This window comes from Bos javanicus, chromosome X (genome assembly GCF_032452875.1).
Source record: "Bos javanicus breed banteng chromosome X, ARS-OSU_banteng_1.0, whole genome shotgun sequence".
NCBI lineage: Eukaryota > Metazoa > Chordata > Mammalia > Artiodactyla > Bovidae > Bos > Bos javanicus.
The window spans coordinates 81910772-82199129 of NC_083897.1; the positions used below are offsets into that span (position 1 = coordinate 81910772).

At 42.2% G+C, this 288358-nt stretch overlaps 7 protein-coding genes, 1 long non-coding RNA gene and 1 pseudogene across 22 annotated transcripts; 4 read left to right on the forward strand and 5 right to left on the reverse strand.

Annotated features, from left to right (window-relative positions):
• Positions 1–14882: 14882 nt before the first annotated feature.
• On the reverse strand, positions 14883–68484 carry DLG3 (discs large MAGUK scaffold protein 3). Of its 6 annotated transcripts, XM_061409808.1 has the most exons (21): positions 68027–68471; positions 64672–64722; positions 63899–64023; positions 63526–63695; positions 63093–63229; positions 62596–62740; positions 61834–61993; positions 60093–60249; positions 59576–59678; positions 39712–39826; positions 26735–26911; positions 26436–26511; positions 25519–25618; positions 21905–21946; positions 20326–20376; positions 19779–19880; positions 19126–19298; positions 18625–18734; positions 18200–18291; positions 17004–17134; positions 14883–16844 (listed from the first exon to the last, which is right to left on the reverse strand). In XM_061409808.1, the coding sequence occupies exons 1-20, from the start codon at positions 68381–68383 to the stop codon at positions 17028–17030; spliced, it is 2550 nt and encodes an 849-aa protein (XP_061265792.1). In that variant the 5' UTR covers positions 68384–68471; the 3' UTR covers positions 14883–16844; positions 17004–17027. The 6 variants fall into 6 exon arrangements, with proteins under 6 accessions (XP_061265792.1, XP_061265794.1, XP_061265795.1 ...); XM_061409810.1 differs by lacking the exon at positions 25519–25618 and adding an exon at positions 23644–23689 and having other exon boundaries at positions 14883–17134; positions 68027–68483; XM_061409811.1 differs by lacking the exons at positions 21905–21946; positions 25519–25618 and adding an exon at positions 23644–23689 and having other exon boundaries at positions 14883–17134; positions 68027–68484.
• A 9929-nt stretch (positions 68485–78413) lies between these two features.
• LOC133243213 (uncharacterized) lies at positions 78414–87805 on the forward strand. Its single transcript, XR_009735022.1, has 3 exons — positions 78414–79080; positions 86293–86522; positions 87740–87805. It is a non-coding gene; the product is annotated as an uncharacterized LOC133243213 (long non-coding RNA).
• GDPD2 (glycerophosphodiester phosphodiesterase domain containing 2) lies at positions 80034–87804 on the reverse strand. Of its 2 annotated transcripts, none has more exons than XM_061409821.1 (15): positions 87700–87804; positions 87359–87417; positions 86966–87059; positions 86739–86798; positions 86410–86508; positions 86140–86233; positions 85847–85992; positions 85649–85731; positions 85390–85540; positions 83286–83507; positions 82933–83081; positions 81267–81414; positions 81026–81108; positions 80756–80784; positions 80034–80668 (listed from the first exon to the last, which is right to left on the reverse strand). In XM_061409821.1, exons 1-15 carry the CDS (start codon positions 87802–87804, stop codon positions 80616–80618), a joined length of 1575 nt encoding a protein of 524 aa, XP_061265805.1. In that variant the 3' UTR covers positions 80034–80615. The 2 variants fall into 2 exon arrangements, with proteins under 2 accessions (XP_061265805.1, XP_061265804.1); XM_061409820.1 differs by having other exon boundaries at positions 87314–87417.
• Positions 87806–91500: 3695 nt separating the features above from the next.
• Positions 91501–221739, reverse strand: KIF4A (kinesin family member 4A). Of its 5 annotated transcripts, none has more exons than XM_061409815.1 (31): positions 221632–221739; positions 221130–221270; positions 220904–221018; positions 213760–213950; positions 212551–212643; positions 209898–210064; positions 209285–209379; positions 168797–168913; positions 167990–168165; positions 161428–161489; positions 149768–149900; positions 148122–148180; positions 147909–148014; positions 142905–142961; positions 141704–141889; positions 134622–134725; positions 133176–133320; positions 130456–130566; positions 125900–125983; positions 125331–125444; positions 117035–117190; positions 116812–116912; positions 112024–112153; positions 110713–110883; positions 108291–108398; positions 107214–107294; positions 106759–106857; positions 106049–106231; positions 94245–94361; positions 92438–92560; positions 91501–92185 (listed from the first exon to the last, which is right to left on the reverse strand). In XM_061409815.1, the coding sequence occupies exons 2-31, from the start codon at positions 221247–221249 to the stop codon at positions 91982–91984; spliced, it is 3708 nt and encodes a 1235-aa protein (XP_061265799.1). In that variant the 5' UTR covers positions 221250–221270; positions 221632–221739; the 3' UTR covers positions 91501–91981. The 5 variants fall into 5 exon arrangements, with proteins under 5 accessions (XP_061265799.1, XP_061265798.1, XP_061265802.1 ...); XM_061409814.1 differs by having other exon boundaries at positions 221130–221273; XM_061409818.1 differs by having other exon boundaries at positions 107214–107291; positions 221632–221738.
• On the forward strand, positions 216208–217511 carry LOC133243209 (zinc finger protein Pegasus-like; annotated as a pseudogene).
• A 67-nt stretch (positions 221740–221806) lies between the features above and the next one.
• Positions 221807–224768, forward strand: PDZD11 (PDZ domain containing 11). Of its 4 annotated transcripts, none has more exons than XM_061409824.1 (7): positions 221807–221912; positions 222412–222511; positions 222927–223010; positions 223277–223333; positions 223657–223755; positions 223964–224042; positions 224203–224768. In XM_061409824.1, the coding sequence occupies exons 2-7, from the start codon at positions 222425–222427 to the stop codon at positions 224235–224237; spliced, it is 441 nt and encodes a 146-aa protein (XP_061265808.1). In that variant the 5' UTR covers positions 221807–221912; positions 222412–222424; the 3' UTR covers positions 224238–224768. The 4 variants fall into 4 exon arrangements, with proteins under 4 accessions (XP_061265808.1, XP_061265810.1, XP_061265809.1 ...); XM_061409826.1 differs by having other exon boundaries at positions 223982–224042; XM_061409825.1 differs by having other exon boundaries at positions 221865–221954.
• A 5866-nt stretch (positions 224769–230634) lies between these two features.
• On the reverse strand, positions 230635–243974 carry ARR3 (arrestin 3). 2 transcript variants are annotated; one of them, XM_061409823.1, is made up of 16 exons: positions 242524–242778; positions 242231–242261; positions 242020–242080; positions 241819–241863; positions 237030–237229; positions 236849–236908; positions 236622–236689; positions 235839–235974; positions 235570–235654; positions 235247–235319; positions 234713–234850; positions 232165–232248; positions 231884–231907; positions 231657–231709; positions 231346–231355; positions 230635–230792 (listed from the first exon to the last, which is right to left on the reverse strand). In XM_061409823.1, exons 1-16 carry the CDS (start codon positions 242592–242594, stop codon positions 230699–230701), a joined length of 1233 nt encoding a protein of 410 aa, XP_061265807.1. In that variant the 5' UTR covers positions 242595–242778; the 3' UTR covers positions 230635–230698. The 2 variants fall into 2 exon arrangements, with proteins under 2 accessions (XP_061265807.1, XP_061265806.1); XM_061409822.1 differs by lacking the exon at positions 230635–230792 and adding an exon at positions 243489–243974 and having other exon boundaries at positions 231294–231709; positions 242524–242561.
• Positions 243975–252880: 8906 nt separating this feature from the next.
• P2RY4 (pyrimidinergic receptor P2Y4) lies at positions 252881–254175 on the forward strand. Its single transcript, XM_061408643.1, has one exon. The coding sequence runs from the start codon at positions 253057–253059 to the stop codon at positions 254152–254154; it is 1098 nt and encodes a 365-aa protein (XP_061264627.1). The 5' UTR covers positions 252881–253056; the 3' UTR covers positions 254155–254175.
• Positions 254176–273299: 19124 nt separating this feature from the next.
• AWAT1 (acyl-CoA wax alcohol acyltransferase 1) lies at positions 273300–279510 on the reverse strand. Its single transcript, XM_061408644.1, has 7 exons — positions 279306–279510; positions 278300–278405; positions 277939–278011; positions 276864–277068; positions 276011–276182; positions 273686–273885; positions 273300–273458 (listed from the first exon to the last, which is right to left on the reverse strand). The coding sequence occupies exons 1-7, from the start codon at positions 279379–279381 to the stop codon at positions 273304–273306; spliced, it is 987 nt and encodes a 328-aa protein (XP_061264628.1). The 5' UTR covers positions 279382–279510; the 3' UTR covers positions 273300–273303.
• Positions 279511–288358: the final 8848 nt, after the last annotated feature.

The following is a 288358-nucleotide window of genomic DNA, read 5'->3' on the forward strand; positions in this document are numbered from 1 at the left end:
AGATGGACCTTAGTGGTCTGTGGGCCCAGCATTGATCAGATTTCATGAAATCTATGACGTTCTTGAGACTTGGTTGTCCAGGCTCTATCAGAACATATCCTGACAGAAAACAATCTTGAGACAATGCAGTCCACCTTTTTTTTTTGCTAATTGGTAAACTACACTTCCTCATACTGAACAGAAATTTGTCTCATACCAAGTTTGCTCCCTCTCTCCATCATCCTGGCTTTTTTCTTCTGGTTATATATCCTCAGACTCCCTCACTTGTTCTCATATGATGTAGTTACCTCACCTTTCCCAGAGCCAAAGCCCACGTTCCAGTGAGGTCTGACCCACACAGAGTTCAGCAACCTCATTCTGGCTAGAGTTGCGTTCATTTCAGTTCAGTTCAGTCACTCAGTCATGTCCAACTCTCTGCAACCCCATGAATCGCAGCACTCCAGGCCTCCCTGTCCATCACCAACTCCCGCAGTTCACTCAAACTCATGTCCATCGAGTCGGTGATGCCATCCAGCTATCTCATCCTCTGTCGCCCCTTCTCCCACCCCCAATCCCTCCCAGCATCAGGGTTTTTTCCAATGAGTCAGCGCTTCGCATGAGGTGGCCAAAGTACTGGAGTTTCAGCCTCGGCATCAGTCCTTCCAATAAACACCCAGGACTGGTCTCCTTGAGGATGGACTGGTTGGATCTCCTTGCAGTCCAAGGGACTCTCAAAAGTCTTCTCCAACACCACAGTTCAAAAGCATCAATTCTTCAGCACTCAGCTTTCTTCACAGTCCAACTCTCTCATCCATACATGACCACTGGAAAACCATAGCCTTGACTAGACGGACCTTTGTTGGCAAAGTAATATCTCTGCTTTTCAATATGCTATCTAGGTTGGTCATAACTTTCCTTCCAAGAAGTAAGCATCTTTTAATTTCATGGCTGCCATCACCATCTGCAGAAGCCCCATTTTGGAGCCCAGAAAAAGTCAGCCACTGTTTCCCCATCTATTTCCCATGAAGTGATGGGACCAGATGCCATGATCTTAGTTTTCTGAATGTTGAGCTTTAAGCCAACTTTTTCACTCTCTTTCACTTTCATCAACAGGCTTTTTAGTTCCTCTTCACTTTCTGCCACGGGCTTTTCTAGTGGCTCAGACAGTAAAGCGTCTGTCTGCAATGCAGGAGAGCTGGGTTCGATCCCTGGGTTGGGAAGATCCCCTAGCCTGGTAGGCTTCTGTCCACAGGGTCACAAAGAGTTGGACACAACTGAGCGACTTCACTTTCTCACTTTCTGCCATAAGGGCGGTGTCATCTGCATATCTGAGGTTATTGATATTTCTCCTGGCAATCTTGATTCCAGCTGGTGCTTCTTGCAGCCCAGCGCTTCTCATGATGTACTCTGCATATAAGTTAAATAAGCAGGGTGACAATATACAGCCTTGACATACTCTTTTTCCTATTTGGAACCAGTCTGTTCCATGTCCAGTTCTAACTGTTGCTTCCTGACCTGCATATAGGTTTCTCAAGAGGCAGGTCAGGTGGTCTGGTATTCCCATCTCTTGAAGAATGTTCCACAGTTTATTGTGATCCACACTGTCAAAAGCTTTGGCATAGTCAATAAAGCAGAAATAGATGTTTTTCTGGAAATCTTGCTTTTTTGATGATCCAGTGGATGTTGGCAATTTGATCTCTGGTTCCTCTGCCTTTTCTAAAAGCAGCTTGAACATCTGGAAGTTCACGGTTCACATACTGCTGAAGCCTGGCTTGGAGAATTTTGAGCATTACTTTACTAGCGTGTGAGATGACACTGACTTTTTTCCCCAGTTGGTTTGTATTAACATTTATTAACATGATTTTGAAATAGTTTCATACTCAGAAAACGTGCAAGTTACTACATACCCTTTACCCGAGTCCCCATTTGTTAATATTTTAGCACATTGCCTTACCATTCTCTGCTTTTCTTTCTGAATCATTCAAGATTTGCAGACTTCTCACTCCATTACCCCTTTGCCACATTGCATATTTCCTAAAAACAAGAATACTATTCTCCCAAATGACCATGGTACAACAATCAATATTAGAAAATTCATAATGATACAATTCTACCACCTAATCCACAGACTCCTTTCAAGTTGCATTAATTGTCTTAATAAAGTCCTTTATAAGTTCAGGATCATAAGTTGCTTTTAGATGTCATGTCTCTCATCTGCAAACCAAAGTTTCTCAGTCTTTCCTGATCTTTCATGACCTTGACACTTTTGAAGAATGTAGGCTAATTACTTTCTAACATGAACCTCCACTTCGGTGTAGCTGATGTTTCCTAATGATTAATTTATACATTTTTGTAAGCACACCACAGAAGTGATGTGTTCTTGGTGCATCATACAAACAGACACACAATGTCAGTTTGTTTCATTGATGGGTATAGTTAAGACAATGTCTACCATATTAATAATTCATAAGTAATTATAAAGTATCTTGTGGAAGATACTTTAAGATCAAATATCCCGTTCCTCATTAAACTCACTAGTTTTAGCATCCACTGATGACTCTTGCCTAAATCCATTTTTACGGTGATGGTTACTAAATGTTGATTTTTTAAAAATTTCTATTATTCCCTCTTCATTTATTAGTTGGCATGTGTAAAGAAGAGTATTTTCCCCTTATTTATTCATATTTTTAAAATATATTTTAGTATAGACTAAACTTTGGCCACCTGATGCGAAGAGCTGACTCATTTGAAAAGACCCTGATGCTGGGAAAGATTGGGGGCAGGAGGAGAAGGGGATGACAGAGGATAAGATGGCTGGATGGCATCACCGACTCTATGGACATGGGTTTGGGTGAACTCTGGGAGTTGGTGATGGACAGGGAGGCCTGGCATGCTGTGATTCATGGGGTCACGAAGAGTCGGACACGACTCAGCAACTGAACTGGACTGAAGTGAATGGATTCCTATCTTATTCAATGTTATAATACACTATTACCACTATTTTGCTACTCAAAGCTGCCTCCTATGTCCTTTTGACATGTCCCCATCATTCACTAAACAATTTCTTACTCTGTGACAAAATAAGATGTTTCAGGCTTGTCTTGTACTTTCCCTGCTCCTGCACTGGAATCAGTTATTTCTCCAAGGATCCCGTATTCCTTTTAATGGAGAATGATAGTTATTATCCAAGATCTGAGTGCTAGGTGTACTAGGGTGCAATTGTTTCTACAGCCTCTCAGTGGACAGAATTAGGAAATAAATGTGTGGTGAATACATACCTACAGATAAATGTGTGTTTTGCTAAGTCTCTTCAGTTGTGTCCAACTCTTTGCAACCTTATGGACCGTAGCCCACCAGGCTCCTCTGTCCATGGGATTCCCCAGGCAAGAATACTGGAGTGGGTTTCTGTACCCTCCTCCAGGGGATCTTCCTGAACCAGGGATCTAACCTGAGTCTCTTATGTCGCCCGCATTGGCAGGTGGGTTCTTTACCACTAGCGCCACCTGGTGAATATATGTATATATAAAACTTCATACTGATACTGAGTTCATACTGATACTTGCATTTTCAATCCAACACCAGAGGGTTTATTCTAGCCTTCCTACTTTTCCATATTTGCAGCTATCTCTGCCAACATTGAGAAACCTGACTCCTATTAACATCAACTATTCACTTATTTGCTCAGTCTCCCTGTTTGAGAACAATCTCCCAGTCAGGCCTCAGTCCTAATGCCACCATACTGACCATGAGGGCCGCCCCTTCAGCCAAAAAGCCCTGGCAAACGCTAGCCATCAGCCAAGCTCCCGGCCCAGGGAAGGAGTCCCTTGCCGAGCCCCCCACCAAAGGGAAGGGCAAGGAAGCACATTTAAGCAGGCGTTTCATAGCGTTGACTCACGAGACTTCTTGTTTACTCTCTCCAGTGTTCACCTTGGTTTTTTTCCTATTTAGTTTTCGAGAAGTCAGCTCAAGTGTCAGTTCCTCAAAGAAACTTTTCTCAACCAGGTCAGGTTCTCTTGTCATATGCTGTCTTAGTGCTCTGTTTTGTTCTTCATAGTTTGTAGATAACATATTTCCTTGTGGACTAATTTGATTAACATCTGTCTCCCTCAATAGTCTTTAAGCTGCAGAAGGGCAGACAGTGTGTATATCCCAGTGTCTAGCACAGTGCCTGGCACTTTCAATAAGTATATTTGTTAATGAATGAAAACTAAGTCTTTTTTTTTTTCATATATCCTGCTGTTAATTGATGTCTCAGCTTGTACTTGGAGAAGGCAATGGCACCCCACTCCAGTACTCTTGCTGGAAAATCCCATGGATGGAGGAGCCTGGTGGGCTGCAGTCCATGGGGTCCCTAAGAGTCGGACACAACTGAGCGACTTCACTTTCACTTTTCACTTTCGTGCATTGGAGGTGGAAATGGCAACCCACTCTAGTGTTCTTGCCTGGAGAATCCCAGGGACAGGGGAGCCTGATGGGCTGCTGTCTCTGGGGTCACACAGAGTTGGACATGACTGAAGCAACTTAGCAGCAGCAGCAGCTTGTACTTTCAGTCTAAGTGCATTTATCACTATTAAACTGCTCTCACCAGTTGTTCTTTTTAAAATTTCTATCTTTGTTACAGTGTTATCCCTCTCAGACCCACATTATCTGCATATTTCATCAGTACACCACCTTATGTCGTCATCCAAGTAGGTGAAAAGATGTACTTAATAAGGAAGGGCTGAGACAAAGCTTGGTGGCAGGCCTTGCAGTCCTACCCACAAGTTTGTTCATTCATGCAACAAACACTTTCTGAACACTTTCTACTACGTATTGGACATGGTTATAGGTACTGGGGATAAAGTCATGAATAAATTAGAGGACAAGGTCTCTCCTTCGAGGAGCTTACATCCAAGTGGAGGTGACAGATAAATTAGTATATAAATAAACTAAACTTTGATCCATTAACTAGCAGACTTTGGGATGATCACTCATTCCATAATTGTACTATATACATTTTCCCAACTTTTTCATAAGGAAAAAGTCACACATGAGTGGCTGTCAGTGCCTTGCTGGATCTAGATACACTATGTCTACAATGTTCCCCAGCTTTACCCATTTATAGATGCTCACCTTGTTTCAGAAAAGAAAATGAGCTTTGTCTTGTACTCTTCTTAGGTAGAGTTTTATAAACCCTTTGTGGTCACTACTTCCCTTCCAGGTCTCATGCAAACCATCCTTTCCCATAACATAGAAACTTGCCTGGGATTAAGATGAAATTTGCCTATCTAAAGCTTATGAAACCTACCATCCTCCCTTTAAAAAGGAGTATTTGGAGGCTAATTACTTTACAATATTGTATTGGTTTTGCCATAAATCAACATGAATCTGCCTCCAATTAAAGTAAACTTATAATTAAAATAAAAAATAAAATAAAAAGGAGTATTTGTCCTTCTCTAAGATTCCCAGGAGAAATATCAATAACCTCAGATATACAGATGACACCACCCTTATGGCAGAAAGTGAAGAGGAACTAAAAAGCCTCTTGATGAAAGTGAAAGAGGAGAGTGAAAAAGTTGGCTTAAAGCTCAACATTCAGAAAACTAAGATCATGGCATCTGGTCCTATCACTTCATGGGAACTAGATGGGGAAACAGTGGCTGAGTTTATTTTTCTGGGCTCCAAAATGGGGCTTCTGCAGATGGTGATTGCAGCCATGAAATTAAAAAATGCTTACTTCTTGGAAGGAAAGTTATGACCAACCTAGATAGCATATTGAGAAGCAGAGACATTACTTTGTCAACAAAGGTCCATCTAGTCAAGGCTATGGTTTTTCCAGTAGTCATGTATGGATGTGAGAGTTGGACTGTGAAGAAAGCTGAGTGCCGAAGAATTGATGCTTTTGAACTGTGGTGTTGGAGAAGACTCTTGAGAGTCCCTTGGACTGCAAGGAGATCCAACCAGTCCATCCTCAAGGAGACAGTCCTGGGTGTTCATTGGAAGGACTGATGCTGAGGCTGAAACTCCAATACTTTGGCCACCTCATGTGAAGAGTTGACTCATTGGAAAAGACCCTGATGCTGGGAGGGATTAGGGGCAGGAGGAAAAGGGGACGACAGAGGATTAGATGGTTGTATGGCATCACTGACTCGATGGACATGAGTTTGAGTGAACTCTGGGAGATGGTGATGGACAGGGAGGCCTGGCGTGCTGCGATTCATGGGGTCGCAAAGAGTCGGACACGACTGAGCAACTGAACTTAACTGAGGCTGCCAGCATTTTTCTTGTTCTCCATGGTTACAAACAGCAGTGCAATGATCTCATCTACAGGTTCTTTCAACATCCTGAAATACAACCTGTCTCAGCCAGGAGACTCAAAATTATTTAAAGCACTCATGCTTTCCTACAATTTTCTTATTTACTATGATCCTCAGTTCCCTCTTTACCAATGTCTGCTTGACCCTTTCCAGTCTAATGGACAGAGTTTGTATGGTGGAGAAGACTAGAGCAAAGGAGAAGTTAAAGAGGCTGTCTGTCAACATTACACCATTTCATTTTTTACCCTGTGGTACTACTGGAATTCTTTTTACACGTGTTTATATTACATTTAAAATTTTAAAAACTAATTAAAACATACCATTCTGCCCCAACTTGCAGCCTTCATATCCTCCTTGATTTGCTTCTTGATGCAAACAAACTGAAAACAAGCCTCTTTATCTTACTCCTAGCATTAGCTCATTTGGGGTCAGGCCTCCCTGATATAATTTTGACAGCTCCATGTTACTATTTTATATTCATCTTTGGTCAGATGCCCTCTCTCCACCTTTTAAATGTTTCATCATCAAAGAACTCCTTCATTTACATCATTTTCTTTCCATACTTTTATTTTTACTTCATTAAAATACTACACAATTATAAGGTCAGAATTTAGCTTCTAAGAGCTTTAAAACCCTTTTGGAAGGGCATTTGAGTAGAAAGTGCAGGAAAACTAACAGTGAATATATCCCTACTAAGCATGGAGCCCTTCATGTGTGCCATCCCATCTAATTGTTGTCACCCCTGGGAAGGAGGTGGTGCCATTCTATTGTTGCTGTTCCTTCCTTCTTTCCTTTCTTTCTCCCTCCTTCCCTGTCATTCCCTGTCATTCTGTGGGCAACAGGCTCAGAGAGTTTAAGTCACTTAATCAAGGTCACACAGCAGGGAAATGGCAAAGCCATGATTGAAAACTAGATGTGTTGGACCCTTGCTCTTTCTTTGCCTTCATGCTACCTTTTCTCTGAACCATCTGAAGTCTGCCTTCTTAAATTCTAGAGCAAAATACCTTACTATGTCCAGCCTTATGCTGTCAAAAATCCAGAGCTATTATGGTTACTCTTCGTTTCCACTTCACTAATCAGTTGTTTGTTATTGGTCAGAATTAGGTCATGGAGAGCAAACAGTTTGCTTGTGGATTTACTTTCTGAGGGGAAATATTGTCAGCAAGACAAGTAAAATATTTCAAAATGTTCTGCTTTTAAGCAAATGAAACAATAGAAGTCCTGGACAAAGTACCTCATTGCTGCTAAATCTTGCCCAATGCCATGTTTGTGATCTGTGTCAGGAATACATCAGCCATTTCTCCCATTTTGTAAAGTGCTGTGTGACATGCTTACACTATTACTCCAGCTCCTTTCTCCTTTCAACTTCACCAAAACTCTGTAGAGGACTCTGTCCCCACGTTTGTGGATGTCTATGCCTGGTGTGCTACGGTTCATGGGGTCGCAAAGAGTCAGATAGGACTGAGCAACTGAACTGAACTGAACTGAACTGAAGCACACAGCACAATGCCATCTCCCATTCTCAAGGGAGTCTTTCTTTACAGTGTGCTCCTGATACCAAATTCTAGTTGTGTTTCATTCCACCAAGTCTTAATGACATCTTTTAGTTGGTATTTATTGCCTTGAGGTAAAATTTCAATATTACCTCGTAATAGTAGGTTGAGTCATATGAAGTTGCCATTTCTGTAAGTCAAAGCAGTAGAATATTGGCAATTTCATGTGGTTCAACCCAGTGTATGTGCTGTGCATTGATACACAAACAGCTTAAGCCATAAATTCTACTTATGACTTTTCCCAGATGTATTCTCCCAAGACTGAACAGGCACCTCTTCCATTGCTGTTCTTGTTGTCATAACTGATATCATAGTAATTGATTTTATATTATCAGGTCATTTTCCTCCTTTCCCCTCCATTTTCAATTTAAAGTTCTCTTTATCAGATCAGCAAGGCTTTGGGTAAACACATTTTTCCCAGTTATCATAGAGAACTCTGTCCCTAGCCAAGAGCCCAGCAATCCAATATTTTAAACTATAGTCCAGACAAAGAAATCCTATTCTGCAATTCCATCTCTATAGGCAGCTATTTCACCATTCATATTTTCTTTTCTAAAGTATCAGTTTTCTTTTGTAAGGGAAAAAACACTTGATTGATCATGTCATTGAATTTTCCGGTCACAATAGTCATTGGGGATGGTTTCTATGTCTCCTTTGGTGGGGCCATTCATTTCTATCAGATGTCCACCTGTTAAGAGGTGAAAGAAGGTGGAAATGGGCATTTGTTTGATAGCTTTACCATGGCTCTCTGCTAAACTGCAATGAAAATACATGATCAGAGAAAATATTCATACTATGTCGGCATACTTCTGGCCCCCTCCACATTGTCAACCCAGAAACCATCAACCATTCATTCATCTGTCCATCACTGAGTAATTGTGGTTTAGACCCAGATCCACCCTCAGTGAACTGGTTAGGCTTACAATTAATGTATTATAATGATTATAATATTAAAGCTAGAATGTGACTAATATAAAAGTAGGGGAAATGTGTTGAGATTACCAAAGGAGGGGATCAGGAAATATTTTGTGAAGGTTGAACTGGATTTGGACATAAGGGACAAGGGGAAGAGTATTTTAGGCAAAACAAAACAACAACAACAAAACCCCAGCATGGCAAAGGCATAGTCTTCTGGTAGTAGAAATGGTGGGTCCCTTTTATGTGCAGTATAGAGTGCTTAAGGTAAATATTGGGGGAAAACTTTGAAATATAGGTTGGAAGCAGATTGTGGAGGATCTCCAACACCTGACTAAGGCATTTGAACTTGATTCTCTAAGCCATGGAAGAATTTGAGCTGGGGAGTTGTATGGTCAGAGACAGACTGTGGGAACATCAGGGCAACAGTGCATGAAGTGGATTGGAAGGGAGAGTCTCAGTTCAGTTCAGTCGCTCAGTCATATCCGACTCTTTGCGACCCCATGGACTGCAGCACGCCAGGCCTCCCTGTCCATCACCAACTCCCGTTTACCCAAACTCATGTCCATCGAGTTGGTGATGCCATCCAACCATCTCATCCTCTGTCGTCCGTCCCCTTCTCCTCCTACCCTCCATCTTTCCCAGCATCAGGGTCTTTTCCAGTGAGTCAGTTATTTGCGTCAGGTGGCGAAAATATTGGCGCTTCGCTTCAGCATCAGTCCTTCCAAAGAAATCCCAGGACTGATCTCCTTTAGAATGGACTGGTTGTATCTCCTTGCAGTCCAAGGGACTCTCAAGAGTCTTCTCCAACACCACAGTTCAAAAGCATCCATTCTTCGGCGCTCAGCTTCTTTATAGTCCAACTCTCACATCCATACAAGACTATAGGAAAACCGTAGCCTTGACTAGATGGCTAGAGGAAGCCTAATTTGTAAATCATTATAACGTCTCTATTTCACCCTTTTATAAGGCCCCACACTCTTCATGAATAGCACTTATGTTTGTAAATATCTATTTCTATGACTGATGCCTGTCTCCTCCACAGTGAGCTCTATAAGGGCAGACTTATCTGTTTTGCTCACTGTTGTATCCCCAGGGCCTGACACAGGGAATTGTGTTTGTTGAAGGGATGAAATAATGAAGAATCGAATTGGGATAATAGCAGTAAAAACAATGATGGTGGATGTGAGGACTATTAGACATAGACATGATGCAAAGATTTCAGGTCTTGGTGGGGAGAATGTTTCAACAGTGTGAAATATGGTAGAGCGCTTTGTATACCTCTGTAAAAGTATAAAATCTGTTGGTTTGGAATTCATGACTTGTGAGAGCAGTTTCAGTGGAGTAGTGAGGGCAAAAGCCAGACTGCAAAGAATAATACCAAGGTGGGAAGTAGTAAGAAATAGATGAGGCAGCACAGCAAAGCAGCAAAACACAGAACCAAACCACCCAAGTTAAAATCCTTGCTCTCCCACTCACTAGCTGTACGACTTTGGGTGAGGTGCTTAACCTCACTTTGGACCTGTTTCTTGCTTATAAAGCTTCCATAACAACAGTTTATAGAGTTGTTATAAATAAGTAAATACATGCAAAGCTGGTAGAGCAATGCCTGACACCTATTACAATAAGTCCTTCTGAAGGTTTGTAATTATTTGGCTCTTGCTCTCTAGCAGGGTCACGTGTTTCCCTGCACCCACTAACTCTTGACACCCTCTTGTCATTCTATTTCTCCACAAGATCTGAATTTCCCAGCTCCAGGAAAGGCTTCCTATCTTTAATACAGCAGCCAGAGTGAGGTGGGGTTTTTACCTTCTTTTCTGTTGTTTCGCAATCTTCCGCTCATTAGAGTCTTGACTGTGTTTTTTATTCCCCTTTACCTTCTCTATTATAGTCTGTTATTCTCTGAAAATGGTGGGGTGAACTCTAGTAGACCCCAGAGAGGGAGGGCCTTTTTTGTCTCCTCTACTTAACAGCAAGGGGGTGGGTTCCCCCTTGACTTTTTTAGGATCTTTTTTACCTTTATATTTTGAGTTTATTTACTTGGAGTTTTCCCCTCATTCGGCCTAAGAAACTTCAACCTCTCTGATAGGTCAAAGGTAAGGGAACCTTTTTTGGTGTGGGAATCTTTTTAATGCTTCAAGAGCTGAAAGTTGAAAAGCACGCATTTAACAAACACAAAGCCAGCAACTGCTCTAAAAGCCCAACCTGGGGCATCACTGCCTGCAGGGCCTCAGAACCAGGAAGCACTTCCTGGTTGGAGTCTCATAGCTGACAGCCCTCACTCTAGAGAACCACCACCAGGAGCTACTATTTGTCACCATGTGGCACCTACACTCTCCTTAGGAGGGCGTCTAGTGGCATGTTTGACACCTCTATTTCCGTATTTTCCTAGCACAATTTCTTTGAGGGTAAGTAATCAGAATCGGCACCTTCTTCTATCAGTTTTCTATTTTTCAAGCTGTCCTGGGATCCTACACTTCTACCCAGCTGGAAAAAGGAAATTTCCCACATCCTAGTCCACACGCCTATGGATCCTTTTCCTCCCTCCTTTCCAGCAGGCAAAAAGCATGTTATGTTTGATCATGTATAAACCTAATGTGCTCTTGGGCTGTGTTCTTTGGCAGCTGTATTTAAGCCTCTCACATCATCTGCATCACTGTTCATTGGTTTTTTCCAACTGCAAATCCACAAAAGGCATGAACTGTCTTTTTGTGAGTGATTCTGCATAGAATTCTACTTTATCATCGTCAATGACCTTAGAGCTGGGAGTGGCTGTAGAGCTCATTGGTGCAACTTCCTCCTGTTTTAGGTTAAGACAGTGAGGCCCAGAAAGGGGGAGTTCATTCACCAAACATTTATTGAGCATCTAGCATGTATTAGCTGCTGTGAGGGATACAAAGATACATCAGATGCAATCCCAGCTTTCTAGCACCTTTCTGTCTAGTTGAAGAAGTACATTATGGACAAGGAAGAACATGTTCGTATAAACTGCTAAAGTGGTGCAAAGGAAGGGAGGGGGAAGGTCTTCTGTAAAGACCAGTGGCATTACCATGAAAAATGCCACTGAAGCTGCAAGTTGAAGGGTTCCATAGAGACCAGGACTGGAAACATTCCAGACAGAGGCTTTGCTCACAGGTTAAAAGGTAAGTCTAGACTGGTTTATAGAGAAACATAAAGTAATATGGAAAAGCAGATCAGAGCCTGCGGAAGGTGTTCAGTATATTCCTCCCCCACAACCCAGACTCCTGTCACCAAGCTGGCCCTGCTGAACTTATAGCTCTAACCTGAATGTCACCTTCTCAGAGAAGCCTTCCCTGGACATGGTCTCCTCTCTATTGCCACATCCTATTTAGTTCTTTCACAGCATTTAGTATAACATGTAATTATATACTTAGTTACTTGTTTGTTGCCCTCTCCCCACTAGACTAGAAGCCCCTTGAGGGCAGGGACTGTCTTCCTTTGATTTGCCATTGTATTTCCAGCACCAAGCACAAGGCCTCTCATGAGGAGCTCGCTGGTCATCGCTCTTCTTATTGTGAGGGTAGTGGCAGTGATAATGAAAACAAAGCACTAAATTGAATGGACACCTTAAAAAAAATCAATTTTCAGTAGGAGATTGGATATGATAACCAAAGGAGAGAAATTAGATTTTGAGCCTAGGTGACTAGGAAAATGCTGGCATTTAGGATGGGGGAGAAGAGTAAAGGAGTCTTACTGGAAGCCAAAATGCTCCAGGGAGGAATGGAATAGGGGGTGCACAGAAAGATGTTTATCTTTCTGTGATGCTGAGACAGGAGTCTTTGAAAATCATTTTTGGGAGGTCCTAGCTGAACCTGAGAGTTTTTGGTTACCTGATAAACTTGCACTGAACCAATGAATGGTCAGTAAGAGGGAGCAGATTGTTCAGTTCCTGGTGAGAAGACAGCAGAGTGAAAAGAAAGGGAGCTCAAGAAGAGGAAGCAGTTGGCAATGAAAAGGAGTCCTAATTGACAGAGCAAGATCAGAGAAGTAGCAGGGACTCCAGAACGGAAGTTCTCCACAAAACAGAAAACAGCATTCACCACAGGTTTGGACCTCATCAAATCTCTTCCCTCCAAGCTTGAAGGGAGGATGGTTGTGGCAACAGAAGGCCAGTCCCAGGAGAGCATCCTCTTGCACTTGCTCTTCACTACCAGCAGGCAGGTCTGAATCTTTCTTCTCAAACCACCCACTTTCCAGTCCTCTGACATGTACTACAAGATGCTTCTGAGAGTGCCAGGATGGACAGGACGCAGAGGGACTCCATTAGGTCTAACATGTAAAAAACCAGTGGGTATCAACCCAATGCTGCAGATAAAAATCTAGTGAGGGCTTCACTGCTGAACAGAGTATCTTCTGTGACAACTCTTGCTATCAAGACCACAATGGTTCCATAAGAATCAAGACACGTGGGGTGGGGGGATGGGGAGGGGGCACATCAGTTCTGCTATTTCTGGGAAGTGATGAAGATGAGAGACTTTTTGAGGAAATTAGAATTTTAGCTTCACGGTGTTACCTGGAATAGAAGTCGTAGAGGTGCCACAGAACTGATTGAATAAGAGGATTAGTGGCATCGAGGTCACAAAATCCTAGGTGGGAACACAGATAAAGGACAAAACAAGGGAGCAACTGAGGCAAGCGCACCAGGCACCCAGGCGAGCATCTCCTATGGGCACTTGCTCCTGGGGTTACCTTGAGAAAGCCTAGGCTCTCTCAGCAGCCAGTCTGACACCATGGACCTCCAGTGGCTGGCACCAGGCAAGCACTGTCCCTGTGGAGAGGGCTCCATTGTCCTTTAACACTAGCATTTGTGCTCAAGGAGCCCAGTGTCCCTTTTCAGTCCCCTCCTTTTTTGCTTGACTTTGACCCACTCAGGATACACTCCCTCTAGTCTCTGCCCAGTCCTGCAGCTCAGCCCCCACCTTCCTCTGTATCTGACGTATTAGCTTCATCTTTGAGCATTAACTTCCACACTTGTTTTGGGCAAAGATTTTGCTTTCATTAGCTAATTTCTTGAACCACTTTCACCTTAAGATAAAGTTGGTCATTTGTATCTGTAATTTATGTAATCATGAGATCATCCTAGGAATGTTTTAAGGTCTGTTAAACGAAGAAGCCAGGGTGTGACTGGCTGTGTTGTCAGCAGCAAAGCCTGGGAGAGAAGGCAGTGTTGCCTCCCTGTGGAGATGGTGGTGGTAGAGATCAGGGTCAGGGTGTCCACCTCTGCTCTTTTCAACTTGCTCAGCATCTTCCTGCCGGGGCTGCATTCTCTCCTGCCGCACCGCCTCCAGGAGGGACAGCAGCTGTGGAGCCAGAGTCTCAGCACAGCAGGATCAGAGGCCAGCTCTCTGTACCCTTTGCACTTAGGAGCCAGATTTCCTTAAAACCCCACAGAGTGCGTTGGGGACTTCTTTTTGTCAGGCTGCCTTCTGGTGAATGAGAGAATGTGTGAAAAGAAGCACCCTGCAAACTGCCACGTGCCCCAAACAGCTACGGAGTCATCCCCACTGCAGTTCAGCCCCCACACACTCAGTCATCGCTCTAGACTTGAATCATAGCAGGACGACCTCAGGCTTCTGCACGCGAGCTGCAGGGACATCAGCCAAGTCACAGACACCTGCTCCAAGTGCTCCTCCTCTCAGCAGAGGGCTGCCAGAATGACTGACACCCTGCTCTGCAACCTGGTCCCATCTCACCCTTGGTTCCCCTGCACAGTAACACTTTCTGGTAGCTGGGTTTGCTTACCATATTTATTACTCAGATTTCTGCTGCTCCCTTGGCTCCTGCTTTCTCTAACAAATATCTGTGCTGCAGTAGACACCTCCTGTCTTGTGTACCTTTGGCATTTTGCCCCAAAGGACGCGGATGCCCTCCACACACACCTGGCCAGCAGTACTGGAGACAGTGTTCGGGGGCGGGGGCAGAAGACTGAGCATACAGCCTTCACAAAGGGCCTGTTAAAACCACAGGAGTCGAGAGCCATCCAGAGGAAAACCTGACTTGGGCAGCTGATGGTCACTAGGGAGAGAGCCTTTTGGCCCCCAAAGTTTTGGGGCATTTTTCCCACTGCTCTGCCCCACCATCCCCTCTCAACTACTTTAAGAAGGTCTCTGAGCCACAGTTCATCGCAACTATCATTTATTAAAAAATATATGTCTCCTTGGAAGGAACACTGGTCAACCAACTAGTGTCATGCTTGCTTTGAATCTCTGCTTTTCTTCCCTGGGAGGGGTAGAGGGTTGAGCATCATTCAGACTACATCACTTCACATCAGAGAAATCAACAACATTCCCAGCTTACCCCCTCCTCACCAGAGTCATCATCGGCCACCACTTCACCCCTCCTGCCTTCAATCCAGTGCACTGCCCAGGGAAAGCTGCCACCCTTTCTTTACCTACACTCTGGGCCCCAGACTTTACACTTAGCCTAGTCATGCTGGTAGGAGAACTGTTAATAGATTGCCTAAGTTTGGATGGTAGCACTCAAAGCATCTTCAACATGTGTCGTTTGCAGTGGTTGTGACACAGTGGGCTAGGAAACAACAGGCTCAACCCTAGGGCTGAGCGTATCCACTCTCTCCTCCCCTGTGTTGCGCCTCCAGTGTGGAGCTGAGGGAGGTATGGTGGCTTCAAAGGAGCACAGGAGGGTGGCATGGGGCCTGAGCCATACCTGCTGCCTGCATCTGTGGTCAGAAAAAAAAAGCCCCTTGACCACAATCACCACCGTATGACTCTGGGAAAAAGCAACAAAGCTTCACATCTCAACAGTAAGTGAATCTTAGCTCTATAGCTCAAACTGACAGCATTAAAAGTCTACTTTCTTCTTGAAGAAACAATAAGCTACCAGCTTTTACTGAGGGGGTGGGGTAGGTAGGGCATATGAAGCAGCTGTGGAAAAAACCCAAATCAAACTTTTCATCACGCGGCTGGCCAAGCTCAGGGCTCTCCCACTGTCCCAGCACAGGGCTGGACAGCAAGTGACTCCCCATCCCTGCCAGTGGGCCCCATGACAGGGCCTCAGCTGAGCCCAGCACGTCCCTGGCAGGTGAGTGAAGGGACACAATAGGAGCCCCGGCTCCTGTCAGTTCTCACCTGCTCCCCCTTCTGCTGATGGGACGGCCCAACCTGGGTCACGTAGTCTATCACGAGGTCCGGCTCTTCCAGAACATTATGAGCCTTTAGAACACAGTCAAATTGGATTCTACGCATTCACTTAAATAGTAAAAGTAAAATTTGGAAGAATGAAAAGGCTGACACAGTAGCACAACATGGTTTTGGTTTAACAGCAGCTTAAAAATGAACAAAAAGGAAACCTCTCATGCAGACACATCAGGTGGCATAAAACAATCAGCAATTTAATATGGCAGGAGCACCGTTAGCCATTCTCTGGCTCCCCACATGCGGGCCTGACTTGCCCCAAGGGCAGCATCAGCTCTTGGGTCACGGCTCCAAGCATCTGACCCCTGGGCAAAAGCCCTTTCTCACTGTCCTCTGGCTGATCCCTCCTAGAGAAAAGCCTAGCTCTCAAGGGAATGACCAACGTGGGTGCCCTCAGTCCAGCACTTACTACCACTTTCACTTCCTCCCCAACCAGTTGGGATATAAGATGCCATCTGATTAGAATATGAAAATTAAAGCATTTCTCTAATAACACAGTACCATTGATGAAGTCTCCATAGATTTTCTAGTCCAAATGCGTGTGAATATATATATATATTATATGAGAGAGTATAATATATATATATAATAATTTCTATATATTTTATATAAATTACATATATATATCTATATATAAATAAGATACTTTCTGTCGCCATGACACCGCGCCGTCCTGAGCCGCAAGGCCACATACAGATCGTAGCAAAGCCTGGGAGCCTCTCCTCATGTGGTGTGAAGGGCTCACTTCACAAGCCGCGCAGCCGTCCAGTCTGTCTTTCCATCAGTCCTCCTCTCTTCTCTTCTGCTTGGTTTTTATGAAAACAATGACTCTGATGGATTTGCACCTGTGCTAGTGCTTGGGAAAGGTTCATGCAGGCATGGGCACAGTCACATGATGAGTGAGATGGCATCATCCCAAAATTAAACTGAAACAAAACAAAAATTTAAAAAAACAGAACAGGACTAGAAAACTTAATTTTTGGACATATCTAAAAAAGGGGACAAGAACAGTAGTCATTTGTTCTCCCCGTGGGGACAGGAATGAAGAGGGAGGAGGGAAGAGGGACTTGATTTCTTCTGCTCACAAGAGAATGGTTGGAGGGGATTCTTCAGAGTTTTTCAGGGGATGGGACCCAAATGTAGTGCCCAGACTGGTCCTCAATGATTTGTTTGATTTTGTTATAAATCTCTTCCAGTGAGTCACCCTGTACAATGGCTGAAAAAGAAAACAGAATTATCATTATGGTCCACAGCAACCCCTCAAACCCTGACAGTCTGGTTCATCCCAACCAGCCCACAGTTCAGCCCAGCTTGTTCACTAGGTGGCAGTCCAAGAGCCTGGGGCAGTGGGGAAGCTAGCGGGCACTCAAGGCCCAGGGCCTGAAGTCAACTTGCTGAGACAGTGACACTGGGCGGCAATGAGTAGGAAAATGTGTTGCTCAAAAAAATGTTTACTGAGCACCCATTAGATGCCAGACCTTGCATTTTGTACTGCTCTTGGCTGCCATAAGGCCAGCAGCTGGCAATTCTGATGCAGCCTCATTGGAAGATTTGGAAAATCCTGGTTATCCAGAGCAGGAGCTGCAAGTCACAATTTCTGGCAAGATGCAGTGCTCCTGGGGCCATCACATCTGCATTATGTCAGAGGTCAGTGCAGCAAACAAGGACACAGTGGCTGACAGAAAACGGAGCTCCAGGACCCAAGGTATGCGAGAACAGTTATGAATCCTGTGGCCAGCTAACCTTGTAGCATCACCAGCTAGAGTTTACTCAGCACCAACCTGCATACATAGGTCACCATACTTCAAAAGGTAAGCAACATATTACACAGAAACCTTCCCAACCTTTTAGGAACTGCCCTTCTAAAGTAGGTGACCATATAAACATGCACACACATGTGTGCACACACTGATAGAGAACACCTGAACACCACACCAGGCAACCATCATCATCAACAAATGTTCACTCAGCACGTAAAACATGCAATCAGCCAATGCTGGATGGGGGAGCCTGGGGGGGCAGGAAAACAAACTAAAACAGGGAGCTACAGTCTAGGAAGACACGAAGACAGAATGCACAAAACAATCAAAGCGTTTGCTGATGATGGTTGAAACTATAAACTGGCTAAACTACTCTGGCTGGAGGGCACTCGAGTACTTTGGAAATGCTCGAGCTCAAAAGCAGCCAGAAACTGTGCCAGGCATCTAGGCCTCTTGGAAAAACCTCATAGAATAGGTGTCTGCCTGCTCCCACACCCAAGCTGCACAATGGGGAGACTTACCTGTGAAGTATTCTCCAAACTCCTGCTCCAGTTTCATGGCTTTGTCATAGATCTTATTTGCTTGTTCATATGTCTGCCTTCGGTTCATTTCCCTTCCAAAGATACAGAAGAACATAGTACCAAACTAGATTCTATGTTTTGATTAACATAAAGGGTTGCTCCAGGCCCCCTGGAAAGCTGCTTAGCTGCCCTCTGAGAACAGTAGTGGCCTAAGGCTCAACATCTTCCCCAAACTTCTAGGTCTTAAAGCTTAACTAGGGGCACAAGCATGAGGACACAAATCCAAAGGAGCCTCCAGTGAACAGAGAGGGACACAGACTTTCCACTGAGTACCCACTGGGTCTTACCCCTGCCCAACAAACCACTTGATTTTTCATTGCCTTTCCAGAGCCCTCTCCTAGCTGAGAATCTCAGCAAATACTTACATAAGCGCTTCAATGGACTTGGGCTTGATGAAGATGGCAATGGGGTAAAGTTGCGACTGCTGCAGCCTCTTGATAGCATTGCCAGAAACATCTAATATGCAGTGCTTGCCCTGAAAAAGAAAGGACTGCCATCAGTCCACCTAGTCTCCATCTACCCATGGTGCTGACCCCAACATCCACCTGTGAGAAATGTGGGGCCACCTAGAGAGGCCTGGAAGATTCTACCTCTGAGGTACCCAGGCTCCACATTTGGCTCCTACTATCCAGAAAAGGCCACATCTGTAGATGCAGGCAGGGTGATGCTCTGGGGTGAGTTGCACAGAGGAGAGAGACATCTCCAACCAGGGGCTGGGAACATGCAGAACAGGCGTGGTTTTGGTCAGCACTGCCACTGGCTAGGCCATGTGCTGGAAGGATGAGGATCCATGCGGCATTCTGGCAGGAGCATTTCTGTGCCTCCCTTCAGGGATAATTTTGTAGAGCGACCACTTCTCTCCTTACCCTCTCCGCAACTGCCCTCACTGACTGGATGCTGGTCCCATAGAGATTGTCGTTGAACTGGCCTGCCTCAATGAACTTGTTGTCCTGAATATCCTTCTCCATCTGTTCTCGGGAGACCACAAAGTGGTAGTCTTGCCCATCCACCTCATTATCACGCCGAGGCCGGGTAGTATCTGCAGGAAGAGAGGAAATACTCTGTGGCACAAGGACAATGTGCCAAGCCCTCACGCCACCAAGGGCTGACTTGTTTGCCCCCCTGCAGGGCCCCAGAGTCACTCCAGATGAATGGGGCAAAGAGGCTGGGAAGAAGTTTCTCTTGCCTATATCTCTTCTAATCACCAGGTCTCACACACACAAGGAGCTATCTGCTTTAGCTTCAACTGGACCAGAAAGATGGGGTTTCCTGGGCCAAGATCTGGCAGAGAGATGGTGACAAATGTGGTACAGGAGCCAGCAAGCCTAACAAGCTGTCCCAGTGGGCTGGGACAGCTTTGGGGGAATATATGGCTGCCTAATCTCTTCTGGGGGGTTGGAAGTACCCTATTCCCAGAGATACCTAGAACCCAGCCGCAGGCCCTCTCCATAAAACATGAGAGCAACAATAATTCCCAGGACACCAACGCCTCCCTCCCAAAGACACCCTGGGCTCTCACGTGGTACACAGGATCCAAATTTATGTGGAAATTCCGAAATTAGGTCATCGTTGACTCTGTCCTTCATGGGGCCCAGGATGATGACAGGCCTTGCATAGTGAACTGGGGAGCGAGCATGGAGACAGTCAGTGAGGCCCTCACCAGACGGCCTGACCTCCCTCCTCGTCTGCCTAGAGCAATGAGGTGCTGGAGCCACTGCTCAGACAGAGCAGCACATCTTCAACCATTTTGCCTTTTAACTACAAAGACATCAAAGAGGCTTTAATTTGAGAATATCTAAGTCCAAGGGAAGTATGAAATCAGAAGCGTCTCCCTTTCCGACAGATTCAGGAGAAATCTGTGCATGGGCACCAACAGCTAAGCAAGGTTTTTCAGAGCAGCCATTGAAGAGAGGGACCAGAGCCTCTCTTTTAGCAGTGGCCACACACCCACTGAAATTGACCTTCGCCATCTCTCGTCAATCTCTCCTCTGTCTCCGTGGCCAACCAGTTTGGGTCCCATTACTACCAGATTAGCTCAAAGGCAAGACTCTCAGAAGGGGGCTTACTTTCTTGCCGTGTCACTGGCTCATATGACAGAATAGCATCCTCCTGTCCTTCTGCAACAAAAATTGAAGACATGTTAGCACTTTATAATCTGCCTCCTTGTATCCTCATCTCCCTACAACATTCACTGCACCCCAACCTCTACCAGAAAACAGCCTTGTCAACTGGTTCTTGCTAACAATTGTGCCGTGGGCTTGTCTACTGCCTGCTGGAATGAAAGCACAGGAAACCATTCACCACCCCTGAGACAGGAGTCAGGAGTCCTCTTGTTCAGCAAAATATAGCTGAGCAAAGGAACATGACCCAGAAGCCATTAAGCCTCCACCAAAAACCACCCCAATGTCCCAGGACTCTTCTTATAGATAACAGTCAGCTCTGCTCAGTTGCCCTCTTGCTCCACAAAGAATCACAGGAAAAGCTTCAAGTGACGGAGACACACTGCCTGGGTCCCTCATCTGTAGGCAAGGAAGTCAGGGCACTCGTGTAGGTCCCCAAAGCTGCAGCTGAACTTTACCCTTTTTAGGGTCTGCCTATTTCCCTGCACTGGAAGAAGCACCCAGAAAAGTGGCACAAGGCTGGGCTAAGGTCCCCAGTGCCCTTTAAGAGCAGTACTGAGCCCTGCTCGTCCCACACAGGAGAGCTCCATCTATCCTAGCAATGATGAGGACTTCCTAAGAGTCACCAAGCAACTTGGTACTGGCTGCTGCTGCTAAGTCACTTCAGTCGTGTCCGACTCTGTGCGACCCCATAGACAGCAGCCCACCAGGCTCACCTGTCCCTGGGATTCTCCAGGCCAGAACATTGGAGTGGGTTGCCATTTCCTTCTCCAATGCATGAAAGTGAAAAGTGAAAGTGAAGCTGTTCAGTTGTGTCCGACTCTTAGCAACCCCAGGGACTGCAGCCTACCAGGCTCCTCCGTCCATGGGATCTTCCAGGCAAGAGCACTGGAGTGGGCTGCCATTGCCTTCTCTGGGTACTATGTACTAGGAGGTCCCAAAGTGACTGGTAGCAGTGCTAGGGAAGGCAGCGATATTTGCATCAAGCCCTGGGATGCATTCTCAGGGCCTCTAGCTACAACTCCTAAAAGGCCAGTAGTCCCAAACTTCATGGGGTTTGAACTGTGGCTTCTCTGGCCTGGTCACAGGATTTCTGTAGGAAACCTGAGCTGTCACCTGGTCATTTAGCCCAGCAAAAAGGCAAAGATACCAAGCCTTCACCCAGGAGGTACTAGTGACCTGGAAAGGCAATTCAGGACAATATCCCCTAGGAGCCATTCTCCTTTTGGTCTCTGAGCAAATATGTGAACTGGCAGCACCTACAGCCCCAAGTGCCTACAGTAGGGATGCTCCTAAGTCAAGTCCTGGCCAGAAGTGCAGGGCATATATTCTCTCCTTTAATCCACAGCCTAAACCCCATCCCACAGGGACAAAATGGCCACAGCATTTCCAGGATCTCCAAGTGTACATGGCTAAAAGAAGCACTAGCCTCTGAACAGATATGGCAGCCATGCAATGCTGGAATGAGGATGGCTGGGACACGTGGTAGAGCTACATGCCATGGGGAAGAATGACACACACTTACTGGAACTGCTTTCGCTGTCACTGGTGTTGGATGTCACTCCCTCTGCAAGCCAACAAGAAAGAGACTCTGATTCAGAACACACCACTGAGAGGTCACACGCAGCACAAAACTCAAATGCTCCAAGAGCCGAATGCTGAGCTGCCAACCAAGTCAGGCCACGGGAGGCCTGCCACATCAGGCTACCAGCTGAGAGGTGCAGCTCCAATCCTGAGACCCTGGCCACCTCACACTTGTCCCCAGGGTGCTTTCAGTCTTCCAAGGCCCTCCATTATAGACTACCAGCTTCCATTCTCCATCTGAATCAAGAGAACTGACTTGGATGGTTTCCAAATCCTATCTCAGAATGCATCTCCCAATGCTGTCAATAGGAAAGGAAAGGCAGTGACAGTGGCAAAGAGGAGCCCAGTGAGCAGGCTGCTCTTGAATTTCCTCCCCAGATAGAACCCCTGAAGAACAGAATTGTGTGGTGTTTCAGGACTAGGGGGCTAAGCACTGGGCTGGATGAACAGTCACCAGGGAATGACATGTTGGCCATTTGGTGGAACCAACAGCCCTCCTGACATCGCTACCTGGAAGGAGGGCTTGGCCCCAGTGGTGAAAGGGGATGCTCCTCCATCCATGAAAAGACGAGAAAACAGAGACAACAAATGAAGAATACATGGAAGATAAGATGATCCTCTTGTCTCAGACTGTTGGGACCCACCCATATCTGAGTGGGCAGAGCAACTGTACTCACAGGAGGCACAAAGCACAGTTTGGCCCAAACAAAATGCACTACTCCCAAGATGACAGGCAAATGGAGATGAAACATGAACAAAACAAACCATGGAGTGAGGCATTGCTCGTTTCAGCCAAGATGACACTGTTCCAGACTGATATGCTGTGGCCCCCAGGAAAGACTGGCTGAGTCACCCATGCTAGCTCCTGAGTAACCCACGGAGGAAGCACCTTTACTCTCATGCCTTTATTATTCATGGAAGGAGAGTATCTGCTGAGAGAACCCGCCGGGCATGGCTGCATGTGTGCACACATGCACCTGTGTGCACAGCAGGGAGGATGAGGCCCTGTCATCTAGGTCCCTTCTTTTTTCAACTCTAAGATTATTTTCCAGAGGTGAGAGGATGGTCAGAGTTTTCTAAGCTAAAGCACTAAATATACATAGTCCATAAAACGCTCTTGAGATCCCCACCCACCCAGCCCCTTAGAGACGCTCTGGAGAGCCAGCCTGCACCATCTGCTGAGGGCCCTGAACCTGCTGGGACATTCCAGATGTTTGCTGGGTAAAGGGCTTCACAGCACTATCACCCCCTGTTTAGACAGACTAAAACAGCTAAATCTTAAGCCCAATCCTTTAGTGTTGTGTCACTGGGAGAAGATTACAGCGGGCACTGTTGAGGTACCCCTCACCTCAACAACAGGCTAGAGATGAGCTGAGTGGTCACCCCTGGAGAAGCACCTGCTGCCCCCCTCACTTGTAAGGTGGAATGCCAAGACAGCTCCACACCATTTCAAGGTACAAAAGGAAAAAACAGAGATGAATGACAGGCTTTTATTATGGTTGCAGGGATCCAGAGCAAAAGTGTGACACTCAGAGCCACTTCTACTTCCTCCTGTGGTGGCATCCATCCTCACAAACTCACTGCCGTCCCCTCCACCCAACCCCACGTCCCGTATAACCCCAACCCCAGCATCTCCACTCATGCCAGAAATACAGTTAACAGTATGTAAGTTTGACTTACTCAGGTTCTTTGCTCCATAATAATCGTCACTTAACCCAGGGAAGTCCTAATTTCACAGACAGCAGAACAAAGAGGGAGGGAGGGAAGAAGGGAGGGAGGGCAGGAAAGAATTGGGGAGAAGAAAGAAAATAGAGAAAAAAGACAAGGGGAAGGAAGAATACAGAGACAGGTGAGCATCAGTGACAGAGTATGAAATACCACGAAGACCTATAGCTACAGTGAGGTTAAGAACTTTGCTACAGGAAGAACGTCCCGGGTCAGATAAAATGCCTGGACTTCATGCTGCCCAATTTGCTGCCAGAAGGCCTCGGAGTGAATGACCTCTTTGAGGTGGTCTAGAGCCTACACGGGCTGACAAGACAGACAGGTGACTTACCAAGGCTTGGAGTACCTGCTTTGACTAAATTTGTAGTTACAGAGCCATTTCTGCTTTGCCCCTGAAATCATCATTTCCCTCTGAAGGTGAATGAAAAATCAAACATCTATGTGTGGTAGAGAGGCAGGTACCATAATCATCATCCCAAGGAGCTTCCCAATACTGACTTGCTCTGTCCAAACCCTTCAGGGAAAGCTTCATGCAGTCTGAGGTGTGGCCTTCCAAGCTGACATGAGTTGTGCAGACCACAGGAGATGAGCTCAGCTTCTGAAGAATAAGCACTAGGCAGTTTCAACTCTTACCCGACAGCCAGTTCCCTCCCCCATTCAGCTAGGCCACGCAACAGTGAACCCTCATAGGTTGGGCTCAGCGGGTAACTTTTGGAATCTGCACACACACACAACTGTGGCGCCCTCACCTCAGGCCTCTATCTCAGATGGCCTTCTTATTGAGCTCCCCAGGACTGTGAGCCCTAACCTCTATCAGGACAAGGGCACCCCTGTAATCTACCAGCTACCACCCCAGACCCACGTATCCCATGACCACGAGACACGCTGGCCTAGAAAAAGGACATTCCCTTCCAGAACTAGTTTCCTGCCATCCCAATAGCCCAGGACAGAGGTTTACAATTCACCATGAGCCACGTGAGAAACATTTCACCAGCCTGACCTGGTGTTTAAGGTTAGGGTGAAAGCAGTTAATTTCTGAGGCATATGGCAGAAAAAGAATATTTCTCAGCATTGCAAGTTAACTTAGCCCAGCTTTATGGCCTTTTCTACCAAACCAGTTTTGTGTTTCTTCAATAAACCTTTATTTGGACAATGCTAAGTAATTCCTGTTTGGTGTCAATTCCTTTTAGCAAGAAGGATTTTATTTTGAAAGGTGGCTCTGTAATCACTCTGGGAAGACAGTTGAGTCTGTTAGAGCCATGTGAACATTCTGTGTGCGTAGGCACATGCGTGTGATTCAAGAACTCGGCCCAACTCTGAGTGTCCAGATAAGAAAAGGCTCTTCTCTTGACACAGATGAGCAAAGATAAGGGAAAGAAAACACAAGCAAAAGAAGCCGGGAGAGCAACACTGAGTCCCTAGACTTAATTCTCTTGAAAAACCATTTTCTAAACTTGACACAGTAGCTGGTAACTGCTCATCAGCACCAGAGCAGAGCTCAGCCTGGCACTCCCAACACTAGTAGTGCCGGGACTTCCCACTGGGCCCCCCTGCAATCACTTCTACCTCAGAGCCTCCAACATCCTTTCAGAAGGAAGAGTTGGACAAAAAAGACCCAACGTCACCCTGTACAGACCAACTTCTACCCTGACTCTGCAAATACGCAGGAACACACACATAAAAACATGCATGCACACAATGGACGGATGGACATGCGTGTGTGCATATGCACACACACACACAAAACACACTTTCCCAGTCTTCAGTGCAACTGAGGCAGAGAGGGTGGGGCTGTGGGTGGTCTGCTCTCTGTTCCCTGCTGCTACTTACGTTCCTGTCCGCTGCTCTCCTGGGCCATGTTTTCTTTGCTCTTGTAAAATGGAAACTTTCGAGAGAGGCGGAAACTCTTTTTACGTTTCGTTTTGATCGACTGTGAAAGAACATGAAGATGGAGGGGAAGGACAGAAGAAAAAAAAAACAGAACAATGGATTTTAAAGCATGCAAGAAAAACTAAAATGGAGACAATGGTGAGCTAAATAAAAGACCACCTCTCACAAATGGAATCTATGAGATTAAATGAAAGTTGATGTAAGAGGAAAAATTATGTTTACAGAAAAATGTTGTAGGGATGTTAGAGGTTTCTACCTAATCCAGACTCACAGCACTCACTGGTACATCCTAAATGACAAAGGTCACTGTAGCCTCCTGGACTCATTCCCTAAGGTGCCACTGATAAACAAAGAGCCATCTACTCCATGTCTCTCTTCCCTCTACTGCTCCGGAAGTTCTTTGGCCTGCGAAGCTCACAGAAGAAAAGGGGTGAATGGATAGAGCCCTCATGCTTTGTTTGGTCTGGAGGGCGGTCGGAGCTCTGAGGCTGGCCTTCCTGGCTGGATGATGAAGCCAGGCTCTATTCAGGGTCCCCACAGCTCCAAAAGGGTCTACAGACAGGGAGATACCCACAAATGGTTTCATATGCCCCAAGAAAGACAGCCTTCCAGACAGTGCAACTCCAATACATCTTTAGGAACCAGTTACCCAGCTGAGAGGAGTAACCCTGGCTGTAGAGTTTGGGTGCCCCCTTTCTCTGCTTTCTGAAAAGCAGTCAGTGTTCTGATAGGACACAGGCAGCACCCTGAAAAAGAGATATTCTTTTGTGCTCCCCAGTTCTCTTATCCACCAAACAGATTTCAAGTTTCTTATGCCTCTTTACATATGGCTGACTTCCTTGGGGATCCCCACTTACCCTGTTAGATTCAATCATCCCCGTCCTGGCATGAAACTTCACGGTTTTCAATCGAGCCCTTTCTTTCTTTTCCACCCTGTGTGGGAGTGAGAAAGAAGTCCTATTACTGCCAGTGCATGGTCTCAGCAGCCATCTTTGGTTCACTGAATCATAATCATGTCCTGAGCACCAATTCAACACCAAAAAGGAGTAATAATGCACATCCACTGCTTTCAAGCACTTATAGTATAATAGGTAAAAAAGAAATCAATACCAGGAAGAGGGTAAAGAAAGCGTCTCTCATGATCATAACAACTCACCTCTTCTTACTGGGGATCACACCGATTTGCTCACTTTCTCCATGTGGGGTCACCAGTCTCGCCTGCCACCACTCATCATCAGATGCATTAATGACGTGTAGAATGTCACCATAGGAGAAGCTGAGGCCTTGGCTTGGCAGGCAGCTGTCCCGAGTCCGGTCATAATCAAACAAGGCCCTGGAAACGAAGAGTGAAAGATGAAGTTGTTGCCTCAACCCTAGATGGATGGAAGGGTGGTGGAGGATGGTGGAGGAAGGCCAACCCAGAGTCAGCACAGACCCAGCAGCCTTATAGCAGACCGGAAGGAATCCTGTGGGAGACTGCATCCTTCTTTCAGTCTTGACAATGTAAATATTCTATTCTCCCAGCAAGTTACATAAGGGAAAAAACAAAAATCTTTCATGACTCCCATCTCCTCCCAGCTTCTGGACACAAAGTGAAAGTCCAAAGCAGAACACCCTTGCTAGTCTTCTCCCTCAGACACATCCTCCAGAAACAATTTAGCTCTGCCAATGGGCTGTCTCAGTTTATAACAAATCTTCAAAAACTACTTGAAAATAGGACATAAATGTTAACTACAATCCCAAGCGATGAATGGTAAATGATGAAGAAATACAAAAGTGAAAATGCCCTGGGTTCTGTAGCAACAAAGCTAAGGCTGATGTTGACCCACACAATGATAAACTTGACAGGGTCTGTATAAATAAGTCTCCCAATTCAGTTTCTTTCTCTCTCTCTCTCTCATGTATAGGAAAATGGAAGCTCGAGAGGAAGAATAATTTGACTGAGGTCACACACCAAACTAATCTGGGATAGAACCCAAGTCCTCTGACAAGACACGTGGAATAAAGATTAAATGGGAAGGTAGGAGAAGGTGGGAAGAGAGCTATACCATCTCTTGAAAAAAAAAGGTAAGAGACCAGCTAGGTTGTAAGTGAGTGTTATGGAAAACGAGCTTAGAAATAAAGATCTGGGGCAAATTTTGGAAGGCCTTGAACAGACCTGATCCAGTGACCTCTGAAGATCTGGGAGTAAGGAAGTGACACATCAAAAGAGCCTTAGAAACATTAATCTGACCTCATATATGATCAGATACTGGGAAATGGGGTAGATTTGAAGGCAAACTTAAACCAAAGCTACAAGCTCAATCCTTCAGGACACACCGCTGACTCCTGCTCTGGAGAAGCTGGTACTTGACAGCAGAGCTCTCCTGCTCAGGGAACAAATCCATCTACATGAAAGTATCTACTTTTCTCCTCCTCTGGATCTCTCCTCATATGGAGTCACCACAAACAGGTGAGTGAGAAGTTTGTATTTTTCTACTTGCAATCTAGGCTGTCTTCATATTCTCTGTTAACACCTTTACACACACAGCCGAGCAGAGTTCCCAGAACTAGTTCCAAGACTTAAGACTTCTACCTGCAGTACGGTGGTATGTGGCTCAGCTGGAAGCTGCAAAGGAAAACATACTATTTCCCCCTGTGCAGGCCAGCCCAAATGAAATGGAGAAGGTTGTAAAACTGTGGAGTGTGAAATACTGTTGTTGCTGTTTAGTCACTAAGTCATGTCCAAATCTCTTGCATCCCCATGGACAGTAGCCCGCCAACTTCTTATGATGCAATCCTTAAGAAATCATTGTCAGATTATTTGAAAATGAAAATACCTGAACTTTGACAAAAGACCTTTGTGTGTGCACGCTCAGTCATGTCTGACTCTTTGCGACCCCATGGACTGTAGCCCACCAGGCTCCCCTGTCCATGAAATTTTCCAGGCAAGAATACTGGAGTGGGCTGCCATTCCCTTCTCCAGGGAATCTTCATGGCTCAGGGATTGAACCCAGGTCTCCTGAATTGCAGGCAGATCCTTTACCACTGAGCCACCAGTGAAGCTCTCAGAAGACCTTTATCTCCCTCAATTTACACACTCAAAGCAATAAGGAGAGAGGCCAAGGTCAGCAGGTTAAGGAGGCACTCCATCCCTGAGGTTCTTTCTGGGCTTTGTGTGACAGAATCAAATCTGAATGCATTTACACTGCATTCGAAACTGAGTGTCCTAAAGCAAGGAAGGTATTCTGTCAGAGGTTCCTCTGAAGAGATGCAAGGTAAAGACCTTATCCTAAGTGACAATGAGAAACACTAAATGTCATTCTGAGCTTCAAAGACTAAAACAAATGTAGTAAGGAAAAGAACAGAGTTTGGATTCAGAACAAATCAGTTTGGAGAGGGAAAGATGTTTAAATGAGTTAGGAGAGATTAGGATGAGGTTCTAGAAGATTAGAGGGGAGAGTTTACCGGTTATAAGTTTAAAACATAAAAGGGACAATCCAATATATATTTTAGCACCTCACAGAACTATATTGATGTTTGGCAACAGCAGTAAGAAGCTGAAGTACATATGGTAAAGTGGACATAAACATTTTGTGGATGAGGAATCCAATTATTGGTTATTGATTAAACATCTGAGATTTAAATAAAACTAAAAGGCCGGTTTACTTCTAAGATGAATTTCAGACACTTTACAATATTAAAACACATAACACAAGCTAAGTAAAAACCAAATAAGTACAGATCCAAGGCAACAAGAATGCCAGCAGTTCCCACTGCAGTGTCAGGAATGGAACTGTTTGACTTGTTTTTTAACCACAGGCATGTGTTCCTTTTACGACTTTCAAAAAATGTAAGTCAATTTTAAAAGGAACTGCTTTCAAATGTTTTAGGTGTTTCTTTTTCTTTTCTAACATATTTCTAAACAACTGCTTCTTCTTGTTTGTTTTGTTTTTTATATTTTAGGCATTATGTATTGGTTTTCTACAGCACTCACCCATCCTTTTTCCTCTGCTCTCCCAACTTAGTTACATCACATTTTTTTGGTTAAACAATATTTAATTTTACATCATGATGTAAGTGGTGTTCATAGATGACTACCCCTTTCCTATAAACTTTTTCTATTTTTTTTTTTCCTGGTGGAAATAAATACCTGATTTTTTCATTTGACTACATTTCTACGTCTGTATTGTTTTGTAGCTGTTATTTAACACATAGAAAGCTATTTAGATTTACTATTTCTGTTACAATATTTGAAAGCAAGTTAAAATATTTGAAAGCAATTACCTTTGTGTAGCAAGAAAAGGGGTAAATAGGCAGGGTTTTTTTGCATATGCTATTGTAATATTTGAGATTTTTAATTATCTATATACATTAATTTCATTAAAAATTAATATAAGCTCATTTTGGAATATCTGAAAAATAGAAAGCCTAAAAAAAGAAAAATCACATTTAATGTATCTTAGAAGTAACTCTTCATACTGTTGTGGTATTATATAATATTGTATAATAAACACACAAATCAAAAAACCACATATTTCACTAAGTTAAAAACATGCTATGTATACACTATTTTGCAACCTTAGTTATCACTTGAAATTGTTTCATTAATATTGGAAATATCATTGACTATTTTCCAAAACTAATATTTTAAATGATGATACAACAGCCTATTCTTAAGGATATCCATTAAGAAAATATTTATCACCATCTAACATGACCAGATACCACTCTTCTAGGCACTTTTAAAATAAGAAAAAAAAAAAAGGCACAGGGCAGGGAGGAATCAATAAACCAAACATCTGACTTAGTCATTTACTTCAGATGAAGAACATGTTTGGCTCTAAGTTCCCTGGGAAACAAGGAAAAAAGTTAACTTCCCAATAAAATGTGGTACCTGCATTCTATCTCATAAATTTGTGAATGAGCAATACTGAACAACAGAATGGACAATGTCTTTTTTAAACCATGATTTTGTGAAAAACATAGCAGCACAATAATTGTATTTGAAATTCTGAACTACAATATCATTCTCAGTTGAGAATGTAAAAGGTGAATTAACAAGAATTTCCTTTTCTATCAATTGGAACTGCAAATGAGTACAGAGCTTTGTAGAACATCAAAGCCTCAAAGGTCATTTCATCCCACTTGCTATCTAAAAAAAAAACCCCTTTGATATTCTCTAAATTTCTTTTCAGTGCAAGCATTTAATGAGTCTCAGTCTTTCCTAGGTCTTCTCTACCAGGCTAAAATTCAAAATTCCTTCAACAGTCCTTCCATTGTCGTGATCTTGCTTTGTTTTCCAAATCTCTTCCTGCTGAAATTTTGTTTGACTAAGAGCTGGAAAAGTTCCTCACAAACAATGAAAATCAGTCCCAGAGATGCACAGGGCCTCATCTAGAGTTGTTTGGTGGTCAACTCAGACCAGGGCTCTTAAATCTCAGAAAAATTCTGTGAGGTCTAAGTCAAGGTCACATTTTTTAACAAGGAAAAAAAAGCTAACTGTCCACTTGGCTCTGTCTGGAAAATACCTTTCTTCCATTATTTACATACTCACTGACTTTAATTGGCAGCACTGTGTTTGATCGACGGGAGATGCAGAAGCAAATTCAGTCTTGGCCTTGTACTGTGTGTTATAGCGAGAGGCACAGGACAGGACAAACCAAGGCCTCGAAGTCTTTGGAGGAGCATAGGTCATATCGAGCTTGGGGAATCTATGAGGAAGTGCTGACTTTTGAACTGGGCCTCAACAGGGTTCAGATTTCAAAAGACAGCGGCGATAGGGAGAGGCCCTTCCGGTGAGACGGAACAGCATGAGCAGAGACTCAGAGGCAAGCAGCCCAGGATGTGTGCTGGGGTCACCAGTATCCACGTTTGGCCACATGGCAGGGCATTAGGGAGAGCAGCAGGCCAGGGCCTGCCTGTGGACAGCCTGGAGTCCAGCTATGGAGTCTGGCATTCATTTAGGAGGCCTTGTGTGACTGACTTCATTGCCTCTGCTTTCTTTTTTTTTTTTTAAGATCATTACTGGGCTAAACTTTCATATGGAAGGCAATTCACTAAAAGAACAGGCCTGAGTAGTAAAGTGAAATCACCTTTCAAATGACATACATTTCATGTAAAGGAAAAAGTATGTAAATTAGCCCTAGCCCTTAATAAACTTTGAAAAAATATCGACTACCTACCTAAGATCTTTAAGAAGCATGCTAAACTGTAGCCATCTAGCAGTAACAGTCTCTCTTATCAACAGCCTAGAAACATAAGGAAGTGACAGGGATTGGCACCTTGTTAGAAATGCTTCCGGTCAGGCTTGGTAAGAGGATCAAAGGGCACCTTTCTCTACAACAAGAATATATCCTCCTGCCTGCCCCTTTTTATCCTTAGGGCAAACACTCGGGAAAATCAAATGCAATAACATACCACCCCCTTTAAATCAGACTAAACCACTGTTCCAGAGCCAAAAATCCTACACATGCAGAGCCCAGATGACACAGCAACCAACCTTTCCAACCTCTGACTCAAACCAAGGATGAGCAGGAAGGAAAATGCAACACCTATACATCTCTGGACACCGAAAGAAAGACCATAATTAATGATTCTGTCACCTTAGTCCCATCTCATGTGTGAGCTTATTGACAAGAGATTGTGCTGGGAGACTAGAAACCTCAGCAACTCCTTACCTTTTCTGGTCTAAATAAAAAGAATTTCATGGGGTCTCCAAGTTAAGGACTGGTCAGGTCAGAAGGAAACACTACATCAGGAGAGAACAAAGCTTATGAAAATATTATCATCCACAGCCTAAGAACACAGCAAGTGGTCTACATAAAAGATTATTCTTCAGCCCTGGATATGTCCATGCACCTCAGTGAAGCAAAGGAGAGCCACTTGTCAAACATCACGGCCAGGCCAAAAAATACTGACTTGTCTTTCAGTTCAGTTCAGTTGCTCAGTCGTGTCCGACTCTTTGCGACCCCATGAATCGCAGCACGCCAGGCCTCCCTGTCCTGACTTGTCTTAAGAACAGGTAAAGAGCATGTTCCAGGGAAAATGTGGCACATAAAAACAGAAAGCAGGCAATGAAGCCACCTTCTGGAACCACATCACACCAGCACAAAAAGCAGATGCTCATTTCCTAGGGTCTGCAGGTTGGAGTTCCCAAGCTAAGTTTCAGCACATCAGCTTTAAATGCCACTGCCTGTGACCCCATGGATTGTAGCCTGCCAGGCTCCTGTCCATGGGATTCTCCAGGCAAGAATACTGGAGTAGGTTGCCATTTCCTTCTCCAGGGGATCTTCCTGACCCCATGGGTTCACAAAGGGTCGGGCACGACTGATCAACTAAGCAGCAACAACAACAAGAGCTGCCTACAGGGATGATGCATGCGCTCCGGGGGACTTTGCCTAATCTTCCTCTCAGCTGGGACCTCACTGCCAAGAGGGAAAGCAGGAACATAATCAGCTCAAAGTAAACAGATTACTAGGCCCAAAGTCTCTGCAGTTTAGGTCCTAAATTTTAAACTTTGGGTCTGAAAGATCCAGAAAAAGCAAAAGCATCTGGCCCAGTCGCCCCTGTGTTGGGGAATAGGAATGCAAAGAAAATGACAGGAAACTGGTCAGGCAGGTTTCTCAGAGCAAACAACAGCACTTCAGCCTCAAAGGCAAGTAGCTGCTTCCGTGTGCTCACCTAGTAGTGTGACCACCTCTCTGCCTTTGGCTCCAGCCATCTGCCTGGCCTGGGAGGCTCTGCATGTCCCCTTGAAGTTCCCAAGCTAAGTTTCAGCACATCAGCTTTAAATGCCACTGTGTTTCCTAAGGAGAAAGCATCGTCAAAGGTCTTGAAATATATGTTGTTTTAAGTGGTGATCTTTCAAATAGTATCCCCTAAGAGATGCCCACTAACTTCCCTGGAAGTTCAGTGGTACAGAATCTGCTGCCAATGCAGGCAGCTCCTCCCAGGCATAACCCAAGTCCCACCCTTGTCTGTGACTGTGCCCACTCCAAATTTCCTTCTTCCAAATTCGTATTATGTATTTAGCAGTGATCTTTCTTAATATTTTCTGTTTATTGCTGTTTCATTCTTGTAGTTTTTTAATCTTTCATATTATATCCCTTTGGGGGATATAAACCATCAGCCCTTTGAGGACTAAGGCCATGTATGATATTTGTGAATGGCGATTAGACCAAGTTGGGGTAGGGAGCACAGAATACCCTCCCAGTTACCACCCCACAACAGGTTCTTCCATGAAAGTGAAAGTGTTAGTCACTCAGTCGTGTCCAACTCTTTCTGACCCCATGGACTGCAGCCCACCAGGCTTCTCTGTCCATGGAATTCTCCAGGCAAGAATACTGGACTGGGTTGCCATTTCCTTCTCCAGGGCATCTTCCCCACTCAGGGACTGAACCCAGTCTCCCACATTGCAGACACAGTCTTTACCATCTGAGCCACCTGGGAAGCCCCATGTTCTTCCATAGTATTGATATATCCCTCCCATACCAGTTGGGAGATTCTGCTTTCTTCCTCTGGTCAGTGTTATGGGCTGAATATTTGGGTGCCCCACTTCCAAGTTCATATGTTGAAGCCCTAACCCCTAATGTGATGGTGACTGGAGTTGGGGCCTTTGGGAGGTAACTAGGTTTAGATGAGGTCATGAGGGAGGGATCCTCATCCTAACATCACTGCCTTTATGAGAAGAGGAAGACAGGAGAGACCTGGATCTCTCCTCAGAACACACTCAGGAAAGGCCATGTGAGGACACAGCAAGAAGGTGGGGCGAGTGGGGGGCTCACCAGAACCTGAATTTGCCAGAACCTAGAACTTGGGACTTTTCAGCTCCAGAACTGTGAGAAATATATGGTTGTTGTTCAAGCTACTCAAGCCTACGGTATTTTGTAGTAGTTGCCCAAGGTACCTGAGACAGAAAGTACCTGATAAATGGCACATATTACTTAAAAGTTGAGCAGCCCCTCCCTTGCCTGGTCCATCTAAAGGATACACAGAGAGCTATGCAGCGGCAGTAATTCATCATCCCTTGATCTTAGAGTGAGAGTCAAAGTTTCTAGCAGCTTCTGAAGAGCAACTCAAAACCCCAAACTTGAGTACTTAAGTAGACACAAGATGGGCCATCACAAGAGGAGCGAATGCAACTGGCAGCCAGTCAGGAGTCCCTGGCACATCTCGAAGAAGGGAACATGGAGAACAGGGAAGGACACTGTTCTCCTCAGCCCACTTCAGGGTCTCAGGCCTTAGAATGCAATTATGAAGTTAGAGAAGCATTCACAGGTTCATGATGTGTGAATATTCAGGGTTCATAGCACCTGTTGGATCAGCTGAGGTGATGATGTGTCTAGGACTGGTGTCTGGGGTATACGACAGGCAATTCCAGAATCACTGATACATGAAACTGTCCCATCTTCTGGTAGCCCCCAACACTATATAAATTCTTGTTGCTTTTTAAGATGCAGATTATCATCACTTCCAATTGTGTCAGATAGTGAAGCCTGTCAATATTATACCTTGTTGGCATCTTAATCCACAACTGAAACTCATTAATGAGCAAGACAAAGTTGGACCCCCTCAAGCATAATCCTGGGCTAAGCACAGAGTAGTGTAACAAATGCTTGTTAACAAGAAGGAGCGTCTTCCAGCTTTCTTTGATGACTCTCACACTGTTTCTTGAATCAGGACTACAGATAGGGCATGATTTCCTTCCGAGAGGGGGAAGAAGGCTGGGATGGCAGATGGCCAGCCAGAAGGCCAGGACTCCCAAAATGCCTGATGCCGTCCAGTGGCTGCATAAGAATGTAGCCAGGTTAACAGGAACAGACTTTCAAAAACTATTTCCACAAATGTACTATCAAACCTCTTGGTAATCTTTGGAGGACAAGGTCTTTTGCTTATTTATGAAATTAATTAATTAAATATGAACATAGAACTTGGAGGTCTCTGGAACACTGAACTTCCCTGTGTCTTTTTACTACCTTCACATCAGAACAGCTTGAGTTAAACCTGACCCGGTCACCCTGACCCTGAGCAAAAGGCTGGAGAAGCATATTTCTATGGACTTTTCCAGGGTGGAAGGCAAATGAACCAGAAGAGCAGAGGCCCCAGACTGGGCACAAAGAGGGCCTCTGTTCACCCTGTCTATACTATTTAAGAGATGTTTTTAGTATGGTGAAGGGTGGGAAAGGCCTTTCCATTAAGTCACTAGTGACTTTAAAACCAAGTCTCATTTTCCAAGCACTGTTATCTGTCCTTTCTCCTGCTGACTTGCTCCACAAATCTCATTTCCCCTGTCATCGGTGCAGTTGTAGCTCCCTAGGGCTTCACCTGCTACAGCCTTGGTGCAGCTGCAAGAGAGTGGTATTTGCTTCAAAATAGTTTTGCAAGCCCATGCACATGAGAGGAGGATAGAGACTCGGGGGAAGGGAAGGGAGGAGGCTCATGTCAGAAGGGGAAGCAATAGAGAATAGAATTAGAGGTGAAACTCCCATGAAAAGGGTTCCTTACTTTAACCACCTGCTGCACACTATCTTCTGTGTGGATGGTAGGCTGCTGGAGGGCAGGAACCACTTCTCCTGCTTCCTTGACTCTACCCCCACAACCACACTTAATTTCTCAACCCTGTGCTTTACTGCTTTGCATATAGCAGGAGTTAAAGTAAGCATTATGCTCAGTTTTCAAGTGAAACAGAAATAAACGTCTATTGTGACAAATAAGTCATCATTCCTAAGTATTATGATTACTTGTTAAAAATAATTTCCCCAAAGCTGGTGAATCCAAACTGATAGGAGAGGAGCCTAGGAATCTGTATGTTTATTAGCATGCCAGCTGATTCCTATCAGTAAGTTTGGGAACTGCTGAGAGAACCATATTCTGGTCAGAACAACCAGGTTCAAATTCCAGTTTTGGAACTTCTCAGCCATCTAACTGGAGTTTCAGTTTTCTTACCTGCAGAATGAGAACAATACCTACTGTGTAGCATTATTAAAAGAGACTAACAGAGGTCCCAATGCAGAGCACGTATTCCCTAAATGTTTGTTCCCCTTCATCCTGAAGACACTGGGAACTACTGAAAGCCTCTGAGCAGATCATTAGCTTCAACATGCTCTGCAACCCCAGACAAATGGCTGCCCAGCCTCTTTCATAACACCTCCAGTGACAAAGGATCATATTTACTATCTCCAAAAGCAGTCTATTCCATTTTCAGACAGTTTTAATCATTAGCTCTTTCTTCCTTATGTAGAACTGAGATCTGCCTTGGGTGACAGAACAAATCTAATCCCTTTTCCACATGATAGGGTGATGCAATTAATTAAGATAAGGACAGTGAGGAGGAGTAGGTGTGTGTATGTGGAGGGGAGGGGTCCATTTGGAACACACTGCTTGTTTGAAGCACTGGGAGGGCAGCACCAGGCACATGTCCAGCAAGTGGTTGATATGCAGGTCTGGAGTTCAGATTCAGTAGAGGGATCAGAGTTGTCATTTACATGATGAAAGAATTTGAAGCTGTGAAAATAAATGACACTGCTATCTGTGGGGCAGAGCTAATTAAAGGTATTGAAGAATGGTCAGCAAGGTAGAAAGAGAGCCTTTAAAGAAGAAAACTGGTAAATTCATGAAAAGTACTGTGGTGAAGAGGTCAGACCAATGGCAGAGAATCATTGAACCAGTCACCCCAAAAGAGTTGGGCTTCTGCCCCTCCAGAGTCTTCTGGAGTTGCTTGGGACCACACCATCATGCTGAAAAGCAAATGCACACTTCCTTTCCTACTGAGAGACAATTTGAAGAAGTAGCAGCAGCAAGTACAGACGACTGCAACATTTTCCAGCCTGGATGCTAAGACTGATTTCTCCAAATAAGGCTTCTATGCTTCTATCTTTGGAGAAACACTGCTTAGTATAGTCCCTCCTGGAGATTAAAGAACAGTAAAGAACCCTATCTCCCTCTGTTTAATCCTGCATTTGCCCAACTTACTGAACCACTGATTTTTCACACAATACTTCACATCTTGAGAAACCAGTGTTTCCTGGCACATAATTTGGCAAATCTGGTCAGCAGAAGAGAGACAAGACAATAGTTTACTGGACTGTTGGTATCGAGGGAAATTTTTTTTCTTTTCAAAAATGGAAGGAACTTGAATATGTTTAAATGCTGAACAAAAGGAAGCCACTGTCAAGTTAAAAAAAAAAAAAAAGGCCAAAAACAGGCACTAGAGTGAGCCAGGCTCCAAGCTTTGGTAGAGGGTTAGCTTAGCGAAATACCTTAGCTCACTACTCTGACCATAAAATATTGTTTCCCTTGATGAATTCTAGTGATTACAAATGTTCACTATTCTAAACCATATTTACTTTCCTCTGAGGATACAGATGTTATCTAGATAAGGTTAAGAGCAGATGATATAAACTGTATAAACTGCTTCACTAGAAACAGAGTGCAGCCTCCACCCTTCTCCCCAGAGTCAGACAGAATGTGTCCCTTGCTAGGACCAGAGAAGGGTGTTCCAGGTCTTGTAGGTCGGGAGCTGATGCCCCACTCCCCCTGCCCAGGCAAGGACAGCTCTAGCGCAGGACAGGCAGAGAGGGGAAATCTAAAAATAAAGCTCTCCAAAGAAACCGTCTTGCCTAAAGAGCAGCTTCCCACGCACACTGGAGTGCCACATCTGCGGGGGCTGGAAGCACAGGAATGGAACAATTCTGACCAAGTCACATAAGTATTACCCTTTTGAGGGAGGCAACAGCACATATGAATCCCCCCATTGGCACCCCAATGTCTAGGCTGCAGACCCAGAACAAGGGCTGAATGACAGAAAACAGGAGACTGAAAAGACCACCAGTGAGTAGCCCAGCCTTCCTCCCGCTCTCCTCTCTTCACAGCAAACGTGAAGAAAGCTGCTCTCAACACAGAGGGAATCAAGCTGAGGGTTCATTCTAGAAAAGAACCATGAAGGAGTCTAGTGGGCTTGAGGCTCAAATCTGGACTCCCTTGGCTCTTCTCCCCGCAGGAGGGTCAGGGACTAGCAACTGAGGAAAAAGAAAATCAAGCACCGAGAGAAAAACTGCAATTAGCATTTACATCGGTTGGCTATCGTCATCTCAAACCCCAAGGACAAAACAGATGTCATGTTGCCAGGCAACTAGCAACTGTGTAGCCTCCCTTCCACGCCCCCAACCTGGTATCAGAGACCACTAGAAAAAGTTCAACCCAAGAGTTTGATACAAGCATTAAAACACAGACACACACAAACATACACAGACACATACAAACACACAGACATACACAAACACACAAGCCTCAGAGGACACACACACACACACCTCAGAGGAGTAATCCTGCTTCTTTCTCTGAGGATTCTACCCTTGGAGAGATACAATGTACTTACCCCAGACTGTTGGAGTTTTGCCAAGAAGCCCAAGCAGGAAGAAGAAAACTATCACTAATTCTAGGAGTCCATAGTGTTCATTTAGCAATCTAACGCTCCAAGGTTTGTACTTTGACCTGACAAAGTATTATTATGTGCCTCAAGGGTCACAAGCTCAACCTTGGGCAGTATCTCTGAAAAGCTTTAGCAGCAATCCAACGCTATATATCCTTTCCACCCGCCCTTCCTGTGGAAGGTACATCATCCCATCCTATGTTCCATGACTCATTTACAGCAGACCAGTGCAGCAGGGAGTGAGCAAACACAACTTAAAACAAACAAAACAGAATGTAGCAACCTGTCAGTTCTTTGGTCTCTTAAAAGAGACCCTGTACCAGAACACAGTGATAGCTGATATGTTCGGATACAAAGTCTGATGTCTATTATGCATATGTGGAAGTGGGAATGCCAAGTTTCCCCTCAAATCACAGATTGTGAGCAAAGTACTTTGAACATTTGAGTGCTATTTGAATGCTGACTAGCAACAGTCTTTTACAATTAGAGAGTACACTGAAAATTTCCCATACTGAGTCATTCAGGAGTGAAAATGAAGAAGCCAGCTCACAAAAGGGAGGAGATACTGACCATAAAGTACACAACCTGAGCACACAATGCAAAGTGTTGTTTTAGTACTGGGAGTACACACTCCCTATCCCACTAGTTAAACAAGAAGGGCTGGGTTGGCACGGAGCTTCCCTCATGCCACACAAAGCCTAGTGTTCCAAAGTGAGACTTACCTCACATACAAGGACCTCTTCTCACTTGTTCGCAGGGACCCAGACCCAGAGCTCATGCTGCTGTTCATCATCTGTTCTCGCAAGTCATGGATCTTCGATTCAAAGCGACTGTACTCTGTCAGGGAGACAAGGGAAAGGACAGGAAAAAAATGAACCCAAGGAGCTGCACTGAGCCTATCTGCCAGCGGCCAAAAGGCCAAGAGGACCCTTGGCTTCAAAGCAGCCAGAGCCAGCCCAGTCAATCTTTGCTTTGATAAGCAGAGTACCTCTGGCAAGCACAGAAAGATAGATTTCTCTCCACCCCCAGAGTGAAAGAATGAAAGAATACACCTGAAAAAATAGTAACTTTTGGACAAATCGAATGGAAAAAGCTTACTGATCTTAAAAAATAACTGGAAAGAGGTCCCAGAGCAGCCTTCATAAATCTTTAGAGCAGACACTGAGACCCAAGGAGAGCAGATGGGAAAGGAGACTTTCCCGAAAAGTGGATTGCAGAGAACAGATGGCCCTGAGACGCAGGGTGGAAGGGCAGGAAAAGACCTGAAGCCATTATATGATTATTAGGCAAAGAAGATGATCTGTTTCTAGGTGACTTTTTTTTGAGGGGGGAGAATGGAATGCAGTACAAAGGTAAAAACAAACCTCACAATCAGAAAAGGAGATCACAAAGGTCTCCTGAATTATTTCCCTCTTAACAATCAGGGTCTTTGGCTTCAGTAACAATTGAACAAACATCACAATAAAAATTCTCCCAAACCCAGAAGTCTGCTGATATATCTCTCCTCCAAAATCATCTAGTCAGTAGGATCATAAGTCTGTGACCAACTATGTAGCCCACTGACACCATCACATAGCCTGAAAAAGCCTCATCATTCTGGAATGGTGACTACAAGTTTATATCCAATTTAAGAAAACCTGACAAAGGAAAATGAACTCTATCCATACAACTACTATAAAAGGCTTTTTATAGGGTTACTTTACTGTGACATTCTCTTAGTACATCTCAAATGTGATATTCACATTTACCACACACATACAGACACACACACTCAAACACACACTTCACACATTTTTCAGGTCTATGATCGCCACATAAAATGGGATATCTCTAAGGCACAGACTGTGAAAATGATAGAAAAGAGGCATACTTCATTATGAGAAGCTGATTTTAAAGGAAGTCAATACTAGAGGGTTGAAGGTTTATACTAGGGGGTTGAAGGTTGGGAACTGCTTTAAAAAAACAACCACATTTCCAGGGGGAAAAAATTCCACAAAAGCATTTTCATTCACCACAGAGGGCTGGCAAGAAGCATCCCCATCTAGTCTGTACGACTCTACAGGCAGAAAACAGAACACCTGTTCCAACACCTGACACTCCCCCTCCCCTCAGCAAAGCAACCTGACCTTCAGTTGGGTATAAAGGAAAACAGTAAAAAGCCTAAAGGGGAGAGAATAGAGTTCTAGCTCAAACAAATCTCCTCTTCCCAACCAACTTTCTTTTTGTTCACTCTGGTACCAGTGAAGCCAACTGGTTAAATTTGTGTGCTCTTTCATTCATCACGCACTGGTGTTATGGTGATTTGTCCTCATTACTTACTCCCATCCCTGAAATCCTGCAGGAAGCAGTTAAGTCACTGACTCACCCATTAAATGTTGGGGGGAAAGAAGAGAGACAGCAGCTGGACAATGTCCCTGTTCTGAGGGTTACAAGGCAACACATCAATATCAATGAGGTGTCCCAATTTAAAGGTAGAGGGCGGTGAGCAATCTGTCATAGCAGCCCTGGACAGCAGCAGGGCTATCTACCTCCAGAGCCGCCCAGGCACGGGTCCCACCCTAAGGCTCAGCCCTCCAGCCCAACCCTCTCTAGTTGGCTCTTTCTGGCCCTCCTCCCCACTCACCGGCTGAGAGAAGACCAGGTGAAACAAAGATATTTCTGACCAAGCAGCCCTTTCTTGCACAAGCTAAGTAAAAGGCAGAAATATGCATTGAATGCAGGAAAAAACACCCAATCTATCTTTAAGCTGTTTTCCCCTCTCCCAACTTGTTTATATATTCTCTTCTTTGGAATTGCTTGCCCATTGAACTCCAACTTAGCAGCAGGTCATGGCAGTTGCTTAGTAATTACATTTCTTTAAAAACCCTTTAAAAAACAACCACCAAACCACCATTTCCTCAAGCTCCTAATCCAAGGTTGATAACACTGGGCCAGAGGGCCCACTTAAAATAGACTATAGAAAGAGAACAAAGCTATTGCTTTAAGGAAGTCATTTTCTGTTTTCTACATGCTACTAAGCTTTCAAATCTATTAAACAGTGTTTTATTCACTTTTCCCCATTCAGATGATCCCCTTAGAGTTCTAGCTGCTCACGGGCCTCTGGCTTTTATTTGCAGAGTTATCTAATGTCCAGTAGGCACAGAATAGCCTCTGAATAAATGATTGTTGGGTAAACGAGAAGCAAATTAGAAAACTGTGCCCAAGTCGATGCTTCTGTTCTCAAACTAATAAACCTAATAGTTTATTTAACTGATGGCTGTCAGCTTCACTGAGGGCTTGGAAAGGTAGTTAAGAGGTATTCCCATTTACTTTTGTTCCCAAGGTTAACAGTTGAAAGCAAATGGAGTATACATTTTTTAAACACCTTTTTGAGATACCAATAACCCACAGTGGGCATCTGATTAGCAAACTTGGTTTATAACAAAGAGAAAATAATTTTAACAAAAAGCTGTTTAGAATAGTCTTTAGATAGATAGTACCTCATCTTAATATTAGAGGCATCATTTCCCAAGAACAAAAGCTTCACCTAAACAGTATCTGAATTCTAAGACCTCACAATTTGCCAAGGCCTCACTTCCCCTTCCACTCAAAACAAACCTGTTGCTGGAAGGCATATCCTAGGCCTAAGTCATTGCCTTAGAAGCCCACCAGACCAGCATCTATAACCCAAACGTCCTACTTCAAACAGGCTATTTTAAAGAATATTTATTACTAAAATCTTAAGTCTACTAAACTGTGTTATATTTATTTTTTCCCATTCAGATGAACCCAACTATTTGTGATCCACAAAAGACATCCACAGTGAGTCATTGCTACCTCATTCTCTTTACTAATCACAGAGAGAAAAGGAGGTGGGAGTAAGGAGGACAGTCAGACATCATTCCCCAAACAGGGTTCCTCACTGACCACCTGGGGGCCCTCTGGAAAAACCAGGATCTTGGACCCTCGCCCGTGACACACGGACTCAGAACTTACTGAGTAGGCCCAAGAATCTGTACTTTTGACAAGTATAAAGGTGATTCTGATGCCAAATAAAGTTTGAAACTGCTGGTCTCGATTACAAAATTGAATTTTGTTAGTTCAGGGAAAAGATAAGGTAAGTATTCTGTAGCCAGTCTCAAAAAGAAGGTAAGACAAGAGGGTTGGAAAGCTTTCATAAAAAAAGAAATGGTAATATAATTGCAAATTCCATGGGAAAATGCTAAAGAGGCCTCTGTCCAATGTGCCTGCAAAGAAAGCTAATGAGTTTACACTTTTTAAAATTATAAAAGTAGCATATGATTAAAAAAAATTCTTTTTCTTTGGACATTCCTCTATCATTTCCCCATCCCAGTGCCCAGAAGCAACTAGTTAGGATTTTTAGTATGTATCCTTCCAGACTTATTTTCTGTATATATCATTTATATACATTAACAACTCACAAAGATTCACATGCTTTTTTCATTCTCTGATGTCATGGCAACCTATACTGACATGAATCATGATCTACCTCATTCTTTATAATAGCTGCATAGTATTGCATATTATGGACAGATCATAATTTATTCAGTCATATCCCAACTGACATATATTTAAATTGTTGATTTTTTACATTACAATCAGTGCTGCTCTGTGTATTTGTATGAGCATTTCTATAGCATAGATTCCTTGAACTGAAACTGCAGGGTCAAATTACATGCACATGAAAAAATTTGATTGGCACTACTAAACTGAACCCCAACATTCTGAAACCCTTCTAACTGGAAGTAAGGATAAACTGCTATTCTAAAGCTTCCAGCAGCTTTTCTGATCCTGAAGAAATAGAACTTACCTTTAAGGACAGAGTGATCTTTCGTTTTGGGAAAAAAAACTTTAATAAGCATTTAGGTTATGTGAAAGTAAAGCCAAAACTGCATTCTGGAATAGACAAAAAGGAACCTCAAATGTTCTCTCTGCATAATCACAGGAAAGGTTTACCGATGGGTGGAATTGCTGATTTAAAGGGATTGTCCTAGTACCTATATGACATTCTATCTACCTCTAGAAATACCCACTTTTAGTTTTGACCACTTTGCATCCACCTACTTGATAATTTCAAGCCAAATCTCCCTGGTACTGGAAACAACAGCCCCCTTTCCCCTGTGCACAACCAGTGTTTCCTCTAGTTTTGCTGATGTTCTTCCTAACTGCCTCCTCAATCCATCTCTTTCTTTCTAATTTCCACTGTCATTGCCTTTTTGTTTTCTCATTAATATTTCGTCTCTTGCCTGGATTTAGGTCATATAGTTACCTCCTCTCTGAACCACTGCTGTATTGCTCTAGCTGGTAGTCTGCCCCCAGGCTCTCCAAATTCCAGTCCAGTTTAAGATTCTTATTTGAAAAGCCTTCCTAAAACTCCAACTTGGAGCCCCTCATCCAAGTATCTACAATAATTCAGTAGCAACTAAATCTCAACTAAAATGTCAAAGACTGCTAAAACCATCATCCTATCACTTTTAGCTGATCTAGCCCATGTGTCATCAGACAGATCATCCTCTTTTAAAAACATTTTATTTTTTTTAATTGGTGGAAAATTGCTTTACAATTTTGTGTTGGTTTCTGGCATACAATAACAGAATCCTCTTTTGAGTTAACCTGCCTGCAACTCTTGAACACAATTTGTTCGTTCCTAGCTATTACTCCCTTGTCCTGAAATTTTCCTCCCTGCCTGACACTGAATATCCTTTATGTTGTTCACCACCCTGAAGTTTTATTCATTCATTTATTTATCCAAATATTAACTAAATGTCTACTGTGTGCCAGGCATTATGAGAGCTGATGGGAATATAAAGGTAATCAAATGGTTCCTAGAAATTACAATAATGAAAGAAACAACTATTTAATTACAACTTTAATTATGATTGTGAGACTAACAGGATGACCCAACCTACTGAGTGGGGGATAGCAGGGTGTTAACTAAGGTTTCCATGAGGAAGTGACATTTAAGTTGAGTCTTTAAGGATGAAGAGTTAGCCAGGGGGAAGAGGGATAGATAAAGCATTCCAGATAGAAGAAACAAAATATGTGGGGGTAAAAAATATCTGGATCACAGGGAAGTAAGGAGATACTGGCAGATCAGACTAGGAAGGCAGACTGAGGTCAGATTATACATGACCTTGTGGATTTCTGCATCCATCCTAAGAGTAACAGGAAGAAGTCACTGAAAGATTTTAAGTAAAGGAATGACATGAACATGTGTGTATGTATATCACTTTGGCTGTCATGGGGAGAATAAGCGTGGTGCCTCACATGTAGATGTAAGTTTCTTCAGAGCAGAGAACCATGCTTTCTCTTCTTGTCTAGCACCTACAGCCTGGGGGTGGGCAGCCTGCTTTACAGCATCCAAACCAGCTAGCTCCCAGTCTCTGCTCAAATACATCCAATGTTGGGAAGCTCTCTATTATTTCATCATTAGACATTATTCAAGAGAAAATTGTTAGATTGAGGGCCATCTCTTTTGTTAGCTGGTCCTATTTTGGTGTCTAAAACAGCATAAACATGAGAGATTCTCTTCTGTATAACTGTAGGAAGGAACAATTTAAAGAAAATCAAAGAGCTTGGAAAGCCTGGAACAGGTTCCAAGACTACTGAATAAGACTGAATAGAATGTAGAGTGTGAACAGGGGAAGGGGAAGTGATGGAAGGTTGGGGGCCAAATTATAATAGTTTGAGTAAGGGCTTTTCTTACTAGGCTTTGGGAACCACTGTTAAGTGTTTAAATAGGAAAGTAATACAATTAGAACTAGGTTTGGGGGAAGATTATTCTGAGAACATAATATAGAAAGGAAAACAGGGACAAAGGCAACAGAGACCAAGAACCTGTTCTACTAGTACAGAGAGTGACTTCAAAGGCTTGACATAGTGTGGGGGCAACTGAGGATAGAAAGAGAGGCAAGAATCAAGAAATATGCTGGCGCCAGAGGAGAGAAATTTTGACATCTGATTGGATGTAGAATGAGAAAGGATCAAAGGCAGCTTCTGAGTTGTTTCCTAAAAGACCAGGAAAAGGTGGGATAATATCAGCCATAATAGAGAACGGCCATCATGTCCTCAAAATAAGTTCTCTCTTTTCCAGGCTAAATATTGTTACTTCCTTAAACATTCTTCATCTAACATGGTTTCCAGGCTTTCCACTACCTCTCCCTTTTTAAAATCTAGTGCCCAGAATTTGTGATGTCATTTCCTTTATAAAACTATAAGCTGCTTGATGTGTTTTTTGTTTCCTTCTCAAAGTTTAGCATAGCAATTAGCACCCTTGTTGAGTCAACAACCTTTAATGAATGTGTAAACTTGCTATAAAGATCTGACAGGACAAACCTGGACACCGTAATTCTCAAATTCTGGCTCCTCAGGAACTAATGTATGGAAAAAGAACACAAAACTTTCTCCTTCCACTCACCCCAAAAGGGTAAAAACTGAACAAAACTGTAAACCACTTCTGCAAAACACTAACATATCAGAGCTTTCAAGACCTACTTAATAGCCTAATACAGCATCAAAGAGGACTGAAACTACAATGTTCACTACTATGAAATGGACACATAACCAGGCCTCCAAAGCCATCTCCCCTCTAAGACTCTGATCTCAAATGCATCTACCTTCCTAATGACAGAAAAATTGTCTTCTTGGTATTAGAAATGACACTTGTCAGTAATTTGGAAACGCTGAAAGGGGCTCAGTTCCTCAAACTATAGAAAACTTATTTGGTTCTATTTGATTATGGGTAGGAAAATGTTGTAGAGACAAGAAACAAATAGAAGCAACAAAGAGTACTTAGTCTGCATGCAGCACTGACTACCTATGGTGTGAACGAAGATATAAAAGGTAAATGCTCCAAAATAAAATAAAAGCCATGCCTACCAAATTCAGAAATGACAATGAAGGTGGGGAAACAACTGGATAACAGACTTCAGACACACAGACTGTGACAGGCAGGAACAATGGAAAGACGCAAATACAAATAAAATGAAAAAGAGAAATGTAACTTGCTGACCTTAAGTTCCCACACAAATACTGAGTAAAAGACAGGGCTGAGTAGCAGCACAGTGTCTTGGTTTGCTATCATCACAAAATAAGTCAATAGTTGCCCAAAGACTCATTTGTTCCTAAGGAAGTGAAGGTGTTCAAATCTCAAATTCACACAGCCCTCATTTGCCATTGCTGAGCTGCCCTGAGCTCAGAGGAATCATGTGAGGGAGTCACAAATTCTGATGAGTATGAAGTGTTTTAGGTTTCCACAGTTGCCTGTGGAATGCAAACCCTCAGGATTTGTATGAATTACAAGCAGCAGTACCAACAACATAGTTCATGTTTTCAAAAGAAATGAATGGAGCCAAAAGTAAAATAAGCCCAATAAAGAAGATACCTTTTATATGTCAGTGTGGAGATAAGCATATGAATCGTCAAAAAGCACATTTCTTAGAACCACAAACTTGTCTCTATAAAATAATATGAAGCCTATTACTTGGGTTAGTTTCCAATTATGGAGCCTACTATTTAAAATATCTGACATCTTTAAAACTAAACCATTTCTCAGGTCCCTTCTGATTTTGACATAATTATGATTTTAAAATCAAATCAATGCGGTCTATAAGAAATCAAACCTAAGACTAGTCTAATTAAAATTTTTAACATGATCTACAAGAAGGAAATCTTCACATCTGCAAATAATTCTACATTCTTTGGGTCAAAAAATACCAATGTAAGGAGTATAAATTGAAACAAAAAGAATTTAAGGCTATATGAGAGGGCAGAAAAGTGGCAAACAGGTCTCCATATGGGCAAATGGTGCTTGAAGAAAATTTCAGCTCTACTTTTAGAACAATGGGCTCAGAACTATGACTAACCCAGGACAGAAACTTCAGTGTCATTGTATTTTGGTCCCTCCACTGTCACAATGCTTCCTCAGCCATACACACACATTACCAGAGTTCTGGACAGCATCCTGATACTGGGAATCCAACAGAAAACAAGACAATCCATATCAGCATGCCATAAAAAATTCCAGATTATTCCTACTGACTGGATGTTTCTGTCCCCTAACGAGCTTAGTGAGGATGCAGGAAGGGCACTGAGCAAAAGCACTGTACTATATAAGGTGCCATGACATTCAGCCACCTGGTCTGAAACGAGTAGCATAAAAATGCTTTGATCTTATATCAAGCTAAGAAAAAGTTTTTCATAGGACCTAGCCACTGGCTCTTCTCACCCTATACTGAATCACCAAACAGAGATCAGGGTAAAAGCTTCAAATAGGGTCTTTTCTCTATTTCTAAAGAATTTCATACAGCGTATTCAAATAAATACAAGATTAATAAAGCCTTTAGCTCCTTTAACCCATAAGTCAAAGTCTATGTAGAATCACCCCAAGACAAAACATCTCATCTGGAAAACACGAGAATGAATAAAGAATTGTACCTTTCCTTGCTCTGAAGGTAGCAGGTACTCTTGTTCACAACAATCTTTCCCACTTAACAGAAATATTGCAATATAGTGACTGAAACACAACATTTTATGACTAAGCTTGCTAATGAGTTAATGTAACTGATTTCTTTTATTATTTATTTTTAATTGGAGGATAACTGCTTTACAATATTGTGTTGGTTTCTGCCTTATATCAACATGAATCAGCCATAGGTATGTAACTGATTTCTGTTTTGTTTTGGGTTTTTGTGGCTGCAGCTGCACCCAGCAGCTTGCAAGATCTTAGTTCCCCAACCAGGAATCGAACCCAAGCCCTCTAGAGTGGAAGTGCAGAATCCTAACCACTGGACTGCCAGGGAAATCCTTGATTTCTATGTTTTACATGTCAACTGAGAGTCTAGATTCAACTATTCTTCACAGTGGTCACTCCAACAGGATCACAAATTATCTGACAATGTTTATTGGGGTATCAATTGGATCTTTTGGGTCAAGTTTCTGTGGAAGGAACCCAGAAACTGAGACCTAGAGAAAGACCCTTCTGGTTATTGTCAAAGCATCTGTGGTCATTTCTCAGTAACTGATAATCCCAGAGTAAAATATCACAGAACAGAATTAAGAAACCCAAAATCCAAATTATGAGTACGTGAGTGTGGTTGTGTGTGCGTGTGCATAATAAAGGTGGCACTCCAAAACAGCAAGAAAATAATAGATTATCTGATAAATGGTTCCAAGGTAATTTCTTAAAATATTTGGAGCAAAAATAAGGTAGTATCCTACCTTACATCATAAATAAAGTTCCAGCAAGTTAAAGTTTTAAATGCAAAAAGAAAAACATTAAACAACTAGAATTTTTTAAAAAAAGGTGGACATTTATTTTCTCTCAGAGTAAGAAAGGCCTTTCCAAAGCTATGGGCAGAGGCAAAATACACAAAAAAGAAAACACTGATAGATGTGACTACATAAAAACAAAACATCTGTACATCAAAATAAAATAAAAAGCAAAGTACAAAATGGGAAAAATCTTTCAACATATATGACTGACTACTTTAAAGCTTTTACGGGTCAGTAAGAACTGCTTCCCAGGTGGCGCTATTGGTGAAGAACCCACCTGCCAATGCAGGAGACGTGAGATACACGGGTTCCATACCTGGGTCAGTGAAGATCCCCTGGAGGAGGGCATGGCAACCCACTCCAGTATTCTTGCCTGGAGAATCTCATGGACAGAAGAGCCTAACGGGTTACAGTCCGTAGGGTCGCAAAGAGTCAGACACGACTGAAGCAACTTAGCATGCATGCAAAAACTGATAAATATACCTCAACAAGGAAATGGGGAAAGGGTATGAACAGGCAATCCACACACAAAAAATGATCAATGAACACACACACAGAAATGTTCAATTCTATTATTAAAAAGACATACAAATTAAGATATGCATTAAATAACATTTTTACCTAATTTGCACAGATATTTTAAAAATAATACTCCATTTTAGCATGGATCTCAAAATATACACTTTTATATTGTTGCTGGAGATAGAGAAATATATCAAATACATATTAAATATATCAAAAGTCTTAAACATGTTCATATCCATTGGCCCAATAATTCCATTCCAAGGAATTCATTCTGAATACACAATCCCAGATTCACAAAAAGCCTCATACAAAGATATGCATCAATGTGTTATTTATAAAATAAAAAAACTGCAAACAAACTGCAAACAACCTACATGTCCTCCAATAAGGGAATGATTACATGAATTATGGTGCACACATGATGGAATATTTAATTATTAAGAACCACTTTAATAAAATATTAATGACATATGCTAAGTTAAAAGAATGGATACAAGACTGCTTAAATACAATGATCCCAGTCTTGAAAGACATGAAAGACATACATATATACTATATGAGATATAAAAGTTTGGAGGGAAATACACACAAATACAAGGTTATTTCTGGAGGTAGTTTTACACATGATTTGGGCTTTTTTTTAACTTTGTATTTTGTTGTTTTCCAATTTTCTACAAATCTGAATGTAATATTTATATACCCAGGAGAAATATAATTTTTAAAATTATATATTACAATATAAAATATAATCTGAGGGGGAGGTGGAGGCAGACTGAAAAGGACAGGCCCAAGGATGAAGACAGGACACACGGGCACTAGAAATTCCCCTCCATGCTGCTCCTGGCTCATTCTTCATTTTTCCCTGGGAGTGATCACTCAACCAGCTGCAGACAAATCCACTTAAACGTATTACCACTGCTATCACCTTGCCATCTTATCCAAGAGTAAAACAAAGAAGCCCTGCCAATGCCTTGCTGAAATCTAGATACACCACATCTACCATATTTCCTTGATGTACCAGTCTAGTAGCCCTGTCCATCAAGGCAATTTGGCAGTCTGACATGATTTGTTTGACCTTGGTGAATCAATGGTGATTTCAGTGCTCACCACTTCTTTTTCCGAGTGTTTACAAGACAACTCAATAATCTAGTTTATTTAACCCAAGATTTGCAAAATTCTTTCTTCTTTTTGAAAATCTGAAGGACACTCATGTATGCAGACCCCTAATGTATATATTTATACAAAATGTGTTAATTTTATGAAGTTGAAAAATCCCCAAATCTCTAAGGTGTTTGCATTTTTAAGATATCTAAATTCAATGAAAAGTAAACAAAGATCCATTTCAAGAGGATGAAAGTCTTACCACACAAAAGAAGAGGGGAAGACAAGACCTTTACTAATGCAAGATTGTTATTAACTCAAAACTGTGATTCAGTAACACTCTAGTCACAAACAGGAACTTGTGAATTGAATTCACAACTTAATTCCACTTATCTAACACAGAATTTGAGTTAGAAGAAACATGTGGGATCATTTCACACAGTCCCATCATTTTATAGATCAGAAAATTGAGGTCCAAAGAAGTTGACTAGTACAAGATCATTCAGCTGCTTAAAGTCAGAACTAGAACCCAGGGCCTTGGCTACTCCTCCAAGATGGTTCCCTTTCTTAAGATAAGAGGAGCAAAACCCATATTTTTTCATCTCAATGACAATGATATGTGTGCGTACTTAGTCGCTCAGTCGTGTCTCACTCTTTGGGACCCCACAGACTGTAGCCCATCAGGCTCCTTTGTGCACTGGATTCTCCAGGCAAGAATACTAGAGTGGGTTGCCATGCCCTCCTCCAGGGAATCTTTCCAACCCAGGTACTGAACCCAGGTCTCCTGCATTGCAGGCGGATTCTTTACCGTCTGAGCCACCAGGGATAGGCCCAAATTATTCTATCTCTCTATTAAAAACAATAAAACAATTACCCTATTATGGAATATAAGTCTAAAGCTTTAAACAAACAAAGCAACAGTGTAAATATCAGGGTCAAGATTTCAACAAGCAACACATTAAATTAAGAAATCCTAAAAAGCTATAAATAAATAAGAAATAATTCATTTTCTATATTATTCTAATCATTCTACCCTATCAGAAGAACCAATGTTTTATAGACACCAAAGTTCCTAGGATTTTGTCTCAAACCATCTAACAAGGACAAGAAAGCACCTGTCTAGCTAGAATCAGAATGCTTTGCCAACTCTAGCTACCATGTCCTTAAGCTACATGGAAGCCAGAAAAGCCCAGTGTACGCAAGTACAAACACAGAGGGGGGGGAGGGAGGGGGAGAGAGAGAGAGAGAGAGAGAGCGCGCGAGCGTGCGCACGCTGTATATAAAGTTCAGCCCCAGGAGGCAAAACTGAAAAGAAAGCTAACATTTTTTTCTCTTCTAAGTTTGCAAAACAGGGTGGGCCTAAAAGGGTGTAGCCACTTTGACAAAATCTGGCAGATCCTCAAAACTGTTCAATGTGGTTACCTTATGACCCAGCAACTCCACTCCTAGGAATATATACCCAAAAGAATTGAAAACATATGACCACACAAAATCTTCCCATGAACATTGATAGCAGCAGTATTCACAACAGTTAAAAGATGGAAACAACCCAAGTCCATCAACTGAAGAATGGATAAACGATTTGTGGTATAACCATAAGATGAAATATTATTCAGCCTTAAAAAGGAATGAAGTGTTACATGCTACATCAGGATGAACCTTGAAAAAACTATGTTGAAAGAAGCCAGATGCAAAAGACTGCATATTCTGCATATTATATGATTCCATTCATATGAATGGGCCAGAAAAGGAAACTTTACAGAAACAGAAAGTAGATTAGTGGGTGCCTTGGGCTAGGAAGAGGGGAGGAGTTTGGGGGAAATAGGGAGTGACTGTTAATGGGATGAGACTTCTTTTAGGGGTGAGGAAAATGTTCTAAAATTGACAGCTGTATCACTCAGAACATTCTAAAAACCACTGAGTGGTACACTGTAAATGGGTGAATTGTACAGTATGTGAATAAGCTGGGTTTTTTTAAGGTGGGCCCTATCATTTTTATCAGCTCAGCATTCCTAGCTAAAATTATCTGCACCCAAGCCCTCCAGCACACAGTTGATAAGAGTGAAAGGTAGCACCTTTCCTCCTGCCTCCCTCTAATCACCTGAGTAATGACATAGTTGGCTTGCTCTGGTCTCAAGTCAATTCGTAAACAGCTTGAGAATCAAGGGACCAAGCAAAGCAAAACTGACTGGCAAATAATAAGCACATGAAAAGACGCTCAACATCATTAGCCATTTGGGGAAATGCAAATAAAAACCACAATGAAATACCACTTCCCACCCACCAGAATGGCTAGAATCAAAAAGACTGACATTTACAAGGGTTGGCGAGGATGTGGAGAAACTGTAACCCTCACACTGCTGGTGGGAATGTGAAATGGCACAGCCACTACGGAAAACAGCTGGGGTATTCCTCGAAAGGTTAAATATAGAGTTGCCATATGATCCAGTTATATGCATACAGATGTTCAAAGAGTAGTATTGGTAACAGCCAAAAAGTAGAAATAACCCAAATGCCTATCAACTCATAAATGGATAAACAAAATGTGATATATTCATACAACAGAATGTTATTCAGCCATAAAAATAAATGAAGTATTGATACATGCTACCATACAGATGAACCTCAAAAACACTATGTCAAGTGAAAGTAGTCAGTCATAAAAGACCATATAATACATGAATCCATTCATACAAAATGTCCAGAACAGGCAAACCCATATAAGCAGAAGTAGATTAGCAGCACTGAGGGGGATGGAGAGGTTGGAGGGGTGGGAGATAGCTAAAGGATTCAGTTTCTTTTCGAGGTGGTGAAATGTAAAATTGATTGACAAGATGGTTGCACAACTCTGTGAATTCTACACCACTGAATTACACCCTTAAATGAGTGAATTGTAAGGTCATAAAAAATGAATTACAAACACAACTCCATTTTACTGCATTAGTATTCTTAAGCCTGCACATATTAAGTCAAGCCAATCAACTTTCATCTTTTGGCTCCTCCTGAGGTATCCCCCACAATACCATTCTGTGGCAGTCTTCTAAGTCCTCTTTCCTTTTGCAGGAGACAGGGTTCTCCCTCAGGTTTTGTTACCTCCTTTGGTATAGGAGTTTGTGATCATCAAGATTTAAAAAGCTAACAATTGGGACTCTCAGAGAGTATCTTCTGGGTAGGGTAGGGGGGCTCACAGCTTCTCTGCTGTGGAGAAAGGCAGTCTATTGGCAAAAGCCTGGGACACGAAGTTCTCAGGAAATCTGACTTCAAATTTTGATTCTGCCCCTTACTGGCTGTGGGACCTTAAGCAAGTCACTCAACCTCTCTGATCTTCACTTTCCTCATCTGTAAAATAGGGATTGTGTGTGTGTGCTTAGTCATTCAGTCGTGTTCTACTCTTTGTGACCCCATGGACTGTAGCCTGCCAGGCTCCTCTGTCCATGGGGATTCTCCAGGCAAGAATACTGGAGTGAGTTACCATGCCCTCCTCCAGGGGATCTTCCCAACCCAGGGATCTAACCTAGGTCTCTCGCATAGCAGGCGGATTCTTTACCGTCTGAACCACCAGGGAAGCCCAGAAAATAGAGATAATACCACCTATCCCATATGGATATTAGTGCTTACAAAGCCATCTAGAACACTGTTGCTGTTCAGTCACTAAGTCATCTCTGTCTCTTTGCGACCCCATGGACTGCAGCACGCCAGGCTTCCCTGGTGGTGGTGGTTGGTGGTTTAGTCACTAAGTCATGTCAGACTCTTGCGACCCCATGGACTGTAGCCTGCTAGGCTCCTCTGTCCATGGGATTCTCCATTTTCCATGTCCATGGGCTGCCATTTCCTTCTCCAGGGGATCTCCCTGACCCAGGGATTGAACCTGGGTCTCCTGCATTGCAGGCAGATTCTCTACCAACTGAGCTACAAGGGAAGCCCACTATCTCCTGGAGTTTGTTCAAACTCTTGTCCTTTGAATCAGTGATGCCATCCAACCATTTCAACCTCCATCACCCCCGTCTCCTCCGTCCTTCAATATTTCCCAGCATCAGGGTATTTTCCAATGAGTTGGCTCTTCACATCAGGTGGCCAAAGAACATAGGGCTGTGCTAAGTGCTAAGCTGTTTCAGTCGTGTCTGACTCTTTGCAGGCCTATGGACTATAGCCTGCAAAGCTCCTCTGTCCATGGGATTCTCCGGGCAAGAATACTGGAGTGGGTTGCCATTTCCTTCTCCAGGAGATCTTCCCAACCTAGGGATCGAACCAGTGTCTCTTAAGTCTCCTGCATTAGCAGGCGGGTTCTAAGAACATAGAGATACTCAATAATTCAACAAAATATGTGCCAGGCTCTGGACTAGGTGCTGGGGCACAAAGATAAATACAATAGTAGCTGCCTTCAAATTGTTCAGTGTAGAAATGCTGTTAACAGGAATTCATTTTCTTCCTTTCTTCTTTTAGGATGGCAGTAGGAGTTTCAGGACTTTGATTCTTTGCCTTGATAAACTTTCACCTCTACCCTCTCAAGAGAGATCATGCTGATAGGGTGGCAGCTACATTTACATCCCTCATTCTCAAACAGGGGAGATATGATGGTTACTTCAATGTTATGGGGAAAACATCCCTTTTATGCTTACAAGTTATTATCAAGACTGATCCTTTAACTCTTCCAGGCCTTACCTGTACATGTTTCCATGGTGAAAAGTGTGCTTCTTCAGCACTTCAAAGTAAGTATGGAAAACTTAATTCTTTTTCATTCCCTGTACCCCCGCCCCAGCCTGTCTGGATTTACATTCCAGTTGAAAAGACTAGTCACAAAGGATCAGTTCCCAGTTTAGCTACCTTAGTGACCAATTTCTGGCTCTGCCCCTGATTTGGGGTTCAGGTTCTATGCTAAAAACAAAAGGGCTTCCCAGAAAAATACTATCTCAGTTTATAAACAGAGGCTGACAGAAAGTAACTAGGGAGGAAAATGTAGGAGATGATAGTTTCTAAATCAAAAATGTTATAATACGAAACCCATCCTTCCCTTGATAGAGCAATTTCACAAGTCACAGAAAAATATTTTTCATTTTAGAATAAACTGGAAGGGAGCCTTTGCCAAGAGCCAGTGTTTAAATTTTCAATTTGAATTTTAAGCAGGATTATACATGCCCAGGAACATCATGCTATTTTTAGCTAAATAGGTAGGATTGCTGTGTCCACAACAGTTTGGAGCAATCAACAGTGAAACTATTAAACAGCATCTCTCACTGTGGTACCTTATCATTTAGCACTTCTATTTCCATTTTAATATCTTCCAAAGCTTCCATACAAATGTTTATAAAGCAACCATGCTAGGCATAATACAAAGTTTATATAGATAGACAAGGTTCCTATCTTCATTATGGGTTCAACCCATTAGGCAACCAGATATTTCAAAGTTAGAGCTGCCATCCAGCTTAAGTGCCCAGATGAGATACATCAGGAAGCAACTGTCCTACACTTATCACCCTTACAATGCTTGCACCATCTCTATGTATTCAAAAGAGAGGGGTAATGAAAATGTTCTAAAATTGACTATGATGATGAATGCACAGTTCTGTGAATATACTAAAAGCCACTAAATTGTACACCTAAATGGATGCATTGTATGGTATATGAATCATATACTCAATTAAGCTGTTAAAAAAAAGGAGAAAAAATGTTCTTACTCTGATTGTTCTAATTAGTTAAAGCTATTTTTTTAAGTTCTCCTACTAAAGGATATCTAGCTACAGGCTGCACTGGTTGAGCAATGGTGCCTCAGGGGCCACCACAGTGATCACTCGCACCTTCCTCCACACATACATTTTTCTTTCCCTCACTCTCTCTTCTATTAGTTTCCCTGTTCCTTTTCTCTGCTCCAAAAAGGTCTCAGGTTTCTAGGTACTCCCAAGCACGATTTGTCCCAAGTGGTGGACTTTAGGATTATACTGATCACTGACCCTCAGCAACGTTCCCTTCATGACCTTAGGCAAGTCATGTCCCTGCTTTCCTGTCGCTGTTCTGATCTGCACAGTGAGGGCTTGGACTACGTGATCCTTTCCAGTGCCCACATTTCTTGCGAAAAAAATACAAATGATGAACACTTATTTGGCCAATAACATGGAAAGTCTCTGCCATTTTAGCCAACAAATATATATTTGGATTATTCATTTTGTAAATGCCTATGTGAGGCAATCCTCCAAAGAACAGTATTTAACATAATTATAAAATAATTAACATGCAGTCCTTATTCTTAAAAACTATCACTTTATCAAAGAAAATTCAGAGCCCAACATAGAATGCTTGATAGTCCCTCTGGGCCTGTTTCTAAGGGTCCATTTTTTTTATGGGCAAAAAAAAGAGTTTGCATGTTGAGGCCCTGATGGATTTTCCAAACCAAGGAAAGAAGTGAGATTGGGGTGGCAGAGCCTTAACAACAGTGGTTCAACTAAATCCTAAGAGAAGAAGGGCTTTGTTTCTCAAATGGTAGAGAAACCTAACATAAGACAGCACCTCGACAAACATCATAAACGCTCAGAAACATGCCCAGAGAGCAATGAATCCCTTCAGCCTGGACAACTTGTGGCTCTTTATGGAAACCAATTACATTCTCCCAACAAAACTCACACAAACATGTAGTTACCAGTTTCCAACATACTACCACCAAATTCACAGTATTGTTTCCCTGTGTCCAGTATCAGTGAGTAAAACCAAAACACATCAATTTCTCTCTCTCTCTCTCACACACACACACACACACCCACAGACACACAAGAAACCATTTTCTTTGCAGAACCTAGGTTGCCTAAGCAGTGGGCATGAAATGGATAAATATTGGTTGCTAATAAAAATCAGATGGTGAGGTTTACACGGAGAAGCAAACAGCACACGCAGGCATCATAAAGACAACAACCCTAATGTGTTTCTTGTCATTAAGCTGGACACCCAACACGGAAAGAAATGACTCAAGGTGTCCATTTGCATCCCTCTTTCCCAGTACCTCAGATCAACAAGCTCTCCTGTTAGTCACCTCCCTACTCTAGTCCCCATCAAAAGAGCCTAGTGCAAAAGGTGGCAGGCCCCTCTCTTCTTGGCCTGCAGGCGCTGAACAAGGGGTGGGGGTGGGGCAGCGGAAAGGACAAAGGTAGGCGCTTTCCATCCCTCACGGCTTTGCAACAGAGCTGCCAGCCTCTCCCCAATCTCATCAAGGAAGAGAGCACCTGCCCGGGGGAGGGCCCTGCCTCCATCTCAGTGACCGGCCAGCGGGGCCTAGGTGTCCCAGGAGCCCAGGCACTGCAGCCCTAAGGGACAAAGACCGGCCCGACAAGGGGGAGGGGGGACGAAAGGAGTCGGCGACAGTCGGAAAACGCTGGCAAGCAAAAGCGGGCGTGGTTGGGGCGAGAATACAAAGCCCACCTCGGGGGTTCCCAGAGGTCGCCAGGTCGGGGGTGGGGGGTAGTAACGGGTGTGGGGGAGGGGAAGACGGAGAAAATTCCTCGGAGGACAGGAATTAGGGGCGCAGCCGCTGGCACGAAGGAGGTTAGGAGGCGAACAGAGGCCCCGGGTTAGAAAGGGCAGAGTTCGTGGGTAGGGAGAGGTGATGGCCAAGAGGTTAAGAGACCCACAGGGACTCAGTGGCGCGAACGCTCAGCCGCGCGAGGCGCTCCGTGGGGCGGAGAGGGGCCCTCAGGAGGGGCTCCAAAGCCCCGCGCCGCGCGGAGCTGTGGACACGCGGCCCAGGGATTCCAGGAGAGCGCAGAGTTGGGGGCACAGTGTGGGAAAAGAGTCTGAGAACAGAACCGTAGAGAGGCTAGGGGGGACTGTGAGGGGGCCTGACCCCTGTCCGCCCCACCTCACCTGGCGCCGGGTCAGAGTCCAGGTCTAGTGCTGAGAAAGCGCCAGCTCCCGCCGGCCCCTCCGTCCGCCTGAGGCGCGCGAGGGGGGGGGAGGAGGGGCGCCCGCCGCCCTCCGCCTGGGTCAGGGGGCGGGGCGTGAGGCTGAAGGCCGCGCTCGGCCGGCCAATGGCCACCCCGCCGGCGGGCTGGCTCGGGCGCGCCATCCCGCAGCTCACCTCGGCACCTGGACCTTGGCTGGCCCCAGCCAATCAAACATCTTCATTTGCATAACTGGCCCCGCCCACTCGCCCAGGCCGGGGGACACGCTCCAAGAGAACACAAAGAAGAACCCCCGTAGGGGGAGGGGGATGTCTACTTCCAAGTCCCAATCCGGAGAACCTAGCATCACCTTTTCAGGGGGGTTATGAGTGTTTCACGGTCACCCTGATAAGGGGAGAAGTGGGGGTCACAGAGGCTGGTCCAAGCTCTCTTGAGAAGTTGGTACTCTTCTCCCTTGGGTCCTTCTAACCAGGAGTTACTCGCCTGTTCCAGGGTACAGTTATGTTCTTCGCCTCTGCCCCCACTTCCCTCTCCCCTTTTTCCAATCGCCCCAATCTCTGTGCTTCCTCCCGTAGGCTGCTGCCCACTACTGGCCTTCAGCTGCACTGCAGCCCTAATCACAAGGCTCTGAGCACAGTCTTAATAGATGCTTCCAACCCACCCAGAAAAGGGGAGAGGAAGGGGTTACTGTGTGAGGGTAGAAGAGAACTAGTCAAGTGGCTTTGTTACCTATGATGGCAAAAGCCAGCAATGAATAATAGGTCTAATCTTCCCAAATCATCTTGTTCCGCCTTCCCTCTCCTACCTTCAGGTCTGTACTGGGCCACAATGGTGACTGACTGGCCAGCCCGTTTCAGAGCAGCTGCAGCCTGCTCGTGAGTTGCATTCCTCAGGTTCACACCATTGACCTGTCCAAAGAGAGGTGTTGTGAGCCACCTCAAAAGGAAGAAAGGAGTTCTCTGTTGTAGCAGTTAGGAGAGGGAGATGGGTAACCCATCCCTAAGTCTACTCAGATGCCTTTCTCAGTAGCCCATCCCTGCCTATTATGATGAAACCTAAAGATTACACCTCTAGTGTAATAATTATCTTTGTGGGGGTCAAATGTCAACCAGGGTTCAGAGCCAAGTGATATGCATTTCTTCTTTAAGTACAAGTCTGGTCTCTGTCCCTCACTAAGGATATCTATAAAGAGAATATGTTTTCTCCAGCTCTTAGCCTTCCCCCACTTCAAAAAACATTCCTTGGAGAAAGGGAGGTCTTCCCTCCTCCCTTTTAGATCTAGGCCCAGCTCCCGTCCTCCCACCTTGCCTTTGTTTCCTCACCGATAAGATCCGGTCTCCCCTGCGCAGCTCCCCACTCAGGTCAGCTGGGCCTCCTGCCAGGATGAAGGAGACAAAAATGCCTTCTCCATCCTCACCCCCAACGATGTTGAAGCCCAGGCCTGTGGAGCCCTTGTGCAGGATGATCTTGCGGGGCTCCCTGGTGGGAGAAGAGTGGAAGAGTCAGGACAAAGTAGGTATAAATTGTCATCCCTGTGAGGGCTAGCCTGGAACAAGGCCCACATGTCTGTAGAAGGACTTAGGTCCCTAGGTATGATACTCTGTTGCTCCCTTTCTCTCCTGAAACCTGCTTGGCCGCTGTTTGCTGCCAGGTGCCAAGTTTCAGTTGTTCTTCCTCCCTGCTTCCTGAGGGCTTGGAGTGAACTTCCCAGTGGGCAGTCCCTGACTCTCTCAGGTCAACAAACCCCTATCCTGGGCTCTAGCGACCATATCACAGAGCCCACTCACTGGTCCTCTTCCTCCCCAGATTCGCCCATCCTACCAACTGGTGTGGTGGACCCTGGGCCACAAGAAGGGGAATCAGTTAGGGGCTGTGGAATGGCCCTGGGGTTGACTGCACTCACCACCCACAAACTGCGTACTTACTTTACACAGTCTCCTCCGCAGTCCCAAAAATCCACCCACCAGCTATGACCCCTCCTACTTTCTCCAACAACAGATTTAGTCACCAGCTACCACTATGTACCTTTGCTGGGTTATGTGGGAGACAGAGATAAAGAAATCCCAGGTCCCCAAAAGGAGCTTAGGAGCCTAACCAAAGAGAGGAGCCGAGCACGTGAAAACGCCAACTAATCATGTCTAAAGAACCCCTCTGTAAATGGTCACAGCGTCATCAGATGAGAGCAGCAGCAGCTCCTGTGTAATCACACAACCAAACCCGGCACACTTGCCCGGCTCACTCTTCACTTTAAGCATCTCTCATCAGAGGAACCCCAGGTCTGAGGCTCTCCCTCTCTTGTTCCCAGCCTCAGTGCGGGGCTCCCTCCCTGAGACCCGGATGCCCTCCTCTCCTCCTACCTGGTATCCCCTCCAGGCCGCAGGGAGCGGAGCGGCCAGGCCCACCTCTGTGAAGCCCTCCTCCAGGCAGAGGCCGAAGCTGAGCCCAAGCCCAGGGCCAAGCCGGAGCCTGAGAACTTGCGTGTCCTCTCCATGGCTCCTCCAGCTCTCCCCCCCAGCTCCGTCAGCCTACCCTTCCGGCTCCACGGCAGCCTCCCAGGCCCCACCCCGCAGAAACCTGTCCCCCGGAACCCCTGCCGGCCCGACCAGTTCGGCGAAGGTGGCCAGTTCCGTGGCAGCCGCCAGAGTGGGGCGGGGCGGATTCCCTGCGAGGCCACCTGGCCCGCCAGCCCCAGCAGCCGGACTGCTCTCTTCTCTAACGTGGAATGGTTGCAACAGAGGGCGCTGCAACCGTCACAGGGCAAGAAACCCCGCAACCTCCACCCCCTCGGCCGCCTAAACACTCCATCCTACCCTTTCTCCACACTTTCGAAAAGGGGCCACACACTTGGCGCTCCCCCTGATGGTAGAACTTGTTCCTGCAGCCACCTCTGTCCCTCCATAGAGTCCCAAGGGCTTGAGAGGGGGCCTCAGACCCCAAAGACAGGAGCGAGGAGGGCTTTATCCTCTTCTTTGCCATACTACAAGAAGGCCCGTGGCCAACGAGAAAGGATTCCTCTCCTCCCCATCCCTAGATAGGATGAAGAGGTGGGGGTGGGGGTATTACCTGGTGAAGTCCTCTTCAGCCAGCATGTGCCTGGGGATAGGAGAGTAGCGGGCGGGGGGAACCTGAGGAGGAGCAGGGTAGCTGACCTTGCTCTCCACAGCCCCGAGATAACCCAGGCTGGAGTTATGGCTTATGTGGTTGTCAGCCAAGGCAGTAAAAGCTGGAATGGAGAAAGGGAGAGAGAAGTTGCCGGACCACTCCCCAGTGGTAGCCTCCTCCACCCTCCACCACGGGCTGCCCCCACTCCCTCAGATGCAAAAAAACCAGACCAAGGGATGCTGATTCCTCAGGCCTCTCCTCCCTACTCCACCCCCTAGGATTCCTCCTCCACAGTCCCTTTCTGAATCCTGAGCTCACTCCTGTGAGTCTTAGAAAGAGCTAAAGTCAAGGCAGTCTACAAAGAAAAGCATGACTAGAGGTGTGACTAATAATAACCCCTCACATCTCTATAGCCTAATACAGTTTTCCAAGGGCTTTCTCGTCCATGATCTCATTTGATCCTTGCAGCACTCCTAAGAGGAGGGCAGCACATATATCACTAGCTCCTTTTTGCCAGAGAGGAAACTAAAGACAGGTGAAAGGGACTTTTCCAAGGGCATCCAGGAAGAAGGGACACAGCTGGGATTTGCACTCAGCTCTCCCCAGCACTGGGCTTATTTTCTGCCCCCCTTCTCTCTCTCTTAACAAGGAGTATTAACTTCTTCCCCTCCAGAAACCAGGGGGTAGGGCTTCAGGCCACGGACAGGACAGGCGGGTACGTACTGCTGGCATAGTCGGGGGGTGCGTACATGTCGTTGAGGTGGAGGCTGCCTGGCTTGGCCACCTTCAGATAGACCATATCAGACGTGTTCTTCAGTGAGGCCACAGCTTCCTCATGCCTCACATCCTGCAGATTGGTGTTGTTCACCTGGAAGAGGTCTTAGGGCTAGCACTGGGGAGAAGAAGGGAGGGCCTCCCCAGGGAACCCTGGAGAGGGGGGGGTACTCTTTCAGTGAAATTCAATGGTGCTCTGTCTGAAAGAGGCCCAAGTACAGTGCTGTGAGGAGCAGAGAGAAGCAGAGGGTAGCGGTGGGCAGGTGAGGAAGTTCCAGCCATGAAGAGGACTAGGGGCTTGCTATCTGGGGACACACACCTCAGATGATGCTCTTGAAATTCCCCATAATGCCTAGTCCCGGAGTGAGGTTCAGGGGGAGGGAGAGGCTGCTAAAGCTCCACCTCCCCACCCCACCATTTGGGCATCCCTAGGAAGGCTGTCTCACCGCCAGCAGCCGATCCCCGATCTGTAGGCGTCCATCCTTCTGAGCAGCACCCCCCTCAATGATCTTGGTGATGTAGATGCTATTGTCTCCTGGGATGTGCTGGTTGCCAATCCCCCCAGCAATGCTGAAACCGAGGCCTGGGAGGAAGCCAGCAAGGAGTGGGAGAGTGATACAAGGAGAAGTTAGAGTGCTCAGTTAAGCCCAACCCCAGTCCCCTATGCTCAGCCAAGCCACCAGACCCATAGGAGCTTTCCCCAGGGATCCCAAATGCTAGGCTGTCATCCCGTGGTCAGTAAGGGTGAGATGTGAGGTCAAGAAAGAAGACTGTGAGCTGAACTGGGGAGGTAGGCAGGGGGTGAGGGGATTCCCTTCCACTTCCTATAGGGCCAACCAGGGGCCTCTGGCCAGAGCACGGGAACCTAGAGGGCCGCACCTTTGGGCCCTTTGAGCAGATTGACCTCCATGATGGTCTCTGGTGGAGGCTGTCGCCTCCGTACCACCAACCGCACCACAGGGCCAGCCTCCTTCAGTGCCTCCACGGCCCGGCTGTGCACCACCTCTGACACGTCCACTTCATTCACCCGCAGCACACAGTCATTCACCCTGCGGGGGAAGCCCAAGAGGCATGACAGTCTGCCACGGCCCCTCCACCCTCCCTCCCACCTCCTCCTCTTTCTCTCTCCTCCCCTCATCCCCCCTCCCCCTCTCAGATCTCATGGAAGGGTCATCCTGTCAGGCAGCCCTCCTCCCCCCCTCACCTCCATTCTGTCCCTGCAACCCCTGGCCCTGCTTCTAGACCACCTCACCCCAGCCTCCCATCCATGGCAGCTGCTCCACCAGGGATAATCTTGGTAATAAAGATTCCAGGGTCATCGGGGACATGGGGGTTGTCGATGCCACCTGCAATGCTGAAGCCCAGGCCAGAATTTCCCTGCAGAAGGAAGTGGAGAGGCATGGTCTGCTCAAACAGAAGGTATAAGGGAGGGTTTCTGGGGCCCCATCTACCCCTGCCCCTCCCCAGAGCAGCTTCTTCAGGCCTCAGAAGGGGCCATGGCAGGCTGGGGCACATTCGTCACAAATCTGGCAGATTCCCACCCTCTGCTGACCATTCTGGCATGGAGGCCTCAGCGAAGCCATCCCCTCCCCAGTTCCCCAGGCCTCAGCAAGCAAGGTCAATTAATATTTGTTAGTGAGTTGATTAGGCTTCCCAGGTGGCACTAGAGGTAAAGAACCCGCCTGCCAATTCAGGAGACATAAGAGATCTGGGCTCGATCCCTGGGTTGGGAAGATCCCCTGGAGAAGGGCATGGCAACCCACTCCAGTATTCTTGCCTGGAGAATCCCGTGGACAGAGAAGCCTGGTGGGCTATGGTTCATAGGGTCACACAGAATCGGACATGACTGAAGCCACTTAGCACACACAGTCGGTTGGTTAATTGATGTAGTGATGCAGCCTCTGAGGGCCGTTTCCCCATCCTCTCAATGCAGGTCCCCATGAGTCTTGAGACCAAGGTTCAGGAACCCCCCACCTGGTTCTAACCCTCTCCTCCCATTTCATCCTGCCCCACTGCCAGACTCACCCGCTCAAGGACTATCTCCTCATACTTGAACATGCCATCGCTGCCATTCACCTGGGGAAAGACACAGGCAGGACCCTAAGTGCCTCCTGCCTAACCCTCCCCATGCCAACCATCTGCCTGCTGGTCAACCTGCTTGTCTCCCTACTCCCTGCAGAGTAGGGAAGCCCAAATTGACCCTGGGACACCTCTTGGCCACAGATGGGGCAGGCTGACCCTGAGGAGGCTCCCCTCTCCTTGCTTCCAGCCACATCAGGCCAAATCCAGCTGCTCACTTAGCCCAGACCAATTGTCTGGGACTGAGCCAGTCAGTGGTGCACTCACCAAGAGGCTGGGCTCCGGGGCCTCAGGGTGCACTAGGAGGGGTGCAAGGCTGGCCTGAGGGGAATGGCAGAAATGGACCATGGTGGGCAAGCCATGCCGCACACAGCATCCGTGCCTGGATGGGAACCTGCCCCTCTCTGAACAACAGGTCTCCCTGACTTGGGGATCACAGACTCCCACCATGTCGGAGCTGGAAAGGCAGCAGTCACCATCTTGTTCAACCTCTCCCATGTGACAGACAGTGACACTGAGGACCAAGGAGGACACAGGTTGTGCCTAAGTGCATATTGCGAGTTAGTGGCAGAACAAGGGCTAGAACCTGGATCTCCAGGTGCTCTTTTGAGTAACGCAAGCTTGCCGAGGCCATTGATGTTCTGGCCAATCGCCTTGCCCATTAAAGCTCATGGGCAAAAAGAAAAGCTGCCCCCTCAGAGTACCTCATGAATCTTCATTCTGTTTCTCCTTCTGTGTCCCCAAGAACCCAATTCCTCCAGTGGGCAGAAGGAGTCAAAGTCTTAGTCCATTTTCTATCCAGGGGCTTTTGATCCCAAACCCTTTGTGTTTCTCAGCAGAAAGGGATCTGGTCAGGAGTCAGGGCAAAGCCAAGGGTGGAACAGGAGCAGAGTGGACAAGGTTCCCCATTAGGAAGAAGCTGGTGACCCACGGACTAACTGGCAGCAGAGTCCATGGCCTTCAACATGCAGTAGTCATGGGAGGAGAAGCAAGGGAAGAGGATGGAAACACAGGGTTGGTTTGACCAACCCACAGAAATAGCCTCCCATGCGTGACAAACTTGTGGCCACTGTCAAGTGAAAATGTGATTCTGGACAGACAAGTAGCACCTGCTCCCTGGCTCTCGTTCTCATCCCCACGAATGGAGGAGCCCTCTTGCCTCTCTCCCCAAAGAACCTGGTGCCTTTCCTCCCATCTTTGGCTATGAGGCCCCTTTCCTGACCCCTGATCCCCTCCTCTGAAGAGGGAAGCTGCAGACCCAGGGTAACAATTCCTCTGCATGCCGTGCTCTGCTTCCCTGCTTCTGCCTTCACCCCACAGCTCTGGCTTTGAAAAGCAGAGGACAGGACTGGCTAATCATGCCTCCACCTTTCCTGAGCCTGGCCCCAGGACTTTTTGCCCTGCAGCCCTAGGAGCTGGTGGGAAGATTCTTGCTGCAGCCTTGCTCTTGTCCCTGATCCCAGGAGGAATAACTGATGGCTCTTAAGAGCCCCGAAATAACACAGCTGCCTGAAGTACCATGCAACAGACACACAGGCAAAAGAATCTCCATGCAGCTCTTTTATGCATCTGGTATACCATGTGTGCCCACATGTGAGAGCCATGCTTCAAGCCCAGCTCCAGCAAGACCCAGCAGCTCCTGGCTTCCGCGCTCCAGTCTCGCATTGTCCCCCTCAAGGAACCCATTCCCAGGGCTAAGAGCCATCCAGGGATCAGTCCTGGCAAAGAAACCTTGACCAACTGGCCCACCTAGCCTTGGGACTGGCATTTATCTCCCAGTTGAGCCAGACAAGTACAAGAGAGTGTTTACAAGGGCAGGTCCCCAGGGTGGAGGGGGAAAGGAGAGAGGGGAACCCGCTGGAGAGGGCAAGGGGCCAAGGCAAGGAACACAGGAAACAGTCGGTGTGAACAGGCAGAACTGAGGACTTCTTTCCCCAGGAAGTCCCCATGCTTCCTTCTGAGTGAGAGCACATTCGATCCCCAGAGGGGGACAGAGGTGGCCAGAACGGTCACCAGCTTGGGGCAGCCAGTACCTGCCCTCCCCAGCAAAGCCTCCTCCTCCCTTCTCCCTACACTGGGGGCTGCAGAGCTGAATAACCAGACAGGCCTTCCGCCATGCATGCCAGGGACCTGGCTCTGCCGGCCCAGCCTCCATTTTGCTGCTTCTCCCACAGATGCTCCTTCCATTTTCTAAGCTGGCAGTTTAGGCTGGGAGTAGAAGCCGGAGTTGTGCCCAGCACCCAGGGGTTCCCAAGCTGTGCCAAGTCAGGGCTGGGGGGCTAAGTTTTCCCACATCTAGGGGTACCCCAGGGGGACATGCCCCACCAGGACCAGTCCCTGAACCAAAGCAGCTGCCCCTTGCCTGGCTCCAGGCACCATGCCTGTTCTGGAGCGAGGAGGATTGCTTCAGCTCCCCCCTCAGCACACACACACTTCAGAGCTGCTTGGACAAAAGAGTCCATCCTTCTCAGCAGCCTCTCAGCCTTGCTTGGGACGTGTCTCTTGCCTCCTCCCCCTCCCTCCCTTGCCTGTCAAGCGCCTCTCACCAGGGACACCGCACAGGCACACACACACATAGAGGCACACACATGCACACACTTGCAGCCACATGCTCACACACATATACATGTGGCCACACACACATACGGGCGAACACAGCTAAACCTGCAGCTTCATCTACAGAGACATCTCCACATTCAGAGAGACATCTCCACATGTCCATGTGCACATTCACACACAAAGGGATGGAGAGGGACTCATGGCATCAGGGGATGAAGCTTGGCGAGCTGGGCACATGGCTCCTCAACATAGATTCACAGGCGCTCCACTGCCTTTCTCTACACACCTCAACATACATACACACACACACACATGTCCCTGCTACGCAGAGCACCATGCCCCCTCCTCCCCTCCTGTGGAGACACACACCACACACAGCCCCCGCAGAACCTCCCGCCCCCTGTCAGACAGAGACACTGCTCAACCCCCATACCGAGAAGAACCCAATCCCCCCACACAGGAAAATGTGCCCCTCCGCCATACCTTCACCTCCTGACACACAGCTCCTCCCAATCCCCTCCAAATGGAGACCCCCAAACAGACACACACAGAGAAGCACACATTTCCAACCATCTCTCTTGGGCCAGCTGCAGTGCTGGGGCTCAGGGTCTGCTGGCTTGGAGCCCCAGGAACCCCTGCTGCACTCCAGGCCTCTAGGCCCCCCACTCCGCAGCCCCTCTGAGTTGCCCCCCCTCCGATCTCCCCGCGCCCCCGCCCCCCCCCCCCCCCCCCGCGCCCATACCTGCTCATACCAATCCCGGCCTGTACAGGTGCACTCCGGCCACCAGCTGGGGCCGCTGCCGTTGAGTTTGGGGGTGCTCTTGCCCGGGACTGGCTTAGGGGGCACTGGTCCCACATCCCGGCCCGTGGGGATGAGCTTGGCCTTGGTGCGGGGGGTGGGGGTGGCCCCCGCTTGCGAGGGCAGGGTCTGCGAGCTGTAGCCCCCATAACCGGCACTGGCTCCATTGCCCCCACCTGGCCCGTAGGGGTCGGGTACTTGCCAGTCCCCGTAGCTGGGAGGCTCGAGGCGCCGCAGGGCGGCCAGGCGGGTCACCTCGTAGCACTCGGGGCACTTACAGCAGTGCTGGTGCTTGTGCATGGCACTGCCCCCCGCGGCTCGGACCCCCCAGCCCACGCCGGTTTCCACGCCGCCGCCGCTGCCACCGCCGGGCTCCCGGGCACACTCACACTGCTCGGACCAGGAAGGGGGGGGCACCCGTTGGGGCGCCCGGGCGGAGCGGGGCCTGGGGCCGGGCGGGCGTCCCGGGGCCTCTGCCCCCACGCTGCCCCGCACCCACGGCTCCCCCTCCAGCACTGGCGGCTCCGTGTCGCCCGTCGTGGCTCCTGGGCCGAGGCCCAGCGGCAAAGAAGAAGCGGGAGCCTGGGCAGAAGCTGGGTGCTGCGAGGACTGCTCCTGCACTGGTCCCCAGGATGGATCTGAGTGGAGTCAAGAGCATCTCTCCCTGGCTCGGGTCTCAGTTGATTCCAGCCAATCAGCGTACAGAATCAGGCAGCGGCAGCGGCAGCGGCAGGAATGCTAAACAGCGGCTCCTTAAAGCAACAGAGGCAGTGGCGCCCCCAGGCTCAGCCCCAGCTCCCCAAATATCCGGGGTAGGGCTGACCCTAGGTCAGAGACAGGGGACTTAGGCCACGGGTGAGCTCAGCTCTCAATTTCATCCCTTTTCATCTCCAATCTCAGCCTGTCCTCCGCCCACTCCACCCCACCCCACCCTACTACCAAGAGGGAGTTGCAAAGAGATGCTCAATGGGTCCCCGGTCTTGCTCTGAGCTGGGCCACCAGAAGTAAAGACTTGAGGCGGCAGAACCGATCGAAGGGATGTTAGAGCAGGGTGAGGGAGGTGCTCTCTCCTAACGGGACCAAGGAAGAGGACAGCTTAGGAGGCTATTCTCTTGCCAGTACCTCTTCCTCAGGACTATTGTTCTCTCAATCTCTAGGCCCTGAAATGACTACAACCTAACACTTGACCTGCTTCTATCACCAATGAGGGACTCACACCTAGAACAGGAGGAGAGGAAAGCTCTAAGCTTTTGTCCCTGGTGCACAGATTCCTGTCTCCTCCACTCCACTCCTGCATGGTTATCATGGAGGAAAGCACTTCAGGATGCCAAGAGAGTAAAGAAAGTCCAGGGCAGGAGGAAAGGAAAGAAGAGGTCTAAAATGAAAGAAACCTGAGGGTCTAGAAAAGAAGTTGGGAATACTTGTCCAAGGACATCTTCTTAACCTCTCTAGGCTCAGCCTGTTGGTGGATGGAAGAAGGATGACATGCTGGGAAAACTTGTCATTTTGCTGTTCTTGTTTTGTCATTAGCTACCAGTTATTGAGTCTTTACAAAGTCCTAAGCACTTTACATGCAAACAAAACCCCTACCAAAGTGCTACTATTATTATCTGACTTATACCAATGAGAAATTGAGGCTCAGGGATGTTAATGCAGCTAGGTTACACAGGTGGAAGTGATGGAATCCTAGCCATTTGACTCAAGTCCACACTCAGAACCGCTCAAGTACAACAGGTCTATTCTAACTTCTGCAGATCTCAGATCAATGATCATTTGTTGCACACCTACTCTGTGCCAGGCCTTGACCTAGGCCCTAGGGCTACAGAAATTTTTTCTTAATTCAACAAATATTCTCTGAGCATGTGCTATGTGCCAGACATTGTTCTAGGATTTAAGGACGTAGCAGCAAACAGGAAAAAACACACACACACAATAAATCCTTGCCCTTGGGGAGCTTACATTCTAGTGATAGGACACAGACAAAAATTAGTACAATAAATAAGTGAAGTATATACTACTATATGTGGTGATAAATGCTGTGGGAAAAAAGAAAAAGAGCAAAAAAAGAGGGGTTGGGAGTACTAGGGAAGGATATGAGGTTGTGATCATTTTTTCTTCAAGTTTTTTACCCCTACATTTTAAAAGGAAAATTTTCAAACATACCAAAAAACTGAAAGAATTTTATAGGGATCAGCAAATTGCCACCTAGATTTTACTATACTTGCTTTATCACATATACATCTTTCACATATCCTCTTTAGCTTTTTTTAAAATGAAATTTTACAAACATACAGAAATGCTGAAGGAATAGTACAATGAACTCCTATATATCTTCCTCATAGAGCCAACAACTGGCAATGTCTTGTTATATTTGCTCTATCAATCGACCTACATTTTTTTCTGAATCATTCAAATGTAAGTTACAGATTTCATTACACACCTCCTCTAAATATTTCAGCATTCACTGGGTGAGGATAAAGACATTCTCCAATAATATGAATATGACATGTAAGAAAATTACAATTATTTCATATCATCTAATGTCCAGTCTCTGGCATGCTACATGGGGTCTCAAAGAGTTGGACATGACTTAGTGACTGAACAACAACAATGTCCAGGCTATATTCAAGTTTCTTCAAACTTGTCTTTTATATTTTTTAACATCAGAATCTAATCACAGCTGTCACATTGCATTTGTGTCTTTAGCCACTAGAATAGCCCCAATCTTAACAGAAAAATTTTTATTTTGAAATAATTATAGATTTACAGGGAAATTGCATAGATAGTACAGAGGGGGCCTGTGTACCCTTAACCCAGTTTTACTCAATGATGGCATCTTACATAATTATAGTACAATATCAAAACCAGGAAATTGACATTGGTACAATGTGTGTATAGTTCTATACCATTTTACCACATGTAGAGATTCCTATAACAACCGTTGCAGTCAAGATACAAAACTATTTTGTCACCACAAAGACCTATTGGTGTCATCAGTTTAAAAGATTGAGGAAAGTGTAAAAAAACTTAACTCTATTTAGGTCTCTTTACCCTGTCTCATCGGAGAAGGCAATGGCACCCCACTCCAGTACTCTTGCCTGGAAAATCCCACGGACGGAGGAGCCTGGTGGGCTGCAGTCCATGGGGTCACTAAGAGTCGGACACAACTGAGTGACTTCACTTTCACTTTTCACTTTCATGCATTGGAGAAGGAAATGGCAACCCACTCCAGTGTTCTTGCCTGGAGAATCCCAGGGACGGGGAGCCTAGTGGGCTGCCGTCTATGGGGTTGCACAGAGTCGGACACGACTGAAGCGACTTCGCAGCAGCAGCAGCAGCAACCCTGTCTCATTTCCACTATGGTTGTCTTTAATATTTCCTCTACATATATTGAGCTCCACGTCAGATGATACTATACCTATTGCTTCAACCATCAGACATTATTTAGACAATTCAAGAGAAGAAGGAAAGTCTGTTGTACTTATGTTTTTATTCATTCTATTCCTTCTTCCTTCCCGATGTTCCAAGAGTTCTTCTTTTATCATTTCCTTTCTCTTTTATGCACTGCCTTTAACCACTCTTTTAGGGCAAGTCTGCTAGTGTCACGTTCTCATAGCTTTCCTTTTTCTAAGGATATCTTGATTTCTCCCTCATTTCTGAAGGATATTTTCACTAAATATAGCATCCAGGCTTGGCAGTTCTTTTAACACTTGAAATATGTTGTGCCACTTCCTCTGGTCACCATGGTTTCTGGTGAGAAATCACTGATTCTTGAATTGTTTTCCCCCTGTTGATAAAGTGGTGTTTCTCTCTTACTGCTTTCAAGACTTTCTCTTGGTCTGGGTTTTAAAAGTTTGATTATAATATATCTTGGCATGGATTTCTTTATCCTGTTTGGGATTTGTTCAGCTTCTTGAATCTGTAGGTTTATGTCTTTTGCCAGATTGGGGGAATTTTCAGCCATCGTTTCTTGAGGACTTGTTTGGCCCCACTCTCTTTCTCTTCTTCTGGGACTCCCTGATGACATGAATGTTAGGTCTTTTGTTATAGTCCCACATGTCTCTGAGGCTCTGATCATTGTTTTTTTTTTTTTTTTTTTTTTTTTTTTAGTCTATTTTCCCAGTGTTATTCAGATCGGGCAATTTCTAATGTTCTATCTTCCAGTTCACTGATTTTTTTCTTGTCTTCTCCATCCTGCTGATGAGCCCATCTCCTCAGTTTTTTGGTTTGGTTATTGTATTCTTCCATTCTAAAATTTCTGTCTGATACTCCATCATATCTGTTTCTCTGCTAAGACTTTCCATCTTTTTCATTTGTTTCCAACCTATTTGTAATTGCTCACTGAAGCATTTTTCCCCTAATGTTGGCTCCTTTAGACTCATTCTCAGATCATTGAAAGCTCTCTGTCATCTTGGTGTTGGCATCTGTTGTTTAGTTCTTATTCATGGTGAGGGTCTCCTGGTTCCTAGTATGATGAGTGAATTTCCATTGCATCACAGACATTTTTGGATATTATGTTATCAGATTCTAGGTCCTACTTAAACCTCTTGTTTTGGATAGGCATTTTCTGACACTGTTGCCATCAGTGGAAGGGTCCATTGCCTGGCTACTGCCAGGAGGGGGTAGAGGTTCAAGTTGTTCCCCACTTAACATTGGTTGACACCCAAAGAGGGGTTCGTCTTTACTGCTGGGCAGGTGTGGGAGTTCCAGCCCCCCACAAGGCCTCCACTGACACCTCCCTGGCTGGGGAAGGGTTGAAGGGCCTCCTTCCTGCTCCCAGGTAGGGAGCACCACTCACCACAGGTAGGGGTGCAGGTGGGGGTGAAGATGATAGAGGACTGGGTGGGGAGGGGAGGAGGAGCAGGGCAGCAGCAAAAGTCTTGACTCTCCACTAGGCCTTCCTCTGATACTCTGATGCCACGCAGGTTAACCTGTGGGGATGGAAGTCCAGACTCCTTACTTAGACACCACCCCAGGGAGCCTGGGGAGTCTGGCAAGAGGGAAAGTCTTGGTTGCCACTTGGGTCTTTGCTGGCTGGAGTGGGTGGAGCTGCAGTTTTTTGTTTTTGTTTTTCTGTAATGTCTGGTTGCAGGAGAGTGGTTATTGTCTAAGAGTTTTGTGTTGTCCAACTAAGCTGCCCACTTGCTAGTCTTTGGGCTAAAGAGAGCAGGCTTTTACTGAGGCTTTTTTGTTGTCTGTGTCTCCTGGCACTTCCAGGCTGGCTTCTCCAGCCTACAGTCTGGGATATTAGGCAACAAGAAAACCTAGGGAGCTCACTTAGTCAAAACTGCCCTTTTTTGGAGAAGGAAATGGCAACCCACTCCAGTAATCTTGCCTGGGAAATCCCATGGACAGAGGAACCTGGTGGGCAAAGAGTCAGACACTGAGGGAGGGGCAGGCGCTCGCTAGAGGCTCCAGAGCTTTTGATGGCAGAGCCAGCACTGTGGCTGAGGACTCCTGGCTCCCAGGCCTCTCTCACCAGATAGGAGCGTGGAAAACTAGTCTAAAATACGCCTGAGGGCTTTCCTGGTGGCTCAGTGGTAAAGAATCGCCCCCCTGCCAAAGCAGGGGACGTGAGTTCCACCCCTGGTCTGGGAAGCCCACACGTGGCAGAGCAGCTGAGCCCATGCATCACAGCCACTGGGCCGGGGCTCTCAAGCCCGGGAGCCACAGAACTGAGGTCTGTGGGCACCAGAGCCCATGCTCCGCAACAAGAGGAGCCACAGCTAGAGAAAAGCCCAAGCAGCATGAAGACCGTGCACAACCATAAATAAAATCATTAAAAAAAAAAAAAACTGCCCTTTTCTCCCTCTTTTAGAGTCTTCCTATGCTTGTTTTTACATATCACATGCAGAGTTTTAGCGTCCTTATTGGGAGAAATAGGGAGAAGTATGTCTACTCCAGCTGAGTCCAGAACTAGAAGTCTCCCATCTTTTTTTTTAAAAAGTATTTATTTATTTATTTTGGCTGCACTGGGTCTCAGTTGAGACATGCGGCATCTTTTTTAGTTGCAGCATGCAAACTCTTCTTTAGTTCTGGCATGTGGGATATAGTTTCTTGAGCAGGAATCAAACCCAGGCCCCCTGCATTGGGAACTAGAAGTCTTAGCCACTGTATCACCAGGGAACTCCCCCCATCTTTTTTTTTTTTTTTTTTAATTAATGACATCGGCTTTTTGAAAAGTACAAGTTAGTTGTTTTGTAGAATATCCTACTTCTGGATTTGCTTGTTTTTTTTTTTTTTTTCCCCCTCATGGTGTCATTTATCTTGTTCCTCTATACCCTGTATTGCTGTAAACTGGACATTAAAATAGAGGCAATCTTAAATAGGTTTTCAAGGTAGGCACTACTGAGAAAATGATATTTGAACAAAGATTTGAGGGAGGTGAGGAAGAAAGTCATGCAGAAGTGTATACCTAGCAAGGGTGCTAGATAAGGACTGCATCTGGCTTGTTCAAGGAACAGCAAGGAGAACCAAGTAGCTGGAGCAGAGTGGGGGGGGGGGGGGGGCGGGTACTAGCAAATAAGATCAGAGATTTCGAAGAAGACCAGACTGTATACAGTCTGTAGGACACTGAAGGACTTTGGCTTTATTCTGAGATGGAGAGCCATTGGAGAATTTTGTGCAGAGAACTGACATGATCTGACTTGTGTTTAGCAACATCACTCTGGCTTCTGAGAATGGGTCACAGGGGACAAAGGTGAATCAGTGAGACCAGTCAGGAGGCTTACTGAAGTGATCCAAAGGAAAGGTGATGGTGGTTATGACCAGGATGTAGCACTGGAAGTGATAAGAAGTGATTGGATTCTACATGTATTTTGAGGAGAAAGTCAACAGGATTTGCTGACAGATTGATTATGAGGTGTGGCCTTATCTGGCCAAGATTTTTTGGCCAGAGCAACTGGGAAGGTGAAATTGTCATCGACTGAGATGAGTACCACTTTAAGGAAGAGGTCATTTTGGGGAAAAAGATCAGGTGTCCAGATTTAGACATTTGAGTTTGAGACGTCTATCAGATATCCCAGTGGTGATAAATAGTAAACAGGCCTTGTCACTGGGATGCTCAAAGCTGGAGAAAAGGAAATACAGAAGCAGGTCATTACAGTAACTGCAAAAAGTGCTATTTCAGAGGGTATATAAGAAAGCAAGTTATCAACTCTATTTGTGGGTGATGAGGGGCTTATGAAAAGTGTCATAAGAGATGACATTTTTAGTTTGGTCCTGAAGGGTGACTAGGTGTTCATTAGGCAGAGAAAAGTACAACTCAGTTGTTTTATGGAATATTCTACCTCTGTATTTGTCTGGTTTTCTGTATTCTTAGCCCCTGGCACACAGTGGTTGCTCAATCACACCTAATCCAGTCACTAGTTGTGTGACTTTAGCCATCACTTTACCTCTTGACTTCCCTGGTGGCTCAGACGGTAAAGCATCTGTCTACAATGCGGGAGACCTGGGTTTGATCCCTGGGTCGGGAAGATTCTCTGGAGAAGGAAATGGCAACCCACTCCAGTACTCTTGCCTAGAAAATCCCATGGACGGAGAAGCCTGGTGTCCATGGGGTCACAAAGAGTCAGACGCGACTTCACTTTCACTTTTCACATTACCTCTTGAGCTTCAGTTTATCTGTGAAATGGAAACAATCATAGGGGTTTTGTGGGGATTAAATGTAAAACATTGAGCACTTTACCTAGTACACAGTGGATTAGGGTTAATTATTATTCATGACCAAGTCTAGGCTACTCTGGTAACTCAGGACCTTAAAGTCTTTTATATGCTCAGCAGTTTGTCAATACTATAGAGTGCTAGACTCTTCTTACATCCAAAAAGTAGCTCAGGAGAAAAATTGCTAAGCCTGGAGTGAATGGAGAGGGTTAAACTGCCTTCCTCATGCCTGATCTCCATTGACTGCCCCCCTTCACATTTTCATTTTTAATGAATATGAGTAAAGCCCATTTACATTCATAGTGAGCTTCTCCCCACTCTAATAGGCTCCCTGATGCTCAGACTGGACATGATTGGCAACCCTGGGAACAGGTCAGCAACCCTGAGATGCTTTGACACTTGGAACCCCCTCCCAACTGCTAGACCTCCAGCCTGAGACCTCAGGGAGACAGGCGCCCCCTACAGGTGGAAAACAACTGCCCCTGCAGGCGATTGAGATTGTTAGGCAAATGGGCTGCCTGATGAAAGTGAAAGAGGAGAGTGAAAAAGTTGGCTTAAAACTCAGCATTCAGAAAACTAAGATAATGGCATCTGGTCCCATCACTTCATGGCAAATAGATGGGGAAACAGTGGAAATGGTGAGATACTTTATTTTTGGGGGCTCCAAAATCACTGCAGATGGTGACTGAAGCCATGAAATTAAAAGACGCTTGCTCCTTGGCAGAAAAGTTATAACCGAGCTAGACAGCATATTAAAAAGCAGAGACATTACTCTGCCAACAAAGGTCCACCTAGTCAAAGCTATGGTTTTTCCAGTAGTCATGTATGGATGTGAGAGTTGGGCTATAAAGAAAACTGAGCACTGAAGAATTGATGCTTTTGAAGTGTGTTATTGGAGAAGATTCTTGAGAGTCCCTTGGACTGCATGGAGATCCAACCAGTCCATCCTAAAGTAAATCAGTCCTGAATATTCATTGGAAGGTCTGATGCTAAAGCTGAAACTCCAGTACTTTGGCCACCTGATACAAAGAGCTGCCTCATTTGAAAAGACCCTGATGCTGGGAAAGATTGAAGCCAGGAGGAGGAGGGGATGACAGAGGATGAGATGGTTGGATGGCATCACCAACTCAATGGACATGAGTTTGAGTAAACTCTGGGAGTTGGTGATGGACAGAGAGGCCTAGCGTGCTGCAGTCTATGGGTTGCAAAGAGTCAGACACGACTGAGTGACTGAACTGAACTGACAATGAGACTGAAGCCACCGAGGAACCTGATACAGGATTTGGGAGGAGAGTGACTATTTCTGACTTCCATCCACGGTCTCTCCAGCTCCCTCAGCAAATTGACAGGATGAGGGTGGTGTGGCCCGCTACTGTATGATAATCTGGGCTCATTCTTGAAAGTACAGCTCCATTGGGTGACCCCAGTCTTTTTGTGTGAAGAAATAACCACTCTTGCCCCAAAGCCCTTGGGGCTTTTCACCTGGGAGCCAGAGATTGGGTTTGCTGAAACTGGGAAGTTTCTGCTTTGCAAGTAAGGGGAATTGTTATGGGTGTGCATTCTCGGTGGATGGGAATTCTAGCACATTGGGCATGGAGTGGAATAATTTTGATGATTAGTTCACTAAGGTATCAAGATTTCCCCACCATCCCCAATGAATGGATTAGGAAAATCCTACTTCCACCCATTAAGATAAAAAGGTCCTATAGGAGTTTCTCAGTGGCTTTCCTCAATTAGATTTCTCTATGGAGTAGAGCGGAGAAGGCAATGGCACCCCACTCCAGTAATCTTGCCTGGAAAATCCCATGGACGGAGGAGCCTGGTAGGCTGCAGTCCATGGGATCTCGAAGAGTCAGACACGACTGAGCAACTTCACTTTCACTTTTCACTTTCATGCATTGGAGAAGGAAATGGCAACCTACTCCAGTATTCTTGGCTGGAGAATCCCAGGGACAGAGGAGCCTAGTGGGCTGCTGTCTATGGGGTCACACAGAGTCGGACACGACTGAAGCAACTTAGCAGCAGCAGCAGCATGGAGTAGAGAGAGATCCTGAGATATGTTGACACCTGTGAGCAGGCACAGAGCACAAGAGGGAAAGAAACAAAAAGAACGGGAGAGTGGTAACACAGAATTTGACAGCTTGCTAGTCCTGTGTCTGGTTTGGAGCTAGCAAATTCTGTCAGCTCTGTGCTCTCTCTGTTAGGACCATGCTGTAGTATCCCATCATCATGAGGGCCTCTGGGAAACAAATCCACAGCTATCACTCCTAGTAACCTAGCATTCTGGCCCAGGAGTAGGTCCAAGCAGGCCAAAGCTGTGGGCACAATAATCCCTGCACTTGGAAGTCATCTGTTCACTCAGTGCAGCAGGAGCTTCACTGTGGCAGAGCCCCAAGCCATGGCAAACTTAGGAGAGAGCTGTGCCCCGAGTTTTGTCAGGGGCTTTTCCTCAAGAGTTCCGAGGTAGAGATACCAGGCTGAGGTACTGGCAGCCAGAGAAGTCCTAGTCCAGCCACTACCCTAGTCCACAACAATTCCAGAGAATCCAAGGGAGGGCTCCTTACTCCCGGTGCTTCTAAACTGAACTGGGTCCGGGCTGTGCCTCAGCTCTATTAATAGCCCCCTAGCCCAGCCTGTTAGCCCCAAACCCTAGTGCCAGAAGCTATGAGTCAGCAGCTAAAAATAAAGAGAGCAACTGCATTGGAACCCCAAGGAGCAGCTCCCCTTGGCCCTCCACCCGCAAGTTTTTGTCAGTCTCAGTCTCCAGTTCAGGACCCTATAGAAGAGTCTAATCCTGCTGGGAAGAGAGGAAGCATGGGCAGTGTCAGGCACAGGGCTGAGTACTCAAGGCTAGAGGCTTGGGGCAAGGGCTATGGGGCATTCCTGCCGGGCCCGGAGTCTAGAATCTGAGGTTAGAGGACTGCAGCTGAGACTGGGAGCTGAGAAGTGGAGGCTGAGGGGTTTGGAGACTCTGCAGGTGGTAAGGGGAGGAAGAGGCTGCGGGGCTGGGCGTCTGGGAGGGGACAGAAAAGTAGGGATGGGGACGGGAGAGGGAGGTCCGAGCTGAGAGGTGAGAGCCCGGCGGTACCTGGGTGCCGGTACCTCGGCGCCCCAGAGCTGAGGCTGGCAGTCGGTCTGAGGGGCGGGATCCGGAACGGGGAAAACTACGGAATTGCAGCTTGAAAAGGTAGTGTGTGGAAGAGGAGGTCCCAGGCGGCGTGGACCCCCGAGAAGACGGACCAGGCAGCTGCCGCGGCGTGGGCTACTGGGGCTCCTCCGGCCTCCCAGTCGGTCGCACGCCGGTGCCCCCGCCCATCGCGCCAGCTGCAGGCCAGGTATGTTGACGTGGACGGCGGCCTGTGTCTGTATGTACCTCTGTGTGCATGGCGCGGGCGGGGCGGCGAGAAGGGAAAGCGCAGGGTCCGGGAGGAGAAGGGGGTGGGAACACAAATTCAAACTCACTTCGGTCGACCCATCCCGAGAACGGAAGTGGCCAGGGCCATCCTGGGAATTGTAGTTCTCTGGGCTGCCTGCCCTGCCACCAAGGATGGTCTTGTCCCTAGGTGCCAGTGCCACCCCTGGTCCCAGGGAGAGGAATAATTGAGAACCGAACCTCCTAACCTCGTCAGACCCTTAGTTCGATTTCCCTTGGTGTAGAGAAATGAACCGGGGCGTGGAGAAACGAACCGGGGCGAATGTGGGTGCGGTGGGGGACTAAAGAGGCAGCCAGAGCCCTCTCCTGTCCTTGTGTTTTCCTTAGCCCCTCCCCCACTTCTATCAGTCACATTATCGTAGGCCAGCTCCGCGCCGGTCATGTAAATTGTTTAGTCCAGGGACTCACAAGCAGCAAACACACCGGGGAACTCGCTCCTCGGGGGGAAGGTGGGTCGGGCAACCAGACCCTAAGCACAACCCGGAGAAGCAAGAACTTGTGGAAATCGGATCATGCCCTTGGGGTCCGGAGTCAAGAACACAGGTCCCCAACGGGCACGAGAAACAGGTGGCATCCAGCTAATACTTCACGGGTGACGACGGGCGCGGCCCTCCTTTTGGGGCAGGTGACCACAAGGTGGAGCTCCAGCGCAACACTGCACAGCGCGCTTGGGCCACCGGGAATGTCCCCTGTGGCGGTGGTGCTCCTGCTGACCATTTGCAGCCCTTCATTACCCCAGGTAGTCCACTTGCCACCGCCAACCCTCGATTCTCCTCATGATGACCCCTCAGTGTCATGTCACATACAACTCGAGATGCAAGGTGCATCCTCCACCCAGCGCCAGCACCGAAAAGGTTAGACTGTGCCAAAGGGGCATTAAATTCATTGAATAACAGATTAACCGACAAAAGTCAAGAACCAGTGTGTCTTGAAAAAAAGACTGTGCACAAGAAAAAGCCACTTGCAGGCACAGAATTACATGGCTAGATGGGATCTTTAGCCCCTAGTCTCTAGGCAGGAAATCAGATAAATTGCATATGTCAAGAGAGACAGTGAATGGAGCCAGGTCGATGTCTCCATCATCTTACAGTTCTCTGGGAAAGGCCGTTTTGTCATCTCCTTCAGTCACAGTTCTGAGCTGTCCCATACCTGATACCTTGTGCCTTGTACACAAGAATACCTGCGCGTAGATCTGAAACATTCTCTTGGGAATCTCTTTGTCTCTTCCTCTGTTAAGTTTCATTTGGGGACAAACTTCTTGTGACTCGGTCTTTCTGACCACCTCAGGTCAAAATCCCAAGGGGGACACCTCCTGCTGGCAAAGTTCACCCCACGCCAGCCCCAGCAACGTTCCACCTCAGCCACCCTCTCTTCCTTGCTGTTGGCCAATGCACACAGGCCTCTGATTTTGGCTGGTGGGGGGCTAAGACAGGGCATTCACTCCCTTATGAAATTGTTGATCCTGGTCAGCAGCACTGCTGTTTCTAGCCCTGGAGAGGTAAGAGGGAACACATAGGGAGTGAGTAAGGGGAAGGCTAGAGGAGGAGAAAAATGAGGTAAGGGGAAACAGCTCTTACCAGTTCTCTGTCTCTCCTTAGCACACCTCCTATGGGGAGAAAAGCTTCGCATTGTGAGTTCAGCCAGCGTCAAGCAGAACCTTTTGACCCTGAGTTCCCCCTAACTGACTTTCCCAGGTTCAAGCCAATTAGACGTATAAAGGAAGGGTTTAAGAATCTCCAAGGGTCCAAACCCCAAGCCCTAGGCAGCGTCAATGAGTCTGAATATGCCCCATCACCAGGACCCTAGGGAGAATGAAGACCCAGAAAGCTGAGGCGCAAAGGACTCACTGTTGTAGGAGGAAAGTCCACAAAAGCAGCAGGAGGGAGACACAATTGGTAATGATCCATATTATCAGGTAGGTTCGAGCGGGCTGTGAGAAAAGAAAAAGGTCCCTGTCAGTGGCCAGAGCCACCCATATACAGATCCAGGGGGTGTATAGGGGGAAATAAGTAAGGAAGAGGGGAACAGGGTTAAGGAGAAGCAGGGATAGGAAAAGAGGAGGAGGGGTGACAGTCCCTGAGCTCTTACAATAAGCCAGACAGGGTAGCGCATCTGCTGCAGCAGCTGGCAGTCGTTGGTGGTGACTGAATCCACCCCTGCACACCAGAGTAGGGAGAAGAGCCAGGGCTTGTTCACTACAAATAGGTTCACCGAGACATTATCATGGTGCAGTGCCCTGTGCAGGCGGGGAAGAAATAGGGAACATTCAGAACCTCGAGGCTCCAGGCACAGGAGGGAAACAGCCCCTCTCCGTGTTTGAATCCACAGTGTCCCTGCTCCAGAGCCATCACTTCTGCCTTTGGATAGCAGACCCCTACCTGCTCTGTCTCCCAGTGGATTTCACCCATGGGTCCTAGTTTTGCTGCCTGGGGTCACACAAATGTGTCTCTCCTCTTTGTCCCATGCCATCCCTTAAGAGGTCTGAGGGACAGTGTGACCACATTCCCCTGAGTCGTCTTTTCTCCAGGCCCAACCACCCCAGTTGCTTCAATCAGGGACCTGGGTTATCGTTCCTTTCACCATACAAACCTCTCTAATCTGATCTTACTCCCATTTACCAATGTTCCTTTTGAAGTATGGAGCCTGCATCTGAACGTGATAGCCTGGGTGGGCTGGGACTAGCTTGGAGGAGAGCAAAACTCCTCCTGCCTTCTGGGCGCTACGTCCATGTGAAGGCAGCCCAGGGTCAGGTTAGTTTTTGGCAATGTCAAGTGACTTTGACTCATTCATTGTGCACAGTGTACAATCAAAGTCCTGGTCTTTTGCACACACGTTCCTGCTGATGCCAGTGTCTCCCTCTCTTATTTTTGTGCAATTGAGCTTCCTCTGGACCCTGGGCATGGGTCTTTACATGCATCTCCATTGCATTTTATCTTGGTACTTTTGACCTGGCACCTTAGAATGCTTAGATCTTCTAGGGCCTCCATTTTCCCATCACCTTTTTCATTACCAATTCATGCCTTCTGGAAACACGATCAGCAGTCAATGTTGATCAGGACAAGACTAAGGGGAGTCTTAACCTGATATCCTGTCTCCTCCCATGGTGACAGCTTGGGGAAAGGTCCTTGAAATACTTAATATGATAACTGGGCCATCATTCAGTTCACATTTTTTCCCTATCTAACCACAAGGATATTATAAGAGAGCTTGGTGACTACAGGTTTTGAAGCCTATTATGTTTTCTGGTTGCATCCACTCACATATGGGACTCCCTTGCCTCTCTCCCCTGGATCCACCCTCTCTCTGGTGTAAAATGAAAGCTAAAATCCTGGTGGCCAACAAAGTCCTACCTGGTTTGCTACCCGTTGCTCATGAGGCTGCTGTTCCTGCTGTTCTGCAGCTCTTCCCATTGTCACCTCCTTGTGACTTGTCAGGTCTCAGCCCAGACACCACCTCTTTCACCACTCTTCCTACTGTGACCTTCTCCCCTCTTTCACAATCTCTACCCCATTCCTAAATTTTTGTCTTCATGTCACTTATCACTCTCCAACATGCATATGTTTTGTGCAGTGGTTTATTATCTGTCTCTCCCATGCCCCAAACCTGCAATAAATAGAGCCTGACACACAGTAGGTGTTCAATAAATATGTGTTGTATGAGCAAGTGAATGAATGGCCTTTGCCCTCCCAGCCTTGGCTCTTCTATACCATTAGGCCTCACGTGATCCCCTCGGCTCCTTTCCTCTGGCACTCACTTGATATCCAACAGTGGCAGGTCTTGATAGGGGAGGTTGAGAAACTGGGGACTCTCAGTGCCATGGCCTTCCAGATGTCCATATATCTGGCGCATTTGGGGGGCTCTTTCTTGGACATAAGCCCGATCTTCATCCGGTAGCCAAAGGACCTGTGGTTCAGGGTAGGTGGGCATGAAACTGGAGAAGGCCTGGGTCTGGAGGTGGCAGCAGGGGCAAAGATGTATGACCACAGATGGGGTACGTGAGCTGGGGCAGGGCCCTGGGGAGGGGGGATGCCTCAACATTATTGTCATGGTCTAGGGAAGGCAGGGGAGAGGGGCAAGAGGGGGCACTTGGGGTCCTGACAATATCACCATGGCTTGGGGCACTCCTGAACTCAGCACAGTCTCCAATGTCTGGTTGACAAAACTGTCATGATATGTGTGGTTTTCTGGGGGGCAGCGCAGGTCAAATATGACAGAAAGGTTGAGGCCTTCAGCTTCCTTCAGTATCTCTTCCAAGGATGGCACTGTTTGACTCTCAGCATCTTCTCGATCATGGCCTGACAGTTGCTTAGCCCCCCAGAAAGGTTGCCTCTATAAGAAGAAGAAAATTATTTCAAGACCAGAAGAAGCCTCCAGGCTGTGCCGCCATCCTCATTATCTTTACTCGTTTCCCCCACTTGGTGAACAGCTTTGGCCCTCTGTTGAGTCAGGGTTTTTCCTTTTTCCAAACTGTGGCCTTTTCTAGACCCTCTGACATCTTACTCTGACCCCAACCTCCTACCCTCCAGGTTTCCTAATTTCCTCACTCTCACTACACTTTCTCTTGGTCTCATGGAGACCTCTGGGATCTTGACCCCTTGGTTTCCTCCCAGTCCATCAGCCCCTTTCTAGCCACACCTACATCCCCTACCCATGGTCCATCCTCAGCTTAAACTACTTTTCAACAACCCCCTCAACTCCTTTCCTGCCCCATGTGCCCCACAAATCCTAAACTCTGACTGAATTCTACAATTGTCTACCTCCTCCACCCACTGGAATTGGGGGGCAGAGAATATCACGTGGGCTGTTGGCCCTGTGGTCCTGTTTTGTGTTCTCTGTGCCACTTAGCCATCCTTTTACTTGCTCTTGATTTGCTCCCTCTCCCATTCCTCCTGTTGGCTATTCCAAACCTCTGCCACTCTCTTTTCCTCCGCTTGAAATCAACAAATGACCTTGCCTCGTGATCACTGACATGGAAAAAGTGAGCTATCAACACATTAAATATTTACTATGTGCTAGGCCATTGGAGAAGGAAATGGCAACCCACTCCAGTGTTCTTGTCTGGAGAATCCCAGGGATGGGGGAGCCTGGTAGGCTGCCGTCTATGGGGTTGCACAGAGTTGGACACGACTGAAGCGACTTAGCAGCAGCAGCAGGCAGTATTAGAAGTGCTTTATGTGTATTAATTTATTTAGTCCTCCTGACAATCCTACGAGGTAAGTACTGTTGTTACTCCCATTTTATAGATGAGGAAAATGAAGAACAGAGACCCTAAAGAATGTTGCCCAGGCTCACACAGCCAGGAAGTGGTTAAGCCATGATTCAAACTCAGACATCCCTTACTCTTAGGCAATCAGATGTGTCTTCATCACTCAGAATACGTACCCAGCTGAAGGGTTGGATTACAGGAGATTTTTAAATTTTAGGTTGTTTCTCTGATGTTTTACTTTCTTTTTTTTTAACAAGGAACTTGTATTACTTTGGTAATCAAGAAAAGGGGAGTTAAACAAATTAAGTATCCTTTGAAATATTTTCCATCATCTGCAGGATTGAAGTCCATACTTCCTGGCCTGGCATTCAAAGCCCACCAGAGACCAAGACTCTGCTCCCCCAGGCCCCAGCCAGCCTCAGCTCCCATGACTCCCATGCATCTTTATCTCCCACTTCCACTGAGCCACTTTTTCATTGTCTTGTGTTTTTTTTTTTTTTTTCCACACCGCACAGCTTGGGGGATCTTAGTTCTCCAACCAGGAATTGAACCCAAGCCCAAGGTAGTGAAAGTGCTGAGTCCTAACCACTGAACTGCCAGAAAATTTCTACTGAGCCACTCTTCATTCCCTGAAAACACTTCTTCATATTTCTGGGCTTTACCCACATTCTTCCCTCTAACCAGAATTCTCGTTCCCTGCCTTGCCCGTCTTAAAAACTACCTTCACTTCATATGCTGCTCAGGCATCCTTTCCTGTGAACCCACTCTTGATCCTCTCCCACACTGCCCCTGCCCAACAGTGACCTCTCTCTCCTCTCTACCCAGTGCAGACCTTGTTCTCACTTGAGGTTTCCTATTCTGATAGCATTACTAGGAAGGAATGACCTGAGGGCAGAGACTGCATACCTATTGCCCAGTACAGGGCTCAGCAGATGGTTATCAATGAATGAACTCTGCCCAGAGTGCCCCTGTACGTGGCTGTCTCTTGCAGAAGGCTGTCCTCACCTGAAGGAACCAGGCCCCAGCATTGAGCCTCTTCAGTTCAGCCCAGGAGAAGTCACTGCTGTGGCTGTTGACTCGGTCTGGGAACACAGAGGCCACATCTGTGGTCCTGGTCAGGCGCTCATCATGCATGAGAAAGGGGATCCCATCAGAGCTGAAGGCACAAGGGGAGTCAGAGGACCAGGCTCCAGGGCTGGTCATCACTTCTGGAGCTCCCCTGCTGTGTCATTTGGGTGGAGGAAGGGGCCCCAGCTTCCCTCACCTGACCATCACGTCGGTCTCAAACACAATAGCTCCACATTCAGCTGTCTTCCGCAGGGACATCAGGGTGTTCTCGGGGGCCAGCTGGGAAAGGCGAGGGAGCAGGGAAGGGTGGGAGCCTGGGAACCCACAGGCCTGGCCGCAGCAGCCTGGAGAAGCAGACCTTCCCCACCCGGCCAGCATTCTGCCCCACACTCACCATGGGGGCCCCTCGGTGTCCTATCAACTTAGGCTTGTGTGGTAGGTCTTTGGGTTCCATGATACAGGCTGAGGAGATGAATAGGGGCGCCAGGTAGATGCCCAGGGTGGCTCCAAAATACAGGAGCAGTAGCAGGATCTTGGGACCTGTGGGGAGTGGGGAACAGGCCATGAAGAAAGGGCAGTGGTGGGCCCTCGGGGCAGAAAACAGCACAGGTATAGGAAATGGAGCAGCAGGAGGCAGAAGCACTGGTGGGCATTAAAGGGACTGGAGGGTGGGGGTGGAGTTGGCACCTCTTCGATGGATATGGTAGAAGGTATCAGCCACAGGCCAGGCCAGGAGGGTGATGCCAGCAGCTGCTCCAATGTGAAGGAATGGGGCTGTGGCCTGTGGACAAGAGCTGGTAAGGTCTTAGAACCTTAGAACCTCTCCTCTTCTTGTCCTAGGAGCTGACTTTTGAAGTTGAGGGCTTCCTGCAGTTTTGGGGCACCAGGGAGCACGCTGTGTCCTGGGGTTGGCCACAGGCGAAGGTTCCCCCCAAGCACTGGATATCAGCCACTCACCTGCAGTGACAGACGTAAGCTATGCCACTCTTCCTGCCATTGGACCTCCAGTCCCACAAGGCCAGCAGCCACAAGAAATATGATGAGGAGCAGCAGCACCTGGGGAACCAGGGGTGAGAGGCACGTTTGTGTCAACTTGGGCTGCCTAGGCTGCCCCTCACTCTATGGAAACAGGAGCATTCCCTTCTCCTGGCTCATCCACTGTCCTCCTTTCATTCAACATATATTTACTGGGTTTTGGGTCCTGGGCTTGTGCCCAGGAAGAGAAGAGCCGGCTAAGCACCGGGCCCAGTGTGCCCCTCTCCCACTTGCGCCCATCCCCACTCTACCTTGTGGACGGTGTGCAGACACAGAGGCTGGCCATAGAGCCACAGGAGCAGGGCCAGGAGCTGGGGGCAGAGGTGGTTGGAGTCATGATGTGCCAAGAGGGGTCACTGAGTGAGTTTCCTAGGCTGACCCCTCCCTCTACCCTCCCCTCAGTGGCCAGGATGCGAGCGACAGCGTAGAGCTGCGAGGAAGGGAGGGCTAAGATTAGGCCAGTTGTCCCTGCACCCACCAAGAGCAGGGATGCGTATGTGACCAGTAGAGAGATGACCAGCAGGAATGCCGGGGACCAGTCCATCCAGTGCCCCCAGCGCTGGAATAGGAATCTGTGGGAGGGGAGAGGGAGGTGTCCGAGTGGGGGAAGGGTGGTAATAGTGGCCCGAGGGGAGTTGGGCTGGGTGGATCCAGGACCAAGGCTAGAAGGGAGTGAAGGGAAGCCCTTCATGGGGTCAGGGGCTCCAAGGTCTGGGGAGACTTCATGGACGGGTTTTCAAGAGGCAAAGTAGGGGCTGAGCACCCAGGGGTCCCAGGGTGGGGAGTAGATGGACATGTCTGCTGAGGAAGGGGATCCATGACACACTCATTGAAGTTGTGCAGGTCATTGAGAAGGATGAGCACGACGTACAGCCAGCCCAGGGAGAGGAGGAAGGTGAGGAAGAGCAGGCCAAACCAGACGCATTCGCACTGCAGAGGGGCAAGAGAGAAGCTCACAGCAGCTCACATCCCCACTTCGGCTCAGAGTCCCCAGGGGATGGCAGCTCAAGGGGGCTTCCTGCAAGGCGTGGGGCTGCTGTGCTTTGCAGGCAGTTCTTTCCATATTTGAAGGGATTTTCCTCCTGGGGAGAGAAAATCCCTTCCCCATCCCTGCCTCTCCACTGTCTCTGAGCACTCCTGGATATCTTTCCCCCTCCAAGTGGTCCCCGCCTTGGACTTCCACCCCTACCCACCCCCCAATCCGTACTTCACCTTGTTAGTTTGCATCCTATCCCTGGGGCATTTCTTCCAGTGGCAGCTGTACAGGCAGTGGAAGCAGCGGGCCCAGACAGAGCAGCAGCCAGGGGATTCGGCCATGGTAAGGGCCTGGGGGGAGGGACGCTTGGCTCTCAGAGACCCTGGCAGAAGGCAGATCCCAGCCTCCCTCCCAGTGAGGAGCCCAGTGGGGGAGGAGCGGAGGCCTGGGCCACTGCTCAGCAACGGAGGTTACAGGGCAGGCTCCAAGTGCCAGATTGGAGGAGGAGATGAGCAAAGGGGACAGTTTCCGGGGTCTTCCTTTCAACAGCACACCTGGAAAGTCAGAGAAAAACTCAGGAGGTCTAGCCTCTAGGTGGATACACACCCACTCTGTCCAACTCCTCCCCTTTTAACAGCATCCCTATCTGGGGATGGAGTGCTTGCCTCGGGTGGGGACTCAGGAAAAACTGCCTGGGGTGGGGCATACAGGGTTTAGCAAGCTGAAGAAAATCTGGCCAAGCTTCAGGCAGCCCCATGGTGTGGCTTCCACCACAGGAACCAGGAAAAACCTGAAGCAGAGACACCAGTCCTGGCCTGGGACCCAGGGAGGCCTGGCTAGTGGCTAGTTGGTCAGTTGCTGTGGATACAGATTGGAGACATCACAAAGCCCTGAACTGAAAGATTCTATTTCTGCCTTCCGGAGGGCAGGGGGCACCAGCAGCATGGGGAAGTCTTGAGGAGTACGAGTTGCCTGGGTCACTCCTTACCTCCTGAAGGAACTTTTTTCCTGCCAGCACACACCTGGAAAATCGAAGCCCTTTTGCCCCAGTCCTGTCCCTTCCTGCCCAGTCATCCCACAACCCCAGCCAGGAACCAAGTCGCCGCCTTTCCCCTTTCAGGGGCCCCACCCTCTGAGGTCACTTTGGTGAAAGTACAACAGATACAGGGCAAAGGTGTGCATGGGGGTGTGTGGTTGTCTTGGGGCAGGGGATCTCTGGACCTTGTGCTTTGGGGTCAAGCTGAGACCAAACTGGCTTACTGATCTCCACACAAGGCTGGACATGTGATTGTGAGTCTACATGAGAAGGTGTGGGGTTTGTGTCAGCATTTGCATGTGCACTAGTGGCTGGTAGTGAAATGGGTTTCTAGGTGACTTGGAATATGTAACGGTGCCCCTCGATACACCCAAAATGTGTGTGGTCTGGGCTCCCCTGAGGCTGTGGAGTCAGGGGTGCACAGTGGCCGGGGCCCTGGAAGGAGTGAGGATATGGCTGCTCCTGAAGCAGCCCTTCTCACCCTCTACTTGCCTTTGGAAAGGAGAGTTGGGGAAGGGCTTGGAAGTTAGGGGATTGGAGCTGAGGGAGGGCCTGAGGGGAGGAAACCTCTCCCCTCCCTGACACCCCTCTAAGGAAAAAGCCCACCCAAAGGGAGGTCCCCTGCCTCTTCCCATGGTGGGACCACCAAGTGCTAGGAGCCTGCCTCGGGCTCCATCTGTACCGCAGGTCCTGCCCCTGCACCCCAATCACTGCCTTCCAGGGTCCCCTTTCCCTCCAGGAGCTGTAGGATGGGGCCAGGAGCTGAGCAGTCAGAAAACTCCAGTCAGGGATGCTGACCAGGGGTGCTGCTCAATCCCTGGGCGCACTGCCTGCCAGCAGGAGCCGGTCTCCTCCCCACCACTCCCGCCACTCCCGCCTGTGGCCCCAAGCCTTCCCAAGCCCTCACACCTTTTCTCAGCAGCAGCTCCGCTCTGTGCTCTGCACTGCTTCCCAGCTTCTCTCCGAGTTGTCTGCCTCCTCCCTCTTCCAGTCCTTGGCTCAGCCCCACCAGTCAAACAGGTGGCACTGTTGCCACCTACCGGAGGCTGTGTGGGTCCTCTCCCAAGGCCTGCAGCTGCTCTGTGGCCTGTGGTGTCTGTGCCCCGTTGGTGGGAAGATGGGAAGCAGGAAGGGGGAGGGTGAGCAGATCTGCTTCTTTACTCGCTGCTGCTGCTGCCGCTGCCGCCGGTCAGGGGGCTTGGGGTGAGGAATTCCTTTGTGCAGCTTTCCCCATCCCTCTGTCCCTCCTCCTGTTCTCCTCTCAGTCAGTGCTTGGGCTTTGTCCTGGCTCAGGGAAGCGAGGGCTGAGGGCACGGGTGGGTGGGAAGCTAGGGGGAGGTGACCACACAACTTTGAAACTTGGCAGTAAGGAGCAGGGGCCCAGTCAGTCCCCTGGAAAAGGGTGTGTATGTGTGTGAGGAAGTCTAGCATTCAGTCTCAAGCTCCCTGGGAGGAGAGCTTTAATTCATCAGCCTCCCCTTCCCTCTTGGGATCCACGTCTGCAAGGTGGTGCATCTAGAAGAGTTGCAAGCCACTTCCTGTTTCACCCTGTTTCTGGACCAGGGGTTTCTGGGGACCTAGTGGGGCCTGAGTGATACTAGCAGCCCTTCTCTTCCACCCATCAGCCCAGAAAGGATATGCTCATTTAAGATGTGCTGAGATTTGCATCATTCCAGCTGCCTTGACCCCAAGGCATCTACAGTCTCTTTCCAAGAATCACTCAAACAGTGTATAATGTTAGGGTCACCGGCTTTTGGAAGGTGAACACATACAAAGGATGCTGTCACCACACCATCAGCAGGAGAGGGATGGTGGGCAGGTTGTAGAGTCAGCTTAGCCCTAAAGCATGGGCCTCTGGGTGGGCTGGGGACTAGGGGCTGGCTTTGACTGACCTTCTCTCTCTACCTTTTAGTTTTTTTACTTTACCAAAAGTGTTGGTGGGAAAGAATGCCTTCTCTGGGAATAAGCTTACCCCTCCCCCCAAACTCACTAGATTTGAAAACAGTGAGATGACTGGCTCTCTTATGCCAAGAGCTGGCCCCCCTCCTTCTCTGCCTTTCCATTGTATCCAGAGGCTCCAGTTGGCAATGGCAAAGGCTCCCTTGCTCCCTCCGCATTAAAATGCAAAGAGAAGCAGGGCCGCTTGCTGGCAGGAGGCCAGCAAAGGCTGCAGGGTCACCTCGCTCTAGGCAGGTTGTCCTTCAGTTTCTTCTACTTGGACTCTGTTGGATTCTGGAGGAGTCTTGGCTTTCATGTGCCGAATTCTGGGAGCTTTTTTGGGGGGAGTGGGGGCTGGGATTCAGAATGCATGGATACAAAGGCCCTAGGACCAGGGCCTTAAGCAAAGATAGAGAGCCCTGATGCAGCAAGAGGAGTCAGTCACGCCCCTCCTCTTCCCTTTCAGAGGAGAAAGCAGGCAGCAAGTGGGGTGCTGTCCGGGGGCTGGGCAGCAGTAACATCCCACATCCCAATGCCAGGTCAGACCGCGGGGCATTAGTTAATGGCCAACACTGTCATTCTTGGGTCATGTAAGTTTTGGTGTCACATCTGGGTTCAAGTCATAGCTCTATTACTAACTCTGTGACCAGTGAAGTGACAGCTTCTTTGTATCTATCTCCTCATGTGCAAAATGAGATCTATTTACCTTGAACGTTTTTGTGAGGAGTGGATAAAATTGTGGCAAGCACGAGATGCTTAGTAAATTTGCTTAGTAAATTTAGTAAATGTGGTTCCTTCCCTCGAAATCTGAAAGTCAAGCAGGCTCTCCAGTGAAGCTCAGGTCACTGGCCTTGCTAGCATTATTCTAACTTCCTGAGATAACAGCAACATGAAGAAACATGGCTTGCTGCTCCACATACCCCTTGGGGAAAGAGTGCTGTTACAAGGCGGTGAGGTTTGGGCACTTGCACCAACTTCCTTAATAGAATTCCCAGGGGTGGAGGAACATGGGTTGAAATTGTATTTCTCCCTCTGGCACAGAAGAATCCTTCCAAACAGCAGATGGACTAAGATTTATTTATTTACTTAACATTAACATTTAAAAAGATTTCATTTACCTCCCAGCAACATGAAAGACAACTAAGGGTGCTGTTAAAACATTGAAATCCAGAGACAGGAAAGATTCCCAACCCCATTCTGGAGGTGGCGTGAAGGATCTGTGCCAGGCCTCCAACACAGAGCAGGCTCTGCCATTAAGCTGAGACAACCTCGAGATAAGACAGCCTCAGCCTCGTTCCTGATGAGTCACCAGGAAGGTCTCTGAAGAGAGTTCGTTCTCTCTTCAGCAGGTAGCTCAGCACCCTTCTGGAGAGGAGAGTAGTAGTCTGGGGCTGGGGGTGCTGGACACTCTTTTTCAGTAATGTGTTGTTCCTTTGTTCCACAGCAAGGAGTCCAAAATCAACAGGAGTCATTACAAAACCCCTCTGGCTGCAACCTGAATGCATCACCCAGGCCAGACGGGGGCAGAGATGATGAATCCAGCTTCAGTGGGCCTCTTCTTCAATGGGGGAACAGCCAGAGAAGAAGCTGGTATTGCTGGCCAGGGCTCGTTTCTTTTTCTTCCCCGGAGCTTTATTTCCTTGGGTTTCTGTTGCTACATCTTTCGACTCTGAGAGGCCAAGGGAGGAGGCAGCTGGAGCCGTCTTCTTTAACAGTACCTGCTCCTCGTCACTCATCTCTTTCAGGATCTAGGAAGGACAGAGATAGCTGTGACTAGATCTGGGCTGGGTTCAGAGGCTCAGCACAGCCTAGCCACTACAAATTTTAGCACACTCCCACAGGTGACCCCCAAAATTGCTCTGTTGAAGAAAACAGGGTCTAGCCGATGCCCAACTCTCAGCAAGCTTTATTTCCCTTCCCTACCCCACAGCTCTCTGTCAGTGCTAAAGCAGAGATGGACACTGATACATTTGGAAACACCTGGCTTTTAGCCCACCTACCTTGCTGTTGGGAGTGGCACAGACAGGGTTAAAGAAGCTCAATCCTGGGGTCACCTCTGTGGGATCCTCCAGTTTGAAGGAGCCTTCAGAATCCTGAGTCCGCTCAACCGTGCCCAGGCTATCCTGAGAACCAAGCAGACTGGCATGTTAGAAACGTGGCGGATTCATGTTGATGTATGGCAAAACCAATACAATATTGTAAAGTAATTAGCCTCCAATTAAAATAAATAAATTTATATTAAAAAAAAAAAAAGAAATTCAGCTCCTATGGTTACACAGCTGGTCTGCTCCCCTTCAGCCAGTGAGATACCAGCTCTGAGGGCCTCATCAGACAGTCTAAGCAAGTCTTAGGGTGATCTTGCTGGGGCAGGGCTCACAATGCTCAAAGGAAGCCTCTGAAGGCAAAGGATTGGAGAGGAGAGCACAGGACACATCATGAGGCAAGGTTTAAAACAAGGCTGAGCCTTGGCCATTTCTTCAATTAATCCTCTCCCCTCCACAATCTACAATATCCTTTTTAGCATTTCTACAGAGTGTTGCCTGTATCAGTCTTCCTTTCAGAGAGGAAGCTGAGGCCAAGAAAGAGGAGTTGCTTAGGTAACAAGGCGACTCTGTGGTAGAGCTTGGATTAGATTTATAGCCTGTTGTCATGGAAACTGAAGTGGATTAAAAGTCAGGAAGCCTGAGGTCTAATCTTAGCCGCCATGACCAGCTGTGTAATATCAGGCGAGTCACTGAGGCTTATCTCTGGGCCTTAGTTTCCTTCTCTGTAAAATGGCAGTATTGGACTAGATTAGTGGTTTTACAACTGAAATTCTTAGAGGAAACTTGATAAATAAACAAGAGCAAGCTGCTTTGGCTGGCATGGGGTCAAACTGAGTTGGGCCATACTCCTCTGTCTGGAGCCACTGTAGGACTCTAGAACCTAAACTGAGAAAAGCATGGGAACAGAGAACACTTAAGGTCTTTCTATAATGCTACTTCTACACTTCTTAGCCTGACCTCTAGCTTGCCATTTTAGTTCTCTAATGACTACCTATCCTAGAAGTCTTTTAAATAGAAGACCCAGGGCAAAACTGCAAAATGCATGGTGAACTAGTCTTGCTGGAATTCCTGTGTATTACATGGAGAGCGGTAGGAATGGACTTTTGCTCGTGGGCACAGGTGGGCAGAAGGCAAGGACTGGGATCTGACCTTCCTGGTGCTGCCCGTCTCCTGCACATTTTGTTCACCTGAGTTTGCTATTCCCAGGAGCAGTGTAAGAACAGTTACAGTCAGCTTGGCTCACGAACACTGCTTATCAGGAAGACCAAGTTGCTGTGGGTCTTTTCCTAGAGCCATGGAATAGCTGGTTCCCATGGCAAAGGTCTAAGTAACTAATGTCTCAAGATGTCAGAAGGATTAACTTCTTTCTTGGAAGATGCCACCTCAGCACATGGCCCTTACAATTCCAGCTAAGCCTCCGGACTAGTTTGATCCTGTGTGGCTGTATGCCTGTAAATGCTTGCTTTCTGGTTCCTTGTTCCTGCCTTAGACATTGCACAGAAACTTTATAGCCAAGGCTGGGGGTGAGGAACTGCGTATCTGGGAATCTCCTGGGAGGGGCTGTGGCTTCTGGAGGGGTGGTGTGGACAGGCTAGCAGCAAGAAAGGATTGAGAAATGAAATAGCCTTTTCTGGTTCAGGGTGAAGGAGGGTGGGAAGGGCTGAGCAGGAGACTCCAGGTTTCAAGACTGAAGGTGGAAGAAAAGGGCACAGACTGCTGGGAGGTCTGAAGGGATGGTGAGGGGTGACAGCACTGATCCTACCTTGTCTTGCTGACGGTTCCTACACTTTGTGGCGTCACAGCTGCAGTCTGCGCCACAGTCCAATTTTTGCTTCCTGCACCCACACTGCTTGTTCCCACACCAGCCCTTGCAGGAACACTGCAAAACAGGTTTGTAGAAAGAAACATTACTGAGTCAGAAGACTAGGTTTGAAGTACCTTCCCTTCATTCACAAGCCATTCTAGAAAAAGTGAAAACTTCTATCTTTGCAGTCCTCTCTTCTTTAGTAAAACAATGATCATCAAGAACCACCATAGGTTTTTTCTAAGAACAAGTCATGCCACACTTTTGGGATAGTATACTTGAAAGACAGATTGGAGGGGTACCATAATAATGCAGAGCAATTGACAAAGATTTTCATGATGATTTTATGGCCAAAGTGAAGGACCGTGGGCTGGATGGGAGTTAGACAGATTTAATAACTGAGTAGAGTTGCTCAGTATCTTGAGATCTACCCAGCTGTACTTTCATCCAACTCACATTTCTAGTTTGTTTAGTGTTGGCCTTGGCTTTGTCCTCAGCAATTTAATCATTCAACATTTTAATAAATCACTGATAATATGAAATAAAATAATTTACATCTGTATAGCACTTTACAGTTTTCTGAGTACTTTCATATATAGAAATGCAAAATCTCATTTGAGTCTCATAGCCAGTCTACAAGGTAGGCATATTCATCAGTGGTAACAATGACATAAAGCTGGAAGGATGATTAATATGTAAGATAACAGAAACACAATTCAAATATATTTTGACAGGCTAGAATCATGGGCTGGAAGTAGAAAAGTTATAGCAGGGATAAATGTAAATCTACCATTTAGGTTCCCCCCTAAATCAGCCATATAAATATAATATGGGGGGAAATCTGGCTTAAAAGAAGTTTGTGAAGGGAATTCCCTGGCAGTCCAGTCCTTAGGAGTCTGAGACTTCACTGCTGAGGGCCTGAGGGCTTTGGTTCAATCCCTGGTCAGGGAACTAAGATCCCACAAGCTGCACTCGCAACTGAGCCAAAAGCAAACAAAAGCCCCGAAAACACACACATACACAAAACAAAAAGGTAGTCTGTGCAAAAAAGGTCTAGGGACTTGAGGTGTCAGCAAGCTTCGAGTCAACAGTGTGAAATGGCTGTCAGAAAGAAAGTCAGGCAGAAATTTGGAGTTCAGAAATCACAAGAAGTGAAGAAATTTGCTTCAATATACCTGGGTCAGTCAGATCCCATTTGAAATAACATATTCTATTTTAGGGCACCATTATTTTTTTTGGTTAAAAAGTGTAGACAATAAAAAAACCCACTCATGTTCCCAATCCTCAATTTGGCTAGTTGCGGCATGTGGGATTTAGCTCCCCAACCAGGGGTGGAAGCTGTGCCCCTGGCATTGGAAGTGTGGAATCTTAACCACTGGACCACCAGGGAAGTCTCCCCAACTGAGTAAAAAACAGATACAACTGAAGCATCCTGATCCCATTCACCTCCCTCCCTCTCAGGGGCAGTCTCTCGAATTAGATGCTTATTCATGTGTATATTTTAGCACAAATCTGTTGATGCATGTAGCTCCTGTTCCATTCATCTTCATTCTATGGATATGCCACAACTGATCCATACTCATCATAGTGCCATATTTCACCTTTACTAAAAAGGCTACAGTAGTAATAGCTCATATTAACGTGTGTGTGTGTCAAGGCTGTATATTGTCACCCTGCTTATTTAACTTATATGCAGAGTACATCATGAGAAATGCTGGACTGGAAGAAACACAAGCTGGAATCAAGATTGCCGGGAGGAATATCAATAACCTCAGATATGCAGATGACACGACCCTTATGGCAGAAAGTGAAGAGGAACTAAAAAGCCTCTTGATGAAAGTGAAAGTGGAGAGTGAAAAAGTTGGCTTCAAGCTCAACATTCAGAAAAGGAAGATCATGGCATCCAATCCCATCACTTCATGGGAAATAGATGGGGAAACAGTGGAAACAGTGTCAGACTTTATTTTTTGGGGCTCCAAAATCACTGCAGATGGTGACTGCAGCCATGAAATTAAAAGACGCATACTCCTTGGAAGGAAAGTTATGACCAACCTAGATAGCATATTCAAAAGCAGAGATATTACTTTGCCAACAAAGGTCCGTCTAGTCAAGGCTATGGTTTTTCCTGTGGTCATGTATGGATGTGAGAGTTGGACTGTGAAGAAGGCTGAGCACTGAAGAATTGATGCTTTTGAAGTGTGGTGTTGGAGAAGACTCTTGAGAGTCGCTTGGACTGCAAGGAGATCCAACCAGTCCATTCTGAAGGAGATCAGCCCTGGGATTTCTTTGGAAGGAATGATGCTAAAGCTGAAACTCCAGTACTTTGGCCACCTCATGCGAAGAGTTGACTCATTGGAAAAGACTCTGATGCTGGGAGGGATTGGGGGCAGAAGGAGAAGGGGAGGACAGAGGATGAGATGGCTGGATGGTATCACTGACTCGATGGACGTGAGTCTGAGTGAACTCCGGGAGTTGGTGATGGACAGGGAGGCCTGGCGTGCTGCGATTCATGGGGTTGCAAAGAGTCGGACACGACTGAGCGACTGAACTGAGGCACTGTTACACGCGCTTTCCACATATTAAGCTCATTTTATCAATGTTTCCTTGCACACACATTCAGGAGTTCACTGTGTGCATGTGTTTCATAAAGAGGGCATTATACAAAAAGCGGCGGGTAACCAGCATTACAGGAAGTGATGTTATAAGAGAAATGGTGGAAGAAAATAGGATAGTTTGGCTTGGAACAAATATAGGTGGCAGAGCTCACAGAATGATGGATTAGTCAGAGAAGACCTCAGTGACCACTAAAAGCCTGATTTGATGTATGAAGCCCCACTCTAACATCTCTGGTCTTATTATCCAACGATCTATTTATCCTGAGATAACAGTTTCTATATAAATTCTGACCTCAGGACCCAATTCTGCCATCTGGAATGACATGAAATCAGTTTAACCCCACTTTCACAGCACAGATGTTCAAACCCTAAGTATCATTTTCACTCCCCAATCCCACTCTGTCCAAATCCTCTCAAAGCTAAATATACCTAGCTCCCTCAATGATTCACCACATGACATGGTTTCCAAGAATTCTCAGCACCTTAGCTATATATCAATTTGTCCAAGTTCATCTTTAATTGTGACATCCAGAAATGAGCACAACTTTCTAAATGTGGTGTGACCATTGTGAAGTAGATTGAGAGAAGCACCTCCCTTGTTATGAACTCAATAGTTCTGGTTATGAGTCCTAAAATTACAGTAACATTTTTTAGCTTGCCATCTTTGTGGATTCATACTGCATTTATAGTTAAATTCAAGCCCTCAACTCTCTTTCATATGGAAAACCATCACCATTGTTCCGTAGTTGTGAAGGTAAAAGAAACCATTAAAACATCTACCCCTCCTTATTATGAGAATATACAGTATTCTATAAAATCTGAAAATCAAAACCATGATTTTTAATATTTAACAACTGCATATGGCCTTTCATTATGTGGAAATGTCAATTTACTTAATCAGTCACCTAATGTTAGATATTAAGATTATTTTGAAAGAAATTTTTTACCATTATAAATCATGTTGTTGCTATGTTGTTGTTGCTAAGTCGCTTCAGTCGTGTCCGACTCTGTGCGACTCCATAGATGGCAGCCCACCAAGCTCCCCTGTCCCTGGGATTCTCCAGGCAAGAACACTGGAGTAGGTTGCCATTTCCTTCTCCAATGCATGAAAGTGAAAAGTGAAAGGGAAGTCTCTCAGTGTCCGACTCTTTGTGACCGCATGGACTACGGCCTACTAGGCTCCTCCGTCCGTGGGATTTTCCAGACAAGAGTGCTGGAGTGGGTTGCCATTGCCTTCTCCAAGAATCATGTTACATACAGCAAATATCCTGGTACATAAATACAATCCAAATCTTACCATGACTGACAAGGGCCCTGATTACCCCTCTGACCTGCCCTTGTACTGCACTCTTTCATTTCTCAGTATCCTCCAGCCACACTGACCTTTTCAGCTGCTCCTTGATAAGCCAAGATCATTCTTACCCTGAGACCTTTGCAGTTACGGTTTCCTTTTCCTGAAATGTTCTTCTGATTTTGTTCCCGGCTTGTTCCTTCACTTTGTTCAGATCTCAGCTTAAATATCTCCTCTTTAGAGGCCTCTTCCAAGCATTCTTCCAAAGTACTCTCTTCCTACCCCATCATTCTCTAAGATTTGACTATATTTTTGTTTCATCTCTTATCATCTAAAATTATTTTGTTTTCTGGTCACTATGTGTCTCTCTCCACAAGAATGTCTTCAGTTTCATGAGGCCAAGGATCTGACATGTCTGTTTATTATCCTCAGCACCTAGAAGCAGTGCCTGATACATAGTCTGTGCTCAAAAATGATTTATAAATCTTTTTACATATCAATGACTACTTACTTGGTATAAATACCTAGGTGTATAATTACAGGGCTGAAGGAAAGGAACATTTTAAAAAATTTATTTTTAGTTGGAGGATCATTGCTTTACAATGTTGTGTTGGTTTCTGCCATACAACAGCGTGAATCAGCCATACATTACGTTCAGTCGTATCTGATTCTCTGTGACCCCATGGACTGCAGCATGCCAGGCTTCTCTGTCCATCACCAATTCCGGAGCTTGCTCAAACTCATGTCTATCGAGTCAGTGATGCCATCCAACCATCTCAACCTCTGTCATCTCCTTCTTCTCCTGTCTTCAATCTTTCCCAGCATTAGGATTTTTTTTAATGAGTCAGTTCTCCGTATCAGGTAGCCAAAGTACTGGAGTTTCAGCTTCAACATCAGTCCTTCCAATGAATATTCAGGACTGATTTCCTTTAGGATTGACTGGTTTGATCTCTTTGCAGCCCAAGGGACTCTCAAGAGTCTTCTCCAACACCACAGTTCAAAAGCATCAATTCTTCAGTGCTCAGCTTTCTTTAAGGTCCAACTCTCACATCCATACATGACTACTGGAAAAACCACAGCTTTAATTAGATGGACCTTTGTCAGCAAAGTAATATCTCTGCTTTTTAATATGCTGTCCAGGTTGGTCATAGCTTTTCTTCCAAGGAGCAAGCGTCTTTTAATTTCATGGCTGTAGTCACCATCTCCAATGATTTTGGAGCTCCCCAAAATAAAGTCTCTCACTCTTTCCATTGTTTCCCCATGTATTTGCCATGAAGTGATTGGACCAGAGGCCATGATCTTCGTTTTTTCAATGTTGAGTTTTAAGCCAGCTTTTTCACTCTCCTCTGTCACCCTCATCAGAAGGCTCTTTAGTTCCTCTTCGATTTCTGCTATAAGGGTGGTGTCATCTGCATATCTGAGGTTATTGATATGTCTCCCGGCAATCTTGATTCCAGCTTGTTTTTCATCTAGCCTGGCATTTAGCATGATGTACTCTGCATATAAGCTAAATAAGCAGGGTGACAATATAGAGCGTGACATACTCTTTCTAATTGGAAACCAGTCCATTGTTCCACGTACGGTTCTCACTGTTGCTTCTTGACCAGCATATAGACTTCTCAGGAGGCAGGTCAGGTAGTCTGGTATTGCCATCTCTTGAAGACTTTTCAGCAGTTTGTTGTGATCCACACAATTAAAGGCTTTAGCATAGTCAATGAAACAGAAGTAGATGTTTTTCTGGAATTCTCTTGCTTTTTCTGTGATCAAATGAATGTTGGCAATTTGATCTCTGGTTCCTCTGTCTTTTCTAAAACAGCTTGAAAATCTGGAAGTTCTTGGTTCATGTACTGTTGAAGTCTAGCTTGGAGAATTTTGAGCATTACTTTGCTACCATGTGAGATGAGCACAATTGTGTGGTAGTTTGAACATTCTTTGACATTGCTCTTCTTTGGGATTAGAATGAAAACTGACCTTTTCCAGTCCTGTGGTCACTGCTGGGTTTTCCAAATTTGCTGGCATATTAAGTGCAGCACTTTCAGAGCATCATCTTTTAGGATTTGAAATAGCTCAACTGGAATTCTATCACCTCCACTAGCTTTGTTCGTAGTGATGCGTCCTAAGGCCCACCTGACCTTGCACTCCAGGATGTCTGGCTCTAGGTGAGTGATCACACCATCATGGTTACCTAGATCATTAAGATCTTTTTTATATAGTTCTTTTGTGTATTCTTGCCACCTCTTAATATCTTCTACTTCTGTTACGTCCATACCATTTCTATCCTTTATTATGCCCATCTTTTCATGAAATGTTCCCTTGGTATCTCTAATTTTCTTGAAGAGATCTCTAATCTTTCCCATTCTATTGTTTTCCTCTATTTCTTTGCAATGATCACTGAGGAAGGCTTTCTTATCTCTCCTTGCTATTCTTTGGAACTCTGCATTCAGATGGATATCTTTCCTTTTCCCCTTTGCCTTTTGCTTTCTCTTCTTTCCTCAGCTATTTGTAAGACCTCCTCAGACAACCATTTTGCCTTCTTGCATTTCTTTTTCTTGGGGATGGTTTTGATCACCACCTCCTATACAATGTCATGAAACTCCATCCATAGTTCTTCAGGCACTCTGTCTATCAGATCTAATCCCTTGAATACATTTGTCACTTCCATTGTATAATCATAAAGGATTTAAGTCATACTTGAATGGTCTAGTGGTTTTCCCTACTTTCTTTAAGTCTGAATTTTACAATAATGAGTTTGTGATCTGAGCCACAGTCAGCTCCCGGTCTTGTTTTTGCTGACTATATAGAACTTCTCCATCTTTGGCTACAAAGAATATAATCAATCTGATTTCAATACTGACCATCTGGTGATGTCCATGTGCAGAGTCATCTTTTGTGTTGTTCTCTTGGCAAAACTCTGTTAGCCTTTGCCCTGCTTCATTTTGTACTCCAAGGCCAAACTTGCCTGTTATTCCAGGTATCTCTTGACTTCCTACTTTTGCATTCTAGTCCCCTACAATGAAAGGGACATCTTTTTTTGGTGTTAGTTCTAGAAGGTCTTGTAGGTCATAGAATCATTCAACTTCACCTTCTTCAGCATTAGTGGTTGGGACAGAGTTGGATTACTGTGATATTGAATGGTTTGCCTTGGAAACAGAGATCATTCTGTCGTTTTTGAGATTGCAGTCAAGTATTGCATTTCAGACTCTTTTGTTGACTACGAGGGCTACTCCATTCCTTCTAAGGGATTCTTGCCCACAGTAGTAGATATAATGGTCATCTGAATTACATTCTCCTATTCCCGTCCATGAGTCCTAAAATATCAGTGTTCACTCTTGCCATCTCCTGTTTGACTACTTCCAATTTCCCTTGATTCATGGACCTAACATTCCAGGTTCCTATGCAATATTGTTTTTACAGCATTGGGCTTTACTTCCATCACCAGTCACATCTACAACTGGGCATTGTTTTCACTTTGGCTCAGTCTCTTCATTCTTTCTGGAGCTATTTCTCCACTCTTCTCTAGTAGCATATTGGGCACCTACCGACCTGGGGAGTTCATCTTTCAGTGTCATATCTTTTTGCCTTTTCATACTGGTGGAGAGTTCTGACAAAATGTGGTCCACTGGAGAAGGGAATGTCAAACCACTTCAGTATTTTTCCTTGAGAACCCCATGAATAGTATGAATCAGTCATAAGTATACATATGTCCCCTCCCTTTGAACCTCCCTGGCGATAGGAATATTTTTAAGGCTTCTGATACATATTTGCAAGGTGCTTTCCAGAAAGGTATGACAAGTTACATTTTAACAACAACAGACAGAAATGCCCACCTGTCACCTTTGCCAACACTGGATGTAATAAAACAAAACAAAACCCAACTTGACTCCTTTGAATAAGACAGAGCAAAAGACAGCGTTCTAAGACATGTCCTAGAGATACCTCACCAGAATGACATTGATCCATTGATTGCTATATGTTGGGTATGGTCCTCTGACCATTTACACATTTATCTATCTGCCTCAAAAACACTCTATTACCCAGGCCATGTGTCTTCATTTTATCCATAAGGTTAATGGTAGGAAAGTGGTATCTTAGGGGTTGTTATAAGGAAGAACAAGTCAACTTTTACATAGCCAAAGTCTCATTGGGATGATCTATAGGACAGCACACTTTCGCTCAACAAAGTACAACTTTCTAACAGCCACTTGGAATACAATGGGATTCCCTGTGAGACTGTGAGCTTCCCCCTAGTAGACTGCTTGTTTTCAAGCAAGCAGAGGCTAAACACCTGGGAGTGGTATTATAGAACAGTCATGATGTACACGTTAGATGTATTCACATGAATGCCATGTGCACTAGCTGTAACTTCATCCTGTTTTCTCCCAAACCGGGATCAAAATATAAGAGAGGGAGCAAGACCTTGCCACAGACATAATCTCAAATATGATGTATGTGGTATATGTGTGTACACACGTGTGTATCACAACTGCTAGCAACCAACCAGCATGTCCCAACACTATAATTGGGAACCACTATAATAGTCTTTATATAGAGTGGGAAGTAGAGATGAAAGACCTTTGGGGTTCCTTTATGTCAGTGGTTCTCAACCCTGACCATCTGGTGATGTCCATGTGCACATAAGAAATCTCTGGGGAGTTTTTCAAAAATGCCAGGTCCCACCTCAGACTAATTAAATCAGAATATCTGGGCGTGGTGTCTCAGGCTCCCTGTGTTTAAAAGCTCCCTGGGGGATTCTAATGTGTAACCAGGGTTGAAAATTATTTCTTTAGAGTCTATAGTTCTTCTAGCACTGATTTCAGTGCTATATTATATCTCAGAATGATAAAAAACTGGTAAAAATTGTAACATAAAGAATACCAGGTTAGGAATTAGGAGACTTGGGCTCTAGTCTTATATTCAATACTTGGCATGCCCCTGGACAAGTCACTCCATCCCAGTTCATCTCCATTCTTTTATTACTAGAGACCAGAATATCTGCTCCTTCTTTTCTGCCAAAGGGGACAAATGGGAATATTTGTAATAGTGGTTACAGTGCTTTAATACCAATACTTGCATGGCATTTTATCCTTTACAAGGTGCTCTCACATATATTCCTTCTTTTAACTTCTCAGACACCATATAATACCATATAAAGGTGGTATTATTAAAACCCACATATTAAGAACAACAACAACAAAACCCATATATACAACTTTAACTCAGGATATTCGTGCTGGAAGAGACCTTATATATCACTAGTCTAGTCTCATCCCTTTATTGCATAAATAAGGAATCTGAGGCCCAGAGAGATTGCGTGACCTGCTTAAGGCCATCCAACTAGACAGTGGCAAAGTCAAGACAGAACTCATGTTTACCTGGCTTCTAAGCTATCACTTCTTTATCCTTTGGCATCTCCTTAGTACATATAGGAAATACAGCTGAATGAGGAAACCTATTTTTTCAGCATTAGCTTTGGACAAGTCCTCAGTTTGGTGCTTGCTGCAGTCTCCTGTCCAGATACCTAGTGATTCCGCTGTGTTGCAACAGTAACAATCAGGATGGCCTTCATGCAAAGCATCAAGGTCTAAAGCTGACGTGTCTACAAGTAGTCTGATCAAAGAGCAGTTACAGCATCCATTGTACTTCGAGGTCACCAAAAAGGAGAAACTCAATTGTCAACTTGCCCCCCTTAAAGCCCAATTATATTCTCAAGTTATAAAATCAGAGGGAAAGCCTAGAAAAGAATCATCTCTCAGTGTTTTAGACATAGGATTTATCACTGATAACAATTATTACTTACTTGCAATATTTTGCTATACTTTCATATTTCCTTTTTTAAGCTTATAGCAATAGTGCATATATATATACTTGTGTGTGTGATAGGCATTTCTCAAAGACAAGTATACCCATATTTGCTTCCTATTTGGAAACTCCTTCCCAGGGTTTTAGGTCCTCTACCATTCGTTTCTGTGTGTACTTCTCATCTTTGCTTTCTATTATCTGGCTGACCTTTTCATCAACATTCAGCTCATGCATTCCACTTCAATCACAGTAGACAGCATAAATGTTTGCTGAGTAAATGAATGAAAGACATGTTCTTCCCCATTTTCTCTCAATGTCCCAACTGTTACACTACTACCTCTACTATCAAGACTTTGCAATATGCTATTCATTGTGTCAGAAAATGGTCTCCCAAGACTGTATTTCCCTTTCTTATAATGCAGCAACAGTCTTGTCTTTCATGGCATGTCCTTAAACTCTATCTACCTGGTTTGGCTTTATAGTCACTCTTCAAGGCCCCTCAATCCGTGTCCCTGAGATGAGTAGGTTGAGGTTCTATGTGTACATGCATGCTAAGTCGCTTCAGTCATGTCTGACTCTTTGTGACCTTATGGACTATAGCACACCAAGCTCCTCTGTCCATGGGATTCTCCAGGCAAGAATAATGGAATGGGCTGCCGTACCCTCCTCCCGGGGATCTTTTTGACCCAGGGATCGAACTCGTGTCTCTTATGTCTCTTGCAGGTTCTTTACCACTTGCACCACCTGGGAAGCCCCGAGGTTCTATGATGCTTCCTATTTCTTTGTCTTGTTTCCCATTTAGATTATAAGCTCTCTGAGGCTAAGGATGAGCTCTTAGTTCCACCAAGAGCACATGGTGATTTTGTTGCATTCCTAATGACTTTGCAAATGATTTAATGCCATCACAATGGTCTAGTTCTCATGACTTGCTTCTCTCTGGTGTTTGTGGCTTTACAAGGCTCAGTTCCCCAGTGCACTATCAGCTAATGAAACTGAGTAACCTTCTAGGAATCCAGCTAAGGTAATTTGTGAGCTGTTCTCTGCAAGTGGAATGTGACTGCAGGGCACAGTTAGGGTAATAGTGAACTGTAAGGCCTGGGAAGTTAGTGTTTCAACATAAAACATCTAGGTTTGGTAAATATGTAGCATTGTAAGTAAAGCACGTGTAAGTAAATAGCTGCTGCTGCTAAGTCACTTCAGTCGTGTCCGACTCTGTGCAACCCCATAGATGGCAGCCCACCAGGCGCCCCCATCCCTGGGATTCTCCAGGGAAGAACACTGGAGTGGGTTGCCATTTCCTTCTCCAACGTATGAAAGTGAAAATTGAAAGTGAAGCTGCTCAGTCGTGTCCGACTCTTAGCGACCCCATGGACTGCAGCCCACCAGGCTCCTCCGTCCATGGGATTTTCCAGGCAAGAGTACTGGAGTGGGGTGCCACTGCCTTCTCCAGTAAGTAAATAGAGCATGTCTCAAAGTCAGATTGTTCCTAACTAGCCTTAACTTTGGTATGTTTGATTTTAAAGTTGGTCTGTGGTTTTTACTCATTTGACCATGGTGTGGTAAAATAAACTGGACTTGGAGTCAGAACATTTGATTTCAAGTCCTGACTCTCACTTGGTTTTATGTCTCTGGGCAAGGTCACTTCACTCTCCTGAGTCTTAGATCCAGCTGTAAAATACAAACAGTAAACACATCACTGGATTCTTTTTTTTTTTTTTGGTGACAATGAAAAGAGGTAACATATGAGAATAGTTCATAAACTGTAAAGTGCTATAAAAATGTGAAAGGTTATTATGATCACACTGGAACCAGTTTCAGTGAGACGGTATAGAACACTACTACCTGTTCAGACTGGGTAAGAATCTGAAAACATGAAAAGAACCCCTCTGTGCACCCAGGAAGCCCTCTCAATTAGCCCTGGGTTCCATATAGAGCTTGCCCAATGAACACCCCTCAGTGGAGCCAGTGCCTCTGAATAGGATCGAGGGGCTGGCACATTCTCACTGGCAGTGAAGACTAATGAATAGAACTCCTGAAAGAGATGAGCTGCCTCCTACCCCTTGGATGTTCTTCTTGGACACCTTAACTAATTTTGTTGGCTTCCATTCCTCATCATTCCCATCGCCGTCATCATCATCATTGTCCTCAGGTTCATTCACAGAATATTCCGAACAGTATTTTAGATCTTCGATGTCCATGCTTTGCTCCAAAAACTTTTCTTTAAAACGGGAAGGTTTGGGCTAAGAAAAAAGGTTTGGAATGGTTATTTAACTAAGAACAACAACAACACATGGATCCTATCTTCTCAGTAGCTGCTGCCAGCTACATTCTCAGAGCATAGATTTTAGACGCCCTCAAAGATACCCCACTTGGCTTTACCAATCAGAATAAAATTCTGCTTTAGCCTTTGACCTTACAGTCTTTGAAGGGAAAGAAACTGAAGGGACAGAGGCTGAGTAATCTGAGGGAGGAGGGAGAGACTCATGATATGATAAGTATCTTTAGATGGACAGCTGAACACTGCTCTTTGTTCCTCCTCCTCAGCTGTGTTGCATAATGCCTGTACATGGCCTAAAGACAGGCTTCTAGGGAGGGAGAAAGTCTATTTTCCTCAAGATTGAACTTCAGTTTTATCTGGGACTCCAAGGAAACTTGAGATGCTGGAATGTGGGAATTTTAACTCTCAACCACTCCTAAAAAGGTGATTTTTGCACACTCACCACAAACCTTGGCTATGCAAAGGTATCACAGGCACTGAGTAGTTTACCTTAGGTGGGATATATTCAAAAGAAGAGTCTGGAGACAGAAGGGTATCCTTAGGAAGATGAGATTTTTGTTTGCTGGCTACTTGGAGGAGGTTCAGTTTCTATTTGAAAAGAAAAGACAAAGTATACTTTTCAGGGAAGCTTCTGAGTGTTCATGGATGAAACATAGAATCCTAATTAGCTTAATTTTAAGCCATGGTAAAGTGAGGCCAGATAATAGCAAAGTAGGTTGAAGGATTCCCACTTCACAGGATCAGTATTAGATTTAGAAAGGAGCAAATTTAAATATGTCTTTTATATCATCTGAAATGCACATGACTGTACCACATGGAAACTAGATGAAGACCTCATAAAATAGAGCCAAGTCACTATATATACTAGGAGGTGCTCCCAAGGGCTGGTCTCAGTTGCAACAGGGTCTTCCAGGGCTTATTAAATGGGTGGGAAGCTGCAGTACCTGCTTCATGAGTTCATTCTCTCGCAGAAGCTGCTGATTTTGCTCACACACTTCCCGCATCTTCTCAAGTTCTTCATCCTGCTTCCAGATAATGCAGTGATAGGTGGGGTTATTTTGGGTACTACATATGGGTTACCAAAGAACTCAGAGATGAAAACACACTACTGCCAAGTTGCTGGCAGCAGATGGTTTTTGCACAGCAGGCATTGGCACCCAGAAAAATGCCTGATCCCGACCAATTCCTAGATGTCCTGAATGCCACCTCTATTCCAACATTCCCAAGCAGCCATGACCACACTCGCAGGAAGCATGGGCGCTGCCCTATACACCTTCTTCATTTTTTTCTATTTTCTAGCCTCATATCCCTTATTCACATCAGGATGCCAATAAAGAAACCCACCCAGAGAGTCAGCTGTTTCTTTGACATCTTTGGATGCTTTTGTCCATGCTTCTCAACACAGATTAAGAAGTGTATTTGCTGCACTAATGAGCCTGAATAAACTTTCTTGGCACTTAAGACAACTGGATTCATGTACATGACCTTAACAAGTTTGGTTATGTCTTCAATGAGAGGTGCCAAGGAAAACTTAGAGGCTGGTGGTTCAGGAAAAAGATGCTAAGTTGGATAAAATAGTGCTCCAACATGCTATTAAAGGGTGTGGTGTTTCCAGACTCTGGAAGAAATGCAGACCCCAGGCATTTTACAAACATGTCAGGTCTTAACTCATAGCAGGCACAGAAAGAGAGAGCTAAATGCCCCTAGGATTCTACTGGATGATTTAACTTTCTCAACTCTTTAGAGCTCAGGGTTGAGAGAAAGAACGAGGAGGCCTTAAAGTCTGGTACGAAGTATATACTTTCATTTCTGTACCAAAACAGAGGTTATCCTATGTAGGGCTACATCCTAAACATCCCTAAATTGACCAAATAGGGCTAACAAAGCAATAGAGGCTACCATTATAAACTTCTTTTCAGTAGGTAATTTTTTCTGCAGGTTAAACAATGGTCTAAATCAGATAGAGTTCTAAGTCAGGCCTGTGGACCCCATCTCTGGAGAGCTTTGCCTCATGTCCGTACCTGACACTTCAGGGTGTTCAGCAGCTGTTGTTCCTTTTCACTGACTGACTCTTCTAGCTGCTTCTCCGCCATCTGGCTTTGTTGCAGCTGACTGAGGAGGTACAGCACCTAGAGAAAAATACAACCCAATGGTACCAAAGGAATAAGAGGAAAAAGGAATTTCAGTTTATTCCAATAAAGGACAGAAATGGTATGGACCTAACAGAAGCAGAAGATATTAAGAAGAGGTGGCAAGAATACACAGAACTGTACAAAAAAGATCTTCATGTCCCAGATAATCACGATGGTGTGATCACTCACCTAGAGCCAGACATCCTGGAATGTGAAGTCAAGTAGGCCTGAGGAAGCATCACTACAAAGCTAGTGGAGGTGATAGAATTCCAGTGGAGCTATTTCAAATCCTGAAAGATGATGCTATGAAAATACTGCACTCAATATGCCAGTAAATTTGGAAAACTCAGCAGTGGCCACAGGACTGGAAAAGGTCAGTTTTCATTCCAATCCCAAAGAAAGGCAATGCCAAAGAATGCTCAAACTACTCACAATTGCACTCATCTCACACACTAGTAAAGTAATGCTCAAAATTTTCCAAGCCAGGCTTCAGCAATATGTGAACCGTGAACTTACTGATGTTCAAGCTGGTTTTAGAAAAGGCAGAGGAACCAGAGATCAAATTGCCAATGTCCACTGGATCATCGAAAAAGCAAGAGAGTTCCAGAAAGACATCTATTTCTGCTTTATTGACTATGCCAAAGCCTTTGACTGTGTGGATCACAATACACTGTGGAAAATTCTGAAAGAGATGGGAATACCAGATCACCTGACCTACCTCTTGAGAAATCTGTATGCAGGTCAGGAAGCAAGAGTTAGAACTGGACATGGAACAACAGACTGGTTCCAAATAGGAAAAAGAGTAGGTCAAGGCTGTATATTGTTACCCTGCTTATTTAATTTATATGCAGAGTACATCACGAGAAACGCTGGGCTGGATGAAGCACAAGCTGGAATCAAGATTGCTGGGAGAAATATCAATAACCTCAGATATGCAGAAATTGAAGAAGAACCTTATGGCACCTTTGTGGCATAAATTGAAGAAGAACTAAAGAGCCTCTTGATGAAAGTGAAAGGAGAGTGAAAAAGTTGGCTTAAAGCTCAACATTCAAAAAACTAAGATCGTGGCATCCAGTCCCATCACTTTATGGCAAATAGATGGGGGAACAATGGGAACAGCAAGAGACTATTTTTTTGGGCTCCAAAATCACTGCAGATGGTGACTGCAGCCATGAAATTAAAAGACGCTTACTCCTTGGCAGGAAAGTTATGACCAACCTAGACAGCATATTAAAAAGCAGAGACATTACTTTACCAACAAAGGTCTGTCTCGTCAGGGCTATGGTTTTTCCAGTAGTCATGTATGGATGTGAGAGTTGGATTATAAAGGAAGCTGAGTGCTGAAGAATTGATGCTTTTGAAGTGTGGTGTTGTAGAAGACTCTTGAGAGTCCCTTGGACTGCAAAGAGATCCAACCAGTCCATCCTCAAGGAGATCAGTCCTGAGTGTTCATTGGAAGGACTGATGTTGAAGCTGAAACTCCAATACTTTGGCCACCTGATGTGAAGAGCTGACTCATTTGAAAAGACCCTGATGCTGGGAAAGATTGAAGGCAGGAAGAAAAGGGGATGACAGAGGATGAGATGGGTAGATGGCATCACCGACCCAATCAAGATGAGTTTGAGTAGACTCTGGGAGTTGGTGATGGACAGGAAGGTCTGGCATGCTGTGGTCCATGGGGTCACAAAGAGTCAGACATGACTAAGCAACTGAACTGAACTGAACTGATGCAGTTATTCCTCTGTGATTTCAAAGAAAATTATTCTCTTTTACTCTCATGGCTTGAAGTAGTAAGAACAGCCACAGTATTATCAGCATGTTCATCTTGGTATTAAAGTTGGAGCTTAAGGGACTTCCCAGTGGTCCAGTGGTTAAGAATCCACCTGCTAATGCAGGGAACATGGGTTTGATCCCTGGTTGGGAAACTAAGATCCCACACGCCATGAGGTAATTAAGCTTGTGTACCACAACTACTGAGCCCACGTGCTCTGGAACCCTTGGGCCACAAATACAGAGAAGCCCGTGTGCTGCAACGAAAGATTCTGCATGCTGCAAATAAGACCTGGGACAGCCAAATAAATAAGTAGATAAATATTAAAAAAAAAATTGGAAGCTAAGAGCCACTGTCACTGGGACGTGTAAACTTAGATAGGTCATTTTTCTGTTTCTGGTTTCTTATTGGCAAAGATTGGAAAAGACTACATGGCCTTTTGAAGGAAACTTCATACCTCCCACTATTATTATTTTAAACCAACAACAGAAAGCAACGATGGTTTGTTTCTCAGTATGGCTTCTTGGCTTGCCAGCTTACCCTCTCTTGGTGCTGTTGTTCCATTCTCACCAGCTCTGCCTGTAACTCTGCTTCTATTTCAGCAAAATGATTTCGTTCCTCAAACAGCATCTTCTGCATGTCAGCATGGCTGGCCTTGTTCTGTTTCAGGTTGCTTTCAAGCTTGCTGACCTGTATTTTGGAGGAGACCAGCTGGAAGGGATAAAAGAAGATCAGTTTATTTGGAGAACGGTCACCTTTCCCCATTCATTAGGCAGGAAAATATCAGCTTTCTTGAAACTGACTGAGAAATATTCTTCCATTTCCAAGTCTAGTCTTATTTTTTCATGTCATATGGATTCTACCATTGAATAGTAACAACACCATTCAAACCAAGAGCCCAGACAGTTATCTGCTGAGATAGGTATCCTAGAGCTGGAAGCCACCACTAAGGTCATTTAATCTTTTGTTCTACTTCAAGGCAAGAATGAATCTAACACAAAGAGTATAAGACAAATCCAAATTCTGATATTCAAAAAGTTCTTCCTTAATTTTAAAGAGAAATCCATAAGTCACACCCTTATGGCTAATTATGTCTCATTTCAGAATGCCTGTGTTCACATGTTGGAACTCGTAGACACATTAGCTGAAACTGCAACTTTGGCTCTTTAGGTTAGATTGATATCCTATAGTGACCTAGTTTTATATTCTCTACTAGTCCAGATGGTGAATATCAAAAATACCAGTGTTCACAAGACTAATAAGGATTTCCTTAGTAGGATAAATCTGCTAATCCAACACAAAAATGTATAAAGGATAGCATTGCTCAAACTTGCAGAGTTAGAGTTTGTATGCTTGCCTTAATCACCAGAGGTGATCAGTTTTAATTCCTTTTGTGACAATGGATGATGATACATTATTTTAAGGTCAGTAAAGACGGATTTTCTTTAAATGAATCTTTATATGTCAAAGGTTTTGTCTCTCCTAGATTGTACTTAAAACTTTCTGAATACATATCAGGTGTGTTTTAAAAAGTAGTATAGTATAATATTTTATGTTTGATCAGTGGCCTACTATGGTATCTTAAACTTTTCATAACAGTGAACATTATTGAACACCTGTTACATGCCAGGCATGAGTGTCAGCTTGCAAGTTATATATATATATATTTTAAGTGACCAAGCTGTACTTGCTCACACAAACTTTTACGCATAAAACTATTTCTCTAATGATAGTGTCATTGTGGTTTCTACCAAGAACAGTGGCAATAGCACTATGACAATATTCCAGGCTAACATCTTACTTCAAACCACCAAACCAGACCCCTAATAGCTGATAGGAAGAAATATTTACTTCTCCAGTTAAGTATTTCAGGGCACACTTGGCTTCCAGAATGGTAGCAATATTCTCCCAGCGGTGTTTTAGTCTGTCTTCACTTTCTGCGTCCAGCAGCTTCTGCTGTAGGTCAGCAATCTGAGCACTCCTTCAGGGAAAGAAACAGTGTGCCTTATTGCTAGTAGCCTCAACATCAAGGAAAGGGAAGAGCTCTAAGGAGAAACTTCAAATACTTTTATGGACAGAGGTATCAGTTAAATATCACTTAAATAATGACTGAGTCATCTGGTTAGGATTTTATACAGTATCTCAAATCTTGTTATAAAGGGACTCTAAGACTATCCAAATGTTTTTATTTTATTAAATACTGGTTGAAATAAGTGGGTCATACAGTGGGCTTGGAAAGATTTGTTTTAGTGAGGCTTTTGTTGTAGCACATTGTCTATAATATGACTTTGTCTTGAGGCCATATAAGCTGGAATTGTGACATGGTGGCTCATATTTACAAGGATAAGATTCAGGTTAGAGACTTTAAGGAAAACTCAAAAGAATGAACAGGTGAATGCTCTTTGCTGGAATTGAACATCAAATACATACCTATGGCTGGTGTTGTGAGAAGTTGTCTTAAAGCACTTGCCAAAGGACTGAGAAGTTTCTAAGAAAACTAGATACCATGATACTGGTTATAGCTTCCAGATACTTTATGATCAATTATGGCCTGACACCAAGGTCTGCATAATATTTCAGTTTAATCAATAGCTTCTTTCTCAAATTTGCTAGGTGTCCAGTGAGAGGGAGTGTACTGGCATGTGTGTAACATGCTGCTGCTGCTGCTAAGTCACTTCAGTCGTGTCCGACTCTGTGCGACTCCATAGACAGCAGCCCACCAGGCTCCCCGTCCCTGGGATTCTCCAGGCAAGAACACTGGAGTGGGTTGCCATTTCCTTCTCCAATGCATGAAAGTGAAAAGTGAAAGGGAAGTCGCTCAGTCGTGTCTGACTCTTCGCAACTGCATGGACTGCAGCCTACCAGGCTCCTCCGTCCATGGGATTTTCCAGGCAAGAGTGCTGGAGTGGGGTGCCATCGCCTTCTCCAGTGTGTAACATGCAATAAGGTACTATAAAGAAAATGGATACTAAAATAATCTGAGACAGCAGTTCTTAACTTTTTGGGTCTCAGGACCCCTTGACACTCTTAAAAATTATTGAGGACCTCTAAGAAATTCTGCTCATATACATTTTATCTATAGATATTTACACTATTAGAAAGTAAAAGTGAGAAAAATATTTATTAATTCACTTAAGGTCAAAATAATCCATTATATATTAACAATTAGATCTCCAGTGACACTGTTTCCAAATAAAGTCACATTCTAAGGTCTGAGAAGGACATGAACGTGTGTGTGTGTGCATGTCTTTCTCTCTCTCTCTCTCTCTCACACATACACACACACACACACACACACACAAAACAACATTTTCCAATACAAAAAACAATGCAGTAAGAAGGGTGAGATTGTTTTACACTGACGTATCTCTGTAATGTATGGCTCAGTAGAAGACAGCTGGATTCTCGCATGTCCCTCTGCATTTAATCTTTTGTGACATGTTCTGGTTGATGTAAATGAAGGTAGTCTGGCCACACATGGATATGTAGTTGGACAAGAGAGGAGCATTTTAATTTAATTTTAGCCTCACTGCACAGCTTGTGGGATCTTAGTTCCCTGACCAGGGATTGAACCCAGGGCACTGCAGTGAAAGTATGGAGTCCTAACCACTGTACCACCTGGAAATTCCTGGGAAATTCCTCAAGAAAACTGTGGATATTCTTCTTTGAGACTACACCAAAACCCAACAAGTTCCTTAAAAGAGTTGAAATGTAGTTACTTGCCAACTGAATGGATCTTTTACTCTTACGTGATTCTGTAACATGTCATTTGGACGGTCATACAGAACCTTCAAATCAACACATTTTGTTACACAACAGAAATGAGATAACAAATGTTAAGATCACTACTGGGTGCATTAGAAAAGTTATGTAAAACTGTCAAGTTAACAGTGATGGATACACATCATACACAAAATCTAAGTTTTGCGTGAAAGCTCAAATTTTATTTTTGGTGACAAACACTGACAGTTGTTTTCCTTGATGTAACAGGCTCACTCTGCTCATTTTTGAGAAAATGTCTGCCAAGTACCCAAGTCTGAATAACCATACTTTGTCTGTCAGTAGTTCTTTCAAGTAAAACTGATGTTCTGTGAAAAAAGAGGCCCATCGAGCTCACACCTCAAACTACACAAGTGCTTTTCCTTGAGACAAACATCAGCCTTTGATGTCAGCACAAGTGCTTTATGCATTCTTCCCATTCCGTCACTCAGAACATTATAAAGACCTGAACTCAAGAGTTGAAATTTTAAAAAATTAACAATTTTTATTGTTTTATCACAGCCATTCTTGAGTAAAACTGACTTTTAAAAAAATGAGAGTGTGTGATGATGAAGTATTCAATGATCGCTAGTACAGGTTTGTGCTGGGCTTCTCAGGTGGTGCTAGTGGTAAAGCACCTGCCTGCTAATGCAGGAGACGTAAGAGATGCGGGTTCAATTCCTGGGTTGGGAAGATCCACTGGAGGAGGGCATGGTAACTCACTTCAGTATTCTTGCCTGGAGAATCCCATGGCCAGAGGAGCCTGGCAGGCTATGGTCCATGGGGTCGCAAAGAGTCAGACATGAATGAGTGACTGAGCACAACATGTGGCACAGGTTTGTGCCATTGCTTTGATTCAAGCCAAGGTGCTAGCAGTTTTGTCCACTATTGCTTTGGCATCATTATGGCAAATGTCAATACAGTAAAAATAGCAAACAATTTCTTACTATTATTATAAAAACAGGGAGTCACATAGGTTCCCTGAAAGGGTCTCAGAGATGCCCAGGAGACTGTACACCATACTTTGAGAACCCTGGTCTAATATGTGGTCCTTTCCTTCAACAAGCTTACAATCTGTCTAGATTGACAAGACTAATAGATGTAAAATAATCAATAAATATAAAGATAACATATATCATCTGTACTACATGACTGAGTACTGTAATTTCTGAAGGAGTTTAGAGAAGAGGAAAATTAGTGAGGGATGAAGAGTCAGGGAAGGCTTCTTGGAAGAGGTGGGCCAGAACACTAGAGTTGTTTTATCTATCAAATGCCCTTTCCTATCTTTAGAGAAATTCCTTTGATTAAACTCACCTTGTCTAATTGCACTCTACCTGGCACCTGCCCTACATTTATATAATCATTTACTTATGCACAATGGTGTGCAGGTAAATGTTTAACAAACAGCACCTAAAAATACCAGATCTGATTTGTAGCCTTTGCTAGTTTCCATAGTGTAAATATTCTCACCACGAGCGATTGTAAGCTATCAACAGTTTACAGCATACCTGAAATTTTAACAAACAATTTCAACACACCACTGTCAGTCAACATAATGTTTCTACTTGAGAGCAAGGACAATGCCATCTATACTTTCTATATATCCCAACTACATCTAGTGTAGCACAAAGTGAAGTAAAGTGAAGTCACTCAGTCATGTCCAACTCTTTGTGACCCCATGGACTGTAGCCTATCAGGTTCCTCTGTCCATGGGATTTTCCAGGCAAGAATACTGGAGTGGGTTGCCATTTCCTTCTCCAAGTGTAGCACAAAGCAGAACATCAATTGCTGAGTGACTTAAAAGACATATCCGAAGATATACAGCTAGTGTGTGTTGCTGAAAACAAATTAAATGATCTCCAAGGTCTTCTGGGCAATAAAATTCTATTATACCTAAGACAGTATAAAATATCTATCAAAGTTCTGTTACTTATAGATTTCATAGATATTTAAAAGACAGTAATAGTGATTAAAGAGAAGAGCATTTACCAAGCACTTCTAAGATGCCAAGTTCTGTGTTATGTACTTTACTTTCTATTTATTTTTTTGGCTGTGCTGAGTCTTAGTTGCTTTGCACAGGCTTTCTCTAGTTGCAGTGAGTGGGGGTTACGCTTTGCTGAGGTGCTTGGGCTACTCATTGTGGTGGCTTCTCCTGCTGTGGAGCACAGGCTGCAGGTGTGTGGGCCTCAGTAGTTGTAGCACACAGGCTCAGTCGTTGTGGCATCTGGGCCCTAGAGAGCACGGGCTCCAGCAGTTGTGGTGCATGGGCTTAGTTGCTCTGAGGCATGTGGAATCTTCCTGGACTAGAGATTGAACCTGTGTCCCTTGCATTGGCAGGAGGATTCCTTTCCACTGAGCCACTGGGGAAGTCCTATACTTTACTTTCTAATCTCGTTTAATGCTCATGATAGTTTACTTATGCATTTTATCTACTTTGCTGATGATCTCTAAAATTCTTTCTCCCAGGTTGTTGATCTTCTGGTATCATTTATTGGGTTCCTCTAAAGTTTTGTTTTTTGTCAGTTCTTGTGATATATCATGGACTTCCCTGGTGGCTCAGACACTAAAGATTTTGGAATTAGATAAAATGGGTTTCAAATCCTGGTTCTTTATCATCTTTAGCAAATTTTTAAAGATCTTTCAACTTTAGATCTCTAAAGTGAGAAGAGAACAATGATGCTTATCTTATAAGGTATATATATATCACAGAGAGACTGAATGAGAAAATGTATCTAACATGCCTAGTGAAGTGTATAGTTCAAAAAATCATTATTTTCTCTTGTTTCTCCCACATCACAAAGCTTTTGAATCACTGATTGATAGCTTCTATTTTGATTCAAGGCATAAATTTTTATAATGCCTTAGAGATAGTACCATTACCTGAGTTCCATTTCAGTCTCTAGGCTTTCAATCTGCTTTTTAATGGAATCCTCTGATGCAGGAACTTGACCACGCAGTTCAGCAAGTGAGAATGTTCGCCTCTGTAAAGAAGGAGTGGGGATGAGGGTGAAGCTCTAATTGGAAAGAAGTTCTCCAAATTAGTGAGGGTTTCTGTGGGGTGTAGAGTATGATCATTGGCAATATATTTCCACAGAGCACTTACCCGGAGTTTAGGAGGTGGATTCTCCCCAGATTCCATTTTTAATTTGAGTTGAGCCACATCCTGAGCCAGAATCTTTCTGTCTTCCAGAAGGTCATTCAGATGGCGTTTGGCTTCCTCAGTACTGACCATTATCTCAATTTCATTTCCAAGCCAACTCTAGAAGATAAATCAGTCATGTTAGGTTAAGGATGAGGAATCTCTGGCCCATGGGCTAGATTCACTCCAGGTTTAATTTCACTTGAACCAGAGCCCAAGTAAGTAGAAGTGAGATTTCCATTTGTGCCAAAACTCACCAAAAATCCCAATAGTTCTCTAAGAGCCTTTAGTAGCAATTTCCAAAAAGGTCACAAGAAAGCTTTCTGCAGAAAATCTTTCTTCAGATATCCTAGCATTTCTATGTATTCTGTCTTTACCTTCTCCATTTTCTCCTTAACTTTTGTCCATAATAAGTCATAACACAGAACTGAAGTATATTTTGATCATCTGTTCTACTTAATAAACAGTAACCATTATTAATCTTTAAAATAGATCAATGGAATTTTTTAAAATGCAATTAACTAAATTCAGTTTTTAGAAAGGTAACCTGGACTTCCCTGGTGGTACACTGGGTAAGAATCTGCCTGTCAATGCAGGGGACATGGGTTCGAACCCTGGTCTGGGAGGAACCCACATGCCATGGAGCAACTGAGCCTAAGCACCACAACAGCTAAGCCCATGCTCTAGAGCCTGCACATTGCAACATCTGAGCCCATGTGTTGCTACTACTGAAGCCCATGTGCATAACCTGCGCTCTACAACAACAGAAGCCACCACAATGAGAAGCCTGTGTATCGCAATGAAGATCCAGTGTAATAAAAAACAGATACTTTCAAAAAATGAAAAACTTCTTTTTTAGATGAAGATATACCATGCTAAGAGTAGTCAAAGAAAGCTAGAGTGGATATATTTTTATATTAATGGTTTATTATTAATTAACTATTATTAATCAAATATAATTATTTGGTATTAATCTGGAACCAATTCTGGCAATCTGGAATCAAAATTGCTGGGAGAAATATCAATAACCTGAGATATGCAGATGACACCACCCTTATGGCAGAAACTGAAGAGGAACCAAAGAGCCTCTTGATGAAGGTGAAAGAGGAGAGTGAAAAAGCTGGATTAAAACTCAACATTCAAAAAAATAAATAAATAAATAAAACTCAACATTCAAAAAATGAAGATCATGGCATCCGGTCCCATCACTTCATGGCAAATAGATGGGGAAACAATGGAAACAGTGACAGATTTTATTTTCTTGGGCTACAAAATCATTGGAGATGGTGACTACAGCCATGAAATTAAAAGATGCTTGCTCCTTGGAAGAAAAGCTATGACCAATCTAGACAGCATATTAAAAAGCAGAGACATTACTTTGCCAACAAAGGTCCATATAGTCAAAGATATGGTTTATCCAGTAGTCATGTATGGATGTGAGAGCTGGACCATAAAGAAGGCTGAACGCTGAAGAACTGATGCTTTTGAACTGTGGTGTTGGAGAAGACTCTTGAGAGTCCCTTGGACTGCAAGGATATCAAACCAGTTAATCCTAAAGGAAATCCATCCTGAATATTCATTAGAAGGACTGATGCTGAAACTGAAGTTCCAATACTTTGGCCACCTGATGTGAAGAGCCGACTCACTGGAAAAGACTCTGATGCTGGGAAAGATTGAAGGCAGGAGGAGAAGGGGATGACAGAGGTTGAGATGGTTGGATGGCATCACTGACTCAATGGATATGAGTTTGAGCAAGCTCCGGGACATGGTGAAGGACAGGGAAGCCTGGAGTGCTGCAGTCCATGGGGTTGCAAAGAGTTGGACATGACTGAGTGACTGAAAAACAACAAATACAGAATTTGCATTAAAGAATATTATTACCCACATTTATATGGGCAATAAATCTATGACAAAGGAGGCAAGAATATACAATGGGGAAAAGACAGCCTCTACAATAAATGGTACTTGGAAAACTGGACAACTACATGCAAAAGAATCAAACTGGACTACTTTCTCACATCATACACAAAAATAAATTCAAAATGGATCAAAGACCTAAACGTAAGACCTGAAACCATAAATCTTTTTAGAAGGAAATATAGGCAGTGAGCTCTTTGACATCAGTCTTAATAATATTTTACTAAGTATCCTCAGGCAAGGGAAACAAAAGCAAAAATAAACAAATGGTACTACATCCAACTAAAAGCTCTTGCATAGCAAAGGAAACCATCAACAAAATGAAAAGGCCATCTACTGAAAGGGAGAAGATATTTGCAAATGATATATCTGATAAGAGGTTAATATCCAAAATACACAAAGAACTCATAGAACTCAATATCAAAAACAAACAAAAACAAAACTAGATTTTAAAATGGATAGAGGATCTGAATAGACATTTTTCCAAAGAAGATATACAGATGGCCAACAGACACATGAAAAGATATTCAACAGGGAAACGCAAATCAAAACCACTATGAGATATCACCTCACACCGGTCAGAATGGCTATTATCAAAAAGACAACAAATGATAAGTGTTGGTTATCCATTTTAAATACAGCATTGTGTACACCTGAAACTATCAAAACATTGTTAATCAACTATACTCCAATATAAAATACAAAGTTTAAAAAAATTTCAAAAGAAACAAGTGTTGGTGAGGCTGTGGGAAAAAGGGAACCCTCGTGTACTGTTGGTGAGAATGTAAATTGGTAAAGGCATGATGGAAAACAGTATGGAGATTCTCAAAAAATTAAAAATAGTACTACCAAATGATCTAGCAATTCCACTCCTGGGTATTTATCCAAAGAAAACAAAAAGCATAATTAGAAATCATATATGCACCCCAATGTTCATCGCAGCACTATTTACAATAGCCAGTGTACAATAACCTAAGTGTCATCAGTAGGTGAATGGATAAAGATGTGGGATATATGTATATATAAGATGGGATGTTACCCAGCCATAAGAATGAAATCTTGCCATTTGTGACAACATGAGTACACCTAGAGGATATTATGCTTAGTGAAATAAGTCAAAGATAAACTATGTGATTTCACTTATAAGTAGAATCTAAAAAAACAAAACAAATGAACAAAACAGAAACAGAGTTATAGAGAACAAAAAGGTAACTGCCAGGGGAGAGGGAGGAAAAAATAGGTAAGGGAGACTAAGATGTACAAACTTCCAGTTGGAAAATAAAGGAGTCAAGGGTATGAAATGTACAGTGTGGGGAATATAGACAATAACTATATAATATCTTTGTATGGGGACATATTGGAATTGGACTTATCATGGTGATCATATATTGAATCGCTGTTGTGTAACAGGAACTAACATAGTGTTGTAGGTCAATATACTTCACAAATAAACTAACAACTCATAGCAAAAAAGGTAAGATTTGTGGTTTTCACAGGTGGGGTGTGGGGGAAGGAGGAATTGAATGAAGGCAGTCAAAAGGTACAAACTTCCAGTTATGAGATAAGAAAGCATTAGGGATATAATGTGCAACATGATAAATATAATTAACACTGCTATATGCTGTATATAAGTTGTTAAAAGAGTAAATCCTAAGAGTTCTCATCACAAGAAAAAATTTTATATTTCTTTAATTTAGTATCTATATGAAATGATAGATGTTCACTAAACTTATTGTGATTATCATTTAATGATATATATAAGTCAAATCACTATGCTGTACACCTTAAACTTATGTAGTGCTATATATCGATTTATCTCAATAAAATTGGAAGAAAAAAGGAATATTGTCAAGGATAAAAAAAGATAATTTCATAATGGTAAGGGAGTCAATTATTCAAGAACTTAATCCTTAATGTTAATGCCCATAATATACAAAGCACCAAGATATTTGAAACAAAATCATATATAAGCCAACAAAGAAGATAATGTAGAATCATAAATATACTCAACTGATCCAAAAGAAGCCAGAAAACAAGGAAAAGGGAATGAAGAACAGATGGGACAAATAGAAAAAATTTGCCTGCCAATGCAGGGTACACGGATTCAATCCCTGGTCCAGGAAAATCCCACATACCATGGGGCAACTAAGCCCATGCGCCACAACTACTGAACCCTGCATGCCCAGAGCCGGTGCTCCCCAACAAGAGGAGCCACCTCAAATGAAGAGTAGACCCTGCTTGTTGCAACTAGGGAAAGCTTGTGTACAGCAATGAAGACCCACTGCCATCAAAATAAATTAAAAACAAAACAAAACAAAGAAGGCACAAAGAAGTTAAAGCTAAAAGGATTTTTAAAAATATACCATGATAACATTAAAAGAAAGCTTGAGGGACTTATTATCAGAAAAAGTAGATCTCAGAACAAAGAATATTGCTAGGAATAAAAAAGATCATTTTATAATAATAAAGGGATCAATTAATCTTAAATGTTTATGCCCCTAATAATAGAGCTTCAAAATATATGGAGCAAATCTAGAACTATAAGAAGAAAAAAACAAATCCATAATTCTAGTTGAAGATTTCAATACCCATTTCTAATTAATTGACAGAACAAGTAGGCAGAAAATCAGCAAGGAAACAGTAGAAATGAATAGCACAATCTATCAAATTGACATGATTGACATTTATAGAACACTCTATCCAACTATAGCAGAATATACATTCTCAAGTACACAAAGTGTGAACATTTGCCAAGACTGACCATTTTCTAGGTCATAATATATCTCAATAAATTCAAGGGAATTCAAGTCATAAAAAGTATATTCTCTAACCACAATGGAATTAAATTAGAAATCATAACAGAAAGATATTTGGAAAAATCCCCTAATATTTGGAAACTAAATAACATCCTTTAGATTTCATTAAAGGAGTATTAAAGGGGAAATTTATAGCACTAAATGTTTATATTAGAAAATAACTCAAATCAATGACCTCAGGTTCTACCTCAATAAACTTTAAAAAAGCCAATTAAATCCAAAGCAGAAATAAGGAAATAATAAAGATCAGATTAGAAATTAATGAACTGGGGTTTTGGGGATAGTTTTTTTAACTGTGGTAGAATATACATAACATAAAGCTTACTATTTTAACCATTTGTAAGAATGAGCTGATTCTTTGATAAACCTTAGCCAAACTAATCAAGAAAAAGGAGAAAAGACAAAATATCAGTAATATGAATGAGACAGAGGACATTACTACAGCTTTTACAGATATTAGGAAGATAATAAGGGAATATTATGAATAACTTCATGCCTTTATGAGTTTATTCATTCATGTGTTTGGCATAAAGTTATTCATGTCAAACACACAAACTACCAAAGCTCACTAACTGAATTACAGTTAACCCCTCCTCTGACCCAAAGCAACAACTAACAGAAACATCCTTCAGGCCTAGATGGCTTAACTTGTGAATTGTACAAAACTTGTAAGGAAGAAACAATATTAGTTCTATACAAACTCTTCCAGACAATTGAAGAGGAGGCAATACTTTCTCACTTATTCTAGAAGGCCTTGATATCAAAACCAGACAAAGACATAAGAAAACAACAGACCAATGTCCCTCAAGAATACAGATATAAAAATTGTACACAAAATTTTTATTTTAGCAAGATCTTAATTTATATATTGTTGAACTCAACAATGGAGCTTCCTCACTGGTTGAGCGGTAAAGAATCTGCTTGCAATGCAGGAGATCCAGGTTCAATCCCTGAGTCAGGAAGATACCCCTGGAGGAGGGCAAGGCAACCCACTCCAGTATTTTTGCCTGGAGTATCCCAAGGACAGAGAAGCCTGGTGGGCTATAGTCCATAGGGTCACAAAGAGTCGGACACAACTGAAGCAACTGAGCATGCACGCATGTACACACGAGCTCAACAATACATAAAAAGGATGATATATCACCACTAAGTGGAGTTTATTCAAAGATTGCAAGGCTGACTCGATATTTGAACTTCGAAATCATTTACCAAATCAACAAACTAGACACAAAAAGTATTTGGCAAAATCTATATCCACTCATCGAAAATTCTCTTGTGGACCCGTAATTAGAACCCACCAGGCCTTTTCACTGCTGGGGGCCTGGGTTTGATCCCCGGTTAGGGAATTAAGATCCTGCAAACTGTGTGGTGTAGCCAAAAAAAAAAAAAAAATTATATCCATTCAAGATAAGAACTCACAGCAAACTAAGAACAGATAAGAACATTCTCAAGCTGATAAAGGACCTCTATGAAAAACCTACAGCTAATATCACACTTAATAGTAAAGACTGAATATTGTTCCCCTGAGATCAGGAACAGAAGGGTTTCTACTGCCATTTCTCCTATTCAGTGTCATCCTGAATGTCCTAGCCAATGCAATAGGGCAAATAAAATAAATAAAAGACATATATATTATAAAAGAAGAGATAAAACTGTATTTATGGATGGCATGATTATCTATGTAGAAAGTCCCAGAGAACCTACAAAATAGCTACAAAACTAATGAAGGCAGAAGATAAAAATTAATATACAAAAGTCAACTGTATTTCTATATACTAGCACTGAACAACTAGATAAATAATTTGGCAGTTTCTTGTAAAGTTACACATCCACTTACATTGTTGTTGCTGTTCACGTGCTAAGTTGTGTCTGCCTCTTTGCGACCCCATGGGCTGCAGCACGCCAGGCTTCCCTGTCCTTTATATGGTCACACTTACCATATGACCAAGCAATCTCACTCTTAGGTATTTACTCAAGTGAATGACTGACTACCTTTGTTATACAGAAACCTGTATGAGAATGTTTTTATAACCGCTTTATTCATGAGCACCAAAAACTAGGAGAAAAACGACTCCAAGGTAACCTTTAAATGATTAGATAAAGTGAATAGATAAAGGAACATCCATACAATGGAATAATATAGGCAACAGCATGGATGAGCTTCCCTTGTGGCTCAGTGGTAAAGAATCCACCTGCCAATGCAGGAGACACAGGATATGTGGGTTCAGTCCCTGGGTGGGGAAAATCTCCTGGAGGAGGAAATGGCAACCCACTCTGGTATTCTTGCCTGCAAAATCTCATGAACAGAGGAGCCTGGCAGGCTACAGTCCGTGGGGTTGCAAAGAGTTGGACGTGACAGTACACACAGACACACATGGATAAATTTCAAATGCCTTATTCTAAGTGAAAGAAGCCATACTGTATGTTTCCAGTTAAGTGACATCGATACAATGCAAAGTGAAAACAATAATGACAGAATGCAGATCACTGTTTATGAAAGGCCGGGGATGGATGTGGGAGATGACTACAAAGTGTTACAGGGCAATTTGGAGGGGATAACTATTCTATATTTTGATAATAACCAGTTTTAACATCAAACTTACAGAACTGTACTACACTAAAAAGGGTAAATCTTACTGTATGTCAGTTATATTGTAATAAAATAAATTGGAAAAAAATCAATGCCATTTGCCATACTGAGTAAAAACAAATCATAAGATCATCTCAAGAGGATTCAGAAAAAACTTTTGGAAAAACCCAACATCCAGTCATGATAAAAACCTTTCAGCAAACTAGGAATAGATAAGAACTTATTCAATCTGATACAAAAACCTATAGCTAATATACTTAACGGTGAAATACTGAAAGCTATCCTTCTAAAATTAGGAACAAAGCAAGGATGTCCTCTTTTCATCTATTCTACTGATATTTTACTAGAGGTTCTAGCAAGTACAATTAGGTAAGAAAGGCTTTTTTTTAGGGCATACAGAGTGGGCAAGGATAAATAAAATTGTCCCTATGTGCAGATGACGTGATCATCTACATAGAAAATCCAGTGACAGAAAGCAGATTAATGGATGCCTGGAGATGGAGGGGTAGAAGGATAGATTGGGTACGGGAGGGAGGGATTACAAAAGTGGACAAAGAAAGTTTTGAGCCTGATGGACACTGACATTATCTTGATTGTGGTGATGATTTAAAGGTGTATATCTGTGTCAAAACTTTTAAAAATGTACACATTAAATATGTATAATTTATTGTAGGTCAAATATACCTCGATAAAATTGTTAAAAAATTTTATCTGCTCAAAGTTTATGACCAACAGGGATCAAGACTCAGGAACAGAAAGAGTTCACTACTCCTATTCTTTAACAACCATTTGGAGGTAATCATATCTTTGGGAAATAAGGTTTTCAGGTAGAACTTCAGATTTTGTAATGTTTACTTCTAAATAAAAAGAAAGCAACTTCCCATTTTCCCCTATCCCCAGTGTACATAAGACAAATGGTGGTTCAAGCTGTCCATACCTTCACTCGAGCCGCAGTGCCTTCCATTCCACGACTCTGAGACTCTTTCCGCTTATCTGCGACCTCTCGCTGTTTTTGGAGAGCATCCTTGAGACGCTTGTTGGCAGCTGCTGCCTAAATAAAAATGGTTCATAGTAATGTTGAATTAAAGGGTATGAAAGAAGAACATTCTTATTTCTAGCATAAAAATTCTATGGGTCTGAATTCTATAGGAACCACATTTCTAAATCCCCATGTACCTAACACTGGTTATGGCTTAAGAGCCTAGGGGAAGTACACATTTCAAGGAAGTACTGCAGACTGATAGTATCTAGAAATGTCATACATCAGTATTCCTTTTTTTTTTTTTTTTGTAAAGAAGCAAGTCCAATCAGGAAAAAAATCCTTATTTGAATACTGCCATTTTCAGCAGGTTTTATGCTTGACCAACAGGGATCAAGACTCAAATTGCTGTCAAGGTTGGTATCCCTGGTTTCTCAGGACACTGGCTCATTTAAGGGATGCTATTCTACCAGCATCTAAGCCTGAAAGTGATAATATACTTGACCTAGCAGACTGGATTTTCTTACCTCCTCAGTTTTACGTCTGAGCACATTAGACTGTTTCTGGAAGTTTCTTTCAAGTTTGAGCAGTTCATATTGCCTCTTGCGGTCCTAAAAAGAAAAGAGTCAGATTTTTAATTGCTATTCAGCTAGTTAAAATAAAACCTTATAATGTAACTGAAGAGTCTTTCAACAGTACAGTCATTATGGAAAGCAGAATGAAAATTCCTTAAAAAATCAAAAATAGAGACCATATAATCTGATAATCTCACTACTGAGTATCCATGCAAAGGAAATGAAATCGGTATCTTGAAGAGATACCTAAATTCCCATACTCATTGCAGCATTATTCACAATAACCAAGCTATGGAAATAACCTAAGTTGACAAAAGTTGTTGACAAACGAATGGATAAAGAAAATGTGGAATATATTGCTGCCTGAACAACACAAGTTTAGGGGTGTCAACTCTCATGCAATCAAAAATTTGTGTGTAACTTTACAGTTGGCCCTTCATATCTGTGGTTCTGCATCCATACATTCAACTAATCGTGGATAGTATAGTGCATATGTGCTAAGTCTCTTCAGTCGTGTCCTACTCTTTGTGACACTATGGACAGTAGTCTGCCAGACTCCTCTGTCCATTGGATTCTCCAGGCAAAAATACTGGAGTGGGTTGCCATGCTCTCCTCCAGGGGATCTTCCTGACCGAGGGATCGAATGTCTTTTATGTCTTCTGCACCGGGAGGTGGGTTTCTTACCACTAGCACCACCTGGGAAGCCCCTGAACAGTATAGTAGTGTAGTATTTACTATTGGAAAAAAAACATGTGTAAGTTGACCCATGAAGTTCAAATCCATGTTGTTCAAGGGTCAATTGTATACACAATGGAATATTATTCATTCACAAACAAGAAGGAAATCCTGCCATTTGAAACAACGTGGATGAACCTGGTCATTATGGTAAATGAAATAAACCAGACTGAGAAAGACAAATACTATATGATCTCTTATATGTGCTAAGTCGTCTCAGTCGTGTCTGACTCTTTGTGACCCTATGGACTGCAGCCTACTAGGCTTCTCTGTTCATGGGATTTTCCAGGCAAGAATACTGGAATGGGTTGCCATGCTCTCTTCCAGGGAATCTTCCCAACCCAGGGATTGAACCCACGTCCTCTGCATTGTCAGGCAGCTTCTTTACCACTAGCATCACCTGGGAAGCCCTCTCACTTATATGCAGAATCTAAAAAAGTTGAACTCATATAACCAGAGAGTAGAATGGTAGCTATCAGAGACTGAGGGGGAGGGGTGAAGAAAATGGGGAAAGGTTGGTAAAAGGGTATAAACGTTTAGTTATAGTGTATAACAAAGTAACTATAGTTAACAATACTATATTGTATACTTAAATCTGCTAAGAGAGTAGATATTAAGTGTTCTCACACTGAAAATAAAGGGTAACTATGTGAGGTCATGGATTTGCTGGAATCAGAAAATGTCATATTTCCAAGTTTCTTCTCTTTCAAGATTGTTATGACTATTCTGGGTCACTTGCATTTCCATATGAATTTTAGGATAAATGTGTGAATTTCTATAAATAAGCTAGACAAAATTTGGTTGGGATTGTGTTGAATCTGTAGATCAATCTTGGGGTATTCCAACCTAATATTAAGTCTTCCCACTCATGAGCATGGGTTATTTTTCTTTTCACTTAGATCTTCAATTAATTAAAGGACGTTTTGTAGTTTTTAGTATGCAAGTCTTACACTTGTTTTGTTAAGCTTATTCCTAAGTATTTTATTCTTATTGGTGTTATTATAAATGGAATTGTCTTAATTTCATTTTCAAATTGTTAGTTTTTAGTGAAGAGAAATATAACCAAATTTTGTGCATTGAACTTATATCCTGCAACCCTCCTGCTCATGTATTTGTTCTAACAGTTTTCAGTTGATTCTCTAGGATTTTCTATATACAAGATCATGTCATCTCTAACAGAGATAGTTTTGCCTTTTCCTTTTCAATCTAGATGCCTTTCATATATCTTACTTGCCTAAGAGTCCTGGCTAGAAACTCCAGGACAATGTTGAATAGAAGTGGTGAGAGTGGATGCCCTTGTCTTGTTCCTGATTTGATGAGAATTCAGCTGTTAATTTTATTGGGATTTCTCCATATATGATGAGTCATTTTATTTTGCTGCTTTTAAGTTTTTTGTCTTTGTCTTTCAACATTTGGACATGATGTGTCTTGGGAGTGGATCTCTGTAAATTTATCCTACTTGTAGTTGATTGAGCTTCTTAGATGTGTAATGTTTTTTTTAAATCAAATTTAGAAGGTTTTCAGTCATTAGATCTTAGAATATTTTGACTGTTGTTTCATTTATTGTTCTCATGAGCTACCAGTCTCCTCCTAATTGTTCACTACCAAAATTTCCATAGTTTTTGACAGCATATTTAGGTTTTAACTTCCCCAGATTCTGTTGCGAAATAAAGCCAGTCCCCTTAGGGAAAACTTCATTCCTATGGCCTGCCTCTCCCCCGGGCAGAACCATCTGTACCACTGTTTAGGACCTGGTGGGACAGCAGCCCACTTCTCTGAGTGACATCTCTGTTCTAGGATTAGGATGCTGAGCAGGGGCAGCATACCCTATTTTTCTTGGTTTGCCTCTCTTGACATGGAACCTACATCCTATCATTAGAGGGGTTAGGATAGTCAGACCCCAGTAGTTGTGGTCTTCTGCAGCAGGGGTAGAGCTTCCACTCTGTACACGGGGGTGAGATGGAAGAAGGGATCCCCAGACCTCTTGGCTGCTCTTACTAAAAAAAAAAAAAAACAAAAAAAAAAAAAACAAAGCTTTAGCAAAATGGGGCTGTTGGGTAGGAGGGAGGGAGTTGCTTGAAGCTCAAAGGCTCTTTGCTGTTCTTATTGAGATTAAATAGATTTCCTGGAATGAGCATTACTTCCTTATGCCCTTAAGATAATTTCCAGAGACTTTTAATGGTTGTTTTAATAAATGTCACTAGTTGCACTTCTTTTGCTGGGAAGAGAGTCCACAAAGCTCCTTGTGCCACCATTCCTAAAACATTTCTCTCATTTCTCGACTCAACATATCACATTCTGGCCTGTTCTAAAAATGATCCCAAATTAATGTTCTTTCCTATGCTTTCTAAGATCACTGTTACTATTCTAATCCTATTATCTTTCTGGATGATGCAATAGCTGCTTGTGTTCTGACCTCTAGATTCCTAATACTTTAGTTTGTTTAACACCTGAAGCCCAGATGTATGTTGGAAAGCTGTAATTTGCTGATATTACTTCGTTTCTCAAAAATCCTAAAAATCTTTAAACTAACAAAATAAATTTCAAATTTCCTGAATCTTTAACAATCCAGCTTCAACTTGTCTTTCCAATGAAATCTTCCCTGACTATCCTTCATCCAACATGGATCATTTGCTATTCCTTGAAAATTCCGACAAAGCTGTTATCTCTGTGTCTTCATTCCTGTTCTTCCATTTATCTGGAATGCTGGCATTTACCTCTGTCAAAATCCTCCCTATTGTTCAAGGCCTTTTCAGTTATCATCTTTTTAGTCCAACTAGAAGTGTGGTTCCCTTTCTTAACTACATTGGCATTTTAGACTATTTGTAAAGTACAAGTCTCTTTATTTCTTGTATTGAAGAAAATTATGCTTAATTTTTTATGGTTTTAATTTTTTGTTTATTCTTATAAAAAGATAGGAACTATTTTCAGATCTTTGAAAAATTCCATGAGTTTTTTAAACCTTCTAAATAATTTTTAATTACTTTAGAAATATTTTAATTCAAAAATATTTTTAAATAAAACATTTTAAAAAAACAGTACACTCTTTTTCTTAAACATTTTCTTTTCTAATTAGTCTCCAGTGTATGTATTTGGTAACCACCTGGGCTGAACCTTGCTGGATGTCAGAACAACAATAAGAAAAGGGAGGTGGGAGGAGGTTCAAGAGGGAGGTGACATATGTACACGCATGGCTGACCAATGAGGATACAAGGCAGAAACCAACACTGCAAAGCAACCCCTGCCAGCCAAAAATAAACAATTTTTTATAAAGTAAACAAATTAAAAAAAAATTATTTTCATTATTTTCTGCTTTCCCGATTATTATCCTCCCTGGTACTACATTACATGCAAATATTACATAAACTTCACTATCTTAACATCACTCTCAAATTAATATATTGGAACACTAACTTGTTGAAGAAAACCATGTTTATGTCCCACTTTCCCATTTAGACAGATATTCTCTTTTCACAACAGATTTCTTTTATAATGCTCAGTAAAAAATAAAACTACCATCACCTTTAGAAATTATATTCTACCACTCTGTAGATAAGACATTCTTCAAGGGCAGAACACGTATACTACTCATCTTTCTATTTTCCATGGTATCTAGTGGATAGTACCTTGCACATAGTAGACGTTTAAAAAAATTCATGTTAAATTCATGAATGTATCATATATTTAGAGATCCAGTTGTTAGAAGAGAGGCTTTAATGCTAGTCAGCCCAGAAAAGTGTTCATTAGTTAGGACTCTGAGAAGTTGCACTTACCCGTTCTTTTAACTGGATTACTTCTTTGTCTTTTTGTTGCTTCCATTGTCTAAACCTCTCTGCATCCTCTTTCATCTGACGCATTAACTGTACCCGCTGGTTTTTTATCACCTATGAAAACAAAAATCAGCACAAGTAGTAGTCACCTGCATTTATTCTGGGCTGATATACAGATGGATAGACTAACCATTAAGGAAAGAAAATCCAGAGCTGAGCTGAAAAGTTTGCCAACAGATTTTCTGATTATGCTTGCAATACTCCTTACTATGCTTGCACAGGGTTTCCAAGTATAGACTATACAAATAGACACTCTGAACAAATAATAGAAAAAAATAGTTCAGTCACTCAGTCCTGTCCAACTCTTTGTGACCCCATGGACTGCAGCATGCCAGGCTTCTTTGTTCTTCACCAACTTCTGGAGCTAGCTCAAATTCATGTCCATCAAGTTGGTGATGCCATCCAACCATCTCATCCTCTGTCGTCCACTTCTCCACCTGCCTTCAATCTTTCCCAGCATCAGGGTCTTTTCTAAAGAGTCAGTTCTTCACATCAGGTGGAGCTGATATTGGAGTATCAGATATACTTGCAAAGTATTGGAACTTCAGATTCAGCATCAGTCCTTCCAATGAATATTGAGCAGTGATTTCCTTGAGGATGGACTGGTTGGAACTCCTTGCAGTCCAAGGGACTCTCAAGAGTCTTCTCCAACACCACAGTTCAAAAGCATCAATTCTTCAGTGCTCAGCTTTCTTTAAGGTCCAACTCTCACATCCATACATGACTACCGGAAAAACCATAGCTTTAACTAGATGGACCTTTGTCCACAAAGTAATGTCTCTACTTTTTAATATGCTGTCTAGGTTGCTGCTGCTGCTGCTGCTGCTGCTGCGTCACTTTAGTCATGTCCGACTCTGTGTGACCTCATAGATGGAAGCCCACCACACTCCCCCGTCCCCGGGATTCTCCAGGCAAGAATACTGGAGTGGGTTGCCATTTCCTTCTCCAATGTGTGAAAGTGAAAAGTGAAAGGGAAGTCGCTCAGTCGTGTCCGACTCTTAGCGACCCCATGGACTGCAGCCTACCCGGCTCCGCTGTTCATGGGATTTTCCAGGCAAGAGTACTGGAGTGGGGTGCCATCGCCTTCTCCAGCTGTCCAGGTTGGTCATAGCTTTCTTCCAAGGAACAAGTGTCTTTCAATTCCATGCTGCAGTCACCATCTGCAGTGATTTTGGAGCCCCCCAAAATAAAGTCTCTCACTGTTTCCTTTGTTTTCTCATGAAAACAAAGTGCCATGAAGTGATGGGACTGGATGCTATGATCTTCGTTTTTTGAATGTTGAGTTATAAGCCAGCTTTTTCACTTTCCTCTGTCATCCTCAAGAGGTTCTTTAGTTCCTCTTGGATTTCTGCCATAAGGTTGGTACCATCTGCATATCTGAGGCTATTGATATTTCTCCCGGCAATCTTGATTCCAGCTTGTGCTTTATCCAGCCAGGCACTTCTCATGATGTACTCTGCGTATAAATTAAATAAGCAAGGTGACAATATACAGCCTTGACATGCTCCTTTCCCAATTTGGAACCAGTCTGTTGTTCCATGTCCAGTTCTAACTGTTGCTTCTTGACTGGCATACAGATTTTGCAGGAGGCAAGTAAGGTGGTCTGCTATTCCCATCTCTTGAAGAATTTTCCAGTTTGTGGTGATCTGTACATTCAAAGGATTTAGCATAGTCAATGAAGCAGATGTTTTTCTGGAATTCTCTTGCTTTTTCTATGATCCAAGGGATGTTGGCAATTTGATCCCTGATTCCTCTGTGTTTTCTAAATCCAGCTTGAACACCTGGAAGTTCATGTACTATTGAAGCCTCACTTGAGAATTTTGAGCATTACTTTGCTAGTGTGTGAGTGCAACTGTGCGGTAGTTTGAACATTTTTTGGCATTGCCTTTCTTTGGGATTGGAATGAAAATTGACCTTTTCCAGTCTTGTGGCCACTGCTGAGTTTTCCAAATTTGCTGGCATATTGAGTACAGCACTTTTACAGCATTATCTTTTAGGATTTGAAGTAGCTCAGCTGGAATTCTATCACCTCCACTAGCTTTGCTCATAGTGATGCTTCCTAAGGCCCACTTGATTTCGCATTCTAGGATGTCTGGCGGTAGTTGAGTGATTACACCATTGTGGTTGTCTGGGTCATTAAGATCTTTTTTGTATAAAAAATGTACCTACAAGCTAAAACCAGCTCTAAATTCACTGCATATAAATGGAATTTCAAGGAAGTATCTACTAAGTCTCAAGGACAAATCTACCTAGCAACCACTGTATTCAAATAGGTTCAGTACAATGACCTGTAACCACCACTTTGTAGATGTCAGAAGTCAAACATCAGTGACCGAAAATTCTCTCTAGGTGTCAGTCATTTTGTAATCACTTTGCAGAATTATTCCACATGAGCATGGAAAGTGGTCAAAATATCACCACTAAATATTAAGGTATCCTTGCCCTTTGGTTTCAGAGAATCTAACATTAAAATTCTGAATGTCAAAACTGAGTTTTGTTATTCAAATTCTAGATGACTACTATCACAATGTCCTTACAAAAAGGATATTTGCGGAGATTCAAACTACTTACTCACTTGAAAACACCTTTGTAGTATAATTCTAATAGAACACCTATGGTTGTTAAGTTTCTACAGGGTAAATGCAAGGATGAGAGTTTATTACTCGTATTTCCTGGTTCAGTTTGGAGACGGTATGCTCTGTGGATTCTTTCAGCTTCAGAAGTTTAGACTGTTCATTCAGTTTCTTCTTCAGATCAGCTATTTGACCCTCTAGCTCCTGGAGACGTTTCCGGCGGCGCTCACTCAACCTAAACACAGATTTTGTAGGAATGAGGACTAGCAGGAGCAAAGTCTGATTTCAAAAGACATAATATTAGACTTTCAGGTTTATACCCTTGATATATATAATATAGGTGACCAGTCATATAGCCATCTTAAATAAGGAAGACTGGACTTCCCTGGTGGTTCAGTGGATAAGAATCTGCCTGCCAAAGCCGGGACCAGGGTTCAATTCCTGGTCTTGGAAGATTCCACATGCCTTGGGGCTACCAAGCCCGTGCCCTACAACCACTGAGCCCACTTGCCACAACTACCAAAGCCCGCACATCCTAGAGCCTGTGCTCTGTAACAAAAGAAGTCCGGGCACTGCAGCTAGAGAGTACTCCCCACTCGCTGCAATTAGGGAAAGCCTGTGCACAGCAACAAAGACCTGGCACAGCCAAAAATAAATAAATAAATAAATAGACATTAAAAAAAATGAATACTACCCCCAAAACTAAAACTGTCTCAAAAATTAGAGCTTAATACAAAGAGTAAAGGAAATTTTTTGAGTATATAACTATGCAGTTGTCTCAATACTACTCCCCGCCGGCCCCGTGCCACCGCCACTTTGTGTTAAAAGGATGGTTCTTTAAAAGCATTTCACTTCACTTTAGTTATAAGGAATTATTCTGATGATTGTTACATAAGCCTGAGATAGAAAGCAAACATTCAACATAACTTCTAAGAACATGAATTTTGGATACTATAGAGAAATAGAATCACTGAGTAAAAAGAAGGTAGAATAGCCAATAAGGCAAAGGTCTAAGGGACAGTGGGATATTCTGGTAATTTGTCTTGGCTTTATTCTTAACTGACTATATTCTGACTATATTCTTAAGGGATGGCTAGATTGTTTTCATTTACTAGCCTGAATATTAATTCTATTCAGAAGCTAATTTACCATTAGCACAGGGACCAAGAAACTGCTGGTCTGGTAGGTCTGATAATCTTTCAAAATCTAGCTCAAATGCTAACTTCTTTTAAAGCCTTCCTTGATTATGCCACCCTGAACTGATATCTTCTGCCTCTGAACTCTTAAAGTGATTACTGCCTAAGAAATTTATTTGGCTACTAATCACATGCTGTGTTATGGTATTCTTTTACTGTCACCATGAAATGTTATTTAAAATCTCAATTCCTTTAATTTTATTTTGTTTTAGGTCTCCTCTCCATAATTAGGTTTAAATCCTCTAAGGGCAGGAAATGGCTCTTTTACTTTTCTATTTCCTCTACAGCTCTTCACACACAGTTAGGAACGTGAAATAGTATTTATTGACTATATTCTTACTTGGCTTGGTTGACATCCTTCTTTGCTGTTTGAAGTTCAAGAACCAATTCTTCTTTTTCCTTTTGCAAATTGATGACTTCCAATTCTAGATTTTTTATGTTATCCTAGAAATGTTATAGGTTGAGAGAAAGAAAGCATTACAAGGTAAAGGAAGAAAATCACTTCAACATTTCACATCTTAAGGAACTACGCATTCAATTTCTACCACTTCAGTTGAACACTAAAAACATTTCTACTTGATTTGATGGAGATTAAAGTTATGTAGTGGGAAAAGTACCAACTTGGAATCCAAAGGCCTAGATTTGAACCTTGAGTCCAGCATACTCTATGTAAATAACTTAAGGAAAGCCATTTCATCTCTTTTAGCCTTAGTTTCTATGTAAAAAAGAGCTAACATGGCAGGTCTAAGACTTATCAGTCCTAAAAACAGATCTGCTTGCAAGTTGGACCTAGGCTCAAATCTGGGAACTTGGATTTTGGTAGGATTCCCACAGTTTCCTAACTGTTAAGAGTGGCTCATTATGCCTGGACTGTGCAAGCAATATGACTTACCCTGAGCACACTGCTTTCCTTCTGGGAGTCTAGAATTTTCATATGTGCTAGGGAGAGAATGCCTACATGGATTAACCCTGCTAACAATCCTGGATTCCTAGGCTCATGGGAGCTTCCCTGATAGACAACATTTCACACACATTGTTAAAACCCATTGCTGGAGGAATTAAGTACATACCATGTGACTCCATTGGAAGAAGACTCTTGGAAGCACTCAGTTTCCTACAGACTTTGCCCCATGTGCTTTTTCCCTTTGCTGATTTTGTTTTGTGTACTTCCACTATAATAAACCTTAGCTGTGAGTATGACTATACTTGAGTCCTGTGATTCCTCCTGGTGAACTGCTGAACCTGGGGGTGGTCTCATCTATGTAAACAATTAACAACACTATCTACCTCACAGGTTGTTGGGAAGATCAAATAAGACAAAAGAGTAAAAATTTTGTAAACTGTAAAGAGCTGCACGTTCTTGTATCTAGAACTTTCAAATGTATGCATGTAACAGCAACTGCAGTTCTGCATGCATTTAGAGAACAAATTCTAGAAATGAAAGTTTGGTAGCTCTTCCAAGATTGGGAAAACTCAATGAATAGATTCCTTTCTGCTCTCACAGGAAACTGGCTGAATGAGTGGTTAGTATCCAAGAAGATTATATAAAGGCCTTCGACCAGTATTGAAATGAGACAAAGAAGCAAGGGCAGGTTAGTTAGGGCCGTATCTAAATAGGCAAGAGCTATTTTTCAAGAAATACACTTTTAGTCATTTTAATATGAACAATGATCGCTTCTTGGTCTTTTGGCTAAGATCAAGGGTAATATGAACAATGAAAACCAATCTCACTGCTTTAAATACCCTGTATATTTAAACTGACAATAATGTATGTGTGTGTACTTACAGAAGTAACACATGAAAACATTCTTACAAAAAATAATCCAGATAATACATATAAAGGGCAAGTTCCCTTGACTGCCCCACCCCTGCCAAAATTCCAGACCTCTCTCCAGAAGTAACCATTGTCATCAGCTTGGTCCAGATCTTCCAGACACTTCTTCCTAGACATTTACATACTATGTATCTGGACATGTACATATTCTAGACATTTACATGGAAGTGTGTGCATTTATTTATTAAATATGTTGTGGCAAATGCGTAGAACATATATGTAAATAGATTTGAAAATAATATATATACATACATATGCATATATGTACATGTATGTAGATACCTACTGCTGCTGCTGCTGCTAAGTCGCTTCAGTCGTGTCTGACTCTGTGCAACCCCATAGATGGAAGCCCACCAGGCTCCCCTGTCCCTGGGATTCTCCAGGCAAGAACACTGGAGAGGGTTGCCATTTCCTTCTCCAATGTGTGAAAGTGAAAAGTGAAAGGGAAGTCGCTCAGTCGTGTCCGACTCTTCGCGACCCCATGGACTTCAGCCTACCAGGCTCCACTGTCCATGGGATTTTCCAGGCAAGAGTACTGGAGTGGGTTGCCATTGCCTTCTCCGAGATACCTACTAAAATATGTTAAAGATAGAGTCACATTATACATAGATAACATTTTGCAACTTGCCTTTTTTAAAAAAGAACTTGGTCTTAGAGATTTATTTATATCAGTGCATACAGATCTCATTGTCTCAGTCTTTTTCTTTTTTGCCATAATGAAACATTCTTGTACATGCCTTCTGTGCACATGTGTAAGCCTCTTCTAGGGTAGAGACAAGTGGAATTACAGGTTCATGGGGGTACACATTTCCAATTTTAATAGATACAAATTGTCCACCAAAGTGGTTATTCCAATTGACACTCTAACTAGCTATGTATGAGAGTACTTATTTCCCTGCACCCTTGTCAACACTTGATATTGCTACATTTCAAAATTTTTATTAATTGGATGGGTAAAAAAACAGTATCTCTTCATTATATATGCCACATTCAGTCAATCATTATCTCACTGGCTCTACAAGGGAAATAATTAAAATCGTTGACTACTGTGCTATTATAATTCATGGTAATCTGCACTAACCAGCACTTATATCTCCTCAAATTTTTCTATAGCAGGACTTCCCTAGTGGTCCAGTGGCTAAGGCTTCATTCTCCCAATGCAGGGGGCCCAGGATCCATCCCTGGCCAGGGAACTAGATCCCACATGCCGCAACTAAAGATCCTGTGAACTGCAACAAAGATCAAAGATCCCACATATCACAACTAAGACCTGGTGAGGCAAATAAATAAATAGATATTAATTTTTTTCTATAGAAATTCCTCACAGTGATAGGAAAATATTGTTTAGAACAAAGAACTACCTTTATTTTTTAGAAGACATTTACATGTGATTAAAAGGTACAGTTAACACTAAGAATTTATTTCCTTTTAACTTTAAAGTTTGGAAGCTCAAGCATATTTGATTCCAAGGGGAAAAAACGGATACGTTATCTTGCTACACCTATAGCTCTAGCTCATTACCAGCACCCATCATAGGATCAGAAGTACACTGAGGAAACATATGTTCCTGAGCTTCTAGGCAAAAGTACAAGAGAGGAATAATTTCTCAGCCTTATCATTAATCCTTTGTTTATCCTGAAAAGGCCAAAATACATTTGACCTAAAAAAGTGTGCATTGTATGTCCTGTTAATATGGAGGATTGAGCTATGTATTTAACTTGCCCTCTCTTGAAAACCTACTAAAATGACCTCCCCAAAGGATATAAATCAACAAGGATGAAGAGAGCAGTCAAGAAATTAAACAAACTTTTTTGGAAGAGGAAAAGAATTGTGTAAGTGGTAACTGACTTAGTAGAGTAAATTTAAAAAGTTAAACTATGACTCCCATAGGACAAATGTCAAGAAGAAACAAACCAATTTGTATCAGAACCACAAAGAGGAGCAAAGCTTTCCTCTCGGGAGAAGCTGAACCTGACAGGCTGAACTCATAGGCAGCAGACACAACAAAAGACGGGGATAAATTAACACACTATTGATAGGGGATTAAATAAGAAGTCTGTATATAACCAGAGAGACTTCAACTCTCCTATTTGCTCTGAGTTACCAGAAATAGGGCATATTGCTATTCTCCCCACACAACTCTAGGCAGGAGAATGAAAGATTTCTTTATTGGTAACTGACCAGCCCAGAGAAACCTATGCATAAAGAACTTCTTATTGGCTAATTATTTACTTATGGCTGTGCTGGGTCTTCTTTGCTACATGCAGGCTGTCTCTAATTGCAGTGAGTGGAGGCTATTCTTTGTTGCAGTACACAGGCTTCTCATTGTGGTGGCTTCTCCTATTGGCTATTAGTGTCTCACTCTTAAATATCAACGGATAACCACAAATCACTGGAAATTTGAAGGAAACGTCTTACACTAGAGAAAGACCAAATCAAATACACTAAAAAAAGGAATTTGAATGAAACAGAGGCAAGGCAGGAAGAAGAAGAGAAGTTCAACAAAATTTAATTTCTATCCTTAAAGATGAGTACTGGATCCATGAAAAAAAAAGAAGAGGTTATAAAAAGGAACAATTAGAGGATTTTTAAAAATCTTAGAAATAGGCAAATAAAAACATTTACCAGGAGTGGAAGGAAATCTCCCAGAGAGTGGAATAAAAAGACAAAGAAATAGAAAATACGAGGGAGGAGATAAGAAAAGCAGAGACTAAATCTCAGAGATCCAATATCTGGCTAAGAGGAGTGCAAGAAAAGAGAAAACAGAAAATAGTGATGGGCATTATTAAAGAAATAATACAAGAAAACTTCCCACTAGAGAAGAATACAAATTTCTAGATTGAAGGGACTCACGAAGCACAAAGCACAATATGGGAGAAGAGATACACACTAAGGCACATCATTGTGAAATTCAAGAATACCTGGGGACAAAGAAAAGATCCTGAAAGTTGCCAGAGGAGAGGAATATACAGGTCAAATAAAAAGAATCAGGGGTCTTCCCTGGCAGTCCACTGGTTAAGAATCCGTGCTTCCAATGTAGGGGGGCTGTGGGTTTAATCCCTGACATGGGAATTAAGATCCCAAAAGCTGTTAGGTGTGCCCTCCTCCCCACAAAAAAAGTATCAAGAATTATAATGGATTTCTAATCAACAGCACTGGAAATATAATGGAGCAAATCTTTCAGGATTCTGAAGAAAAACAATTCCCACTGCAGAATTCTAAACCCAGACAAATTAACAAATTAAGAAACAGCACTATCATTTCCACCACAACAAACAAAAAGCTATTTTCAGGCATGCAGTGAATGGTTTAAAACATTTTCCTTTCACGTACACTTTCTCAGAAAGCTATTTGTGTTGTACTCCACCAGCACAAAGAGGTAGCCCAAGAATGAGGAAGACATCGAATCGGTTTCAACACAGAGATGAGCAGTAAAGCACTGCTCCTAGTAAACAATGGTCCCAGGCTGATGGCTGGGCAGTAGGCCTAGAGAAAACAAACCAAGACAGAAGATAGGAGGGTTGTCTTCAAGAAAGAAATGGACTGATAAACTACCTGATACATTTGTTCTACTGAGAGGAGCTTTATAATTCTGTTAAGAAGTTATCTTTTACATTATTTTTGTTTCTTTCTTTGGCTGCGCTGGGTCTCAGTTGTGGCACAAAGGATCTCTGATCTTTAGTTAAGGCATGCAAAGTCTTAGTTGCAACATGTGGGATCTAGTTTCCCGACCAGGGATTGAACCTGGGCCCTTTCATTGGGAGCACAGAGGCTTAGCCACTGGACCACAAGGGAAGTTCTGAAGATACATTATTTTTTTCTAAATTGTATTTATTTTGGCTATGTTAGGTCTTTGTTGCTGTGCAAAGGCTTTCTCTAGTTGTGGCGAGCCAGGGCTATTCTTTGTTGTGGTGCACAGGCTTCTCATTGCAGTGACATCTCTTGTTGCAGAGAATGAGCTCTAGCTGTATGGGCTCAGTAGTTGTGGCACTCAGGTTTAGTTGCTCTGCGACATGTGGGGTCTCCCCAGACTAGGGATCAAACCCATGTTCTCTGTATTGGCAGGCGGATTTTTAACCACTGGACCACCAGGGAAGTCCTCGGTGATAAATTATTGACTGGTACACAGAAGACTAAGTAAATGAAAAAATGAGATTATCATTATTAGTTGCACTGCTCAGCTTATGGGATCTTATTTCCCTGACCAGGGATTGAACCTGGGCCCATAGCCATGGAAGCCCCCACTGCTAGCTACTGGACTACCAGGAAACTCCCCAAAATGAGTTTATTAGCTTCAGGAAATGCAAAAGACTGTACAAGAAAGAAAATGGAATCACATTATACTCTGTGGCTCAGCTATAAAACTTATGTAATCATAAAATTTAAACAGTAACTATTCATTTAATCAAAAACTGTGATACAGCCATTTTGAAAGATACAGGTGAGGCAATGTGCATAGGGGAATGTATACGAGAGCTAATATTCCCATATTCCATAGTGGGGAGTCAATTGATAATGTATAAAAATTTTAAATTAACAACTATACTACCAACTCTTATCTAGAAATCTGGAGGTAAATGTCAGAGGAAACAGCTTTAAAAACTTAAAGTATAAGCCTAGGGAATAGGAGAGAAGGTAGTTTGCTTTTATTTTTCTGAGTATTGTATTATTTGACCTGTAAAAATGATATACATGCTCTTGTGTGACATAAAAAATAAGTTTTAAAAATGTTAAGACTGTGATAACAAAATGGAAACACAACCTCTACTGGCAACTTGGCTATTATTTTGGAAGCAACTTCTACTCTATAGAAAAAAAAAGTGGTGAAAATTACTTAGGAGAAACACTTTACTTAATTTCATTTTGAAAATTTACGGGAGCTGGTGGTAGAAATGTATAATATAGGGATTTCTTGAGAACAACATATAGGACTTTGGGGGTCTGAATAGGAAAACAGTCCATCCTCTCCCCTTCCAGTTCTGCTGACATCCCGGGGGTCTGAATAGGAAAACAATCCATCCTCTCCCCTTCCAGTTCTGCTGACATCCCTTTGTGGATGGGAAACACTGGGCTACATGGGAAAAATAAGGTCTGGAGCAAGGGTAACCTTGTGGACAACCTATGAGCCCAAGACTTGTCTTTAAGTAAAGACCTGATTTTAATTGGCAAGAACCACTGAGGACTAACATCAGGAAAGGCAGTTTACCCATTTGCCAGGTTATGGGACATCCATTACCAGTGTCCTCATAATTCTCTCTAGAACCCAGACCATCTACTGAGATGTACCTTCCTTAGAATCCCAGCATAGTTATTAGAACAATTCTCTACAAGTAAAGACCACATTTATTATAACATTATCTATTTACTAAATACCTGTTGTATAAGTAAGGTATTAGATTAAATGAAAGAAAATTACAGTTTCTTTATCCTGAATGTACCCTTCTGTGTTTAACCAACAGTACAACTCCAGTCATACTGTGCATTTTATGTTGCCTTATCATCATCAAAAACGGTGTGTCTGTTTTCTTCCCGTATAACTAAAGAAAGATGATCGACATGAATATCATGTGCCCTAGTAAATATTTAACCTGGTACTGGAAATGGATGGGCTGTAGTTGGTTGTCATTCTGAGTCATCTTCTTGGCTAAGGCCTCTTTCAGTGCAAGGGCTTTATTTAACTCAACCAGCTCCTTAGACATCTGAGCTTGACGTAGAGCATGCTGAGTGGTGAAAGCATCAGAAGACCTGCTGCTGTCTGGACTGTCGGCCTCTTGCTGGAAAAGATCAGGATAATGATTTGTAAGAGAAATAAGCAACTGGAGTTCTTAGGCACTGTTTCATCAAGTCTCACAGCCACTTCTCCATTATCAGTCCCTCTGTTCTTTTAAAACTGGCTTCTCATACATTTGCTTTAAACATCAGAAATAAATTGAGCAACCCATTTCCCTGCTCTCACAAGCACCTTATTTTTTATATCCTATGACTGACTTTTAGAATGAACCAAGTTTCTTGCTCTTTTCTTTATAGGTCTGGCCAACATTTCTTACTTTCACCTTATTCTAAGGAGTCCTTAGAGGAGAGAGGGCTCTGGAAATGGCACTTTGTAATGGTGGAAATGGAGAAGAGGTTTCATTTATTCTTAAAGCTGGCCTCTGGCACCTGATTTATCTTCTATCTTTCTTCTTTCAGAATATAAAAAAAATACCAATATATTTTTGTTTTAGGGGGAAAAAGCTGTCTCAAGCAAACCATTGTCCAGCCTTTTATTTTGACTTTGCTCTATAACCATCAGCCAATTTCTAATACATTTGATCTATTCTTGCGACTTGAATGCTCAAAATATTTTCTTTGGTTCTTTTAGCCCCTAACCACTGCATCTATAGAAAAGTATGCTGAGAAAAAATTCTCTTCCATTTCTTTTCTAATGCTTTTTTGATTTTGCCATAATTTCCTAGTTTGTTTCCTTCATTGTCTTAATGTGCTAGACAGTTGATACAGAATACAAGAAAAAAAAATTACTAACAAGAAATCAGTACGCCAGACTGCAAATATAAAAAGTGGCATCCCTGAGAAGCCCTGTCACCCATTACCAGTTATACTACCAGAGACAGATCCTATCCAATTTAGGGATTTTATACTTAGCTTAGATTTATACTCAAGAGTTCTAAATTTCCAGGGCATTCTATAGAGGATGGTAACAATCAGGGATTCTCTTCTCAGCTGACTGATAAATTATAAGAAATGGCACAGTTAAATCTCCTGGTTCTATACAAAGGGCCAATTACTTACTGTTTCTGGTTCTACTGCAGTATCAATGGCTGCAGTCATGCAAGCAACAGTTTCATCCTGCAATGACAAGGGATGTCTCAGTTTAGGAGCTTACTAGTGGGTTTTATACGGGTTATTTAGTTGTTTTCAAGTGTATATAGAGATCATTTAAGGTATTGGACCAATTCTGTAGTCACATATACCACCCCCCACATGTTTCCACTTCCCAGCTCTCAAGAATCTGTCTCTTTGTAAAGGTCAATTGTGTGGTCTTTGTAAAAATAAGGTCATGTAGCAACTGACATTTATTGCACCTCTCCTGCTCTGCCAGAGGTCACTGAACTACAGTGAAACAGTCATTCAAACAGGCCAAAGTTTAATCCACTTTATAGACACTACCCTTTCTTTTTATGTTTTTTACCACTAAGTCTACCTCTGTAATGTACAGGTCTAGTCAGTTCTTAAGGACACAGCATCCTAAGATCAGACATAGCAAATAAAGGCAATGCAGCAGAAAAGTGAATATGATGAAGGATTATTTTTGATTTTTATTTTATAGCCAGTCAAGGTAGCAAGAGCCCACTCTACAAGGAAATAAATGTCCCAGAAAAATGTGCTCATGAAGTCAGACAAACATACTTGAGATTCTGTCCCTCATATGCATAGGAACAAATCATATGCAGTTAAGTTACTCCAGGTAGTGGTTACTTGAAGGGAAAGGGTAGCATTGAACCCTCTCAGAGAAGGGCACAATACTTTTTGGGGCAGTAGAATAACAACCACCTAAAAGGCAAACCTAAAGCCACTTATTAGGACAAATTTGTTTACAGGCTATCATATGAGCAAGCTTTGTTTTCCCCACTGGAATTTAGGTTTTATTTGGCATTGAAACATAAGAATTACCACTTCTGTTTAAGTGATTCTGCAAAGTTCTGGGAAGAAAGGATTATTTTCAAGATGTCATATGATTAAGGTCATAGGTAAAAGAGCTATTGCTCAATAGCAAGGAGAAAATTTACGGTTAGCACAGGGAGTCTCTGCATCAGCCCAGTGAAACATTACATAGTTACTGAAACATGAATCTTATTACTTTTAAGGCAAGGAGTGAAAGAAGCCCTTAGTGGGACTTCCCTGGAGATCCAGTGGTTAAGACTCCATGCTCCCAGTGCAGGGGGCACAAGTTTGATCCCTGGTTGGGGAACTAAGATCCTGCTATGTCACACAGTGTGGCCAAAAAAAGAAGAAAAAAAGAGGCCCTTAGTAAATGCTGTTTGTAAAGCATTTCCCTTATTCTGCCCAGAAATTCCTAATCAGTGAGACTCAAAGAGAATTCAAAGGAAGACCCAGTGTTCTCACATCCTTTCTTATTATGATTTACAGTACTGGTGATTCTCCAAGGCTAGGACATACTGAACTCTTCTTTAAAAACAGAGCACTTCAAAATACTATAGGTTAATGGTTACCTTTTCTCCCTCCCAATTCAGTTCAGTTCAGTTCAGTTGCTCAGTCGTGTCCGATTCTTTGCAACCCCATGAATCACAGCACGGCAGGCCTCCCTGTCTATCACCAACTCCTGGAGTTCACTCAGACTCACATCCATCAAGTCGGTGATGCCATCCAGCCATCTCATCCTCTGTCGTCCCCTTGTCCTCCTGCCCCCAATCCCTCCCAGCATCAGAGGCTTTTCCAATGAGTCAACTCTTCGCATGAGGTGGCCAAAATACTGGAGTTTCAGCTTTAGCATCATTCCTTCCAAAGAACATCCAGAGCTGATCTCCTTTAGAATGGACTGGTTGGATCTCCTTGTAGTCCAAGGGACTCTCCCTCCCAGTAAGTCTCAGTAAAAGGACTAGTTATAGGCCTATCCTAGATTAACAGGACCTATGACACTGGCTTTTGGAGACTTTTTCTAGGACTTTCCACAGGTCAGGATCAGAGTAGATCTGATTCAACATGCCCTGAAGAAGACATGTCGTTACTTTGAGTTTACCTTTTGGCCCAATAAAATTTCAATGCTAAGGTTTAAGCTTTGGCGATGTTCTATGTGAACATGTCAGGATTCTGTCTTTATAATCCTAAATGTAAATATATAACAATAGGATTTATTTCAATCTAATAGCCTCTTTCTTCCCCCTTTTTAAGGCTACTATGAACCTCTTGTAATAAAAAGACATATATTTGCTGAAGGTGGTGGTCAGGTGAACAAGGCCATGGTACATTGAGTTACATTAACCAGCAATACCCACCAAAATGAAGTTTGTGCTTACAGGCTGTAGGCAATAGCATTACTGGCATGCAAAAATCTTTTTATGGAACTGGTCTTGAAGGAGGGGTTAAAAACAAAAAAATAATTCGATTTTGTGGGAACTGAAAGGACTGCATGAATTTCCTCACAGGTAACTGTTATAGGAGGTTTGCTTGAATTATATTTTAAAGGAAGAAATAGTACAGTTTAGCACTTAAAACCCCAGGAGAAAGGTCCAGGAACAATGACTGCCTCATAACTGAAAAGGGGGTGTTCGCCCGTCACTTAAAATAAAAATAGTTTTAATCCAAAATGAAGGGCACAAGCATTTACATTTGAAACATTTTGCTTTCACTGTAGTGAGTCTTAATAAAAGTCACAGGATACATTGTTGTGTATTTCCAAAAAAAATATGTAGCTAGGAGGGTCTCCAAACAATAGACACAGAAAACTCTGATTCAAAAGTCCAGCAGGAGCCCTGAGTAAAAGGGTTATTCTACCTAATGGTGACAGTGGATGGAAGCCAGGGACTTTATCAGCTTGTGGCAATCTTTAGCACCCTCTTGCTGTGTGTGCCGAGTGAATTTTAGTGGCGGACACTGCAATTCTCTAGAGTTCCTCTGAGCCAGCCACCACTAGCAACTTCCTCCATAGGCATGCCAGGCACCAGTCATGCTGCCAGATCTTCACTGAGGATATGACTTCTATTATTTTGTTAACTTTGTTCCATTGATTTCCTTCTTCATCTTTCCCATGTGACCCAAAGACCCAGAAATAAGATGATGTAGAATCCTTTGAGATCAGTGTAGTGGCTATGAACAAAGGTGCCCTAGATCACTCTTTTCTGATCTTAATAAGTTTTGGCTCCAGCAGGGTTCTGCAGCCTTGACTATCTGAATTCTGAGGCAGTCTCTCACAAAGTTTTCATACATAAGATGCTTCACCTCTATTCAGATGGTGAAATTGAACCTTGTGATAGTCATTCTCTAGCCTGCACTCTATCTTCAGACACAATGATGTTCTTACCATGTTCTAAACATTTATACCTCTGCTTTTGCGAGTACCTTTTCCTCTATATAGATCATCCTTTCCCCTTTCTCTGTGTGGCAAACTCCTACTCATTGTTTAGGACCAGGTTTCTTCTTCCTGAATTTTCTAGGCAGTTAATCACCCCTTCCGTTGGGCTCCCATCACTCTTTGCTCATATTGCTGATGTAAAAGGGTTAAAACAGACATGAGAGAGGGTTCCTAGTTTTCCTTGCCTCCTTTTCCTTTCTCCCTTTTTTGCCATCTCTCCCACCTGTCATCCTTGACCAACTGACAAAAAACAAGACTTGCAAGAACAATTCTTGAAAATAATTAGATAATCAGCAGCATGGGATTGCATCAAAATTCTTGAGCAAGAAGCATGAAAACCAGAGCATCCTCCAATTAAAAGATCCACAGCAATTAACAACAAAAACTGCCACCTGAGCCAAACCACAAAGATACACATCCCTATCTTCTTATCCTATGAAACTCCAATCATATTTCAACTCAGGGAGTTATTTGGAGTTCAGGAGATCCCTGAGTACATCAGCTGAATAATGTCTTTAATCTTGACTTAAGTCATTTGAATTATTTTCTTTTGATATTAATGCAGTACCTAGCAAGGTTACACAGCTAGTGAGTGGCAGAATGGGCTTCAAACCAGGGTTTTTCTGGCCCTGGAACTCAGATTCTCAAATACTATGGCCTGTTTGTTGGATAAATGAACTGTCATCTTGGACTACCTGTTATAATTTTATATAGTACTACTTATTCTAAAACACTGCTTTCTAGTCTTTTGGTAGTTTACTCATTTAATCTCTTGAACTGGCCATCCTAAACATTCCCTCTACAATATTGTATGGTATTTTTTTCACTGACTCTTTAAAAGTAAAATAGAGGTCTGGATGATTTTATGATACTCTGTTGACAACTCTACAACATCACAGGGCAAGACCCAGGGTAGAGAATCACTGTTCTGGTAAAATTAAAACCTCTGTTTCAGAGCTATGAATATCTAGCAGGTATTTACATACACATTACTGCTTCATAATTAAAGTCAAGAAAGTACAGATGGAACAAAACAAACCCTAATCTTTTACCAACCATGACCCTGAACATAATATGATTTTGACTTTTAAAAAAAGTATTTATGCCTAAGGACTAAGAGAAGGAACATCAAAATAAGAGGTTTTTAGGATGGTAGGACTGTAAGAATTTGTCATCTGGAAAAAACAACAACCTCCGTCCCAATAAAACCCACCCACAACTACTATAATAGTTCTAAAAATAAATAGAAATGGGAACTTATAGCAGAATTATCAGTCAAACTAATTTATTACTGGTTATAAAAGAGAGCTATGGTATTCCCTGGAGGCTCTACACTATGGGTCAGAATTCTGCTTATTTAAAATATAGGTATGGTATAAGGCCTCTTATTAAGTTAGCCTACACTGAAAGGACAGCAAATCAATGACTGCTGCTTGAGCTACCCAGGCAATTTTGCACCCTTGTGTTGCTGTTTCCAGTGTGTGATTAGAATACTGAAATAATAATGTTCCATTGCACATGTGATCTATGAGTGTTTTAACTAATTCAATATTCAGATTGTATCCAATGATCCATGATCTTTGTCCTCAACAGCTCACAATCGAGTTGTTTCAGCAAAAAGTACAGGGTTAGATGGGTTTATAAGCATCAAGAACAGCAAACGAAAGCAATATGCCTATTTACACTACCCTTACTTAGCTTACCGATAGCTGGGTAATCACTTGCTGCAGGTTACGAATTATCTCAACATTTTCTTTTAATTCCTGGTCTTCCAAAGTCTCCACTAGCTTTTGAAGATCCACTTTGCAGCTGAAAATTTAAGCAAAGGAACCCAAGGGTTAATCAAAGGCCAGCGAGTCCATGGTTATGCACTAAGGTGGTACAGGTCACTAACAAACATCTGGGAGGAAACTTACGCTGCATGCTTCCTGAGCTCTTCTAGCTTGGCATTCATTTTTTCATTTGCTTGTTCTGTCTGCAACAAAGATCCAAGAGATCATCAGTGGCAGTGTCTGATAGCTTCACCTAATTAAGCCCTCTCTTCTACTCTTAATGGATTAAAACCTAGGTAGAGAGGCTGCCTCATTTGCTGTAATAGAGGATTTACTGGGCTTTGGTTATTTAGAAATGTGTCTTTTAACAGTCATAGAAATTAGCCCTTCAGTCAACATGAGCTACTAAAAATAGCATCCAAGCAGCTGGGTCTTTTGCTTGCAATGAAGCTCAGCTAGGGGTGGAATGTGAAGCCTTAATTCCATAGAGAACCTTGCAACTGGGGGAAAAAGCAATACTTCCTGGCATGCTATTACTTGCTGTTTGCAAAAAGCCCACTTGCCTGATAGTTTTAGCAAAATAAAGCAAGAAAAAGATGAAGTATAAGAATGATGGCAGAGAAGACAAAATGGCAGAGACAGCTACGTTTTGGAAAGGGTGATTGATACTTTTCAGTTTATTTCAATCACAGTATCTGTAACACGCTAGATGCTGCAACAGATTTGGGAAGGGCAGTTTATATAGGACAAAAATGCTGTGCTTGTTATGAAGTTCTGACAAGACATCAAACAAAAACCCTTTGGGCAGCCATTGTAACAACCTTAAAAAGGTCAGATGGGTACATGGCTAGAATAACAAGTACTGTCTGTTACGTCAGCCACACTCACATGTTAAGCACAGCTTCTAGGGTTACTTCAAAGACATAAAATATAGCACTGGAGACAGAAAACTGTATATAAAAAATTCCTTAGATCCCATTTTCACCCTTCTGCTAGTAATGGACATTACAATGGACCTAGGATTTGGCCCCCTTTAAGGAAATCTTTAAGCAGCTTACCCTTCCTTGACTGGAGTACACTGATGCATGAAGGTGTATAAATTACAGATGTTCAATTACATTTTAGTGGAAACTCATTTTCACTGCTGGCAATAGCTGTGTTTAGAGCTGTATTTACAGCTGTGACTGAGCTGTATTTAGACTAGTAGAAAAATGTTAGTGACAAGAGCCAGAACTGAACCAGGAGGTTACTATCTGACAGGTAGTAGGACACAAAATTGATGTAGTTAGTTACATTGTGATCCACCAATTGAAAATTGACCATAAATAAAAGGAGCTAAAATTAATTCCCCAGATGTTTCATCTCATCATGGCAGCTGTTAGGATGGGATGTGAAATGTGACAATATTTGGGGAAGGGAGATAGAAAGGAACTAAAATCTTAGTGAGGAGATAGTTACTTGGTATTATGGATGATTAGGCAGAACTTAAGTTGACAGAGGGACCTGGTTCTTTCCTCTCTGCTCTTTTAGAACAAATCCATTTTAAAATGGGATTCATGAAGATTTCTTTGTGGTAGATGCATAGGTGTTCACAGTATAATTCATTTAACTTCTCTGTATGTTTGATTAAACTTTGTTGGATTTTCCCTGGAGGGGTTCCATGGAGGATATGGCAATACTAATCCATTTCTTTTCATGTAACTTGTCTCTCATAATGAGAAACACATTAAATATTTCAGAAACTAAAGCTAATAAATGTCCAGACTGCTAGTTTAGTCTTGGAGGCTCACCAAAATGATCCTCTCCAACATCTGAGCTGTCTGACCAGCAGCCTCACTTAGACCACGACTTAATTTTTCATTCTCCTCTACCAGTGACTGATTCTTCTCCATTAAGGATTGCAGATTCTCTGATGGTTCCACACTAAAACAAAGAAAGTAACATATTAGAAAAATATCTGATCAATAATACCTATATTAGAGGTGGATTAAAAATATATATCCCATAGGCCTTTGAGGGGCTTGGTTTAAAATTACCCCTCACAAATCTAGAAAAAGTATGCCCATTCTTCCAGCCAGGTAGTATACTGGATAAATAAAAATGTATGCCTGAACTACTTTAAATTAATGGTTTGGAGGAAAGTAATAATTTAGAGCCAGATATGGTTGGAAAATTCTGAAAGAGATGGGAATACCAGACCACCTGACCTTCCTCTTGAGAAACCTGTATGTAGGTCTGGAAGCAACAGTTAGAACTGGACATGGAACAACAGACTGGTTCCAAATAGAAAAGGAGTACGTCAAGGCTATATATTGTCACCCTGTTTATTTAACTTTTATGCAGAGTACATCATGAGAAACGCTGGGCTGGATGAAGCACAAACTGGAATCAAGACTGGTGGGAGAAATATCAATAACCTCACAAATGCAGATGGCACCACCCTTATGGCAGAAAGTGAAGAAGAACTAAAGACCCTCTTGATCAAAATTATAGAGGAGACTGAAAAAGCTGGCTTAAAGCTCAACATACAGAAAACTAAGATCAAGGCATCCAGTCCCATCACTTCATGGCAAATAGATGGGGAAAACAGTGGCTGACTTTATTTTTTAGGGCTCCAAAATCACTGCAGATGATTATTGCAGCCATGAAATTAAAAGACGCTTACTCCTTGGAAGGAAAGTTATGACCAACCTATACAGCGTATTAAACAGCGGAGACATTACTTTGCCAACAAAGGTCCGTCTAGTCAAGGCTATGGTTTTTCCAGTAGTCATGTATGGATGTGAGAGTTGGACTATAAAGAAAGCTGAGTGCCAAAGAATTGATGCTTTTGAAGTGTGGTGTTGTAGAAGACTCTTGAGAGTCCTTTGAACTGCAAGGAGATCCAACCAGTCCATCCTAAAGGAGATCAGTCCTGGGTGTTCATTGGAAGGACTGATGTTGAAGCTGAAACTCCAATACTTTGGCCACCTGATGCGAAGAGCTGACTCATTTGAAGAGACCCTGATGCTGGGAAAGATTGAGGGCAGGAGAAGAAGGGGACGACAGAGGATGAGATGGTTGGATGGCATCACCGTCTCAATGGACATAGGTTTGGGTGAACTCTGGGAGTTGGTGATGGACAGGGATGTCTGGCATGCTGCGGTTCATGGGGTCACAGAGAGTCGGACACAACTGAGTGACTGAACTGAACTGATGGTTGCAACAGGAATGACTAACTTTTATCCTTAGCTCTTGGTTTAAGATCTTTTTACTTATTTCAAATATGTAAGAAGTTTCCCTCTTCTCATTCTCAATCCTTCATTAAAGATTAGGGAAGCAGAGAAAGAAGAGGTATGGAGGAGGTAGAAGTGAAACTCGTCATGGTCAAACTTTAAGCTCATCAACATAAGTGACTTACCGATCTGCTGTACAGTTTAGGGAAATAGCATTTAGGAACCAAAATGTTTAAATGATGATCTGTGGTCACTAAGAACACATTTCACAACTTTCCATAAATAAGTGCTCCCTTCTAAATGTTTGCCTTGCTTCAAACTGATGACCCACAGCCTCCTGTTCATTTGTCTATTAATTTTTAATGGCTTAGCGTGGGTGGTGGCAACAATAGCATTCATTTCAAATAGTGAAAGGAAGGGACAGAAATAGTTTAAAAGATAAGAATGTTTGGAATTTATGCAGATAATTTGCTATATCAGTTCCAGAATAATGAAGCAGATCAATAAAAAACAGTTTTGATTTGCCTTTTTTTTTTTTTTTTTAACACACTGGGATTAATTGTTTAAAAGACTGGAAAATAGGACTGGCAAAAAACGATCAGAAGAAATATGAAGATTCGATTTGAAGGAATGGCAGGGGGAAATGAATAGTTGCAAGGATATAATACAGAGAAAAAAAGGACAGGCAACAGCTGTTCTTAATCTCAAGAAAGGACAGAAAAAGAGTTTAGGAACAGATGCCCTCTCACCCAGTTTAAGACTTCCATGAATTCTTATAGAAGATCTTAGCATGTTCTTTATCAAAAAGTTAATAACAAGGCCACACTATAGGGTCTCATATTATACTCTTGAGAATTTATTAGAACTCTTATGAAGGAATGTTCAATTAAAATGTGGATTATAAAAATAAACTATGGGTAAATTTAGTGTTATTTTAGATTGTTCTGGTTTCTTTATTGTTACTAAACTGAAAACTTCCATGTATCATTCATGCAAGTTGACAAGCTCCAAAGTAATGATACTTTTTACTCAATAGTTTCTTTCCCTCTAAAAATTTCCAAGGTTTCTCCAAATGGAGAAAATACAATGGAAACCAAAGTTTCCTCTTTTCAGATGCTATTTAACTGCCAATGCTACAAGGAATTCAAGTTAGTTGAGTATGTGCAAATTGACAAACAGGCTCAGAAAATCTATACAAAAGCTTCAATGACACACATTCAAAAAGAAGAGTATATAACCTAAAGGAAAAAGCAAAAAAAATTCATTTATATAAACTAAATTTTGTTAAAAAGCCTTAAGAAACGTCTCTAAAAATATAAGTGTACATTTTTGAGGAAAGAAGCAGCATCTTTATTTCTCTGAAAGACATTGAACAATTGATTTAAATTGATTCTTTCAACTATATCTTAAAATCTGTTACTTTTTTAGCTGAAATTATATCCTATAGGTTATTCTAGGTAGTCAGAAGTCTGAAATGGTTTTGGTTAGTCTTGTCTTACATGAAACAAGTCTATACTAAATTGAAAGGAAAGGAAGATAGGTCAGCCGCTTCTAAACTGGCTATACTAGAATGAATGTTTAGCAGACCCTTTAAAGGATCCAAGCTTTCTTCAGTTTTTTTATCCAACATTCTTAAAATAGGAAACCAAGATTAAATGATCCAAAGAGGGAGGAATTCAAAGAGAAAGGCAGTCATTTCTGGGTGATAAAATTATGGTAATTTTAAGATTTATTCTTCATACTTTTCTAAATGTCCTACAAGAAGCAATGTATCACTTTTATAATCACAAAAAAATGATTGAGTTATTGAAAAATAAGGATATTAAAATAAAATAGGTTCACACCAAACTCCAAATGGAAAAATGAAATGTACAAAATAAAAGCAATGTAAGTACTAGAAGAAAACATGGGTGAATTCCTCTTTAATCTTGGCATAGGGAAAGGCTTTCTAACGATGAATCGAAATTCAGAAACATGAGAACATAAAAACAATGTACCCACTTTGGAAAACGGTTTGGCAGTTTCTTTAAAAGTTAAACATATGACCACAAAATTTCACTTGTACCTTCTCAATAAAAAACATATATCCATACAAAAACTTGCAATTGAATGTTCATGGCAGCATAATTGCTAATAGCCCCAAAGTTGAAACAACCCAAAAGTTCATCAACTGGGAAACTGATAGACAAAATGTGGTATATCCAGACAACCAAATACTATTTAACAATGAAAAGGTATGAAGTACTGATAATCTCAGAAATATTATAGGTCAAAAAATCAGACAAAAAGTTCACATACAGCAAGATTCCACATATATAAAACGTCCATAATAGGCAAATCTTGTAGAAAGCAGATTAGTGATTGCCTGGGTTTAGGAGTGGGAACGGGAGTGACTACAACTGGGCACAAAGGATCTTTTTGGAGTGATAGAAATATTCCAAAATTGGATTGTGGTGATAGCCGCACAACTCTGTAAATTTACTAAAACCCACTGAATTGGGACTTCCCTGGTGGTGCAGTAGATAAGAACGTGCCTGCCAATGCAGGGGACATGGGTTCAATCCCTGGTCTAGGAAGATTCCACATGCTGCAGAGCATCTAAGTCTGTGCGCTGCAACTACCGAGCCTGAGTGCTGCAACTACTGAAACCCCTGAGCCTAGAGCCTGTGCTCCACGACGAGAAGCCATGGCAATGAGGAGCCCTCACACCACAACAAAGAACAGCCCCAGCTCACCGCAACTAGAGAAAAACACCTGTGCAAAGCAATGAAGACCAATTGCAGCCAATAAATAAATAAATAAATAAACAAAAACTGAAAAAAAAAAACAAAAAAAAAAATCGAATCGTATACTTAAAGTGAATGGATTTAATGGTACATAAATTATATCTCAATAAATCTAGAGGTTAAAAAAATCCAGAGGTAATAAAAAATGACTCATAAACTTTTTACTACATAAAAATTTATTTTTTTTGCATGATTCAAAAAAACCACGAACAAGGTACAAAACAAATTAGGAGAAAATATTTGTGACACAAACTACAGACCAAAGACTAATATCACTAATATACAAAGAACTATTGAAAATACTTCTTAGGGTGGTTATCATAATAAAACATTAGGGTGGTTATCATAAAAAAAAAAAAAAAAGAAAATACCACGTACTGGCAAGGATGTGGAGAAATCAACATTTGTGCACTTCTGGAGGAATGTAAAATAGTGTAGCCATTATGGAAAAGGGTATGGCAATTTAATTAAAAAATAAAAAATAGAATAAATATATGATCCAGCTATTCCACTTCTGGGCATATACCCAAAAAACTGAAAGCAGAGTTATTTGCATACCCATATTCATAGAAACATTATTCACAATACCCAAGAGGTAGAAGCAACCCATGTCCATTGACACATGAAGGGATATACAACATGTGGTATATACATACAATGGAATACTATTCAGCCTTTAAGCGGAACAAAATTCTGGGACTTCCCTGGTGGTCCAGTAGGTAGGAATCCACCTTGTAGACTTCCCTGGTGGTGGAGTGGAGAAGAATCCTCCTGCCAATGCAGGAGATATGGCTTTGATCCTCGGTCTGGGAAGATTACAATAGAATGGGAAAGACTAGAGGTCTCTTCAAGAAAATTAGAGACACCAAGGGAACATTTCATGCAAAGATGGGCATAATAAAGGACAGAAATGGTGTGGACCTAATAGAAACAGAAGATATTAAGAACAGGTGGCAAGAATATACAGAAGAACTATACAAAAAAGATCTTCATGACCCAGGTAACCATGATGGTGTGATCACTAACCTAGAGCCAGACATCCTGCAATGCAAAGTCAAGGGGGCCTTAGGAAGCAACACTATGAACAAAGCTAGTGGAGGTCATGGAATTCCAGTTGAGCTCTTTCAAATCCTAAAAGATGATGCTATAAAGTGCTGCACTCAATATGCCAGAAAATTTGGAAAACTCAGCAGTGACCACAGGACTGGAAAAGGTCAGTTTTCATTCCAATCCCAAAGAAAGGCAACGCCAAAGACTGTTCCAACTACTGCACAGCTGCACTCATCTCACACACTAGCAAAGTCATGCTCAAAATTCTCCAAGTCAGGCTTCAACAGTACGTGAACAAAGAACTTCCAGATGTTCTAGCTGGATTTAGAAAAGGCAGAGGAACCAGAGATCAAATTGCCAACATCTGCTGGATCACAGAAAAAGCAAGAGAGTTCCAGAAAAACATCTGCTTCTGCTTTATTGACTACACCAAAGCCTTTGACTGTGTGGATCACAACAAACTGTGGAAAATTCTGAAAGAGATGGGAATACCAGACCACCTGACCTGCCTCCTGAGAAATCTGGATACACGTCAAGAAGCAACAGTTAGAAACGGACATGGAACAACATACTGTTTCCAAATTGGGAAAGGAATACATCAAGGCTGTATGTACTGCTTATTTAACTGCATCATTTCTCATGATGCAGAGTACATCATGAGAAATGCTGGGCTGGATGAAGCACAAGCTGGAATCAAGATTGCTAGGAGAAATATCAAGAACCTCAGATATGCAGATGACACCACCCTTATGGAGAAAGCGAAGAAATAAAGAGCCTCTTGATGAAAGGGAAAGAGGAAAATGAAAAAGTTGGCTTGAAACTCAATATTCAAAAAATGAAGATCGTGGCATCTAGTCCCATCACTTCATTGGCAAACAGATGGGGAAACAATGAAAACAGTGAGAGACTTTAGTTTTTTGGGCTCCAAAATCACTGGAGATGGTGACTACAGCCATGAAATTGAAAGACGCATGCTCCTTGGAGGAAAAGCTAAGACCAGCCTAGAGAGCATATTGAAAAGCAGAGACATTACTTTGCTGACAAAGGTCTGTATAGTCAAAGCTATGGTTTTTTCCAATAGTCATGTATGGATCTGAGAGTTGGACTTTAAAGAAAGCTGAGCACCAAAGAATTGATGCTTTTGAACTGTGGTGTTGGAGAAGACTCTTCAGAGTCCCTTGGACTGCAAGGACATCCAACCAGTCCATTCTAAAGGAAATCAGTCCTGAATATTCATTGGAAGGACTGATGCTGAAGCTGAAGCTCCAATACTTTAGCCACCTGATGTGAAGAACTGACCCATTGGAAAAGACCCTGATGCTGGAAAAGATTGAAGGTGGGAGAAGAAGGGGACAACAGAGGTGAGATGGTTGGATGGCATTACCTACTCGATGGACATGAGTTTGAGCAAGCTCCGGGAGTTGGTGATTGACAGGGAAGTCTGGCGTGCTGCAGTCCATGGGGTTGCAGAGTCAGACACAACTAAGCAACTGAACTGAACTGAATTGGGAAGATTCTACATGCTAGGGAGCAACTGAGCCCATGTGCTACAACTACCGAGCCCTCGTGCTGTAACTACTGAAGCCCACATGCCTAAAGCCTGTGCTCCACAAGAAGAGAAGCCACCACAATGAGAAGCCTGTGCCCCTGCAATGAAGAGTAGCTTCTCCCCGCTTGCCTCAACTAGAGAAAGCCCATGCACAGTAACAAAGATCCAGCACAGCCAACATAATAATAATAAAATAAAAAGAATCTGCCTTGCAATGCAGGGGACATGGTTCGATCCCTGGTTGGGGAACTAAGATCCCACATGCCTCAGAGCAACTAAGCCCATGCACCACAGAACCCATGTGCTGCAACTACTGAGCCCACGTGCCACAACCAGACTTGTGCACCACAATGAAAGATCTTGCATGACATAACAAAGATCCCTCATGCCGCAACTAAGACACGACTCAGCCAAATAAATAAATAAATATTTTAAAAAGAGGAATGAAATCCTCACACATACTACAACATGGATGAAACTTGAAGACATCATGCTAAGTGAAACAAACAGTCACTAAAGGTCAAACAAAACAATTATTATTCCATTCATATGAGGTACTTAGAGTAATCAATGAAAGTAGAATTATGATTGCCAGGGGCTGGAGAGAAGGGGAAAGGAGTTAATTTTTAATGGGTACAGTTTCGGTTTTGCAAGATGAAAGAAAAATGTTTGGGGAAGGGACGGTGCTGCTGGTTGCTCAATATTGTGAATATACTTAATGCCAATGAACTGTATACTTAAAATGGTTAAATTTTTATGCATATTTAATCACATTTTTCGAAGAAGGCAATGGCAACCCACTCCAGTACTCTTGCCTGGGAAATCCCATGGACGGAGGAGCCTGGTAGGCTACAGTCTATGGGGTTGTGAAGAGTTGGACACTGAGAGACTTCACTTTCACGTTTCACTTTCATGCACTGGAGGAGGAAATGGCAACCCACTCCAGTGTTCTTGCCTGGAGAATCCCAGGGACGGGAACCTGGTGGGCTGCTGTCTATGGGGTCGCACAGAGTCGAACATGACTGAAGTAACTTAGCAGCAGGAATCACATTTTTTAAAAAAAGGACCAACGGATCAAAAAACCTAATTAAAAAATGGGACACATGAACAGACAGTTTGCCAGAAAAAGAGATAAAAGTGGCCCTGAAACATTTGGGGAAAAAACCTAAAATCCATTCATGATTAAAGAAATGCAAATTAAAACAACACTGAGATAGAATTTCTCTTGTATCAGATTAGCAAAAATTGAAAATATATGACAACACATTCTATTGGCGAGGCTGTGGGGAAAAAAGCACTCTTAAACACTGCTGTTGGGAATACAAATGGGTATAATCCTGGAAGGGAATTAGGCAATATCTAACAAAACCACACACACACTTACCTTTTGCCCCAGCAATCCCATTCTTAGAAACCTACTCTGAAGAAAAGTAACAATATGAAAATATATGCAGGGACTTCCCTGGTGGTTCAATGGCTAAGATTCCACACTCTCAATGCAGGCGGTCTGAGTTTTATCCCTGGTCAGGGAACTAGATTCCACATGCCACAGCTAAGAGTTCACATGCCACAACTAAAGATCCCCCGTGCTGCAACTAAGACTCAGTGCAGCTAATAAGGAAAGAAAGAAAAAGGAAGAAAATATACACATAAAAGGTTATTCATGTTGATATATGGCAAAACCAATACAATATTGTAAAGTTAAAAATAAAATAAAATTTAAAAAAATTTAAAAAAGATGAATGAATAAATAAAATTATGATATATATTCAGCAATAAAAAAATAAAATAAAAGGTTATTCATTGCAGCATGTCTTTAATTGCAAAATATTGGAAACAACCTAAATGCCCATACACAGGAGAGAAGGTGAATTGCTATGTATGGCACATATACACAATAAGAGTACCACGGAGCTGTACAAAAAAGAATGAGGAAGACTTCTATGAACTGATAAATGACTTTTAGAAAATACTGAAAAAAGCAAAGCCACAAAGTATATTTATAGTGTACTACCATTCATATGAGAAAGAGGATATGAAATAATACGCAAGTAACTGCTCATCTGTACAAAAGAAATATAGGAAGAAACTAAAGAGACTGATTAAACACAGGGGTTAGGAGAATGTGGTGGCAAAGAAGTGGAAATAAGGGTGGAATGGGGACAGGATAGCAGGGACAAACAGGAACACTTCTCTGAGTATACATATTTTTTTCTTAAAAAAAAAAAACATTGTGGTAAAAAGCATAGCATAAAATTTACCATCTTAACCATTTTTTTTTCATCTTAACCATTTTTAAGTGTACAGTTCATAGTGTTAGTATATTCACAGTGTTGTGCAAGGACTCTCCATAAGCTTTCATCTTGTAAAACTGAAACTCTATACCCATTCAAAAGCAACTCTCCATCCCTGGTCTATTCTTTTAGTTTCTGTCACTGCTTTTACTCATAGAATGCTCTTTACCTTCACCTATATGCACAGAGAACTTTGCCTATATTTTTTTCTAGTTCTCTTGTAGGTTTTTTCTTTTTTTATATTGTGGTAAAAAAACATATGGGCTTCCCAGGTGGCTCAGTGGGTAAAGAACCTGCCTATAATGTAAGAGACATTGGAGATACAGGTTTGATTCCTGGGTCAGGAATATCCCCTGGAGGAGGGCACAGCAACCCACTCCAGTATTCTCGCCTGGAGAATCCCATGGACAGAGGAGCCTGGTGGGCTACAGTCTGTAGGTCACAAAAAGTCAGACACAACTGAAGTGACTGAGCACAGCACAATACAGCAAAAAACATATAAAACTTGTCACCTTAACTGCTTTTAAGTGTACAATTGAGTAGCATTAAGTATATTTACATTGCTGTAGAAACAGATCTCTAGAAATTTTTCATCTTGTAAAACTCAAATTATATACCCATCAAATAATAACTCCCCTTTTGGCCCTCCCCTAGCCCTTGGTAACCACCATGCTACTCTTCATTTCTGTGAATTTAACTACTTTAAATTCCTTATATAAGTGGAATCATACAGTATTTGTCTTTTTGTGACTTGACTGTTTCACTTACATAATGCCCTAAAGTTTCATTCATGTTGTAACATGTGACAGGATTTCCTTCCTTTTAAAGGCTGAATGATATTGGGACAGATCAAGGGCAGGAGAAGGAAGGAACAGAGGATGAGATGCTTGGATGGCACAGCGACTCAATGGACATGAGTTTGAGCAAATTCTGGGAGATAGTGAAGGACAGAGAAACCTGGTGTGCTGCAGTTCATGAGGTCACAGAGTCAGACATGACTGAGAGACTGAATGATAACAACATTTTGTTGTATGTATATATTGTTGCTTAGTTGCTAAGTCATGTCCGATTCTTTTGTGACTCCATGGACTGCAGCCCATCAGGCTATTCTGTCCTTGGGATCTATTATGAATAGGTGGGTAAGCAAATATCTCTTTGAGACCTTGTTTACAGTTCTTTAAGATATATACCCAGAAGTGGGATTGCTGGATCATATGGTAGTTCTATTTTTAATTTTTTGAGCTACCTCCATACTGCTTTCCATAGCAGTTATATCATTTTACAATCCATTCAACAATGTACAAACGTTGTAACTTCTCCACATTCTCCTTGCATCCCTTCCAACATTTGTTATTTTCTGTTTTTTTTTTTAATAGTAGCCATCCTGACAAGGTGTATGGTGGTATCTAATTGCAATTTTGATTTGCATTTCTCTGCTCTGAGTATATATTTTTGTAAAACCTTGACTCTTAGACCATCAATAATGCTTCACATACTCTTTATATACCCAAAATATAAACAATTAAAACCAACCAAGCAAGATGTAGGGGGGATCCACAATGGAATACAAACAGTAACTCTGGGAAACAGTATCTTGCCTGGATACTTTAAAGTCTAAAGACAAAAAGAACTGTACATATATGCTGTAATCTAGTCACTAAACGTGTTTCTCACGGGGGTATGGGCTAGCAATTCCAAAATTATGTTATGTGTCTACTAGAACTGAACTAGTAAGTAAACAAAATGCAGATAATGAGAGCTGGTTTTTCACGGCTGGAGAAAGAAGTTATAAATAAAGAGTGGGAAGATTAAAATAAACCCTGTAATGTTAGACTGGAATCAGAGGTATCAGTCTAAAATCATGGTTTTTAACATATATTCAATTAGATAGATATAAAAATATAGATATATGTGTGGGTTACTGTACATACAGATATTTCCTAGCTCTACTCACTGAGAGGGCCTAGAAGTAGTGATATCCCAGTAACAATGAGCACACCTAATGCCCAGATGTTTCTAAATACCATTTTCCAACTAAAAGAAAAAACAGGGCTCCTTGGACACATGATTGATTCCAGAGCTGAGGTAGGGAAAATACAACATCTTGTGGAAATGCTTAAAAACTTGACGGTGTGTTAAAGAATATAAGAGCTACTCTGAAGGTGTTCCTAGTAGATAAGAAACAAAAAATAAAACAAGATATAAAACAAATGATGATAGTATTGGGTGTTAATGCATAGAATAAAATAAATACCCATGGGTCTATATGGCTATAAATACATAATCAGATAAATAAGTGGTAGGAAGAGAAAAACAGCTCTTTCTCATCGTAGGATTCCAATTAATACATTTCTGAGGCCAGAACCCATGCTTTTTCTATTTTATCAGGTTGTCTCAAAGCTAACTAGCTAAGTCCTAAATAGACAGCAAGTTTGTTAAGATCCCTACCTTGACACCAAGTGCTATCAGAAACTTTAGAATATCAGGGGGGAAACAATTATAAGGAGAAAAAGACTCTGTTAGAATATACATTTAAAATTAGTCTACGGCTCTTACTTTATAGATCCAGGCAGGGTACCTCCATGGGCTTGTAGCAACAAAACCTGTAGCTGCTGGACCTGGAAAAAGCAAAGAAAAATAGTCAGCTAGTTATCAATCAAAACTACTTATCCCTACTCAGCAAAATTATCATGATTAGCAGTAGGGTAATTTTACTTGATGCTTTTGAACTGTGGTGTTGGAGAAGACTTTTGAGAGTCCCTTGGACTGCAAGGAGATCCTACCAGTCCATCTTAAAGGAGATCCGTCCTGAGCGTTCATTGGAAGGACTGATGTTGAAGCTGAAACTCCAATACTTTGGCCACCTGATGTGAAGAACTGACTCATTGGTAAAGACCCTGATGCTGGGAAAGACTGAAGGTGGGAGGAGAAGGGGATGACAGAGAATGAGATGACATCATCGATTCAATGGACATGAGTTTGGGTAAACTCTGGGAGTTGGTGATGGACAGGGAGGCCTGGCGTGCTGCAGTCCATGGGGTCGCAAAGAGTCAGACACGACTGAGCTGAACTGAATTTTACTTGATGCCTATGACATCTAAGGCGTATCTTAAGTATTACAGAAAGCAACACGGTTGATGATTCAATGATAAAAAGACAATCAGCATTACATGAATAACTAGTACTTAGAAGATGTCATCTCTTTTACCTAAGCATCTTCATGAGTTTTTATTGAGCCTCTATTCTGTTTTTTTTTTTTTTTTTAAATCAGACTTAGCACTGAGCTAGGCAATGTGGGGGGGCACAAAATAAACTCTTGTGGTTTATTATCTAGTTTACAATCTAGTTGATGAAGACAAGACTAAGGCCTGAAAAAGTAGGAAATAACACAAGACAGAAGATCCTAAGTCATCAAGTATACTTAAGTACTTTAGGGTTCTGAGAAGAAGCAAATTAATAAAATCCCACAATAGTCTAAAGGAGGCTTTGTGGGGATGGATCTTAAACCAGAGTGCACCTGTAATCATTGTCTCCATTCCCTCTTATGATAAAAGAGGAGCTGTTCTGCTTGAGTTTTGGATCCCAACTCTTCTTGCCTTCTGATAAATCTTACTCTACTTGTTATCCCCTCTCTCTTCTATATATGTGACTTCTCTCTTTTTACAGTATCCTTCCTATTAAGATTAAAACATGTTCAAGTCTCTACCATCTTAAAAGCACCTCCCCCAATCCCACTTCCTATCACTTTTTGCTTGATTTCTGTCCTTCATAAAGTTTAAGAGAATAGTCTACACCCACTGCCTCCATTTCCTTTGCTCTTCTCTCACTTGCTCTTTAACTTATTCTAATCTGATTTGTGCCCACAACATTCCACTGAAATAACTTTGGATAATGTCACCAATGATCTGCATGTCACTATATCCCATGGGCATTTTTTAGTCTTCATTTTATTTGACTGTTTGGTAGCATTTGGGTTACCAGACACCACACTTTTCTGCTTTTCCTTCTATTTTTCAAGCTGATCTTCTAGTCAATTTCTTAGTTCATCTTTGCTCCAACTGTCCTTTAGGTGATAAAGTTCCTCAAAGCTCTCTGCCTATAGTTTCAATTACGATTTATTAATAAAAACTGGTGACTCCCAAATTTATCTCAAACACAGATCTTTCTGAATTTAGAATTTTTAAAATGCAATAACTCTAGTATTTTACATTTACTATCACATCATTATTTCCAAAGCATGACTACACATGTGATTTCATTTGATCCACACAGATTTCTCTGGGCTTTCCTGGTGGCTCAGCAGTAAAGAATCAGCCTGCAATGCAGAAGCCATGGGTTCAGTCCCTGGGTTGGGAAGATCCACTGAAGAAGGAAATGGCAACCCATTCCAGTATTTTGCCTGGAGAATCCTATGGACAGAGGAGCCTGGTGGGCTACAGTCCATAGGGTTGCAAAGAGTCGGACATGACTTAGTAACTAAACAACAACAACAACACAGATTTCTAAAGCATTTACAGGGAACAAGGTTGTTTGATAGGGGGAAACTGATATTTTACTTCCATTTTATGAACAGGAGCCTTCAGGCAGAAAGCTTAGGGACGATTTGCTGGCCATCAGTGAAGGAACTGCTGGTAGGGGAGTGCTGTTCCCTCCAATCCAGCTCTCTCTCCCTTGCAACCTGCAAGTAAGGCTTACATCCAATTGCAGGGAGAAGAACTTTCTTGTTCCTTGAAAAGCCATTACCACTCCATTGGGGAGAGATAGTGGGAAAAGTCAAGGGCTGGCTATCAGGTGACCTGGTTCCTGTCAGCCTGCCCTGAACCACCATATTCATTTCTTAGACCCTAGTGTCTTAAAATGGGGATAAAGATACCTGCTGTGTTCATTGGCATATTATGATGATAAAATTAAATAATGAATATAAAAGGGTTTTTCTGAACCACGTCAAGGTGAGACAGGAAATCTGAAACAAAGGGAGCTTCTTTAAGGCCTGAGTCTAGCCCTTGGAGCCAGACACCATGGAAGATGATTTAGACATAATGTCTCATTTAGTCCTCAAATCAGACCTGAGGGGACTGAGTATTACTATCGGGAAATATTAACATTATTAATAAATAATACTGGGAACTGAGTATTACTATTATTGAAAGTGTTAGTCGCTCAGTCATGTCTGACTATTCATGACCCCGTGAACTGTAGCCCACCAGGCTCCTCTGTCCATGTGATTTCCCAGGCAAGAATACTGGAGAGGTTGCCATTTCCTTCTCCAGGGGATCTTATCAACTTTTTTGAATTTAGAACCTTTATACTGAACTATCTACTTAATATTTCCACTTAGTTGTCTGCTATCCCAAACCTGGTTTTTCTCTAGTGTATTCTGGTTCAGTGAATATGCAGTTTCACATGCCAGAAAGCTGGGTGTCATACCTTCACCCCCTTATCTAACCCACTTGTCACTTCTTTCTATCACCACCACCACCCCAAGTCCAAGCCACCATTTTTCTTTCTCTTGGACCATTGTAGTAACTTCTTAAGTAGTCTCCATGAGTATATTTTTGCTCCACCATAATCTATTTGTGTACAGCAGCCATACCGTCTTTCAAAAGTGTAAATTATTAATGCTGCCACCTAGCTTAAAATAATTTTTAACATAGTACGTGAGGCTTCGATCAGGCCTCTGTTACTTTTCCAGTCTCAGACTGGATTACCCATTCCTTGCTCTCTCCACTCTAGCCACAATGGCATTCTGAGGTCTTCAAATGCACTATACTCCTTCCTAACTCAAGACCTTTGCAGACATGCTATATGTCTGGCACTGTTCTAAGTGCTTTATATGTATTAACTCATTTAACCCTCATAAAAACTCTATGAAGCCGATACTATTATTATTATTAGTTCTGTTTTATAGATAGGGAAACTGAGGCACAGAGAACTTGCCCAGGGTACATAGCTAGTGAGATATAGAGCCAGGATTTGAACCCGGGCAGCTTGGCTGCACTGTCAATACCCTTTCCCATTATACTTTGATACACACACTATTGTGCTTTGCAGGTGGCTCAGTGGTAAAGAAGCCACCTGTTAAGCAGCAGATGCTGATTCAATCCCTGGGACAGAAAGATCCCCTGGAGAAGGAAATGGCAACCACTCCAGTATTCTTGCCAGGGAAATCCCATAGAAGAAGGAATCTGGTGGGCTACACCCCAGGGGTCACAGAGAGTTGGACACAACTTAGCGACTAAACAACAACATGTATTTCTTCTCTCTGGAATCTTCTTTCTTTTCTGCATAGATGATTCCTACTTCGTCTTTCAGATCTCAGCTCAAACGTAGTTACCTCAGGGAAGCCTTCTTCTCAGAGTAGATATTTAACAGAAGATCCTGCTCATACTTTCACAGTGCCCTATAGTACACTATTCCAGTTTATAATACATTGCTATGATCGTGTGCTTAATGTTTGTTTGTCTCTCCCATTAGGAGAGTTCCATGAAGGCAGAAACTATCTTCTTTGCTCAACAATATATTCCAGCACAGTACCTGGCACATAATAGTGTTCAGTAAATATTTATTGTTGAAATGGATGAACAAATAAATGACCAGGAAGAAAAGCATTTCTGGCAATAGGAGTACACATGAAAGCAAACAAAGAAGCAGCACTGAATAAGGTACTTTACAATTAAAGTGATTTTGTAAACAGGTAAATTACTTATATTTTCTATAATGAACCTTAGGAAGGAAATAAAGGACAATAAAAGGAGAAAAGACAACAGATTAAATGAGTTGTAATTATTATCACTGAGGAGGAAGCTAGAGATGGAGTGAGCACTAGACTGTTGAGAAACACTAGATTCCCACTGGGAAGAGTACTATACCAAGAAAAGCTGACACCCTTGCCAAGGGGGTCAATCTCGCTACCTGCTATTCTGCCAGTGCTATTGAGCTGTTGCACAGTCATACTGATATCACCACAAATTCACGTTCCTAGTCAGCTACTTCTTCCATTTCCAAGACTTTAAGCCTTTTGAGCTCTCTTCAATCCCTCTATGCTATCATCTGCTTGATTGCTCTTAGAAGATGACCTTGTCTCCCACTTCTCTGAGAAGAAAATGGTCATCAGGCTGATATCGCTCAATTTCCCTTCTTGGTTATCTAAGTTAGTGTCACTGTATCCTTCCTATTCTAACCTCTTTTCTTCTAGTCTTATGGGCAAGTATCCCCTCTACTGTCTAAGGTGAAGCCCTCTTTATTTGTGCAGAGGATCTCAACTAAAAGAAAACACCTTATCAACTCATTCCTATTCTCAGTCTCTCCAAGTCTATCCCAACCAGTCTCTGGTTCTTTCATATGTTGAAGTCACTTCCATATTTCAAAAAAAAAGAGAAAAAAACACAGATTTATATCCCTTGACCCTTGACTACCAGCTACTGTCTTTTTTTATCTTGCCTTCTTGAAAGAAGAGCCTACCAACTTCCTCCACTTCCTTGTCTAGCATTCACTGTCCATCCCATAGCAATCTGTTCCCATCATTCCCCTGACCCTCTTCTCACTGCAGTCATCAGTAGCTTTCTTGGTGATTAAAAAAAAAAAAAAAATCAATGGACCTTTTTAACCCTTATCTTTACACTTCTTTATAAATTTATACTTTTGATAGCCCTCCTTGAAACTTTCTTCCCTTGTCTTCCATGAACCACTGATTTTCTTCCTACCTGTTTGCTCTTTCTTCATCTCCCTTGTTGTCAGCTCTCCTTTTCCCCTTCCTTAAATACTGCTGTTACCCCTGAGTTCTATCTAGTCTTTGTCTCTCTTCTTTGCCATTTGCTCACTCAGCAGATATTGAGTAAGTGCCTTTACATGCCAGACACTCTTCAATTTCATCTACTTTGTAACATCAGGTACCATCTAAATTCTCACTTTTGTCGCTTAGTCATGTCTGACTCTTTGCGACTCCATGGACTACAGCATGCTAGGCTTCCCTGTCCATCACCAATTCCCGGAGCTTGCACAACCTCATGTCCATGGAGTCAGTGATGCCATCCAACCATCTCATCCTCTGTCATCTCCTTCTCCTCCTGCCTTCAATCTTTCCCAGCATCAGGGTCTTTTCCAATGAGTCAGTTTTTCACATCACGTGGCCAAAGTATTAGAGCTTCAGCTTCAGCATCAGACCTTCCAATGAATATTCAAGGCTGATTTCCTTTAGGATGGACTGGTTGGATCTCCTTGCAGTCCAAGGGGCACTCAAGAGTCTTCTCCAACACCACAGTTCAAAAGCATCAGTTCTTTGACACTCAGCTTTCTTTAAGGTCTGACTCTTACATCTATACATGAGTACTAGAAAAATCATAGCTTTGACTAGATGGACTTTTGTTGGCAAAGTAATGTTTCTGCTTTTTAATATGTTGTCTAGGTTTGTCATAGCTAAATGCTGATGACATACAAATCTGTATCTTCAGACCTCTCTACATAAACCTGCATACCCAGCCATGTTTGAATAACTCTACTTAGATGTCCCTCAAGAGCTTCAAACTCAAAATGCCCAAAACTGAATTTCATCATTTCCATTTCCCTGCCTGACCCCTATTTTCCTCCTAAATTCCCTGACTCAATGATTGTTACTACCATTTATTCAGTTGTCCAAGCAAAAAACCTGGGGATCAACTTTGATTTTCCCTACCTACCCTTTCACATCAAATCTGTAGCCACATTTGTAAGCTCTATACATTCTACCTCCTTGGGTTTTTGTTGTTGTTGTTGTTTCTATCAATAATTTGTCCCCCTTTCTTTATTGCTTCTGTCTTTAGTTCAGGTCATAGTGTTTACTTGAGTTATTATAATTCTTTAACCAGTCATATAAGGACCTTTGGGATCTGACTCCTGCACCTCTCTTGCCCCATCTCTCACTGCTCACTTCTTTATCAGTGAAATATCCAGTGCCACCCTCTACTCTTAAATATGACCAAAAAACATGTTCATAGGAGTTACTTTAACATGTCTTCATACTAACAGAATGCTTAACCAACATCTCTAAAGTCCTGGTGGAGAAAAAGCTGAGAAATAGGAGCTCTATCATTCCACTCACATACTTGTAATTTTCCCCATCAAATGTTAAGTCCCTTCTAACCTGTTGCTTCAGATGATTAAGTTCAGCTGTCTGGGGATCAATATTAACAACAGGTTTGTTCTTGATTTTTCTTGCTCTGTCAGCATAACGAAGAGTGTTTAATGTTTCCTCTAGATTGGAGTCAGCAGGACTCACACAGGCTATCATAAGAGTGTGGCTATTACCTCCTAGAGAATCTGAAAAAGAATAATGGAAGGAAGTGAAATCCAACAAGTAGGACGCAAGCAAAGCTGTCCATTAGGTTGGAGACTTCAATCTCAGAGCTGTAAGAAAATAATTCTTAAGTATCTACAAATTTCCTATTACATCAATATAAAAACATCAAGAATTTCTGTTGTGTAAAATGATATAGTTTAGCATGCTATTGCATGTGTCCTCCTTAAGTGAGACTGTGACGCCAACAGTTAATCAGGTTAAAACAACAGGGGCCTGGGCCAAGTAAGTTAGGAGCCACTGTTAGGATTAAACATTCTTTGGATGCTTCCTCTAGGTAGATTTTAACTCTTTAGGGAATTCTGCTTGTCAGCATTAATAAATACAGTAAGCAAGCTCATTTCCAGATACAAAGTGCTAAGTACAGTTGACACTCTACAGATTTTTTTGGCTCTCAAATCCATATATGAAGACATTTTTCCATTACCTTAGAAGCCTGCTTGCCAACAGGTCTCTCTCCAGTTTATCAATTGGACAGCTCTGTATGTAATAGTCCAAAAATCTGGCTTTTTATTAATATCTGTCCTATCTTTGCATTCTCATCACTATCATTCTAAGTTACTCTCTTATTTCTTAGAGGCACTTTGGGCTTACCTTGAAGCAGTCGAGTCAACTTGGAATCTCTGTAGGGCACAAAGCCACACTTTTTGTCATCTCCAAGAGCACTGATTACATTTCCCAAACATAGGAGGCCTCGGTTAATATTAATACCTAATAGTAGGAAAGAAAATTTAAATTGCTTGGTAACATCTAACATATACCTATCCTGAGAAAGAGAAAAGAATAAAGACCCCATAGAATTATTAAGTTAGCAATCTTAAGGAAACCTCTTAATCCTGTTCACTTTTCCGAGTGTCTTTTTTTTCCCCAAACAGAAAGCTCTATATAAAAGAAAAACATTATTTAAAAATCTTTAGTGTTCTTATCAAATATTCTTATGCTCTTTGAGAAACACACCATATATTCCCTAGGTGGTATGGGTAGAAATGGGAATAAACATAATGCTGGTAGAAGCTGGTGATGTCCACTCTGATATTTTAGCTTCTTTCCATCTCTTCCTCTTTCAAACAGTTGGTCTTCCAATTAAGTAAAGTTCAAAGGGCAAAGGTGAAAGCACAATTAAGTCAGTTGGCACTTCTTGCCCTTTTCCAAGGAAACAAAGCAGACAGACAGATAACAGATCACCATGACAACAACCACTTGTATAGTTATTTACTTTTTATACTTTCCTCTTGTTGCTTCAAATACAGTAAACATTCTTTTCCACTTCTTAAATTCAAAGGTTTAGTTTTTAAACATTGTAATAATCTCTGAGGTCCCTTGAAAGCCCTTATGGTTATGTTTATCTTGGAAAGTCTATATAGTATAATGATTACAATCATGGAAAGTCTATATAGTATAATGGTTAAATGCATGGGCAATGGTGGCTAGGTTCTAATCCTGGCTTTCTCACTGACTAGTTATGCAATTTTAGGTAAGTTCTACAGAAGGGGCAAATCTACCCACTTCATAGGTTGTGGTGGGGAGTTAATAAGATACCTTACACAAAACAAAGTTATATGATATATAAATGGCATGATGATTGTTAGTGCTATTCTACTTTACTTATTCAGCCACTGGACTCCCTTATAGGTCTATAAGATCCATATAACAACTATATCTATAAGATCCTTAACTCCAAAATTCCTTTCTGACTGCATCCTACTACCATCCTTCCGTTTCTTTCATGGATGCTGTTCTTCACCCTTATTGTGGCTACAAATTTACTGACACTCTTTTTTTCTCTTTTTCGCTGCACCACATGGCACAAAGGATCTTAGTTCCCCGACCAAGGATCGAACCTGCACCTGCTGAAGTAGAAGCGTGGAGTCTTAACCACTGGACCAGCAGGGAAATACCAACTGACTCTTTCTAATACCCTGGGTAGATCATCTTTCCTGGGCCTTAAACTACCTATTCTGAACCTTGCAGTCATTTCAGTTATACTTTCCCAAGCACTCATTAAACCCACGACCTTCTGCCATTCCCACCATGTCAATTCCCAGGCCTAGGTTAAACCAGCTGTGTGTGTGTGCACGTGCACGTGCGTTTCTCTCTACACTGCAATGCTGAAGAAAGTTACATAATCAAATGGACTGGATTCATCCATTATAAAACATGCTATCTGACCGTGGCTGAACCCTTGGTCAATTGACCATCTTCTCTTCTTCATTCTTCCTTCACCATGGCAGCTATTCTAAACACTCATCATTTCCAAGACTGGAAATCTACCTTCACTCTATTAGTATATGATTTCAACAAATACATTATGGTGATCAATTCTTCACAAGGGCTCCCTAATTTCCCCTCTCCTCACTTCACAGTCCTTCCTTTGCTGTTACAGATTCCTCTGTTCTTCTCCTTGTTTCAGGAGGAAATAACTACCTTTATTTACCCTTTAGCCTTTGCCAGTGTTTCTATTCCCTTAATTTTCCCAGGGACCCTGGATCGTTCAATCTTCCACCTTCCTCTTAGATCTTCAATTTATTTTCCCTTTACAAATTCCTTCTTTTCAGTTTATTTACATGCTCAAATATCCCAATATATAAGGCTGAGTGCCAAAGAATTGATGCCTTCAAACTGTGGTGCTGGAGAAGACTTGAGAGCCTCTTGGACAGCAAGGAGATCAAACCAGTCAATCCTAAAGGAATTCAATTCCTAAACGAAATCAATGCTGAATACACTGGAAGGACTGATGCTGAAGCTCCAATATTTTGGCCACTTGACGTGAAGAGCCAACTCATTGGAAAAGACCCTCATGCTAGGAAAGATTGAAGGCAAGAGGAGAAGGGGATGACAGAGGATGAGATGGTTGGATGGCATCACTGGCTCGATGGACATGAGTTTGAGCAAACTCCAGGAGAAGGTGAAGGACAAGGAAGCTCGGCATGCTGCAGTCCATGGGGTCACAGAGTCAGACATGACTGAGCAACTGAATGATGATGACGAAGACAAAAAAAGTTCCATCAAGCAAACATCTCTTTCTTTTCCTTCTACTGACATTTTCCAGGGCCATTTATCCCATCCAGGATGTGAAGGAGATCCTGCTGAGATTAATCAAACCTTACCATTGCCTGTACTAATCCTCATATTAGTTCAGTTCTTTCTCTTCTTATATCTTTTAGCCAAACAGAACATTGTGCCATCTTATTGGCCCATATCCCATCTGGGATGTGAAAGAAAGACTGCTGAGGTGTTTCAAACCTATTAAGCAAAATGTCCATCTATTACTTCACAGGAACAACAACAAAAGCCCAGATAAGCCCTGAGAAGAAATTATGGGTACTGTGATCTAAGCAAGAAGCACAGACTTAAGAATAAAAAGGCTGAATTTTTTATTCAAATGAGAGTTTGGGTTTTGGAATAGAAAGGAGCAAGGGAAATGAATGTCTCTGGAAAGAAATCATCACAAAAGAGTATTTGATTTCCTGTTGTTGAGAGAGAAATTCTTGACATGGATGGAGAATATATATCATAAAGACTGGGAAGAACATGTCCGAAGAGACTTAAAAGTTCTGATCAAGGATGGCTATGGAGAAAAATGCCTGGATAAAGTTGTAAGACCAAAAGTTCCTCTTCTCTCTAAAAGACTGAGAATGGATCAAGTGAGAAAAGGATCAAGAATACTACTCAATAGCTTCAGGTGTTCGTTCACTAGGGCAACAAATAAATAAGTGAGATTTTAATTTTAAAAGGGGACTAGAACTTCACAAGTATAATGAACACATGTTATAATAGATTTTACAACTAGATTAAAAGGGTATATTTGTCACAGGAGAGAAAAACAAGGTAGGAGAGAAAGGAGGCAGCTCTATATGAAGCAGCTCTCAACTAGGGACAATTTTGCTTCTGTAGGACTTTTGACATCTGACAAAACGTGGTCCACTGGAGAAGGCAATGGCAAATCACTTCAGTATTCTTGCCTTGAGAACCCCATGGACATTATGAAAAGGCAAAATATAGGACACTGAAAGATAACTTCCCAGGTCGGTAGGTGCCCAATATGCTACTGGAGATCAGTGGAGAAATAACTCCAGAAAGAATGAAGGGATGGAGCCAAAGCAAAAACAACACCAGCCAGAAGGAAAAACACCAATACAGTATAATAACACATATATATGGAATTTAGAAAGATGGTAACAATAACCCTGTGTACGAGACAGCAAAAGAGACACTGATGTATAGAACAGTCTTATGGACTCTATGGGAGAGGGAGAGGGTGAGAAGATTTGGGAGAATGGCCTTGAAACATGTAAAATATCATGTATGAAACGAGATGCCAGTCCAGGTTCGATGCACGATACTGGATGCTTGGGGCTAGTGCACTGGGACGACCCAGAGGGATGGTATGGGGAGGGAGGAGGGAGGAGGGTTCAGGATGGGGAACACATGTATACCTGTGGCGGATTCATTTTGATATTTGGCAAAACTAATACAATTATGTAACTTTTAAAAATAAAAAAAAAATTAAAAAAAACTTTAGAGGTAACTAAAAAAAAAAAACAAAAAACCAACACCCAGCTGTGGATGTTACTGGTGATGGAAGTAAAGCCCAATGCTGCAAAGAGCAATATTGCATAGGAACCTGGAATGTTAGGTCCATGAATCAAGGCAAATCAGAAGTGGTCAAACAGGAGATGGCAAGAGTGAATGAACATCGACATTTTAGAAATCAGTGAACTACAATGGACTGGAATGGGCAAATTTACCTCAGATGACCATTATATCTACTACTGTGGGCAAGAATCCCTTAGAAGAAATGGAGTAGCCCTCATAGTTAACAAAAGAGTCTGAAATGCAGCAGTTGGGTGCAATCTCAAAAACAACAGAATGATCTCTGTTCGTTTCCAAGGCAAACCACTCAATATCACAGCAATCCAAGTCTATGCCCCAATCAGTAATGCTGAAGAAGCTAAAGTTGAACAGTTCTATGAAGATCTACAAGATCTTCTAGAACTAACAAAAAAGATGTCCTTTTCATTATAGGGGACTGGAATGCAAAAGTAGGAAGTCAAGAGATACCTGGAGTAACAGGCAAAATTGGCCTTGGAGTACAAAATGAAGCAGGGCAAAGGCTAACAGAATTTTGTCAAGAGAACACACTGTTCATAGCAAACACCCTCTTCCAACAACACAAGAAAAGACTCTACACATGGACATCACCAGATGATCAATACTGAAATCAGATTGAGTATATTCTTTGTAGCCAAAGATGGAGAAGCTCTATACACTCAGCAAAAACATGACAGGGAGCTGACTGTGGCTCAGATCATGAACTCCCTATTGCCAAATTCAGACTTAAATTGAAGAAAGAGGGAAAACCACTAGACCATTCAGGTATGACCTAAATCAAATCAGCAGTGGTCACAGGACTGGAAAAGGTCAGTTTTCATCCCAATCCCAAAGAAAGGCAATGCCAGAGAATGTTCAAACTACTGCACAATTGCACTCATCTCACATGCTAGCAAAGCAATGCTCAAAATTCTCCAAGCCAGGCTTCAGGAGAATGTGAACCATGAACTTCCAGATGTTCAAGCTGGATTTAGAAAAGGCAGAGGAACCAGAGATCAGATTGCCAACATCTGTTGAGTCATAGAGAAAGCAAGAGAGTTCCAGAAAAACATCTACTTCTGCTTTATTGACTATGCCAAAGTCTTTGACTGTGTGAATCATAACAAACTATGGAAAATTCTTAAAGAGACAGGAATACCAGACCACCTGACCTGCTTCCTGAGGAATTTGTATGCAGGTCAAGAAGCAACAATTAGAACTGGACATGGAACAACAAACTGGTTCCAAATCGGGAAAGGAGCACGTCAAGGCTGTATATTGTCACCCTGCTTATTTAACTTATATGCTGAGTACATCATGCGAAATCCTGGGCTGGATGAAGCACAAGCTGGAATCAAGATTGCTGGGAGAAATACCAATAACCTCAGATATGCAGATGACACCACTCTTATGGCAGAAATCGAAGAGGAACTAAAGTGCTTCCTGATGAAAGTGAAAGAAGAGAGTGAAGAAGTTGGCTTAAAACTCAACGTTCAGAAAAGTAAGATCATGGCATCTGGTCCCATCACTTCACGGCAAATAGGTGGGGAAACAATGGAAACAGTGAGAGACTTTATTTTTGAGGGCTCCAAAATCACTGCAGATGGTGACTTCAGCCATGAAATTAAAAGATGCTTTGCTCCTTGGAAGAAAAGCTATGACTAACCTGGACAGCATATAAAAAAGCAGAGCTTTGCTGACAAAGGTCCGTCTAGTCAAAGCTATGGTTTTTCCAGTAGTCATGTATACACATGAGAGTTGAACTATAAAGAAAGCTGAGCACCAAGGAATTGATGCTTTTGAACTGTGGTATTGGAGAAGACACTTGAGAGTCCCTTGGACTGCAAGGAGATCAAACCAGTCATTCCTAAAGGTAATCAGGCCTGAGTGTTCATTGGAAAGACTGATGCTGAAGCTGAAACTCCAATACTTTGGCTACCTGATGCGAAGAACTGACTCATTGGAAGAGATCTTGATGCTAGGAAAGACTGAAGGCAGGAGGAGAAGATGAGATGGTTGGATGGCATCACCAACTTGATGGAAATAAGTCTGTGCATGTTCCAGGAGTTGGTGATGGACAGGGATGCCTGTGTGCTGCAGTCCATGGTGTCACAGACAGTAGGACATGACCGAGTGACTGGACTGAACTGAACTGAGGACATTTGGTGATATCTGGAGACATTTTGGTTGTCACAGCTTGTGAGGTCAGGGGAAGTACTACTGGCATCTTGTGAGTCGAGGGCAAGGATGCCACTAAACTTTCTACAATGCCCTGGACAGTCCCTGCCTCTCAATATTATTGACCCAAAATGTCAATAGTGCAACAGCTGAGACACCCTGCTCTGTATGAGAAGAAAACATGTATAAGCCTAAGGCAGGTAGCACAGTTGAGATTAGGGGGTAAAAAATAAGTAATATGATAGTATAGATACACTCTGCATACTCAGAGAGAAAGGGAATGATCTGTTACGGCAATTGGTCACAAGACTTACAGGAGTAACTACTGAGAGGTGATAGGGTGAAAAGGAACTTAATTGGGAGACAGAATCTTAGTTCAAACTCTGCCTCTGGTACTTATTAATGTGTATGACCTTGGACAAGTCACTAAAACTTTCCTTTTATCCATAAAACAGGTGTATTACATACCTTACTTACCTCATGAGGCTATGATAAAAATCAAATGTGATCTATAAAGTGCTATCCACATGTAAGTTATTATTAATAGGATAGAGAAACTTAGATAATGTAGTTATTTGCTAAGTTACATGACACTGAAAGCAGAGCACCCAATACAGTTCTTATCTATTCTCATGACAATTTCCTCAGCAAAAGGATACTGCAAGAAGGAAATGGCTGTTTTGGCCTTCAAGTTGACACACATGGAAGAACTGACAGTGTAAGTGAAATGATGAGAATCTGGTTATAGGGGACCGAGGTGCAGGGTCAAATATCAGTACGCTAGACGTTAAGAAAACAGATTTTCCCCTAAATCTCAGAGGAAAAAATAGTTATGCTTCTGGTACCAAAGTCTAAAGGGGGAAAAGTATGAAAGGCTTTCAAAAAATAAAACTGTAATTATTTAGACACACATTATTCCAATAAAAATTGATATAGCTTCACAGGAATCAATGTAACAAAACCACATACAAAAAGAACACAGAGAACATTAGACGAAGTTCTGTTCAAACATAGAAGACTGACCATCAGCATTTCTTTCCCCACTAAGATACCATTAAAATGAATTTAGAAAGTAATAACCAGTAAGATCACAGAGCACAGGAGAGGAAATACCAACAGGCAAGACAAGAGATTTCAATGTTTTTAGAGTACAGGTGGAAAGCAATAACTGAATCAGCAGGATGGAGGAGCCTCAATCTAAAGTGCCTGTAAAGGGACAATAATGATGATGACAGTGATAATAACAGCTAAGTTTATATAGTGTTTACTAAAAGCCAGATACTGTTCTAGGAACTTTATACATATTACCTCACTTAACCCTCACAGTGGTCCCATAAAGTGTGCATAAAGCATGATTATCCTTGTGTCAACAGATATAAGAACTGAGGCACAAAGAGGTTAGGTAACTTGCCTAAGGTCACATAGCTAGTAAGTGGCAGAGTCAGGATTCAAATGAAGCAGCTGGGCTCCAAAGTCCATGATCCTAACCTCTATGCTCTAAGGAAATGAGCTCATTTGCTCTCTTAGAGGCACCAGGTACCTTGGAAAGACGAGAGACTTGAGGCTGAAAAGCTGGGGTTGGTAGAAACTATATTTAAAGAAATCTTAAACTCTCAAGTCTTCCCTCCAGAGCCATGTGACTACTGTATCCCCCATTCTCAATCATTCCTAGTCTACTTAATGGGGTAGCCTTTCCAAAACCCGCCCATTAAATGTTGGTATTCTCTTTGGACTGTCTTAAGGTTTTTGCTTACTATATACATTCTTCCTGGGTTATCTCATCCTTGCCTAGAGTTCCAATAAATACTGTATTAATGACTCCCTCAAATCTGCATCTCCAAACCAGACCTCTTTCCTATTGTCCAAAGCTATATTTTATCTGTTAACTGAATAACCTCCAGTGGGCTGTGCACAGATGACATTGCATAACACAGACTTGAACAACACAGAATTCATCTTTCAGTGCAAATCTATTTCACTTTCAGCACTGTTCCTTTTCATTGTCTCACCATCTAATCAGTCACCCAACAAACAGCAAATCTGAGATATTCTGGACTCTCCCACTTTTCTCACCTCATACATTTGAGTCCTTTTCATCATTTGGTGACTATGTTAAATATTCTAGGCACTGTGCTAGGCTTTAGAGATACAAAGATGAATAAGTCACAATCCCTACTTTCAAAGAGTTAAAAATATAAAGGGAGAGAGACACACCAACAAAAAATAATTGCAAATATAATATTAAAGGAAAAAATAAAGATAGTACAAATGAGTTTTCATAGGAGGGACTTGGAATTGAAAATTTGAGCTGAATTATGAAGAATGACTAGGACAATGCTGATGGAGGAGGGAAGAGTACGAAAAAAGATTGTAAGGGCATTCCAGGCAGAGAAGTAACATATGTCAAGGCACATATTTGTGAGAGAGGGCACCATACATTTAGGAAGTACAGGTAGTTCAATAGGAAAACAGTGCAAGTTACGAAGTAAAGAGTAACAAATAATGAGGCCAGAGGACAATTAGGGGCAGATCATAAACAGCATATGTCATGCTCGGGTATCTGTATTTACCCTGTAGAACAGTGGTTTTCAAATTGTGTTCCTCAGGACCTTAGGGATACTTCAGGGACCCACAAAAATACTGTAGAGTTTCTGTAATTTGAATTTTGTTTTAAAAATTATTTTTATTGTGGTAAAATATATATAACATAAAATATACCATTTTAACAGCTTTTAAGTGTACAGTTCAGTGGCATTAAGTACATTTACACTGTTGTGCAACCATCACTGCTATTTAAAATTATTTTAACTATTTTAAATAAAACTGCATTTAAATGGCTCATTCTAATATGCTATAAAACAAACCTTAACACACTGGAGTCTACTAACACATTATCTTGTACAGCAAGGTTAATTAATTTTTCTGCAGTCTTTGAATATACCTCTATTATTTGTACATGTTTGAATTTTTTGCAAATGCGTAATTTAAGGTTGTAGCTGTGCACAAGACTTTTGCCCAGTTCCCGGGCACACTCACAGAAAACTGTACAAACAACTGTACCACTGTAGCACATGGGCTTGTACTGAAACACCAGACAAAGGCAGTTACTCAATTCATGTGCTCATCACATTTTCATAGCCAGTGGTGTGGTACCAAATGAACATGGAACTCAACATGTTACGATATGCTATTAAAGACAGTTTCACAATCCAAGTAGCCATTGATGGATGAATGAATAAAGAAAATGTGGTACACACACAGAGGAATATTATTCAGCCACCAAAAAGAAGATCTTGCCTTTTTTAACATGGATGGACCCTAAGGGCATCATGCTGAGTGAAATAAACCAGATGGAGAAAGACAAACATTCTATGTCCTTATTTATATGTGGAATCTAAAAATGCTGAACTCATAGAAAAAGAGTAGAATGGTGGTGGCCAGAGGCTGAGAGGTAGGGGAAATAGGGAGGTGCTGGTCAAAGGCTACAAACATCCAGCTATTAGATGAGTAAGTTCTGGGATTTCACGTACGCAAGGTGACTATAATCAACAGTACTGTATTATGTACTTGATGGTTGTTAAGAGAGTAAATATTTTTTTAATTAAAACATTTTTATTGAGATAACATTGGTTTATAACAATATATGTTCCATGTGCACAAGATTACACTTCTACTTCTATATACACTATAGTGTGCTCACCATTAAAATTTTAGTTTTCATCCATTACCATACAGTTGATTCCCTTTACTCATTTCATCTTTCCCTGACCCCCTTCCCCTCTGGTAACCACTACTCTATTCTAAGGGAGTAAAGTTTACATGTTATCACCACACACACACACAAATGGTAATCATATGAGGAGATGGAGGTGTTAACTAACCTTATTGTGGTAATCATTTTGAAATAAATACATGTGTCAAATCATCACATTGTACAACCTAAACATAATATATGCTATATGTCAAGAATAGCTCAATAAAGCTGGGGAAAAAAAATGAAATCAGATAGTATATATGAAGCACTTAGCCAATGGCACTCAAAAAAAGATGATTTCAGTGCTTCTTGTAAGCTTTGTGAGTGTCTTGTTGGACATTAATAGTTATTATATAACATAAATTAGGAAATACATCGTTAGTGATCCAACATTGAATTTAAATGTCTGAGCTTCTCATCAAAGCTCCTAGATCAGTTTAATAATTGAAGAGACTGTAAAGTAGGCTGTTAAAAAATATTTATAACTCACAATTATGTATTATATATTAATGTATGAATCAGGATTTTCTTGATAATGTATGACAAGGAAAAATTACAGAAAAAATTAGATACAAAACCTTAAATAAGATTGTAGTTGTCATCCAGAATCCCCATCATGTCATATACTAAGCACTAAGAATGTTCATTGGAGCCTAGTGTGCAAAAGTCTGGAACCAGACTAATGTTCATCAATAGGGAAATGGTATAATAAATACAGTGGCACAGCTATATAATATATAGACATGAAAAAGAACACAGTAGAGGTGTATATGCTAATATGGAACAATCTCTATAAATAAAGAGTAGATTAGAAGAGAGCACATAGAATGCTTCCACTTAAATAGAGAGACTGTCTAAACACCTAGACAAGGGATCTGGGGAGAAAGAAAAAAATATTTTTCTTTATACTGCATTAAAAATATTTACTTTGAAATAATTATAGATTCACAGGAAGCTGCAAGAAATATATACAGCAAGATCTTATGTACCATTCACTCAGCCTCCCCCAATGGTAACATCTCTCATAATCATAGTACAATAATCAACAAAGGGAAATTAACATTAGCACAACCCCCAGATGTTATTTAGTTTTTATATATACTCTGTGTATGTGTATAGTTCTGTATAATATTACATATATAACTTCATGAAATGATCACCAAAATCAAGATACAGAATTTTCTATCATCTTAAGGGTCTCCTGTACTATCCTTTCTAGGCACACTTACCTCTTCACACGCCAATCCTTACACCCTGACAACCATTAATCTTTCTCCCCTACAATTTTGCTAGTTCAACAATGTATAAACAGCACATATAGTGTATAACCTTTTGAGACTAGCCCCCCTTTTTTTTTTTCACTCAGCATAACAATAATAATCCATCCAAGGAGTCTGTTTCAATAGTTCGTTCTTTTTTACCGCTGAGTAGTATTACATAGTGTGGATGTACCACAGTTTGTTTAACCATTCATTTACCTGCTGGTAGACATTTGAGATGGAGAAGGAAATGGCAACCCACTCCAGTATTCTTGCCTGGAGAATCCCAGGGACGGGGGAGCCTGGTGGGCTGCCGTCTATGGGGTCGCACAGAGTCGGACACGACTGAAGCGACTTAGCAGCAGCAGCAGATATTTGAGATGCTTCCAGTTTTTGGTTATTACAATAGAGCAGCAATGAACATTTATGTACAGGTTTTTGTGTGAACATTCACTTTCTCTGGAATAAATGTTCAATAGTGCAATGTATGAGAAATTATATTTCATCACATTCTTGCCAGAATTTGGTATTTTTTCTTTTAGTTATTTTGAGAGGTAGCCAACCTTCTAATGGTTTTTACTTGTTTTGGTTAATGACTAAGGATGCTAAACATCTTTTCATGTGCTTACTGCCATCTGTATATTCTCTTCAGTGTAATATCTGTTTGTGTCTTGCTCATTTTCTAGTTGTATTGCTTTTTATACTATTGAATTTTTTTTAAATTTTTTTTATACTATTGAATTTTGAGAGTTCTTCATATATTCTAGATACAAGTCCTTTGTTAAATGTATTGCATTTTTTACCATGAACAATTTCATGATACACAAATGAATATAAAGAAATTGTGATAATAAAATAGCTGTAATATTCTTATTGCTTGAAGATTGACCTACTCAACGTTATATATCTGAACCTACAAAATAAATGTATGTGAATTTCAAATCTGTTTCTTAATTTATTTCAACCGTGAGAATTTATGACTTCATTTTAAAAATAGTTCCTCTGCTTTAAAAGGAAGGCAGATTAAAAACATCTGTTGTAGATGATGGACACAAATGAAAGGTTTTGAAGAAGGCATAAACATGATCAAATTTAGATTTAGAAATATTGCTTTGGTAGTCATTTGGAAGGCAGATTTGGGAGTTAAAAAACTGGTGTTTAAGAAACCATTTAGGAGGTTATTTTAATAGTTCAGTTGAGAGATCGTTAAGGACTGGAACCATGGGAGAGGAACAAAGTCTTGAAAAGTTAAAGGTGTTTAAGACATAAAAATGACATAACCAAGAAACTTTTTGGATGCGGGAGACAAGAAAGAAAATGAATACAGTGTGTGCTCATATTTCAGGAGTAGGGCAGATATTCATATATCTGGCCAGTCAACAGTTATAGAACACCTACTGTGTGTCAGGCACAGTGCTTAGCACAGGTGGCAAGAAAATACCAACTGGTCTCTCCCTTTAAGGAACTCAAAATTTAACAAGAAAAGAAGACAAATATAATTACAATGAAAAGAGAGAATGCTGCGAGACTCAGGCTAACAATTGACTGAGAAGGGAGATAATCTTTTATATATCATGAAAACGCTTTGGATTACAGTCTTTTAGGTAAATGCATTTGTCAAAATTCAGCTAAGATACACTTAAAATTTGTGCTTTTCATTGTAAATTTTACATTAAAAAGTCTACTCAAATATTAAACTTCAGTTAATAATACATAAGCTTAAGAATTTGGGAGGAAGTGTACTAATGTGTACAATTTATTTAAAAATGCATTTAAAAAAAGAATGTAGATTAATGGACAGATATGTAATAAAGGAAATATACTAAAATATTAATGGTGGAATCCAGATGCTAGATGTAGAAATGTTCCTGTAAAATTTTTGTTGTCTCTTTGAAAATTTGAAAGTGTTAGGAAAAAACAGTATGGGAGCATCAATTGCTGCTGCTGCTGCTGCTAAGTCGCTTCAGTCGTGTCCAACTCTGTGCGACCCCATAGATGGCAGCCCACCAGGCGCCCCTGTCCCTGGGATTCTCTAGGCAAGAACACTGGAGGGGGTTTCCATTTCCTTCTCCAATGCATGAAAGTGAAAAGTGAAAGTGAAGTCACTCAGTCGTGTCCAACTCTTAGCGACCCCATGGACTGCAGCCCACCAGGCTCCTCTGCCCATGGGATTTTCCAGGCAAGACTGCTGGAGTGGGGTGCCATTGCCTTCTCCAATCAACTGATGGAAAGACTTCAACCCAAGAAAGAGGTTTTATAGATGGGTGATATCCAAACTGTGAATTGAAATATTAGGAGGAACTACCAGTCAGACCAAAGGGAGAAAAAACTCAGGCATTCAATGAGGGCCTATGACAATGTCAGGCACTATGCCAGGCCCTAGGGGTTCAAAGATGAATAAGACCTAGTTTCCACTTTTGATTGGCTTGCTGTCTACTGGGAGTCAGGCAAGGAGATGGCTATAGTACAGAGTTGGGGTAGTGTTAGTATAGGAAAGAAGCAAGCCCTAGATGCAGGGGTTGGGGTGGGAGAAGTTGGAGGCGGTCAAAGAACTGGAGGTGACTCAAGGGGATGAAACTGGAGCTGAGTAGTGAAGGGTGAAATAGAATAAGCCAAGTGAAGACAGGGGGAAGTCATTTTTGGCAGAGGGAGCAGGATGTACAAAGACACATAGACGAGTGCAAACTTAGCGCACTTAGTATGGCTAAGCAGACTGTGACAAAGGGTTGGGGAGAGAAGAAGCTAGCCAGGTAGGCAAGGCTGGAGCATGAAGGCCATGCTGAGTGCCTGGTACAAAGTGAGGAGCTCTGGGAAGAGCTCTAAGAAGGGCTATCCAGTTTAGAGAGAGCATCCTGGCTGCTGGTTGGGAGATAACTTGAACAGGTGCCTAACTGAAGATAAGGAATTCAGTTAGAAAGCTTGCTATATGCTAATGATGAAGGCCTGAATGAAGGTAGTAGTAGTAAGGCTAGAGAAAAGAAAGTGACTTGAGAGATGAGAAACTAAGACTGACAGGACTTGGTGACAGATGGGATTGGGAGGAGGAATCAGAGTGCAGGAAGACTGTGAAATGCCTTGGTTTCTGGCTTGGGTGACTGGGGGAATGCTAATAGTATTGAACAGAGGTAATGGAGGGACAGGTTTAACAGAGGCAGAGAGGGATGAGGAGTTCAGCTTTGGACACGTGGCATGGGAGGTACCTGTGGGACATTCATGAGATGCCCCATAGGCAAATACATTTATAGGCTGAAATGTAGATGCAAGATATGAGCTGGAGACAGAAGTTTGGGATCAGCAGCCTATGGGTAGGAGCTATAAGCGTCTAAGTGTTGAGATAATTTAGGGTGGTGGGGAGGTGGCAAGGTGAGGAGCTTGAACAGCGGGAAGAGGAAAAAAAAAAAATTCCAGGCAGAACCTGGGCCATGTTTCAATTATAGGCAATCCATGGGGTCGCTAAGAGTCAGACACGACTGAGCGACTTCACTTTCACTTTTCACTTTCATGCACTGGAGAATGTTCTTGCCTGGAGAATCCCAGGGACAGGGGAGCCTGGTGGGATGCTGTCTATGGGGTCGCACAGAGTCGGACACGACTGAAGCAACTTAGCAGCAGCAGCAGCAGCAGCAGAAGAAGAGAAGCCTGAGAAAAAGTCCTCAGAAAAGTAAGAGGAAGAGCTTCCCTGTTGATCCGGGGGTTAAGTATATGACATGCAATGCAGGGGACACTGGTTCTATCCCTGGTCCAGAAAGGAGCAACTGAGCCCATGTGCCACAACTACTGAGCCTGAACTCCAGAGCCCTTGAGCAACTACGGAGCAATCATGCTGCAGTTACTGAAGTCTGGGTGTTGAGAGCCCATTCTCCACAACAAGAGAAGCCACTGCAATGAGAAGCCAGGCACCACAACTGGAGAGTAGCCCCCACTCACCGCAACTAGAGAAAAGCTCGCACAGCAATTAAGACCCAGTGCAGCCAAAAATAAAAATAAATAAATAATTTTTAAAAAGAAAGAAAGAAAAGTAAGAGGAAACCCAGGAGAGGGTAGTGTCACAGATCCAAAGGAGGAAAGAGAGTGTCCAGAAGAAGGGGCAGGGTGTCAGACACAATGGAGTCACCAAGTAAGAGGACTGAAAAGAGCCTAATGGATTCAGTTATTCACGTCACTGGTTGATCTCAGCAGGGACAGTTTCAATGGGATGAGGATGGAGGGCTGCCAAAAAAGCAGAGTGAAAGGCAAAGGGAAAAGAGCAGTAGTGTGAGGAGGATGAAGGATTTTGTTTGTTTTAAAATGGGAGGAACACATTGGTATGTTTCTATGCTGAGGGGGGAAAGCCAATACAAGCACCACAGTGCAGAGATCTGAAACAACAGTACTGTTTGGAAAGCACGGAGCAGAGACTGCTATGGCTAGATCCCTGGAGTTTATGGGGAAGTGGTGAGAAATGAATCTGGAAATACAGAGGGGCCAGAAAATGACCAGGTGGCTCCCTGGTTGTACGGAATTTCAGAGAAGAAATACATTAGAAGATAAAATAGTTATAAAAAGTGACATCAAAAACCCAAGACTTGAGTTGGACCTTGAAAGATAGCTATGTTGCAGATAGTTTGATGGGGAATGGAGAGAATGACTTCAGTGTGGGAGAGAAGGGGAGACAGCTGTGATGTGTACACAGAAGCCAGAAATAGCAGGGCATGTTGTGGAGGCCATGTAGCTGGAGTAGAGAGCGTGGGCAGAGAAGCTGTGAAAGACAGCTGAGGAGGTAAACTGGGACCAGGGTGCAAAGGTTTGGAAGGCCTAGCTACAGTTTTTAGAATTCATCCTAATAGCAGTGTTTCTGCCACTTAGTTTCTAAGCAGAGGAGGTGCCATGCACAAAGTGGTATTTTAAGATCAGCATAGCTATGATATTTAGAAGGAAAACGTCCTCAGAGTGACAGTGTTAGGAGACTCCTGACCAGGTGTGTCGGGTAAGGCATGGACTTAGCAGAGGCAGCAGGAACAGACTGGAAGTGGGTGAATCGCAGCAATATTGCTAAGGAAGAACTAACAGCAGGTGATGGGTACTCATTACTAGTCAAGGAAATCATGCTGAGTACAATAATTAGCATATTATTAAGAACAGAAAGAAGCAAAAGAAACTGAAAAGGAGTAGTTTGAGTTAAGAAAAGAACTAGGAGAGTGAGGATTCACAAACAAGAAGAGTTTCAAGATGGATATGTTCAAGTGTCAATGCCACAGAGAAGTCAGGTAAGATGGACACTGAAAAGAACCAATTCATTTTGGCAATTAAGATATCACTGGTGATCTTTTACACAGTGGTTTTAGCAAGGTGGGTATAGATTACAGAGAGAGTGAACCAGGTTCCTAGATACAAAGTCAGTATTAAAAAACAAATTTTACTTCCATATACCAAAAACAAACTTAGAATATAAAATTTTTAAAGATTATATTTATCCTGGTTACATGAATTTATTCAGTTTATGAGAATTCAGCAAGCTATTCACTTATGATATATGTACTTTTCTGTTTGTATATCATACTTTACTAAAAGATTTTAAAATTCACTTACAATAGAGTCAAAATACAAATTACCCAAGAACAGAACAAAAGATGTATAAGATGTCTATAAGGAAAATTATTGAGAAATATTAAAGAAGTCCTCAATAAGTGAGGAGATATACATAGATTTGGAAGACTTATTTTTACTTAGTAGAACAGAGTACACAGAAACAGACCAAGGTATATTTGGGCACTTAATATATGACAGAAGTGGCACTGCTCATCAGAGGGAAAAGGATAGATTTTTCAATAAATACTGCTAGGACAAATGGGTGTTTACATGGAAAACAAAAATTGGACCCCTACATCATTCCATATTCATAAAATAGTTTCAGATGAATTAAAGACTTAAATGTGAAGGCAAAATTGTGAAGCTTTTATGAGATAGTACAGAATACCTTGGGGGTTCTGAAGGATTTCTTAAACAAGACATAATATAAAAGAATCATAAATGAAAAGAGAGTGAATGAACAAGCCAGAGATGAACAACATATTAGCAAAACATGTTGGGGTGGGGAGGTTTGCAATAAATATAACTGAACAGTGACTTGCCTTGAGAACCCCATGAACAGTATGAAAAGACAAAAAGATATGACACTGAAAGATGAACTCCCCAGGTTGGAAGGTGTCCAATATGCTATTGGAGGAGAGTGGAGAAGTAACTCAAGAAAGAATGAAGAAAAGGAGCCAAAGCGAAAACAACACCCAGTTGTGGATATGACCGGTGATGGAAGTGAAGTCCAATGTTATAAAGAGCAATATTGCATAGGAACCTGGAATGTTAGGTCCATGAATCAAGGCAAATTGGAAGTGGTCAAACAGGAGATGGCAAGAGTGAACATTGACATTTTAGGAATCAGTGAACTACAGTGGACTGGAATGGGTGAATTTAACTCAGATGACCATTATATCTCTACTGTGGGCAAGAATCCCTTAGAAGAAACGGAGTAGTCCTCATAGTCAACAAAAGAGTCTGAAATGCAGCAGTTGGGTCCAATCTCAAAAACAACAGAATGATCTCTGTTAATTTCCAAGGCAAACCATTCAATTTCACAGAAATCCAAGTCTATTCCCCAACCACCAATGCCAAAGAAGCTGGCAAAGAAGTTGAACGGTTTTATGAAGACTTTTACACATGGACATCACCAGATGGTCAATAACGAAATCAGATTGATTATATTCTTTGCAGCCAAAGATGGAGAAGCTCCATACCATTAGCGAAAATAAGACCAGGAGCTGACTGTGGCTCAGATCATGAACTCCTTATTAAAAAATTCAGACTTAAATTGAAGAAAGTACGGAAAACCACTAGACCATTCAGGTATGACCTAAATCAAATCCCTTACAGTGGAAGTGACAAAATAGATTCAAGGGATTAGAAATGATAGACAGAGTGCCTGAAGAACTATGGATAGAGGATCATAACATTGTATAGAAGGTGGTGATCAAAACCATTCCCAAGAAAAGAAATGCAAAAAGGCAAAACTGTTGTCTGAGGAGGCCTTACAAATAGCTGAGAAAAGAAGAGAAGTGAAAGGCAAAGGAGAAAAGGAAAGATATATCCACTTAAATGCAGAGTTCCAAAGAATAGCAAGGAGAGATAAGAAAGCCTTCCTCAGGGACCGGTGCAAAGAAACAGAGGAAAACAATAGAATGGGAAAGACTAGAGATCTCTTCAAGAAAATTAGAGATACCAAGGGAACATTTCATGCAAAGATGGGCACAATAAAGGACAGAAATGGTATGGACCTAATAGAAGCAGAAGAGATTAAGAAGAGGTGGCAAGAATACACAGAACTATACAAATAAGATCTTCATGACCCAGATAACCATGATGGTGTGATCACTCACCTAGAGCCAGACATCCTGAAGTGTGAAGTCACGTGGGCCTTAGGAAGCATCACTATGAGCAAAGCTAGTGGAGGTGATGGAACTCCAGTTGAACTATTTCAAATTCTAAAAGATGATTCTGTGAAAGTGCTGCACTCAATATGCCAGCAAATTTGGAAAATTCAGCAGCGGCCACAGAACTGGAAAAGGTCAATTTTCATTGTAATCCCAAAGAAGGGCAATGCCAAAGAATGTTCAAACTACCGCACAATTGCACTCATCTCATACACTAGCAAAATAATGCTCAAAATTCTCCAAGTGAGGCTTCAACAGTACATGAACCAAGAACTCCCAAATGTTCGAGCTGGATTTAGAAAAGGCAGAGGAACCAGAGATGAAATTGCCAACATCCACTGGATCAGTGAAAAAGCAAGAGAGTTCCAGAAAAATATCTACTTCTGCTACATTGGTATGCTAAAGCCTTTGACTGTGTGGATCACAACAAACTGTAAAATTCTTCAAGAGATGGGAAAGCCAGACTACCTGACCTGCCTCCTGAAAAATCTGTATGCAGGTCAAGAAGCAATAGCTAGAACCGGACGTGGAACAACAGACCGTTTCCAAACTAGGAAAGGAGTATGTCAAGGCTGTATATTGTCACCTTGATTATTTAATGCAGCCATGAAATTAAAAGACGCTTGCTCCTTGCAAGAAGTTATATCTAGACAGCATATTAAAAAGCAGAGACATTACTTTGTCAACAAAGGTCCATCTAGTCAATGCTCTGGTTTTTCTAGTAGTCATATATGGATGTGAGAGTTGGACCTTAAAAAAAGCCAAGCACCAAAGAATTGATGCTTTTGAACTGGGGCATTGGAGAAGACTCTTGAGAGTCCCTTGGACTGCAAGGAGATCAAACCAGTCAATCCTAAAAGAAATCAGTCCTGAATATTCACTGGAAGGACTGATGCTGAAGCTGAAACTCCAATACTTTGGCCACCTGATGTGAAGAACTGACTCATTGGAAAAGACCATGAAGCTCAGAAAGATTGAGGGCAGGTGGAGAGGGGGATGACAGAGGATGAGATGGTTATATGGCCTCACCGACTCAATGGACATGAGTTTGAGCAAGTTCCAGGAGTTGCTGATGGACAGGGAAGCCTGGCCTGCTGCAGTCCTTAGGGTTGCAAAGTGTCAGACACAACTGAGCTACTGAACTGAAGAGTGACTAGAATGTACAGCATATAAAGAACTACTTTTTAAAATCAGTAACAGACTGATACAATAGAAAAATGGGCAAGAATAGACTAAGCCTTTAACAGAAAAGAAAATATACATGGGCAATAATCATATGCAAAGGTGATCAACCATTCATCCAGGTAATGAAAATTAAAACCACAGTGAAGTTTGCCACTCCACACACACTGAACTGGCAACTGTTTAAAATTCTGCTAAAACATGTGGAATATAACCACTTCAGGAATGTTGAGCAACATGGACTCTCACACACTGGAACACTTCGGAAGACAACTAGGTGTATGTGTACCCTATGACCCAGTAACTCTACTGCTAGGTATATACCTTAAAAAATTCTTACACATATGGATCAGGATACATGAACAAAAATGCACTGATTATAAGAACCAGAAACTGGAAATGGAAATATCCATCACCAGTAGAAAGAATAAATAGTGGTATAATCATACAATGGAAACTATACTGAAATGGAAATAAAAGAACTATGCCTATATGAACATATGAACCTTTTACACAATGTTGAATAGAAGATGTAAGACACAAAAGATTACATATAGTACAATTCCACTTACATAAAGTTTAAAAGTAAACAGAACTAAATTATGTTGTTTAGATATGTATACACAAGTGGCACCACTATCAAGGAAAGCAAGGGACTTACTATCACAAGAATCAGGAGTGTTTACTTTTAGAGAAAAGGGAGGGGATAGTGAGCTGTGGGGACTATATATGGGTGCTGGAAATGTTTTTGTTTAATGTTTTGTTTTTAACCTAAGTGTAACTACATGAGTGTTCACTTTATAATTATTAATAAACTATACACATGGTTTGTGCAGTTTTCTGTAGGTATATCTCACCAAAAAATTTAAGAGTGATTCACACATGGTGCTAAGCAGTGTAAACATTTTTAAGGAGTTTAACTTTAAAGGGAAAGCAGATAGGGTAGCAGTTACAGAAGAAATCAGGATTGAAGAAACTTGTGTATATATGTTTCCCAAAATATATGTACAAGAATACTCACAGCAGCACTATTCAATAGCTCCAGACTGGAAATTACTCAAATGCCCATCCAACAGTAGAAAGGAATAAACTGTGGAATATGTATAGTAATGAAAATGAATGAATACAACTACATGCAATAATATGGATGAATCTCACAAACATAATGTTGAGTTAGGGTTACTAGATTTAGCAAAAGAAAAAATATAGGATGTCTAGTTAGTTAAATTTGAATTTCAGATAAATGATGACTCATTTTTAATATATGTATCTTCCATGCAAAGTGATTGACCATTTATCTGAAGTTCAAATTTAACTAACCAACCTGTATTTTCTTTGACAACCTTACATTGTATGAAAGAAGTCAGACACAAAAGTTACCCTCTGGGGAAGATAGAGACTGGAAGTGGGTATAGGTGGTAATTCTAGGATGTTTATATATTGTTTCTTGATCTGGGTGTTAATTACATGGCTATATTCACTTTGTGAACATTCACCAAACTGAATAATTATGATTTGAGCACCTTTCTATATGTATTTTATACTTCAATTAAATAATCTACCTGTTATCCATATGTAATCTATTTATAACCTATCTGGCAGAAATCTGAACATGTTTTATATTCAAAGTCACAATAAAAAGTACGGATAAACTTGGGACTTTCCTGCTGGTCCAGTGGTTAAGACTCTGTGCTTCAAATGCAGGGGGTGCAGGCTTGATCTCTGGTCAGGGAACTAAGTTCCCACATGTTGAACTGCATGGCCAAAATAAAAAGTAGGGATAAACTTAACAAGAAATGTACAGCACCCACAATGACTAAAGGGAGAGAAACACTCTGAATGGGTAATTTAATCCAAAATATAAATGGTCTATAAATATAAATGTATGTTCAATTCATTCATAACTATGGAAATGAAAATGAGATCCATTTTTAATTTATCAAATTGGTAATACTTAGTAGCAAAGTGAGAAAACTTTAGAAAATGAATAATTGCATACCTTCGTGGGAATTTAAAAATGTAGATGGATTTTTAACAAGATGGTAGGTTAAAGACATCCCAGATTCCCTCTATTCCCAAGTCTGATCCATCTACTCTGCTCTTGAGCCAAGCAGGTACTGTTGTCAACCAAGAGAATGAGGTCACAAGATGGGTTTGAGACCTGAGAATAAGGGGTGAGGCAGAATTTTTCACCTCTGGAACAGATGAGAGCTCTGGGCTACTGGCCTGGGGTCTGATGTAGGAGAGACAAAGTGCAAGAATGGGAACACAGCTTCCAGTGAAGGCTTGGCCTGCATGACTCTATTAACTCCTAGGGGAAAGTTAATATTGCCTATCAGAGTGTGCCAGGTTTTCCTGGATCTGCAAATGCTGAGAAGAAACTGAAGAGTTGGACTGGGTCCTCCCTACCTTGAGACAAGGACAGCACCCAGGGAACAAGAGTACAGAGAGGCCTCCTCTTGATCCCTCCCAAGAATGTGACAAGCTGACTGACAACATGCCTGCTGCGACAAGCTGACTGACAACATGCTTGCTGCTACAGTCCCGGCTCATGGGCAGAAACCACTGTGACTTTTCCATTCAACACAGCTGGCTATGATGTAAGGCACCCCAGCGTTAGACTTGAGCCCCAGTGAGTGGACAAAGGAAAATAACAACACACATAAGGAGACCAGGAAGTCAATAAGAGGAATAAGCAGAATGCTTAGAATAGGGCTTTTATGAAATAGAGTTGCTGAAGGAAGCAGACAGCTTGAGCTTAAAAAAGACCTCTCAAGGACATTAAAGTACAGCATTAAAAAGACTTCTGGAATTAAAAGAATGAGATACCATTTACCAAAACCAGTAGCAATTAACATTCCAAATATTAAAACACTAAAACTATTCCAATTAAAATCAGAAACTAGATTCCTCCCAAGGAAAGCAACTTTACAAGCTCAGGATGTATCCTTCCACATGCTTCTTACTAATAAACAAAAAAATAAGAGAATTAAAAAACAGGAATAAATTTTGGCAAAAAGATAATTTTCTTTTTACTGATATGATTTTATACTAAGAAAATCCAAGACTAGTTTAAAAAACTTAGAACAGAACTATATGCTTTGTGACGCCATGAACTATGCAGTCCATGGAATTCTCCAGGCTAGAATACTGGAGTGGGTAGCCATTCCCTTCTCCAGGGGCTCTTCCCAACCCAGGGATTGAACCCAGGTCTCCCGCATTGCGGACGGATTCTTTACCAGCTGAGCTACCAGGAAAACCCCTTAAAAACTTAGAGCTATATGGATCAAGATGGATGAATCTCAGGACTTCTCTGGTGTTCTAATGGTTAAGAATCTGCCTTCGATCCCTGGATGAGAAACTAAGATCCCACATGCTGTGGGGCAACTAAGCCTGTGTGCCACCACCAGAAAGCCCACTTGCTCTGGAGCCCAAGTACCACAACTAGAGAGCCTGCAGGCCACAACTACTGAGGCTGTACACCACTACTAGAAAGAAGCCCGTGCAATGAAAGATCCTCAATGCTGCAATGAAGATCCAACGAAGATCCTGCATGCTGCAACTAAGACCCGATACAGCCAAATATATAAATACTTTTTAAAATAATAAATATTTTTTAAAAGATGGATATCACAAATTTAACACTGAGAAAAAAATCAGTGATGAAAGGACAAATACATTTGAAACCACTTATGAAAAGTTTAGAAACAGGTAAAATAGCACTATATATCATTGCTGCTGCTGCTGCTAAGTCACTTCAGTCGTGTCTGACTCTGTGCGACCCCATAGGTGGCAGCCCACCAGGCTCCCCCGTCCCTGGGATTCTCCAGGCAAGAATAGTGGAGTAGGTTGCCATTTCCTTCTCCAATGCATGCATGCATGCTAAGTCGCTTCAGTCGTGTCCAACTCTGTGCAACCCTATGGACAGCAGCCCACCAGGCCCCTCTGTCCATGGGATTCTCTAGGCAAGAATACTAGAGTGGGTTGCCATTTCCTTCTCCAATTACATATCATTAAAGGATAACAGGAGTAATGAAATTAATGGAAAAGATAAACATCACACTCAGAATGGTAGGTACACACACATCTCAGTCTGACATAACCTGCCCCAATTCCTTACCACACAACTGACACTGTTCAGGTAAGGATCACCAAAAACCTCGATGGAGAGACAAATTCATTTGCTTCTTCTCAGTCTTCATCTTACAGAACCACTCTGTAGTATCTGACCCAGGTGACAATCCCTTCTTTCTAGAAACTCTTACTTCAGTTTTTTTTTAGCTACTATTATCCTGTGTCTCTTGAACCTCTTTAGCTGGCTCTTTTACCATTGACTCTTGAATATCAATGCTCCTCACTAATATTAGAGTTGCTTCTCTCAATATCTAGTCTTTCTCTACAACTCTCTCCCAGGGCGACCTCACCCATAGATTCCAAATATTTTATCTCAAATCCAGATGTTCCTTTTACACTCTAGCACTGAATTTTCCTATTTTTTTCCTGGACTTTTCTAATATGCATTCTAAATCTGACACATCCAAAATCAAACTCATCTTTCTGCTTTTTGCTTCCTATATACCTATGGCTTGTTTTCTCACTAGCTTTCCTTTCAGTTAATGGCATCTCCCACTTGATTTAGGATTCCACTATGATTTTGTCATAAACTTCTTTGCCTCATAAATCAAATCTGACACTTGAGTACACCTCCTTCCTCCACCCCCAGTAATGTAATATGCAACAAAATTCTGATGAGCCATATCCACCCTTTGAAAATATTTTAGAGGGCCTAGCAACCTTCTTAGCTCTTGATAGGTAGAAAATCATGCCCTCTAACAGTGGGGTCTTGGCTTTGGGAATTATATTTTGTTAGCCAAATAACACAATTCCACTGGTACAAGTCACATTCCCATAAGCCTCTTCCACCCTCAAAAATTTATCTCAGATGATGATAAGCACCATAGCAGGCTCCTAGGAGTCTTAGCTCATCTGAGCTTGTTTATAAATATCAGTAGGACCCCTATATTCTATATTAACCACCACTCAGAGCAAGTGAAAACACAGAAGATGGAATTAATAATTACTAAGAGGCTACTATATACCAGGAATTATGTGTTTTTTTAAGATATGAGTTCATTTAATCCTCACATCTTTGTGGAAGTATAATATTCAAGTATATATTCAAATCCTATTTTACAAATGAGGAAATTGAAGCTCTGAAGCAAAAAAACAAAAAAACAACCTGGGATGTGTATACAAAACTCTCTAATGAAGTTGAGTTAAATTCCTTTGAGATTTGAAGATGCTGCCAAGTGAGAAAGCCGGCAATCACTTGTGAATCTATCACTGGTGGATCAGAAATGGCAAAATCTTTGAGAGATTAAAAACAGCTGAATCAGACTAACATAAGAAAAGATATACAGGAAAGAAATGCTGTAAAAAGGTGGCACCAACTCTATGGATAATGTAGACTTGAAGGTAGTGGATCCAGCAAACAAGAGGGAGCCTTGGGACAACAATCAAGGTAATTGGTTGTAGTACCAGAGTAGGAGTAGGTCACTGGGGCTAGTAGCAAATGATACGGCAGGAATAAGTTCAAACACAAACATTAAATAAAACATGTAGAATAAAAAAACCCTCTGTTAAAAAAGAACATCTGACTGGGTATGAATGAATGAATGAATGAACTCAAGATACATGGTTTCAATTAATAGATGCAAAAAGACATACCAAGCAAGGGCTAACAAATAGAATGTAGGTGAAGAAACATTAATCAAACAAAATAGATATAATCATGTAATAAGATACATGCCATGATACTTTATGCAGCTAGCAACATAGCTTAAAAATATATAATACATAAAGAAATAAATGGAGAAATTGACAAATTCTTGATTGTAAGAAAATAACATTAAGCAAATAACAGGATGGGACGTGGAGACTGTGAATAATACATTTAATGAGTTTCATAGGTATACATAGGTATACACCCAACAGAAAAATACTCTTTTCAAATATACATGGAATATTAACAAAGATCAAATAAGAATTAGGCAAAATTTAAAAAAACAAAAATCATATACACTTAATGATCATAAATGCAAAAAATCAGAAAGTAACAACAAAAGAATACATAGAGATACTTTCTACCTAACTGTTAGGTTAAAGAGAAAATTAAAGAGGAAATCTCCCACAGCTACTGAACCCTGTGTGCCTAGAGCCCATGCTCTGCAACAAGAGAAGCCACCACAATGAAAAGCAGCCCCTCCTCGCTACAACTAGAGAAAGCTCATGTGTAGCAATGAAGACTCAGTGCTGCTGAAAAATAAATAAATAAACAAATAAATGAAATTTTAAAAAGGAAACCTCCTATTTAAAAGTGAACAGTTAGACGACTATTTGTCACAATTATAAGATTATATTCAAGTGGTACTTAGAGGAAAATGTATAGTTTTAAATATATCTTTTTAGACAGGGACAATTGAAAATAAAGGAGCTCTACCACCAAGAGAGAGATAATCCAACAGTATGTACAAATAAAAGGAAAAAAAAAACTGATCCTGAATGTGATTTAGCCTCTAGATCCAACTAGCAATTTGTGGGAAATACAGAGGAAAGACAAACATGTTAAAACTACGTGGGCACGCAATCAGTGAAGTTCAAGACTATGAGAAATTCTATAAGACAACCTGTTTTCTTCAATAAATAAATTCTAGGAAGTTGAGGAGTAAGGGGAGATGGAGGGGGTACCTATAGATTAAAAGACCTATCAAGTAATAACAATATGTGGACTTTATTTAAATCCTGATGCAAACAAATAAAATCAGTGAGACTTGGCAATTGAACACTTACTAGACATTTGATGATATTAAGTCATTATTAATTTTTAGGAGATTATATTTTTTAAAGATTTCTCATTTTTTTTCAGATACAAAGTGAAATAAATAAAAACATGTTTAGGATTTGCTTCAAAATAATATCACAGGGAGAAAATGGTTAGGATACAGATGAAACAAGACTGGTCATAAATTAGTCACTGTTGAAATTGCATGATAGGTACATGGGAGGTTCATTATAACATCCTGGCTTCTTTTGAATATGCTTAAAAAGCTTTTTTAAAAAAAATTAATTAATTTATTTTAATTGGAGGCTAATTACTTTACAATATTGTAGTAGTTTTTGCCAAACATCGACATGAATCAGCCACGGGTGCACATGTGTTCACCATCCATAAACCCCCTCCCACCTCCCTCCCCATCCCATCCCCCAGGGTCATCCCAGTGCACCAGCCCCGAGCACCCTGTCTCATGCATCAAACCTGGACCAGTGATCCGCTTCACATATGATAATACACACGTTTCAACGCTACCCTCTCACATCATCCCACCCTCACCTTCTCCCACAGAGTCCAAAAGACTGTTCTTTACATCTGTGTCTCTTTTGCTGTCTCGCATATAGGGTCATCGCTACCATCTTTCTAAGTTCCATATATATATGTGTTAGTATACAGTATTGGTGTTTTTCTTTCTGACTTACTTCACTCTGTATAACAGGCTCCAGTTCATCCACCTCATTAGAACTGATTCAAATGTATTCTTTTTAATGGCCGAGTAATATTCCACTGTGTATATGTACCACAGCTTTCTTATCCATTCATCTGCAGATGGGCATCTAGGTTGCTTCCATGTCCTGGCTATTGTAAACAGTGCTGCAATGAACATTGGGGTACATATGTCTCTTTCAATTCTGGTTTCCTCGGTGTGTATGCCCAGCAGTGGGATTGCTGGGTCATAAGGCAGTTCTATTTCCAGTTTTTTAAGGAATCTCCACACTGTTCTCCATAGTGGCTGTACTAGTTTGCTGTACTAGTGTAAGAGGGTTCCTTTTTCTCCACACCCTCTCCAGCATTTATTGTTTGTCAACTTTTGATAGCAACCATTCTGACTGGCATGAGATGGTACCTATTGTGGTTTTGATGTGCATTTCTCTGATAATGAGTGATGTTGAGCATCTTTTCCAGTGTTTGTGAGCCATCTGTATATCTTCTTTGAAGAAATGTCTGTTTAGTTCTTTGGCCCATTTTTTGATTGGGTCATTTATTTTTCTGGAATTGAGCTGCAGGAGCTGCTTGTATATTTTTGAGATTACTTTGTCAGTTGCTTAGCTTGCTATTATTTTCTCCCATTCTGAGCAGGATCCTCTATGACCCACCTCCCAGAGTAATGGAAATAAAAGCAAAAATAAACAAATGGGACCTAATTAAACTTAAAAGCTTTTGCACAACAAAGGAAACCATAAGCAAAGTGAAAAGACAGCCTTCAGAATGGGAAAAAGCTTTTTAAAAAAGAAAAGGAAAAGAGAGTTAAGCTTTCAACTCAGGAAGCCATAAAAAGCATGCATGTGTGCATGCTCAGTCACTTCAGTTGTGTCCAACTCTTTGCGACCCTACGGACTGTAGCCTGCCAGGCTCCTCTGTCCATGGCATTCTCCAGGCAGGAATACTGGAGTGGTTGCCATGCCCTCCTCCAGGGGATTTCCCAAACCAGGGGCTGAACCTGTGCCTCCTCCATCTCCTGAATTGCAGGTGGATTCTTTACCCACTAAGCCACCTGGGAAGCCCCACAAAAAGCATATATCTAAAGAAAATAAAATAACCTGGAGTAAGTCATTAATTGAGAGTAAAAAGTTAAATAGGAGAAAAAGTACAGTTAAATACAAATATGTCAAATAATGATAGGAAAAAAATAGTAAAGATATGTAAGCAAATGAACTGAAAGGAGAGACACAATTACAGAATAGATTAAAAACAGTAAATCTGCATGCAGTATTATATCAATAAACTTGACATTCCAGACAAAATAATTTTCTAAGAAAATATAAATTACCAAAATTGGCTCAAGATATACATACTTTTAAAAAAAGTTATAGACTACTCTCTCATAGGAACAGACATGTAAATGTCCTAAATTGGACACTAGTTCATGAAATCCTGCAATGTACAGAAAGTAATTTATCATGATCAACTGGGTATGATTCAATGACAGAAAATTTATTTTTTTAATTTATTCTATCAATAATTTATAAAAGAAAATACTAAATGTTCATTAATTCCCAGTCAATGATAAAATCTAATACTCATTTCTTATTTTAAAAATATGTAATTGTTAAACCAGGACTCACAGGTCACTTCCTTAACTTGATAAAGGCTATCTGCCAGTAGATAAAGGTAAAACGCTAGCAACATTCTGGTTAGAGCAAAAAAAGGAAAAAAAGATGAGAATGGTTACTATCATTGGTACTATTCAACCTTATACTGAAAAAAGACATGAAAAAAATATATATTGGAAAGGAAGAGGCCAAAGTATGTATTTGAAAATAATGTGAATATCTACCTAGGAAATCCAAGAAACATAACTGACAAATTACAAGAAACTAAGAAGGCAACTCAGCAATGTGGTTAGATATAAGATGGAAATTTGAAAATGAATACTTTTCATAAACACGACTAGAAAATAAAATAGAAAAAGAGGTATTCAAAATAGCAACAAAAACTATAAAATTCCAGAATAAGCCTACCAAGATCTGTGGTGTAATAATTACATTAAGAAAACTACAAATCTTACTGAAAGACATAAAAGAAGACTTGAATAAATGTGGAGACATCATACTCATGGATGGGTAGGCTCAATCATACTTAATCTATAAATTAAATTTGGTTCTCAATAAAAATCCCAAAAAGATTTTTCATAGAACCTGACAATTTGATTCTAAAATTCACCTGGAAATAAAATAATCAAAACAGTTCTGATAAAAGAAAAGTGAGGGGAAACTTGTCCTCCCAGAGATTAAAACATACTACAAACTAGATTCAATACAAGGTTTAAGAATAAACAAATTCACTAATAGGGCAGAATAGTGGCCAGAAATAGATCCACACATTATATTGGTCAACTCAATACACTCAGATACTAAGTCAAAAAAGGAGTAAAGGAGTTTCTTTTTAATAAATGGTGCTAGAAGAACTGGATATTCATGGTGGGTAGAGGATGATTTTCAACCCACATCTCAGTTTATAACCAAAAACTAACTCAAAATAGATTATACAACTAATGTAAAAGCTAAAACTATAAAGCTTCAAGTAGAAAACTTTGGAAATTATCTTCATCACTTTGGGTATACAAAGATTTCTTGGACAAGATACCAACAGCTCTAAGCATTAAAGAAAACAAAACTTGATAAAACTAAACTTTGTCAAAATTAAAGTTTTTGTGCAAATAAAAACTACAGTGACATACCACCTCACACCAGTCAGGATGATCATCATTAAAAGTCTACAAATAATAAATGCTGGAGAGGGTGTGGAGAAAAGGGAACCCTCTTGCACTGTTGGTAGGAATTTAAGTTGGTACAGTCACTATGAAAATAGTATATAGGTTCCTCACACAACTAAAAATAGAGTTGCCTTATCATCCAGCAATCCCACTCCTAGACATATATCCAGACAAAACTGTCATTCAAAATGATACATGCACCCCTACATTCATAGCAGCACTATTCACAATAGCCAATATGTGGAAACAACCTAGATGTTCAATGATAGATGAATGGATAAAGAAGATGTGGTACATACACACAACTGAATACTACTCAGTCATAAAAAAGAATGAAATAATGCCATTTGCAGCAACATGGATAAACCCAGAGATTATCATACTAAGTGAAGCAAGTCAGAAAGACAAATAACCATATGAATCATTTATATGTGGAATCTGAACTATGACACAAACGAACTTTTCTACAAAACAGACTCACAGAGAACGGACTTGTGGTTGCCAATGGGGAGGGGGACGGAGGAGGGATGGAAGGGGAGCTTGGTTCTCAGTTTAGTTCAGTTCAGATGCTCAGTCATGTCCGACTCTTTGCGACCCCATGGACTGCAGCACACCAGGCCTCCCTGTCCATCATTAACTCCCGGAGTTCACTCAGACTCATGTCCATTGAGTCGGTGATGCCATCCAACCATCTCATCCTCTGTCGTCCCCTTCTCCTCCCACCTTCAATCTTTCCCAGCATCAGGGTCTTTCCCAATGAGTCAGTTCTTCGCATCAGTGGCCAAAGTATTGGAGTTTCAGCTTCAACATCAGTACTTCTAATGAATATTCAGGACTGATTTCCTTTAGAATGGACTGGTTGGATTTCCTTGCAGTCCAAGGGACTCTTAAGAGTCTTCTCCAACATCACAGTTCAAAAGCATCAATTCTTCAGTGCTCAGCTTTCTTTATAGTCCAACTGTCACATCCATACATGACTACTGGAAAACCCACAGCCTTAACTAGATGGACCTTTGTTGGCAAAGTAATGTCTCTGTTTTTTATTATGCTGTCTAGGTTGGTCATAACTTTCCTTCCAAGGAGTAAGCGTCTATTAATTTCATGGCTGCAGTCACATCTGCGGTGATTTTGGAGCCCCCCCCAAAAGAAAGTCAGCCATTGTTTCTCCATCTAGTTTGGTTCTAGCAGATGTAAAGTAGTATATATAGAATAGATAGACAACAAGGTCCTACTCTATAGCACGGGGAACTATATTCAATATTCTGTGATAAACCATAATAGAAAAGAATATAAAAAAGAATGTACACATATATATAATTGAATCACTTTGCTGTACAGCAGAAATTAACACATTATAAATCAATTATACTTCAATAAAAAATTATTAAAATTCTTATTTAACAAAAGACATCACTAAAAAGATATACAAGCCACATACTGGAAAAAAATATTTGAAATATACATATCTGATGATTGAATTCAGAATATATGAAGAATTGCAAATCATCAATAAAAAGATGATAACACAATTTTTTAAAAAATAGGCAAAATGCTTGGATACACCCCCCAAAAAAGATATATGAATAGACAATAAGTACGTGAAAAGGGGCTCAACACTATCATCTTGGAAATGCAAATTAAAACAATGATGAGATGACCAAGTGAAGTAAGTCAGAAAGAAAAAAGGCAAATAACCATATGATATCACTTATACGTGGAATCTAAAATATGACACAAATGAACACACCTATGAAACAGAAACAGACTGACAGGCACAGAGAACAGATTTGTGGCTGCCAAGCAAGAGGAGGGAGTAGGGGATGGAAGAATTGGGAGTTTGTGATTAATAAATGCAAACTATTATATATAGGATGGATAAACAACAAGGTCCTACTGTATAACACAGGGAACCATATTCAATATCCTATGATAAACCATAATGGAAAAGAATATGAATATGTATAAACTGAGTCACTTTGCTGTACAGCAGAAATTAACACAATATTGTAAATCAACTATATTTCAATAAAATTAAAAAAAAAATTATGGGGGGGATTCCCTGGTGGGCCAGTGGTTAGGACATGACACTTTCACTGCCATGGCCCAGGTTCAGTCCCTGGTTTGGAAACTAAGATCCCATAAGCTGCACAGTGTGGTTAAAAAAAAAAAAAAACAAAAAACACTATGATGATATGTATTTGACACCCACTAGAATTTCTAAGACAATATCTTTATTTATGAAGCTGTGATAAGCTGGAACTTTCATAATATTGCTGGAGTATAAAACAGTACAAACCATATTACAGAATTGTTTGGCACTCAAAATTAAGCATATATCTACCTCTTCCACTCCTAGAGAAATGAAAATGTATGTTAACAAAAAGACCTGTACATGAACGTTCAGGGCAGTCTTATTCATAATAGCTAAAAACTGTATATATATATAATAAAAACCTAATTTCTATCAATAGGAAAATGGAAGAACAAGTACTATTATAATCATATAATGGAACACTACTCAGCAGTACAAAGGAACACATTATTAATCAAAGAAAGAACATGAAAAAAATCTGTCCCAAAAATCTTCTGTTGAGCAAAAGCCAAACACATGAAAAACTAATGATTCCATTTATATGATGTCTAAGAACACATAAAATTAATCTGGTGCTAGAAGTCAGAAAAGTGGTTTCTTAAAGTGGAATATGGGAAGGGTGAATTGACTGGAAAGAGGCACAAAAGAATTTTCTAGGGGAGATGGAAATGTTTTTTATCATGTTTGGGGTAGTAGTTGCATGAGTGCATATAGTGCATATGACTATCAAAACTCAAGAAACTTAGCATTTTAAATATGTGCATTTTATTGCACATAAATTTTACCTCAAGAAAAAAACTATATAGAAGAAATACACACATAAGAAATGAATCAAAAGATTAACAAAGTTAGGGACTTCCCTGGTGGTACAGTAGCTTAAGACTCCGAGCTTCCAAGGCAGGGGGCCTGGTCAGAGAACTAGATCTTACATGCCACAGCTAAGAATTCTCATGGCACAGCTAAAGATCCCGTGTGCTGCAAGTACGATCCAGCACACCTGAATAAATGAATTAATAAGATTAACCAAGTTAAAAAATGAGACTGAGAAAAATATATGCAATATATGTAACAAGGTTTAATATGTAGAATATAGAAACAACTCCTAAAGTCGACCAGAAAAATTCAACCTGATAGAAAACAGAACAAAGGAATGAGCAGGCAATTCATAAAAGTAGAAAGAGAAATGGAATAAACATGAAAAGATGCTAAATTTCATAAATAACTGGAGAAACAAAAGTTTTAAAAAATAACATGCAATGTTCAAGATAGGCACAAATGAAAAAGATCAATAATACTCAGATTGTCAGCAGTATAGGGAAACATAATCTCATAGATTGCAGGTGATGTGCATACTGAGACAGACATTTTGGAGGACAATATTTAGTAGTATTTAAAAACCTGAAATGTATACACTTCAAATTAGCAATTCCTCTTCCAGGTACATAGCCTAGGGGACACTCTCATGTGTGTATCATGCACAAGGCTGTTGACTGAGGCATCATTTTGCCATAGTCAAGAATTGAACAACCTAAATGTCAATCAAAACAGGAATAGTTGTGATGGATTCATTTTGATATTTGGCAAAACTAATACAATTATGTAAAGTTTAAAAATAAAATAAAAAAAAAAAAAAAGAAAGCTAAAAAAAAACAGGAATAGTTAAAAAAAATAAAAAAAAAACAGGAATAGTTAAAGTGAACTTAGTATACTCTGGAATCCTGGATAGTTGTAAAAATAAGGTAGACTTATAAACTGATAAAAGAGTTCTGAGTTGGGAAGATCCCCTGGAGAAGGGAATGGCTACCCACTCCAGTATTCTTGCTTGGGAAATCCCATGGACAGAGAAGCCTGGCAGACTACAGTCCATGGGGTCACAAAGAGTCGGACACGACTGGGCAACTAACACTTCACAAACAGAGTTCAAACATATATTGCAGAGACAAGAGCAAGCTGAAAAACAATATATGCTCTGCATGTATGCATGCGTGCTAAGTTGCTTCAGTTGTGTCCTACTCTTTGCGATCCTATGGACTATAGTCTGCCAGGCTCCTCTGTCCATGGGATTCTTCAGACAAGAATACTGGAGTGGGTTGCCATGCCCTCCTCCAGGGATCTTCCTGACCCAGGGATCTTCCTGACCCAGGGACCTTCCCGACCCAGGGATTGAACCCATGTCTCCTGTGGCTCCTGCACTGCAGACAGATTCTTTATTCCTGAGCCATCGAGGAAACCCCTAATATATGCAATATGATAGCATTTATCTTTAAAAACAACAAGAAACACCAATAAAAGTATATACACAGACAAAAATCTTGAATGCTACCCCCCAGGCAGGTAAAAGTAATTACCTCTAGATTAGAATTAGATGGTAAATCAAGGGGGATTTTATCTTCATCCATATTGCTTATGTTTGTATACTGGGCTTCCCAGGTGGCTCAGAGGTTAAAGTGTCTGCCTGCAATATGGGAGATCCGGGTTCAATCCCTGGGTCGGGAAGATCCAGTACTCACTTACTACTTGTTGATTCATGAACTTTGGGGCTTCCCAGGTGGCGCTAGTGGTAAAGAACCCACCTGTCAATGCAGGAGACATAAGAGACATGGGTTCGATTCCTGAGTCAGGAAGATCCCCTGGAGAAGGGCATGGCAACCCACTCCAGTATTCTTGCCTGGAGAATCCCATGGACAGAGGAGCCTGGTGGGCTACAGTCCATGGGGTTGCAAAGAGTCGGACATGACTGAAGCAACTTAGCATGCACACACACTACTTGTGTAATTAAAAGGAAATTAATTTAGCAATGCCAAAATTTTAAAAGGCATATAGCATATGTATTACTAAATGTGCATTTATATATATATATTGTTGTTGTTTGGTTGCTAGGTCATGTCTGATTGTTTGTGATTCCATTGATTGTAGCCCACCAGGTTCCTCTGTCTGTGGGATTCCCCAGGTAAGAATACTGGAGTGGGTTGCCATTTTCTTCTCCAGGGGATCTTCTCAATCCATGGATTGAACCTGCTTCTCCTGCACTGCAGGTGAATTCTTTTAATGCTGAGCCACAAGGGCAGCCCATGCATATACATGCATATAAAAATATCTGGTGATGATACACACCAGACTTAATAAGCCATGGTCAAACAAGAGCCTGGCCGAAAACTTAAAAGGAAGATCTTGGGAGTGAAATGCCCACTGGGGACTTTTAAAAAGCTCTGATATATTGCTGGAGAGCTAGAAAGCTGTATGCATGCTCAGGAAAGACCTAAAAGGCCCTCATTTTATACTTCTGGCTGACTTTGAGGCTCTGCTCAAGAAGTAAAAATTAAGACAGAGTTGTAAAGCACCTGGGCATTGAAAGTAAGCCCCAACACAAACTCAGAGCCCTAGGAAAATGCTGGAAGAGAGTTATAGGCTCAAGGCATTGAAGGAAATGAGACCAATCATTGGGCTTCCCAAGAGGCACTAGCGGTAAAGAACCTGCCTGCCAATGCAGAGATGTAAGAGATGCAGGTTCGGTCCCTGGGTCTGGAAGATCCCCTGGAGGAGGGGGGATTCTTGCCTAGAGAATACCATGGACAGAGGAGCCTGGGAGGCTAGAGTCCGTAGCATTACAAAGAGTTGGACATGACTGATGCAACTTAGCATGCATACTTGCATGTATGACCAATCATTAGCTAACTACTAAAGTAATTGAGCATACACTTCTGTGACCACAAACCTCAGGGAATTATAGAATTAGTCCAGTAAAGTCACGAAAGGTATAAAAACAATAAGATTTATTTAAGGAGTACAAGATGGTTCAGCACTCAAAAATCAATTAATGCAATATACCATGTTGACAGAACAGAAAAAAATGTGATCATGTCAATAGATGATGAAAAAAAAACATTTGACAAATTCATGATTAAAACACTCAACAAACTAGGTATAGAAAGGAATTTCAACTTGTTAGGGGGAATCTATGAAAAATCCGCAGCTAACATCAGTCTTAACAGCAAAAGACTGAATGCTTTTCCCCTAAGATCAGGAACAGGACAACAACATCCACTTACATTATTTCTATTCAACACTGTACTGAAGGTTCTAGCCAGGAGAATCAAGTAAGAAAAGGAAATAAAGGTATCCAGACCAGAAAGAAGTAAAACTATCTCTGTTAACACATGACATGACTTTGTAAATAGAAATCCTAGAGACTCCATTAAAAAACTATTAGAAATAACAAGTTTAGCAAGCTTGCACACACAAGATCAATATAAAAGCTCAATAAATAATTTGAAAATGAAATTAAGTAAAAACAATTCCATTTACAAAAGCATTGCATTGAAAAGAACAAAATATTCAGGAATAAATTTAACAAAAGTAGTGTAAACTTGTACTCTGAAAATTAAAAAAATAACTATTGAAAGATATTAAATAAGACCTAAATAAATGGAAAGACATCTGATGTTTATGAATTGAAATACTTGAAAAAACTGAAAGACACCAATACTTATATTGATCTACAGAGTCAACACAAGCCTTGTAAAAATCCCAGCTGACTTCTTTGCAGAATATGACAAGCTGACTCTAACATTCATATGAAAATTCAAAGGACACAGAATAGCCTAAACAATCTTGAAAAAGAACAAAGGTAGAGCCCTCACACTTCTCAATTTCAAAACTTATTACAAAGCTACAGTAATCAGGGCAGTGTAGTAATGGCATAAGGATATATCTATATATATAGATCAATGGAATAGAACTTAGATTCCAACTATTCCTTGACAAGGATGCCAAGACAATTCAATGGGTAAAGAATAGCCTTTTCAACAAATGATGCTGGGATAACTGAATGTCTACATCATGCAAAAGATAAAAGTTTGGACTGCCACTTTATACCATATATAAAAGTTAACTCAAAGGTTTCCCTGGCTGCCTAGTGGTTAAGAATCTGCCTGCTAATGCAGGGGACATGGATTCAATCCCTGGCCCGGGAAGATCCTACATGCCACAGAGCAACTAAGCCCCTGTGCCGCACTACTGACTCTGTACTTCTGAGAGCCACAACTACTGAGCCCATGCACTGCACCTACTGAAGCCAGCACCCCTAGAGCCTACACTCCGCAACAAGAGAAGCCACCAAAATGAGAAGCCTGTGCACCGCAACAAAGAGGATCCCCTGCTCGCTGCAACAAGAGAAAGCCCATGCACAGCAATGAAAACCCAGTGCAGCCAAAAATAAATAAATAATAAATCTTTAAAAATATTTAACTCAAAATGAATCTCAGATCTATATTTAACATCTAAAACTACAAAACTCTTAGAAGAAAATAGAGATATAAATCTTTGTGACCTTGGATTAGGCAACGATTTTTTAGATATGACATCAAACTCAAGAAATAAGAGAAAAAAACAAATGAAAGGAATTCATCAAAAAAATCTTAAATGAGTGCTTCAAAGGACACTTTCAAAAAACTGAAAAAGCAACCCAAAGAATGGAAGAAAACATTTGCAAAGCATGTAACTGATAATGGGCTGCTGCTGCTGCTAAGTCGCTTCAGTCGTGTCCAACTCTGTGCGACCCCATAGATGGCAGCCCACCAGGCTCCCCGGTCCCTGGGATTCTCCAGGTAAGAATACTGGAGTGGGTTTCCATTTCCTTCTCCAAAGCATGAAAGTGAAAAGTGAAAGTGAAGTCGCTTAATCATGTCTGACTCTTAGTGACCTCATGGACTGCAGCCTACCAGGCTCCTCCATCCATGGGATTTTCCAGGCAAGAGTACTGGAGTGGGGTGCCATTGCCTTCTCGTGGTACAGTTGCTATGAAAAACAGTCTGGCAGTTCTTCAAAAGTTAAATATAGAATTATCATTTGAGCAATTCCACTTAGGTATATACCCAAGAGAAATGAAAACATATATCCACAGGAAAACCTGTACACCAGTGCTCACAGCAGCATTATTCATAATAACCAAAAGTGGAAACAATCCCAATGTCCATCAACAAATTAATGGATAAATAAAAACTTAATATATTCATGTGGTAGAATACTGTTTGGCAATAAAAGGAAGGAAGTACTGATACCTGCTATAACAGGAATGAACAAAGCAAAGATGTTAATGAAAGAAACCAGTCACAAAAGCTCACATATTGTATGATTACATTTATATGAAATTCCGGAATAGGCAAATCCATAAAGACAGAAAGATTAGTCATTGTCTGGAGATGGGCTAGGGAGAGGTAGACAATGGAAAAAAATGAGTGACTACTAATGGGTGTGGGTTTCTTTTGAGGATGATGAAATATTCTAAAATTTATTGTAGTGATGGTTGTACAACCTTGTGAATATACTAAAAAAGTCACTGAATTATACATTTTAAAAAAGTGAGTTTTATGGTATATTCATCCCATGTTAATATTTTAAATATAAACAGCTATCATATGACCCAGGGATAACACTCCTAGGTTATACCTAAAGAGAAATTAAAACATTTGTCCTCATAAAAAATTATACATAGATGTTCACAGAGCAATATTCAAAATAGTCAAATTGGATACAACCGACGAATGGACAAACAAAATGTTGTATATCTGTATAATGGAATATGATTCAGCAATAAAAGGGAATGAAGTAATGATACATGCTGTAACATGGATGATCCTTGAAAACCTTATGTTAAGTGAAATAAGACAGTCACAAAAGACCAGAAATTATGTGATTCCATTTATATGCAATATAGTTTAGTGGTTGCCTAGGGCTAGAGAAGGGGGTGTGGATGGGGAGTGACTGCTAATGGGTATGAGTTTCTTTCGGCGGGTGATGAAAATGTTCTAAAAGTAGATTGTGGTGATGGTTGCACAACTCTGAATATACAAAAGTTCGTTGAAATGTACAGTTTAAATGGGTGAATGTTATGGCATGTGAATTATATCTCAATAAAGCTGTTTTAAAAAAAACCCTCAGAACTGTACACCTAAAAAAAGATAAAGGAGCCACAAGAACCTTTAAAAATAGTCTTAAGAAGGATAAATCTCAAAAGTACAAACATAGTACAAAAAGGGCACTTTTAAATATATTCAGAACAAAAAGCTGAATGAGGAAGAAATAGGTCTCTACCCTGTGTCAGCAGTATAATAATGATAAATGACAAAGAGGTAAAATTCCTCAATTACTATTTCTGTTTCTGCCTTCTCAGTTCCCAAGAGGGAACTGAAGCCCAATATGAGTAAAAAAGTAGTAAGCGAGAACTCAACTACTTTAATAAGAGTTCAAATATCTTGGACCAGATGAATTATAGCTGAGGGAACTGCAAGTAATTTCAAATAAGAATGATGAAGCTATGTCAATGATATTTGAGGAATCACGGAGAAGGATGTTCCAGAAGAGTGGGCAGATGTAATTTCAATTTTCAGGAAAAAAAGGTTAAGTTAATTCCATAAATTACAGACCAGTAAGTTTGATGTAAGTCTTCTAGATTATTACAGGGATGGAGTATCACAAGGATGGCTTGCAAGAACCTAGAAATGGAAGAATAAGCACTAGAAGCCAGCTTGAATTCACTTAGAAATGGTCGATTTAGGCTAATCCTTATTTATTTTTTGCACTGTTAGTAAGCTGGTAGCCATGAGAAATATGGTAAAGTATATCTGGATATTAGCAAGGCATTTGACAAAATCTTTTATGACATAAAAGATAAATAAGTATAAATTGAGAAATGGGAGCTGGTTGTTAATTTTTGTTAGCTAGATTAATAATTGCTTGAAAGACCATTCCCAAAGCATGCAGATTACCAGGTCACTAGCATGCTGGATGAAGGTTTCTAATATTAATAGCATACACCATGGGGTTCTTCTAGCCTTAGGAGCATTATCATTTATATCTAACAATTTAAATGAAGATATGGAAACCATGCTGATGAGGTTTATAAGTGACAACATCTGGGGAAGGAGAGTGAATACTTGGAATGACAGTATCAGTATACTGATTTTAATTATAAGTGGTTGGGGATAAAACAAAACAAAAACTAAAACTTGCCTGGGCCAGATGAAATCAAACCAAGGACCAGATCCAAATCTCATACCTAAATTAGGAAATTAGTGCAAGGGAAAGAAACAGTTTTTTGCTATTTCTGAAATCAGCCTCAAACTTGAATTGTCAGTATTGTTAGAACGTGACCTGAAATATTCCAGTCAAGACACCAACAATCGCAATAAGAGTATTAGAGGTTTTTATCTATGACTGTGGCCTTAATTACGCTCACCCTCTTTTAGACGATCCCCTTCAGCCTTGGTTTTCTTCTGTCTTTCTGATCCAGCAAGGTCTACGAGATGCAGCTTGGAGCGAAAGCTGCTATTCCTATGAAAATAACAGGACATAAGTGAGAACAGTGGAGAAGGCAACGACACCCCACTCCAGTACTCTTGCTTGGAAAATCCCAGGGATGGAGGAGCCTGGTGGGCTGCAGTCCATGGGATCGCTAAGAGTCAGACATGACTGAGCGACTTCCCTTTCACTTTTCACTTTCATGCACTGGAGAAGGAAATGGCAACCCACTCCAGTGTTCTTGCCTGGAGAATCCCAGGGACGGCGGAGCCTGGTGGGCTGCCGTCTATGGGGTCGCACAGAGTCGGACACGACTGAAGCGACTTAGCAGCAGCAGCAGCAAGTGAGAACGGTACACAACTTTGAGGGCAGGTGAGTATCAAGGCCTACCTTCCTGCTCTCATTTTCTTTCAAGTCAGTCTAAATGGATTGATTCATTACTAGTACTCAGAGTACTGATGTTTGATTATTTGTCAAATCAAGAAGCAATCTATTATTCAACTTTAGTAGAACTAACATTAAAAATCTTAACTCTTTAAACTGTAACTTACTTGTCACTTTTCTTTCTTTGCTCTATGGAGATTGTGAAGATGGCATGAGATCGAGATGACTGGGAGTTCATAGCTGTGGAGGCCACAGTCCTACAGTTGTTGCCCTGCTCCAAACAGGAAACAGTATCCAGAGCAATGAAAACAGTCTTCTCAGTGAGTCCCATAATCTAATTCAGAGAAAGAAAAAACCCTTATAATTCAACTTCAAATACTTCATCATTTTAGGGTAGCAATGGATAAGTGCCTTCCAGGGAGCCTCAAGTGAAGGTAAGCTTTGGCCCTAAGAATAGTAAGGGCAACACAAATAGCTGTAGTAGTTCTCTTTGCTACTTTCTCCTCCATGTGGCCCTATGTTCTTTCCTATATCTTGGGCCCATTTTATATTTCATTTTCACTAGGGAAAATAGCATGATACAATTTCCACTGGATTAGGAAAACAGGATCCTAGGTTTGGTACTGTATCTACCCAGGAGAAGCTGTACAAGTTAAAATCTCTTGGAGCCTCTGGAGATTGAACTAGATGATAATGAAGTCCCTTCTAGCCCTAATATGCTACAGTTTTAGTATGCCATAACTCCCAAATCAACATCTGTGGCCCTAATTTCTAGTCCTACATTTCAAAACCAAACTCATCTTCCTTCCACCAACAGTGATTCTCTCCACTACTTCTTCATTTCTAGATCTCTATTCTCAAAACTTCAGATTTGCCTTTAATTCCCCCTCTTCCTCCGTATTTCATCTATCACCAACTCTCCATAATTCTTCTTTTGAATCCATTGCTTCCTTTTCCTTTCCATATCTACCTGTCTAATCCAGACCCATATTACTTCACATGCCTGAAAAATAAGGCAATTTCCCCAAATTTTCCTCCCTCATCCTAGTCTCTCCTTTTCAATCCATTCTTGTTTAGCCTTCTGAAAATCCTGCTTCCTAAAATGTCACCAAACTCCTAAGCCCCATGTGAAATAATGAGAGTACAAAGAGATTTTAAGATATTCTCCTAACCTCCCAGGAGCTAACTTAGTCAGAGATATACACATAAGATAAAAACTTGATAAAAGTAGCCACAGGAAATATTAAGTAGCTTATATACTATTCACAGAGATAGAAACTAAGCTCTTTAGTCTGGCTTCATAATCTGGTCTTAACATAGCTCCTATTAGTTCCTAAGACATATCCTTTAATCCAGACAGACTGACCTAGTCTCACTACCCCCATGAGTACATTTTCTGCTTTCCTGCTTTAAGCTATTCCTTACTACAAGAATGCCCTTACTTCTTTACTTACTTCTTACCATCCATGCCATCTGAACAGTACTTACAAACTTTTCCTTACCCACCACAATTTGAATCAGAAATTCACACTTCTCTGTATTGCAAATTTCCCCTCAAATAGTTTTTGGGATTTAATTCCTGCTCTAGTATAGTTTAGACACACAGAAGATCTTAGTCAGTCAAAAGCTGGCTAAGTACCAACATTCTTTCCGGTGATAGCATGCATCTTACCCAGGTTTCTTATCCCCACCATGCAAATTATCTTCCTGTATTCCACGCTTATCAGGCTTTCAAAATAGGTTTGATCCTTCAAGCTTTGCCTTAGTGCCTGGCTAATGACTTAATGGCTCAGAAGGAAAAAAATTTCAGAAGCACAGGCACCTGCCTCTCAGGCTCCTGCAGCCTAAATTTCAACTTTCGGTGCAGAGAGGAGAGGGAGATGCAAAAGGTATTATTTTACCAAGTTGTCCTAAGTCTGCACTACCCTATTCTTATCTACTCCCCTCCTCAAATTCTCCAACTCCTGAACACTCAAGCTGCTGCTAGAACCAAACTCTGCCTGTTTTCAACACCGGCTTCTGGATTTGGCCCACTCCCATATACAGAACTCCCAACCTTGCCTCAAACTTTGTTCAGCTACAGGTCTTCAGCCTACATCTATACCATGTGACAGAAGCCTCTCAAATAACTGATTTCTTCTTCCTATGGTAAACGCAAAATTTTTGTATCATGTTACTTTCTAAATATCCTTACAGAGATCTAGCACAATGTCTCTTACAGGGCTAACAGAATTTTCTATGACCATGTTCCATATCTGTACTATCTAATACAGTAGCCACTAATCACATGAGGACTTGATATGTGGCTGGTATGACTGAGAGACTGTATTTCAAACTATATTCAATTGCAGTTCATTTAAGTTTAAATAGCCATTTGTGGCTGGTGACTACCATACCGGACAGCCCAGCCTCAGGACTCTGTAAATAGCCAATAAATATTTAATTGATATTAGCATTCCTTCAAGAGGTAATATGGAGAAGGAAATGGCAACCCACTCCAGTATTCTTGCCTGGAGAATCCCAGGGACAGAGGAGCCTCGTGGGCTGCTGTCTATGGGATTGCACAGAGTCGGACACGACTGAAGCAACTTAGCAGCAGCAGCAGCAGCAAGAGGTAAGAAGGTGGTAAAACTTCCTTCTCCACAAGAGTTTCCATCTAGGAATTCTAGATTAACAAAGGAAATTAGGACCTAATTCACACAGAACTTAAAAGACGGAGGTACTAACAGTCATTTAAAACCACAGTGGCAAATAAAGGGAGTGTGAACAGTTAGAAGTGGCCAATATTTGAAAATAACATCAAATGAGAGACAAACACACCTTTATGCCTTCCTTAGGATCCTCCCGTATATTTATTTGAGGGGCTTTCTCACGAGATGGGCATAGAAGATCCAAGATTTCTTCATTGTAAATCTGGCATTATTGAAAACAAAGTGGTAAAAACAAGATGTCAACAGTGGTAATCAAGGAGTTGTGGGACCACAAGTGATTTCTAAAATTCTTTGACTTTCTATATAAAAAAAATTTTTTTTGCAACAAACATATTTTTTATAATTAAGAAAAGGATTTTAACCCTAAATGTAATAATTGATACTTATAAGAATAAATTCACATTTATTACTTGTAACAAAATTAAAACTGCTACCTTGAGAGTGAGCTTCTTAGGAATAGTAGACATAATGAAGAGCTACGTGGGTATCTAAATTCAGTTCTTCGATGGTCATAACATCACCTTCACTGATTTTGTTAAAATGTAAGTAATAGGTCCTTATTGGAGGGTGAATGGCAACGAATATTTCAACAACAACCAGAACTTTAAGTACTGTTTCATAGTAAGCACCATGTTTGTTAGTTAAATTATATACATTTAATTACTGCTCCTTAAAGATAAGACATCACTGCTATGGAATCAACCAGGTAGATTATCCGAAGTTGTAAGTTCTCTAGGTATGTGTTTCTGGTATCATGAGGGCTAGATGTAATTGGTCGGTCTATTTGTATACTACTATATACTAGAATGAAAATATCCACCAAGGCAGGGACTTTTATGTTTTGTTCACTGATATATCCCAAATACCTAGAACAGGGCCTGTAACACAGTAGGTATTCAATAAATATCTGTTGAATAAACACTCTATCATTACTTACACAGCTCAAAACTTCAACCAATTTTTATAAACATTCTTCATGGAGTAGCAGCATGATCACTCAAGCCTCAAAACAGTAAAGGGATACTTTCTAAAGACTCTACAGGGAATCAATAATAGAGGCCAAACTCAAAGTATTCCTATCTTCTTTTTATATGGGAATGCCAACTTCTCTAACAATCTGATTAAACAGACTATTCTAACAAGGAAAGGACTGGGTGAGAGCCAGATCCAACTGAGCCAGTAAGTTTTCTCTATCAATTTATTAAAATGCAATTTACTAAAAATTCAATTTATTGAGTCATACCAGGAAAAATTCAATTTGCATTTATTTTTCTACCCAAAGATAAATTTGAATTCAGAATAAAGATAAATAATTTACCTCCAAGTATGATACTTTCAGAGTAAATTCGAAGTCACTCTTTTTATCAATTTCTTTGAAGAGCAGTTGTATTACCCTAGGAATGACCCCAACTGTTGGTTCATTTTCTTGCTCTGCAGTATATGCACCTCCCATCGAATAGGTTTTTCCAGAGCCAGTCTGCCCATAGGCCAGGACGGTTGCATTGTATCCTGGCAAAACAGAAGTCACATGTGTAGTGATGGCTCAAATATTTTCATCCAATCAATACCCTCCATTTCCTTCAGTAATTACTTGTAGCAGAACTGAGACTGCTCTCTGAACACAAGGATCTCTTGGGAATGTCAGACACAAGGAACAATTATATGGGTGCCATGACTATGCATTACTCCAAACAGGCAAAGAAGAAAAATATCGAACCCACATGTGTGCTTCTCTTGCTAGCTCTTAAAAGCTAGGAAGTAAAACACTTAAAAAGATATGACTGAGATAATGATATTGACCAAGTCACTGTCTAAAAGCCATTCAGAGTTTTAGAATTCTTCTTTTACCTGAACAATTCTAAATTATGGGAATTAAATGGAAGTCTTAGAAAATGCATAGATAAAAAAAAAGAAAGAAAGAAAGAAAATGCATAGATAGAAGGGATTCCAACATGTATTTCTTTGATTAACAAAGTCTTCATTGGAACCCTATTATCAGGTTCCTCATAGAAATGTCATCATTTAAGTATGATTCAATATGATGTATGTCCTTTGTTTTTTTTTTTCCTTTTTGAGAGAACTTATTTCTGCTTTATTGACTATGCCAAAGCCTTTGACTGTGTAGATCACAATAAACTGTGGAAAATTCTGAAAGAGATGGGAATACCAGACCACCTGACCTGCCTCTTGAGAAACCTCAAGGTCAGGAAGCAACAGTTAGAACTGGACATGGAACAACAGACTGGTTCCAAATAGGAAAAGGAGTACATCAAGGCTGTATATTGTCACCCTGCTTATTTAACTTCTATGCAGAGTACATCATGAGAAACGCTGGGCTGGAAGAAGCACAAGCTGGAATCAAGACTGCCGGGAGGAATATCAATAACCTCAGATATGCAGATGACACCACCCTTATGGCAGAAAGTGAAGAGGAACTAAAAAGCCTGTTGATGAAAGTGAAAGAGCAGAGTGAAAAAGTTGGCTTAAAGCTCAACATTCAGGAAAGGAAGATCGTGGCATCTGGTGCCATCACTTCATGGGAAATAGATGGGGAAACAGTGGAAATAGTGTCAGCCTTTATTTTTTAGGGCTCCAAAATCACTGCAGGTGGTGATTGCAGCCATGAAATTAAAAGACGCTTACTCCTTGGAAGGAAAGTTATGACCAACCTAGATAGTATATTCAAAAGCAGAGACATTATTTTGCCAACAAAGGTCCATCTAGTCAAGGCTATGGTTTTTCCAGTGGTCATGTATGGATGTGAAAGTTGGACTGTGAAGAAAGCTGAGCACCGAATAATTGATGCTTTTGAACTGTGGTGTTGGAGAAGACAATCTTGAGAGTCCCTTGGACTGCAAGGAGATCCAACCAGTCCATTCTAAAGGAGATCAGTCCTGGGTGTTCTTTGGAAGGACTGATGCTAAAGCTGAAACTCCGATGCTTTGGCCACCTCATGCAAAGAGTTGACTCATTGGAAAAGACTGATGCTGGGAGGGATTGGAGGCAGGAGGAGAAGGGGACGACAGAGGATGAGATGGCTCGATGGCATCACTGACTCAATGGACATGAGTCTTAGTGAACTCCGGGAGTTGGTGATGGACAGGGAGGCCTGGCATGCTGCGATTCATGGGGTTGCAAAGAGTCGGACACGACTGAGCAACTGAACTGAAATGACTCATCTAAATGAAGACCTTGATGTTCTGGAAGATCTTAAGATGTTACATTGAGATTTTCACTGTAATAGATTGCTAATATCAACTGGCATGACTCTGGGGCAAGAGAATAACATTTCATAGTCATCTACAATATCACAGATATGTATATATACTAACAACTGGGGAAATCAAGCCTCAGCACTTTTTACAAAAAACTCAGGGTGCTGTTGAGCTGACTGAAAAATACTGGCTTTATCTTTGCAGCTGAGAGCAATATTAACCAAACACATATACATTGAAATCACTTTCTACTTTATATTGCCTCTACAGACTATAATTCCCATAGTTTCCCAAGTTAAGAATATGAAAGCAAGGGAACTGGAGACACACAAACAGGACAGCAGCAGTGACAAAGACACTGATGATAACAGCAGCAGCGTTGAACAAGGTGGTGAGGGTTACTCAGTGTGGCTGTCAGGTGAACTTTGTATGGCTTTTCAGTTTAGTTGAAATTCCCTCCATGGCCTTCTGGAGTCCCTTGGTGTGTCTCCAGAGTAAATTTAAATTACTCTACATTTCATCAATGTTGGAGTGGCAAGAGAAGGGGGGAATTGATTTGGGGTGAAAAGGTATAACGAACTGTAACCTCCATATAAGTATCTCAAAAACAAAGATGAGTGAAAAGAAACCAGAGCCTTTGGACTTCATGAAAGATTTTCAGGAATTCCTGACTCAGCAGACTCATCATGTCAACATGATTTCTGGATCAGTTAGTGGGGACAAAGAAGCAGAGGCTCTTCAGGGAGCTGGAACAGATGGTAATCAAAATGGAATCAATCCCCCATCTGTTGAAGTTTCCTTGGATGAAAACTCAGGAATGTTAGTAAATGGGTTTGAAAGGACCTTTGATGGAAAGCTCAAGTGTTGATACTGCAACTATGCCAGCAAAGGCACCACCTGGCTCACTGAACACATTTAAATCCACACAGGTGAGAAACTTCAGTGATGTCACTTATGCCCATTTGCATCTGCCTATGATCGTCATCTGGAAGCCCATATGTGTTCCCATATAGGAGAAAAACCACACAAATGTGGATTGTGTTCCTTTTGCTGCAGTGACTGAAGCATCCTGTCCCATCATCAAAAGCACAAATCTAAAATGGTATTAGGTTAAAGGTACTAGGTCTTCCTTAAGCAGCAAGAGAATGTGCAGGGGTTTACAGAAGAAAATTAGCAATCTGAGCTATAGCAGAAGAGCACTAATCAACTTAAGCCCACCTTCCACAGTGGTTCAGGAGCCAGACTACCTTAATGATTTTACCTATGAAATCCCAAACATCCAGAGTGACTTCTATGAAAGTATGGCAAAACCCACACCAACAGGGGGCCTGCCAAGAGACCCCCAAGAACTCATGGTTGACAACCCATTAAACCAGCTCTCAACTCTAGCAGGACAATTGTCCAGTTTGCCACTTGAAAACCAAAACCTCGCACCCCCTGATGTAGTTCCCTGCACCAAGAAGAAGCCTTTCTCTGATGCAGCAGCCCTCTACCCAGGCAGTAGTTTTTGTAGTGTTGGCAAGTATCCCTTAGAGTTCCTCTTCCTACCAGCCCTGAACCTCAGCCGTCACAGTCAGAGGAACTACAGCCCAGTGGGAGGTCCAAGCAGTGAACCAAGTGCCCACACGAGTAGTCCCAGCATGGGAAACAGCCAACCGAGCACTCCAACTCCCACCCTGCTATATACATCTAGAGTAAATAAATTTGAATAGGAGGCTGTCATTTTTATATTGTGTAATAACTAGCTTACTCTGAGGACAGCTTGGTCAAACAATAATATATATTGTTACTAACTCTTGCTTTCTGTGTACTTTGCAGAATTTTTTAAATTTGATTCAAATCTTGGAAGTGTTACTAACTGGCTTCTTAAAGCAAACATTTTAACTATTAAGTATTAACTAAAAAGCACTTTTACACTTACAGTAAGTGAAAGGCAAATATTGGTGGTATGTGTCCACAAAAACCCTAAAGTGCCAAGGTAATGTATCTTCTGCCCTCTCTTCCAAATGCTACAAAGCCATTAGAATGAGTTCTTGTGGTTTAATACCTAATCTAATCTCCACTGCACTGTTGAAAGAGCAGCATCAAGGAGTTTCTCCATATAACTCTCCTTGTCAATCTGAGGCTTGTGAATCTAAAGTCTACAGTCTGTTCTGCTGTTGCTTTTAGCACTTACAGCTCAGATTAGTTTTACAGCAGTCACTTCCAAATGTGTAACTTGGCCCTTGTATGTATATATTGTCAGAAACAGGATGCTGTCATTTTGACACTTTTGTGGCTATTTTTTTCTACTTATTCTTCATATAAAAGCAATACCACAAAATAGAAAATGAAAACTTTCATTAAACAAAAAGGAGGACCTCTCATGCTAAAACCAGTTTATTAACTAGTGACCAACATATTTTTTTTCCTGACAACTAAAGATGTTTTGAAAGAGCAATTTAGTTCAGATTTTTTTCAGAACTATAAACTAGAATGTATAATTTTAAAATTCTTATGAATTAAAGTTGGAATACAGTTGTATTCCAAAGGTATCAATGCTTGAAAGCTAGTTAATCCTAAACGCACTAACATTTTTGAAGCAAATCTACCTTAGAAACTTTTTTGGTATTGTATTTTTTAAAACATTTAAGGTTTTATTTAAATTTTTTGTGAGTTAAATTCTGTATTGGAAAGATGTTGGTATCTTCCATTAAGTATTGAATGTTTCTCCCATTTTATTTTTAATATTTTATAGAAATGAGTTGAGAAAAGCTTAACATGGACTATTTATAATACTTCACTGTTAACAGGCAATGTTCTGAAACCAAATTTATTTTTGTTCAGTGAACATAACTAGATTTTAAAGCTGGTAGATAATTTATCTCCACTAATTTTTTTTAAGAAACTGTAAAGGGATTAACAGGGAATAATTTTATTTCAGATTTTTATTAATATAGTAAGTAGCTACAACTTCTTGAAACTCAAGTAAAGGATATACTTTTACTTTGAAGAAATTTCACGAGCTATTTTCCAGTGCCATTTCATTTTAGAAATAAGTGTTTGCCATTCATCTGCAGAACTGTTTGACAAAGGGTATATTTACTAAAAAAATAATTCCAGAGATAAATTTCATTTAAGTTCTACAAAAATATTTATCAAATGGATGTATTATTTTTTTTAATTCCTTACTAAGGACTTTTCATTAAGTAGTCTTAGAGGATATATGATTTCTAGAATTTAGTTTTGTTAATATGTACTTTGATGTAAAGAACATATTTTGTATGTAAAACATAAAATTTGAGTATGGTTGCAAAACACACTACATTGTTTAAGGATTCCAGAAATCAGTTTAATGCTGGAATAACTATTTAGTATGTAATAATTTTATAATTATGTAATTCATATTTTGAATGAAGCCTTGCTTTTTTAATATATGAACAAAAAAAAAACACCACACTTTCAAAAAAGAAACAGAATATAAAAGTAGAACTTTAACATTCTTATGAAGTTGTGAAGGTACATTCCGTGACAGATAACAGAATAATTCAGGGTCTGGATGCCATATTTTTCTTTAGGAATGGCTAAAGGAAAGGAGGGATGGTTAATTAGAAGAAAATTAGAATAAAATAATGGTCCTCCAAATATATAGATAGAAAAAAAATTAACTTTATAGTGGAGACATCTGACAGATACCACCTTAAATGATCATAAAGAACATCAGTAGTAATAGAACAAATCAAAATTGTGTGCTGTCCTGTAGGATTCAATGAGAAGAATACAGCACCACTTCTGCGATATTCCTGCTAAAGATATACAATCTGAATCTAATCATAAACAAACATCATTTACAAACTTGGCCTGTGATTTTCAAAACTGTCGTGATCATGAAAGTCAAAAGACCAAATGAGTTTATAATAAAGAAGACTACAGAGGCAGTACAACTAAATACAACATATGACTTTGAACTAGATCCTTTTGCTATATAGGACATTATTGGGACAACTGGTGAAACTTGAATGAAGTCTGAGTACCAGATGGTAGTGATGTAACAATGCTAATTTCATGATTTTGATGGTCGTATTGTAGTTATATAGGAGAAAGCTCCTGTTTGTAGCAAATATACACTAAAGTATTCAGGGGACCATCAGGTCAACCCTTTGACAACTCATGTCAAAGGGTTCAGAAAAAAAAAGTACTTTATGCTGTTCCTGCAACATTTGTTTGAAATTGAGTTTGAAATTACTGCTTTACTATTTTAAAAATCTGAAACAAAGTGTTCAATGTGTCTTAAGCCATGACATCATTTTAAAAAGTGAAAAAAAAATTTGAGTAGCTGTTGCCTGGAAGAAGGCTTCTGTTTGTCTAGAGGGATGAACTAATGTCACTGAGTAGAAATTACTGGGAAGCAAATTTCATCTCAATATAATCTAACACAATTAGAGTAGTCCAAAAACCAATCTGTGATATTTCTGTCAAAGAAAAAAAATTTAACCAGATGCTGGAAGTTGACTTAACAGAGATATTGCTAGAAAGTATTTTTCTTTGGATGGAAAGAAAAATAGACTAGATGATGTGTAAATATCCCTTTTGACTTTGAAGGACTAGTATGCCATGGTTCTACTTCTTTTAAATCCTTTGAATCTTGACTAACCACTGTATTAGACTAACAATTAGACACCCCCTCTGGCACTGCTCCCTTCTTCAGAACTTTGCCATAGTCTTAAATAACACTAAAGCCCTGGCTTCTCTTCTGTAATCAAGATTATTAACTGGACAGTGTATTCAGGGGCTTTAGGAAATCTCAAAGGTTTTAACATTTAAAATACTTTTGTCTAAAAAAAATGAAGCAAAAAGTTTAATATTTCTTATGTGTTTAACAGTGTGTACGTAGTCATCTACTTTCACCCCTACCCCTGGACTTTGAACTCTTTCAGGGCCCAGAAGCTGTATTATTTACCTCTGAATCCCTCAAGAGGCTTTGCAGTGCCTGGACCTCAACTAGTACCTCATCAGCACCCATCAAAGAACTTAAAATCTAACGAGGTTTCAGAGCAAACAAACAAAAACATATACAAGTCAAAGACAAGCAGAACCATAGAAAGCAAATATAGCATAAAGGTACTTTTCATTGGGTCAGTTCTTAGGTTGTGGGATTTTTGAAGGCAGGACTCATGTTTCATCCATTCCTGTATTGGCAGCACCCAATCATAGTGCCTGACACATAGTATATGTTCAAGAACCGTTTGAAGAATCAACCAGTCTCACCTTTAAATACGCCTTTTATGAGTGGTGCTACTGCTGTATTGAAGACTTCCTCTTGTTCAGTAGAGGGGTCAAACACAAAATCATAGGTAAAAGATTTGTCAGTACCAACCACCACCTAGAGAAAGCAAGGGACAAGGAGTAAGGAAAAAAAGAAAGGCTAGACCATGCCCCTCACTGCTATTTGGCACCAGCTGTTCAGAGGGAGGTCCAGGACTCTGCTACGCACCTGAGGTTCCCCGGGTACGAAGGAAAGGCACATTTGGCAGCCCTCATTAATCTCTTTGGGGACTAAAGGGCGACATCGCAGTGCCACTCTTACAGGAATGCCCTTCACCTCTTCCTTCATGATCCTACTTCCGCACCGTCTCTGCTGAGGGTAAAAAAAAAAGAAAAAATGCTCTTTGATAAACCTTGGTAGGTCGGCAGGAGTGGGAGAGCGTCCTCCTTCAGTTCTGGCCCTCCTAGGAGGGTGTAGTGGGTTAGGGAAGTCAGTGGTAGCCTACGGCGGCAGCCTCTCCCTCCCAGCGGGATCGCTGTCTCGGGAAAGTCACTGTCTCTCACTCTCTAGTCTTAGCCAGGACAGGACTGCCCATCACCCTGACCCTCTGAAAACAGCGAAGTGGCCTCCGAAATGGAAAGCAAAAACCCAGCGGAGACGACGACAAAGAACTAAAGCACCAGGGTACCGGGAAGGGCAGATCCTAAGCTAAGGTGCCCTCTTAACTCACCAAACTAAACGTCCCTTAACCAGGTCTCCTGCCGCCCTGTCCCAACCAGAGGTTTAACCGCCAAGTTTCAAATCACTCCCGGAGGCGCCAGCCAATCGGAGCGCAGACAGCCTGAGGGCGGAGCACGCACGCGGCGCGCGCAGGAAGACGCATGGGAGGGGGACTTGCGCGTCGCGCCCTGACCCCGCCTCTTTCCAACTCAGCCTAACATCCGCTTCCGGTTCCCAGGCTGACTTGGCGGTGAGCTGAGGCTCGGCGCCTGAGGCCTACGGGTTGGAGAGGTAGTAAGACAACTTTTACAGCGCTGTGGGCACAGGACTCAGGCACGATGCGGGAAAGAGATCTGGAAGGTGGCTGGTGGTAAAGGAAAGGCCAATCTGCGGACCTCCAGCATTACTGATCACATTAGGGAATGTGGGGCAGTGCCTTGCCCCGAGTTTCTATGGATAGTTGGAATCAGCATTCCGTTGAATTTTGAAAGTAGTCAGATAGTTTTAGATTCGATCCTGATTTCCTCCTCTCTAGAATGAGGACGGTAACATATGTTTCACAAGATTGTTGTGAGAAAGCAGATCATTTCTATAGTGTATCTAACAGGTTGTTAGCATCCAGATATTCAGCCAAGTTGATAGTTTTCTTCCTTCTCTCCCAAAATCTATCACCTACCTAGAAGTGGGCTCAGCGTATAGACTGACAGTCTTGGAGTGGGTTGGGGTTGTTTTCTAAAACTTGCTGGGCTATTTTCCCTTTTATCAGCTTTGATTCATGCTTCCATTCCAGGTCCTTGCTGGAGATGGACAGCCGGATTCCTTACGATGACTACCCGGTGGTTTTCCTGCCTGCCTATGAGAATCCCCCAGCATGGATTCCTCCTCATGAGGTGGGAACCATCTGTACAAGGAATTTTTTTTCCCATAGGCACAGGATAATATATGAAAGGTAGGATGGCAGTTAGAAAGCTCAGTGGAGAGTGAATCTTAGCTAGAAGTTGGATTCTGAGCAACTGGGCCCATTGGGAGCTTCTTGTGGAATCTTCCTACCAGAGTCCATTACGCCAGAGAATTCTGAAAATTCAGAGCCCTAATTTCCATTCTGTTGAGGTAAAGAAGTGAGGGGCTCCTGGGCTGCTAGCATTTCCCCATTGCTATCTATCTACCTGTTTGGACAGTGTTATCTGTTTTGCTTAAACTAAGTCCATGACTTCACCTTCTCCTGGCTTCAGGGTGATGCATTTGTGTTCTGGATGAAAGTAGTAAGCCTGATAACAAGATTTCTGGGGTTGCTGTGTCTTGCAGAGGGTATACCATCCAGACTACAACAATGAGTTGACCCAGTTTCTGCCCCGCATTGTTACACTGAAGAAGCCCCCTGGAGCTCAGGTGAGCTTATGAAACAATTGCCTCTTATTCCAGGCTAGGTTTGTCCATACCAGGCCCAGAAGTTGGCCATGGCTGGGGGGGTTGAATTGGGAAGCAGATAAGGAGGTGAAGAAACTTGCTTTATGAGCAGAAAAGCTGAGATGCCACTTCCACAACTTCTGACTGCTCTCTGAGGGACATAAGGCAAGCTATCATACATTGATGCTACTAGATATTCCTGTGTTTGTGGTCTGTATTGAGCCCCCTTCTGTGCTCTTGTCTTACAGTTGGGGTTTAACATCCGAGGAGGAAAGGCCTCCCAGCTGGGCATCTTTATCTCCAAGGTGCGTCTGCCTGGTAGGCAATATGGATAGCTACTTCCCTTTGTTATCAGATTGCTGAACCCTGATGTCCCAAGGCTGGGGAGAAGGATGATTCAGTAGACTTACAGAAGGGGCATAGTGAGACTGTCCTTGCCCACTTACAACTTCCTACCTTGCAAGCCACCTGTTTGCCCACATCATTTCTCTCTCTCTCTCTCTCTCACACACACACACACACACACACACACACACACACACAACCAGTATAGTACCTTATATTTGAATGGCACTTAATTTCACTTACATTGTTTGAAATTATCCTACCTTGATTATATATATTACAGGTGATTCCTGACTCTGATGCACATCGAGCAGGACTTCAGGAAGGGGACCAAGTCCTAGCTGTGAATGATGTGGATTTCCAAGATATTGAGCACAGCAAGGTGAGCACAGCACCTGGGCTGTGGTGAGGCTAAAAGCCATCCTAGGTAGGATGCAGTGGGTAAGATTAGCCTAATGTGTAACTTGATAAGAAAGAATTTCACCTTGACAAGAGGGAGGCAGCTCTTGGTGACCCAGAAGGTTGGAGTGGCAAACTACTTTCCTCCTGTTATGATTCTGTCCTGGGTTGTATCTCTTCTTTTGTACAAGCTGCCATGTTCCTTCCAGGCTGTTGAGATCCTGAAGACAGCTCGAGAAATCAGCATGCGGGTCCGCTTCTTTCCCTACAGTAAGTGCCTCTCTCTTTTTTGCTTACCTGGCAGAACCCTCAGTGGGAACTCTTTAAATACTGTTTACTAGAGGCCCCACAAGTTGGTAATGGGGAGTTGGGAGCTCAGGCCAGAAAATAACCTGTGCTTTTCTTCCTTTTCTTTCTTGTTTTCCCCAAGATTATCATCGCCAGAAAGAGAGGACTGTGCACTAGAGAGTTGCAACCCACAGCCCTCCACATGGGATCTACTAGGACAAGCTAGCTAGGTCTCAGGGAAGCCATCTGGGAAACTACTCTCAGCCTCATCCTGGGAGAGTGGAGTCGGGAAGATGGGGAGACAGCAAGACCCTGCACTGAGCCAGCTGGCCAACTGCATTTTCCCAACTGTACTGTGCTTTGAGTTCTCTAGTTTTCTATGTGGGCTTCATACCCTGGAAGGAGAAGGATGGTGATGTTTAGGTATCTCTTAGCCTGTGGAGAACCCTGCTAGAGAAAGCAGCTGACATTTATTGAATACCATGTGCTAGGCAATTCCACATATGTTGTGTCATTTTCATTAGCATATACAAATCAGTAGAAAAAAGGATCTTGGGGGCCTCCGTGCTAATCTGCCTGACCATCTCATCCTATCCTTATACTAGCAATGTATACCCATACATTTTGGAGACTGCAGTGGAACCATGTTTTCCTCCCCTCCCTCATTCTATTTTCTCCCTGCAAAAAAGTAAAACACAATGCTGAGGACATGTTGGTGTGACTTTTGAATGATACTGGTTGGGTGATAAATGCTTTTGAGATAAAAATAAAAGCTCTTCCACAGAGAGGAACCACTAGAAGTAACAGAGCAACACTGTACGTACTTCACAATTATCTCTTTCTGGCCAGAATGTTAGGGAGACCCAGGAAACTTATCTGCAGTATGACTGAGGAATGGGTATAGGGTGAGGGGTACTGGAGGAAATGGTGTCTCTTCCCCCATGAACTATGGCCACTTCTGTGCAGGAGCCAGTATTAATATAGTTCTGTCTTCTCTTTTCCCAGATTCTTTGATCTGGAACATAAACTAAGGGAGAGGCTTAGATGCATTTCTTTTCAGGGATAGCAGTAAGCAGTCGGTTCCCAATTTCCATCTGGTTGATTGAGTAGTACTGACTGCTTGCTGATTTCCCCCTTGTCTTCACCCCAACCCCCAAATAGCCTTCTGCCATGTTCTTAGCAATCCATTGTTAGATATTGCAGGCCACGTGTAATGCCATTGACATGTTCACAATACCCATTAAGAATAGGAAGTTATCTAACGAGGTATGGAGTGAAGTTGTACCCCATAATGAAAGTCCCAAATTTTCCTTGAAGAATCCTGGGGAACTTCAATATATATCTTGAGGCCCTTCCCCATGAAGAGTGATGCTATTGGTTTGAGATGTAGCCTAAATGTCTGATTTTTTTAAATATATTTTTTATTTTTTTGTACTTAAAGATCTTTTTATTCAGTCACAGTACAATTGTGTACATCAACTACGCCTCAGTTTTTAAAAATCACAATTAGAAGGCTGCACCTCTGCACTTTCAGCACCACCTCTACTCATGTTGCCACAGTTAACTCACTTTCCCACTCTTAGTTCAGTTCAGTTCAGTCACTCAGTCATGTCCGACTCTGCGACCCCATGAATTGCAGCACGCCATCTACTCTCCCCAAATTTTGCACAAACCAACCAATTTACTGACTCTGCCAAACACTAATCAACCAGGGTTTCCATGCCACTTCTTTTTAATGAATTTGAGTAAGTCTTCAAATATGGGAAACTGTTCTAAATAATAGTAACATATCTCTGTGAGGAAGTTCTGGTTCTTCCTATAAACACCCCCCAACCCCAGCTCTACTATGGTACCTCTTCTAGAGGCTCAGTGCTATCATCAGATAGCAACATCCTGGTGAGCAGAGCTGGAGGTACAGTCAATCTAGCTGTCTCTGTGTTTCCTGGAAAGTGAAAGTGTTAGTTGTATCTGACTGTTTGTGACCCCATGGATTGTAGCCCACCAGGCTCTTCTGTCCATGGAATTCTCCAGGCAAGAATCCGGGAGTGAGTTGCTGTTCCCCTTCTCCAGGGGAATCTTCCTGACCCAGAAATCGAACCTGGGTCTCCATTGCAGGTGGAGTCTTTACCATCTGAGCCACCAGTGAAATGCCCCCCAGCCCCACATAGAATATATGTTCATATTTGCTCTGCTGCCCCCAAATGGCCATCTGAGTAAGAAACTAGGGGCTGAGATACTTGCACAAAGGCATATTGGCTGAGTCTACTGAATGTTGAGGTTCAAGACTCTCCCTGTGGGTAAAAGGTTTTAAAACAACTCATCTAAGAAGTGTAGTGAACAGGGTAAAAAGTCCCAGCCAGGTGCCATGGGCCTAAGAGGCAAAAATCCTCTTGCCCTAAATTGGTTCTTACTTTGAGGTACTTAGAATGGTTCTGTGTTGGGACACTACCGTGGTGCAACTGCATTGTGGAGGTGTAGGTATGGTGTGGAGAAGGCACAAACAATAAGAGACTGAGGTGAAAGGACCTGTCATATATTGAAGGCGTAGATAAGAAAACAATGGAGAAGGAACTGTGTTGGTCTTTGAGATATTCTAGCTGCTGTAGCGGATAAGGCAATGGCACCCCACTCCAGTACTCTTGCCTGGAAAATCCCATGGACAGAGGAGCCTGGTAGTCTACAGTCCATGGGGTCACGAAGAGTCAGACACGACTGAGTGACTTCACTTTCACTTTTCACTTTCATGCATTGGAGAAGGAAATGGCAAGCCACTCCAGTGTTCTTGCCTGGAGAATCCCAGGGATGGGGGAGCCTGCTGGGCTGCCATCTATGGGGTCACACACAGTCAGACACGACTGAAGCGACTTAGCAGCAGCAGCTGCTGTAGAATTGCATCCCCTGCAGATGTTGTTTATCAGTAAGACATCCCACATGGTCAGGTGGGATTGATTCCTGGGCTCTGCAAGAACTTTCCACCTTGTAACTGTGAGAAGTGGTCAAGGAAAAAAGATAGCATTTTCAGGGGTTCTGTTTTACTCCTAAGCCTAGGAATTGTATAAGAGCTTCATAAGTAGCCAAGTATTTAAACCGTAAATGTGAGGTGGGGGAGGACTGAAACTGGGAAGCCCAAATACAGCAAATTGATCAAATTAGGCAGAGGGATGTCCTAAGCTGTCAATAGAAACAATGGTTTTTGATGCCTGACTCATTGGAGGGCCCCAGTTGGATTTCACCACCAAAGTGTGTGTTAAGGAAGGAAGGTAGTAGAGTGAAGTGGCTGGAGTCAAATCTCAACTCTCAGAGGCATCTTCTAGGAGACACAGAAAAGAAGTTTTTATCTTATCATCCCTTTCACCTAAAAGCAAACCAGGCAGCTGCTTTGGGCTGAAGTTAGTCCCATTTCCCCTTCAATATGTCAGGCAGAAAAATTGGCCTGGCCATCACCTCAGCAAAGGAAGTTTGCCTTCTCTGCTTGTACTCTCCCTACCTCAGCAAGACTGGGAGAAAGGATCCTCTCCTCTTCCTTCAGTAGAGAGGATTTAACCTCAGGAAAGAAGGGCAGAAGCCATGCCTTGGAATAGCTCTGTGTGTATGTGTGTATGTGTTTTTGTGCAAAAGAAAAAGGTCAGGTTCAGGGACATGATTCCAGGCCTTTGCACTGCATAGTATAGAGATGAACCTTACCCCCACCCCACAATAGGACAAGCCAAGGTTATCCAAAAGAGTAAGCTATGGTGAATAACTAGGGACAAATGCAATGGAGAGATCATAAAGAGACATGAGTTATATTTTTTGCATTGCAACTGGTTTTGGCACTGGGCTCAAAAATTCTGCCTCCTCTGTAGAGACTTGTCTAGATAAATGAGAAATGAAGTAAGTGATCAGATAGTGGTAAGACCCCCTTCTGACCCAGAGTTACTGGATAGGGATAGTCCTTTCTGAGGCATAATGATGCTTCCCTAGGACCAAGAAGCCTCAAAGCTCTAATCCCTGACACAGGTAAATCTCCCAAGTAAATAGAGCAAAGTATTAAAAAGCAGAGACATTACTTTGCCAACAAAGGTCCATCTAGTCAAAGCTATGGTTTTTCCAGTAGTTGGACTATAAAGAAAGCTGAGCGCTGAAGAATTGATACTTTTGAACTATGGTGTTGGAGAAGACTTTTGAGAGTCACTTGGACTGCAAGGAGATCCAACCAGTCAATCCTAAAGGAAATCAGTCCTGAATATTCATTGGAAGGACTGATGCTGAAGCTGAAACTCCAATACTTTGGCCACTTGATGTGAAGAACTGACTCATTGGAAAAGACCCTGATGCTGGGAAAGATTGAAGGCAGGAGAAGGGATCGACACAGGATAAGATGGTTGGATGGCATCACTGACTCAATGGACATGATTTTGAGCAAGCTCTGGGAGCTGGTGATGGACAGGGAAGCCTGATGCACTGCAGTCCATGGGGTTGCAAAGAGTCGGACACGACTGAGGGACTGAACTGAACTGAACTGAGACCCTCCCCATTGGGACTGAGCTAGATATGCCAGAAGCAGTTGTAGTCATATCTTTCCTTTTGTTCAGATCAATCTTGTTACCTACCAACATGATGATGATATAATTACCTCTCTCTGCCCATACATCTTCTACCCACTTATCTGTTGCCTCGAAAAAATTGATGTCTACAGGATAATGTGTTGCAGAGAGTGGAAACATTTAGTTGAGATTCAAAGAGAATAACGTACCTGCCTTTCTCTCTGCTAGTCCCTTTTTTTTTCGTTATGCACTCATGCTTGTATTTTTTTTTATCCTGTTTGCTAGTTTTACCAACCTCTCTATTGCTTCCTGCAATCCCCTTTTCAGGTAAAATGCGGCATAACACCTACTTGTGATGTTGAAGACAACCACAGCAATAATTGAATCATGAATGTTGCTAGAAATTAGGCTGCAAAAGTGCTTCTAGCCAGCTGTGTTTCATAACTGCTGCTAACTAGCTTTCTAAAGGCTAGAATTTAATGAAGGGAAAATCAAAAGAGTCAAGGAAATTGGGTTCCTGAAAAGTAGCGACTATGGCCACAAACCAAGTAAGTGCCTACCATCTTAAGAGAGGTTCTATCTCAGTAGATTGTTTTCATTAAGGAAGAGCCTACAGAGCAACAGATTTAAGGATTTGAGATTGCTGCTTTGTTAAATACAGGTAGAGATTAGATGAGAAGAGACAGAATAAGAAACAGCACAAGGTTTGGTGATTTGGGGAGGTTTCACTTTTTTTCTTATTTATTTAGTTATTTTTGTAGAGGTTTCACTTTTTAGTTCTCCTTTATCCACAGGTAATGTGGGCTTACATTACAGTAAGCACAGCACAGTAGGTGCTACCCTACTGTGATGAATAGGCCTAAGTGGTTGAGGTACCGGGTTAGTGACGTGGGAGTGAACACTCACTATTCGGTCCTCCAGGGACATGATCTTAGACAGGAAGTCAATGCCAAAGGTTGCCTGCAAAGGAGGGGCAGATACTTACTCTGTACCCCTCCTCTACCCCCAGTACCAGGCAGTCTTAGACCCAGAAGTTGAGTGAGTGAGTGAATGAGTGAAGTCGCTCAGTCGTGTCTGACTCTTTGCGACCCCATGGACTATAGCCTACCAGGCTCCTCCATCCATGGGATTTTCCAAGCAAGAGTACTGGAGTGGATTGCCATTTCCTTCTCCGGGAGATCTTCCTGACCCAGGGATTGAAGCCTGGTCTCCCGCATTGTAGGCAGACGCTTTGCCGTCTGAGCCACCAGGGAAGTAGAGAATGGCCCTTGAAAAGTGTCCTGGTTCAACTTTTCAACGCTTACAATAGATAACTTTGAGGAAAAGAATCCCCAGGTAAGTCGGCCAAAGAAGGGGGCAAAAACGTACTGTGTGATGCCTTGTACTGGGCTCACCCAGCAAGTGCTGGGTTCCAAGCTATTGTACATAAAGTGGGTGAGGATAAGTAGGCCAAGTGACACCCTGGGTGAAAAGGATATTGATTCCCCTGAGAGCCCCCTACTCCATTCCATACCATCACATCTTCCTATCCCCTAGGCCCCCACCACTCTGCCAGCCAAGGATTGCAGGGCTTGGGTTTGCACAGAGACTGGCGCTTGGGTGTGATGGATCCCAGGCTGAAGCCTCAGCAGTGGGGCCTTGTGATGTGCTTTGTGCTTGGCAGGTGGGTGGCACTTGCTGCCTGGGGTCACATGGCACTCCATCCAACCATCAGTCTCACCTTCAGGCCTGGGCTTGGGGCCATGCCCTCTCAGGCCCTGCCCACAGTCCTGAGGTGGGGCAGCTGGGCCGTGTTTGATCCTGGGAGTGGGATAGTTGGGGGTGGGATGAGGACAGGGATGGCCAAAAAGCTGAAGCACTCACAGAGGGTAGGTGGCCTTGCCAGAGGGAAGTCAGGGGTTGTTTGGAGGAAAAGCACATGGCTGCAGGAAATCTAATCACTAGTGTGGAGTTGGGGTAAGAGGCTTGAGGCGGGGAGTTGGTTTATTCTAGATAGTTCCATTACCCTCCTCCAAGAGGAGGAAGTACCAAAGAGATCAGAAGGCACATCGGACAAGCTGATTTATTGAGTGTTGCAGGGGGCTCCCACACGTAGGTACTGGAGCCAGGCGCTCAGCTGCCCTCATTCCCCTCAGCTGCCAAAGCCTCCTGGCTCTCTCCACTGGGTTCCTGCTGAGCAAACTCCTCGATGACTATGTCCTCAGAGCTTGCAGAAGCATCAGAAGGGAACGGAAGGTTAGGAACAACTCTGAGCGTCATCCACTCCCATTTCCTGACCCCAGAGCAGTGATCCCTTCCTTGCCACTCAGCTCAGACCCTCACCCCCTCTCAGCTGCCCCCACCCCACATAGACCACACTGGGCTTGTTTCCTTCATTCCTTCCCCAATCTCCCAACTCAAAAGTGCCCCCCTCAGAGGGGAAATAAGAATGGGGGGTGGGAAGGAGAGAAGGCATGGGAAAATGAAAAACGAGAAGTAAGAGCTAGGAGGCAGGGTAATAAGAAAAGACTGGAAGGGATGAGGGTGAAGGATGACAACTGGGAGAAAAGCAGGAGGTGGACGGTGGGGGATGCAAAAAGGGAAAGGGGCTTATGAAAAACACTACTAAACTACGACACGAAGTTAAACCATATGTTTCCACTGCACACCTATTGAAAACACTCCAGGGAAGCTTTTTAACATTTCCATTGTCATAAAATGGAGAGTGGCAGTGGGGAAAGGGGTGGGGGGCGGGGTTTCCAGGCCTCACATTTTCTTACCTAGCAGCCTCTGTAATGAGCATAGAGAGGGAAGGAAATGTGGATTAAAGCCAATAAGTTCCCTGAAGAAATGTCTTGTTACTCTTCCCTCTCCCTTTTTGACCATCTCCCTCTCATACATACACAATACATACACACATGCACGTGTGCACACACGCATACACACAATTGCCCTGCAAAGCTATTCACCCAACCTACCTACTGCTACAGAATCTCTACGCAAACTGCCAGTCCTAGATTCATGAAATCAGAATTGCTTGGTCCCCAACCCTCGGGACCACTGTTCCTGTGAGTCCCACCTGGTCACTCACCGTTTGACGGCTTTGGATGCATCAGGATCAAGGGGAGCTCCACACCAACATCACTGCAAGGATCCCAAGATTGGGTTACAGATCTCCCTCCAAGGCTACTCCCTGAACCTCTCTCCCTCAGTTTTTTGGTCCTAGGGTGCCCTTAGATTCTCCCTTATCACTCTTTTGATCTTCTGATTGCATCCTCCCTTTCTTGCCCTGGTTCCCCCCACCCCACAGTCTCTTACCTGGCTGTCAGGTCGCCTAGGATGCTGAGGGTAGAATGACACCCTAAAATTAGCAGCTGGAAATGGAAAGTAGCAACCTAATTTGACAGGGGAATTAGGGATTGTAAGGCCAACTCAACCACAGAATTGGTTTCTGGAAGGGAAGGTAGCCTGCTCATGGAGCTCACAGGTTTGGGAAACGGGTCCAGAGAAGGGGCGAGTTGAATGGGTCAGTCCAACTGGGAAGAAAACAAAAGTGGCTCCCCAGCCCCTGCCCAGACAGACCCTGCATTCTCACTCACCCTCCACAGGACACCATCAGGTTGACTCTGACTTTGTAGGACACCAGGATCCCCAGCAGCTCCTTGTCCACTCCTGGTCGAAGACTGGGAGGTGGTAGTATTCATCGTTGTGTGTTTGAGGGGAAATGGCTGTGAGGGAGCTAACTCATTCCGTCCCCCAGTCCCTTCCTGTGCATCTTTTGTCATCTGACAGGTCTCCCAGGCTCTGATCTCCGACTCACTGGGATCACATTTCTGTTCCTCAAATCCAGTTTTACCATGTCACCCTCTGCTCAGGAGGCTACCTCTCTGAATATAATTAATACACTGCTTGACTTTCACAACCCTTAACAATTTGGTCCCACCTAGCCTCTCTAACCTTCCTGCCCTAACTCCCTAACACCTGGGGTACGACCTAACCGGACCCATCCTCTCTCCTTGCTCAGAACAAGCCGTGCAGATTCTTACCTTCTGACGTTTTCCCAGGCTATATTCCCAACCTGGAACTCTCTTTTCTTCCTCTATTGCTATCCAAATCCAACACATTCTTCAAGATCTAGCTCCTTCTGTCTCCTCCAGCTATGCTGGCTTCTTTGAACTCCTATTGGATTTTTAATCTGAACTACACATACTAACATTTAACTGATAGATGGCATTCACATTCCTCTTTAATTTTTTTAATATAAATATTTATTTTAATTGGAAGCTAATTACTTTACAATATTGTATTGGTTTTGCACATCAACATGAATCCGCCATGGGTGTACACGTGTTCCCCATCCTGAACCCCCCTCCCACCTCCCTCCCCATCCCATCCCTCAGGGTCATCCCAGTGCACCAGCCCCGAGCACCCTATATCATGCATCGAACCTGGACTGGCGATTCGTTTCACATATGATAATATACATGTTTCAGTGCCATTCTGCCAGATTATCCCACCATCGCCCTCTCCCACAGAGTCCAAAAGACTGTTCTATACATCTGTGTCTCTTTTGCTGTCTCGTATACAGGGTTATCGTTACCATCTTTCTAAATTCTATATATATGCATTAGTATACTATATTGGTGTTTTTCTTTCTGGCTTACTTCACTCTGTATGATAGGCTCCAGTTTCATCCACCTCATTAGAACTGATTCAAATGTATTCTTTTTAATGGCTGAGTAGTACTCCATTGTGTATATGTACCATAGCTTTCTTATCCATTCATCTGCTGATGGACATCTAGGTTGCTTCCATGTCCTGGCTATTATAAACAGTGCTGCGATGAACATTGGGGTACACGTGTCTGTTTCAATTCTGGTTTCCTTGGTGTGTATGCCCAGCAGTGGGATTGCTGGGTTGCATTCCTCTTTGTTCCCCATTTCAGCCATAAACTGAAGGCAGAGACTATCTTCAACTTCTTTGTACCCTCCCACATTGCTTAGCATAGAAATGATTATGTAACAAGCATTCAGTGAAAACTGACTGATTGAAAAATAAGGCACAGGAGTTCCCTAGTGGTACAGTGGATAAGAATCTGCCTGCCAGTGCAGGGGACACAGGTTCGGTCCCTGGTCCAGGAAGATTCCACATGCTGCAGGGCAACTAAGCCCTTGTGCCACAACCACTGAAGCCCACACTCTAGAGCCCATGCTCCGCAAACAGATGCCACCACAATGAAGAGTAGCCCCTGCTCACCTCAACTACAGAAAGCCCACACACAGCAACAAAGACCCTGTTCAGCCAAAAGTAATTAATTTTAAGAAAAGGAAAATACAGAAAGCCATATGATCTTGGAGATTTTCCAAGATTTTTCATTGCCCTGGGATGCTGATCCTCTATCTCCAAAGTAATGCTATTGGGATGATTTCTCAGTCTCTTTCAGGCAATAACAATGTATTGCTACATGATTGATAAAGCACAGAGAAAGGCAGTGGGAATGAATGCTTGTCAGATGGTGGCAGATGGTTTTCGGTAGGAGACACATCTTACACTAGGGCCTCCAAATGTTAGGCATCAGACCAAATGAATGACGATATAATTCTATCAGTTCCTATCATATTCTTTTTTGTCCTCTTTTCTCTCCATTTCTCATCTGTCTTCCACTGAACTTCTATCTTCACTAGAGAGTAGCTGCTACAGAGATCACAATGTTAGAGCCAGATGATGTGATAGCATCTTTTCCACCTCTGCCACTGTGCAAGTTTGGACAAGTTCCTTCGTCTCTCTGAGCCTCAGGGCCATTAAGTGTAAAATAGAATAAGAACACATACCCAGCCTAATGGGATTCTTATGATGATAACAGTACCATACATAAGACCTTTCTGAGCTTTAAAATATTATACAACATAAGGAATTTTTCCTATCCACTTTTTCCTTTCTTGTTGCCTATGACCTAAGCCTGTCCTTGGTCCCATGGGTATTATTTAGCTTACTGTTGGCCCTCTTGCCAAGAGGTGTCTCTGAATGTTTAAAATTTTTTTGAAACAGGTAGGCTTCATTGAAGGTGAAACCTCAGAACTGTGTATATAGCACACAGAATGGGTTGTGGGGTAGAAAATGAAGGCCAGGAGTTACATGTGAGCTTACATTGTGCTAGAGGCCAGATTGGTGTCACCCTGCTTGAGTTTGCCATCCAGTGCCAGGCCCTGTTTGTGGCAGTTGTCTGCCAAGAGCGGGGTTACTGCAAAGCTCTTGGAGAAGGTGGAGTTAGCAGCTATAGTCTCCCTTTGAAAGAAAAGAAGAGAAGAACTTAAGCTAGGCTTGCCAACTAAGTGATTCTTATTCCCAAGAGTATTTTGCACAATTCCATGAACCTACTGGAATATCCAAGAGAGCAGACATGTCTGACTGTGGAGAGTGGGAATGATTCACTCTGGTGGGAAATCATCTTATGCCCCCACCCTCTCTCAGAATTCGATGATCCTCTTGTGTGTATCCTCCCTCTAGCTCTCTTGAGAATCCCTCCCTTTTTCCACGTCAGCCCTCACCTTGACCTTCCTCAGTCCTGGCCTCTTCCCCACTTCCTTCTTTCCCCAATCCTCTCCTCTGCCTCCAGACCCCGACCCTCTTTCCACCACCCTACCCTTCAGCTCTCTGACCCCAGCCCCGGCGCCAGCTCACGTGAACTCCTGAACGAACACAGTCTTGGTGTACTTGTCTAGTGAATACAGGACGACATCTGTGATCTGGTCAACTGCAGAGCCAGGAAAAGCACATGACTATAGTTAGTCATCCTCAAGACCCCAACTCACTGCCCTTGTACACGGGCACACTTCATGTGATGTACTAAGATGTGCATATATGGATGAACAGAGATGTATGTTTTGATAAGCTTGCAATGGAGGGAAAGCCTAGATGAATGCAGACTGGGTAAGTGGGGGCAGAGTTCTGGAAAGACGTATGGATTTGGGACCAGAGGCAGGGAGACAGGAAAAGAAGCTCACCTGAAATCTTGATTTTTTTGATGACCTTGTTGGTAGAGTTGTTGATGGAAACATTGACAGAGATGGGTTGGCCATGATAATTTACCTAAAGCAGGAGGAGAGGCCCGTTATAAGGTTGGAGGGAGAACACTCAGATAAAGACCTAGAATTTGTTTCCTCAGCACTCTTGCCGACCTGGCCTCCACCCTTGTCTTCCCAAGTAGGAGATCAATAAAGAAAGGGTTTCAGAGCGGTTGCACACTAGGGGACAAGAAATGGGGGTCACAAACCTCCTTGTCCATCCAGGCCTGGAGTTGTAGGGGCTGAGCTGACAGGAGGAAGCGGCGCACAGTCTGGGCCCAGGGGCCAGGGCCTGGTTCCAGGGGGGCAAACTGTATTTTCCGAATCACCAGCCGCACAGAGTCTCTAAGTAGAGGCCAAGGGGACAGCCAGAACATCTCCTTAGGACCCACAGCCCTTTCTTGTGCCAAACCTATAGCCCAGTCCTCACTTGGGTGGTGGAGGTGGCAGAAGGTTTCCCTCAGAGAATGCCTCTGGACCCTCAAGGTAGGTATCTAGACCATAGGTCAGCAAACTATGGCTCACTGGCTAAGTCTGGTCTGCTGCTTATGTCTGTATGGCCCACAAGCTAAAAATGGTCATTATATTTTCAAGTGATTGAAAAAAAATCAAAGAATAATATATCATGACATGTGGAAATTATATAAAATTGAAATTTCAATGTTCATAAAGTATTGGGACACAGCCATGCTTGTTCATTTGCATACTGCCCATGGCTGTTTTCATGCTGCAGTGGCACAGTTCAGTAGGTGCAACAGGAAGTACATTGTTCACAAAGCCTAATATTTCTTGTCTGGCTTTTGACAGAAGAGTTTGCTGACCCCATGCTCTAGAGCAAAGAAGAGAAATTAGAGGGGAATCAGAAATGGGCATCTGAATTGGTGGTGATGCTGCTACAGAGGTTAGAAGTAAGGATGTTTCTGTCCTGAGAGCAAGATCTGTTTCCTGGTGCAGGCTAGAGGCAGGGATTTGGAAGTTGACCACAGAAACACCTCTTGGAGACTTTCTCCTCCAGGTTTTCAGCACAGAAACTCTTCACTTCAAAGTCAACACCGCAGGCCTGCAAAGGGGCAGAGGCAAAGAGAACTCATTTCTGACACTGCCCACTCCCTTCCTCATGGGTTTATAAGGAAATATCTGATCCCATCCGTTAGCTGTCCCTTTCTCCAGTCTTGTCCATTTATCCCTCTGTCCATCTTTTTGAGAACCCAGACCTCACCTTTCCTGTATCATCAGGACCTGGCTGCAGTGTCACCGAACAGGGCAGGTTGACAACCATCTAAAGGATCAGAAGGAGGTCAGCAAACAGAAGAAATAGGGACCCCTTTCCTCTGTTCTCCTTGTTTAGCTTCCTCTCTTAATCTTCCCTAGAAGCCTTACCTAGGGCTTGGGGTCAGTACCTGCAGGGTAAAGGGGTAGGCATTGTCCCCCAGCTTGTGCAGCAGTCGCTCCTGCAGGACTGTGAGGGGGCCCCGGGGGCTGCTGGACTCAGCTGGGACCACTTGCTGGACCTGTACGTACAGATCTTTGCGGAATGTCAGACCAATCACATCCAAGTCATCATGGCCGTAGCGAAAGGCACAGGTCAACATGACAAACACTGCAGGCAAAGGAACAAGAGAGTGACCTGTCAGGTCTGAGGGGAAAGGAGATCTTAACAGTGGCAGAGGAAGCTCAGAGGAAGACATGGAGAAACAATGTAATATTATCAAACCAGTATGGCCATAAAGAAAAGGATTAACACATTTGACTACAGTAAAATTTAAAACTTCTTTACATTAAGTATCTTTATAAATAATGAAACAAGCAAAAGCCTGAGGAAATATTTGCAACACCTGTAACAAAAGTTTAGTGTTCATAGTATCTAAAAAAACTCCCACAAATCAGTAATAAAAATACAAACATTCCAATATAAAAGTGTTCAAAGTGTATGAATAGGCTCTACACAGAAGCGTGGAATGGAATGGCCAATGAAGTATGAAAACATGTCCACTCTTATTAGTAATCAGATAAATGCAAATTAAAGCCACAATGAGATAACATTTCTGCCTCCTCAGACTGTCAAAAATTTTTAAGTCTGACAGCACTAAATGTTGAACAATGCTCCAGATGTGAAACAATTGATTACATACTGTGGTGGGAGTATATGTTTGTACAGCCACTTTGGAAAACTGTGGGCACTGTCCAATAAAGTGGAATCTGCTCATATCTTATGAAATAAGAAGAATTTAGTAGAACTCTTGCTCTTGTTTGTAAGGAGAAATATATGAAATGTCCATGGCATCAGTGTTTGTCATAGCATAAAACTGGAAATGATTTAAATACCTATCAGTGGGAGAGTGGGTAAACAGTTATGGTATATTCATATTGTGGAATATCAAACTGAGATTAAAATAATGAACCTGAACTCCATGTATTAACATGGTTAAGTCTCAAAAGTTGAGTAAAAGAAGAATGATATACACAATCATACCATGTATATAAAGTTGAAAAGCATGTAGAACAATACCAAAGTTGCTCACTGATATATAAATATAAAGTTAGAAGTATAGAAACATCATGGGAACAATAAATGTCAAATTTAGAATAGTTATTACCTGAGGTGGAGGGAGGAAGGAGTATGGGATTAGGGAAGGATACGCAGGAGACTTCAGTTGGTTTCTGTAATTCTTTTTAAAACTAGGTGATGGGTACAGGGTATTCATTGCATAATTCTCTAGGGTCAGAACCTAGGTTTGCATACGACTTGGAGAAATCTGTCGTGTTGTCTGAGCCTCAGTTATTTCACCTGTCAATAATAGGACTGCAGAAGAGCTCTACAGTTATTATCTCTGTTTTACAGGTAGAGAAAATGAGCTCAGAGCAGCTAAATGACAGCCCAGGATTTTAACTCAGACATGACTCTAAAGCCCAGACTCGTGTGCACAACTTAACTCACAGGGTGGTTGTAAGGAGGTGATGTACGAGAAATCCCTGTGGAAATTTAAATTATAGATGTGGATGATGATGATGATCATGGGAATATCAGAGAAATGGAACAATAATAATTATACATCACAGCTAGTACCTAAGATTATTGGGACAAATAGAAAGCTACGTCATGCACTAGTGGAGTGTGGGACGGGGTACAGAGAGATATCTGTCCAAGGACAGTGACAGAGACTGAAGGAAGGAAAGATTTACAACAGGGGTTGGGGAAAAAATGGAATAGGGGTCAAGAATCTTATTTTTAATCAGGAGCCCTGACCCAAAGAAAAGAAAACTACCAAGAGCCGTAGAAACCAACTTATTTTTGTATTTTTAAGAAGTCAAAATATACAACAGCCAGATTATCTGCTTTTAAAATTACAAACAAGCAAAGAAAATGAATCTATATTCAAAAGATACAACAAAGACTGAAAGTAACGGTAATGGGAGTGCTTATAGTGACTGGGACAATGGGCAGCCTCATACCCTGCACGAAAGTGAAGTCGCTCAGTCGTGTCTGACTCTTTGCGACCCCATGCAACCCACCAGGCTCCTCTGTCCATGGGATTTTCGAGGCAAGAATACTGGAGTGGGTTGCCATTTCCTTCTCCAGGATACCCTGCACGAGGGAGAGTTAATTGGTACAACCATTTTGAAGGGCAATTTGGTGATAGAAAGCTTTAAAAATGTGTGACTACCCTTTGGCCATTCATTCCTTTTCCAGGCATTTAGTCTAAAGAAATAATTGAACAAGTATGAAAAGAAATACATACAAGTATGTACTTTATGGGGTTGTTTGTCATAGCAAAAAATGTCCAGTGGTTAAAGTTGGCTAAATACATTATGGTGCACTCACACAGTATAGTACTAGGCAACCAAAAAATGTATAGATTTTTACATATTGCAGAGGCAAAAAAGAAGGTTAGAAAGTATTATGTATAATATAGCATTTAAAATAAAAATATAGATATTTTTACACAGAAAATATGAATAAATGTGAACTGAAATATTTGTGATTATCTCTGGGTGAGAGCATTACAGTCTTTCTCCTTCATCTGTACTTTCTAATGTTTCTACATGAGGACAAACTTAACAATTTTCAAAAGATACAACAAATTAAATTCATCTTGGTTTCCCAGTTATGCCAAAAAAAGTGGGAAAAGGGAGAGCAAGAATAGGAAAAGGAAAGAGGGAGCAAAGGAAAGAAAAAAACAGAAGATGAAAAGAGGTTGCTGGAAGGAAGCAAGGGAAGGGATGAAGTGAAAGAGAGGAGAAAACAGAAAAAGAGGAGGGGCCAGGCAAAAGGGTATCTAATAGCCCCTGAGCTCAGGGTGTGTTAATCAGATGAATTGTTCTTGTCACATCCCGCTGTGGTATGTGGTGGGAAGGGCATCACCCCACCCCCAAGATCTTATTGATTCTCTGACAGTTTACAATCATCCTTTTTTGTGTTAAGAAATAGCTTGTTTTAGTTTTTTTAATTCAACATCTAATTTAAAGTTATTTATATAAATAATACATATTAGTTGTGTGACAATTAGAAAACACAAACAAAAAGAGAAATCAAAGTTCTGCCATCATACGTATTTCAGAGATAACTGCTCTTAATTTGTTTCATTTGCTTCCCAACTTTGTTTCGGTAATTAAATATAAGGCCACCTTAGATATTTATGACTTATCTTTCATTGCCTTTTTGAAATGAAACATTTTATTTTGAGATCAGTGTAGATTTACATGCCGTTGTAAGAAATAATACGGAAAGATCCCACATCAATTTTTGTTAAACCACACTTCATTCACACTACCACATATATTGCCCTACAACTGGCCTTTTTCATTTAGTGGAGTAGCGTTAGCATATTTTACATCAACAAATGCACCTCAAAAGAAAAAAATACATATTTGGAAATATTATGCAAGTAAGATTATCTTGATAAAAGTAACAAAGTATATAAAAAAGCTAAGGAATAAATTTAAATACATACAGCTTAAATGAATAATAATATGAAACTACTAAGGGACATGAAGATTAAAATTAAAGGAATAAACACATTTTATTTCCTGGGTCGACATACATTTTTTAAACTGAAGATTTTTTTCTGTAGGTTATTCTGGAAATTTTGTAGGGCTGTGAAAAAATGATTTAGGGTTTAGAACTACAGAGTAATTGAGACTCTTAAATAAGTTGATTAATTTACTGGCTATACCCCAAAATTCCTCTGATATTTAAAAGTGGATGGACTGCTTATCCGCACTGTTTAATCTGAGCAATTAGGTTTGGTTTATTCCACAATAGCTAAAGGTTACATTTGAACTAGTATTCATCAATTTGTTCTGAACCTTTTTCAAATGGAACCCAATTTTCAATCTGTTGGATCACAGAGCAAGAATTAAAGAAAAAAAATGGCAAAGCAATTATTTCAGTGTAATCTAGAACTATAATACTATAACCAGAGTAATGTCTTTTGCTGTTACTTGCTGTAGTTATTGTTTTATTTCTTTCTTTGGGATTTTTTTTTAATGGAAAAAATGGGTTTCCCTACACAAAGGAGATATGGAAAAACATATGCAAATAAAGGGAAAAAGAAATGCAAAGGAATGCAAAGTGGCAGCCTGAAGGTCACATCCAGCCCTTGGAAAAATAAAATTTTTTGATTTATCCAAATCAAAGAGAGATTTTAAAAAAATCTCTTAATTAGCTGCCAACATTTGAAAATCAGGACATTTGCTTAATGCAAATTTTAATAACTTAATCCATATTTTAATAATATGGATTTCTGGTGTACTGGATCTTTCAGTAGGCAGTCTAAGTGTGTGTTCAGGTTAGCAGTGAAGCAAAGGCCCCACCAACAATAAGGGAGAAAATCAGAGATTTTAGAAAAAAGCGTTTAATTTCAGCACACATGTAAATTTTGTGTGATCTTGGAAAAGAAAATGTAATTAATGCTTTAGAAATATATCTACTTTAAATATTATTTGGGAAGAGGCACTAGAATCTTTTCAGACTTTGAGCCTCTCAAAGTCTTATTCTGACCTTTATTTCCAGTTCTTCTTTAACAACCAGAGAATTTAGCCACACTGGACTGAAATTCCCAGTTGTTAGCTTCTATCAGATAAGACATTCACAGTCCCATCCACTTTTTAATTTTCTTATAACTCTCTGGTCCACTCGTCCAGTGGGGTCCCTGGCATATACACAGACCAACAAGGATTTTTACTTACTCTTTCGGCCTTTTAAGTACTCAGGGTCAACCAGGACTACACCATCTATGGAGAGGGGGAGAGACGGCACCCTGGTCAGGAAAAGTCCTCAGACTATGAAACAGAAGTTCCTCTTCTGCATGGTCCTTTCTTGGCTTTCTTTCACTCCCTTGCTCCCACTCCCCTTCTCCCCAGGCTCTTTGCCTTTTCGGACTCACTGACCAATGGGTTCCACCATGTCCACATGGTCCACGAAGTCCCGTTTCCCCAGGTAGATGGATAGCTGTTGTGGAACAACCTCCCATGTTACTGTCATAATCTTCTTTTAATGGATTCCCCTGAAGGCCCCAACCCAAACCCCTGAGACCTTGAAGGACATACACATCTATCCCTTTTCCCCTTTCATTTGCCCAGCTGGGTCAGGTTCTCTCACCTTGCCGTTGGAGCAGGTCTTCTTAAACACCCTAAGAGGAGAAAATCAGAGGACATGGAAGGGGATTGGAAGAGAAGGGAGGGGGAGAAGAAGGGAAAGGAAAGAAAGGGAATTGGGGAGAAAAGGAAATATTTCTAGTATTAGAGGAAGAGGCCCAAGGAGAATGAAGTGACACCCAGGTGGAGGCAACACAAGTAGAAGAAAGGTTGCAAACCCCTCCACCCCAAAGGCAAGTCGTTGGGTTTGGGTAAGCCACAAGTCACAGAAGCAGAGAATTAGGAGTTCTTACATACCTAGACATGTTGGCCATGGTGTGGATGTTGAGCCTTTTCTGGCAAGAGGGGAAGGAGGGAGGCTCAATCATTTGGTCCCATTCTCCTTACCTGGCTTTGATATGCCATCTGGACACACCTGGTGTGACATAACCTTTTCTTCTTAGACACCTCACCACCATCCATGCTTCCTATTCTCCCTCCTACTGGGTTACTTATTCAGGCATACTCTCACCCATCCAGGACACAGGAAAAAACTCCCCTAGTTTTTACAAATTATTGACCAATCATACTGTTTGTTCTCCAGAAAGGATGAGGCTTTATTAAATAGCTGGGGCCCTCTCCTCTTGAGAGTGTTTTGGGAGAAGGAATTTGTTTGGAGAAAGACCTTCATTCAGGAAAGTATGAAGAAAATTGTACTGGATGAGGTTGAGCATCACCTAGCACAGAGTAGATGCCAAGACATGTTTGTTAGATACATGAATAAATGAATGAACAAAACCCAGACTCTGGTTTTTTCAATGGATTCTGAGCCTGAGTTCACCTCATGGTGGCCTTAACACAGCTAAGAAAGGAGAAAGGTGCAGATGAGTAAAGGTGCCCTCATGTTCTTGGTTGTTGGTGGCAGAAGCCGCCATGGAAGTTGAAAGCCTTCCTTGAACCTATTCACTGTTCTCATCATCCTCCCCAGATTTGCCCACTCTTACCCCCATCAATGTCGCCAGGTGCTAAGCCTTGGAGTAGGGATCTTTAGAGAGAGAAAGATATCTCGCTAATGCTTTTCTTTGATGTGTATTAGATCTGGCCCGAGAGGAGCTTAGGGGAGTTTTCGGAGGTCTCTTCCAAGGTATCTGGGCCTGAGTGCCTGTCAGCTCTGTTGGGAAAGGTGCCCCTCAAATGCTTCTTGATATATTGAGGAAGGTGCTAAGGGCAGGGGATATGGGACCTAGTATGGGCTGGAAATAAGAGGACTTTGGACTATTTACCTGGGGAGGAAGGTGAAGCTCACATCCGTCTCCAGCTCTGGTCGCTATGCTCGCCTCTCCAACCTCTTATACCCAAGGTCCTGTGAATTTTCAGATTGGTGGGGGTCAGGGGAGAAGAATAGGGTCCTGGGCGGGGGGCGGTGCATAAAATACTGCTTTATAAATAGCTCAGGTGCCAAGAGTTTGGAAAGCAGATTAGTGGACAAGAGATTAGTTGCTAAAAGATTAGCTGTTTGCTGCTGGGACAGGGCCAAGGTCAGGGGTTGAATCTGATGGTGTTAAAGTCAGGGGAGCTTGAGAAAAGGAACTATAGGGTTTTGGCCTCGTGAGGATCCCTGAGGACTGGGATCAAAGGGGAGTTGGGGACATTAAAAGAAATGCAAGGTGAAGGATAGAAATAGGAAGGCTCAAAGTATAAGCCTTTGTGATTCTGAAAGGAGAATCTTGTGTCACATTCCAGTCTTTCTATATCTCTTGATCAGGTATAACAGGCCACACAAAAGCCAAGGTTATGGGAAAGAGCACCCTTTCCCTAGTCCACCACTACTTGGGACTTGGGACTCTTGAAGTGATGTTTAGAGACCCAATTATCCCAGATTATGTGCACAGCAGGAGTAGATCTCCTGTAAATGGGGGTGGAGTGGGCAGGGGAGGCTGAGTGTACTGAGCTGTGTGCACACATCTGTGAGCCTTGAACTTCTTTTCTTGTTGAAGAGGAAGATAACACAGATTCTTGGCCTAGGGGCAGGTTATCCCAGCAGAATGTTGCCTGTGGACAGAAAAAGCAATTGACATCTTTACATGTCTGCCCCCACACAGCCAACCTTCCCCCATACGCGCCCTCAGCCCTTGACTCACTCCAATCCCTAAAACTAAGTCCACGCTATAGGCCCTAAGCAGCTTCCCTCACCTCATATGACCACTCACGGAATTAAAGATATTTCTGTCCTGCAGCTGCCAGGACCCCTGCAATGGCAGCAACAAAAGTAATCTTCCTTTCTTGGCTGTCCTTCCCATAGAACCCAGGCCCAGGTTTCATGGACATGGGGGATATAGAGACAGGATCTCCAAACTCTGGGGGTACAGGACCCCACCCTACTTTACCTCACCATAGCGCTGGCTGGGCTTCAGTACCTATCCACAGATGCAGCCTCAAACCTCCAGGACAGCCTGTCCATTCCTCACAGGGTGTCCACGGCTGTGGCTCAGGGGCTGGGCCTTCCCTACCTCCTGCTCGCCACTGTGGGTGCTGAACAGCTGTCCTTATTCTCTTTGCCCAAATAACCATGTTAACCTTTGCCATTCCTTGTCAGTATGCACCCCATGGCCTTGGCTTTTAGTCGTTGTAACTCTCTGCTTCTTTAGCTAGAGCTAGAAGCCCAGACTCTGAGGGGAAGGTTGGTGTCCAGGGAGAAGGTAAAGTCAGAATGAATGTTCTTTTGGACTAGGCTTCAACCTATTTTTGTCTTTAGACCCACATTTGAAGCTTAGCCTTTCTTTCGAATCAGGTCCATGGTCCTCCCAGCAGGAAGAAAGTAGATCTGGTAGGCCTTTAATTCATTTCTATGATTGAACTTAAATCATTCTCTCTTTTCCTGAAGTATGTGCATTTCTTGACTGAGGTATAATTTAGCAAAAGTAAAATGCACAAATCTCAATTGCACAGCTTGATGAATTTTTACCTACTGTGGAAAGCTGAATAATGGGCCCCCAAAGATATCAGGTCCTAATCCCGGGAAGCAATGAATTTTACCTTATATGGAAAAAAGGAACTTTGCAGATGTGATTAAATTTAGGATCTTGAGAGGGGGGAGACTATTTTGGATCATCTGGGTGGGCCCTAAATGTAATCACTAGTCTCTTTATGAGAGGGAAACAGAGGGAGATTTGACTGCTGAGACAGAAGGCAGTGTGAGGATTGCAGCCAGATGCGATGCTACAGGCTTGGAAGATGGAGGAAGGGAAGATGGAGGAATGCAGCTCTAGAAACTGGAAAAGGCAAGGACACGGATTCTCTCCAGTAGTCCCTCATAGTTGCAAGATGGCTGTCACAGTTCAGGCATAGCCCTGCTTATACTTTGGTTTTGGCCCAGTGAACCTGATTTTGGACTTCTGATCTCCAGAACTATAAAAGAATAGATGGTATTTGAAGCCATCAAATCTGTGGTAATTTTTTTGCAGCAGTAATAGGAAATTACTACACCTATGCCCAGATCAAGATATAGAACATTTCTAGTTCCCCAGAAAATTCCCTTGTGTCCCTTTCCAGTTAGTAGTCTCCCAAAGAGAACCATCACTCTGGTTTCATTTTGATTAGGAGTATTTTCATTTTAGGGCTTCCCAGGTGGTGCTAGTGGTAAAGTGCCAGTGCAGGAGATGTAGGAGACATGGGTTCAGTCCCTGAGTCGGGAAGATCCCCTGGAGGAGGGCATGGCAGCCCACTCCAGTATTCTTACCTGGAGAACCCAATAGACAGAGGAGCCTGGCAGGCTATAATCTATAGGTCACACAGAGGTGGACAGGACTGAAGCGACTTAGCACACACATTTGCATTTTATGAGGAGGCAAGAGTAAGAAGGCAAAGGAATGCATCTCTAATGGTGAAGTATCTGGCCCCTGTGATAGATTGAGGGGAGAGCTATTTTCAGGTCTTTACCCACCCTCACTCTGCACACCCCAATGATATTTCCAAACCTGCCCTTCCAGTTAGGAAGTGATGATCAGATCTCTGAGTGAGAAATGGTTGGCTTATTCCATAAGGCATCACAGCAGACAGGATTGTTCATCAACTCAATAGGCATCTCTCACTTCCTTCTTTTTGTTTTTATAATTCATTTATTTTATTTTTGGTTGAGCTGGGTCTTCATTGATGCCCTCGGGCTTTCTCTAGTTGCATAGAGAGCTGGGGCTACTCTTCTTGCAGTGCACAAGATTCTCATCATGGTGGCTTCTCTTGTTGTGGAGCAGGGGCTCTAGGCACATGGGCTTCAGTAGTTAAAGCATACGGACTCAGTAGTTGTGGCACATGGGCTTTAGTTGCCCACAGCATGTGGAATCTTCTCCAACCAGAGACTAAGCCTGTGTCCTCTGCCCTGGCAGGTGGATTTTTTTTTATATATCTATATCTATCTATCTTTATTTATTTTCTTATTTGGCTGCATTGGGTCACCAGGGATCAAACCTGGGTCCCCTGCCTCGAGAGCCTGGAGTCTTATCCACCGGACCACAGGGAAGTCCTTGCCCTTCCTTCTTGTGGACAGAATCCTCATTTTTCAGGTACCCCACCTTCCTCCACATGGCTCACTTCTGCTCTTGGCCAGTCATGGTCATTTCATCCTCCTTGCCAGTTGTTGGTTTAGTTATAGGCATAATGAAAGTCAGGCCACTGAGATATGAGGGGAAGCATGGTAGGGCGATACTGGGAAAGGTTTCCTGAGTAATAAAAATAAACACACAGGAAGAGAGCCCTTCCTGTCCTATCGTCAGTGGTATTTCCACATTTGGTTGGATGCAATGCCAGAAATAAAACAGCCACCTTGTGACCATGACGGTTGCTGAACAACCGGCTGAAGGGTACAGATCAGAAAGATGGAAAGAGTCTTTCTTCATATAAAGAATTTTTTAATGACAATGTTAAACTGTTGAATTAGCCAACTCAAAAGCTCCCTGCTCCTGGACTTAGATTATATGTTTCCTTATTTTAAACTCAGCTGAGTTGGAATATTCTGTTATTGCAGCTGACAGCATACCAGCAGACTTAAGTGGCATGTGGACAATGGCACTGTCTCAGTGTGGGAGGATGGAGAGGAGGCAGACTAATCAAATAGTAGAAACAGAGACTTCCCCTGCTGTCCTAGGTACTGGACACAGAGGTTCTGGCCTCTAGTCTAAAGTTGTTAACAGCCTCGCTGGAGATAAAGAGCAGACATTTAGAAACACTAAAAGGGAATGCTTCAGAAAAGACCCCTGCTACAACACTAACCTGGATACAATTATATGGAACCAGCCAGTCTCCCATGATTTTACTAATAAATTTGGATTGTTCGGGATTTCAGGTTACTGCTCCTTTCCATCAAGCCTGTGGGGACTGTCCTGTTCCACTCCACACTGCACCTTACTCTCAGCAGGTGACCTCACTTTTTCACCTCACAAAGAAAACCTAGGCAATTGGGGTGAACTTCTCAATCTCCAAACCCTCCAAATTCACGTATACTTTAATTCCTAATGATTAAGAGGCTGATAACTGCCAGACACTGAGAGTTGACACATTGCCTCATTTTCTCCTCACAACAAGGTCGCTACTCATGTCCTCATTCTATACATGAGTAAATAGAAATTTAGGAATACTTATCCACAGTCCTATAGCTAGTAGGTGATGAAGCCATAGGTAAACTCTAAGTCTGTATGACTCCAAAGCGTGCATTTCCCCCACTATTTCACTTTTCTCTCCTGTTCTTCCTTCCTTCCTTCCTCCCCACACCCCCACCCCCAACTCAGAGAAAGAGATTAGAAACCATGCCTTTCTCCCTTGTCCTTCTTTAGGCCCCAAGGAAACAGTTAACATTGCAGAGAAACTGTCATCAAGACATTTATTAATATTAGATATGAGGGGCCAAGAGGGGGAAGACTGGAAGAGTAGGGGCACCGAAGGATCTCAGCAACAACAGTATCCATGTTGCTCCTTTCTGTCATGGGAAAGAAGATAATGAACTTTGCCTGGCACACTAAATTCTAGATATCAATGAGATACCCAAGTGGATACATGTTACAGCAAACAATAAATACAGGGCTTATAGATGTGAGAATCATTCAATTCAATTAACTGTATCAGGGACTATTCATTCATGCAACAAATATTTCTTTAACACCAGGTGGCGCTAGTGGTAAAGAGCCCACCTGCCTAATGGAGGAAATGTAAGGAATGCCAGTTCAGTTCCTGGGTCGGAAAGATCCCCTGCAGAAGGGCATGGCATCCCAGTCCAGTATTCTTGCTTGGAGAACCCCGTGGACAGAGGATCCTGGCGGGCTACAGTCCATGGGGTCCCAAAGAGTCGGACTCGACTGAAACGACATAGCTCATAGGCTCTTGTATATGGTTTATCTACTTTCTTAACATTGAAATGAAAGGCATTTTTTGGACAACAAGGTGTATAATGTGGAAAAAAAATCCTGGAACATATATCATCATAACTTTACCTGGAAGGCTTTGAGAAAGACAGAAGTAAAACCAAATGCTTGTTCTCAGGTAATTCTGGGTATGATTTGGGAGTGGGAAGATCTGGAGGAGATAGATAAAAACACAAATGAGTATAATTCCAGGCAGTCTGTGGTATGTGCCATAATCTCAGTAGAAATCAAATGTGATAAGAGTGTGAGAAATTTGGTTGGAGACAGATTTGTATGCTGGAATCTCAGTTCAGTTCAGTTCAGTTCAGTCACTCAGTCGTGTCCAATTCTTTGCGACCCTATGGACTGCAGCTCACCAGGCCTCCCTGTCCATCACCAACTCCCAGAGTTTACTCAAACCCATGTCTATTGAGTCGGTGATGCCATCCAACTATCTCATCCTCTCTTGTCCCCTTCTCCTCCCACTTTCAATCTTTCCCAGCATCAGGGTCTTTTCCAACGAGTCAGTTCTTCGCATCAGGTGGCCAAAGTATTGGAGTTTCAGCTTCAGCATCAGTCCTTCCAATGAATATTCAGGACTGATTTCCTTGAGGATGGACTGGTTAGATCTCCTTGCAGTCCAAGGGACTCTCAAGAGTCTTCTCCAACACCACAGTTCATTGGTCATTATAATTATTCATAACTTGTAAGTTAAATCATGACAGTGGATGGAGAGAGAGAGATGGAGAGAGGAATAAACAATGGAAGAATGGAAAGAGAGGAGAGGAGAGAAGAGATTCTGGGAATAAGCCTTGGGGAAGGGTCACATTTGGAGGAAGGAGGACAGAAAGGAGCCAGGGAAGGAGACAGAAGGAATATCCAGAGGAATAGGAGAATCAGAGTAATGTAAAGTCACAGAAATGAACGTGAGGAAGAGTTTCACAGGAGAGAGCCAGTCTGGTCTGCAGCCTTTCATAAAGTAGGCATTCCTTTTGGCCTAGGTGACATCAGTGGAAGCTACTTCCGGTTGGGGAATGTTGGGAGAGGTGTTTTCCTGAAGCAGCCACTGGGTGGTAGTGGTGGCAGCGGCGGCAGCTGCAACTATCCAGGGACCGGCAGAAACACGGCAAAGCTAAATCAGCTTGAAGCAGTAGGAGAAAAACTGGCTCCTGCTGGGGCTTCTCTAGTTTTGTGGACACTGGAGTGTCCTCTTGAGTATATGCCAAGCCTCAAATCACATTTGTCCTCCTCTGAAGAAGCCAGCTTCATCCCTGGGAGCAGAGTAAATAGTACGAAGTACTTCATAGATCAGCAGCATTTTAAGGGGCTTCCCAGGTGGTGCAGTAGTAAAGAATCCGCCTGCCAATGCAAAAGACTAAGAGATGCAGGTTGGATCCTTGGATCTGGAAGATCCCCTGGAGGAGGGCATGGCAACTCACTCCAGTATTTATGCCTGGAAAATTCCATGGACAGAGGAGCCTGGTGGGCTTCAGTCCATGGGATCTCAAAGAGTTGGACATGACTAAACACAGCAGCACACATAGTTTGCAAAGTGTTTTTACATCTATTAACCAATTCAGAAAACCCTGAAAGGTTGATATTATTGACCCCACTTCACTGATGAGAAAACTGAGATAACTGATCCAGGGTGACACAATTAATATGTGGAAGAACAAGGATTTGAATTCAGGTGTGTCTGGCTCCAAACACCTGGGCCTTTTGTGCAATATCACAGCATTCAGCTATCCAGGACTCAGGCTATGATCTCTTCTTCCTTGCCTACCTTTTATCCACACCCTCTCCCACTCCCCACCACTGGGCAAGGATATTCAGGTTTCTCCTCCCAAAGAGATTTCTGGACCTTCCAGAAGATCTAGATTCTAGCTTCTAGAGCCTCCCCTGCAGCCCTGCCTCCTCCTCCCAGGATCCAGCTGGGTAATATTTTTAGAACCTGAAGATCAGGTTCAGAGTCTCCATTGTTTTGCAGCTCCCTTCAGAGTGGTTCTGCTGTAGTCATCTCTCCCTTGCCAAGAGCACCCTCACCCTCAGAGTCCTCCAGGCCCAGAGCTTGCTTCCTGAGCCTAAGACCTTCATAATCACTCAGCCTTAGTTAGTCCCAGGAACTTCAGGCCCAGAGCGCCTGACAATTCTGCATTCCCTAGTACTAGCCTCTTAAGCCTCTAGGTTTGGCATCTGTACTTCCTTGGCTGTATTCAGACAAGGGTCTTCTGGGGTGACAGAGAGATGAGAGGTGGCGTGTAGAAAGAGGTGGAGACTATAAGGGAAGCATGTTGGTTAGCATCCTTGGGGAAGAGTGAACCATGTCCTCACCACCTCCTCTTATGTGTGTAATTATTGTTCAGTCGCTCAATCGTGTCTGACTTTTTGCGACCCCATGGACTTCAGCATGCCAGGCTTCCCTGTCCATCACCATCTCCCAGAGCTTGCTCAAAGTCATGTCCATTGAGGCAGTGGTGCTATCCAACCAACTCATCTTCTGTTGTCCCCTTCTCCTCCTGTCTTTAATCTTTCCCAGCATCAGAGTCTTTTCCAGCTCAGTAGTCCTCTTGAAATTGACAGGTGAAAGAACCTCATCTTTCCCCAGATCTACTTTTCTCATAGCCTTCCTCATCTTTGTCAAGGGTATAAGTCCAGTTGCTCAGGCCAGAAATCTTCGAGTTATTCTTGACTCCTCTCTTTCTCTTATATCCCTTATCAAGAACTATTGTTATCTTTACTTTCAAAATCTGGCCAGACTCTGCCACTTCTTACAACCTTCACCACTGTGGTCCAAGCCACCATCATCTTTATTGGCAATAGTCTCTGATCTGGTCTTCCTCCTGTGTACACCATCCTGTAGTCTGTTCTCAACATAGAGCTTGCCAGAGAGCCTTCTAAAATGTGAATCAAATCCTGACACTTGTCTCTTCTAAACCCTCAATGGCTTCTCAGTCACTGAAAGAAGAAGCCAAGGTGTCCTCACAATGGCTTCCAAGGACCTTCATGATCTGGTTCATGCTGAACTCTCTGACTTCATCTCTGTTTCCTCTTCCTCACAATCATCTGGTCTTTGTTTAAAGTCACCCTAATATTTAAAACAGAAACACTCTATTTTTTTTTCTCCTATACTTTTTTCCATAGCAATGATCATGATCTGTATATTTTACTTGTTAATTTTATTATCTTTTCCTTCCCACCAATATGTAAGCTTAATTAGAGTAGGAGTTTTTGTTTTGTTTAGTACTGGTGAACTACCAGTGTCTAGAGCTGGACCAAGCACATAGTAGGCTCTCAGAAAGTATTTGCTTATCCTTTCCTAGATTGTGGCCAGTGGCTTAGAGAGGCCACTGAGATAGCAATTAAGTCCATGGATGTTAGAGCCTGATTTAAAAGCCAGCCTGCCTGGGTTCAAATCTTGACTAATTAAATACTTCAACTCTCTGTGCCTTAGTTTTCTCATCAGTAAAGTAGGGATAATCATGATACCTACTTCAGAGAGCCTGTGAAGCCCTTAATAAGTATAAAGCATTTAGAACAGTGCCTTGCGTGTAGTTAGTGCTATATATACATTTCTTATAATTAGATGCACACGGAGTTAAGATTTATATCAGTAGTTTAGATTTTCTAAAACTTCATTTCCCATTTTTCTGCTCATACAGATTTCTATGATCATCCTTCAGGTTTGGTTATCTCCAGTGGCCTGGCTCTTCATCTGTCAACTTGGACGTTTCCTTGTGTACTGTCTCCTACTGTCATTTAGAAGCTGTTAAATAGTAATCTCGCTGGGCCCCAGTTTCCCAATCTTGATGGGCCTTGCTATCGCTAATGATTTCCCAGGACGGGAGGAACCCCACCCCCAATCCCGCCTCCTTGGTTATGCCCTCTGGCTGCCAAGGGGAAGGGTGACAGAGTCAGCTGGGCTCAGCCTCAAGGGGACCAGGTAGGATGCATGCCAAGTTTCTTCGGTAAGGGTGGCAATGGGGCTCTGGGCTGGCCCAGGCTGGGGGAAGGCGTCAGAGATCACTTAGTACAGAGACACTGGGACCAGGGGAGAGAAGTCACTGTGTGGAGAGATGCCCTCTTCACAGTGATGTCGCTCTTCTGGTGAGCTGGGAGAAAATTTGGGTCTGGGTATCTTCCCACAGTGGTCCTGGTAGACCCCAATTCCCTTCAGCTAGCTAAGCCCTGAAGGACAGAGTTAGCTGCAGAAGAACAACCCAAATCCACTGACTGCCCTCCTGAGCCGCACTGCTGCCTGCTACCTACTACTCCCTGGGCTGGACCAAGGGATCTCTGGAAGAAGCCAGGCTGGCCTAGGTTACCTCCAGATGCATCCTCTCAACCCCTACTTGTGCCTCAACCATTGCCCTCCCCATTCTCTGCTTTCTTTCCCCAGGTTAGGGCTAGGTGGCCAGGGAAATCCAGCTACCCTCACTCTGCCCTTTCTGCCTCTAGGGGCACCATGGCTGGTACAGAGTCCTTGCTGTTCACAACCTTAGGCGCCCACTCAGATCCTGACAACAGTGAGATGGAACTGGACTGCCAGTTTAACGAGGAGTTCAAGTTCATCCTGCTGCCCGTGACCTATGCAGTTGTCTTCCTGCTGGGCCTAGGCCTCAATACCCTGACCATCTGGCTCTTCCTCTTTCGCCTCCGACCGTGGGATGCAACAGCCACCTACATGTTCCACTTAGCCCTGTCAGATACTTTGTATGTCCTATCACTGCCCACTCTTGTCTACTATTATGCAGCCCGCAACCACTGGCCCTTTGGCACTGGGCTCTGCAAGTTCATCCGCATTCTCTTCTATTGGAACCTCTACTGCAGTATTCTTTTCCTCACCTGCATTAGTGTGCACCGCTACCTGGGCATCTGCCACCCACTGCGGGCGCTGCGCTGGGGCTGCCCACGCCTTGCTGGCCTTCTCTGCCTGGCAGTTTGGTTGGTCGTAGCTGGCTGTCTCGTGCCCAACCTGTTCTTCGTCACCACCAGCCCCAAGGGCGACACCGTCTTGTGCCACGACACCACTCGGCCTGAGGAATTTGACCATTATGTGCACTTCAGTTCGGCAATCATGGGGCTGCTCTTTGGTGTTCCCTGCCTGGTCACTCTTGTCTGCTATGGACTCATGGCCCAGCGCCTGTATCGGCCCTTGCCAGGGGCCACCCAGTCATCTTCCCGTCTGCGCTCTCTGCGTACCATCGCTGTGGTGCTGACTGTCTTTGCTGTCTGCTTTGTGCCTTTCCACATCACCCGCACAATTTATTACATGGCAAGGCTGTTGGAAGCTGACTGCAGGGTGCTGAACATCGTCAACTTGGTCTACAAAGTGACTCGGCCTCTGGCCAGCGCCAATAGCTGCCTGGATCCTGTGCTCTATTTGCTCACTGGGGAAAAGTACCGACGTCAGCTCCAGCAACTCTGCAGGGGTAGCAGGTCCCGGCCTCCCAGGGCTTCCTCCTCTCTGGTGCTGGTGTCCCTGCCTGAAGACAGCAGATGCAGGTGGACAGCCGCCCCCCAGGACAGCGGCTGCCCCACCCCTTGGGCAGATAGTTTGTAACACTGGAAGCTGGGAAGTGAGAGAAAGGGGGTGAGTGCAGAGCAGAGGGGAGGGAATCTAATAGTGACACCAGATCTGGCTGCTTTCTCCTCTTCTCTGGGCTCTGGAAAGAGGCCCTCATCTTAAGGTTTAGGAGGAGCCAGAGAAATCGCATGTGACCCTGTCACTCCTAAACCCTTCAGTTGCCCTCTCCTTTTTAGCCCAAAACACTAGAAGCCACTCTTTTTCCTCAACTCCTTTCTCTTGTTTCTGTCCTCTTCCTGGGGCTACTGGTCCTGTTTCTTAGTCCTACATTACTTCTGGCCTCTCCCCCTGTTTCCTTGTACAGCATGCATTCCTTCAGCCAGACCAGAGCATTTAACTGGAGAAGTGGAGAAGCTGGGGTGATCTCAGGATTGGGCTGACTTATTTGACGGTGATAGCCAGAATCAAGAAGTGGGGGCCTCAGCATATCACAGGTGCCTGGGATGTAACATGTGTAGTGCCCACACCCACTCCCTGGTTTCCCCTGGAAGACAGGATTCTTCTGCTTACCCAGGCACTGACCTAGGGCACAGTCCAGACAGCCTACCTTCCAGGGTCCTCACATGCAGCTGGAGACATGGCTCTGTTGAGTGTTATGTAGCCACAATGAAGAGAGGGAGCCCTTTCGTGGGGTGGGAAGTCTTCTCATGGGATGGGGACCTTGAGAAGCTTCAGGGGCAGGACCCAGGCTGATAATGGCCTTTGGAACAGGAATGGGATTGGTCCTTCTTTATGATGTTTGCTGAGAACATATTTGACAGCTCTCCTGTACTTAATGAAGGGCAGAGTGGATGGCTCAGAATAGGAGGGAGGAGCTCTCGTGTCTATGGCATAAATTCCAGCACCAAAGAGTGGAGCAGGTTTGTGCAGAGATCGGGGTGGTGACAGGGACTGAGGCCCACAGATGGCTCTTCACTGGTCACTCCCCTTTCTCTGGCTCCTGTCCTAGATAAATGATAAATCTGTCACCAGCTCTTTCAGATCAGGCTTTAGGACTTCGAGGACAGGGCAAGGCACAGGGGCTAGGACAACTTCCCTCAGAGTTTGCCATCCAGTCACTCCTCTCTAGCACCATCTTTGTGCTTACAGGCTTCTAGGAGTGGAGGTGGGATGTGAAACTTGGGGAGCTAACCCTCAAGCCATGGGAAGAATTTCTGGGCAGGCCTCTGTGAGAAGGGTAGGCTTACCTTTCCAGGCATCTGCTGTAAATTGCCTTCCAGCCCTTTGGTCTCCTGAATCTCCAGCCTTCCTTTCCTTTTGCCCTGCCCTTGCTGACCTGACTCTGATCCCTTACTTGTCTCCTGGCTTCTATGGGGTCTCTGTAGAGAGTAAGGTTAGGGCTGGTCTGCAGAAAAACAAGACTCCAATGTCCCTGAGTCCCCTTTTGCATTCTTTTAAGGGCTCCCTCTTCCACTCTAGATATCAAGGCCCACTTTCCTTTTCCTTTGTTTGTCCTTCTTCATCACTTTCAGTCTCTTCTGTAACAGATTTCATTTTGTCTTTAAAAAAATTCTATTCATCTTATTCATTTCACTGTCAAGTTTCTGGAAAGAGTACCATGAATCCCATTTCCTCACCACAAAGTCATCCCCTAACTCTCTGGATCTGGTTTCCTTCCTATACTTTTCTGTACCTAGAACACAAATTGCCTCATAAGGAAAACCTTTAGGGGTCTTTTCTCTGCCTTCATCCCCTTTGACTTTTCTGCTTTGCTTAACCCTATTGCATACCTACTTTAAAACTTTTTTTATAAAAGCCACATTAAAAAATTCCACTGATTCCTGAATCATGAAGATCCGCTGGAGGAGGAAATGGCCACCCACTCCAGTATTCTTGCCTGGAAAATCCCATGGACAGAGGAGCCTGGCTGTCTACAGTCCATGAGGCTGCAAAAGAGTCAGACAAGATTCAGCAACTAAACAGCAACAGCATGACAATATTAAATAAAAATTTGAAAGAAAATATTCACCTCTACTTCCAACCCTAGACAATTCTTTTCATTTTTCCATGTTCCATGCTTCTCTAGTTTATATAATACATATATGTGTGTGTGTATATATATGTATATATATATATGTATATGTTTAAATGCAATCAGTGTACATATATTTTAAAATTCTTTTTTTTTAATTTTATTTTATTTTTAAACTTTACATAATTGTATTAGTTTTGCCAAATATCGAAATGAATCCGCCACAGGTATACATGTGTTCCCCATCCTGAACCCTCCTCCCTCCTCCCTCCCCATACCATCCCTCTGGGTCGTCCCAGTGCACTAGCCCCAAGCATCCAGTATCGTGCATCGAACCTGGACTGGCAACTCGTTTCTTACGTGATATTTTACATGTGTCAATGTCATTCTCCCAAATCTTCCCACCCTCTCCCTCTCCCACAGAGTCCATAAGACTGTTCTATACATCAGTGTCTCTTTTGCTGTCTCGTACACCGGGTTATTGTTACTATCTTTCTAAATTCCATATATATGCGTTAGTATACTGTATTTATGTTTTTCCTTCTGGCTTACTTCACTCTGTATAATAGGCTCCAGTTTCATCCACCTCATTAGAACTGATTCAAATGTATTCTTTTTAATGGCTGAGTAATACTCCATTGTGTATATGTACCACAGCTTTCTTATCCATTCATCTGCTGATGGACATCTAGGTTGCTTCCATGTCCTGGCTATTATAAACAGTGCTGCAATGAACATTGGGGTACACGTGTCTCTTTCCCTTCTGGTTTCCTCAGTGTGTATGCCTAGCAGTGGGATTGCTGGGTCATAAGGCAGTTCTATTTCCAGTTTTTTAAGGAATCTCCACACTGTTCTCCATAGTGGCTGTACTAGTTTGCATTCCCACCAACAGTGTAAGAGGGTTCCCTTTTCTCCACACCCTCTCCAGCATTTATTATTTGTAGACTTTTGGATCGCAGCCATTCTGACTGGTGTGAGATGGTACCTCATAGTGGTTTTGATTTGCATTTCTCTGATAATGAGTGATGTTGAGCATCTTTTCATGTGTTTGTTAGCCATCTGCACAATTTGTATGGAAATACAAAAAACCTCGAATAACCAAAGCGATCTTGAGAAAGAAGAATGGAACTGGAGGAATCAACCTACCTGACTTCAGGCTCTACTACAAAGCCACAGTTATCAAGACAGTATGGTACTGGCACAAAGACAGAAATATAGATCAATGGAATAAAATAGAAAGCCCAGAGATAAATCCACGCACGTATGGACACCTTATCTTTGACAAAGGAGGCAAGAATATACAATGGATTAAAGACAATCTCTTTAACAAGTGGTGCTGGGAAAACTGGTCAACCACTTGTAAAAGAATGAAACTAGACCACTTTCTAACACCATACACAAAAATAAACTCAAAATGGATTAAAGATCTAAACGTAAGACCAGAAACTATAAAACTCCTAGAGGAGAACATAGGCAAAACACTCTCTGACATACATCACAGCAGGATCCTCTATGACCCACCTCCCAGAATATCAGAAATAAAAGCAAAAATAAACAAATGGGACCTAATTAACCTTAAAAGCTTCTGCACATCAAAGGAAACTATTAGCAAGGTGAAAAGACAGCCTTCAGAATGGGAGAAAATAATAGCAAATGAAGCAACTGACAAACAACTAATCTCAAAAATATACAGGCAACTCCTACAGCTCAACTCCAGAAAAATAAACGACCCAATCAAAAAATGGGCCAAAGAACTAAATAGACATTTCTCCAAAGAAGACATACAGATGGCTAACAAACACATGAAAAGATGCTCAACATCACTCATTATTTTAAAATTCTTTAAAAATTTTTTTATTGCAAGTACTCTCCTTGTGTTACAGTCTTTCATATTCATTTCAATGATGACATAAAATTCCATCCATCAGTAGATCATATTTTATTTGACTATTCTCCTATTATTGGTCATTTAGGGAACTCCCAATTTTTCTGTGCTTTGAATGTTTTAATGCATATAGGTTTTTCCTTCTTTGTAATTCTCTTCCTAGGACAAGTTCCCAGGGGTGGGATTACCAGATCAAAGAGCATGAGTGGTTTCATAGAGCTTGATTTCCCAAAGGACAGCACAAATTTTCAACATCACAATGACACATGTGTGTTCAGTTCCCTTGCAGCCCTGGCATTAGACTTTATAAGAAATCTTTTTGGATGGCTTAAACATTTAACTTATTTCATTTCTTTGATTACTCATGGGATTGAACACTTTCCACGTGTTCACTATTTGCATTTTCTCTTGGGTGAATTGTCTGTTCATATCCTTCTTGAATTGGTATCTTAGTGGTATTCTTTTCTATCTAAATGTATTCTTTATTTGACATACATGTTAACCCTTTGTCATATTTGATGTAACTATTTCTTCCATTTATTGTAATACTTTTAACTTTAGTTCCTTATTTTATCTCCTTGCTTTAAAATTTCTCTCTGGTAATTTGCAACCTTGTGAATATAATAAAAATTATTGAATTGTATACTTAGAAATGGTGAATTCTATAGTAAATAAACTACATCTCAATAAAACTGTTAAAAAAAATCTCTCTTCCTACTTTTCTCACTCTTACTACTTCTTCTGTTTGCTTGCTGCTCTTTCTTTTTTTTCCCTAAGTGAACAGAGTTCCAAAATCTGTCATAGTCAGAGCATTTGGGGATTATTTAATCCCCTCCCCTCATCTGAGCTGTGATTTTTCTCTTGGAGAGAGCATATATGCATGTGAATACAATTCAGTTGATTCAGAGTCCTTGAGAGTACCTTGGAAATCTTCTAGGGCCTGGGCACTGCTTCATTTTACAAAGGAGGAAACGGGTCCTGAGATATGACTTGCTCATGACTTAGTAAGTTAGGGGCAGAGCAGAGACTAGGCCCCAGGGCCCCAGAATCCCAGAGCTCCTTCCATTACACCAGGCCAACTCAGTTCCAGGTCTGACCTTTCTCCCAAGCTCCACCTTTATGTCTTCAGCTGCCCACTGGACAATTTCACTTGGATCTTCCATTGTTACTTCCAACCCAAATTGTCAAAAACTAAACTCCCTAAACCAGTTTCCCTACTTGTCTTGCTCATTTGTGTTTGTGGCATCTTCTTTTCTCAAGTCACCTAGGCTTGAGAATACTCAGGTAACTTTGACTCTTTGCCCTCCCTGTTTCCTTTATAGTTCCAGTGCTACCATTCTATAAAAGAAGGCCAATTGTAATTGACATGATGAGGGAAGAGATGTCTAAATCTCATGAAATAGGGAGGACAAAGAGTCAGAGTTGCCTGAATGTTTTCAAGCTTAGGTGACTTTATGGTTCCAGTGCTACCATTCTGGGGCTTCCCAAGTGAGTGCAGTCATAAAGAATCTACCTGCCAATGCAGGAGATGCAAGCGATGCTTGTTCGATCCCTTGGTCGAGAAGATCCCCTGGAGTAGGAAATGGCATCCCATTCCAGTATTCTTGTTTGGAAATTTCCATGGACAGAGGAGCCTGGTGGGCTACAGTCCACGGGGTTACAAAGAGTCTGAGCTTTGTGACGTGACTGAGCACACACACTGCCATTCTAATACTGGCTCTTGTCACTTTCTCCCTGACTGTCACTGTCTCCCAACTGGTCTTCCTTACCTCTAATCTCTCCTCGCATGATATACTCAGTGCATATTGCCAGATTAATTGGCCCCAAAACTGCTTTCACAGTTTCACTCTCTCGCTCAAAACTCTTTCATGGTTCCCCATTGTCTACAAGGCAGGTTGAAATTCTTTTGTCAGAAATTCAAGAGTGCTATTGCATATGCCTCCTCATCATTAGCTTCACTTCTCCTCTCTTTGTTTTTACTCTCAAAAATTAAATCCCTCTTGCCAGGCGTATGAGAAGGTGATCTGTGAACTTAGTTACCATCTTTCCATTCTTTGGCCACTGAATAAAGATTGTGCTTTGTCAAAAAACAAAAACACACACAGAAGAAGAAGAAATTCAAGAATGCCTTTTTCAGTCTTATTTTCCATTCTTCCCCAGTACAAATCTCTCTTCTCCAGCTATTTTGATCTCCTCATTCTTTTTTTCCAAATATGACCTCCACTTGCTTACATCTCCACTTTTATTCTTCCTTTCCCACACGTTTGAATGCCCTCCCTTTGTTTTCCCACAGTCTTTTTCCTACCCAGTGTCCAAGGCCCCAGGTGTCACTAGTAGTAAAGAACCTGCCTTTCAGGGCAGGAGACCTAAGAGACATGGGTTTGATCCCTGGATCAGGAAGATCACTTGAAGAAGGAAATGGCAACCTGCTCCAGTATTCTTGCCTGGAGAATCCCATGGACAGAGGAGCCTGGCTGGCTATGGTTCAGAGTGTTGCAAAGAGTCGGACACGACTGAAGTAACTTAGCATGTACACCCAAGATCAAGCTTAAGTCCCACTTCTTCTGAGGACTTCTCTGCTGACTCTTTTGCACAGTGACCTTCCTGATCACTCCTACAGTAATTATTGCCTAGATCAGTCATTTGGCACTTATATTGTCTTTTGATGTTGCTTATACTACTATCCTGAATTGTTATTTAACCCATTATGGACATGAGTTTGAGTAAACACTGGGAGTTGAAAGACTGAACTGAACTGAAATAACAGGTTGGGAACACAGCCCCACCCATCAACAGAAAATTGAATTAAAGATTTACTGAGCATGGCCCCTCCCATCAGAACAAGACCCAGTTTCCCTCTCAGTCAGTCTCTCCCATCAAGAAGCTTCCATAAGCCTCTTACCCTTCTCCATCAGAGGGCAGACAGACTGAACCACAGTCACAGAAAACTAACCAATCTGATCACATGGACCACAGCCTTGTCTAACTCATTGAAACTATGAGCCATGCTGTGTAGGGCCACCCAAGATGGACGGGTCATGGTGGAGAGTTCTGACAAAACATGGTCCACTGGAGAAGGGAATGGCACCACTTCAGTATTCTTGCCTTGAGAACCCCATGAACAGTATGAAAAGGCAAAAAGATATCACACTGAAAGATGAACTCCCCAGGTCTGTAGGTGCCCAATATGCTACTAGAGATCAGTGGATAAATAGATACAGAAAGAATGAAGAGATGGAGCCAAAGCAAAGAGATGGAGCCACAGCACCCAGTTGTGGATGTGACTGGTGATGAAGCAAGGTCCGATGCTGTAAAGAGCAATACTGCATAGGAACCTGGAATGTTAGGTCCATGAGTCAAGGCAAATTGAAAGTGGTCAAACAGGAGATGGCAAGAGTGAACATTGACATTTTAGAAATCAGTGAAATAAAATTGACTGGAATGGGTGAATTTAACTCAGATGACCATTATATCTACTACTGTGGGCAAGAATCCCTTAGAAGAAATGGAGTAGCCATCATAGTCAATGAAAGAGTCCAAAATGCAGTACTTAGATGTAATCTCAAAAATGACAGAATGATCTCTGTTCATTTCCAAGGCAAACCATTCAATATCACAGTAATCCAAGTCTATGCCCTGACCAATAATGCTGAAGAAGCTGAAGTTGAATGGTTTTATGAAGACCTACAAGACCTTCTAGAACTAACACCCAAAAAAGATGTCCTTTTCATTATAGGGGACTATAATGCCAAAGTAGGAAGTGAAGAAATACCTGGAGTAACAGGCAAATTTGGCCTTGGAGTACAGAATGAAACAGGGGAAAGGATAATAGAGTTTTGCCAAGAAAACAAACTGGTCATAGCAAACACCCTCTTCCAACAACACAAGAGAAGACTCTGCACATGGACATCACCAGATGGTCAACACCGAAATCAGATTGATTATATTCTCTGTAACCAAAGATGGAGAAGTGCTATACAGTTAGCAAAAACAAGACCGGGAACTGACTGTGGCTCAGATCATGAACTCCTTATTGCCAAATTCAGAATTAATTTGAAGAAAGTAGGGAAAACCACTAGACCATTCAGGTATGACCTAAATCAATTCCCTTACGATTATACAGTGGAAGTGACAAATAGATTCAAGGGATTAGATCTGATAGACAGAGTGCCTGAAGAACTATGGACAGAGTTTGGTGACATTGTACAGGAGGTGATGATCAAGACCATCCCCAAGAAAAAGAAATGCAAAAAGGCAAAATGGCTGTCTGAGGAGGCCTTACAAATAGCTGTGAATAGAAGAGAAGCAAAAGGCAAGTGAGAAAAGGAAAGATATATCCATTTGAATGCAGAGTTCCAAAGAATAGTAAGGAGAGATAAGAAGCCTTCCTCAGTGATTAGTGCAAAGAAATAGAGGGAAACAATAGAATGGGAAAGACTAGAGATCTCTTCAAGAAAATTAGAGATACCAAGGGAACATTTCATGCAAAGATGGGCACAATAAAGCCCAGAAACAGTATGGACCTAACAGAAGTAGAAGATATTAAGAAGAGGTGGCAAGAATACACAGAAGAACTATACAAAAAAGATCTTCATGACCCAGATAATCACGATGGTGTGATCACTCACCTAGAGCCAGACATCCTGGAATGCGAAGCAAGTGGGCCTTAGGAAGCATCACTACAAACAAAGCTAGTGGAGGTGATGGAATTCCAGTTGAGCTATTTCAAATCCTAAAAGATGATGCTCTGAAAGTGCTGCACTCAATATGCCAGCAAATTTTGAAAACTCAGCAGTGGTCACAGGACTGGAAAAGGTCAGTTTTCATTCCAAACCCAAAGAAAGACAATGCCAAAGAATGCTCAAACTGCCGCACAATTGTGCTCATATCACATGGAAGCAAGGTAATGCTCAAAATTCTCCAAGCCAGTATGTGAACCGAGAACTTCTAGATGTTCAAGATGGATTAGAAAAGGTAGAGGAACCAGATATCAAATTGCCAACATCTGTTGGATCATTGAAAAAACAAAAGAGTTCTAGAGAACCATCTGCCTCTGCTTTATTGACTATGCTAAAGCCTTTGACTGTGTGGATCACAACAAACTGTGGAAAATTCTTAAAGAGATGGGACTACCAGACCACCTTTCCTGCCTTCTGAGAAATCTGTATGCACGTCAGGAAGCAACAGTTAGAACTGGACATGGAACAACAGACTGGTTCCAAATCGGGAAAGGAGTACATCAAGGCTGTATATTGTCACCCTGCTTATTTAATTTATATGCAGAGTACATCATGAGAAATGCTGGGCTGGATGAAGCACAAGCTGGAATCAAGACTGCCAGAAGAAAAATCAATAACCTCAAATATGCAGATGATACCACCCTTATGGCAGAAAGCGAAGAAGAACTAAGAGCCTCTTGATGAAAGTGAAAGAGGAAAGTGAAAAAGCTGGCTTAAAATTCAACATTCGGAAAACCAAGATCATGACATCTGGTCCCACCACTGCATGGCAAATAGATGGGGAAACAATGGAAACAGTGACAGACTTCATTTTCTTGGTCTCCAAAATCACTGCAGATGGTGACTGGAGCCATGAAATAAAAGATGCTTGCTCCTTGGAAGAAAAGCTATGACCAACCTAGACAGTGTATTAAAAAGCAGACATTACTTTGCCAACAGAAGTCCATCTAGTCAAAGATATGGTTTCTCCAGTAGTCATATATGGATATGAGAGTATGGACTATAAAGAAAGTTGAGCACCGAAGAATTGATGCTTTTGAACTGTGGTGTTGGAGAAGACTCTGGAGAGTCCCTTGGACTGCAAGGAGATCCAACCAGTCCATCCTCAAGGAAATCAGTACTGAATATTCATTGGAAGAACTGATGCTGAAGCTGAAACTCCTACTTTGGCCACCTGATGTGAAGAACTGACTTATTGGAAAAGATCCTGATGCTGGGAAAGGTTGAAGGCAAGAGAAGTGGTCGACAAGAGATGAGATAGTTGGATGGCATCATTGACTCAATGGACATGAGTTTGAGTAAATTCCAGGAGTTGGTGATGGACAGGTAAGCCTGGCGTGCTGCAGTCCATGGGGTCAAAGAGTTGGACACGACTGAGCAGCTGAGCTGAACTGATGCCTCTCCAGGATGTCGCACATCTTACTACACTGGCTACTCACTGCTTGGCCTACCTGTAAGAGTACTGTGGATGTGAAGAGGAGAAAGTTGTGTATCTGAGCTTTTGCTTTCCCCACATTTTCTACTATAGGATCCCACAGTCCCTAACTGGTTATGCTAAATGCTTCATCTAGGGCTTCTTCTGTCTCATGCATGTGATGAAACTCACTGTCTTGGTGAATGAGGTGATGAGGAGTAGTAGAGGAACAATTTTAGTCACATAACCAGACGTTATCTTTGAATTCTTGATTAGTGCTCATTAGATGCTTGATCTTAGACATGTTACTTAATCTCTCTGAGCTTTTAGTTTCCTCACTGATAAACTGGAGATAGTAATATCTATTTGGCAAGGCTGTTATGAAGTGTCAATGGAGTAATGAATGCAAAAATATCATTTACAGTTCCTGTGGATGGAAACCCCTTCTCAAAAATTCTCAACTTTAGTGTAGCTGGATAAAGAACCAGAATTCTAGATATGGATTTGATGCTACTTAGAAGTGATAGTTAAGTTCATGCCAAGAATGAATCCCTGAGTGTGAGAAGCAGAAGGCTAAGAACTGATCACTGAGAGATGACTACTATAGTGATGGATTGGTATGAAACAGATTGGGACTGTGGCATTGTATCAAGGGAGAAGGGAGTTTCCACCCAAAAAGGACTTATAAAAGTTATCCTTTGAATGAAAGGAAAAAAGAAAGATTAAGAAAGTAAGCAATGGTGTCTAATGCCTAAGAGAATTCAGGGAGGATGAGATATTCAGAAAGGTAATAACAAGTGATTCCCTATCAACCTGGATCTATGCATACAAAATATATTAGCCAATGAAATTAACTAAAGAGACCAACCTCAAATAGCTTTTGTAATCATAATCTGTTTACATGCATGTATACTGCCCCCTCCCTTTGAGTTCCTAGGTGCCTCTACCTCTTTCCAAAGATTTCAGAACAATTCATTCAGTGGGTTACTTGCCATATCCTACAGAACTGATATTTCCAGTGTGAACTGAGATATGACTTGTCACCAAAAGGAAGTGCAAAAATACTTGAGTACAACCAGAGTGAGTCTGTCTACATGGATACCTTGGTATATTTTTTATTTCCAGAGCTTATGTATTTGGTCACAAAGTGGGAAGAAGGTGAATTATTCCTTATTGAGTCAAAGTGTACATTATTGTTTTTGTTTCTCAGTTGTGTCCGAATCTGCAACCCCATGGTCTGCAGCACGCCAGGCTTCCCTGTCCTTCACCATCTCCTGGAGCTTGCTCAAATTCATGTTCATTGAGTCAGTGATGCCATTCAACCATCTCATCCTCTGTCATCCCCTTCTCCTCCTGCCTTCTATTTTCCCCAGTATCAGGGTCTTTTCAAATGAGTCAGCTCTTCGCATCAGGTGGCCAAAGTATTGGAGTTTCAGCTTCAGCATCAGTCCTTCCAATGAATATTCAGGACTGATTTCCCTGAGGATGGACTGGTTGGATCTCCTAGCTGTCCAAGGGACTCTCCAGAGTCTTCTCCAACACCACAGTTCAAAAGCATCAATTCTTCAGTGCTCAGCTTTCTTTATAGTCCAACTCTCACATCCATACAGGACTACTGGAAAAATCATGACTTTGACTATGCCACCTTTGTTGGCAAAGTAATGCCTCTGCTCTTATATGCTGTCTAGGTTGATCTCAGCTTTTCTTCCAAGGAGAAAGCATCTTTTAATTTCATGGCTGCAGTCACTAAATCCAGTGATTTGGGAGCCTAAGAAAATAAAGGCTGTCACTGTTTCCATTGTTTCCCCATCTATTTGCCATGAAGTGATGGAACCAGATGTCATGATCTCAGTTTTTTGAATGTTGAATTTTAAGCCAGCTTTTTCACTCTCCTCTTTCACTTTCATCAAGAGTCTCTTCACTTCCTCTTCACTTTCTGCCATAAGGGTGGTGTCATCTGCTTATCTGAGGTTATTGATATTTCTTCTGGCAGTCTTGATTCCATCTTGTGCTTCATCCAGCCTGGCATTTCACATGGAAAAAGAAATGGCAACCCACTCCTGTATTCTTGCCTGGAGAATCCCATGGACAGAGGAGCCTGGCAGGCCATGGTCTATGGGGTCACAGAGAGTCAGACACAACTCAAGTGACTAAGCTCGCACGCACACACTCTGCATGTAAGTTAAATAAGTAGGGTGACAATACAAAGCCTTGACATACTCCTTTCCCGATTTGAAGCCAGTCCGTTGTTCCTTGTCCGGTTCTAACTGTTGCTTCTTAACCTGCATGCAGGTTTCTCAGGAGGCAGGTAAGGTGGTCTGGTATTCCCATCTCTTGAAGAATTTTCCACAGTTTGTTGTGATCCACACAGTCAAAGGCTTTGGCATAGTCAATAAAGCAGAAGTAGATGTTTTTCTGTACTTCTCTTGCTTTTTCAATGATCCAATGGATGTTGGCAATTTGATCTCTGGTTCCTCTGCCTTTTCTAAATTCAGCTTGAACATCTGCGAGTTCTTGGTTCACATACTGTTGATGCCTAGCTTGGAGAATTTTGAGGATTACTTTGCTAGTATGTGAGATGAGTGCAATTGTGTGGTGGTTTGAACATTCTTTGGCATTGCCTTTCTTTGGGACTGGAATGAAAACTGACCTTTTCCAGTCCTGTGGCCACTGCTGAGTTTTCCAGATTTGCTGGCATATTGAGTGCAGCACTTTCAGAGCATCATCTTTTAGGATTTGAAATAGCTCAACTGGCATTCTATCACCTCCACTAGCTTTGTTTGTAGTGATGCTTCTTAAGGCCTACTTGACCGAGCTGTCTGAGATGTCTGACTCTAGGTGAGTGATCATACCATCACGGTTCTCTGGGTCATGGAAACTCTTCAAGAGAAAGAAAATGAAATCCTACATGGGGCTGACTGGTTATCATGGTTAATTTTGTACCATAGCTTGAGGCCCCCGGTCTTACTGGATCTACTGATGGGAAGGAGAAACCAGAGGTACTTAAAAAACTCAAGAGAAAAGTCAACTAATGACCTCTCAGGTGACTTTGTGCTGCTGGCATCTGCTCAGCATGTGTACTTTTTACTGATATTTAGCTTATTGCTCATTGCAAGCCCCATTCCCTTTACTATACCAATAAGCTTTCACTTTCAATGTGAATTAAACATTTTTTCTTAACCACTCTGACTCTTGCTGGATTCCTTTCCAGAAGGCAGCCATTGCACTGGTTCTTTGAGGATTTAGGCTACTTTGATTGTACAAGTTTTTGTTTTTATTCATTTATCTACTGCAGTTTCCCAAAGCACATGTTCTCAGATAGTAATAGGTGTTCCAAAGTTTTTAAAAATTAATTAATTTTTAAAACGTCCATTGCTGCACATGGACGTTCTCTAATTGTGGTGCACAAGCTTCTCATTGTGTTGGCTTCTTTTGTTGCGGAACAGGAGCTGTAGGGCTCACGGGCTTTGGTAGTTGTGGCACGTGGGCTTAGTAGTTGCAGCTCGTGGGCTTCGTTGCCCTGTGGCAAGTGGAATCTTCCTGGACCAGGGATTGAACCCATGTCCCCTGCACTGGCAGGTGGACTCTTAATCACTAGACCACCAGGGAAGTCCTGTAACTAAGTTTTTAAGGGATTGGGTTTAAAAATGTTAAGCAGCTTTCTTTACTACAGAATTTATCAGTCTTTAACATTATAATGCCCACTGTGGATTTCTAAGAAGAAGGGGTTCTAGACGCAATATCTACCAAACTTATTGAACAAGGAAATTTTTCTTTCTTTCTTTCCCTGTGGTACATCTCAAGAACATACTATGTGAAGACACATTTTAGGAGACATTGCTCTCGTAAGGGAACTCTAGTATCTTGATCCCACTTGGTCAGAGAAAAGGAGTTAGCTTATGTCTCCTACTCTCTTAGCTGTCTTGCTTTCCACCATGGGTAAATACAGACCAAAAAAAGGAAAGTAGTTTTTTTTTTTTTTTTTTTTTTTGCAGAAAATCTCATTACTTTCCAATGAAAAAAAAAAAAACCCACTTCTTCTCCTAATAAAATGTTAAATATTTTCCTGCGAATCTTTCCCTTTTCAGATACAGTGTATCAGTTAGGACTGCATTTGGCTGCATGTAACAGAAACTCTACAGTGGTAGCTCAATAAAATAGGTGTTTTTTTTTTGTTTGTTTGTTTTTTTAAACAAAAAAATCCAAGGTAGGCAGTCCAAGGGTGGGTGCATGTGCTCAAGGTGATCAACATAGCTTCCCACTTCACCCTCTTTGTAGTGTGTGGTTTTCATCATTATGGTTGTAAAAATGGCCGCTCAACTTCCAAGCATATTATTCATATTCTATGCAGGAAGAAAGGTATAACAGCATAAGGCAAAAGTCTAAAGGATCTGGTAAACTAAACTGTTTTTCTTTATTAGAAAAGAAATAGCCCTTCTAGAACCCCACCCAGTTGACTTCTGCTTAAATTTCATTGGCCAGGGGTAGGTCATGTGACCACTTTGAACTATGTGTATGAGAAGTTGGATTTATTGCTGCCCCAAACAAGGTTGGAGTTCTCCATGTGAGAAAGACTGGGGACAATGAGTATTGGGTAGGATATGAGCAGGGTCTGTTACATACTGCTTAGTTTATTTCTGATTTAAAAACTGACTTTCCTGCACTGACCTTTTATAACACGTTAAACTCCTTTCTGAAAGAATTCAGAGTTACAAAAGCAAGATTAACAGTATATAATGTTTTGTCATATTTATTATGGACTTAAGCAACTTTTTGGAAAATCAAGAACCTAATGAATCTGAAACTCAGCAATTTAAATTCCTCCAGTTGTCTTGTACTCATTGTATACATTCTGTTGTAACCTGACATCATCACTTCTCTTTCATGTGCAAAGCTTTATATAGTCTGTGTGTGAGAATACTTGCTACATAAGAAGTCAACATTAATAACTACAAACTTCATTTGAATATTCATCCAGTAGACTAAGTTTCTTAAGGACAGAGTAAGTGTCTGACTTATTTACTCCCACTGCCTAGCAGATAATGGATGATCAATAAATATTGCTGAATGATGTGAATGAATGAGTGAATGTCTGAGATATCCAGGAAGACGTATCAGGGTTATCAAGGAAGATCCAGCCTCAGAGTAGGCAAGGACTAACCTACCAGGTGAAAAGATAGCAGATAAATAGAACAGTCAGTAATTGATTCAGAAGCAACTTGTTATGGATTCTTAGAGAAAGTGAAAGCTTTTCCTCTAATAAGAGAAATAAGACAAGGATCCTCACTCTCACCAGTTTTATTAAATATAGTATTGGAAGTCTTTGTCAAAGCAATTAGACTAGAAAAAGAAATAAAAGGTATACAAGTTGGAAAAAAAAGTAAAATTGTCACTATTTGCAGATGATGATGCTATGTATAGAAAATGCTAAAGACTTCATTTAAAAAAACTGTTAGAATTAATAAATGAATTCAGTAAAGTTGCAGGACAGAAAGTCAGTACACAGAAATCTGTTGCATTTCTATATACTAATAATAAATTTTCAGAAAGAGAATTTAAGGGAAAGAAATCCCATTTGCAGTTGCATCAAGAAGAATAAAATACTTAGGAATAATTTTAACCAGATCTGCATATCAAAAAATACAAGACATTAAAGAAGACACAAATAAATGTAAAGTTATTCCATGCTCATGGATTGGAAAAATTAAATTGTTAAAATTTCCTTTCTATCCAAAGCAGTGTACAGATTAATGCAATCCTTAACAAAATTCCAATGACATTTTTTCCCACAGAAATAGAATGAACAATCCCAAAATTTCTATGGAAACATTAAAAACTTGAATAACCAAAGCAACCTTGAGAAAGAAGAACAAAACTGGAGTCATCATGCTCCCTGATTTCAAACTATATAGAGAGCTATAATAAGACAGTATCATATTAGCATAAAAACAGATGCACAGACCAATGGAACAGCATAGAGAGCCCAGAAATAAACCTGCATATATATGATCAATTAATTTGTGACAAAGGAGTCAAGAATATACAGTGGGGAAAGGAGAATTTCTTCAATAAATGGTGTTGGGATAATTGAACAGCCACATGCGAAAGTATGAAACTACCACTATTTTACACCCTACACAAAAACTAACTCAAAATGGATTAAAGATTTGAGCATAAGACCTAAACTGTGAAACTCTTAAAAGAAAATATATGTGGTAACCTCTTTGTCACAGGTCTTGGTGATGATTATTTTGAATTTGACATCAAAAGCAAAACAAAAGCAAAAATAAACATGTAGGATCACATCAAACTAAAAAAGTTCTTCATGGCAAAGAAAGCCGTCAACAAAACAAAAAGGCAACCTACTGAATGGGAGAGAATATTTGCAAATCATATATCTATGATAGGGGGCTAATATCTAAAATATATAAAGAACTCATACGACTCAATAGCAAACAAACAAACAAACCAATTAAAAAAGGGGCAGAAGATATGAATATTTTCCCAAAGAAGACATTGAATGGTCACCAGGTACATGAAAAGATGCTCTGTATTACTAATCATCAGAAATGCAAATAAAAACCACAGTGACATACCACCTCACACCCGTTAGAATGGGTGTTATCAAAACGACTAGAAATGACAAGTGTTGGTGAGGTTGTAGAGAAAAGAGAGCCTTTGGTGGGAATGTAAATTGGTGCAGCCACTATGGAAAGTAGTATGGAGAGTTCTCAAAAAATTTTAAATAAAACTGCCGTATTACCCAGCAATTCTGCTTCTGAAGAAACAAAAAACACTAACTGAAAAAGATGTATGCCACCTTCATGTTCATAGTAGCATTATTTTGAATAGCCAAAATTTGGGAACAACTTAAGTGTTCATCAACAGATGATTGGATAAAAAAATTGTGAAATACACACAAACTATGGAAGATTACTCAGCCATAAAAAAAGAATGAAATCTTGCCATTTGTGACAACATGGAAAGATCTTGAGGGCATTATGCTTAGTAAAATAAGTGAGACAGGGAAAGACAAATACTAATGATATTTCTTGTATGTGGAATCTATAAATGCATACAAACACCCAAACTCATAGATACAGAGAACAGATTGGTGGTGGCCAGAAGTGGGATCAGGGTAGATGGGAGAAATGGGTGAATTGTTTTTGTTTTGTTTTTTAGTTTAAATAAACTGAATTTTTAAAACAGCATTTTTGAATTCAAATATATGAGTGTTATGCATGTACATGAAAAGAAAGTGTAATAACTTGTTTTGCTCATTAATACAGCTTAAGGCTGTATACTGAGAATTTTAAGAGTATATAAAAGCACAGATATCTATTCCTTCACAAGGAAACCAACAAAAGACAGATTTAAAAATATAGCAAAGGCTGAAAAGTTAAAAGACCATTTAAAGGGACTTTCCTGGTGGTCCAGTGGTTAAAACTTCACCTTCCAATGCAGGGGGTGTGGGTTAAATCCCTGGTCCAGGATCTAAGATCCCATATGCCTTGAGGCCAAAAAACATAAAACAGAAGCATTATTGTAACAAACTCAATAAAGAGTTTTTTAAAAAGACCATTTAGAAACTCTTACAACTCAATTGCAGTAAAAAACAAATAATCTGATATTAAAATTGGCAGAGGATTTGAATAGATATTTTTTCAGAAAAGACATCCAAATGACCAACAGTACATAAGAATATGCTCTACATCACTAATCATCAGGGAAATACAAGTCCAAACCAAAACGAGATATCATCTTACACTTGTCAGGATGATGATTATCAAAAAGACAAGAGATAACAAGTGTTGGTGAGAATGTAGAGAAAAGGGAACCCTTGTGCACTGTTGATGGAAATGTAATTTGGTACAGCCAGTGGAAAACAGTATGGATATTCTTCAAAAAAAAATTAAAACTATAAACCCAATATGACCCAGCAATTGTATGTTTGGCTATATATCTGAAGGAAATGAAAACACTATCTCAAAGAGATATCTGCATCATCATGTTCTTTGCAGTATTATTACCCACAATGGTCAAGACATGAGAACAATCTAATTATCCATTGTCAGATGAATAGATAAAGATGTGATGCACACATACACAGACAATAAAATATTCAGCCATAAAAAAGAGGAAATGGTTGCAAATACCTTGGGATTACAGTGTCAGAGGACATCGTAACCTATGTGAAATGCCTCTGCCAATTGAAATGTAATCCTGAGTAAAATAGCTTCAATCTACCTACCTGAAAGGTGTGCTTGTTAGCTCAGTGGTATGGACATAAGGAAAGGACATATTTAGAGACAGATGATTACCACACAAAAGCTTGTATGTGAATGTTTATACCAGCATTATTCATAATAGCCCCAAATTGGAAATAACCCAAAGTCCATCAGTTGGTGAAATGAAATATTTATTCAGTCATAAAACGAATGAAGTACTGATACATGCTACAACATGGATGAACCTTGAAAACATCATGCTAAGAGAAAGAAGCCAGTCACAAAAGATCACATATTTTATGATTCCATTTATATAAAAAGTCCAGAATTGGCAAATCCCTAGAGACAGAAAGTAGATTAGTGGTTGGCAGGGGCTGGGGATGAGAGAATGGGAAGTGACTGCTAATGTGTACTGGGTTTCTTTTGGGGGGTTGCGGAAATATGTTCTAAAATGAGATAGTGATGGTAGTTGCACAACTTTGAGTATACTAAATACAACTGAATTTTATACTTTAAATGGGTTAAATTGATGGTATGTAAATATATCTTAATTTAAAAATGCATTAGCACAACAACAGCAACCATAGTGGTGGTTACTCAGGCTGCCTGGCTAACATTTGAGTCCTTCAGTCCCTGGCAGGTTGGGCTCAGAGAGGAAATCTGGTAGGAGACTGGATAGTGGGCAGGGCAGGGGGCAGGCCTAAAGGAGTGACTCAGTGAAGCATTTCAGGGAGGAAGACTGCAAAGGCTCTGTAGCAAGGAAGGAATTCCTAGTGCCCTCCCCTACCACACACAGCCCTCTGGCTTCTCTCTTTCCCCCCCTTTTGGTTGGCAGCTAATGAATCTTTTCTCCCAGGCTTGTGCTATTGGGCACACTGCCCCTTCAGTCACAGGAAAAGCAGCTTTTGGGTCTCTGGGCAGCCATACTGGGTCTTGTGCTGATCAAACAGTTTGGTCAGGGCCTTCTTGTAGAGGGCGTGGTATTTGTCCACCATCTCCTGGCTTGGTTTTTCGATTTTGGGCAGAGGCAGAGGCTCCCCCACTGCCAAGAGAGATGGGAAAAGAGAAGGGTCAAGTGTTAGAATCTTTACTTTCTTTAACCTCCTTCTCCTTCCCTGGGCCCAATCCTTTCACATCCCAAGTAAGCTCCCAACTACTCCCCCTAGGCTGTCCTCTTCTTTGCTGGTGGGGGGGTGCGGAGATTGGAAAGGCCTGAGGTTGAGGTTGAGGAAAAGCTGAGCTGGCCTAGGGGCTGAGAGCAGGACTCACCCACAGTGACGATAGGCAGCGGGTACGGCAGGAGCCCAGTGGAGCCTTGGCGGAAGCCTCGTCCATAGAAGATGCAAAAATAGAAACCAAGAATCTGGCGGAAGTAGCTCTGGAACTTGTACATACGGCTGTCCTTATGGAACAGCACCTGATCATACACCTCAGTTTCTCCAAAAGTGTAGGTGGGGACCAGATGAGCCCTGTAGGAAAACCTTGATTAATTTCCCAAACACAGCCTGGGGTGGAGAACACCCCAGGAAGAACTTTTGTTTCTGGCCAGGCTCCCATCTATTATAAAATCCCTGTGGTGTAAAACATTTCTTCTTGCACCGAATATGGCTCCTGTCGTTAGTATCTCTTTTTCCTGAAATTTTCAAGGCCAATGAGAGTACTCTCTCTGGGCCAGGATCACAAGGACAAGATATGGGGGCAGAAATCCACAGGAACCCACACTGCATAAAGAAAAAGCTTCCAGGAGGTGTCCTGAAGGGGAATATCTATTTCTAGTAGGAAGCACAGAGTAAAAGACGATGGTTTGGCACAGATGTGTATGTATATGTATGAGGTGCCTCTCGCCTGCAGGGACTGTGCATAAGGTGTTCTGTCCTAGGTCTTGAGACTAGAGCGGAGTACAGTTGTTTCCCTCTCATAGAGCCATGGGAATCCACTCTGAGAGAGCCCTACGTAGAAAAGCAGGCTCCTTATGTCTTCCTGTGAGAGTAAGGAAAACAGTCTCTCTTACACAAATCTTTGTGAATTACTACTGGCGATCTCTTAGTGTTTTGGCACATATTACCTCTTTTGGTTCCTCACAGCAGAGACAGTGGAAAAACACACCGAGAGGTTATTTTCTTTTTTCTACAGCTCCAGAAGCCCAGGTTCAGGAGGGGGAAGGTCACATAGGTATTCAGTGAGTGGCAGGAGCTGGACTAGAACCTAGGTCTCTTTGCTCCCAGCTCAGAGCTCTCTCCACCACATTATGTTCCAAACTGACAAACAGGCCACTCAGACAAGGTCCTCAGAAGTACTTCCCCTCTTCTGTGAAGCTGCTAGAGGACAGTTGTCCCTGTGTCCAGTGAACTGGCATGCTGACATGATGGAGCCCCCACAGCTCTAGCCTTGGACTCCTGCTCTTTGCTTGCATACTAAGTCACTTCAGTTGTGTCCAGCTCTGTGCAACCTATGGACTGTAGCCCGCCAGGCTCCTCTGTCCAAGGGATTTTACAGGTGAGAATACTGGAGTGGGTTGCCATTTCCTTCTCCAGGGGATCTTTCTGACCCAGGGATCAAACCCAGGTCTCTTATGTCTCCTGGATTAGCAGGCAGGTTCTTTACCACTAGCTCCACCTGGGAAGTCCCTCCTGCTCTTTACTCCCTCTCTTTACCCCTGATGCAGGAGATCAGTTTGATCCCTGGGTCAGGAAGATCCCCTCAAGGAGAGCATGGCAATCCACTCCAGTATTCTTGCCTGGAGAATCCCATGGACAGAAGAGCCTGGCAGGCCACAGTCCATAGGGTCCCAAAGAGTTGGTCACTAACTGAAGTGGGGCTTCCCTGGTGGCTCAGCAGTAAAGAAACTGCCTGCAATACAGAAGACAATGGTTCAATCTCTGGGTCAGGAAGACCTCCTGGAGAAGGGAATGGCAACTTACTCCAGTATTCTCACCTGTAAAATCCCACGGACAGAGGAGCCTGGCGGGTCCCAGTCCATAGCGTCGCAAAGAGTGAGACATGACTAGAGAAACTAAGCATACACAGCAGAGTGGCTAACATTTATCTCTTACTGTATGCCGGGCACATGGTAGGTCTTTTATGTGGATAAACTCATTTAAACCCCACAATAATCCTATGAAACAGGTACAATTGTTAGTAGCCACATGATGAAGAGGAAAGCAGCAAGGCTCAGAATGGCTGAATAACCTGTCCCAGAATTCGCAGTAAGCCATGGGGCCGGAGTTTGAAATTAGGGCCCCTGACTCCAGACCCTACAATGCATACTCAACATAATGTACTGCTTCTTGCACTTACCATGAACAGATATAGATATCAATGTTGCTAGAGATGATGTGGGCATCATCTATGTCTTAGGTAAGCCCTAGCCAAGCCCCCCGATAATGAATCTGGATCTCTGGTTGCCTTTCTACGAACTGGTCCAGCTAGCTCCAGAGGAGTGGATGACCTAAGTCTCTTTGAAATTCTACAGTCGTCTCTTCCACTCACTAGTAAGTTTTATGAGGGTAAGACTCATGTCTGATTCATCTTGGCATCACCTACCAGGTCCTGCTGCTCAGAGGCCACCCACCTCTGCCCAGGAGGGACACCTACCCGTGCTGGAGTGCCATGCGCACAAAGCCCTTGCGCTTCTGCAGGATGAGCATGGTGGTGTTGGGCACACTCTGCAGGGCCTCTCCCACTCCTCCAACTACAATGCCCACAAGGTTGCCAGTGCCATGGCTCAGCAGGTAGTCAATAGCTGGCTGACTCACGGAGCACACACCTGAGGAGAGCCAAGGAGCAGAGAGAGGAGCAAAAGGATCAAGAGAGGGGAGGATGGCTGAGGGGGAATACCCTCTGCTTGACTCACTGGCTTGTGTGCCCCCTTTACCATGGGACCCAGAAAGAGAATCAGTGAATGGAACAAAGGGTGTGGAGAAGAGAGGGCTAAGACAAGCAAATGCAGCACATTTCACTTTGAGGCAATATTTCTAGTTCACAGGAGGCACTAGGTCAAAACTATAGTAGGAAGGTTTTCAGTGGGAAAAAACCAGAAAGACTTTCTAAATCCCCAACTGTAATTCTACCTTTTCCTTTTCCTGGATTGCCACTAATAGCAACAGCTATTATTTATGGAGCACATACTCTTTGGCAGGTGCTATCTTGGGTGTTTTACTTGTATTGTCTCATTTAATCATCACGCCACATCTGAGGTTAGACTATTATCATCAGCACCACTTTACAAATGAGGAAACTGAGACCAATGGAGCTTCAGTAGCTTGCCAAGACCACACAGTAAGTGGCATAGCCAGGATTCGACCCCAGGCAGTTTGCTCTACAACATATACTTTTTAACTACTGTGCTAAGATGGCAGGAGGCTGAGAAGGAGGGGTGGGGCTTAAAAAGGTGTATTTCCAAGTGGGGAGATGAGCCAGAAACTCTAGTAAGTATGGTCAGAAACACCTTTGGCCATGAGGTAGTCCCTAATAAAGGGGATCTTGAAGAACCAGGACAGCGTGGCCAGATGGGGAGTGATGCCTGGAAAGATCTTCGAGAAGCCTGTGGCCTCAGTGCAGAAGTTACAGAAGGCGCCGAAGGCCAAGAGGCCGTGGGGGTGAACTCCCATGAGATAGTTGTGCTCTGGTGATAGCTCTTTAGTCTTCAGGATCTGCAGCCACAGAGAGAAATATCAAAGGTGACGAAATGAGATCACACGAGAAAGCAAGGGTGAAGATGCCTTAGAGGGTTCAGGGAACTCTCTAAAGCAGAACTTTTCAACAAAGAGGCCAGGAGTGGCGTTGAGGGGGTCAAGATATCTGACTCCTTGCCCTCTGGGAGACCAGTAGAATCGGGGACACCTACAACTGCTGGGCTCCTTGCCTGTGGCTGGAAAGCAGTCTCCGCCCTTTAGGCGTAGGATCATTTTCTGTGAATGCTGTCATATGAAAAAGGTTGGCAAAAATCTTGGCAGTATCTCTTATCTACTCCAAAGAGTGCACAGAGGAGCAGCATAGTAGTACATTTCTACAACTTCTTCCTGGTATTTTCTCCCCCAACTCCCTACCAGTGCTAGTTTACTGAGCTTTGAAAACCAGCTTAGATATCACTTTGTTTATGAAGCCTTTCCTTACACCTGGTCTGAACTACTTATGTACCTTGTACCAAACCATGAATATGTACTCATCTGTCCTCCCCATTGGATGTGAACTTTTTTAATGGCTGAGGACTGCATCCTACTCACTTCTCTTTACCCCAAACTATGTGGTATAGAGTAGGTTTTCAATCAGAGTTTGTTAAACTGATCTGAACTGTACTTGTGTTTCTGCCTGCATCATCTGGTAGGTCATGCCTACCAGGACATCCAAAGTATATTAGCAGTGTAGCAAATGCCCAGTAGCAATGTTGGACCCTGAAGTCTGTCTAGCCTGCGCTGAGACTTCTCTGAGATGCTCACTTTCCTTTTGGACAACCCTAGTCATTTAGCATCAGTGCCTAGTATTTGGGGAACTGTGAGGGATGCTGGGGAAGAGACACTTACGGAAATGGGAAAATAGTCCCTGATGTGGGTCCAGACACACCAGTTCCTTACCCAGGCCGATCTCCTTCCACCTGAGATAGAAATATCAGTAGGGGATGTGTCTGTGTGTGCCAAGCCCAGCCCTCTCACTCACCCAGCACTTCCAGAGCAGCCTGGAAGGACTGTGGCTCTGCTAGGGAAGTGGAAAAGGAAGAAACCCCAGGATGGTCCTGGCTGGCCCAGCCCCTCCCCGAGAGGAGCCAGCTCCTGGCTCCGAGAACTTGTATGAGAGGCCTGTGGCATGGTAAGTGGAACTCCTTGGTTACAGGCTGAGATGGAGCATTCTTGAATCCTGTTATTTCTAGGTCCATGAGTCTTATCTTGCTCTGGGGTCTTCCAGTCCAGGAGAAACCAGACAAAGTAAAGGGCTGGTAGTGGCCACCAGGATGTAAACAGTAGGTAAATGGCCAATGGCTGCAAGATCCAAACTGATGAGGGAGCAGATCAGACCAAATTTGTACTGCCAGCAGAACTTGACCATGTCCAGCCCTATTAAGAGCCCTCCAAACTCTCCAAACCCCTGGTCTTGGCCTTCTGCACAATCCAGCTCCTGCCTGTCCATCAGCCACATCCACCTGTCCTTCAAACTTTCCCTCTTTCATCTACCGTACACACCAGCCCTATTTATTTGCTTACCTCTCATCTCTGTCCACCTGCCTGCTCACCGTCCCCCTACACCTGCTCCCTGCCTGCTACCAGCTTTTCACCCACTGCTTCCATTAATACACTGTCTTTTCCCTCGTCTCCTATTTCCCTCCCCATTCCTCACCCTTGAATGCTTGTTAAACCACTAGCTCACCCTCCCTTGCCCATATAGTATCAATATCTCTCCATACTCCTTGCATACAGCATCTTCAGCCCTTTACTCTTGCCTGTTCACCATTCCTTCCATTATTTCTGTCTCCCCTCCCACTCCAACCATGCTACTACCACTCCCCTCCCAGAATGGAAAATCCAGTGGTTCAAACACAGGTTATACTTCTCTGTCTTTAATGCTAATGCTTCTGCTCCACTCCCCATGCTACCTTAAGATTACAGATGTATCATCTTATTCCATGGGCCTCATTTCCCCTGTCCAGATAGTGAGGGTTAGGGAGGGGCTGAAATTAGATAGATCTGCTCAGAAGTATCATGACTCTGTTGTACCTCCTCCCACTCCACCTGTCTTTACTGCCTGCGAGGTTCTATCTTTTCCTTCTCAGGGCACTTAGGGAGCTCAAGACTCCTTGACCAGAGATGAGACTTCCCATGAGCATAAAAATTGCCCCAGATCTGGTCCTGGCCTCTGATTATGGCTTCTTGCCATGCTCTCTTGGATCAGTACTCACACATGCCAAGGTAGCTCAGTGGCCAGTGCAGAAGTACCAGACTCTGGAAGTGCTTAGGCTGCTTGAAACAAGGCATTGTGCCGAGGAGCCTGAAGGAAGTGAAGATCCCAGAACGGTGTTCCAACCAAGGGTGCCACTAGCCTCTGGAAGCTCGCTCAGTAGTGAACACATATGATTTATGAGGATTTTTACCTGCCCTATCTGTTCTTTGTCCTGCCCCATACCTACCACCCACTCAAGTGGGCAGGCCCTGGTGTATAAGGACAGTCTTAACAGATCTGAGCCCTGGCCCTGCCCATATTTGCCCTTTGACTCTTTTTCCTGGGATTATTAGGACATCAGGATGGAGAAAAGGTGAGAAGGGCTGTTATCTAGTCCTAGTGACCCAGAGGTCCAGAGAAGGGAAACACCCTTCACATCACAGGTTACTCTGAGATTGTAGGTGTTGTGACCTCAGAGAGATGGCTAGTGGGAAGGGAGCACTGCGGGTTTGTGGAGTTGGGGAGCACCTAGAGCCAGGTGTCTGTTGAAGCTGTTGCACTGAGACAGCCTGGTTTGGGGATGTCCCTCTTTTACAATTTTCTATTATAAAGATTTCCACGTACACACAAAACTAGAGAATGCAAGAAATTTTCATCTTTGTATTCATGTTTCATGTTCATCTTCAACAACTATTAACATTTTGTCATATTTGTTTCATCTATCTCCCCACTTTTTTTCTTGGAGTATTTTAAAACAACTCTAAGACATCATGTCATTTCACCCCTAAATTTCACTATGCATCTACAGAAATTTGGATGTTTTCTTCGATAAGAAATACCATTATCACCATTAACAAAATTAATACTCCTCTATTAATATCTATTATCCAATCTATATTCAAATATCTTTTTACAGGTAGTTAATTTGAATCAGGATCTAAACAAGGTCCACTGATTATATTTGGATGTTATGTCTCTCTCTTTAAATTTTCATTGTAAAAAAAAAAAAAAACCCGGATACAGATACCCAGATGTCTTAGAATTGCTTTTAAAATACTCCAAGGAAAAAATGAGATAGATTAAACAAGTATGACAAAATGTTAATAGTGGTTGAAGATGACCATGAAACATGCACACAAAGATGAAAATTTCTTGTGTTCTAAAACAAATGTATGACTTAATGAATTATTATAAGACAAATACCTTGCAACCATTAGGTCAAGCAATAGATGTTTTTCACCCACCCCAGAAGCCTCTTACATGCCCCATTACAATCACAACCCTCTTCCTCCTCCCAAAGTAACCATTATCTTTGACATTTAGAAAAATCTTTCCCTTGCCTTTCCATGGTTTTATTACTCAAACACACTTCCCTAATTACCATAGTTTAGTCCTGTCCATTACAAAAATTATTATGTGCCTTAGGTTCTCTCTTTTTAAAACTTTTTATTTGGGAATAATTTTAGATTGATAGGAGAGTTGCAAAGTTCCCTATGCCCTTTACCCATCTTCCTCTTATGTAACCATCTTATGTATAGTTATCAGAGCTAGGAAACCAATACTGGAACGTTATTGTTAACTCCAGACTTTATTCAAATTGCACTAGTTTTTCCTACTAACGTCCATTTTTGTTTCAGGGTGTCATCAGGTCCCACGTTGCATTTAGTCATCATGTCTCTCTAGTCTTCTCCAATCTATGACGGTTTCTTGGTCTTTCCTTGTCTTTTACGACTTTGGCATTTTGTAAGAGTTTAAGTCTGTTTTAGTTTCCAGTTTCCCCGTCCATCCATTTCTTTTCCTGACCATTTTGACCTAGAGAATCTCCCACAGTCTAGATTGTGCCTGCTGTGTGTCTGTACTTCCCCCAGATTGGCAGCTGGATTCAAACACTGGATCAGACTCAGGTTTGAGCCCTTCAGCAAGATCTTCCTTTATTTTTAATACAGAACAATCCTACTTCCTATTTTCCTTTACCCCCTGCCATTGACCTGTCAAAGACTATTTCCCTTGGAGTAAGCCAGTCTTCCAGACCTCAGAATAAGCTCCCAGGAGCAGGAGTGAGGGTGTAAAGCCTGGTGCATAAGTGATCACCACATACAGGCCAAAGTGAGGGGGGCAGCAAAGCCCTCATTCTTCTTTCTGATTTTCATCTCTTGCCTTGTTATAATTTCATGCCCGCTGAAACAAATTGAATTGTTGGTGTTTTGTTTTCATTTGATTTTCACTCTTAGAGTTGGTATGCTTCTAAAGGGGTAGGGACCATATCTTATTTTTTAGTGCATCTGCCCATAATGCCTGGAAAGTCCTAGGCCCTCAGTATTAAATGAACAGTGAATGAGTATTTTAGTTTGAGGTCTGTGATTTCTTATGGGTAATGAGATCATAGGAATCCTATGGAGGAGTGTGTCCTGGGTAATGAGTTGGGGGGACAAAAGGTTATATAGAAATAGAGGACAAGGGACACGTTGCAAAATAAGAATGAGAGGAAAGAAGGCGAGTGCTGACCTTTGAGTCATTTTGGCAAAAGACAGAGTTCTGCATACTTTGCCTTCTCTGCACCTGGAGGAGGGATGTTCCCACTTCAGCTCGTCCTGCTAATTGAACATCAGCCTTGCCCTGGAGCAAGCTTGAGCATTCAGGTATTGCAGCATCTCTTGCAATCCTTGTTGACATCCCTGTACTTGGGGGTGAGGACTAGCCCCTGGCAACATAGGGGAGATTAGCGTTCTGCCTTTCCAGAACAGAATTTTCTAGGCCAACATCAACTCCCTGTCCATGTCCTTTCGTCCTTGTAAATTATCTTTTTCAGAACTCTTCCTGGATTAACTTTTAATAATTTGTGCATTTTTAGTTTTTCCCTTTTATCCTCCTGCCAAAAGGAGGTAAGTTGTTGAGAAGACCCTCAAGTTACAGAGAGTATATGTGTACATATATTTTTCCTTTTAGTAGCAGATCACATTCTTTATTTTCCTATTTTAATGTTTATAATATCATGGACTTCCACAACTATTAAAAATAGTTGTATTTTTAACATCCATTGATTGATATAGATAGATACATAAAACAAATGACAGCTCTATGGCTATATATCATGACAGTATACATCAGGACATTTGAAAAAAAATGTGTAAGCATATTTTTTATTCATTCTAGACAGTGCTTGGGCCATATAGGAATTTCCAGAACCCTTGTAATATAAGTTAGTACCCCCACCCTCACCTACCCACAGTGGTTTGCTGCTTACAGGTTAGAAACAATGGTTTATTTGCTTTTTTCAAAATGGAAATTGATTTATTATTTTCCCTGATTATAAAAATAATCCATGTAATTACTAAAAATTTCACACTATACAAGAAAACATAAGGGAAACAAAAGTCACTCATAACCTCACAATCCAGAAATAACAACTGTTAACTGTTCTTATCCTGGTATCTCTCTTTCTTGACTTTTTCCTGTATGAATATAGAGATAAATATTGTGTCACTGTGAAGAGTTTAGGCTCTTGAGTCCAACATATCCAGGTCTGTATCTCAGCTCTGCCACTTAAGGGAACTATGACCAATTACTTAACTGTTTAGTGCCTCAGTTTCCTCATCTGTAAAAGGTGAGTATAATATCTATAGATACCATTGATTTGTCAAGAGGGTAAGTAATTAATGTAAAGCATTTTCTTCAGTTCCTTGTTTATTTATATGGTCATATTTAAAGCTCAATAAAGTTAGTTATTATGTATAATTTCTTAATCAAAAGAGAATCATAGTCTCTGTACTGTTTTTTTTTAATTAATTTATTTTTGGTTGGGGTGGATCTTTGTTGCTGTGTGTGGGCTTTCTCTGGTTGCAGTCAGTGAGGGAAACTCTTTGTTGCAGTGCTTGGGCTTCTCATGGCAGTGGCTTCTCTTGTTGCAGAGCACGGGCTGTAGGTACGAGGTCTTCAGTAGCTGCAGCTCCCAGACCCTGGAGCATAGGCTCAGAATCTGTGGCACATAGGCTTAGTTGTTCCACAGCATGTGGAATCTTCCTTCTGCATTGGCAAGCAGATTCTTATCCAACGCTCCACCAGAGAAGACCCTCTATACTGGGTTTAATCTGCCTTTTCACCTACAGTATATTATGGACATTTTTCATGTCAATTTTCTTCTATAACTTCATCATTTCATTGTATGGCTATGCCATGATTTGTTTAACCAATACCCTATTATTGAGGAAGCAGTCATTTTTAGATATGCCTCTTTTACTAATCTGGTCAGATTTCTAGGTCTTTTAATGGTGGGTGAAAAGTCACTGGTCAGAAACACTCACTTACCCACAGCCCTTTCAGTGGGCACTGCTCAGTTTCCTCTCTCCCAGTTTTTAGGATTTACTGGTGCAAAAAGTGGGCCACTTCCTCAAGCCTCGGTTAACCCAGGTAAGGTCCAGTGACCAGGTAGTGTAGTCAGCAGAATCAGCCTCTCTCTCTCCAAAGAGACAACTAGGTCTGAAGAAAGGGCTTGACCCTCTTCTCCAAACGGCTCAGGAAACAGATTTCTTGAAGGCTTCCAATGTACTAGACCTAGCAGGGCTGCTGATTAGTTTCACTTCCGCTCAAACTCAGTAATGTTTAAACACAAGCCAAGTCCAGGGCTGAGGTGAAACATGAAGAAATGGGTCTTGAAGGCTGTGGATCACTGAGATCAGCCTAAATTTAGGAAAGATCAGGGAAAGAAATCTGCCGTGTCAAATCACGTTGTTTGCTTTCATATTGTTTTCTTTTTGAGAGAAAAAAAAATCTAGTCTCGCCTGAACTAAGGAGAGTGATTGCAATTCCCTAGGCTGGGGACTTTTGGTATATAGGTGGTCCTGGCCATTATGAATTGTATCAGAGAAAATGAAGTAATGGACAAAAGAAATTAGGGAACTTGGGAATGTGAGAACTGACTGTTAGTAAATATACTGATCCTTTCTTTTCTACTCCCACCATTTTTTAAACATGACCTCACAGAATTGTACTAACTAAAATTGTTGGTTGATTAGACATTCTCATTGTTTACAGATGTCCCCCTTCCCTAATTATCCACTTACCTATGTAGGTATGTATGTATGTATCTACCTACTCACCTTTGCAGTAGGAATTGCCCTCTTGAGCACTACACATGAGAAGTACTACCTTGCCCCTGGGTCACAATTTAGCAACTAATTATCTGCTCTTGCCCTTCACTTCCTTCTCAGATGTCCAAAAGTATTTTCGTCTTTTTTAGTTTATTTTATTAAAGTATAGTTGATTTACAGTGTTTTGCCAATTTCTGCTATGCAGCAAAGTGAGTCAGTCATTCATATATATTTTTTCATATTCCTTTCCATTATGGTTTATCACAGGATATTGTTCCTGTGATAATTAGTCCCTGTGCTACACAGTAGGAGCTTCTTGTTTATCCATTCTATATACTGAAGATATCTTCTTGATACTACAGCTTTGGTAATAGAGCTCCTCTTTTCCATATCTTCAGTCCTTGGCCTGGTAAGGTTTCATGATAGCAGCATCAAATCCTTAAGTGAGCTCTCTCACAATAGGAAGTGGACAGCATATAGCCAAAGCAGGTCAAGGGGAAAGATGGACAGGTGTCAATATTCCCCAAAGCTAAGCCTGGTCCTATGGAGAGCTGGATGACAGAAACAAGTTGAAGTGTTAAGATCTGGAAAGTCAGCAAGGGGTGGAGGTCAAAGCAAGAATAAACCAAAAGACAAGTCCATTCCATAAGGTGACATGGCCAGTAGAAACCACCCAGGGCTAGGCTAGGTCAGAGGTGAGTGGAGGTCAGAAGTTCAAATGCTCTCCATCTTTCTTTTCATGTGATAAGAACAATCGGACTGCAGCCTTGTGCTTTCCCTACCTTCTTTGGCATTCAGTGCCACCAGTCAGCCTCAGTTTATTCCCCAAGTGACCCTGTCTGCCTCTGGCTATCTGCCTAGTCCTTTCTAAGCCTATTGCATGCTAAACAATTGTATGCATTCATGCTGTGTGGTGTGTGTGCAGAAATAGGCAAGCTGGGGGTGGTAGGAATCAAGGGTTTGTTTAGTGCAGTGTGAGCGCTGTGGGAGTGAAAACCAGAGTTTGCAAAGAAAAAACCTGTCATATCACCAAATATGGCTGGGCAGATACTAACTTGGAAGCTGCTTCAGTTTTCCCGGTGCCACTAGACTCTATGGGGCTAAAAACTGATCAGTCTGAAGAAGAACAGTTTATTGGCTGCAGACTCTCTGATGCCTATGTACCTTCAAGGGATTTTAACTCACAAGTCAAGGCACAGGTTACAGGCAATTATCTCATACTTTATATCCCTGATACAGTTGTTAACCTCACAGGCCCCTTGATGTTGCTGGAAGATTTTCCTTTCCCATCCTTTTCACCTTTGATGCCAGAGAGTCATATAGACTCATTGATTTATTCCTCTTATCTTCTAGGAGAAACTAGCTGGCATGGCTAGACTTTTTCAAGGCCCCACCTTTTTCTCATAAGGTGTAGTTCACTTGCTGAAATTTCTGTAACTGCTGGGAGGAAGGTGAAGAGGGCTTCCTTCCCTATTGCAGGGTACTGGAGAATTACATTAGCTTGTATTGTCCTCTCCTAAAACCCAACCTTCACATATGGTTTGTTCAGGCTGTGGGAATGGCCAAACCAACCATGTACATGCAGGAGACAAGGAGATGCAAGAGGGACCAAGACCTACAAGCTGAGCTACCAGTTGCAAACTCAAATGTCTCTAGGTACCAGATGTACTAGAAATGAGGGAACAGGCTAAAGAGTTATAATAGAGAATGGTGCGAATTATGGTGAAATAGACAAAGCATGCTTCTTCTAAAGGCCTTCAAAGTTAGTTTTTCCAGTTAAAAAAATTCAAGCATACAGGACAGTTGAAAGAATAGTATAATACACATTTGTATATCATCTATCTCTTCAAGTCAGTAGTTGTCAGTATTTTGCATGTTTATTCTGTCTCTCTCTATAGGAATGTATAGGGCTTTCCTGGTTGCTCAGATGGTAAAGAGTCTGCCTGCAATGCAGGAGACCTGGGTTCGATCCCTGGGTTAGGAAGATCCCCTGGAGAAGGGAATGGTAACAGACTCCAATATTCTTGCCTGGAGAATTCCATGGACAGAGGAGCCTGGTGGGCTACAGTTCATGGCTTCACAAAGAGTTGGACACTACTGAGCACTCACAGACTTTTGTGTATATTTATATATATATATACACACACACACACTTATATATGGTATTTCTCTCTGACTTGACTCTTTCCACTCAACCACTAAGATTTTGAGTTTCATCTTTGTTGACATACGTAGCTCTGCTTTTTTGTATTCCATTCTATGAATATGGATGGATGTACTGTGGTTTATTTATCCATGGTCTTATTTGATGGACATCTGGTTTGTTTCCAGCTTATTTTTGCTATCATGAACCCTGTTTCTAGGACATTCTTAACCATGTGTTGTAGTGCTCATGTATAAAAGTCTCTCTAGGGCATATGCGTGGGAGTGGAACTGCTGAATCATAGGTTCTGGGCAGATTCTGTTTTACTAGGACATGCTAGATTGTTTTCCAAAGTGATTACATCATATGCTTTCAGCAGGGTGTGGGTTCACGTTGCTCCATATCCTAACACTTGGCTTTAACTTTAAAGTTTTTGCCAATTTAGTGTAAAATGCTACCTTTTGCAGTTTGTATTTGTATTTCCCTATTTACTAAAGAGGTTGAGCATTGGTTCTTATACTTATAGGTCATATTTCTTCTGGAAACTCCTTGCTTACATCTTTTACTCATTTTCCTAATAGTTAGCTTTTACTTGTTGATATGTAGGATCTCTTGACAAATACTAATCCTTTGTCAGTTGGGTACTGTGAATGTCAATATAGTCTCTGGAACCAGATTAGGTTCAACTCCCAGCTCCTCCCTTCAATAACTGTGTGATCTCCGGCAGTTAATCTCTCTGTGCCAAAGTTTTCTTAACCTCTTTGATCTACATTTTTCTCATCTGTGGAGTACTTAACTCATAAACTTGTCATAGACACACATATATATGCATGTGTGCCAATTAAAGGAGTTAATATATATATATATAAAGTACTTAGGATAGTACCTGGGCCCTTTTGCTCAACATATTATGCATTTCAATAGAATGCTCCTTAAAGGCAGGAATTTTGTTTTGACTTGTCTACTAATTTATCCTAAGGACCATTACTGTCCTGTTATTGTTGCTCAATAATATCTGTTGAATAGATGATCTTTATCCTTGTTTGTAGACGGTCTTTTCTCTTTTTTAGAGATTTTTTAAAGTTCTTAATTTTAATGTGAATGTATCAATCCTTTCCTTTAAGGTTTGCATGTTTGTGTGTTGTTTTAATAAAAATTTCCCCGAGATTATGAAGAATTTTTTCTATACTTTATTCCAAAATTTGAAAACTTTGTTTTTTTTTTTAATTTTTATAACTTTGGGAAAAAGACAGATGCAAAAATGGTAGGTTTAGTTAGTTACAGAAAACATTAAAATCATCACAAAAGTTGATTTGAGTGCTTTTCAGTCTATAAATGGGATTGAGCTAAGCTTCTTAGCTCCTTTTCAAGCTCATTCCTCCATGTTCTTCGCCTCAGGGTTGACCATTCCATCCTAGGCCCTCCCTCCTCACCTCTTTTTTTTTAAGAAATTATTTTTTACTGGAGTATCCCTGCCTGAAAAATCCCATGGACAGAGGAGCCTGGCAGGCTACAGTCTGTGGGGTCGCAACGAGTCAGACATGAATAAGTGTGCATACACATACACACGTGCATATAGCTGCTTTACAACATTGTTAGTTTCTGCTATACAGCAAAGTGAATCAGCCACACGTATATACATATCCCCCCTCTTTTTGGGATTTCCTTCACATTTAGGTCACCATAGAGCACTGGCCTTCCTCACCCCTTTTGCCTCATGTTTTCTCTAAAAATTTTTAAAGTCAGTTACTAGTATAAGGGCTTAAGTAAATCTATTTTACTTATCTCATTCATTCATTCATTCAACAAATATTTATTGTGTGCCAACTATTGTATGCAGTG

Bases quoted from the DNA above. Each gene is read 5' to 3' on its own strand.
- DLG3 (XM_061409808.1), bottom strand. From the start codon at position 68,383: ATGCACAAGCACCAGCACTGCTGTAAGTGCCCCGAGTGCTACGAGGTG. The intron at 39,827-59,575 runs GTAGGAGAGGGA...TCTCCCTGACAG, and splicing joins GGCCCAGTACAGACCTGAAG to AGTACAGTCGCTTTGAATCG. The intron at 21,947-25,518 runs GTAAGTAGCAGC...GTTGGCTTGCAG, and splicing joins GGAGAGCAGCGGACAGGAAC to AGGGAGTGACATCCAACACC.
- GDPD2 (XM_061409820.1), bottom strand. From the start codon at position 87,804: ATGGCCGAATCCCCTGGCTGCTGCTCTGTCTGGGCCCGCTGCTTCCAC. The intron at 85,993-86,139 runs GTGCCAACTCCA...CACTCCCCACAG, and splicing joins CTACCATATCCATCGAAGAG to GTCCCAAGATCCTGCTACTG. The intron at 85,732-85,846 runs GTGAGTGTGGGG...CGCCTTTCCCAG, and splicing joins GACACCGAGGGGCCCCCATG to CTGGCCCCCGAGAACACCCT.
- KIF4A (XM_061409815.1), bottom strand. From the start codon at position 221,249: ATGAAGGAAGAGGTGAAGGGCATTCCTGTAAGAGTGGCACTGCGATGT. The intron at 221,019-221,129 runs GTGCGTAGCAGA...TGCTTTCTCTAG, and splicing joins TCGTACCCGGGGAACCTCAG to GTGGTGGTTGGTACTGACAA. The intron at 130,567-133,175 runs GTAATAAACTCT...TTGTTTTCATAG, and splicing joins AACTGAACCAGGAAATACGA to GTGATAAAAAACCAGCGGGT.
- PDZD11 (XM_061409824.1), top strand. From the start codon at position 222,425: ATGGACAGCCGGATTCCTTACGATGACTACCCGGTGGTTTTCCTGCCT. The intron at 222,512-222,926 runs GTGGGAACCATC...TGTGTCTTGCAG, and splicing joins CATGGATTCCTCCTCATGAG to AGGGTATACCATCCAGACTA. The intron at 223,334-223,656 runs GTGCGTCTGCCT...TATATATTACAG, and splicing joins TGGGCATCTTTATCTCCAAG to GTGATTCCTGACTCTGATGC.
- ARR3 (XM_061409823.1), bottom strand. From the start codon at position 242,594: ATGATTGAGCCTCCCTCCTTCCCCTCTTGCCAGAAAAGGCTCAACATC. The intron at 241,864-242,019 runs GTCAGTGAGTCC...CCCTCTCCATAG, and splicing joins GGACATGGTGGAACCCATTG to ATGGTGTAGTCCTGGTTGAC. The intron at 231,710-231,883 runs GTAAGAGACTGT...GGATCCTTGCAG, and splicing joins CTAGGCGACCTGACAGCCAG to TGATGTTGGTGTGGAGCTCC.
- P2RY4 (XM_061408643.1), top strand. From the start codon at position 253,057: ATGGCTGGTACAGAGTCCTTGCTGTTCACAACCTTAGGCGCCCACTCA.
- AWAT1 (XM_061408644.1), bottom strand. From the start codon at position 279,381: ATGCCTTGTTTCAAGCAGCCTAAGCACTTCCAGAGTCTGGTACTTCTG. The intron at 278,406-279,305 runs GTGAGTACTGAT...CTCCCTCATCAG, and splicing joins ACTGAGCTACCTTGGCATGT to TTTGGATCTTGCAGCCATTG. The intron at 278,012-278,299 runs AGATAAGACTCA...TATTTCTATCTC, and splicing joins GACTGGAAGACCCCAGAGCA to AGGTGGAAGGAGATCGGCCT.